This window comes from Triturus cristatus, chromosome 9 (genome assembly GCF_964204655.1).
Source record: "Triturus cristatus chromosome 9, aTriCri1.1, whole genome shotgun sequence".
Taxonomy (NCBI): domain Eukaryota; kingdom Metazoa; phylum Chordata; class Amphibia; order Caudata; family Salamandridae; genus Triturus; species Triturus cristatus.
The window spans coordinates 314277172-314565529 of NC_140592.1; the positions used below are offsets into that span (position 1 = coordinate 314277172).

The 288358-nt window shown below is 45.0% G+C and overlaps 2 protein-coding genes across 6 annotated transcripts; one reads left to right on the forward strand and one right to left on the reverse strand.

The window, feature by feature from the left end:
- The first annotated feature begins 10624 nt into the window (after nt 1-10624).
- Nucleotides 10625-200655, forward strand: LOC146797824 (galectin-4-like). Of its 4 annotated transcripts, none has more exons than XM_085625016.1 (14): nt 10625-10734; nt 48002-48090; nt 87069-87273; nt 94506-94661; nt 133504-133545; nt 139228-139269; nt 143517-143558; nt 154379-154420; nt 174183-174224; nt 177702-177743; nt 179578-179619; nt 181424-181512; nt 193475-193640; nt 198560-200655. In XM_085625016.1, the coding sequence occupies exons 2-14, from the start codon at nt 48047-48049 to the stop codon at nt 198704-198706; spliced, it is 1101 nt and encodes a 366-aa protein (XP_085481142.1). In that variant the 5' UTR covers nt 10625-10734; nt 48002-48046; the 3' UTR covers nt 198707-200655. The 4 variants fall into 4 exon arrangements, with proteins under 4 accessions (XP_085481142.1, XP_085481143.1, XP_085481141.1 ...); XM_085625014.1 differs by lacking the exon at nt 10625-10734 and adding an exon at nt 37175-37364; XM_085625017.1 differs by lacking the exon at nt 154379-154420 and having other exon boundaries at nt 10636-10734.
- A 341-nt stretch (nt 200656-200996) lies between these two features.
- On the reverse strand, nt 200997-238454 carry LOC146797825 (galectin-4-like). 2 transcript variants are annotated; one of them, XM_085625018.1, is made up of 5 exons: nt 238354-238454; nt 224411-224499; nt 222179-222383; nt 208005-208147; nt 200997-201365 (listed from the first exon to the last, which is right to left on the reverse strand). In XM_085625018.1, exons 1-5 carry the CDS (start codon nt 238396-238398, stop codon nt 201350-201352), a joined length of 498 nt encoding a protein of 165 aa, XP_085481144.1. In that variant the 5' UTR covers nt 238399-238454; the 3' UTR covers nt 200997-201349. The 2 variants fall into 2 exon arrangements, with proteins under 2 accessions (XP_085481144.1, XP_085481145.1); XM_085625019.1 differs by lacking the exon at nt 238354-238454 and adding an exon at nt 227179-229551 and having other exon boundaries at nt 224411-227055.
- Between the last annotated feature and the right edge of the window lie 49904 nt (nt 238455-288358).

Below are 288358 nucleotides of genomic sequence, written 5' to 3' on the forward strand. Positions count from 1 at the left end.
AGTTTTCTCACCCTTTCACTCTTTATAACATTTTTCTTCTGCGTTCTGCTTCGTTTCACCCCTTATTCCTTTCACCCTTTTACTCTTTATATCTTTCTCTTTTCTTTTTTCACCCTTTTACTCTTCACATTTTTCCTCTTCTTTTGCTTGCTTCCCCTGTTTTTCCCGCAGCTGCTGCCCCCGTGGCCTCCCCCAGTGTGACCAGCCCGAGCCAGTTCCCCTCCCCGCTCCCGCCTCCCAGCTGTCCAGCCCTCCTCGACCCTTACTAAATGGCGCCCGCTGTGCCGCCGCACTGCTGACGTGCGGAAGGCACACCAAAGGCAAGCCCATCTGCGCCTGCCCGTGACCCGACCAGCGCCAGGAACCCTGGACCTCCGCACCGCCAACGATATAACCCAGCGACACTCCACACACTCAACACAGGCCACAACAACAACTAGAGGCTAGCATCACCAGCTGACACCCACAGACTCATCAGCTGTCACCGCTGCCGGCACACCGGCAGCACCGCCAGGATCACGGACCCAGCACAAACGGCCTGCAAGAACACAACCGAACCGAAGACCCTGCAATGCATCCTCCTCAACGTCTGATCACTCCACAAACACGCCACTGAAATCTGGGACCTCCTCAACAGCACCACTCCGGACGTGGCATTCTTCACCAAAACCTGGACCACCACCACCTCGGGACCGGACATCGCCATCGCCATACCCCAAGGATACAAGATCTCCTGGAAGGACCGCCCCACCCGCCCGGGAGGAGGAATCACCATCATCCACAAATCCACCCTCTGGCTGAGCACACTCCCCGATGAGCCCACAGACCTGATGGAACACCTACACTTCAAGATACAGGCCAGCCATACCACCATCCTCCGAGGAACTCTTGTCTACCGACCCCCCCGGACCCCGAGGACCTTTCACCAACTCCATCACGGACATCATCTCCCCACAAGCCATCGCATCCACCAACTACACCCTGCTGGGAGACCTCAACTTCCGACAACCAACTAGACCCCAACACCACATCCCTCCTGGACAACTTCCACAACATTGGACTCACGCACTCAGCAGGACACACCCTTGACCCCCTCTTCACAACAGGAAACTCCATCACTTTCAGCCACACCACCAAACTCCCGTGAACAGACCATCGATGCATCCACTTCACCTTCAGAACACCCACCATGCCACAGACACCACCACCTGCTCCCACAAAGAAACTGGACCAAAATCACCGATGACCAGCTCACCTCCTCACTCCGCAACTCCACCCCAACCACCGCGGAAGACGACCCCAACACCCAGCCCGAAATCTGTACAGATGGATCTCCGACAGCCCAACACCATAGCCCCCTCAAGAAGAACAACACACATGCCAAGAAAGCCAGATGGTTTACCATCAAACTTCGAGAGTCCAGACGCACATGACGCCACCTCGAAAAGGCCTGGAGGAACTCCAAATCCACAGAAGCCCACAACAACTTCAGAGCCGTCACCAACGCCCACCACCAACTCATCAAAAATATGAGAAAAACAACGATCGAAGACAGAATCTCCACACACGCACACAACAGCAAAGAACTCTTCAGCATCATCAAGGAGTTCTCCCAACCCACCAGCGAGTCTACTCCTTCACAAGACCTCTGCAACAAACTCAGCACCTTCTTCCACCACAACATCAAGAACATTTACGACAACTTCGACGAAGACAACCAACACACTGAACCCTCACCAGCCACCCCTGACACCCTGAAGCCAACGATTGACAGTTGGACAGCCCTCACCACCGAAGACATACTGAAGATGATTAAGTCAATCCACTCCGGGGCCCCTACCACCTCTCCAAGAGAGCTGCTGACACCATCACACCCGTGCTTCACCACACCATCAACCGCTCCCTGGCAAACACCTCCTTCCCTGACGACTGGAAAAAAATCCCTCCTGTAGCAGCCCTCGGCCGACCCCACCAACCTCAAAAACTACAGACCCATCTCCCTGCTCCCGTTCCCAGCGAAAGTCATCGAGAAAGCCATCAACAGCCAACTGGCCACCTTCATCCAAGAGCACAACATCCTCGACTCCTCCCAATCCGACTTCAGAAAAAAACACAGCACAGAAACCGCCCTACTCGCAGCAACAGACAACATCCGCTCCCTCCTGGACAGAGGAGAAACAGTAGCCCTCATCCTCCTCGAGCTCTCAGCGGCCTTCAACAGAGTCTCCCACCGCACCCTAACACACAGACTCCATGACGCAGGGATCCAGGACAAGGTCCTCGACTGGATCCACTCTTTCCTCTTCGGCAGAACGCAGCGGGTCAGACTCCCTCCTTTCCTCTCGGACCCTACACCAACCACCTGCGAAGTCCCCCAAGGGTCCTCCCTCAGCCCCCCACTCTTCAACGTCTACATGGCTCCGCTCGCCCCCACAATTAGAACCCATGGACTCAACATTGTTTCATATGCAGACGAACACCCAACTCATCCTCTCCCTCTCCAACAAACCCAACACAGCTAAAACACAACTTTCAAGAAGGCATGGAAGCTGTCACCAAATGGATGAAAAGCAGCTGCCTACAACTCAAAAATGAAAAAACAGAAGTACTCATCATGGGCCCACACCCCGATGCCTGGAACGACACCTGGTGGCCCCCCGCCTTCGGAAGCCCACCCACCCCCACGGACCACACACGCACCCTTAGAATCATCCTGGACTCCGAGCTCAAGATGGAAAGCCAGATCAACCCCATTGCATCCTCCTGCTTCCACACCCTCCATCTCCTACGTAAGACCTTTAAATGGATCCCCCTCGAGCACAGAAAGACCGTCACTCACGCCCTCGTCACAAGCAGACTCGACTACGGCAACGCCCTCTACGCCGGACTAAACAAAAACCTCACCCGCAAGCTATAAAACATCCAGAACGCCGCCGTAAGACTGGTCCTCAACCTGCCAAAACACTGCCATATCTCCCAGCACCTGCACACACTCCCCATCACCTTCAATATTCTCATCCACGCATACAAAACCCTCCACAACACCGGGCCAGATTACCTGAACAACCAACTCAAATTCCACGCACCCCGAATGACCCAACGATCAGCCAAGCTCTCCTACGCCATGGTCCCCCAAGCCAGAAAGACCAGATCGGGAGGCCGTTCCTTCACCTTCCTCACGGCCCGAGCCTGGAACGCGTTACCGCTCCACCTCAGACAGACAACATCACTCCCCATCTTCGCGAGAAACCTCAAAACTTGGCTCTTCGACAGACCCTCTCCTTGATGGACTGGAACCTGCACCTTCCTTCCTCCTCAGCCCCTTGAGACCCTCACGGGTGAGTAGTTGCGCTTAACAAACACATGATTGATTGATTGATTGATTCGTCAAGCGGGGGCCGAGAAGAAAGGGGGGTCCCTAAACGTGTTTTCTCCATGTTAATTTCCATAGGAAATTTTGGAACAGGTTACAGCCCGAACTGCTGAACGGAATTACATCAATTTGGCAAAAAGGTAGCTCATTGTTCAGAAAGCGACCTTTTTTTTAAATGGTGTAAATCCGTTCAGTAGTTACAGAGAAATTCAAGAGACAAAAATATTGCTATCTGAGCGACTCCTCCCGAGCACGAGCTGACTTCTGATTGACTGTCAACACTCCAAACCAGGAAGTGTTGGCAGCCATCTTGTGACTCGGTAACCGAGTAACAAGAAAACAGAAAACAGAAAAAAAGATTAAAATCAAGAAAAGGGGGCAGGGTAGAAACACCCGGTTATATTTGCGCTGGGAGTGCAAGTCTGGCCCAGAAAACAAAAACAACAAAGTGCGGACTCCCACGCTTCGTTATTCTTAAGCCCCCAGTTGGGCCAGGTCCCGGGGGAAATGTTCAATTATATAGCAGGGGCCCGCATGGACCCCCGCAGCCCCGGGGACAGCTACCTCCTTATGCATAGTGTGCGGGGGACAGGCAGCCCCCCTGCAGCCCCGGGGACCACCACCTCCCCGGGGCTTTATTAGTTATGGGTGGGGGGGCCTCGTGGGCCCTCGCAAGCCCTAGGGACCGCCACCTACATGGGGCTTTATTACAATTGGGTGGGGGGGCCTCGCGGGCCCCCTCAAGCCCCGGGGAACGCCACCTCCCCGGGGCATTGATAAATAATTAGTGTGGGAGGACTCGAGCCCCCACATGCTGCCCTGGGGACCACCACCTCCCTGGGGCATTGACTATGCTAATATGGGGGTCTGTTACGGACCCCCGGTCCCAGGGACCAGCCCCTTCCCGGGGCTATGCAAATGGAGGGAGGAAGGCCCTCCTGGAGTCCTCGATGGCCCTTGGGACCGCCACCCCTCAGGGCCGGCTCCTGCAATGTCCCGGGGTGCCCACCCCTGGGACATAGCTGTTTGCTATGGCAGGGCGGGAGCCTGCTCTTGCTTCCAAAAAGCAAAGCAGATTGCATATCAGCAGCTCCCCAGCGGCTGGTGGGGGGATGAGGTCCTCTTGTTTCCTGAGGACCTCAGGACACAAGTGGACTTCATCCCCCGAGCAGCAGTGCGCCAAGAGCTGCGTTTGCAGAGTGGTGTAAAATGGGGGCATGGCCTCGGACCACTCTCAGCAACCCAGCTGTGTGGGGCCTACTGGAGGTACCTGGTGGTCTAGTTGGCCCCCAGGGATCCTCATGAGGAAAGGGGACTTCATACCCCAACCAAGAGCGCGCCCAGAGGGGCATTTTCAGAGTGGTGGAGAAAGGGAGCGTGGCCTGTGACCACCTCTCAGCAATCTCACTGTGTGGGGCTTACAGGAGGTAAGAGGTAGGCTAGTTGACCCCATAAGGACGCCCAGCAGCGAAGGGCACGTCAATCCCCATCAAAGAGAGCGCCAGGGAGCACGTTTACAGAGGGGTGGGCAAAGGGGGTGTGGCCTGTTATGAGAACTTAGCAATCCTGCTGTGTGGTACTTACTAGAGGTAATAGGAGGGGTAGTTGGCCCCCAAGGATGTCCTTGGGGGCCAAGTACCCCTCTTGTTACCTCCAGTAAGTCCCACACAGTAGGATTGCTAAGACATCTTCGAAGGCCAGGCCCCCTTTCTCCACCACTCTGAAAACGCACCTCCTGGCAGACTACGGGATGAGAGATGAAGTCCACTTTACTCCTGAGGGACTTTGGGAGTCAAGAAGCCCTCCTGGTACCTTCTGTAAGTCCTACGCAGCGGAATTCCTGAGCGCTGGTCGGAGGCCCAGCACCCTTTCTCTACCACTCTGAAAACGTGATTACTAGTTAAAGAAGCATGTTTCTGCACCTCTGACTTAGAGGTAGTTTTAATCCTCCTGCCCTATTATATACTAGGGCCTTACAGGGAAGGGCATGCTAATCACAGGGGTACCCCAACCCATAGTATACCCTAGTGTATCTAGTGTTTTCACTGTATTCTAAGTGTCTTTTAGCATAGCACTAGCTCTAGGCCTGGTTAGTCAGAGTCAGTTTACACCAGTACCCGTCAGCAAAAAGGTGGGGGGCACAGGATGACTTTGCAACAAGGCCTCTTTCTGCCCCTATGTTGGTTCTTTCTGCATATCTCTTGCTTCTTTGTGCACCTTTCTTGTCTTTCTGGACTTTTGTTGCCTCTTTCTGCATTTCTCTTGCTTCTTTCCGTGTCTTCTTCTTCTTTCTGCACATGTCCTACCTCTGTAGGCATAGTTAGAAATTAGCATTTAAAAAACCTTAGAAATTCACTGAAAAAAACAAAGGTTTCAGAGACGTTATAGTTAGAAGTTATCATTTAAAAAACCTTTGAAATTCACTGAAAAACCATAGGTTTCAGGGACGTTATAGTTAGAAATTAGCATTTAAAAAGCCTTAGAAATTTACTGAAAACAACACAGATTTCAGGGACGTTATAGTTAGAAATTAGCATTTAAAAAACCTTTGAAATTCACTGAAAACACCATAGGTTTCAGGGACATTATGGTTAGTTGGACATTTCACTCGTACAAAACCAGTGAAATTTGGCCGTTATAATTAGTTCAGCTAACTATAACTCACGCCCCCGCAATGCACTGCTGATGACATCACACATTACATCATTCATGACATGGTCAGTGACATCACTTACATCACTGATGACATCACTGATGACATCTCAAATAATATCATATAAAATATATATATATATACCCTCCCCGAACCGAGCGTGCACACTCCCGATCGCGCGCTGAATGCTAATTGGTTGTCGAGTGTCTGTCTACCAGGAACTGTTGGCGGCCATTTTCTTCCTCGGTAGAAGCGAGGCTGAAGAAGCAAGGGGAATAAGTGTGTAAAACATATAAAGGGGGCAGAGTGGAAATACTCTGACCCTCTAGAGGTGCTTAGGGGGTCCCAGAAGGACCCCGTGGGGCCCCCCCCCTTTTTTTTTTTTTTAAACGGCGAAATGCGCGCAGGGTGCACACATCCTATCGCGTTGGGTGCACGGATCCTCTCGCGTTGGGTGCGCGGATCCAAAAACATGGAAAAATATATATAAAATAAAGTTTTGAACATATAGTTAAAAAAATATTTAAAAATATGTTTGAAAAACCCATTAAATTCAAATAATATTTTTTAATTTTTAAAAGAATTAATTGAAAAAATATGGTGATAAAAAGTATTTTAAAAAAAACATAATTAATGAAATTGACACACTGAATTGGAAAAATATAGAAATCCAATCAAAGTCATTAAACATGATATCTTTAGAGATAAGTTATAGATAGGAATTAGCATTTAAAAAACCTTTGAAATTCACTGAAAAAACCATAGGTTTCATGCATGTTATAGTTAGGAATTGGCATTTAAAAAACCTTTGAAATTCCCTGAAAAAAACAAAGGTTTCAGGGGCGTTATAGTTAGGAATTGGCATTTAAAAAACCCTAGAAATTCACTGAAAAAACCATAAGTTTCAGGGGCGTTATAGTTAGCTGGACATTTCCCTCGTACAAAACCCTAGAAATTTCCCTGTTATAGTTAGTTCAGCTAACTATAACTCGCGCCCCCGCAATGCACTGCTGATGACGTCACATATTACATCACTCATGACATGGTCAGTGACATCACTGATGACATCACTGATGACATCTCAAATGACATCACTGATGACATCACTGATGACGTCATCCATGTGATAAATTAGTGCATCTTCTCACACCCTAATATAACCTTTGATACACCGAATCAAAATTTCAGATGGCCATTTTGAAAACCATAGATACACCAATAACTAGATACCCACTCATTAACTCTTAGGTCTACATACACCTCCACTCACTCACCTGTACAGTCACTCATACTTACAGTCACTCCGTACAAGACTATCATATGCATTTATACACCTATATAGACACTCACACACCGCCAATCATCCATTGAGGTACTGACACACCTAGTCAGTCGTACAAATAATTAAACACAGTCCAATGTACTCACCTATACAGTTAAACACACTCAAGTTCACTTACTCATAAAAATAGTACCACATTCTTACACTCTTATACAATCACTGATACAAGCACACACTCATCCATACAGCCACTCTCACAATCACACACTCTCACATATACCCATTTATATACTCTTACACACATACATACTGCCTTTCACATATGTAGTTAGTCACACATGTACCACTGAGATATACATTCAATCCCTAACACACCCATACATACACTCACCCAACCATACAGTCCATCACAGATGCACTCTTAAAACCATGCACCCATAGAATCACCCACTCACACATCTATGCATAGAGTCACACACACCCTACCCACACAAACACTCAGGCACCCATACAGATACTCAGACAACCAATCAATAACCCATATAGACACTCATATAGCTATTCACAAAACCATGCAGCCACTTATACACCAACACACAGACACATACAGACATTCACAGACTTTAGTCACTAGTCTGTAGTAAGATACATTTAATGACTCACTTATAGAGTCAGTTACACACCTAGAAAAACATCCATTCACACACTTGTACACCCACTCATTCTTCAACGGACCTTTCCCTATATATATTAAACACATTAAAACTGTACAGAAACACATACTCACTGGATGATGTCACCAGTGATGTCACTGACCATGTCATGAGTGATGTAATATTTGACGTCATCAGCAGTGTATTGCGGGGGCGCGAGTTATAGTTAGCTGAACTAACTATAACAGGGGAATTTCTAGGGTTTTGGACGAGGGAAATGTCCAGCTAACTATAACGCCCCTGAAACCTATGTTTTTTTCAGTGAATATATATATATATATATATATATATATATATATGTATGCACAGAACCTGGGTCACACGCTTCGGTGGTCGATCCTGGAGCATGGACACAGCGATTTGGGAATCAAGGGCAGGACAGCCCAACACAAAACAAGTGTTGTGCCACCAAAAGGCAGACTCTGTGGGGCTGCCCTGGTCCCAAGACCAAGCTCACTAGGGGCATAAACTCAATGGCTTGGAGCCAACAGGATGGCTCAGCAAGTTGAACACTCTCCTCTATAACATGACACAATCAGCAGCCAAGAATATGAATCCTGGCAAGGAGGACTCAGCTTTCCACCCTGAGAGGCATATACATTTGAGAAGGGGTGCGTTTTTGTGTAGTATTGTGATACGTATGCTCGTAACCCTGGGCGTAGTTTGCGTAGTGGTGCTACGTGTAGCTACGCGTAGTGCACTTCGCACTACGCACCCTACGCGTAGCTATGCGAACTGCGTAGTGCGGTAGGGAAATGCTGTTCGCACTGATTGCACAGTGCCGGATGCTTGTCCGCACTGTGCAATCATTGCAAACGGCATCTTGCACAGTGCAAGCGGTAGTTTTCTGCCCCTCGAGTAGATTTGTACTCGAGCGGCAGCTTTCTCAACGCAGACTGGTAGTTTCTCAACGCGACCACTCGCAATGAGAAACCTGACCTCCCACGTTGAGAATCTTGCCGGGAAGTTTATTTTCCACGCTTGCTATCGGCAACTTGATGTTGCTGATCGCGAACGAGGAAAAAGTTTCGCCGGGATGTTGATTTTGCTCGCTCGCGGTCGCCAACTTGACGTTGAGGACCGCGAACAAGCAAAAAATGCCCGCTACGCGTTTTTGCACTGTGCTTCATGTAATTCGCTTAGTGCGTAGTAGCGCAAGCTGCGCACGCTCCGCGAGCGTAGCGTAGTACTATGCCCAGGGTTAGTAATGGTACTATATACTGTTACTGCATATCTGCTTCCTCCAATCATCACTTATCTCTTAAGAGTCATTCTGCTATGGCATATGATTCATGGGGTTTCTCTACTGTTGTGGTATTGGGTACTTCCAGTTTTCTGCCTATTTATCCAATTGCAGGTACCACAATAAGCCCATATTCTATCATCGTGTCCTTTATGCCGATGGTTTGGGGCACTCACCCCAGTGCATCCAGCACCACTGTGGAGATCCCATAACAAGGTCCCCTGAAAGCACCTATTGTCACTGCAATATTTTTTAATCCCCAGTCTTGGGTTTCCTACTCCTTACCGCCCTTCGCTCCCCAGGGGAATGCCAGTGAGCTCTTGTTTGTCCAAGCCAGCTGTTTAGCCAAGTGCCAGGAATCTGTTAAATTTAAAAGCAAAGTACCCGTTTGTATTATCTGCACATTGAGAGATAATTTTGCTCAGGGCCAAACTCAACCCAAGTACATTTGCCAATAACATTTGTGGTGGTGGTGCTGACGATTTCATCGAAGTTAGGAAAGTCTTGTGGGAAGATCCTTGTCAAGGACCACCAAAGCTGCCGCCATTTGTGAAACACTGTGAAATCAGAAGAGTCAAAATCATTTACATTACAAAGAAATTAAATATATAGGTTTTTCTTAGTATGCATTTCTTTTTGTGGGCCTGTGTGTCAATAACATAAGAAATGTGTGTATGAATGGTGTAGTTGTTTTCCTTTAAAATACTCTGGAGAATACTCACATTCATTTACTCTCAACGTAACATACAATGAAATGTAAGTACATTTGTGGAACAACGTTTCCAGTTTTCTCCTCTCCTGAAAGTGCTTACTAAATTACACAAATTCCCAGGTACTGATAATCATAGGGTCACTACAGAGGAAGGCCATTTTTAGGTTGAGCCCTAAGACAGCACGCAAGCGCTATTCTGGGGTAGTTGAATGCGGGAGAGAAGCCATGCCCACGTCCCTGCCCATCCTTTTCATTGGCTTGTGTCTGTCGTTCCTAAATGCTGCCTTCCAATTGGTTTATAGGCTTGTTAGTCCCTCCTTATGACGGCCATGTCGTCATTTGTATCCTTCCAAGGCTACTGACCCCTTTACTTCGTTGTGTTGCACAGTAACTCTTTCCTTCCTGTGCCTTCTCCCCCACCCCCCTCCTGCAGTTTGTGTTCTCACCCCCCCCGCAATCTCGTTGTATGTGCCTTCTCGCTCCCTGCCCCTCCGCCTGCACTCCCGTTTTCAATGCAGTATGTCTTGCGCAAATGCGAGTCCTCTTGCACTGCAAATGCTTGTTTCTCCATTGGCCACTTCCTTATTCTGAGCCTCCATAGTCATCCATCAGCAGCCTACAACAACCTGAGACAAAGTGAAAGAACGCACAGACAAGTTCGAAGAAGCAGGAAGTGCACTGCCACATGACTCTTAACATGTCTGTGTGAGCAGGGAGCGTCGTCTGTGCCGGTCTATGCTTATTGAAAATGGTGGCAGGTATGTATTTACCTTTTACTATGAATGTGTGTGCATGTATGTGTTAGAGAGAGCGACGGGGCATGTGTGTGTGAATAGACTCTTCTGAATTAAACAGGAGGGGATTAAAATATTTGCTACGAGACTTTGTAAACTAATTTTGCCTGAATAAAAACAGCAAGTTTTGTGTGGGTGTCTCTCGCAAAATGGCATCTATTCACATTTGTGTTGAAATGGCACTGCGCGTGTTGTGTAACTTTGGCATATCATGTCAATCACAGTCGCACTGCGCAGAGCTGAACTGGCTCCCCGGCGACTAGTAACCCCCCCCAGATAGCACGGGTGGCATGGGGTATCTACCAGCTGCCCAGGATGCTCCTGAGACACCCTTTAGGGCACGGCACACACGTTTTCTGTAGGTAGATAGATGATTTGCTGTGCTGGAGCAACACCGCTTCTGGGACTCCTCTGCCAGGTTGTGATATATCGGGATGGTTCATTTGCTTCTCTGTACTCCCTATAATTTCACTGTAGAGGGTTAACCTTGTCCCTGTGTGGAATATATGGCTAGTATATCATTTTGTAGCGTTGCCTTTAGCATCACTGTCCAGCCCTTCGTGCAACAGTGATAGTCCATAAAGTACAAGCAGTTTGGCAAGTGTGTGCTGTGATATTTTTCTTTTCTAATGAGAAGCTTGCATGTAACATAAAAGCAAGGAAACAAAAGTGCGAAACAGGCACCTGCACCTTTTTAGACACTTTTGACGTATACATGGAAAATGCTTGTGCAGTCCCTTTTGTAAGGGCCCTTGCGCAGATGTACAGTTAGTGATCATGCGATACAGGGAAGTGTTCCTATGCAGGGCTTTAAGTGGGATGAAAATACTGGGGGTCTCCCAAAGGGGTGTGGCCAATGTAATTAAAGGCGTGACCTAAAAACACGTAAGCTAAAAATCTGTGGTTAGCATAATGTGCCGCCCGACTTGTATTTTGCGGTTTCTGTTATTGCATCCAGATACATGATACAAGCAACAGTATACCTACAGTTCAGGACTATTGGCTTTGTCAATGGTTGTTAATTGCAGAAGATAAATAAGCAGCAACTATAGGTTGTATATGATATTGAAAAAGCTTCCACTTAAAGCCCTGGTGACACCACGACAATGTTGCTGCTCCTGAGTTTCAAAAACAGAAGGGAAATCCAGGGTGAAAATGACTCTTTAAGGATCTCGCTTGTATTACAAAGCACACCTGGCATGATGTCATGCCATAACTTCTCCACTAGTAAGAAGTGAGCAGTGTGAGCACGCGCACATGATGTGCCTGCTGTCACTGCAGTCTGGAGAAAAACGGACCACCTGTGCCAGGGCACACAACAGAGCCCGATAGAGACCCGTTTCGAGGCCTCCTTTAAACAAGCATTGTAATGCAATAGGTCTCGCATTTACACGAGTTTAAGCTAGTGGCATTGTAAATGACAATGCGTTTTATTTATGTTTTAAAAACAAAAATAAAAGGCATTGTCATTTGCAATGTCTAACACAACAAGAACAGATGGTGCACCACTTTTTCGAACATAAGATTTAAAAGAGCAGTGTCCAAGATTGTTTCTTCAAATCATCCTTTATTCAATTAATTGTTTAGCACATCAAGTTGAGTCGAACAGCTAATGCGTTTCATCCAAAGAGATGGACTTCTTCAGGGCATGTACAGTATGCTCCTAATTTTACGTCAGGATATCTGCATTACATCAGTAGTTGTAGGGCAGAAAATCCATATCCACTACATTTAGTGTGGATGAAATAGCGAGAAACCACAACCGGAGCCCAAATAGGTCCAAGTAAAAGATATAGTCTGCCATGCGTATATGGAGCAGACCAGAACAGGAACGATCACAGGTTCTACACCAAAATAAGTGTAGAGAGCTGCAGCGTCATCTCGTCTCCTTCCGTGGGATCCTTGGTGCTACTTTCTTGTAGGGTTCCACTGTCAATGTGTTTGCTAATTTTATTGTCATTTGCTATGTCAATAGTTCAAACTCGCGTAAATACGAGAACTTTTGCATTGCAAATGCTTGTTTAGGTTTGGCTTTAAAAGCGCTTTGGTATAAAACCTGTTGAATCTATTGGCATGGAGGGAGGGGCGGGGGGAAGGGGGGAGACCAGGGATGGCCCTTTCTTTTAGTCGTCATTGGCCCTATGCCATTGGCTTCCTAGTGGTGGGATTTGACTTTGCACCTCGTATGCATCCACGTGACAGAAGCAGGCCATATCCACTATTTCTTCGTCCACGGGGTATTGACCTGCAGTGTTACGCCCCTTTCCGGTAGAGAGAGGCGGGCTTGTGACTGATCCTCACTCTGAAGCTAAAAACTCGTAATGGTGCCTAACGGTAGGGTAGTACCGCGCGAAGTAATTAGGACACTCTGGAGTCGGTAATTCCAGGTGCGTCATACCATCATTCTAACACAATTTTTATATACCGCTCCTAAAAGCGCTTCACAGCGAACACTTTTTTCCATTCACAAACTCTGGGTGCACCCCAAATACTCTCTTCCCAAGCCTTCGCGGGGGTTCCCTGCTCTGCTTCCTAGGGAGCAGTTTCCATGGCGACGGGCACCTTGGTCCCTCGGCACAAGAGCATCACGCGCGTCTTAAAACCACCATAAACAAATAACTAAATAAATGGATATTAATTAAAGTACTCCAAAAGGCGTGTCAGCGTCCTCGGAACCAGTGTGACTGGCTCTGTGAAATTATGCACGCTGCGCTGAAACTTGCCACAGCTGGAAAAAGGCTGATCATGGCCATAGATAGGGAGCGCCTAGAATCCTTCCTCGCTGTTCCTTTGGCTTGCTTCAGCACGCGCGCAGGCAAGCCCACGGCTCCATTCCAAAGGCAACAGAAGTGCTCTCTCTGGCTTTGCTTCTTGGCGCGAGAAACGGGGAGAGCCAGCGCGTTCTCGCCCCATTAGGATGGCCGGCACAAGCAAACCGTAAGGTTCAGCGTCAACAATGAAAAAAAAAGATTCGTTTCTTTTTATTTAAGATATTTTTATAGTGTGTGCCTGCTGCCAGAGCTTTAAGCGGACAGGTCCTGTCCAGTACTGAGTACCTACACTTCTCTAATATCAAAGTGAGTGCCTGCACTTCTCGGCACTGCTGCAATACATTTAATGGGAGGGTACCGGCACCTCTCAGTAGCAAACAAGTACCCTAAATAGTGAGTGCATGCACGTCGGTATTTATATTTTAAAGCACTGCCTATTGTCAATAAGAGTATCCAAGTTCTAGCGTTATATTACATGCGACAAACAAGACAGCAGGCATGGTTGCATAAGTTTTTTGGGTTAGTGTGCATACTAAGGGAGTTCAGTTGGTCATGACGAGATAAAGATGGGCTACTCTTGAGTGAACCCATGGACCCGTAACCAGGAACCAGGGAAAGGCCGGGAAGCCCCTAGGTGAACAGAACTATCTGTTCTGGAGTTGTGGAGCCTATATCTGTGGTTTGCTTTGTGTTACTTTCTTTGTGGTATTTTTAAATTGACAGTGCATCTAAGTGTTCCTTTGTGTGCTGCAGGCTTTGCTTAAAATTAGACTGTGGGCCTTATTTATGAGGCCTTGCGACAGTTTAGCGCTGCCGCTGCGTCACTTTTTGTGATGCATCAGTGGCGTAAAACATGCCCCCTGTTGCGCCCTTTTTACAAAGTGACGCATCTAAGCAGATGTGTCACTTTGTAATCCCTGCGCTACATTATACCTGCATCAGGTTTAATGTATGAAGGGGTGGGCGTTCCCACGCAAGTAATGCTTGTAGAAATGACGCAGTGAAATCTATGAGATTTCACTGCGCCACTTCTAGGACATAAATGCATCAAAACCTTATGCCTGTCTCATGGCAGGCGTACGGGTAACGCACTGCTATACCCATAGCCCTCCCCCGTGCATCGTTGGAGTTGCATCACGCTTCTGACACAACTCCAGCAATGCGTAATTTTTGCGCCGCCAGATACATCAGTAAAATTGACGTATCTGTCATTCCTTGCGATATGATGCGTCATGCAGTAAATATGAAGCAGCCATCATGTCGCAATGAGGGCACGATGAAAAGTGAAGCATCACTGTTTTTACGCAGCGATGCGTCACTTTTCATAAATGAGGCCCTGTCAGTTTTTCTACAAGTCCATCTGGTTTGTGTGTGATGGCTGCCTCATGGGTGATAAAGCCTTTGAGACTTCCATTCCGCCATCTGGTGAGGAGTGTCAATAATATATGGAATAAGAGGACAGTGCCACAAACGCTGAAGGTGAGGAGGTATGATTTGATGTGGCATACGACTGAGAGCAATAACTCCTGGTGGAATACCCCAAGCCGCGACTGTGAGACTCTGGGCCTGGAATGATCAGGCCTGAAAACTCCAATCATTCTGGGCCTGGAGACACCAGGCCTTCTTCTTTTGCAGCAGGGGCTGCGGGCAACACCATTGCCCAGTCCTCATATGCCCACTCCAGCAGTACAGGGGAAACAGGCAGCGCTCGCCCAGGACAGGCACAAGTGTGCTCTGCAACTCTCCACCCCTGCCTCATCACCCACCAGCACCCCTGCGGACATTTCACACGTGCTCAGAGCAGGCTAAAAATGCTAGCATTAAAAAAAAAAAATACAGGAAAACTGCCAATATAAGGAGTAGGTAACCCTGAGTCCAACAGTTATTTCATATTTCAGTGAAAAAAACTTGTAATAGATACAATTTGGTGCAGAGATGCCAGCAGGTAACTAATGTTCCAGACTCCAATAAATTGCACCAAATTCTGGCTACTTCATAATGAGGGCAAAAGAGGGACAGGCGGATGTGGGGCATCTGCCAAAAAGCAGCAGTCAGCCCATCTACCAATATTGCAGCTCCCCCTCCTCGTTTAGAAATGGGGCAATGACATGGTTTCCAAAGGTGGTGTCCAAGATGGCTCCAATCTGACTAGAATAGTTAGCCTTTCTATGAGTTTCAAATCTCTTCTGTAATTCACAGAAACGAGTTTCACTCTGGTAAAAATATCCATTCACATGGAAACTTCCACGTGAGTAACTCTGCTGAGGGTGGGGAGTGGTTGTTGCAGGACTTGGGGGTCTCCAACCTTTTCTGTACTGAGAGTTGTTTATGTGATATTAAGCGCATTGAGAGCTACTATTATTATGAGTGTTGTATAATTTCAATTTTTTTTATTTGTATAATAATTCAACCAAGCAAAACCTTTCTAAATTAATAAGCCGGGCTGCACACAGGTGAGCTACTCAGAGGTAGCTGGAGAGCTACAGTAGCTCACGAGCTACTGGTTGGAGACCCTGTGCCATGTTGGTGGTCAAACCTACACATTTTTATGTACTCAAAAAAAACTTTTAGACTCCTTCCCACCCCTGAAAAAGTTGAATATTTACTTCTGTTGAGGGCTGGAGTACATCCCCATCCCAGTGAGTGCAGGCAACACTTTCGCTCTCAGGGAAGCAGAGGGTTTCCTAGATGATGGGAAAGGCAAAGTTGTCATTCTAACTAAGGGGCATATTATCAAGGACGGCGTTAAAATTATCGCCGGTTTAGCGGCTGAAAACTGCTGCTAAAGCGGCGATAATGGGCTTGATAATATGCCCTGGAGAATTCCAATAGAAGCCCATGTTCACACCAGAACATGGACTTCTATTGGAATTCTCAAGGGCATATTATCAAGCTCATTATCGCCGCTTTAGCGGAAATTTATCTCCTGCTAAACCGGCGATAATTTTTAACACTGTCCTTGATAATATGCCCCTAAGTCCTGGAATGTTTTGGGGTATTTGAAGTTTTCCCCAGAAGAGTCCAGACGAGTTATTTACAATTCTAACTCAAGTTCTAGAATATTTTGGAGAAAGTTTAAAGTTTCCTGAATATGTTAACAAGCATTGGCATAGCCAATAGGTCTCGCCTTTGGGACCTTATACGTGTTTAGCCAGAGATATTGACTTTGCCTATGTCTTTAAGTTGTGCTGTACAGAAGTCTGCAGCATGCTGAAATGTTATAATAAAGAAGTGTCAGAAGCATCATTGTAACCTTATTTATGACCAAGAAAGCATTATGTACAACTGAACGACCATATTAAAAAAGTGTTAACAATAAATAATGTCGAGTTTTTTTTTGGTCCTTTCAATGCTGGCAACTTCTATCTGCCTGTCCCAACCTACTCTGACTCGTTTACAGGCCCTCTGTGGTCAGTGTAGAGTCCATGAGGCAATCCACATCTAAACATAACACAAAGTAAATGTAAGAACTATTATTTTTACTTCTGAATTTATAGCACCACAGATGCTCAACAATGTCTGACTCCGAGTCGGTCTTTCCACCTTGGATGCTGTTCAGGTGTTTGGTTTTGATTCACGGATCCAGAATGTACAACCAGGAGGAGGCTGTACTCAAAGCATCCCCTGAGGGGCGTTTGATTAGCTCATGCTGTGGTTCTGCTTAATGGAAAATACCATGAAAACAACAAAATAGCATAATTAATATAGTAAGCATTTGTACTAATATTGGCCGTAGAAGTAACATCGATAGTATTACTTTTTTCATTACTAGTATTGTTTGTATTCTAAGTATTGATATTTTTGCCTTATTGTGAACACCTGAGTGCCTTGTCTAGCGTGAACCTGCTCCAGCACAACGGCTCTCAAAATAAATAACAGAACAAGCGAGGTCCATGAGCTTCTCTTTAAATAAACTCTAAGAGTGGCAGAAGGCAGGGGTGTGCGCGTGGTCTCCACTTCGATGGCCAGGGGCATTCTGCCGATGTGCCACCTTGCTCTGTGTTGCCTCCTCCCATGGAGGGGCAGGGGCTGCTCTCGTGCCACCATGGCTCAAGGAGGGCGTGGCCTGCTGCCTCCTATCCTCACCAGGAGCGCACCTGCTGGGACGGCAGTGTCATTTAACAGAGGGCAGCTCGGCTGGCAGTGCCCCTCTGGCGCCACCCAGGGGCACACAAGAGGACCAGCAGCTTCCGTTTATTTACAACAAAGAGAACATTTACATCGCTTGCAGCTGGCTATGCTGCAACAGGGAGCGACTGCCCTGACCTGCAGACAGCAGTGCGCGGACCAAGCTTGACCCTAAAGGTGCCCTTCCAGATATATGGACACTGCAGAGCTCTGGTGAAACAAGCAGGGTCAGGGGTGCAGCTACGTGCGCGTAAATACACTTAGAAATGCGCGTCCACTCCGAAAATGGTGTAGTTCACCGTTTCACTGTCCAAGCGCGGGGAGGGATGCTTTCAGGAAGCATTGGCCCTTCACAGCCCACTTGTGCACACAGCAGCACAGGTCTCGCTGTGAAAGACACTGCACCCAATAACAAGGAATGTCAGGAATGCAGCTGGCATCCGGCCACGCTGCTGCTCGCTCCCCAGGTCCCTAGTACATAGGAGTTAACATTTAGATAGAAGGCGGGACATGTACCCGCCTTTGGCCAATTGAAGTCTTTCAATTTTTGAAAGCCACATGCAATGGCCAATCACGTCAGCTTTTCAGCAAACTCGTGCGTGTGGCTTTTTTTAACTGAAAAGCTGAAGTGATTCTAAGAGGTCATTTTCTAGGGCAGCGCATGTGTGCTGCGCTAGGCTCGACCTAAAAAGGATTGAATTGTTTTAATTTTGCTTTGCCTGGGAGTGATTCCCTGAGGGTGCTGTTGAGGGTCAAAAACTGGGAATACCGTAGAGCAAGGTATTTTTCTATGTGGAAGTTTTTTTCAGTGCTGAGGAAAAAAAAGAAAAAACGTAGTGTGTTTGTACTTGCTTTTTTTACATGTGAAAATACGACATGTATTTCGCATGCAGAAAAAGGAATTCATGCATTTTTTTCATGATTACAGTTGGAGAGCTGCGAGTGACGCTTTTTCCAAAGGGTAATCTGGAAAAGATTTGTGAATTTGAGACAGTTGGAAATCTGCACCCATTCAAGGATGGAATCCTGCCCGTTCAGAATCCCATCTTTTTTTAGGAACTGAGCCCTCTAAATGTTTTGGATTTCGTGTTGACATTGTCTTTGACAACGAGCTGCGGGTCATTTTAAAAGACAAGGTATTTGGCACTGTGAATGAGAGAGGAGGAAACCATCCATAACCATGACAGAGAGCCACCATCAGACCCGGGTACCAGAAGCATCGCCACTGACTAGCACAAACTCTGTCGCAGAGAAAATCAATTTTTGATTGAAGTCCAACATCCTATTTAAATGAGGGTCAGATAGGTTTTTAACCAAGTGGATGTCACTGGCTAACAAAATCAGGAGATAGAGTTGCATGTTATTATGGGAATTTTTATAGCTGCTGTAGGACAATGCATACTATAGGGAGTATTGTTTCTGGATTATGACTGAACTGCTGATTTACTCACTGTAAGCGATGTGAACTGCTTTAGGTCTCTGTGGTCAATGTCCATTTGTAATGTTATGGTAGTTAGGAGTGGCATGCGGCTGGTAGTACTGAATGCTGTGGAAAGGTTGAAGAGGATAACAAAGCGTGTGTCTCCTTTGTTAGTTAGTTGAAGTAAAACCTCACCCAGTTGGACTGTGGCTGTTTCTCTGCTGCACTGTATGTATGTACTCACGTTGGTACTCTGGGGGATCCACCCATGCGGAATGATTTTGTAATCATCTGCTGTGAACATGCTAAGGAAAGCACAAGGATTAAAGACCTTTTTCTGCCCACCCTGACAATGGCAGTAATAATAAGAGAGAATGGTGACCTAATTGCACATTTGACTTGTGGGGAAACATAATCTGCACTTGAGCTTTATTCTGCTTATACCAAAGCTTGCTGAGGGCCAATCCAAATAGGGTCATCCGGGCGGGGGATTGTACAAAGAAAAGGACAGGTGCAGTACCCACAAGGGAATCATGATCAGAGGTATAGCCTGGTATTCACAATTGAGTTGTGTAATATTAAGTACTGCTGTGTGATTAAAAGTACTTTTTCAAAAAGACAATGTTTGGGCAGGACATTAAAGAGAATGTGCCTGTTGGCTGATTATTCAGTTTGAGCTTATGGACTTCACACCACTTTCCTGAGAGGTCTGTAACTGCTTGTCCTTAATACCGTGACATACAAGTGTGAAAAGGGTATACTTGCCCCAGTTTGCAGAGCCATAGCAAGAAGGACGCCAGTCGTAAATGAGCCCAATCACTGCCATTGGTGCCAAGTAGCCCCTGTTTGTCCTGTGGTCCCCAAAATGAGCCTGACACCAGGAGTTCTAGTGACTCCTGTTTAATGGCTCCATACTTGTAGGTGGCGGAGGGAGGGAGAGGGCCCTGGTGATGAAAGCAACCAGACAGCAGACCTATGTAGAAAGCTGAGGCATGAACCTACAAGTACAAGGGCCCACATTAGGACATCTCAGGTCCTACTTCAGGTCTCTTAATCCACCTAGTACACAGGCCTACCTGTCAGTGCTTAATTTGAAAAGAAAAAAAAAATAACAGCGCTGTTATCAGGAGGTAACCCCAGCTTGCACCACACATTTTCCCTGTCATGAGCCAATGATAGTAAGAACACTCCTACTAACCATCACACTCCCACATGTATGACAGTTTGGAATATTCCAAGCCCCCAAAGCTATAAGAATGGCTTGGGCGGCAGGTAATAGTAATTTTTTATGTATATCGAATTAATAATTAATTGCTGTTGTGGTCATCTTTAAATTAGCCAGACAACGCCACCTTGTGGCAGACTGTCACAAGTACTGGTGTTGAGAATTAAGTGTCAGTGCCAAGCACCGGAAACCACTGGCTCTAATTAAGCTCTGTATCTGATGCATTTCCTGTATGCAAAAGGGCAAGAGCAAGGGTTCGAAAAAGAAACAAACTTGTGCAAGGAAGGAGTTTTTCACAAGCAGAGTCATTGTCCAGCTCATCTACACGTGCCCTTGATGATTCTTCAGTCAGCCCTCTTTTGGTCTATGGTGAAGTGATAATGAGAGTTTGTATGTGCTGTATCTTCATCTCTGTACTCCTTAGGTTGGCTATGGGCTACCACGCAGGCAAGATTATCAGCAGCTGTAGGACAGACCTGGAGACCTGCAGCAGCCTTTTCTTGATTGTTCCTGACCTCGACGAATACCCAGCACCTGCTCCATGTTCTTGAGGCACCACAGCAGGGTCCACGTAGGTCTATGTCTGTGTGTCAAAGTGCAGCTTATAGTTCATCAACATTGGATCTTTTATGTATTCACATGCTTGAATCGGTCCCCTTCGTCAGGCTGGGAATTCTCGGTACATTCAAATATCAGTATACAGTGTAAAATATTTAACAAACAGAGTATAATGTAAAATGTCCATAGGCCTGGAACGATATAGTATGCTTAGTAACACATCCACCTCATTTGAAAAAACACAAACTTCAGCAAATGAGGTTGAAAGCTTAAGCACTCCTAATCCCCCTAGAGGCCATCATGGCTCAGATTTCTACCGCACGTTGTGTGTGAGGGAGTCCCCTGCCATAGCTCTGCTCTATCCTTTTAGTGAACCTGAAATTGTGTCTTTTGGTATGCCCTGTGTTTGAACCAGCCCTATCTTCAGCCCTACTGTACTGTGAGTTGTTTTTAATGAAGATTGTTACAATTTATGGACCTGGGAGATCTTTTTGGTTTGACAAGCAGCTGTCACCAACTGTCACCACGGCTGACAAAGAGAAGGGATCTCTTTTTAGAACCTGTTTATTTTGTGGCAGCATGAAAATGTACATAAGCATAGTTCAGCAAGTTCTTTCTCCACTAGGACTCTTAAGAATAGAGTAAGGTGGTTCGCATTTTCTTAAGAATAAAAAGAATATTCCTCCTTCTAAAGAAGATGCCCCCTCTTCAGGGGAAAATTCCGTGAGCAGTGCCCCCAAAGCACTCCCATGAAGGTAGCGCACAAGAGGAGACTGTTATAGTTTCCTGAGCATGATCTATTTGTTACAGCACTTGCAGCCACCTTCTCTGCTGACAACCAGAGTCTAAGCGCTAGAGATACTCGCCTGTGACAAAAAAGAAGAAATCTTCAAAGGCAACCTTGTCGACGATGAGGACGTTGATGTCAAAGACCTTAACGCCTTCATCAATGATGAAGATATCTCCGATGATGATACCATCGTTGACGACGACACCGTCGACATTCAGCATACCGTCGATGGCGAGAAGACCGTCAATGACGACCACACAGTCGACCATACTATTGATGATGACCATACTGTCTACAACAATGACCATACTGTCTATGGCTTTACCCCTGGGAACCAGCAGTCAATAGATAATATGGGAGAGAATGTTTTTACACCTTTAAAGATGACGGATGTGCCTCCAAAAATTATTGCAGTCAGATCAAGAAGTAGAGGCTCGTAATTATGCCTCACTGACAACTTACAGTCCAAAGGAATTGGATGTGAGATATGTACCAGGTTTTGAAGAGGACCCAATGGACGACGAGAAGTCCTACAGTGAATATGTGTGTCAACAGAAGTACAAGTCTGTAAGTACTTGATGGATTTAAAGCAGAATCCACCTAGATATTAGAGAAAGCCAGATGTGGTCCAAGTACCAATTGGTTTATCAACGTTGCAAAAAATGAAGGATACTTTTACTAAATTGTTGACGCAACAACCATCTAATAATCCTAACATGGGGTTACCTGCTGCTCCCATCCTCCCGCTTCCTCAACCTGATCCTTTACCTGTTTTACCTCCTAGGCAACCATGTCCACTACCTCCTTCAACCCCAAGGGAATTGGTCCATGGAGAAGACATGGATGTTGTTTACTCTAATGATACTACCTATTATGATGTAGAAGGAGAGGACGGTGAGCTACCACCAGACAGTGATGGAAGGGATGATGATGGCTGAGATGTTATTGTCCCAAGTGGAATTGATGGGCCAATTTCAGCAGATGCTACAGATGATACCTCTACATTTAAGTTGTTGATTGAAAGAACTACCAAGAAATTCAACCCACCAATGACATCTGTAGATCAACCATGGTTTCTGTATGACTTTAAAGAGCAACCTTGGAAATATGTTAAATCATACCTATTCTTGATTATGTCTGGTCAGAAGGTCTGAAATTAATTAAGACAACTGCTACAGTTCCAGTTGTGTCTGAAAAAGAAACCCAGAGCCTCAGATTCAGCAGCAGCTTACCTCACTGGTCATACTAGACCAGATTCAGTAATTGCTTCAGTGACTCAGAGAAGGACCATGACCCCAATAACGCCATCATTGAGTCTACCAGACAAAGATAGGAAATGTATTGATAATCTGTTCAAGCGAATTTCCACTATGGCAGCAACCTCAATTAAGACAACCAATGCCCTGGTGGTTCCAGGTCGTTATAATCACCAGATGTGGCACGGCATAGCCCAATTACTGGATCTTATCCCTGAGGATAAGAGGGAAATGGTGAGAGCTATCCTAAAGGAAGGAGAAATAACCTCTTCTTTCATTATTGATGTGGCGATGGAGGCTTCAAATACAGGTTTTCACCAATTGGCAGGCGGGACTTTACAAAAGGAAGCAAGGCTGGTTGAAATCCACAGCCTTCCATACTGATGTCCAGCCTAGAATCTTGGACATGCCTTTTGATGGGCTAACTCTTTTTGGTAAACATGTTGATGAAGCTCTTCAAGGCCTTAAAACTGATGCTGATACAGCAAAGGCAATATAGAAAAGAACAATGGTTCTTGATGGCCTAAAAAGGTCCAGTGCAAAAAATACCCTAGAGCGGGCAATGAGTTTAATAGAGATATGAGAGCGTAAGTCTTAGAAGAGAGCAATAGTTAATATAGATGAGGGACATGAAAATCAGAGTATGAAAAATATTTATTATGCATAAATAGAATTCAAGTGCTCACATATTTAGTGACAATAAGCGTGACGTGCAAGGTGAGGGTGAACTTAAAAGAGACATTGCATTGACAACAATTGTTGAACCACTTTTTAAAAGTTTTTTAACATAATTTAAAGGGTTCATGTTGTAAGAGGTCGACGACGTTTCGAACTCAGTTATTCGAGTTCATCTTCAGGACAAAATGTGAGCAGCTAGAATCTAAAATAAAGGATTCAAAGGTAGATGTAAATAAACCATAGTCTAGTCCCTGAGTATAGCATCACAAACAATTTAAATGTATAGTTCATGGTGCTCTCTGTTAAGTGATGCAGCATATACAGTTAGAGCATACAGTACCTAATTTAAAAGGTGATAGATAAATGCAAGTAATGAGCATTCAAGTAAGGTTGTGAAGAGTTATACATATGAAACAATGTACATTCATAAAAACTAATTAAACAAAACTGGCGCCATTTCCTTATGGTAGCAAGGGTGCTTAACCGCAGATTAATCATAAGCCGTCTAGAGACACCCATACCATGTGATTCTAAGGGAGCGCCAGAGCAAGTTACGGCACTTACTGTAGGATGTGGAGACGGTGTAATTAATCCGTATCTGTGAGCGTAAAGGAATTTCAATCAAGACGCGGACGGGATGTGTTTAATTGCACATTACTGAGGCCCTGGGCGGAGGGGGAAGCCTAAGGAGAAAGGGGTGTAGGCGGTGTAAGAATTAAGCCAGGGATACGGATTTTAAGTCAGAAAATTATTATTTTCGGGGTCTAACACCAGCAGCGGACTTACTTGAAAAACGCGGTGAAAAATCACGGAGTCACTCAGCCGTGGGGCGGCAGCGTTCATGCGCCGGGAAATTAATCTGAAAAGGGAGGAGGTGTGATTAGGGTCAAGGGGGCTGCGGGAGCTGTGGTGGGGAGGGAAGCGGGGAGGTTTTCTTTACGCGTACTACTTACTATTTTATGCCGGTAGCAGTGCATTGAATGAAGGCCTCAGAGACGGGGTGGAGCGTATCCTACTCAGGTGCTGCTTCGCGCTGAGAATGAGGGCAGGGCTCGAGAAACCTAGCTAATTATACCTGTGAGTAGCTGGAGGTAATTACCTAAGCGCAGTGCTGATTGGGAACATCTGAAAGCGCGAGCATGCGCACTGAGCAGTAGAGATTAAGTGGCTCGAGGTGAGTCAGTGTGTAAGGCAGATGGTCTCTGTAGTCACAGCTGCTAACACTCATAGGCAAGGCTGTGCTCAATAATTAATTTTGTGGAAGGGATTTTCAGTGTTAACACCATAGTCACGACTACTTCCAATCAAGAGCCAGGTATCGTCCAATAATACAGAAGAAAATTTACAGTGTTAACCACAATTTAAGCTGTTGCATAGCAGTCACTATTCTCCTAGAGCAAAATAGGTACACTTATAATTACGAATGGCCAACAGTAACTGAAAAACATGATCTATGATGTAGAGGATCACGAGTGTGTACAGTATCTTTTATAGAATGGTATTAAATTCATCAAGAGTGTTCAGGCCATGCTCAGTCGTACGGCATTTCAAAATCCACTTACACTCGAGGCGGTTAAGTATTTGCTGTTGATTCCCACCTCTGTGACTAGGATGTAGACTTTCAATCACTTGCCATGTAAAGTCTGTTTCAGAATGTCCTTTTGCCATAAAGTGTTTCACTAATGGTGCCGTTTGTATTTTGCAGCGGATCCTGCTTCTGTGCTGCGAGATTCTTGCCTTGATTTTCTGCGTGGTTTGTCCGATATAGAGCAGTTTACAAGGACATTCAATACAGTAAATCACATTTTGCGAGTTGCAGTTTGAAAAGAACTGTAAGGTGTGTTTCGTGCCATCAAATTCAAACAACTTGGTATTCACAGTAGAATCACACGCCATGCAATTATTACACTTGTAGTGGCCTTGTAAAGGAGGAAGACCAAGATAAGAATGTAAGGTATTGTCCTTGTGTGTAGGTTTTTGGGCCCTGACTAGATGGTCCTTAATGTTGCGGACTCTTTTGAAAGCAAATAACGGGATTCCTGTTGTGAGCTCCAGTGGACCTAGTACTGACCAATGTTTTTTTATCATTTTGGTGAGTTTATTACTGACTGGGCAGAAAGTAGTCACACATGTGATCTTAGAGAGAGGTGCTCTTTCTTTGGGCTGTAGTAGAAATTCGCGGTGCGAGTACCAAGCTCGTTTCATTGAGCGTTTAACTAGTCGTTTAGGGTAGCCTCTGTCAGTAAGCTTTTTGCATAGGATTTTGGCCTCTAAGAAGAAATCCTCCTTAAATTTACAATTCCTTCGGATTCTGAGGAATTGTCCGTAAGGTAAACCGTCTCTCAGTGCCCTAGGGTGTGCGCTATTATACTGCAAGAGGGTGTTGCGCTCTGTTGGTTTCCTGAATAGGGTAGTGTAGAGTTCGCCATTGAAGCTCTTGATAGTGACATCTAGGTAATCAATTTTGGTGTAATCAAAATTATAAGTAAACTTAAGGTCAGTCTGGATGTTGTTGAGCCATGAGCAGAATGATTGGAGTTCAGTGTCGGTGCCAGACCAAATCATAAAGACGTCATCTATATACCTGCGCCAGACACGGATTTTCTGAAGGAATGGGTCAGCCCTGTTGAGAATGATATTAGTCTCGATATCGTCAACAAACAGGATGGCAAAATTGGGGGCAAAAACGGACCCCATAGATGTACCTTTGCATTGTCTGTAGTACTGATCTTGGAACATGAAATAATTTTTTGTTAGGGCTATGTCAAGTAGAGAAATTATAAACTCTGTGGGGACCTGATGTGGAGCTGGTCGTAGGTCAAGGTGTTTTTTGATAACCTCTATGCCTTTGTCTTGAGGGATATTGGTATATAGCGATTCAATGTCGAGAGTGACAAGGAGTTCTGTTTGGGGGTCGAATGGTTGAGATTCAATCAGATTAAATATTGTCACTAAATATGTGAGCACTTGAATTCTATTTATGTATAATAAATATTTTTCATACTCTGATTTTCATGTCCCTCCTCTATATTAACTATTGCTCTCTTCTAAGACTTACGCTCTCATATCTCTATTAAACTCATTGCCCTCTCTAGGGTATTTTTTGCACTGGACCTTTTTAGGCCATCAAGAACCATTGTTCTTTTCTATATTGTATTACCCCCGGTTCGCATATTGGGGTACCCTTGTTCCTACTAACAGATACAGCAAAGGCTGCTGTTGCAGTGTTGCAGATTTGGGGCATCTACTTTTCATGGCTCACAGAGATCACAACATTTCAGAAAGGATTCAATCAGTATGGAGGTCAAGGAGATCGTTAGTATCCTTAAAAACAGTCTGGATATAATTAAGGATACTTTTATAATCAAAACCAAAGGCAAACTTATGGGAGGTCTGCAAGGAGAACCAATCAGAAAAGAGCCTGACTCTCATCCCCCCTTTTCCGTCTGGTCCTCAGAAGTTGGGGGGGGAATATCCTTCTTTTGCTACCACATGCAAGACTATATCATCAGACAAATGGGTGTTATAAATTGTCCAGTCAGGCCATACATTGGAGTTCATCCAGAGACCCCCAGTTTGTCCACCAAAAAAGGAACATCATCTTCATTTGAAGGAGCTGTAGATGGAAATTTTCATGCTTCCTTCTCAGGGAGCCATAGACAGTGTCCTCAACTTGCAAAAATATCAAGGCTTTTAGTCTAGTTTTTTTCTCATAAAAAAGACGACAGGTCAATGGAGGCCAATTCGGGACCTCAGAGAGCTGAACATGTTTCTAAAGAAACATTCATTTGAGATGCTTCCTCTGCAAGACGTCTTCCTCATGATGCAGGAAGGGGATTTTTTTGACCTCCCTGGAATTTCGGGATGCTTACTTGCACATAGCTATTCACTGAAAACACAGTAAATCCCTTTGATTCTCAGTCTTGAGTCAGCACTACTAGATCAAGGCACTCCCTTTTGGGCACAAATCGGTTCCAAGAATATTCACCGAATCTCTTGCTCCAGTTACCGCTTTTCTCATGAGTGATGGTCACTTGGTGTTTCCATACCTGGACAACTGGTTAATCAAAGCGCCACTCATAGAAAAAGAAAAAGCTTTCACGAATGCTTGCATCAATCTCTTCCGGAGACTTGGCCTCAGTTTGAACAGGGAGAAATCTTCATTGGTGCCCCAAACAAAGATCCAATTCCTTGGAGCAATACGAGACACTTACTTGGGAAAAGCCTTGCCATCAGCAGAAAGAATAAGAACGTTATAGATAATGTCAGAGAAAGCAATCAATCAAAGAGAGGCAATACAAGTCCCTAATAGGTATGTTGGCATCATGCATAGGTCTTATTCAGTTTTGCAGGCTTAGTACGAGACCTGTTCAGCAAGAGCTGGATTCGCTATGGAAACAGGTGGAAGGTTCAAGGGAATATATAGTCTGCATCACAAGGCCCTTGAAACAGGCTCTGGTCTGGTGGGGAATTCCAGAAAACCTAACCGAAGGTTTCTCTTTCCTGCAAATAACAGAAAGGTTATTACCCACCATGGATACGCCCATGGACGGATGGGAAGCCCACCTGCAAGAGCTTTAAACAAGAAGCCTTTTGCCAGATGCAGAAAAGAGACTCCACATCAATGAGTTGGAACTCTGCACCATAAAACTGATTTTACAAGTGTTCCTTCCCAGATTGACAGGTCAGCCAGCCCTAGTCAGAACAGACAACACAATATCCATGTTCTACATAGCCAAGCAAGTAGGAACGCGGTCCAGGATCCCGTCAGAAGAAGCTCAGGTGCTGTGGAACTGGTCCATTTCTCACAGGATAGACAGTGCTGTGGAACATGTGCCAGGCTGCCAGAACGATCAGGCAGATGTGCTCAACCAGCAAAGGACAGAATGTCACAAGTGGGAACTAGAACAGAAACATGTGGATTACATTGCAATCACTGGAGTCACACCAGAATCGATCTGTTTGGCACTCTTAAACTCAGGAAATGCCTGTGCTTCGCAAATAGGTTCTGGCATCCAGGAACATTGGGCAATACTTTTTCGATCAGTTGGTTCAAGATATTTGCCTACGCCTTTCCTCCTTTTCCCCTTATCACCAGGGTGCTGAAGAAGTCGAAGGTAGAACATTGCTTCGGCATGGCCTCGCCAGTATGGTACAGTGAGCTGCTGCGGTTGACAGTATGTCCAGCCATTTCTTTGAAGGTGCATCACAGGATGCTGTCCAGACATCATGGAAATATTCTCCACCATGATCCCAAGTCGCTGAACTTTACAGCATGGTAACTGACCACCTAGAATTTGGCCATTTAGATCTATCGCAAAAGTGTAAACAGATTATAGTGCAGGCAAGTGCTCCAGCCACCAATAAAACTTACAACGCTAAATGGAAATGGTTTTGTGCCTGGTTCAGGAATAACGGTCATCATCAGCTTCAAATAAAGTCTTCACAGCTCCTGCCATATTTGTTAAGCTTGGCCAAAAGTGGTCTCAAATATTCTTCAGGCAGGGTCCATCTGGATCCAATATCGAGATTCAGAGGACTGGCAGGTCGATTTCTACTTTGTTTATTCAAAGGATAATTCAAAAGTTCATGAAAGTGCTTTTTTGAGCATTTACCCCTCTTCGACATCTTCGGTTTCATAGGAACTTAATACAGTCCACAGTCAACTGATGTTACCTCCTTTTGAGCCTATACATAGAGCTGATTTATCATTTGTTTTCATGGAGGACTGCACTACTCCTGGATCTGACAGCTGTTACCAGGCATTCATCTTCAGAAAACCTTTTCTACGGTTCACTAACGACAAAATGACACTCAGAACCAATCCTAAATTAATTCCTAATGTGCCTACTGATTTCAATTTGAATGAGCCTATTATTCTTGGATCCTTCTTTTCTAATCCAACTTCACCAGCTGAAATATCATTACTTTCTCTAGACTTGCGTAGATATCTCAAATTCTATATAGACAAAACGAAGGACAAGCGCACATCAGACCAGCTAACTGTATCATTTAAACCACAAATAGGCCAAGCCCTTTCCAAACAGGGGATAGCCTGTATTGCTTACAGTCATACCAAAGCCAATCATCTTCTCAAGGGGAGAGTGAGGGTGCATTCCTCCAGGAGTATGGCTTCAACTGCTGCACTCTATGCTGGGGTGCCTTTGAGAGACATCTGCTGTGCAGCCCCCTGGAGGAGCAGACATACATTCACAATGCATTACTGCCTAGACGTGCACACAGAAGCTGATGCAGCAGTGGGACAGGCTATCCCAAGAAACCTCTTTCACTAAAGGTGAGCCTGCTTCCTACTTTGTTGTATTTCATGTTTACTAATTGCTATTCTGCTTCAAGCAAGTGAGTATATAAAAGATCCAATGTTGGAGAAGAAATGAGTTACTTACCTGTAAATCCAGCTCTCCAAAATTGGTATGTTTTATATGTTCACATGTGACCCTCCCTCCTCCCCGGACAGAAGCTCATTGTATTTCATTCTCACACTTGTGCTTTGAAATCTGAGCTATGGTGGTCTTTAGGGGGAGTAGGAGTGCTTAAGCTTCCACCTCGTTGGCTAAAGTTTGGGTTCTTTCAAATGAGGTGGATGTGTTATTAAACATACTATGTTGTTTCAGGACTATGGACATTTTACATTGTACACTATTTGTTATATATTTTACATTGTATACTGCTATCTTGATGTATCAGGGATTCCTAGCCTGACGAGGGGGAATGATTCAATCCTGTGAATATATAAAAGATACTAACGTTGGAGAACTGGAGTTACAGGTAAGTAACTAATTTCTTCCAATCCCTGGCAGAAGCCCCCGGGCAATTTGAGTCAATGCTTCTAACATGTTTGGAAGCCCGAAAACTAGGTAAGAGCAGCGTTACGCTCTTCAGAAAGGTTACTGATTGAACTCCAAGAGTACTTTCTGGGGTGTGTTGCCTTTGTGTCAGCAGGCACTTGCTCTCATGTGAAACTTATATATTTCCTACTACGTTGGGCACAGAGGAAGTAGGAGAGTCAGAAATTGGGATGGGTTCCCTCCTTTGCCCTCCCAGAGTAGCTGTGTCCTCTATTGTTCACATACCATTCTTATGAATAAAACACTGTTTGTTGTGCCTGTTCTCTGTGTTTGTGACAGACACACAGAAGTTGATGGCAAACATTTCATCGTACGTACGTCTTCCAATAATTGTGATCTTTGTTATAATCCTTAACAATAAATGTACTAGCGGGCTAAGTCATAAGATTTTTCCTCAATAACTTCAATGTAAATTTTGGACACTGAATAAAGGTTAAGGTCACCTGGAACAAGTGTTTTCAGAGTCATCATCTTGCTGGAGTTGTGCAAAGGAAGGTGCTGACTTGGAACACATGCTCTTTACTGCAGTGATGTCCAATCTCTTCGGGATCAGAACAGGAAACCTATAGAGGATATATTTCAATTACAGATATCACTTAACCCTTGTACCATCATTCTAGGCCCAAGGCATGAGATCTTATCCCACTAGCTTACAGAATCAAAAAATTTTCTTAAAGACATAATACTAACAATTTGGTTAAAACAATGTTATGCGAGGGCGAAAAAAACGATAACCTCTCGTACCACGCTTAGTGGGGCTGCGTCTGCGGAGTGTAGATACTATCTCAAATAATAATACAAACCCAGAGATAGAGAAGCCCCTAAGAAATTAACTCGACCTCTACTTACAATTTAATTTAAGTCCCCATGACTGATCATTTCACCCCCCATTGCTTAATGTATGTCTGAGAATCCATCTTTGAGGAAATGTTCCTTGGTAAGTGCAAGTTACAATTGGCTATTTGACCATGATATGGTATTTTCAGGGCCCCGGAGCACGAGGGCCCAAGTCTGAGGAGGAATGTGCTTTATCTCATTTCTTTCAATACCCTACCATGACCAATGACTACAGACATGTTGCATGTATGTGCTCTAACATATCCTTATTTCCACTCTCCCTCTTTGTAGCTGTGCTACTGCAGCTATATTGGCATATTAATAATATGACTTTCCATTTATATGGACTATCTGTCCTTTTATTCACTACTAATTGTGTTGATAATAAAGGGACGCACCCCACAATGCCCTGGAATACAGGGGATTTCTTCACAGTGTATGCAGCCTAGCTTAGCTAGGTGATAATAGGCAATACAGGGCGTCAGCTTGCGATTTTAGTTGCTTTATGTCATGCTGGCAGACAGATATGGATAAGTAATCAACATGGAGAAACTTAGAAATAAAAGACATAAAACAACAAATTAGAAAGCTGCAACGTACCTGGCTCAAACCAAACGTCAAACTTCACCTACAAAAAATTAACAGATTATACAAGTCAGCTAACAAAAAAGCCAAGAAAAGGTACTATTCCGACAGAATTCAAAATGCTAAATGTGCAAATAAAGAATTCTATAAAATACTCAATGAATTTCTCAAACCAAATTGCCTAGAAGGAACTCATCCTGTCACTCAAGATTTCACTGACAAACTGGTAAATCATTACACAGACAAAGTAGGCACATTGGACTCATACTTAAAACAGAAACAAAGCACCAGCACTAACCCCTGTACAAAACAACAATCCAAGAATACTCTAACCCAGCCTCTCCGTTCCTTCTAATACATCTCACTGAGTGAATTTATGGACCTGGTCAAAGCAAGCAGGCCTGCCGGCAGCCCTTCTGACCCCTGTCCACCACAATCTTTCAAGACAAGTCTTTTAACAACCTCTGCTGCCACTCCAGTAAGAAGAATCATCAACGATTCCTTAACTAGCGGAATATTTCCAGAAGAACTCAAAAAATCACACGTACGCCCTTTACTGAAGAAAACAAACTTGGACCCGCTGAACCCTGACAACTACAGACCCATTACAAATGGACCTTTCCTGGGCAAACTGATAGAAAGAGCAACGTTTGCCCAGATGTCACAATTCATTGAAGAGAATGACATACTCTCAAACTTCCAAACAGGATTCCGTCTGGGAAGAGGCACTGAATCTGCCATACTTGCCATCTGGGATGACCTGAAGAATACAGTTGACCGCAGCGGGGTTGCTGCGCTACTCCTCTTGGACCTCTCGGCTGCCTTTGACACGGTTGACCATGACACTCTGAAACAAAGACTCTATGAAGCCGGCATAGAGGGAACTGCTCTAGACTGGATCGCGTCTTACCTTCGAAACATAACTAATGTCATCCATACCCCACCTTTCTCGTCCAAACCATACTACACAAAAGCAGGAGTCCCTTAAGGTTCTATCATCTCGCCCATGCTTTTCAACATCTACATGAAGTCATTACCGGTACTGATCAATCAATTTCACCTCACGTGCTATAACTATGCAGATGACACGCAAATACTCCTTCAACTGGAATGCCCCAAAGACATTGAAAAATGCCTAATTTTCAGTTGTCTCAGAGCCGTGGATCAGTCGATGACTTGGAGCCATCTCAAACTGAATGCTTCAAAAATTGAAATACTCACGTGTGGCGATTGGAAACATTACGACCCGCTTCCCGCCTGGCCTGATGAACTGGGATCACCACCTAAAATATCAAAGGAAGTAAGAAACCTCGGAATGACCATGGACTCCAATCTGTTGATGAATGCCCAAGTGGACAAACTAGCAAGTTCAAGCTTTGTCACTATAAAAACGCTGCGACTAATTTTCCCTCATTTGGGATTTCCACACAATGTCCAAGCTACCATCTTCCTTGTTCTGTCCAAACTCGATTACCCCAAAAGCCTCTACCACGGAGCACCTTTAACAACCATGAAAAGACTACAACGGATTCAGAACTCAGCTGCCGGACTACTCTTGCATATCAAACCGCGAAACCACATCTCACCTGCCTTGAAAGCCCTGCATTGGTTACCGGTTGCCAGAAGATCCACGTTCAGGCTACTTTGTATCACCCACAAAGCAATACATGGGATGGGACCGCTCTTCATCATGAATAAAATCACCAAACACATTCAACAAAGCAACCTACGCTCTAAAGGGGCAGCTCGCCTCAAAATCCCAAGATACAAGAAAAAAACCATGGGTGGCACATCCTTCTCTGTTCAAGCAGCCAAACTATGGAACTCTTTACCCCCCAACATAAGATCCACCGACAACCACCTTATCTTCAGAATACTACTCAAGAATTGGCTCTTCCCCACATAAGCACCATACGCAAACTAAATTTACAGCATATTCCTCTGTATATAAGCATTTATTTTCACTATAGATATGTACCTATCTTTGTGTATTGCTTTGTATAAACATGTAGAATAAATATGTTGTTGTAAATAAATAAATAAAAATCATCTTTGGTCTACATGTACATACTTCCATTGTGCATCTATGTACCTTCCATGTACTTGAATCTGTGTGTCTGTTACCTTTCTCCTGAAAAAGCATATCCAATGCACTACCCTATTTCTCATCCTGTACCTCTATCAATATCTTTAATCTATATATACTTACCTCCTTTATGCATCTACATACTTTCAATGTACTTATGGATCTACATATTTATCACTTTCTTCTAATTTAGCATTTCAAATGCACTACCCTATTTCTAAGCCTATACTTCTCTCAATATATCCTCTGGCCTAATCTTCTGACTCATCTCAAACTTCTTTCTACTACTCTTTCCAATGCACTACCCTATCTCTCACCCTATACATCTATCAATATATTCTCTACATCCACTCTCTCATTTATCCCAAACCCCACACCACTACTATGATCCAAAATAACCCTTTGTAGACTCTCTCCTACTCTACCCTCCTTGCATCATCTGACACCTCTTTTACTATACCGATCCTCCAAAACGAACCTTTATAAACTCTCCCCTCTGACTCTTCCCCTCAAAAAACCCTTTTTACTTATCTAAAAGCCTCCTCCTACTGCTATGACCTCATAAAAAAAATCTCACTCTTCTGTCCCTCCACGATCCTTTTCAATCAAAATAACAGACTAACACGTTCACTTCTCAATTTCCATATTCCACTACACTAATTTACCACTAATCCTTTATGGGTTTCAAAGTAGCGTGCTACTCGCCAATGAAGCGTTTCAACACCCCATCAGGGTTACCAGCGCTATATAAGCGCAAACCTTTTCCCCTTTTCTACCTCTCCCCAACCCTTCTCAATCCAAATAACTGACTAACATATCCACCACTCAATTTACTTTCTTGTTTCGCCATACTAATTCAACAGTAATCCTTATGGGTTCCAGAGTAGCGTGCTACTCGCCAATAAAGCGCTTCAAACCCCCATCAAGGGGTAACAAGCGCTATGTAAATACAAACCTCTTTCCCTCTTCTATTCTGCAACCTACCCTTCTCTATCCAAATAACTGAATAACATATCCACCACTCAAATTACTTCATACTTCACTATACTAATTTTCAACACTAATCCTTTATGGGTTTCGGAGTAGCGTCCTACTCGCCAGAAAAGCGTTTCAACACCCATCAGAGGTAACAGGTGCTACATGAATGCAAACCTTTCTTCCCTTTTATCCCTCCGCTACCCTTCTCACTCCAAATAACCCACCACTCAAATTACTTTCATATTCCACCATACTACTTCAGCACTAATCCTTTATGGATTTCCGGTGTAGCGTGCTTCAACACCCCATCAGGGGTAACAAGTGCTATATAAATACAAACCTTTTTTTTTCCATCTGCTATCCTTCCGAATCCAAATAACTGACTAACCTATCCACCACTTCAAATGTACTTTTGTTTCACTATACTAATTCAACACTAATCCTCTATGGGTCCCGGAGTAGCGTGCTACTCGCAGAAAAAGCGATTCGAAGCCTCATCAGGGGTAGTAAGCGCTGTATAAATGCAATTTCAATACAATACAATACAATGTGGAAGCATGTTTGGTGCAATTATGATACAATATGGGGTGATCACATAATGGGTAGTGTTCATTCTTTTTATTGGGTCTGAAATGTTTTGGTTACCTTATGTTATGGTGAAGCACATTTTAATTTAAATCAATTTCCTCAGGTATCATAAGGGGTTCACTCCTGCCCTATTTATCATTGGATGTTTCTGGCAGGTTTGGTTCAGGAACATATTGACTATTCAATTACAACTTTTGTTTGTTCTAACCAATGACTATGAAGACTACAGTTATTAATATTCATACCAGCAATCGACAGAACTATAAGATATTGGAGGTATGGTCACTCATATCTTCATATGGGGTCAAGCAAACACAATTTAGTATTTGTAAATTAATTATATGAAGATAGAAAGGTACAATGGATGACATATTGAAGATATTACAAATTATGGGAATATTGAGGGAGTAAATAAAATATGATGTGTTACTGTGATCACGGTTAATGTCAGCAAGGTACTGTACAATTTTAAATCTACCCTTTTTATAATTTCCTCTCTTTTGTGTTTATTAATTTGTAAAGAATATGGAATAGCAATTGAGCCGCTTCCCCTAATCTGTGGGGCTTCCTTGTACACTAGCACTCGCAATGATTTAGTCATTTTTATCTGTATTTTTTATTCGTTTTTTTACTATTGAGTTTGTGTATTGTGATTATTTCTCTGTTGTGTTGTTATTGTACATTTTTGTTTTTTTATTATGTGCTTTATTTGTTTTATATACACAAAGAAAAAAGTATAGCTTTGTCTCTCTGTGAATTTATGTTATTGCATGGCCTGTTATTTATGCTTGTTTGTATATTATTTACATCCCTGAGGAAGTTTGACTGTTTGAATGAAACTTGTTGGCTGGATGTTTATTCTATAGGAATTTTATACTTGCATGTCGAATAGAGGAAGAATATTTGCAAAAAACACAATTGAGTACTTGTGAAGTGTGATATTTCCAGGTGCACCATTCCACTTCTTTATATGACTGACAATAAAGCCAGCCAATGGTAAGCCCTTTTTAAGCCCACTATTAGTATTTTGTGATCAGATAGATGTGCTCTAGTAAGCTGGGCCTAGAAATGGTGGAATGCAATTTAGCAGTATCATTTGCACACTCTGACTAAGGAAAAATAACATCTGCGCACTTACAGGTAAAAATAATTCAACTGTTGGCATTGACTGGTCCATCAGTGCAAAAGGGATTTTCTGCACTAGTCGCTGGCTGCAAATGCAGTGTTTAGCAGTGTAACTGAGAGCACAAAATTGAACTACACTAGAATTACTTGCCGACCCTCTGTTTCTGCTACAACACCTGTGAGGGAGAATGTGACCTGGTGGATTCTACTCCATATTTAGAGTTTTCTTCCGAAATTGGAACATTTTCAGTTCCCTCCAAACTCTACATCATGCCTCTGTTTTCTGATGGAATATTCCAGACCTGGAAAAGCAGCGTCGCGTGACAGGTGGACTGGGACGGTACCACTGCACTCAGTTGGTCTGAGTCAGACTTTCTCTGGCGTCTTCAAATGTAACGTTTTGAAGCGACCACAGGCGAGTCCCGCCCGTTCTCGCCTGCTTGTGCCTGGGCGTCATTTGGCAGTTTGGAGAGACTACTGGTGAACTCCCATCATGATGGGACGAATTATAGTGTGTGAGCGGAGGAGCGTCGCGCGCCAGCTGGTACAGGTTTAGTCTGGACCAACCGGTGCACGCCCCTCTGAGGGGACACGCGCCGGCTGCCAGACAAACCTGCAATCCGCCAGTTCGCCATCACAGGAGCGGAGCCGCCGGGCCGAGATGGACGCCTTGACACTGGGAAGCCAGCCCATATACAACCCGGTGAGTAACGCTGCCCCGGCGCTATTCATTTCAAAGCAGATTTCATTTCCAGATGGTTTAAACATAAACGTTGCTGTGTTATTTTACTTTCTTTATTTGCAAGACTGTAAATAGGATTTTCCCCCTGAAAATAGATATTTTATGTGGAAAATGTGTGTGTATTTTTTGGAGGGGAAAAGTGTACGTGTCCCATACATTCTTCATAGTATTTAAAGGCCGCTTTTATGCTAGCTAAGCCGGTGCTTGTGTATTCATTTGTTTTGTGGAGACGTTGCTGTGTGTTATCATAACACCAAAAATAATTTGAGATGCACTAAGTTTTAAAAGTGCGATGGTGTAGACAAAGCGGCAGGAATCAAGAAGGAATCGTGCCTTTCACCTCACCAGGGGCGTAGCTTCCATTGGAGCAGCAGGTGCAGTTGCACCGGGGCCTCTGACACCCAGATTATTTCTGCATTTCATAATTTAAACAGCAGCCAGGCGGTCCATTTCCTTTCTTGCAGTAGGGCCCATGACACACTGGCTATGCTCCTGCACCTCACACTTCTTCTGATGGCTAGAAGGCTGTTCTATTGCCATGCTGGACATTTATCATGGTACAGAAACACCCTGGCTATCAACCTGGTCTGCATAGGGTGCTGGAAGTAGGTGCTGTAGCACCCCGAAAATAACCATGCTGGAGTTCAAATGATGAATGAGTAACAAAGAAGCCTGTATATTCTGTTTTTTTCTTGTCCCATTTCCTGTAATGTCAAAGGCAGAGGTCAAAAGTCAGGCAATGTCTTCTGACAAATTTATTCTTATTTTTTTAACGTGGTGATGGTTGTTTTTACTTTTTTTTCTCTGACTGCAAAGTGAGAATATTTTGTAAAGTATGCAGTGCCACAACCTTGCTGGGAGAACAGGGAAGGAGTATAGATAGATCAGTTTTTCTAACAAATGTGACTGACACCTGAACAGAAGAAGGACTGCACGTGCTTCTGGGAACCCTAAGGACTGGACCTGCCCTCACTTGTGATCAGTACCAAGAAGTGGAATCCAAACGTCATGTAAAACCTGTAATTGAACTATACAGATATTCCAAAATATATCAGCAGTTAGGAACGCACAAATGAAACACTTTTTTGTAATTCAGAGGTGAGATGGAAACAAAGATTTTAATAGGATCAAAACAAATTGAGGCACTTAGTGATGTGCAAATAATAAATATTCATTGAAACTTGATTTCGGCACATCATCCTTTGTGAGCTAGATAGATTTAATAAGTAAAACTATAGGTCTGTGCGAATTTCAATGAAAATTGTTTTGTCAGTGAATGACAGTTCACTACCACACCGTGCTTTAGTGACATATTTGCAACAATGTGCTCCCACATGCACCACCGGCTACAAGCCACATGCTTACCACACTCCTGCTGAACGGGTGTGGCTCATTTGCTACACTTGTGTGACTTCAGTGACTGAACGTTGATGCAAACACTCCCACTCTGAAAACTATTCCAGTGCCACTGTTGATGTCTGAATAGATACACCCTCCACCCCCATCAGCGAGATGAGACAAACACAACTCTATGCCCAACTTGTCTGCTTGTAAGAGGGACAAAAAACTGAAGCTGATAGGAAGAGCGAAGATGTACTTTTGGCCAACACTTTACAAATGTATTGATCAAAAGAGAGAGATGATCAAGGGCGAAGATGGGCTGCATCATGCAAGCTCTTTTGGAAATCACCCTGCCCACAGGAAGATCTGCATAGGGGGATTTGCAAACATACAAGTGTGCATGGGTAAATGCACTGATCACCATGGCATTTTTTTTTAGAGTTTTATATAACACAAACTAGACCCGAGACATCAGGTATCAGAGTGCTTTACATGAGCACCAGCTTTGTTACAGAAGGATACATTCATTTTTGGTAGGCACGGGGAGATTATGTGATTTGCCCAGAATCACAGGATGTTGAGCATCGTTGCCGAGACTCGAACCCTGTTCCCCAGCTTTGAGGTCGACCACTCAAGCTGAATGACTACATCCTCTCTTTTATGAGCTTAATTAAAAAAAGAAGACCCTTTCTCAAGATTCACAGAAGGTAAAGCAAGCGTTCTGACACATGCACGTGCCAGTGAAATGATACAGGCACAATTTGCTTTAGTGTTTGAAAACCTCTACGTTCCTAATCCTTGTCCGAGTCATTACATTTTGAGGGGGATTCACCTCCCAGACAGTTAAAAGAATGCAGGGGAATCCTAAAATGAAGCACCACCCACCCTCCTGAGTGCTATATATAAGTTAGGAGTCATAAAATCCTCCTGTTTTCTTTTTCCTGCCTCCTGATGGGATGATAACGCAGGACTTTGGTGACATAAATATACCTGTGTTGTTGTGGAAGGGTTATCCCTTGCCTGCTGATCTTTCAGGTGATTCCTCCTGTGTCATGGGACTCCTGACCTTCCCGCGCAGGTGGCAGTGAAAGTTCATTATGCCGGGATCTTTTCTTTCCGGCACAGATTTAGAAAATAAGCTCCATCATCTGTTTAAGGAGCGTAAGGATGCCTCTTCTTTTAGGAAGCATTCTTCTAAGGCCTCAGGCTCTTCTAGATGGAAATCTTTCAGGCAACCTTCGAGAACGCAGAAATATAATCATTTTACAGAAAATCAAGGCACCCGTCTTCTTCCTTTCAATCTTTTAGAAAGCAGAAGCAGGAATCAGGTGCTACGAATCCACAATCCTATCATATGTAGAGTTGGGTGGAATTGGCCAACAACCACGGGCCGGAAGTCAAATAATAACATTTTTCTGTGCATGGAGTCGGATCACAACAGACAGATGATTCTCAACATTGTGAAAAAAGTTATCATCGAGTTCCAATCTATACCTCAACCCTCAGGGACCATACTTACAATCATGCCCATTAATCCATTCAAAGAGAAGGTTCTTCTCAAAGGAATAGCATCTCTGGTCAAAATGGTGCTATCTGTCCACTACCTGGTCTAGAAAGGGGTCAGGGCATTTACTCAATCATCTTTCTGGTGATGAAAGCTTCAGGGGGTTCAGCCTTGTGATAGACTTAAATAAGTTGAACATCTATGTACAAGACATCACATTCAAAATGGAAAACTTACAAAGGATAAAGGATTCCAGACAATCATTTTATGATTATGCTGGATCTGATGGATGCCTACCTACATATCCCAATTGCCAAGAATGTTTGGAAACCTCTCAGATTTGCTCTAGGCAAGCAATGTTAGCAATTTATGTTACTTCCTTTCAGACTGAAGTCAGCTTCTCGAGTCTTCACAAAAATGATGTCGCCAGTTGTTGCTTTGGTGCACCTTCTGGGAAATCCAGTCTCCCCTCATCTGGACAACTGGCTACTAAATTCTCCCTCTTAAAAGATCATGTTTCAAATTCTAGAAAAAACAAAATTGGTAATCAGCAGTCAGGGTATCCTACTGAACATTCCAAGTGTCAACGTATCTGCTCACAAGATTCGATTTTCATTGGAGCAAGATTTCGCACCAATTTAGGGTAGATCTTAATTCCCGAAAACAATCTCTCACCTTCAGTACCTGTTCAGGTCATTATTCAACGAGAGGGAAATTACAGCAAGGCTTTGCATGGAAATACATTTGTCATATAGTAGCGTGTGTATTTATGGTTCAGTGGGAACATGAACACTTGCGTCCTCTCCTGTGGCATCTGCACAGATTTTAATCTTTGAAAACACATTTCTTTGACAGCAAGATTCCGCTTTCTCCAGATTTAAAGATGGAATTGGCTTGATGGATGGACATTCCAAATCTATCCAAAGGGGTGACGATGCATGCTCAGCAACCAGTGATCCAGACCATAATTGCCAGCCAAGTAAGGTGTGGTTCGACCATCAATCACAATCGGATCAGTTCAAATGGTCACTATCAGAGAGGAGGAAATTGTCTAATTGGAGAGAGCAGATGGCAATCCACAGAGCCCTGACCCAGTTCAGAGACTCAATTTAACAAAAGAATGTTCTTGTAAGGACAAAAATATAGTATCAGTGGATTATGTAAATCAGCATGGGAGCACTCACTGCGAGTCTTTAAACCAAGTGGCGAGTGCTATAAGTTCAGTATGCGTGTGCAGGTAATGCCCTGATTACTCTTTTCATTACTCAGAGTCCTACTCGTCTCAGTCACAGTCATTAAATCCCTTCCTCCCTCCTTGGCCTTTGTCACAAGCTTGGAAATACCAGGAGGATGCTAGCCTAAATGTAACACCCAGGAGGGTGGGTGTATCTTCATTTCAGAATTTTACAGCATTCTTTTTCCTGGCTGGTAGGTGGATTCCCCTCAAAATGTATGTACTGTGACAAGGACGAGTAGGACTAAGAATGATGAAGATTACTGGGTATTAAAAGATGATGTATACCTTTTGGATCTGTAAATAAAAAACATAAAGGCCTTTTTTGGCGAGAAAGTGCCAATTAAACAAACATAAGGGACCAGGGGCCATTGTGAGAAGCATTTTTTCAGTCGCAAACGGGCTGAATCACAGAATTGGCCCGTTTAAATACAGAAAAATGCTTTTTGAAATGTACAAAGCCCAAATTGTGATTCAGTCGCAAAACATTTGCACTTTAGCACCATCTCAAAGTTGGTGGCAGTGTATTCACAAATTGGAAGGGGTCCCCATGGTAACTCTTCTCCTTTGTGAATGTTGGGAAAACACCGCCTGCTCTTTGAAAATGAAAACTAAACTTTTCATTTTTTCTTGTTAAAACGCTTCCTGTTTTCCTTTTCGGAAAACGGGTTGCATTTCAACAAAAAAAGCCTTTATTAAAAAGCAATCACAGACATGGTGGTCTGCTGACCTGGCCACCATCCCTGTGATGACTGTGATTCCCAATGGATCACAAACTGCGACCCACTAGGAATCATAAGTATACAGTATACATACAGAACAGCGATTTCCAAATAGTGATTCTGATGAAATCGCTATTCATATTCTATGTACATATGGCCCTACATGTGTTGGGGTGAGGTAACTGAGGAGTGGGTGGGGGAGAGGAAGTGGGAGTGGAAAAGTAGCTATTCCATAGTAGCGGGAGAAACACGAGAAGGTGAGAACATCACAGAAGTACACAGGTAAGAGAGAGAAAAAGAGCAGAGGGTGTGGGGAGAGAAGCACACAGAGAGAGCAGCGAGGGGGAGACAGAAGTATATGCAAAGAGAGAGTGGCATGGAGCTGAAGTGAGGAGAGAAGCACATAAAGGAGTCACCTGGAAAACATGTGCACTTTTGGAATACTTAAGCAAAAAGAAAAAATCTGTTACCTAACGGTGAGCAGTGAAAGGACACAGGAAAAGAGGATATGCCCCAGTGGAGGGACAAACACAAAATGGAGGAGGCATACCAGCGAATAAGAAGCAAGCAAATAAGAGTGACAAGCAATCCAATCAATGGTAAACAAGTGGTAGGTTTTAAGCCCACTGTAAAATCTTAGTCATCTGACAATAGGTATTTTACAACCAGACAGCTCACGTTGTCTGGGGGTTAGACCTTAATGGGAATGTGAAATTGTCGAGATTTGCGGAAGCAGCAAGGAGTCAGTCTCAATTATTATGGTAAGATTGTTTACTACCTCATAGGGGACTGGGAAGGCCTCATCATGGAAGACCAGAGGGTGAGAGTTCCAACAGCACATAGAGGGTTTTAGTAAGTAGTATTTAAGATTTGGAGGGATCGTGTTTTAGACTATTATTACTTATCCATCTACACACTGGACTGCTATGCCACTAGTTACCACCTGTATAATACCAAGGGTGCTCTGACATACTGGGTCACAGTCCTCACATACTCAGGTACACACATCTCATGCCAAGTACAACTTCATATGGTCAGCCACAGAGTCAAAATCCCAAGCCAAGAAACTCTATGCCCAGGCATCATAATGACCAGTCACAACCATCATATGCACAAGCACACCCAAAAACACAGAGGCACAGCCTCCATTACCAGGCAAAAACCATCATCTTCACAGGCGCACCCATCATCTGTCCAGATGCAGTCTTCATGTGCCAAGCTGCAACCAGCATATGCCTCAGCACAACCAGCACATGTCCAGGCACAGCACCAAATATACAGGCATAGGATGCTGTCAATATGGCTCCATCAAAACCCCACACAAGGTTTCAAACGTCCAGGCATGCCTCAAATACGCTGGCACAACATGCTTGGTCACATCCTCAAATGCCCAGACGCAACCGTCAGCTGCCTGAACACAACCGTAACATGAATGCGTATAATCTTATCTGTCCAACGAGGCTTCACGAGGGAAGGTACAGCATCAGCTGCTCAGATCTCCCTTTTGTATGCTCACATTAAGGTCTCATTGTGTTCAGGCAAAGCTTTGAATGCCTGACGCAGACTCACAATGTGAAGGGGTAGCCTGAATATCAAGAGCAGTCATGCCATGCATAGGTGTGCCACCACATCTCTTGGTCCTCTAACCCTTTGGCTCTGCCCTAGAATGGCACAGCACTAGGAGGGTTGGGACAGGCGGAAGTAGTACTTTTGCCATTAATGAAGCACTCATGCTTCCTGCACCCCATGCAGTGGCGTGGAACATGCCTGCACTAAGGGTGGGTGACATTTTCATTATGCCTACCTAGTCTGGTGAATCCAGGGACTTTTGCTCTCAAATGAGTAGAAATCTTCCTGATTTTACCCACGACCATCGTAGTTTCCTTTCATCCATTCCCTCAGGCAGATGTCCTACCCACCATGGAGGGGACATCCACTGTGAGGATGTCTGAATGTCATCTTGATGAGAGCAGGGAAAACACAATGGTGGCCTCGTTTTCTTTCCTTGCTTATGGTATTCCAGCGCTGGGACTTCTAGCAGTCAGCAAAGGAGAAGAAGCATCATGCCACATACAAACAAGCATTGACAAAGCCATTAGGTTGTGTGTGTGCAGGATTTATTGGCTTTGCTAATGTTTTTTAGCTATGTTGCAAATGGCTGAAAGTAATGTAAAAAAGCTGTAGGACACTGCTAGCATGGGTCACATAATAGGGCTTTTCATTTTTATTTTCAATTATGCTGCACTGAAGCTAGAGCTACTGTATATGGCTAAAAAAACATTGACAAAGCCAATAGATCTAACATAGGTGAGACCTATTGGCCTTTGCAATGCTTGGTATGGAATGCCATATGGTAAGTTATAAGTATTTATATAGTGTTTACAATGACTGAAGTGCTAATGTTATAGAATGAAGAAGGCCCTTGCCAAGGTGTTAGTGTGTCCAGATTCAGATGCATTTTAGAACCATACAAACACTGTGAAAATGTGCCATATAAATACACTAAATGTAACATGAGTTGTAGGTGGACAGAAAAGTCCAATATGTTACAGTTTTTATTACAGTGATGCTTAGGCTATGTGTTACTGTGGGTGCAATAGTTACAAAATAACAAAACAAAAGCACTCCTGACTGCTTGTTTAGTAGTAACATATAGCGAAAATATGTGTTCAGTGGGATTCCTAGAGGTATTGGTCCCTGTGCCAGTGCACCTGCTGCACCATCCAAATCATGGCCTAAGTGCCTGCAAAGTAACTGCATTTGTGACTGCTTGCTTAGTAGTCATATATAGCAATAGTCAGTGTTCAGTGGGCTTCCTAGAGCTTTTGGCCCCTATGCCACTGCACCATCCAAATCATGACTATAGTGCCTGCAAGGTAACTGCACTTGTGACTGCTTGCCTAGTAGTAGTAATAAATAGCAATAATCGGTGTTCAGTGGGATTCCTAGAGCTTTTGGCCACTGTGCCACTGGCCCTGCTGCATCATTTAAATCAAGCCACTTTCAACTGCAAGGTAACTGCAATTGTGACTGCCTGCAGAGTAGTAAAATATGCCAATATTAGGTGTTTAGAGGAGTGGTGACAACTTTTGGGGCCGGTGCCACTGCACCTACTGCACCATTCAAATCATGACCCTGTTGTCTGCAAGGTAACTGCACTTGTGACTGCCTGTTTAGTAGTAAAATATGGTAATATAAGGTGTTTAGTGGGATGGCTAGAGCTTTTGGTCCTGGTGCTCCTGTACCTGCTTCACTATTGAAATCATGACCTTGTTGTTTGCAAGGTAACTGCACTTGTGACTGCCTGTTTAGTTTAAAATCTTTGCAACAATCGAGGATTAGTGAGGTTCCTAGAGCATTTGGCCCCGGTGCCACTACACCTGCTGCTCCATTCAAATGAAGTCCTTTTTAACTGTAAGGTAACTGCACTTGTGACTGCCTGTTTAGTTTAAAATTTTAGCAATAATTGGGGTACAGTTAGGTTCCTAGAGCTTTTGGCCCCGGTGCCACTACACCTGCTGCTCCATTCAAATGAAGTCCTTTTTAACTGTAAGGTAACTGCGATTGTGACTGCCTGTTTAGTAGTAAGATATAACAATATTATGTGTTTAGAGGAGTTGAGACAACTTTTGGGTCCGGTGCTACTGCATCTGCTGCACCAGTCAAATCATGACCCTGTTGTCTGCAAGGCAACTGCACTTATGGCTGCCTGTTTGGTAGCAAAATATAGCATAGCTCTTGTATATTAACTTAATTTTTCACGTGCAAAGTTTATTACAACATTTAGAATTTGATCAAAACGACCAAATAGATTACGTTGAAATAATCAATCCGATAATGCCTACAAGTGCAAAGAAAGGTACTGAGGCACAAATAGGAAATGCCACAAATGTTCTAAGGCTAAAGCATCTACTTTACACAACTAAGTAATAAAAAGCAAGCATTCCAGCATACTGTTAGAATCTGTCTGTCTTTTCTGGGGGAAGAGATCTTACTATGACAGTGAATAGTGCTTAAACAGTGTGAACAGCTTTAGTAGAAGTAATGTAAATGTGTGCAGCCAGGAGAAGTTAACAAAAAAAAAGAGTTCCATACAAAAGTGAATGAGCACAGTAATTAGTAATTCGTCATTGGAAACTGTTAAGAGACCCCTATTAAGATATATTAAATACAAAATATTTCACAAGCACAGTGTAAGTGCTCTGCAGGCAAAACCTAAAAAATGCACAAGCAGGTTCCGTGGAGAAAGTACCCTACATTCCTCTTTCCTAGAAATGGTCTCAGTTTGAAGTCAGTTGAAACCAAAATAACCAGGCTCCCAGGAAAACACTGCTTGACATTTGACCTCAGTCTTTGAATGCCCAGCAAATGTGACACGATAAGAACAAGATTTAAAGGCCTGTTGACAGAAAACAAGTTTGTGGAAGAATACAGTGAACACAGCTTTCTCATTGGGCGAGACAAACTGAACCTGGACAGCCTAAAACAATAAAGCCAGCAAATGGGAAGGAAGAAAACATGAGTTACAAACCACAAAGCGAATGGCAAGCGATGGGAAGAATGCATTCTCAAGTCAACTTTCTGAAACTCCCCCCTTTTACGTACCGCTGGATGGTAGGCTGCGACCTAAAAAGGTAAGCCGCTGCTGCTCCCAGGCCTATGTGGTAGTGGGGCATTTTTCATTGCAGCATGGGACCCTTGTTTAGCTCCACTTTAAAAAATCAGCTGTGGAAAGCTTGTACAGTCTAAAAAAATTGTCCAAAGTTGCAAGGTCACCGGCTCTGCAACTCTGGCCATCCCTAGCCTTGCCATAACTAGTACAATCACAAGTATTGCTCCTCCTTATGGAGTCACACTTGGGAAATGTGTGCCTTGTCCTGAGTAGGATTTTCCTCCCTATGATATGAAGAGGGAGGAAAAGTTAAGACCACCCATCCCTTTCTACAGTGGAAGAGCACCAATTAGTTGGCTTCTGACTGGCTACATGAGGAGCAAGGATTTGTTATTACAGAATGTAAACATGACTCTCAAACTTTGATTTCAGTTCGCTCTTGCAGTTGCCTTCATGACCTAAAGTCAGTGATAAAAGTTGCTAATCCTGTTAACTCCACAAACCACGTCCCTACTTTCTGGTTGGGGTAGAGTAGTATGTCTCTTTTAGATATTTACAATGGCCTCACACACTTCTATAGAACTTCTGTGTCTTATTGTGGTATCTCATAAAGAGAACTCTGGACACCAAGTACTCCAGTAATGCTTGGCTTTTTTTGTATATAAATTGCATAGTGGCACACGCCCATGGCTTGACTGTGTTCTTTTTATTCTATCTTTATACTAGAATCACTCAATCGTGTTTACTTTGGTTTAAGGATTGCAATGAGAAGCAAGCAATAGGTGGTAATGCAGTTTCCAAACATTTTAGGGAGGGCACGTTTGACTATCCCCTGGGTCAAACCAAGCATTAGACTGAGAATCCGACTGAGAATCATTGAAGTAATGACTCTCAGGAAGAAAAGTAGGAGTCAGTGCAATGAAAATTACAGGTAAGAAGTTGCAGGGTTAGGAAGCACTGGAACATTTAAAATATTGGTTGCATTGACTATTTGAAGCAAATGGCACATATTTTGGTGTCTTTACATCTAGTTTCAATCTTATGTATTCTCAATCTTTCCATCTTCCACCTGCCTTTCTGCCCAGCCAACACTTGCGGCTCTCTTACCTGTATTCTTCCGCGGATAGGCGGAGGCGGGGAGGCAGAGAGCTCCTATCAGTAACTCTTGTATCTGTTTCCTTACAGCCTATTCCTTTCTGCAGTAGGCTCAATGGCGGACTTCGTGTGGGGATGTGCGTGTATGTCCAAGGGAAGGTTCCTCATCATGCTGAGAGGTAAGTGCACTATGACAGCTCCTTTTGTCTGCACTGAATAACAGGAGGTGATCCAAACTGCATTGATTGAAAGCAATGCCATTCCAAGGAGCTATTGACTGGTCCCAACTGAATAGCAACAGAAGACATTTGCTATTTTAATGTACATACCTCTTGTAAAGTGCTCTGATACTCTCTGGTCTGATATGCATTAGGTACAACTGAATAAATGGGACGACACAAGAACTATTTGTACCTCATTGTGTTTCTGTAGAGAAATGGTAAGCTGAAATTTTCCCGAACACAAACTATGAGTAATGTTACAGATCAATGCAAATATTGTCTGCAAGACATGCTATGTTCCTCCACCTATTATTCTGCATGAAGAATCACCATGATCACTTTGCCAGGAGATAATCAGATGATAATGACAAACTGATAGGATTGTAGGTAGGTGCCCACCTGCCTCTTAGATCAGGGACCTAGAGATGAGAGGTTAAGGTACCAGAAGGTGGTCTAAAGTATTTTGCTGGACCCCAACAAGAAAAGGCTTTACCCCAATAAAATGTCGTGTGGATCAAGGGCAAAACCATAGAACATTTTGCGTGGATTTTAAAAGCGCTAATAAAACTGTAGAGATTCACATTATTTTACCACTTTATCTCGGTGTCTATTTGTTTTCTATGCCAAAGTTTTGCCTATGTGAGATCTATGAGCTTTATCAAAGTTTTTTAGACATCTTGAACAGCAGCGGGGGCTGCTGTGCAACATGGCTAAAGAAAAGAAAGTGCTATGACGTGGCCAGCGTTCATCGTGTCATAGAGCTATTTTTAATAAAATGTTTTACTTTCAGCCATGTTGCACAGGGTCCCGTATGCGAGAGCTGTTTGGCTTTGTTAATGTTTCTGTGGCAGGTGGGAGGGTTAAACATGGCAGGAGGAACAGGGGTGGACAGGACACCAGGAGGAGGGTGGGAGGAGACAAAAGACAATTGACAGCAGGGGTAAAGTGGGAAGGGCATCAGGACAGCGGGAGGAGAGAGGAACTGGTGAGCAACACAAGGGAGGGGCGAGGGTGGAGGTGGGTGCAAGACCAAAGACAGTGGGAGGAGGAAGAAAGCAAGCAACAGTGGGAGGAGGGTAGAAGGGAGCAAGCAAAACAACAGACAGCGAGGAAGGAGGTGGACTGCAAACCCATGTACTCTTAGAGTTCAACTGCAAAGTTAAAAAAAAAAGGGCCAGCAGAAGCACGCGACCAGTGGAAGGATACTGGCAGCAGACAGGACGCTGCAGTTGGCCCATGCTTCACAGCAGGGGCAAACACTTGAAGCCGAAGAGGAAGCAGGAGGTACTGGCCAATGAGAAGCAAGGCAATTAGAGGGACATCAAAGTTAACCAATGTTAAGTAATGGGCTGGTTATAAGCTCCTTTGAAGCATTTTGTTTACAAGAGCTTCTGCATGTGACAGCGCATGTGCTGTCTCAGGCACAACCTAAAACCTGTACCACCATCTCAGCCAACTGGGGTGCTGTTATGAGTAATGACATTATAGGGTGGTTTGTTCACTGGCTTCAATTCATATGACAGAAATAACAGTGCAAGATAAAGTGGTCCAGTGCTGGCAACTTTGAAGAATCAAACCTTTATGTAAATCTAAAGGAATGTCATTAATTGCTTTTTGGAAAATAGATTTCATTATCTTTAAGGAAGGAAAAACAAAATTTCTCGTTAAAATTTCCATGACAATGACAATGGGTAATGTCAGTGCCCACAGAAGATTGTCCTTACTTTCAACCCCAAGCCAATGTGATCACTTTCCTGTTGGAAATATAGTAAAATTGGATTGTTTCAATGCTAATTCCTCGCGGGCCTGACAGTCTGTTTACTCTGTCACCCAGTCTGTTGATTGGTAATTCTGAAGTACTAGCACAGTACACAAAAGGAATTGTCCTCTAAAAATCACATTTATAATAACTGTGTTGTGCTCCTTAGGATAGTAAAACTTGATATCGCTATTTGCCAATCGTAACCTACAGAAACATACCACCCTGCTCTTGCGTACCATGATAAACATAAGTCTTTATCAGTTCCTCCTAAAAACATAACTACCGTGCCACTCAAATAATTTATTGATCTTGTCCTCGCAAATTTTAAACAAGGCTGTAACTTTCTTCTCTGAAGGTAGTCTATTCCAGATCCTTTTGGCATACCCACAGATTTTAAATTAATAAATCCTCAATTTTTGCATGTTCACTATCCCCATTTTTACATGTGCATCTTGGGAGGCTACTGAAAGCCTGAGTCAAAGAAAAGGACACTCTTCTGAACACATCAGCATGTTATGACACATTGGGGCATATTCTCAAGGATTTATCGCCGAGTTATTGACACTTTATCGCAGCCAAAGTGGCAATAAATGTATCGCCCTATTCACAAGCTGGTGCTAACAGTCGATATCACAATTTTTCCTGTGATAGCAGCCGCAAACAACATTGCCACAGATGACACCGGCAACTAACGCTAATGAGATGCAGAGTAGGCGTTCCCGTGCAAAAAGCTGCGACAACACCACTTCGCAACATTCTCAACGACCAGCCAGATCGGCGATAAGATCACAAACATGTGATAAGGTGCGTTAGCAGCAGGGATTTAACACCTGCTCCTACTTGGTGTTAAGTTGGACGACAACCTGCACCATAAAAGGGAGCCCAGCCCAGAGCCACACCTGAAGAACAACAGATGCCATGGAGCTACTCATCATGCAGCTTAGAGCCCCAAGAAGGCCACAACACCCACCGCCACCACACCCAGGCCCCACCCCCCACCCCCGGACTACCACAGAGGCAGCGCAGACAAAGACAGTGGACTGTCGGAAAACTCACCAGCCTCACAGACCTAACATCAGAGGATGTCATTGCCCACTACAGACTCAAAAGGATAACCATCCTCCACATCTTGACCATCTTTGCCCACAGGCTGACGGTACCAACACAGCGGACAGCCAACATCCCTCCACAGACAAAGCTGCTGGCTGTGCTGCATCTGTTGGCCTCTGGTACCTTTCAACCAACAACCGCCAGAGTCGGAGGAGTCTCACAGCCAGCCCTATCAAAGTTCATCACAACTGTCTTGGATGCCATCATCAGCTTGGTACCCCAACACCTTCACTTCCCCCACACTGCGCAGGAACAGCTGGAGACCAAGCAAGACTTCTATGCCATAGCTGGCTTCCTGCACATGGTGGGGGCAATTGACTGCACAGATGTCCTACTTGTGCCCCCTGCCAACACTGTACACAATTACCGCAACAGAAAGCACACGCATTCCATCAATGTGCAGGCAATAGTGGACCACCGGGGACTCTTCACCAACGTCGTCGCCAACTACCCAGGCAGTGTGCATGATTCCTACATCTTCCGACAGTCCATCACCAACCAGCACTTCCAGGATGGCACCTACGGAAATGCACTGCTCGTTGGTAAGTACCAAATGAACACACCACACACCTCAACTCCACAATCATGCAACTCACAAACCTGGGAATGCACACGTTATAAACTCACATACAACATGCCAAACAACATGCCCACCTACCAGATACAACAGCACAACTTACTGTGGTAACCTGGGCTAGCCATGTACACAAACCATCAATGGCATGGCACCTCAGCCACACAATAGCAGAATGTGGGGAGAGGTGGGAACCAGGCATGTGCAAAGGAGGCAATTGACCCATGAATGAGAATGAACACAATGCCATGGGTGGCGTGGATGTGCTAGCCAGACTGCAGTATGCGGCCCACAGACATATCCATGTCGACATACTCTGCTGGTGTTTGGAGTGTAGTGGACAGTGGACGCAACCATGTCACCTCAGCCAGTGGGGAAGATGGCGGAAATGTAGCTTGTTACGTCCCCCCTGTAAGCGTGAGCGGAGTGGGCTGGCCTGGCATACGCTAGGCTAGCGTAGGGGTGCGAATAAAAAGCACGTAGCTCTCTGTGTGGTTCTCTTCGGAATGGCCAACGTGTCTGCCAGGGCGGCGCCTCTCACCCCACCACGAGGCAGACGCCGTGAGCGGTGTTGCTTGCGATCCTGTGCGCCTGCTGCACCCCGGGCCACTGGTCCCCAGATCCTTCTTGGCAGCCCAGTGTGCACCCAGGCCTCACTGCTCACCTGCCGACATCGACGTGTGTCAAAGAGGGCCCACCATGTGCCAGTGCAAGCTCCAAGCCCGAGGCCCGCGACCTTGGCAGCCTCCTCAGACCATCGCTGGCCGCCGCGCCACAAGTCCCCAGCACTCCTTATTCATTGACGTACACCACCGCTGCTTCAGGCCTACACTGCGGTCTAGGAGGTCACACATTTGGAACTGAGTCTTGATATCATGATGGCCGAGTTCATATGTTAATGGCAGAATTTATATCACTATACTCCCTTCGATGTGGTGCCACCAACTCTGTGCATAGCATTCCAACGGCACTTGTCTGTGGTCCCTTGCTGACTACTGCCTTCGGGCCTACACTGCGGTCAAGTAGGTCACACATTTTGAACTGAGTCTTGATTTATTTATGCCAGAGTTTATTTCATTGTACAGGCCTCATCGCAGACTGTATCCCCTTTCAGCTCTGGTGCCACTAACTCTGTGTCCAGAAATTCATGGACACTCACTGATTGAACTCTGGTGGCGTCTGAGTCTATGGCCTGGGGGTTGTCTTCATCATCATGTAGCTGATACTGACTTGGTGTTAAGAATGAGTCTGTAGCATTCATCTCCTTCATATTGCCTGTGTCTGCTTGGTTCTGTCATCTGCATCTTGCCCTGGAAGAACACCTTCCACTGTCCCCTGAAACACTCCGCGACATTCACCTTGGACTTCGACGAGGACCCGCCCAGCTCTCGTGGCCCTACCTCAGTGCACCGCAAGTCACCATCCTGTGGCGGTGGGCCTGCGCCGGCCGCAGTGCATCTGGGGACACTAACTCTGTGCAGCTCAAGTCATGGACCCTTGCTGTTTGAACTTTGAACTTCTGAATGTCTGATCACTGTTGTAGCTGTTGCCTGCACCAACCACTCCCTGAGGGCTGGCTTACACTCACCCCACACCCATCCAGCACAGGCGTCACTGGACATGTAACCCTGACAATAGAAGGGGTTGGGCGCACGTGCCCGTAGCTAGATCCACAAACTATCTAAGTGTGTCCGTGTGGTCATTATGTATGCATTTGGGCCCTGGACCCTACCACATTACATTGTGCTGTGTACAGCGGACGCAACCATGTCACCTCAGGCAGTGGGGAAGCCCTGGGACATGTAGCTGTGTCGTACCCCCTGTAAGCGTAAGTGGAGTGGACTGGCGTACGCAGTCCAGCATAGGAATGTGGTTAACCAACCCGGGGCCCTGGGCGTGGTTAAGTTTTGGCCTTGCCAAGGAAGTAACTAATGTGTGTGTCTCTGTTGGAGTGTAGGCGCCACCAGTCCCGCAATGGCCAATGTGGCAATGTAGCATGCCCCCGGAGTGCGGGCTCGGCCGAAGGGGTAGATGAAGGAGCGCAAGCCCGCTCGGGGTCCGGGATCATGCATGCCAACTGTTGTGTGTGTCGCTATTACCGCGGCATAAGCCAAAGGCCTACCCTCAACCGTATCGCGAGTTCAGCCAGCCATGATCTCTACATCTGTGTCCGCCCTATCCTTACTATAGGCCTATACACACGTGGCCGCCCACCTTCAACGCACAACATCACAGTGTCTTTGTCAGGCTTGTGGACATGCGCAGACAGGCATGACATGGTGTGCCGTAGGAGCGCAAGTGATGCAACCGCGCTGTGCACACTGGTAAATAGGCTCGGGGGGAGGGAGGAGCAGCAGTGAGGCTACGTAATACACATTGATGCGGCTCATTTGCTACAACCAGTACATGTCAAACAGGAATCACTAACTCACACATTCCACATGCCAATGAACCAGTGAGCCTGCCAACACATCATGCAGAACCAATTATTGACTCATGTCTCTCTGCACTGTCACAGGTGATCAAGAATATGCACTCTGCCCTTGGATGATGACACCCCTCCGAGCCCCGAACACACAGGCCCAGAGGCAGTACAATGCGGCCCACAAATGCACCAGGGGCATTGTGGAACGCACATTTGGCGTGTTGAAGTCACGTTTCAGGTGCCTGGACATCACGGTGGAAGGCTCCTGTAGAGCCCAGACATTGTGTGCAAGATGATTGTTGCATGTTGTGTGTTGCACAACATATGTGTACGCATCAAAGCTCCACGGATACACGTGTCAGATGCACCTGATGATGATGAGGAAGATGAGGCAGGTGGACCACACCCCACTGCAGCTGCAGCAGGAATAGCCTGTAGGAACACCATCATTGACAATTTATTCACATGTGCAGGTCACATTGTCACAGTCCTTAGCAAACATGGGACATTACAAGATGACCACAGGCACAGCATGTGCAAATAAATGCATTACAACACACATTCCCTGAGTGCATGTCACTCCTCTGGACAAGCAGAATACTCTGACAAGTGTAATTGCAACATGTAGTGCTGACAATCTCATACTTTGAAAATAGATGGTGGGTGTGTCACCTCTGTACAGAGTGGCTGTTTAGGGTGTCACGTATTCGAAATGCCATTTCTGTTTGTCAAAGTTAGTACGGAATCCCACTCATCAGCGTTTCACATGTGTTCCAAATCATTACATATAGGCTGCCATTTGTGAAATACAATTAACAACAGGAGTTCTTTTGGGGTCAAATATGTACCACCATGATGCAGGGATGCACCCTGTGGCTCAAGTCGCACAACATGAGCAACATGGACGTAAGGGGGAATCACTGCCCCTACATTCGTCCATGCTTTCATACTTGATTTATCATAGACATGACACATCTGTGTGTATTATTAAGTATTATTCACGTTCAGTGTAGTGTTGAATCTGTCTTAGTACTGGACCATGCAGACAACACTTTACAGTGTTGCCCCGTGGAGGGCCAGCCAGTGTCCTTTAGGGACTGGCAAGTTACTCAGAAGGGGAAGAGTCCAGTCCGCAGGCTGATTGCTGTGTCATTGTTAAGCAAACAAAATATGGTAGTCCATGTCGAGGTGCAGGGTTAGTGTCGCAGAGTGCATCGGGGGACGATGGAAGGTGTTATTCTAGGGCATGATGCAGAGGGCAGAACCAAGCAGAAACAAGCCATATGGCGGAGATGAGTGCTACTGCTCCCTTCTTACCACTGAGGCAGATTCATCCTCATCGTCGTTGTCTGACGTTTCATGTGCTTCACATGTGGGTGGTGGTGTTTGGTCTGCAGCACTGTGTGACACTGACACATCTGGGGTGGGAGATGTGGATGTTGAAGTAGCAGAAGCATTCATCTGCGCAATGTCTATTGGCATCACTCCCATAATGAAGATCTGCAGGGCATGGAAGATCCCATCAACAGATTTCTCGTGTACAGCCGTGGTAGCCATTTTTTGTGCCTGCATCCGCTCCATGTTCTCCATGACCCTCCTTATGTTTCCCAAGTCACGGATGACATCACTGTAGCCACTCTGACTAGACAGTTGTTGTCTCCGAGTCATGACTCCAGCAACGCCAGCCATGGATTGTTGGACGGCATGGTGCGGACTGTGGGTGTCCGTTAGGGAGTGTAAGTGGTCCATGATAGGACTTGGAACACCCACGTATGGCATCTAGTTTGGCTGCCATGAGGTCGAACCCCACCAGCACCTGTTCAGCCAGCTCCTTGTGGCGGTCCAACACACGGCGTTGGAACGTCAGGTGTTCGTCGGTGAGGTGCTGGGACCCAGACGTGGTTGTAGGTGCTTCCTGCTGTGTGGTCTGTGCAGGGGGTGGGCTCAGCTCGATGGTGCTGGGCTGCCCTGCTACTGGAGGTGGGGTGCAGCGGTTGTCCATGAACCGTTGGAGTTTGTTGTAGTCGTTGTCCTGTGGGTCATCGCCATCATTTCTGACGTGATGTAGGGTCTTCTCTGCAGGAGGTGTTGATTGTCCCTCTGCAATGTAGAGGGGAGATGCAGTTTCACAGTGTGTTCCATGTATGTTTATGCATTGGCGAGGTTTACGTACAGACTGCATGGCAATGTACATTGTGACCGTTTGTGAGGAGATGCCTATTTGATGCGGGACAGTGGACATTTGTACTACATCACGGATGTGAGGTTGTACTTGAACATTGTCCTCTCACAATTTTTTTAATCTGCTTTTCTGGTGCATTTTCCCGCATGACGCGTGGGAATTGCAGGCCCATCGCTGGTTATCGCTGATTTTTCTATCGTGGTTTGGGACATCGCCGCTTTTTTTGCGTTCGTGTTTCGCATTTTTTAGGCATCGTGTTAATCCTAATGCGGTCATTTGACTCGTTATCGTGAGACTATAGCACGGTACCGCCGTGTTGAGAATACAACGTTGACACAGCGTTATTTTCCCGCGATAGACTGCGATGTGAAAGGTTGCATTAAGCTAATTTTGCGATAATTACCACACGTTCTTGTGAATATCCCCCATTGAATTATAGACAAACATAAGAAACCTACATAAGATTTTTATAAATGCTGCAAAATGCGTTTGGTTGTTATTATACCACACTAGTGTTGAAAGTACCCGGAGCAGTGACGTTCAGCTCCTCGTTTTCTCATTCTGACTCACCTGGCAAAGTTAACACACAAAATGAGTCCTCTAACGCGCGCTGTTCATGATTATATCTGTTTGTCACCAAGAGAAGTGCTAGACTCTGCTGGGTTATAGGAAGACACTGAAGGTGGCACTCCTTTCAAATGGGGCACTATGTCACGAGGCAATGACAACTGTGGCTACAGGCCTTTACGTTTACCTGCATCCCAGCAGGCAGACTTCTATATCGGCTCTCCCTTTGTAAATCCTTATAGTGTGGCATGATATGGCCTCTGATCCACCCTTGTTACATGTGATGTGTATGAGTAGAGTTCGGATACATGCAAGGGCCCTGACATTGTAGGGTGCTCCTTAGGCTTTCGTAGTAGTCAGAGCTGCTGTCTTTCCCTTCCTTGCATATCCTCCTGCAGAGTTCTTCTTCCTTCTCCCATTATTAAAGGAGAATCCACTGTAAAGACAAGTAGATGTGTCTGGAAGGAAATCACCTCTACTCGAAAGGAGCATGAAAATTCTTCTATGGTCACTTCCCCTGGTCCAAGAAAGTTTTTGGTGGGCAGCAGGTGGCCTCATAAAAATAATACCTGAACAAAGACTGCAGCCAATGCATGGCCAAAGCCACTCAGCTTGTCCACAGAGAGTGGTAGCTTTCTACAGCGCCATTTCCTGCTCCAGAAGCCCAGAGCAGCAGCGACGGCTCTGCTGCTAAGGCGGAGGAGCGTCATCCCACTGCTTCAATTGCAAGCTCAATGCAAAAAATTAAATGATAATAACGTTCCAGAACGTTATTAACAATTAATTTTTGTTTTAAGCTTGCAGTTGAAGACAGTTTAGATTAGGGCGGGGCCAGGCTCCCGTGAGGACGAGGGAGGCATAGTGGTGGCTGCACCTTAAGTGCACATGACGGTTTGACCGGCCATCTCGGGCCGGCCAAACCGACTTGCACACTTTGCATGTGCTCCACAGTCTGTATTGTATAGCCTGGGTGGAGAACATGCACAGCCTCCTAGTCCCTCTCTGAGCACTGAACTATGGCGCTCAGACCAATCAGCTGTAAGGCAGCATCAAGATTAACTAGGGGATTCTGGTAGGCTGTGTGTTTCCTGCTGCGCAGAAGAGGACGGAGGAGAAGCCACGGCCGGCGGTATTCAGGTAAGCGCTTTTTTTTTTATATTCCTCACACCACTCCTGCCCCCGCACCTCACCAATCCTGTTCAGTAGCAGCCCCTACTGCAAAGCAGGGACATCCTAGTACTCAAAACAGTAATGAGAGACAAAACATGTGCAGTTAGGAAAATTTGGAAAAACTCCAGCTACTTCCAGTGTTTAACAACTTCACACTTGTAACAATATCTTATACGCCTTACTCTTAATATCTCATAAGTCTTACTCTTAACATGGGATATTGTACCTTCAACTGAGACATAAGTGTTCAGTTGATATGTGTGACCTGCACACAGGCTTTACTGCATACGGCAGGGATCCCTATGATTTTGATCCTAGTGAGATAGATAAAGTGAAAGCCATTTAAAAAGATATTAGTAAAATCTGTTATTTATGGCAACCTGAAACAAAAGGAATATCACAAATGTCACAGAAATTACAAATTAGTATTATTACTGTGCACCAAATAAATAAAAAAGCATCATTGGTTTTCAAAGGCGGTTATTGTTTTACAGGTTTCATGTGATAAAGGGCCATAACGACCGGGTCATGTGCAGCTGTGCTTAATTTGTAAAAGAATGGGTACTGGTGCCCAAAGCTCTGCTCAGAAGTCCTGGGTCTGTGAAATAAAATGTCTGTGCAATCAATATCAAGGCTGTGTAGTCTGTTATGCACCTCGGGCCCTGTTAATCCGCTGCCAGACACTCCCTGGTCCTATATCTCACTCATGCAGGTCCCTGCTTTCTTTCTGTATGAGGAGTTTTTTCTGTCTTTCTCTTTCTCTGTCTTTCCACTTTGTTTGTTTTTCCCTCTCTGGCTCGTGGTAAATCCCTAATGTAGAAAAAGAAGTGCTGGTCTCTGAAAACAATTGCCAGGGGCAACCACCAGCTCAAAGTGAGCACTGGGGTAAAGGGCTGGTGACCCAACTGTGGAGCTTATTGCGTCACTTTTGCGCCGCCGATGCGTCACTTTTTGGGACGCACCAGCAAGGTAAAAAATGCGCCATGGTGCGTCATATTTACAAATTGACGCATCTAGGTAGATGCGTCATTTTGTAAACCACTGTGTGACATTATACCTGCGCCAGGTAAAATGTGTGCAGGGTGGGCATTCTGACGCAAGTAAGCCTCGTAGAAGTAACGCAGTGAAATCTATGAGATTTCACTGCATCACTTCTAGGACACAAATGCGTCAATATCTTATGCCTGCCTCACAGCAGGTGTAAGACTGACGTAGGCACATTTGAAATGAGACTTGCCCATGTGAAATGACCCATTGATAGAGTTGTGTCACTTACGTGACACACTCCAGCAGTGCGTAATTTTTGCGCCCGACAGATACGTCAGAAATACTGACGTATCTATAACTCCATGCAACATGATGCGTCATACCTTAAATATGATGCATCCAGCATGCCGCAAGGAGGGAGCAATGAAAATTGACGAATCGCTGTTTTCACGCAGCGATGCGTCACTTTTCATAAATGAGACCCTCTATTTTTTTCCTTTTAGTCTTGTTGGTGGATTTGCTTTCACGTCGCCCGCATCTCCCCCTATGTTGAGAGGTACAAGCTGACATTTGGCGGTTACTCATCGCCTCACTGCTTTCCAGAACGACTTTGCAAGCACATTCCACCACTCAGCTATCATCAGACCAATCCGGGAATGCGGCCACAGCTGCCATCTTAGAAATTGGCTGGTTGACGCTTCATTCATCCTGCCTTGAGCATCACCACGGAGGCTTCATTCCTCCTTTGCTGACCCCGGAGATTGCTGCAATTACAGGAATTGGTTTCTCCCCATTTCCCAGACGCCTCACTCAGATTTGCTCAGCCCTCCGGCACTGACTGATTTCCGACCCACGTCCATACCTGACCATGCCACAGAATTTGCTTCAATAGGCTCCTTCTGACTGCCATAACACTGCACTTCGTAGCAGGCTTCCATCACGCTGTGGAATTAATTGACTTGGTTTCCATGTGGCTACTGGACGCCCTACTCACCTGTCCTAATCCCCGACTACATTGATCCGGACATTAGACTCAGCCTTGTCCTGTTCAGCACTACCTCCTACCAAATGACCATTGTCCTGATGATGACCTGAAATTAATCAGGTCGAAACGCCGTCGACTACAGAGCATAGAACTTTGGCGCTATTGTGGTCAATTTAATTAATCTGACTTCCTAAACATAAAACTTTGTATATACGTTATTGTAAATTTTGACCACTTTCTGTCTCATTTTTTATCGCCTTTCACGTTGCTCTCATTACCCTTGTGTCACTGCGCCGCTCACTCTCACCAAACACGTCCAGTGTTCACTTTGTGTGTTTTTGGTCATTGCATATTTAACTGTACTGTAGTGCTGCTATAACTGCTTGCAATATAATACTTTCTTTTTTCACTCCAGTGGCATTATTGTGATCTCCCTTTTGTTTCCTCTCCCTGTTGTGTGATTTATTTCACTGATTTTATTGTTCCCCCTTTTTTCAGTGTTTTCCAGTTGAGACATTGTTGTATGTTACAAACTTTACCCGGTCTCACCTGGGTTAACGGGCCCTACTCCTGTTTTTGGTTCTTTCTTTATCTTAGAGATTTCAGCTGTGCCGACTAAGGCCGGGCTGGGAACCCAGAGCAGCCCTGGAAATTTTGTCAGAAGGGGGCTGGGGGTGCAAGTGTGAAGCTCTGCTGCTTTTGTTACTGAGGACCGAAATTGCAGCACCGCTGCAAAACTGGCCCCCAGTAACAAAACCGTCCCCCACCTCTGCAAAACCAGTCCCCACCCTGCCAGCCTCCCAGGGAAATGCCAGATGCCTGCTACGGCCAGTCCGGCACTGGTGCCGACTCTTCTTTTTTCCATTTGTTTATTCACCATTTTTTAGCGTTTTCTCTTCAAACAATGAACTTGACCTGCACAATCATCGAGAGTCTCTTCTATTCTTATATGAACAAATAATTCCACTTTGAAACTAGCATTTTTTGGTCTGAATTTTGACAGCGCAGTTGTCATATTGCTTATAATATACATAGAGTAGGCTCTAGGTCCGGCCATTCCAACCATTGACTTTTTTTAACAAGCCTTTTTGCAGCCAATGGCTCAAGATTTTGTCAGTCACACACAGACTGGCTCTTCCCATTTGCTGTAAATGACAAGCACTTGGGGGACACTATATATATATTTATTTTAAGATAACGTAACGGTGACCACTGCTGCCTGAGGCACATGAATATCAGAGCTCTGCAATTTTTAACTGTGCCATTCATCCTTTTAAAGTGGATTCCCTGTTATGTAATCTGCGCGGAAGAGTTAGGACACCAAAATGGGAAAATAAAAAGAAATGGAAGGTGCACCTGAAGCAGTAGCTGCTCGCTTTCTTACCAAGTGGTGAGACGGGGAAGGTGTGGGGTTAGGGAGAATATAATAAATATATTGAAAAAACACTTACCTGCTGCTGCACTGCCAGCCGCCGTCTCGAGATTCTTCTCCTCGGGGTCCCTCACACTGCACAGGTTCCTAGACACCAATCAAGATGCTGCTCTCATGAGAGCAGCGCTGTGATTGGCCTGAGCGGGCTTGTTTAGTGGTCGCTCAAGGCCTAGGAGCCTCTGCTCCACCCAGCTGTGTAACACAGCTCGGGTGGAGAGAGATCAAAGTGCGCATGATGGGTTGGTCAGCATTAAACAGCCGGACAAACCCTCATGCGCACTTTACAGTGTGCACCACTCCCCCTGAACTCCTCATGGCTTGGCCCGCCCCGCCCAGACTTCGCTGCTCACAACAGAAAGAAAAATAAAACGATAATAAAATGGTTTTAATATTTTATTTTTCCAGTTTCTGTCTGCTGCCTGACACTCAAGCAGGGGGCGGCAAAGAGCCGCCGCTGAGAAGGAAGGGCTTTATATGTTTTGAAAAGTGAAAGGAGGCAGTGTCAAGTTGCATAGCTATAACATTTGAACAGTCCACAAAACATATTGCTTTTTAGACAATGTGTGTGGGAAATAGTGAGGCAAAAATAATGCACCTATTGGCACATTATTTTCTACAATTTATCAAGTAGAGAGTCATTTAGCACACCACTAGGTGGCAGTGTCCTTCTATATAGAGCTGCTTTAAAATATTGGGTTTTAAGCTGAGTTCTTTTGAAAATCAGACTTTAGATACATCTTTAACAAGCACTGGCAACGCCAGTAGGTCTTGCCTTTGGAACCTATTGGCTTTGCCAGTGGATTTTAATGCCATCCATGCTGCACAGCATGATTGATGCTAAGCAGCATGGCTAAAGAATAAAAAAGAAGAAACGTTTTGACAAAGGCAGGCGCGTTATTTTACCGGTGCATGCACAACGAATGTGTGTGTATGCAAAATGATGCTAGCACTTTTTTTTGAATGGTAAGAAAAAAGGAAAAAAAAAACGAAGCTGAGGAGGGGCTCGAAAGCAAAACGGAGGACACAGGCAGTTGGGGATGCAAAAAAGGGGAACACAGGTGGGGGAAGCAATACAGGGGTTGGAAACAGCACGTCGGGCCAGAGAAGCACATTGGGAAATAAAAGCAATACTGGGGAGCACAGAAGCACGGCGAGACAGAGCAATACAGAGATGGGGGGCGGGCGGAAACAGCAGGTGCAGAGTCTACGGATCGGCTGAGCTGCATGGCCACTCAGCAAATGAGAAACAGCGAGAGGGACCGTGGGGACATTCTGATAAGCTATGCACCCACTGCAGCTGCCCCATCTTTGTCCAGGCCTTTCCTCCTGTCCCTTGCCGCAACCACCTTCAATATCTCAATGCTCATGAGTGCTTTGTGGCACCAAACCGATGCCTGGCCTCAGATGAAGAAATGTTGCAAGCAGCCACTCTCTCTTCTTCTAATCCCAAGACACAGGGGCATAAGTGCATCTTCAGCTCTGTTAAGTGCCATGCAACAGGGGTTAGGGAAATGCATTTTAAGGCTGATGCCCGCAACACAGCATTAAAATGCATTGGTCACGCATATTATAGCTCCCTGACACGCTTTGGGGTACTCCAAAAACAGCCTTGTGTGCAACATGTAAGCTTTGCACTGCAGCTCTGCCCACTAAGAATCTTACGTTAAAGCAAAGGGTAAACCCACAAATCACTGGGACCTGGGTAATAGAGCAGTATAAGGGAGAGGGTCCCAGGATATACAAACTTTTTTTTAAAAAACAAACACAAGCTCAATCACAGAAAAATGCAAAAAGAATGCAAAGAAAACTTACCAAAGTGTTATTTAATCACACTTTGGGAAGGTACACATTTACTAATAAATACAGTAGACTTTGATCAAATAGTGCGGGGTGCCAAGGAAGGGAAAGAGGTGGATGGTGATTTGAGTGAGGTATGGGGGGTAAGTGACATATAAATTATAAACACGTCACAATTTAATTGCAAGGCAGAACAATTTCAAGCCAAAACATCCAGATCAAATTCATTGGAATGAATAACAAAATTATTTACAACAACCATGTACAAGCAAAAGCACAGTGTGCATTACACTGTTGGCAGTACTGGCAATGAAGTATTGTCGACGTTTCGACCCCTGGACATAGGTAGGTAAGTCAGCTCCTTACTAACGGGGTCTTCTTCAGGACAAAGACAATGTGACAAGGGGAGTGGCACCTAAAAAAATATATATATATTATTAAGAAAATTAATTCGAAATCCCAAATGGATTGAATCAAGGGGACTCAAAATGGGGCAAGTAACCATATTTACCCAAGACAAGGGTGAGCAAGTAATCGGTAACTTCTTGGCGTCAGAAGGCGCAGGGGCTGGAAAGCTCCAGAAGGGGGTAGAGTGAGTGACACCTAAAAGGAAATTATAAGGTGTCTGAGTAGAGATCCAAAAAGCACATATAGGATTCAAAAATTAATTCAGTGAAGAGAAACTTACTTAATTGCCAGTCTCGAAAAAATCGGGGAATATGATATCTCCCGAATCAGACGCCATGGCGCATTCTCAAAGGCGACAGTGGAATTAATCACAGGAGAATCCAGTCTCTAAAGGTAAAAATAGAGGAGTAAAAAAACTAAAGTCTTAAAAAACCCCAGCCTAAAGGAAGTACAGCTAAAAGAGCAAAGAAGCCACGCCATGTCACCAAACGACATTGCTTTACAAAGTGTGCTAATAATCGGCCCCTAACAAAAGGGTATCAGCAGAGATGATAAAAGTTTATATAAGGTATTTGGCCGGCAAGTTACATGAGTAAAGTCAGGTAGGCTAAATCCACTGTTAGATGCTAAGCAGGTCAGCGGAGGCCGGAAGAGGTTAACTCAATAAACCGCGTAAAACGGGAATTAAATTGATTTAAAATAGCCCGTACGAGCAGGCAGCCGGACAAATGAAAAGTATCTCGGCAACTCGGCATACAGTAGCAGGGGAGGGGTATGACCCTTACCGTAGGACGCGGCAACACCGACTCGCCTCGTAATTCTTCGGAGGTCACAGAGAATGCACCGTTTGTGCATGGAAATAGGCAGACGCTCCGCGTGACGCTAGACGCGGCGCAGATGCTAGATGCCTGCGGTCTACAATGTATTAGAAGAAAGACAACGGGAGTTGCTTTCTCAGGACGATTTCAGCTAAAGTCAATATTACGGTGAACCAGGGGGGAAGGACACATTATTGATGATTTGATGTTCATGTACTCATCAATATTTATATTGTACACAATTAACACCTGAAATGAACAGTGTCAAACGAATCATTGGGACATATACATGACTAACCAAGATGGGTCTGATTAAAGAAACATCGTGCCAAAACATGCATTGGTAAACTTGAATTCACAATCAATTGTCATGTCAGTGAATAAACAGCAGTAATTGAACCTTGCCGGAAAGGGTACAAGGGTAAACATGAAATCGAAAACAGTTAACATAGTCAGCAATGTAAACACCGTTAGACTGAGTATATATAGAGACACATATTTGTATTTATGGCCTTCGAACAATGCCAGAGATAGTAAAAGGAGGAAACCATGGTTAACCACAATAGACATTTGTAGGTAATTGAATTAGTTGTTGAAAACCAAAATATATACACGAATCGATCATAGGTGAAATACACAGGGTTGTACAATGAGCGAGTACACAGACCTAAAGGGAAACCTTTAAGAGGTCTAACTCAGCATCAGGCTAATTTGCAGAAACCAAAGAGGCCCAGGAACCCAAGGTACCTAAGTGTTTAAAATAGCTAGCTGAGCATTGCTAAGGTCCTGCTCATTCAGACCCGAGTTAATTGTATCAAAACGAATCATCCATTTGCATTCCCTGACCGTAAGTATAGAGGATATATCTCCTCCCCTTGGCCCCAGTCTTGTTTTTTCTAATACAGTCCACTGCATTTGGTCTGGGCGGTGTCCCACCTGTTTGTAATGTTCGACTAGAGGTGCCCCAATGACCTGGCATCTTATTCTGCTTTGGTGCTGTAATATTCTCACTTTTATCTTCTGTTGTGTCTGGCCAATATACAGTTGGCCACACGGACAGAGGATCCCATAAATAACGTCAGTAGAGTTACAGTTAGTGTGGGAATCAAGTGTGACAACATGATGTTTGTATGCAAAAGTTTTAGCTTGAATCGTTGTTGGACAGGCCTTGCAAGATCCACATTTGAAATGGCCTATAATAGGTGGCAGGTTCCACAGTGACTGTATCGTTGGTTCCACTGGGTCTTCAAGAAATGAATGGACAACATGATCTTTAATACTCATTCCTTTTTTGAAAGAATGCATAGGTAACGATGGTTGATCAATTTCAGTGGACACAAGGCTCCAGTGTTTGTTTATTATCCTCTTCACTGCGTTGCTTCTAGTTGAGAAAGTTGTAACGCAAATCATTTTTTGATGGGCTGAGGCGGCAGGTTCTTTCGCCGTTAGTAAGGTTTCCCGTGGATTGAACCACGCCCTCTTCTGGGCCTTTTTCACCAGGCGCTTTGGGTATCCCCTTGAGATAAGTCTGATGCTAAGATCTTCAGATTCCATTAAGTAATCAGACCTCTTGGTGCAATTTCTACGGATCCGTAGGAATTGACCCACCGGCAAGTTGTCTCTTAAACCTCGGGGGTGGTGACTACTGTATCTTAGAAGTGAATTCCGTTCAGTGGGTTTTCGGTACAGGGTCGTACAGAGCTTGTCATCTTCACTGAAAATTTTTAGATCCAAGAATGGTATCACCAGGGGGTCCGACTGAATAGTAAACTGAATGTCCCGATCACGCTGGTTAAGCCATTCATGGAATGCATTAAGTTGAGTTATATCGCCATTCCAGATTAGTAATATATCGTCGATATATCTCTTCCATAGATCTATTTTTCGAGAGAAGGGGTTGTTGTTGTTAAAGATATGACGCTGTTCAAAATTGTCCATATACAATATCGCCAGATCTGGGGCAAATGCAGCTCCCATCGCTACTCCTTTCTTTTGGATGTAGTAGTTTCCCTGGAAGTAGAAGAAATTCTTTTTCATTGCAATAGCAAGAAGTGCAATGATGAAATCCGTGGGTACCCTCATTGGTGCTGGTCTGGAATTCAAAACTTCTCTCATCACATTCAAAGCTGGTTCCTGAGGGATGCTGGTATAAAGTGATACGATGTCACAGGTGACAAGTAATTGTTCCAAGGGGTTGAAAGATTTTTGGTCAATGATGGTAATTACTTGCATGGTATCACGTAGGTAAGTCGTTGTTTGTTCAGCCAGTGGTTTTAGAAAGAAATCAATATATTTACAGAGAGGTTCTAGTAGTGAACCACAGCCGGACACAATGGGACGGCCGGGTGGATGAAGAAGGTCCTTATGTATCTTAGGAAGGGTGTATATAGTGGGTAGGCGTGGGTTCCTCTGATTGAGATAGTCAAATTCCAATTTGCTTAGAAAACCAGAGTCTAATGCCTCACGAGTGATGCGGTGAATTTCCTCCGCCAAATCCTTTGTGGGATTAGACTTAAGTAAAGAATAGCTAACACCATCGTGAAGTTGTCTCATGATTTCAGACTTGTATGTCATAGTGTCCTGAACAACTATCGCCCCACCCTTGTCGGCAGACTTGATGACAATGTCCTTGTTGTTCTTGAGACTCAGAAGGGCCGCTTTCTCAACTTTGCTCGTATTGGGTATCGTATGCTTGTAGGTTGACAGTAAGTTGTTAACATCACTTAGAACCATGCTCTCATAAGCCAGAATTCTGTTACTCATTGTATGAGTGGGCGGTACGAACTTAGATGGAGAACGTAGTCCAGTGATAGATTTAGAGGGAGTGTCATCGGAGTTCTTAAAGAAATATCTCAGACGGATCTTTCGAAAGAAACCATGGAGTTCGGTTTTGAGGTTGAAAGCATTGGGGTGGGCTGTAGGAACAAATGACAACCCTTTGGAAAGAACGGATTGCTCCTCTCGGTGGTCCTCTTGGCCAATTGCCTCGGCCCCGTGGTGGTCTCCATTGGCCTTCCCCTAAAAAAGGAAAATAACCTTGAGGGGGATACCAGTCGTAGCCTTGGCCCGAAGCTTCCTGTTCGCTATCCGAGCTCACCGATGAGTTAGAGAAAGTGGTGTAGTTCCTTCTTCCCCTGAAGGGGAAGAAGGAACTACACCACTTTCTCTAACTCATCGGTGAGCTCGGATAGCGAACAGGAAGCTTCGGGCCAAGGCTACGACTATACCTACAAGGATAACTGGTATCCCCCTCAAGGTTATTTTCCTTTTTTAGGGGAAGGCCAATGGAGACCACCACGGGGCCGAGGCAATTGGCCAAGAGGACCACCGAGAGGCCAACAGAATCCAGGGAGCACGAACTGGGACAGAGGCAGGGGGGCGATCCCCAAACAGGTCCGGTTCCAACCAGAGAACCACGGGGAGATCTCCACGAGACGCAAAGTGTATCGGTGGTGAATTCCAATATCAATCCAGTAGTCAACATTTCCACATACTCTTTGAATACAGAGGAGCAATCCGTTCTTTCCAAAGGGTTGTCATTTGTTCCTACAGCCCACCCCAATGCTTTCAACCTCAAAACCGAACTCCATGGTTTCTTTCGAAAGATCCGTCTGAGATATTTCTTTAAGAACTCCGATGACACTCCCTCTAAATCTATCACTGGACTACGTTCTCCATCTAAGTTCGTACCGCCCACTCATACAATGAGTAACAGAATTCTGGCTTATGAGAGCATGGTTCTAAGTGATGTTAACAACTTACTGTCAACCTACAAGCATACGATACCCAATACGAGCAAAGTTGAGAAAGCGGCCCTTCTGAGTCTCAAGAACAACAAGGACATTGTCATCAAGTCTGCCGACAAGGGTGGGGCGATAGTTGTTCAGGACACTATGACATACAAGTCTGAAATCATGAGACAACTTCACGATGGTGTTAGCTATTCTTTACTTAAGTCAAATCCCACCAAGGATTTGGCGGAGGAAATTCACCGCATCACTCGTGAGGCATTAGACTCTGGTTTTCTAAGCAAATTGGAATTTGACTATCTCAATCAGAGGAACCCACGCCTACCCACTATATACACCCTTCCTAAGATACATAAGGACCTTCTTCATCCACCCGGCCGTCCCATTGTGTCCGGCTGTGGTTCACTACTAGAACCTCTCTGTAAATATATTGATTTCTTTCTAAAACCACTGGCTGAACAAACAACGACTTACCTACGTGATACCATGCAAGTAATTACCATCATTGACCAAAAATCTTTCAACCCCTTGGAACAATTACTTGTCACCTGTGACATCGTATCACTTTATACCAGCATCCCTCAGGAACCAGCTTTGAATGTGATGAGAGAAGTTTTGAATTCCAGACCAGCACCAATGAGGGTACCCACGGATTTCATCATTGCACTTCTTGCTATTGCAATGAAAAAGAATTTCTTCTACTTCCAGGGAAACTACTACATCCAAAAGAAAGGAGTAGCGATGGGAGCTGCATTTGCCCCAGATCTGGCGATATTGTATATGGACAATTTTGAACAGCGTCATATCTTTAACAACAACAACCCCTTCTCTCGAAAAATAGATCTATGGAAGAGATATATCGACGATATATTACTAATCTGGAATGGCGATATAACTCAACTTAATGCATTCCATGAATGGCTTAACCAGCGTGATCGGGACATTCAGTTTACTATTCAGTCGGACCCCCTGGTGATACCATTCTTGGATCTAAAAATTTTCAGTGAAGATGACAAGCTCTGTACGACCCTGTACCGAAAACCCACTGAACGGAATTCACTTCTAAGATACAGTAGTCACCACCCCCGAGGTTTAAGAGACAACTTGCCGGTGGGTCAATTCCTACGGATCCGTAGAAATTGCACCAAGAGGTCTGATTACATAATGGAATCTGAAGATCTTAGCATCAGACTTATCTCAAGGGGATACCCAAAGCGCCTGGTGAAAAAGGCCCAGAAGAGGGCGTGGTTCAATCCATGGGAAACCTTACTAACGGCGAAAGAACCTGCCGCCTCAGCCCATCAAAAAATGATTTGCGTTACAACTTTCTCAACTAGAAGCAACGCAGTGAAGAGGATAATAAACAAACACTGGAGCCTTGTGTCCACTGAAATTGATCAACCATCGTTACCTATGCATTCTTTCAAAAAAGGAATGAGTATTAAAGATCATGTTGTCCATTCATTTCTTGAAGACCCAGTGGAACCAACGATACAGTCACTGTGGAACCTGCCACCTATTATAGGCCATTTCAAATGTGGATCTTGCAAGGCCTGTCCAACAACGATTCAAGCTAAAACTTTTGCATACAAACATCATGTTGTCACACTTGATTCCCACACTAACTGTAACTCTACTGACGTTATTTATGGGATCCTCTGTCCGTGTGGCCAACTGTATATTGGCCAGACACAACAGAAGATAAAAGTGAGAATATTACAGCACCAAAGCAGAATAAGATGCCAGGTCATTGGGGCACCTCTAGTCGAACATTACAAACAGGTGGGACACCGCCCAGACCAAATGCAGTGGACTGTATTAGAAAAAACAAGACTGGGGCCAAGGGGAGGAGATATATCCTCTATACTTACGGTCAGGGAATGCAAATGGATGATTCGTTTTGATACAATTAACTCGGGTCTGAATGAGCAGGACCTTAGCAATGCTCAGCTAGCTATTTTAAACACTTAGGTACCTTGGGTTCCTGGGCCTCTTTGGTTTCTGCAAATTAGCCTGATGCTGAGTTAGACCTCTTAAAGGTTTCCCTTTAGGTCTGTGTACTCGCTCATTGTACAACCCTGTGTATTTCACCTATGATCGATTCGTGTATATATTTTGGTTTTCAACAACTAATTCAATTACCTACAAATGTCTATTGTGGTTAACCATGGTTTCCTCCTTTTACTATCTCTGGCATTGTTCGAAGGCCATAAATACAAATATGTGTCTCTATATATACTCAGTCTAACGGTGTTTACATTGCTGACTATGTTAACTGTTTTCGATTTCATGTTTACCCTTGTACCCTTTCCGGCAAGGTTCAATTACTGCTGTTTATTCACTGACATGACAATTGATTGTGAATTCAAGTTTACCAATGCATGTTTTGGCACGATGTTTCTTTAATCAGACCCATCTTGGTTAGTCATGTATATGTCCCAATGATTCGTTTGACACTGTTCATTTCAGGTGTTAATTGTGTACAATATAAATATTGATGAGTACATGAACATCAAATCATCAATAATGTGTCCTTCCCCCCTGGTTCACCGTAATATTGACTTTAGCTGAAATCGTCCTGAGAAAGCAACTCCCGTTGTCTTTCTTCTAATACATTGTAGACCGCAGGCATCTAGCGTCTGCGCCGCGTCTAGCGTCACGCGGAGCGTCTGCCTATTTCCATGCACAAACGGTGCATTCTCTGTGACCTCCGAAGAATTACGAGGCGAGTCGGTGTTGCCGCGTCCTACGGTAAGGGTCATACCCCTCCCCTGCTACTGTATGCCGAGTTGCCGAGATACTTTTCATTTGTCCGGCTGCCTGCTCGTACGGGCTATTTTAAATCAATTTAATTCCCGTTTTACGCGGTTTATTGAGTTAACCTCTTCCGGCCTCCGCTGACCTGCTTAGCATCTAACAGTGGATTTAGCCTACCTGACTTTACTCATGTAACTTGCCGGCCAAATACCTTATATAAACTTTTATCATCTCTGCTGATACCCTTTTGTTAGGGGCCGATTATTAGCACACTTTGTAAAGCAATGTCGTTTGGTGACATGGCGTGGCTTCTTTGCTCTTTTAGCTGTACTTCCTTTAGGCTGGGGTTTTTTAAGACTTTAGTTTTTTTACTCCTCTATTTTTACCTTTAGAGACTGGATTCTCCTGTGATTAATTCCACTGTCGCCTTTGAGAATGCGCCATGGCGTCTGATTCGGGAGATATCATATTCCCCGATTTTTTCGAGACTGGCAATTAAGTAAGTTTCTCTTCACTGAATTAATTTTTGAATCCTATATGTGCTTTTTGGATCTCTACTCAGACACCTTATAATTTCCTTTTAGGTGTCACTCACTCTACCCCCTTCTGGAGCTTTCCAGCCCCTGCGCCTTCTGACGCCAAGAAGTTACCGATTACTTGCTCACCCTTGTCTTGGGTAAATATGGTTACTTGCCCCATTTTGAGTCCCCTTGATTCAATCCATTTGGGATTTCGAATTAATTTTCTTAATAATATATATATATTTTTTTAGGTGCCACTCCCCTTGTCACATTGTCTTTGTCCTGAAGAAGACCCCGTTAGTAAGGAGCTGACTTACCTACCTATGTCCAGGGGTCGAAACGTCGACAATACTTCATTGCCAGTACTGCCAACAGTGTAATGCACACTGTGCTTTTGCTTGTACATGGTTGTTGTAAATAATTTTGTTATTCATTCCAATGAATTTGATCTGGATGTTTTGGCTTGAAATTGTTCTGCCTTGCAATTAAATTGTGACGTGTTTATAATTTATATGTCACTTACCCCCCATACCTCACTCAAATCACCATCCACCTCTTTCCCTTCCTTGGCACCCCGCACTATTTGATCAAAGTCTACTGTATTTATTAGTAAATGTGTACCTTCCCAAAGTGTGATTAAATAACACTTTGGTAAGTTTTCTTTGCATTCTTTTTGCATTTTTCTGTGATTGAGCTTGTGTTTGTTTTTTAAAAAAAAGTTTGTATATCCTGGGACCCACTAAGAATCTTAGCCTGCTGGTGGGCCTGGAGCACTTCTTGTTACGGTGACAAGGAACACAAAGTACATTGTATCTTTCCTGTGCTCAAAGACAGGTAGTACTCGCTCTGTCAGCCCTGCTGGCCTCTCTGAGACGGGAAACATCCATTACAACGCAGTCATTACAATGACCTACCTTTACAACGCAGCTGCCTTTAGATCGCATGCCATTACAATGCATGCCATTACAACGCATGTCCCTACAACGCATGCCATTACAACGCATACCATTACAACGCATGCCATTACAACGCATTATAAGGTAAGTAATGGAGATTATTTTAGTAATAGGGTGGGTATGGGTTTTGGGGTACATGGGAATAGTATTTTTTACCCCTTCACTATCCAACACTTTCACTACTGTTGCATTCACTGGAGTGGGAATAGTAATTTTTACCCCTACACTATCCAACACTTACCCTACTGTTGCACTCACTGGAGTGGGAATAGTCATTTTTACCCCTACACTATCCAACACTTACACTACTGTTGCCCTAAAAGTATTATGTGTTGTATTGGAATTCGTTGTAATGGTAGTTTTAAAAAATGCGTTGTAATGGCATGCGTTGTAAAATCCTGCAATATAATGGTAGTTGCGATGTTAAGACTGCGTTGTAATATCATGCGTTGTAATTTCATGCGTTGTAACGTCATATATTCTTCTGAGACACAGGTGTAGCTGCTGGGTCTTCCAGCACAAGCGGGGCTACTAATTGTGCATTTGGCTATGTTTCCTATATTCTCTGGTGCATATCACCTCGTAGAACTTTGGAATAGATAAGGATCAGAGGTAAAGTGGCGCTTTCAAGCACCAAAGAGGTAATCTAATGGCATATTGGTATGAATGAAACAATAAACATGGTTAAATGGGAAGAGGTGCAGCAATCTGTTGTTGCCAGATGAAAGAAAAAGGGAACACGATTTCTGTTGGTAATATAGTATAAAGTTTATATAAGGCACACAGATGGTAAATCAGCTCTGTGGAACTGGAATCTGAGCTTCAACTTACAATGTGTAGGCCAGTTTCTTTTATACATTTGTGACTACAAATATGTCATACATTTGCATATCTAATCAAACATTTGCTTAAGCCGAACATTAGATCAAAAAGTGATACTTTCTGCAAAAACAGCTAATCACACGTTTATGGAATGTGACTCGTGTGCTTGTGTTATTCGTTATGCTTCCAAACTGCTGCTTGTACTACCGGTTGTCCTTGGCTTGTCTCTTTGAAGCCTAGCAATGCTCCACTCCCTACATGTCTACTGCTCTACAAGGCCTCATCTCCCACCTGTCCTCTCCCTCTGTACTTCTTTATCTACATATTTTCCCAGAGATATGTTCTCATAATGCGCGCCTGTAACTTTCCATTACTGCTGTGTCTAATTATATTTCTCTATTCTACTGAAGCTCATGTCTACTGTCCTACCCCCTGGAACTGACTCTGTTTTCATTTTCTATTCTACTAGCTTAGGCCTGTAGTTCTCCTTTAATACGTCCATCTGTACGTGACTTTCTGCTGATGCTTACATTGGCATGAGTGGGCCTTCTTCATTTTCTACATTTACTATAATACTGCGATGCATTTTGTCCAACCTCGCTAACCTAAAGTGTCTGAGAAAATACTGGTCAGTTTCAAGACAGGCTCAGAAATCTAAAAATAACCCTTTTGTGACAAAGTCACAACAAAGCCTGCCGGTACGTCAAGACTAACTAGAGAAAACTGTCAAAAGCAAAAAACATAAAAGCAAAACAGCTTTTCTTAAAGGTTAAAAAACAGAATCCTGTCCCACCATGTATTTTCCTTGCTATTTTTTCCAGCTTCAGATTTCTAAAGGGAGTGCTAATATAATGTGAGAAAGTAGTAGCCAGAAGCTTTCTTTAGGCCCCTCAAAGACTGTCTGGCCACGAATGTGCTCTCACTGCCCTGACAGCACACCCCGACTTACATCACATGTGGTTATCTAGAGGGAAGGTATTTTTTGACAAATTTTTCCAGGTACAAAATTTTTAAGAATATGAGCAGTTTTAAACTCTTTATGTTTGAGTGACCTTATTAATATTAAGTTATGTGATCAGCATTTGAATAGCATTTTGAATGGTGTCATAGTCTTCCAAAATCGGAACCCTGCTTTCCAGAGGTTTCTTGTTTCTCATTACAGACTCGTGGTGGTCTGTTGTCACCGTGTTAGGTCGTGGAATACCGCCCCGTATTGTTTAGTAATGGTCCTTAAAAGTAATGCGATGTGTGTTATTCACACAAAGGGGCAGATTAACAAGCCTCTTGCGCCACTTCTGCGTCACTTTTCCCATGTTAAAAATGACGCAAAAGTGGCGCAAGGGCCTTGTAAATCTGCCCCAAAGTATTTAACTATTTAGCGCCACTGCCGTCTGCTAGCCAAAGTAAGACACCCTGGAGCGAGCAGAGGATTGCGGACTGTGACTGTCCGTCTGCCGGGACAGAGCTATAATTGCTGCCTGCTGCTGCACCCGCTGCACCCGCTGCCCCCTCCTCCCCTCCTACCCAGCCGCGTCGAAGAACTTTAGGCTCAAGAGAACGGGAGCCGTGAAGTGTGCCAAGCATAAAGATGAGGCAGTATCACCCATGAGTCCCTTCTTGGTGAGTCTAAGTGAAGTAGTAAAACAAACTTCACCGAAGCATGACAATGCATTTGATGTGTGTCGGCCCGAATGTTTTTTTTCAAAAAGTTAAATAAAGTAAACTGAGAAGCATGCATATTTCACATTAATGTTTCTGACTGAGGGGAAAGTCATGCAGAATCGTTATTTTTAATACAGTGTGTGTTCTGTTCAGCTGCCTAGCTTTATAGGCAATGGCAATTTGATTCATGGGACCTGTAATCACACTTTTCCCTGGTGAATTGGCTGTAAACCATGTCAGACCAATGCTAGTTTCGACGGCTGTATTATATGCCTCAGATCCAATATTATATTGTGACGTATATTAGCACCATGTTAATGTGATCACAATCCTTATTATCAGAGATTAATGTGTTTCTAAAGCAGCGTTATGTCTTCCAGGATGCAACTGCTAGCTCCCAAGTAAACAAATGCCAACTATCCATTTATACACACCTTATTTTTGGTGTGTGTGTGCACAAACACACCAATCCCAAAGCCCAATGGCTCAAGGCATAACTGCTTGTTGCTACTCGCTACAGCGTCATTCAAAGGCAAAGAAAAGTCACACATGAGCACAGTGAAGAAACAGTAATGACACACGCAAGCAATCTGAAACCTTGGCGGCTATGCATCTTGTGGTCGACTGGGCATTTCCCAATCAGAGTGATTCACATGACGCATATCAGCTACGCAGCGTGTGCCTTACAGGCAAGTAAGCACATGACTTGCATCAGTCAGCCAGAATGTTTTTTTTCTAAACGTAAACAATAGTTTTCAGCTTCGTTTTTTTACTAGTTAGTGATCTTGCTTTAACCAGATTACTATCACTTTGCAAATTGGGGTCTACATAGGCAGAGCTGTTGTGTTTTCCAGTTGTGTGTGTGAGTAGCTCATCCATACCAGGTTTCTCTTTGCATTGTAGGACTTCTAGTTCATTTTTTTCCATTTCAAAATTAAGACTACCTATCCTAGAACGAAATTGATGATCTACTCGCACATAAACCTGGCAAACATTGCCATTATTGCGGTGCCGGGGCACTAATTATCAGGGCGTGCTTTCGGTAAGGGTGAGGTGGCCTCAGGTCCAGGATGCCATTGTTCAGAGGCACGCACGGAGCGTGCCGCATTAAGGTGATACAAACAGCAGTGTCCCGTTCACTTGGGTTCCGTAATTAAGTTCAAAATGTTTTTAAACATTTTGAACATGCCACAGGGTCTATTTTACCACTCTATCAGCTCCCTTACTGGCCCTACATTCTCTTTCTGGACTCCTGCCACTAGACACTAATAACCAGCGGCGGCCGGCACAGATCGGAGGTAGGGTGGTGGCGCCGGGCAGGGGGGAAGGGGGTGGAGGGCAAGGAAGGGGGAGGGTATGGGAAAGCAGTTATGAAAAAATTAAATAAAAATGTAGCTTCTCACCGCTTCCTCGCCGTGTCTCTCCTCCATAGTCCTCCCTCGGGGCTTCAACAGGAAGCACACCCAGGCTCCCAGTCAGCCAATCACAAAGCTGCCTTAGCAGCACTGTGATTGGTCTGTTTTAAGTAGAGGTACATGCAGGATTTAAATTGAAGAAGGTTTATTACGTACAGGAGAACAACCCCTGAAGATGAGTCTACAGTCAATGCATCCACAGACACTTTCCTCAACTTCCTTGTCCATACCAGGCCACCAAAAGGTCATTCTGGCCCTTCTTTTCATTGCTGACATTCCATTATGCCCTTCAACAATCTGGTTTGTAACTCCTTGGGTACCTAGAAGCGATCACCTCTCCGTAACACCCCATCGTATGCTGAAAGCTCAGACCAAACCCTACAAAATTCGCCAAATTTCCCCTTTAACATGGCATTAGACAATGATGGGGACGATAGTTCACTCAAAACCGCCATAAGAAACTTGTCCTCGACCACAGCAGATTCCCACTCTTCAGCAGATATGGCACCACTGCACGCTATAGAAATATCTGCAACTACAAATTTGTCGTACACTTCATCCTCATCATCCATACACTGTAAAGGTAAACTAGATAGACAATCTGCATTGATATTGCGAATGCTAGGAACATAATTTTGTATAAAATCATAACCTTGAAGTCTGAACAACGACTTCGCAATTCTAGGGGTAGCTTTGCCTGCACCCTTGGTGGTGAATAGATCTATTAAGAGTCTGTGGTCTGACCTGACTTCAAAATGCGTGCCCCGTACATATGTTTTGAAATGGTCAACTCCCCACCAGCAGGCTAAAGCCTACTTCTCTATTACAGAATACGTAGGTTCAGCCCCCTTCAAAGTACGTGAGGAAAAAGCAACGACGCGTTCATGCCCTAAATGCTTCTGCATAAGAACAGCGCCTAGGCCATAGGCACTGGCATCAACTGTTATTATGGTTTGATCACTTGGATTAAATGGTTTGAGGGCAACAGCCTTTGCAATCTGTTTCTTAATGTCATCAAATGCATTTTGACATTCTCCACACCACACAAACGTATTGCCTTTCTTCATTAATACCCTTAAGCAATGCACTTTATCCGCAAAATGTTGAACGAATTTGGAATAAAATTCTGCTAATCCCAGGAAAGACCGTAGTTGCTCTTTTACTGTGGGAACAGGTGCATCAGAAATGGCATTCAACAATTTTTTTGGGGTTTAACACCCTCTTTAGATAAATTGTGCCCTAGATAATCTATTTGTTCCACGCCAAACTTGCATTTGTGCACACCTACCGTCAGACCAGCTTGTTCCAACTTGCTCAAAGGAACATCTAATGAGGAAGGATGTCAACTAATTTGATGGTAAGCACTGGATAAATCAATTAAGGAGAAAAATGTAGCATCAATCACTGAGGAAACCATTTCATTGATATGCGGAAGTGGAAAACGGTCAACTAAAATGTTTGGGTTAAAGTCTCTCAAGTCTATGCACATGCGCAAATTCCCGTACGATTTGCGCGCCAAAACAATGGGACTTAGCCATTCTGAAGATTCGATTGGTTCAATTACCTGTGCTTCACAACGTCTTTGCAGCCCTTTTTTTGATTGTTCCTTAAGAGCAAAAGGTACGTTTCTAGCTTTATGTACATACGGTACATAATTGTTCTTTAATAAGATACGATGTTCAAATGTATTCAAACAACCAAGCTCTTGTCTGAAAAGTTGTTGAGGTGGTTAGGGTCTATACTATTCCCAACATTTTCTGCTCACACCAGCTAAGTAATGATCTGCCCTTTTCTACTACATAGAACTTGCATGTGACTTCTTTGGTCTTATGTGACAATTTACACAATAACCTAACAGTGGTAACTTAACGCCACAATAACCTACAGGATGTACATCAGGGGTACTCAATTCAAATTTTCCAATCTTTTCCCAGATATCCTTGATGATTATAGTATAGGGGGAGCACGAATCAGACCAAACAGCAACCTTAGCACCAAGTAATCCTAATGTACATTTAAGAGGATTATAACCTACCTGAATCTCATTGATAGAGTCAACACCTATCACTAGAATTTCTACTTCATCAGATAAGCTGTCATCATAGTGTTCAGTTACAGCATGAACAGATGATTTCCAACTGTTGGAAGTACTGGCTTTACACATGCTTGCATAATGACCTATTCTTTTGCATTTGTGACATTTTTCCTTAAGCGCGAAACATTTGTCATAATCAGCAGAATGTCTGGTACTGCCACATCTGAAACGCAACTATGTTTGGAATATTTTTTCACACATTTATCACTTTTTTATCACTTTTTTTATCACTACTTTTCTCTACAGAACAAACCTTGGTAGAATCATCTTTACTACTCTTATCTGAATTCTGGTCTGATTTGTACTCTTTGACGTACCTAGATGTGTTTTCTATGCGTCTGGCAATTTCTATCGATCTGCGTAAGGAAGGGTCCTTTAATTCTAATAATCTTTCTTGAATTTTAATATTATTAGTTCTGTTGATCAACTGATCTCTAATTATTTCTTCGTGTAAATCCTTAAACCTACAAGTAGATGCAAGGGTCCTAAGTACAGAAATATATTGCTCAACAGATTCACTTGGTTGATGAGCTCTGGGAAAAAAAAAATGGTGTCTTTCGAAAACTATGCTGACTTTTTTTTCCAAAGTTTTCTTCTAACGCTTTAATAATTACTAAGTATTCATCTACATTACCTACACGAGTGTCATCAACAGCATCCCCTACTTCACTCTCAGTGTTGGTGGAAATGGTAGACGGTATAGGTAAGGTTTTAAGTACTTTCCTACATTCAGTCCCTAAATTATACTTCAATAAAGCGACCTTGCTAGAAGCTACAAAATCTTCCCCACCTATTGCCGCAAGGTAAGTTTCAAAGGACTCCAGCCAATCTTCCCAAGGTAATGTAGATTCCCCAGGATGTTGCAAGAACTTAGGTTGAGCTAAGAGGGTTGACATATCCATGTTATTGTATGACTGGAGATATACCAAGACCATTTAACCCTTACAGAATAGAAATGCAATAAATAATACGGAACAGATCACACAACCGTAGGTAAAAATAGATGAAGTACACTAAAATAAAATAAATGAAGTAGTCAAATGAAGTTGGCACTTGAGGATAAAGGTGATACCCCATTGCGGTAGTAAGTCCTGTTACTGCTTGTGGCATGAACAGCTGTAGCAAGTTCTGTTATTGCTTGTGATACCCACTTTACATCAGTGCTTGTGGAATTAAACTCAACCGCCTCCTTCAATTTCTGTCCTTGTCTAAATAATAAAAGGAACGATGCGATGCACGCATGAATAACTTTGGCTCTCGATCCCTCCGGAACTTTTCAACGTTGCAGATCAATGTTGCTCTATGCCGTTGCCCTTCACTACTGAGCACATTAATTCAAACACTGCCAAGTACATCCACTTTAATTCAAAGGCTGCTGGGTACATCCACGCCAGTGCCATTAACTGCTGAGCACTTAATTCAAATGCTGCCCAACGCAGCTGAGAGCAACAATTCAAACACAACACGGCCCCAACCTGCTGCTTACCTCTCCTGGGCACTAAACGGTGTTTAACGCAGGGCACTTCAATAAGTCAGAATGCTAGCCAAAACAATCAATGCGCATCCAATCAAACCAATTTGTGGCATCAAGTCGCAATACACAGTACCTTAATGTTTCTTTGTCACAGAAACAGCCAGGCCAACAGGTACAGCAAGTAAACAGGCAGCACTGCAAGGTAGACCAGTCCAACGCAGGCGATTTGAGCCCAAGGGTTGACTTAGAGTAGGGGAAAAAAAACGGTTCCAGTAGATTTCCTCTTCCCAGGATTCTTCTTTACTCCTCTCCTTCTTCACAAGGCTTCTCATCCCATCCTCGTCACCATTTTTAAGTAGAGGTACACGCAGGATTTAAATTGAAGAAGGTTTATTAAGTACAGGAGAACAACCCCTGAAGACTCCTCTTCAGGCAACAGCAGTTCCAGTTCTGCTTACTTTCCAATAGCATTGGAAAGTTCAGCATCACTAGGATACAATGCACATGTTGCAAGGATACAACAGTCTGAGCGCCGTGTTTCAGTGCTGAGACGCTGATTGAGGGCCTGGACATATTTTCCACGTAGGCTGTAATGCAGCCAGCATGGTGAACATGCGAAGTACACAAGACTGTTTTTGGTGGCCCGAGAGGGCCTGCCAAGCAGTCACCGCGCATTTCAGGAGGGTGCTACAACTCCTCCCCTGCCCCCGCCCCCTCACACAAAGCTGTGGGCAGAATTAGGAGAAAGTAAAATGATAAGTTATTATCATTTTATTTTCCCTGTGTTTCACTGCAAAAAAACAGTGGGTCGACGCTTCTCCGCCTTAGCGGATGAGCCGCCAATGCTAATAACGACTGCACCGTCCAACCAAACAACTTGGCGCGCTGCGTAAAGGAGCCAAACTGTGGCGCATTTAGGTGAGTTTGGGTGGGAGCTGAGATGTTTGTGTTCAGCAGCCAATCACTGCTCATAGTTGAATTTGCAGAAGAGTGGAGATGTTTGTGTCTAGAGGCAAGTCCCTACTCACATGTAATCAGTCAGGGACTGACCTGCGAACAGAAAAAGAGCCCTCTGCATAGATACAAAGCCTCCCAGATCCATGCACGATATGCTGCTACAGTCCAGGTTTTCTCCTTTGAATTCTAGAATCCGGATTTATAATGGAACAAACTAGACTACAAGTTCCACAATTCAAAGAAAAACCTGGACTGGAACTGCACATCACACATGGACCTGGGAAACTTGGCAAGGCTGCCTCTGCTGTCTCAATTTAATTCTGTAGCCAAGGAGCCTAATTCTTTTTTTCGCTCAAGGCTCTATCCAAGCAAAGGCGGGTTGCCCATCATTCACGGGGACCTGCTCAGCCTAGTGCCATTGTAATTATGCAGAATACTGACACTTTCGAGCCCACTACATGATTTTGCAAAAAGGGGCAGCCTTATTACACTCTCTGTAAGCCCTGACGTCTGCTTTTGTACCAGATGTATACCCTGTTACCATAGCAGCACTGACCGCAGAACTTCATGACTCATGCCCTACAACACTTCCGGATTCCGGTTAATCTCTAACCATGACCGTCACTCGGTGTATGTTTCAAAATGTAAGCACTTCACATGAATGATAAGGTTATGCTAACAGGCTGTTACCACAGCAAATGTTTCATATTACTTTTCTTGTGTTTTGAAACTTTCTTTAGGATTAAATGGTATGACTGTAAAAAAAAACTTAATTGTAGGTTACAGTTCGTTTATTTAATCAAAAGCTTTTTTTCTTTTTCATCTGTTTGTGAAAAGCTGTTTATAACAGGTTTGTTTCTATAGCGTATCAGGTCGAAATATGGCTAATGATGGTCTTTGTGCAAAATATATCCCTTTTTTTTGCAGATTTATATAGCGCGAACTCGACACGAAGGTATTGGAGCGCTTCATCTAAGGGCATGTACGTTTAAATTCTCAAGTGCCTTTTAGCCCTAGATTTGAGTAGAAATCCCAATGTTTACCACATAAACGGATGCAGTCTCCCATTAACCCTATATAAGATGCAGGTTTCTGAGCAGACGACAACACAGTACAAAGTTCTTTCTAGGACTAAAGAGTGTAGCACCCCCACCCAGGATATTTGAACAGAAGGGTGTACCTTTTCCGGGCCGGCTTTAGGGCGGTGCGACCGGTGCCACCGCACCGGGTGCTGGCTTCCTGGGGGCGCCGTGTTTGAAAGTTTATTATGCTTTTGAAGCACCTGCTGCAGCGTTTCTTTCCCCCGGCAATTACCAGGCCTCACATAAACGTCAAGATAACTCCTGTGAATAATTATCTTCCTGGAGAGAGATGAGCATGTTGTATAGTTGAGGTTTTGACTTCGGTAAAGTTAGTGCAGAGGGTTAATATGCCTGCTGCAAAGAACGTGTACCAAGTAGATTACAGAGTGCGTATGATGTAAACAGATCAGCAGGTTACTGCTTTCAAAAGAGGCATTCTTTTGTTACTTGCAATTTATAACTTAAAGTCCTAATATAGAATAGTGAGCTATTAACTGTCATCCTAGAACTGCATACACACTGCAAAGTATACATTTTTAGAACACTGATTAATGTTGCAAAAAGGGTTAATTTGGCTAGAAATCGATTCTTATTATTAAAGAAAACTACCAACTATGGGGCATATTATCAAGGACCGGCGTTAAAATTATCGCCGATTTAGCGGCAGAAAACTGCCGCTAAAGCGGCGATAATGGGCTTGATAATATGCCGCAGAGAATTCCCATAGAAGCCCATGTTCATACCAGAACATGGGCTTCTATTGGAATTCTCAAGGGCATATTATCAAGCCCATTATCGCTGCTTTAGCGGCAGTTTACTGCCGCTAAACCGTCGATAATTTTAACTCTGTCCTTGATAATATGCCCCGAGTCATATGGTTAAAGGGTGCTAGTGAGAGAATCCATGGTGGAGGTGGTCATTGGGGGGGCGCCGACAAACATTGTCTCACAGGGCGCCACCAGTACTAAAGCCGGCCCTGCTTTTCCCAGACAGATCCTAAAGGGGCATCTAAGAACATTTGAAGCAACACTCAGAAGGAACAGTTTTTCATCTACATCATGACATGTTGGAGAGGGCGTGGCCTAACGGCTAGAACGGTTGACCTCTTAGTTGGGGAAGCGGGTTCGAGTCTCACAGGAGCGCCCAATATCTTATGATTCTGGGCAAATCACTTAATGCCCCTGTCCCTAGCAAAATGAATGTGGCCGTCTGTAACGCAACTGGTGCTCATGTAAAGCTCGTTGATTCCTCCGGGTCGAGTTCGCGCTATATAGAACTTCCCCCCCCAAAAAATTAACGGATGGAAATATATTATAAGAACCTAATATCTGTACCACGACTTCTGTAGCTGAAACTGAAAACCATGGGCCCTAACAATGAAATAACACCTAAATAAAGGGAACAGCACGTTAAAGTAGAAACAAAACGTTTCTTACAGTTAATGGATCAAAATGGTTCAATTTAAAGTCCGTTTCAAATGAGGGTATACATATATGTGATGGATATTAATTAACATCTACCAAAAGCTAAAGTACAGACAGAACATTTTGCATAACTAGTGCTTAGGTTTGAGGAATACAGTCAAAAGAACAGTGAAGCAGCTACAAATTACTCTGATTTACCCTGGAAGCAGTTTCTGGACCTTGACATGTCCACTCTGATCCAGGCACCGCCCTTTAACATTCATTTGATCCATTATCACATCTACTAACTTGAATTATAGAAGTCTCTAATGCAGCAGAAGTAAGTACATTTACAGCTCACTGTTTGGTCAATAGTTACTTCATTGGTTTGTACTTTTGGGCTTTTGGATTGATAATATAAAGACTTCTCGGGCAATTCAATATATTGAATCCTCTTTCTAGTAACCTTTTCCCAATTGTTTTCAGGGTATTAGATTTGTAAGTATAAAGAGAAGAGGATTTCACCCCCCATCATATCATCGCAGCCAACCTGTAGGAGCGCATTAAGGATTCCTTTCTTCCTTGCTCGCTTGTAAATGTAGAAACGTGGCTTGGTTTCAACACATCAGTCAAGGAGTGTTCCAGAACTTGCCCAACCTGTTCAGCATGATGAGTAATCATTCGTCTGCAGTAAAAGCAACATCCCAATACGCCCCAATATATGTACTTACAATGGGCCGGCAAACAAATGGCTGCCATGTTGCAAGGGTGCCTGCGTTGCGGAGATGATTGTTTTTGTGCAGGAAGGAAGACCTTCCTGCACAAAAACAATCATTGATGGCATTTTCCTCTTTCTCTGCAGCACGCATAGAAAGAGGAAAAAACGAGGAGAAATAAAGGCATTTCTCCTCGTTACACCACTCCTTCGCCTCCCCGGGGAGACAAAGGTTTCTGATTCATTCCCAGCTTAACAAAACGTTCGCAAATCTGAGAATGAGTCAGGATCCAATGATGTTACGTGGCAACACCCACAGCAGCACCCATGGATCGCCCCTTTCGCGCAGTGGAATGCATGAAATGGGCTCATATTTGCAAGGCCATGAAAAGTCATGCAGGGTGACTGTAGGTGGCCTTGTAAACATGGGTAGTGCTTCAAAAAAAGTGATGCACTGGCGACGCAATGGCCTTGTAAATGAGGCCCTAGGGGGCTTATTTCCAAGTTCCTTGCGCCGCAAGGGCACTACTTTTAATATGTGAAAAAGTGGCTTCCTGGCAGCGTAACAGGCTTGTAAATAAGCCCCTAGATATTTAACTAAGTTACAGACCTATTTATTCATAGGTTCTTATTTACAAGGAATTAACGCAGCGCGGTGCAGCAAGCCATTTGGCTGCGCCGCAGCTGAGTTTATTCCGAAGCAAAGGGATGCACCGTATATACAACAATATGACGGATCCCTGTGCTGCCTCCTACGCTGGCACACAATTAGCTGCCTTGCACCTGCGCAGGCACCCTTGCACCATGGTGCAAGAGTGCCTGCGTCAAGGGGATGATTGTTTTTGTGCAGGAAGGAACACCTTCCTGCACAAAAAAATTCACAAGAGGGGATTTCCTCTTCCTTTGTTTGCTGCAGAAAACAGCACGCATAGAAAGAGGAAAACAACTTAGAGAAATGAAAACATTTTTCCTCGTTGCGCCTCCTTACAACTCTTCTGGGGAGGTGTAGCATTCTGACACAGTTCCAGGTTATGATGTCTCATAAATCTGGAAATGAGGCAGGATTCATGGGTGTTGCGTGTGAACACGCACAGGAACACCCATGGCACACCCCTTTCATGCAAAGTCTTGCGTGTAATGGGGCCATATTTACAAGGGCACAAATAGCCACACAGGGTGATTTTACAAGTTATTGTAAATATGGGGCAGCAGATTGCTCCGCCGGTGCGTCACAAAAAGTGTAAATAAGCCCCTAAGATTCTCAAAAGAGACATTTGCTTGAGTCTTAATGAGGATATATGCTGCACGCTTTGTTTGGTGCTTTTATCTGTGTAGAAATAATCTGCATGCATGATGTAGAGTACATGGAAAATGTATTTCTATGAAGAATGTGCATCAACATAGTCTGTAAAGTGTAGTCAGCAGAGGTGTCTTCTGTATAGGAGCACTCAGCAAGTTTAATATGTATGTGATTGTTGCCTTATGGAGCAACATAATGTGTAGGTAAAATCTACCCCTGAAAACTGCATGGGTGATGTCTGTAGGCTTGTGTTATGTATGAGTGTGCTCAGTAAGGATGTTGAGTGTTTAGGTGCACACTGCTAGCGGGAGTCCGCATATATTTAGAATCTGTTGCCACTGCCTATCCCTTGAAGTCAGATTTGTGCAGTATGCATAGTTGCAGCCTGTGGGAGAGTGAAGAATATCAGTATATTGCTTACCAGTGTGATGTCAATTGGTATAGAATGTACAGGGTTGTTAGTCTGTGTGTATTCTGAGTGTAGTCCGCCTATGTGCAACCTGAATAGGTTCAGCCTGTAACAGCATTGTCTGCATGCATGTAGTTTCTGTAGGGGTAGCATTCATGGATGGCTTAAATTTATTTGAGAGAAGTCAGTAAGGATGTGGTACTGATGGCTGTACATTGCATAATGTATTGTGTGGACACTGTCTACGAGTATAGGTTGTGCTGGTGTTGTCAGAATGGTTATAGTTTGCATGATTGTGTTATATATGGGCTTGGTCCATTTGCATTTAGTATGTATGGGTGCAAATTGTTTGAAATATCTGCATGTAGTATGAATTGGAGTGGCATCTGATTTTGTAATATGCATGTAGTCTCTGTGAGTACAATTTATGCATGTGTAGTTTGTATGTGTGTAACCTGCAGGTGTATGTTTTGGATGCATGTAAGCCTGTATTATTATTATAGCAGTTATGCATGTTGGCAGTAACGGGTATCCTGTCTGGGAACAAGTTAATAAGTAGTTGTTGTAGGTTGGGTGTAATCTGCATGGGCGTACTCTGAATAGCCCCAACATCTGAATAGGTTTGGTATGTGTGTGTGGAAACTAACTTAGTGTGTTCTGCGTTAGTGTAGTCCATATAGGTGCAAACTGTAAGGGTATAGGCTTTATGAATGGGCGTTTGATTTTAGCACACTGCTGCTCAGAATTGCAGCACGGTCTGACTTGATAACCAGTAGTTGAGGAGAAGATTGCGGCAATTGCACACTTCCATCCACTTCCCACCGGGTATCCTTTTAGAAGGTGAGAACCCAAACCTAATGCTAAATTCTTTCACATCCAAGATGGCCATTGTCTGCAACTACAACTGTAAATAAGATACTTCTCTCCCTGCACACACCTATGTGCCAATCTGATATGCAGCTGGTTTAAAAAAGCAAGATTCAATCATGAGACACTAAGGCACATGTTCATGAAATGAGAGATCCAGCTGTGTTAAGAGAAACAATGATGGTAAAGGGTTGTCTGTTAAAACAGTAACTACCTATCCTACCCAGCAGACAGTTGCAGTAGATTTCTGCAGTTCCTACTCGTATGAGATCGGTTCTTTGTGAATAGTATCAGCGCTCGCTCCATTCTGGTAGACGTGCTACAATGATTATAGGAATGTTATGTTATGTTATTTGGATTTTTAACGTGCACGGCTATCAAAGGTGAAATCAGAATGCTTCACTGGATTCCCATGATACAAATTTGTGAAATAATAAGTTTAATGAAATATATTTTTATGCAAATTGTATATACTTACCTAAATGAGTAATGTTGAATATGAACCCTGGTTGATCTGCCTTCCTGATTCTTGCAGGTTTCACATAAATTTAAGGTGTGGACAGTCTGATGATTCAGACATTGCTCTGCACTTCAACCCTCGCTTTGGCTGGTTTGATAAAGTGATCTTCAACAGCTTTGAGGGAGGATCATGGTGCAGCGAAGAGAAGAAGCATGAGATGCCATTCCAAAAGGGGGAGCACTTTGAGGTGGTCTTCATCGCCAAGCAGGATTCCTACCAGGTAGAGGACACATTCCAAGTGTTAACCTTCCTATGTAAACGTTCTTTTTCTTCCAAAAACAAACTCTCAAAACAGGAGTTTGTTTTATGAGAAGCAAAACTAATGGCCCCAACATCACAGGAGTTTTCTACCATGGTGTGGAGGTAATTATTTTTTTTTACTGTCTTTTTCTGCCTGAATATTCCTGGTGGTGAAGGGCAGTTAGGAAAAAAACATCTGCCCACCCATTTTAAAAAGAGCGGGCGGTCAGATGGCTTACTTCCAACGGCCCATACCACCTCGGGTGCCAGAGAAAGGTTTGTGCTGATAGAGTAAATTTTACACCATTGGCATAAACCTGGCGGTTCACCTGACTCAACATTAGGCAAGTGGACCATGAGTTCAGTGGATAGGATACTCTATTCCCAGTTGCAATCCTAAAGAAGCAAAGCCATTGGAGGTCACAAAAGACATTAATAACAATATGTGGTCATTTCTGCTCCAGAGTAAAGCATATTGTACAAGCCATTAGGTCTTGCCTAGGCAGCTCATGCACTGTCTTGAAGAGATATAGGGGATTATTTACAAGCCCCTTGTGCCGCCGGTGCATCAATTTTTGTGACGCACCGGCGGTGCATTTTCCTGCACCATATTTACAAGGACACGAAAAGCTACCCTGCGTGGCTTATCCTGTCCTTGTAAATACGGCCCTTTTCCACGCAGCAACTTGTGTGAAAGGGGTGTTCCATGGGTGTTGCTGTGGGAGTTCCCACGCAACACCATGGAACCTGACACATTTCCAGATTTACGAGAAATCATAAACCTGGAAATGCGTCTGAGTACCTTGCCTCCCCAGGGGAGGCATAGGGAGGCGCAATCAGGAGAACTGTATTCATTTCTCCTTCTTTTTTTCCTCTTTCGAAGCGTGCTCCATTCTGCATCACACATAGAACGAGGAACTCACCTCTTGTGATTGTTAATGTGCAGGAAGGTGTCCCTTCCTGCACAATAAACAATTATTAAAAAAATTACATTTTGTAACCTCTATGTGTGCTAATGCAGCACACATAAAAACTGACTAACTCCAATTCAGATTGTTAATGTTCAGGAAGGGACACCTTCCTGCACATAAACAATCATCCCTGTGACGCAGGCATTCTTGCACCATGGTTCAAGGGTGCCTGTGTCGGTGCATGGCAGCCAATTTTGCACCAGCACGGGGGGAGGGTACAGGGATCCATCATATCGTTGCAGATATGACGCATCCCTGTGCTTTGAAAGTGACTCAGAGCGGCGCAGCAAAATGGCTAGCGGCACCACGCTGAGTCACTTTTGGTAAATAAGGCCCGTAGTATCCAGGATATGGTCTTAAAAAACACCCACTTTTCTTTCATTGGTTCCTCTTACTGTCCTTTAGAAATGCTGGTTTATCATTGGTGAATACACTTAGTAGTCCCTCCTTTTGTTCAGCCCTGGACACTGCCCCTGCTTCATGAATCCTTTCAATATGGGCCATATGTTTTCCTTCAGTGCGCTTCTTTGTCTTTCGCTCTATACTCGTTGCTGCTCCCAGTTCACTTAATCACCCTGCTGTTCCCAGAACAACATGTTTATATTCTAAACTGCTGCTCTTTGCTCCCTCTCATGAGCTACATCTGCCTCCTCCTCCCTACTCCTTCCCCCTTAACTACTTGACAGGGTTGCTGAAAATTGGTTTCAATCAAATACTGGATTATTTGTACTGTGTGTCTTTCGGTGACATTTATAGATTCGCTTTGCTTACTGGTGAGTATCCTTCTAGGGGCACAGTTTTTGTTTTCCCAGATGGACTTTGTGTAGCTCTTCGCCCCACAACGACATAACTGGCATTGCTGCTTTAATGGGTTCCTCAAAACCACCCTTGTTCTTTCTCTGTTCTTGCTCCTTTTCCGGTCGTGATTCTCAGCCGCTTTAAGGGAGCGAGCCTTGTCAGCTTCAATCTCCTTCCCTTCAATGGGCATCAGAGATTTCTGCCAGGAAACGCCGGCCATACGTTATGCCATTTGTGTCAATGTGCCTGCACTTAGGTAAAAGACATTCTATTTTTTTCTGTATGTGTGTGTTTTTTTAAAATATAGAGGGATAGCTTATTCATATCGGGAATAATAGTTGTTTGAGTAGGACACAGCAAAGGTCTAATAGCAAGAGCAGCACACGTCATTAAGCAATTTCAGAGTGCTGTACAAAGGATCTGCAAATCTGAGCATGAGAAGCAGTGAGTGGAACAATTTTAGAGTGCTGTGAACGAGCTTTTGATATAGCATGAGTACACTAAATATAACAGTGGGGCATTATCTTGAAGTGTAGAGTGCAGAGATATAATAGTTTGTGCACCACAGACATGGATCAAGCCACAATTGTCATGTAAGAAACACTCATGTGCAACATTGTTTGTCACACCCCCTTTAATGCTCTTGCGCTGCTGGTAACCTCATCTGGCAGCGCAGGTGGTTGCCGTAAAGTAAGCCTTACTTAGCAAAGTTATCATTGAATTGATGATTCTCACTGCTATTAAGCTCTTAATGCACCTTGAAGGATGATTATTTTAAAACTGCCTATATATCCTCTTTCTCTTCCTATTCTCATCATAGTCCCATTCCACCTTTCAATTACCCAAATAATTCACTTACTAATCATTAGAACTGGGAGTAGTAGGTGAGCATCATCTAACAAAATTCCCCTTAGATATACACACATTACTGCTATACAATTACTGTCCATTGCTAGTTTAGTAATTTAAAACTGTTGTTATTCTCCACCACTCCCTTCTCCTAGTAAAGTCCTATTACTCAATTATATAACCCAATTTGTACACCCTCATTCACTTACTTCTCACTAGCACTGGTTTGAACTTTGTAATAGTTTATCGTTTGGGCAATCAGCATGGTAAAAATCGAAAGTGGATTGAATGCAGATCAATTGAATGGTTCCTGGTTTAAAAAAAGAAACTCTGTGTTTAGGTCTCGCCTAGCGATGCAGTGCAAAGCGCTGCTCGCTTTCGGCGAGCTCTATTGTTGCCGACTTGGCTTGGAAGTGGGACAGGACCTGTGCACGCGTACGGCAAGGCCTGTACTGGAGATGTGCACGCGTATGGTGCTAGCAGGAGTTGTAATAACGCCTCAAGCCGTACGCGTGCACATCAACTGTCTGTGCCGAAGCTTTAACAGACAGGAGAAGTGCACGCGTACGGGTCGCGGCGTTCTCACAACTCCTGCTCGCACAATACGTGTGCACATCTCCCACGTACAGCCTGCCTCACCCCACTTACTGGCTCTTGTGGGGACTCTGCGCTGCTCCTCGGCTGGTCTCGCGTCTTCAGCCGGTCACTGCAGCAACACGCGGGGCTCCGTCTTGCTCACAGGAGGCCCGCCTGAAATCTTGCTTTGGCCGCACCATGCGGCATTCATGAAGGTGGGGTGGGCGTTTTGGCGGCCCCCTCCCTGGGCTGCACGAGCCGCATAGCGCTCATTTAAGTACGGCGGCTTTCCAACTCCGTACGCGCCGCCATTAGGCACGAGCCGCATGCCACACGCCACCAGGCTGACTCAAGTTAGAATGCGGGCGAAATGTTCCAGGTACCGCGCTTGCGCGGGCAGCCCTCGCCCTTCCAGGTCTCCTCCCCGGCCCGGATGTGGAGCTGCTTTTAAAAGAGGTGCAGGGCGCGTGGGGCTCCGGCAGTGCTCGTCACCTCACAGCTCTCTCTGACAGCCCCACCGAGCCGCAGCCATGTCGGACCAGGCCCCCTTCGAAACCGACGTCATGACCCTGACCCGCTTCGTGATGCAGGAGGGCAGCAAGGCCAAGGAGACGGGAGAGATGACCCAGCTGCTCAACTCCCTCTGCACGCCTGTCAAAGCCATCTCCTCAGCCGCCAGGAAAGCGGGGCCCGCTCACCTGTAAGTGTACTCCTCGGCGCGAGCCTCTGGCCCGTGCAGGGCACGCACTCTGCGCAACCTCACACAAAGCATGCACGTTCACTCAGGGTGCACATCCGCACACAGGCTGTCTCTCTTTGTACCACATACTTCCAAGCATTTCTCATTCATACATGCATGTTCACACTCAGTCTCACGCCCAGATCTCACGCAGAAACCGTACTCTCTTTGACACACACACCCACAAATAGACAGTGACAGATACAAATGATAAGTGCACCTACACACCGTCACCAAAGACTTGGAAACTGCCTTTCCCTCCCTCTCCACCACACGCATTCATACATGGACACAGACAGTCGCAGAGGGACGCAATAACATTTAATCACACTCAAAAAGACGCACACACTCCGTGCACATACAGCTCACACAGCTAAAACACATACACACACACATATTATACAAAAACATTTAGACAGGAATGCTCACTATATCTCATGCTCTCTCTTTCTCTCTCACGCACACACACTTTGCACAGGGTTTTAAGCAGGGCGGGTTGCAATAGGTCTGGCATTACTAAATGTTTGAGCTGTTGGTGTTACATTATTATTAGCAATGCCAATAGCTCAAACTTTTATAATACGAGACCTATTACATTGCAAATGCTTGTTTTCTTTCTTTCTCATTTGGTGTGGATTGTAGTTCTCTAAGCAATGGGGCTAAGTGAATGAAATGTAGGTATTAGCTAAGCCAGCAGCGGTGAGCCATTTGCTACAGCTTAGAAGGCTTCAGAATTAGGCAGAACGTTTTCTGAGTAAAATGAAGTGTCACTGTTAATTAAAGGACCGTGGCATATCAAACATCTGATACTAAATAATGGAGTCTGCCACAAAACCTGCTGGATTAATTTTTATTGGCCTATCCACAATAGTATAGCATGTGTGGAACAGTACTCATCATTTTTCTCTCAAAAATGACTCTATAGTTATGTGTTCTTTCTGGCTTCTGCCTTGGAGATGTCCCATTCACACCCTGTGCTGGATATGTTTCCTCCTAGGCTACATCCTATATGCATCCTATCTAGGAGATATCCCAATCAAATAATTCCTTTCTGGCATATATACCATCTGAAGCCTGTCGGCCTGTCTGAGGGTTATTGCTGTCTGCCTGTATAGGTGACATTCTACTATCTTCCTGTTTTATACTCCATGCTTTCCTTATAGGAGGCAATCCCCTTTGCTTCCTGTTCTTGACTATTTTAGGCAGGTTCACTGGAATTATGAGAGTTTTGCAGCTGCATCATTTTGCGCATGTTTATGAATTTGCCACACGACTCCATCATATGCTTCATAATCTGTACATTTTTACAAAAAATGTTTTTACCTCAAACAGATCAAAAGTTACTGAAAACTCAGCGACGCATGTTGCAGCACAGTGAAAGGCCTTGTGCAAAGGATGACTGGTCACCTTTCTCTTGCTTATTGCTGTATTTGTGTCCTTAGCTGGTACTGATGAGATCAAACCTTTGCTCGGACAGTGTTAATATGTGTAACAAGCATTTGTTATGCTATAGGTCTTGCATTACTGAAAGTTTGAGCTATTGGCTTTGCAAATGATAATGGTTGTTATTTTTTATTATTGATAAAAAATATCCCAGCAGTAGCGTTAGTAAGGAAATAAAATCCAAAAAGCAAGAAAAGGGTGCAGTAACACAGGCTGTTACTAGGTGTCCCTGTGGATTTGTAAAGGGACGTCTATTAGCCACATAAGGTACTTCACTCTTATTGATGCTACTGCTGGGATATTTTTTAACGAAAACATCCAACAAACATTATTATTTGCAAAGCCAATAGCTCAAACTCTCAGTAATGTGAGACCTATTGCATTGCAAATACTTGTTTTATTTATGCTGAACATTAAGTCCTTCCCTCCAATGACTTTCACCACCTCCATCACCAAGAACCTCTTTATAGGACTAGACCCTACTGTCCAGCTGTGTGAGCAGCTGTAAAGAGATACCGCCCTTTCTCGACTTACATTATGATTACACATAGAGAATAATATTCACGAACATGATGCGTGGTCTGTTCTACTAGCTCACCCTAAATCTGAAGCTATAGAGGAATGCTTTCAGCCCCTTAAATAAATCACTCATTTGCTCACTACATACTAACTTTCTTTCTGTGAATTCATGTACTGGTGCCTGTATCCCTAAGATGGCATTGCTCTGTCAAACCAGTAGCAAGTCAGAAACTATAGTCTTCTGCCTTCCTCTAATTGGGTCTAACTGTTCACACCAGCAGTGATGACTTCAGCGTCCTCTGCTGGCCCAGTCCTCCCTTCCCCCAGCAACCTTAATTTATCTAGCACACAAATTTTCAGGCAGTAACCCCATGCACGCAGTCCTCTCGGAAAATCAACCCATGCAACTATAAGATATTCCTAGAGATGCAGTGGAGGCTCCAGAGTGCCAATAAAAGCATCCAGTATGGATCCATTGTGAGAAGCAGGGACTACAATCCGTAACTTGGCCTAGGACACCATGGGCCTCATTTATGAGGCCAGCCGGCACTATTGCACCGCTGTAATGTCACTGCGTGAAAGGGGCATTCCATGGGTGTTGCTGGGGGCGTTCCTAGCAACATCCATGGCTTTTTGACTCTGCCCCAGATTTACGAGAAAATGTAGGTCTGAGGCAGTACCAAAAAAGTATAGAAAGAAGAAAAAGCCTCTTGTGATTGCTTTTGTGCAGGAAGGTTTTCCCTCCTGCACAAAAATAATGATCCCCGCAACGCAGGCACCCTAACACCACGGTGCAAAGGTACCTGCGTTGGCTCATGGCAGCCCATTGTGTGCCGGTGCAAAGGAAAAGGACAGGAATGTGCCGTATCTAATAGATACAGCGCATTCCTGCCCTTTTCTTTTGCCGCATGGCAGCACAGTGGCAAGGCCTGCAGCGCTGCCCTACTGCAAAAAAAACCCATAAATGAGGCCCCATAAGTGTTGGCATCAGTCTTAATTATGCTCCTCCAGAGTATGCAGATGTTTTAATGAGTGTTAATGGATGCATGCGGCAATCGTCTACTTCTGAACTAATGAAGGAACAGCATCATCGGCCTTTTATTTCTGGTGTAGTTTCAAACAAATGAAATATATCTCCCAAAATGGGAATGTCCATCGTTCAACACTCTTAAATCACAGTCAGGGAATGGTGTGTCCTGTGTAAGACCTTGCCTAGGAAAACAGCCTATTCCATATAAAAATTGTATAGAAATTCTGCAACATTTTGAACCTCGATCACTAATGTCAACTAAAGGTGTGCCGTCTGTCTTCTGATAGGTGAATGTGAACGGTGGGTCATTCTATGAATTTAAGCACAGGATTCCGCTCGAGCGTGTGGAGTTCCTTCAAGTGGCTGGAGATGTCACCATTGAGTCCATCAAATTTGGTGCAGAAGCTGGAGGATTTGGAAGCAACATGGTCATAACGAGTGGGGTGAGTAACATGAAAAGGAAAGTGAGGATCAAACAAGGCTGGAAGGTGGGGGTCATTTGAGGGAGCTGTGAAACGTGGTTGTTATTTAGGGGTTTGTGTTGTTTAAGTGTGAAGTGGTATTAAAAAGATTCAGGGCTTGGTGAGTCGTGGGTAAAGTTGTCAAGAAAGTCAGCGATTAAGCCGGGTCTGGTGGTGAAGTAGACTATAGAGGCCTGGTTTGACCTCCTGGTCGGTGGTTCAAATCCCATTGAGTCGACATAGCCTTGCATCTTTCTGAGGACGATAAAGTGAATATCATTGAGTTGGGTAACAATAAACATCTGTTATTCAGTGCAAGATGTCTAGGGGTGAATGTGCGCTTTACAAATACACGTGTTATGTTATGTAATTAATGACAAGAAGTTGTGTGCAAAAAAAAGGATAACAGTAGAGGAGGCAGAAGACAAGGTCTTGGTGAATTAAGTGGCAAGCTGTTCCAGTAGAATGAGTAATAGGGATATAAAGGAGCATGCAGCCAGAGAGTAATGGATTTTGTAATAGACAATGATTGGGAAGGTGAGTAATGGGTTCTTAGTGGATGGCCTGGAACAGCTGTGTATGAAGGAAGTGACTGGAAATTCCTGAGTAGGATAGAGAATAGAGAGTGATGGGAGGTCATTTATCAATGATGTTATGGTAAACTTGCCAGTCCTTTCATACCATACAGTATGCCATTTGAAAGGCCTTTTGGTGCTGTTGGCTGCCTTGATTTGGCAGAGTGCTTGTTGTATGTTTCCCTAAGTGGAGAGCTGTAAAGGGTTTTTTGCCTTATGATTACCATTTACATTTTTCTAAGTACATTTAGCGTGATGTATTCCCCAACATCACGGGTTTCCATGAGGTGGAACTAGTGTTTGTGTCTATGTATTTTTTACCAGTGACTGTCCCCAAGAGCAGAGCTGTCACAAACCCCACTTCTCATGGGAGGCAGACCCAGCTAGATCTCCTAAGCCCCAGATGAAACAACATTCACTCTTCGGAGAAAAGTAGAATGCAGTGGTGTCTCACACCTCACCACTGAGTTATGGCCAATCAAATAAGGAGTTTTAGGAGTTGGGCACCCTATCAGATTAACTCAACTCCAGGGAAAGTATTGAATATAAATACTGATCTCCACCCTGGCCGCTAGAAACAGTAGATACACACACTTGTTGATATTTTACAATAAACGTTTATTTATTATGCACTATTCATACAGAAATATTATGTAGCAGAATAATGGTATTTAGGCAGGTAATCTCTGCAATCAAGGTTTATTTTAGAAATACCGCAAACATTTTACACCACTCATTCCTACCCTCTTCTTTAGATTAGTTTAGTTCCCACCTAATATCTACATCAGGGTTACTGGATTGGCTGAATGACTATTAGAATTCCTTCTCAAATTATATCTTGAGCCAAGAAGGTGTCCCTGCATACCTCAGAAAATCCAACAGGTCTGCAGTCAGAATGTGGTACTTTGCTGTGTCCCTCCAACAATCATCCTTCTTTTCTGCTCCACCCAAATCCTCAGCACTCTTTATACCTTCTTCTCCAATAATTTTCTATGGAGTGGAGGGGGACTACTGCTCAGCTTCTTGTGTCATCACTGCAGAAGACTAGCAATGATGCACACGGAAGGCAGGCAAATGCTGCCATTGTATTTCCCGCCAAGCCCGATTTGTGCGATGAAGGATGGCCTTGCAGCTCTCATCATTGCACATAGTCTACTCCTTTTGAGATCTGAAAATAAATTTCAGTTCTCTTTTTGTTAGTGCGACTAATAATATACAACTCAAAAATGAATGCCCGAAGTTATATGGTGATCTTGCATACCCTGTTAAGATTACCATTAAAAATAGTGGTTTCATAAGTCCTAAGCAGCTGGAACAAGGTCACCGAAGACCAGCTTATCACCACCCTCGCCCGAGACCCACCAACAGACACCACCAACACCGACACAGCCACCCGCAACCTCAGGCAATGGATCGATGACTGCGCCAACACCCTCGCCCCGATCAAAAAGCTCTCAAACAGACGTACCGACAGAAAGGACCGCTGGTTCACCACTGACCTCCAGGAATCCAAGCCGACCTGCCGAAGACTCGAGAAGTAGCACCACGAACGGACCCCGGACAACCACGCTGCCCTAAAGAACGCCAACCGCAAGCACCACCAACTCATTCGAGCCACCAAAAGGACCTCCTTCAAGGAACGCATCGACAACAATGCACACAACAGCAAAGACCTCTTCAACATTGTGAAGGAACTCGCCAACCCTAGCTCCAGCTCCAACGACATCCCGCCATCGCAAGACCTATGCGACTCCTTAGCCACCTTCTTTCACCGCAAGATTGCTGACATCCATGACAGCTTCAATGCCCAGACCCTCCCCACAGCCGCCGACACTGCAGACTCACCACTCCCCAGCCTCACCAACCACTTGCTTTCCTGGACCCACATCAACGACGATGATACCATCAAGACCATGAACACCATCCACTCTGGCTCACCATCCGACCCCTGCCCTCACCACATCTTCAACAAAGCAAACCGCATCATCGCACCCCAACTCTGGAAGGTCATCAACAGCTCCTTTGAGACCGCCACCTTCCCGGAAATCTGGAAACACGCTGAGATCAATGCCCTACTAAAAAAAAACACAGCGGACCCAGAGGACCTCAAGAATTTCCGGCCCATCTCCCTGCTTCCGTTCCCGGTGAAAGTAATCGAAAAGATCGTCAACAAGCAATTGATTCACTTCCTCGAGGAGAACAACATCCTGGACCCGTCCCAGTCTGGATTCTGCAGCAATCACAGCACCGAAACCGGCCTCATCGCTGCCACAGACGACAACAGGACCCTACTGGACAACGGCAAAACCGCGGCCCTCATCCTGCTGGACCTCTCGTTCGCCTTCGACACCGTCTGCCACCACACCCTACGCACACGCCTACATGATGCGGGAATAAGCGACAAAACTCTGGACTGGACCACCTCCTTCCTCACCGACAGAACCCAGAGGGTTCGCCTCCCCCCATTCCGCTCTGAAGTCACCAAGATAATCTGCAGCGTACCCCAAGGATCATCCCTCAGCCCGACCCTTTTCAACGTCTACATGGCACCACTCGCCAACATCGTCCGCTTGCACAACCTCAACATCGTCTCCTATGCCGAAGACATTCAGCTGATCCTCTCTCTCACCAAGAACCCCGCCACCACCAAAACCAACCTCCACGAAGGAATGAAGGCCGTCGCCCACTGGATGCAGAGCAGCCGCCTGAAACTTAACTCAGACAAGACAGAGGTCCTCGTCCTGGGCTCCACCCCCTCCACCTGGGACGACTCCTGGTGGCCAGCCGCCCCGGGAGCCGCACCCTCACCCACCAACCACGCACGCAACCTGGGGTTCATCGTCGACTCATCGCTCTCAATGTCCCAGCAAGTCAACGCTGTCTCCTCCTTCTGCTTCAACACCCTCCGCATGCTCCGCAAGATCTACAGGTGGATCCCCGCCGGAACCAGAAGGACGGTCAGCCAGGCCAGACTGGACAACGGCAATGCCCTCTATGCAGGAACCACAGCCAAACTCCAGAAAAGACTCCGGCGTATACAGAACGCCTCCGCACGCCTCATCCTCGACATCCCCCGCCACACCCACATCACCGCCCACCTGAAAGACCTGCACTGGCTCCCAGTCAACAAAAGGATCAACTTCATGCTCCTCACCCATGCTCTCAAAGCCCTCCGCAACGCCGGACCAGCATACCTCAACAAACGTCTCACCTTCTACACCCCAAACCGCCAGCTTCGTTCTGACGACCTCGCCCTCGCCGCCATCCCACGCATCGCAGGACCTCCACTGGCGGCAGATCCTTCTCCTACCTCGCCGCCAAGACATGGAACACCCTACCTACACAGCTGCGTCAGATCCAGGACCTGCTGACATTCAGGAGACCCTCAAAACCTGGCTGTTGAAGCAGTAGCTGCCCCCCCCCTACCCCCAGTGCCTTGAGACCCTCACGGGTGATTAGTGCGCTTTACAAATGATTGATTGATTAAGCCTGACACACAATCGCTAAAGAGTTAGTGCTGTCATGCTGGCACACGGTGTGTCTATGTGCAGAATATCTAAAGTGCCGCTGTGACCCAAAAAGAGCATTCTGGACTAGGGATCAAACAAAAGGTGAAACAGGCTACTGGAGGGGTTATAATAGCCAAGTTATAAAATGTTTCCTGAATAAAACTGGCTCAATAAGGTCCAGATGTTGGTAGCCAAAATATTCCAGTGTTTACAGGCACAAAGCAAGAAGGAGGGACTGAAAGATGACTGTGTTTGATCTTTGCAATGGAGAGCAGAGTTTGTCTAGTGGACTGAGAAGTCATTGAGGGATGTAAATACCCGAGTTGGATTACAAATGAAGGGGTCCTCCTTTTTGGATAGCATTGTGGACTAAGCACAAGGACTTAGAAATGATCCTCTTTTTGATGGGTTACCGATGGAGATCTTTTAGCTTACTGGTGACAAGGGCAACAGGAGGAAGGGTTAGTAGGAGTCTCGCAGCAGACGTTTACACTACTTGAAGTCAGCAGATCAGTTACAAGGGGGTGCCCAAATATAGAGAATTACCATACTCCAGCTTTGAGGTGACAAGCACATGGATGACTATATTTCTAGTAGATTTTGGCAAAAAGGTAGGAATTTTTCTCAACATTTTGTGCGTGACAAAACAAGTAGCAGTGAACTGGCCAATTTTAGTGGTTAAACGGAGCTGGAGATCTACCACAAAGCTGAGATTCTTAGCTGATTCAACAGTGGTGGGGACTGGTTCTTGAAACCGCCAACAAAGGGACGACCAAAGAAAGGTATCTCCCCATTTCTGTCCCCATTTAGCTTGAAGCAATTCATAGCCATCCCAGCCAGCAACTGTCTGCATGGACTGGGAAAAGTTAGAGGCAGTATCTGTTGGATCTTCGGAGAGGATATATTTGGGGAGGAAAGTCTGGAGCACTGCTCTTATGATGGGGGATAGAATTAGAATGGTCTGTGGGTATTAGATGATTTTTGGCAATAGAAGAGAGTGCTCAAGAACAATTGGAGGACATATTGAGTTTCTGCATTAGGTAGTTCATTTTAGCGGTGCAAATAAGCCATTGGTATTTTTTTATAGCTGTTTTGTAAGTTAGTTTTGCAGGTTCTTCATAAGCTAATCTCCAAGGGCTGTATTATACATATGGCACATTTATCTTGGGTATGCAATCAGGAAAATGCACCGTATTGGGATGAATTTGCTGCTCCCAGGGCAGCTTCAAACCCGTGCTGGCCTCGGGGCAGCGCATTCATGTGAAAAATGAAGCGGCTGCCTTGAAGCAGTTCAATGTGTCACAGTGCAGGCAGGATTAGAGATCCCCTTGCAGGCGGGTGCAGTAAGTTACGGCATTCACCTGCAAGGGGATGTCTGGGGGGTCCATAGGATCCTTATTCCCCGACAGAGGGCTGCTATTAGGTGGCGCGATGTTAGTGCACCTCCTGACAGCTTCTTTGCCTCTGCGCCTGCGCCTGGTATATGGCGCAGGCGCAGAGGGCTCTTGTGGGTCAGGAACAAAGCCTGCTTGGGGTGGAGGTGCTCCTCACCTACCCCCAAGCAGGAACAGCTTTCAGGGCGGTGTGCCTCATAGGTTTCCTGCCCTATTGTTATGCTGACCAGAGCCTCTCCAGCTAGTGGAGATGCCCGCCCCTTGACCAAGGCCCATTTTTGGGGGCAAGGACAGGGGAAAATGTGTAGTCAGGAGAGGTGTGTCCCCTCTCAGCCAGAACCACCCCAAATGTGTCCCGAGCTAAAGTGACCCCTCCTTAGAAAATCCTACATGTTGGATGGAAAGATTTTAGCCAATATGATTAGGGAACGCACACTCCACAAAGGAAGAGGACATACCAAGGGTGTAGTCACCCTAAAGGTAAGTAGCCCCCTGGCTACTACCTGGCAGTGCCTGTACCACCCCTAAATTCAGTATTTTGGGGCACTCCTGAACTTTGATCCTCAGATTCCTACAACCTAAAAAGAAGGATGGAGAAGGCGCTATGCAGCAAAGCTTGAAGATGACGACTGACTTGGCCCCAGCCCTTCGGCCTGTCTCCAGCTTGAAGAGCCTGCGAAGAAGACTACGTCTGTCCTGTGGCCAGCCACTTCAAAGCACCCCAGGAAGACTGCCACTCTTCAACAAAGACCAGCACTCCAGAGGACTGTGGCCCTGTCCATAAAACTCCAAGTCTAAGGACTCCGGATCCAGGAAGATCTGCGACCTCTGCCGGTTCAGCACCCAACGCCCACAGACCTTTTTCTGAGAGGCTTACTTGTCCAGTGACATCTCCCCAGCGATCCAGACCTCGACTCTATCATTGGCTGACCTTTCCTGGACCCTATAAAGTTGCCAGCAGCCTCAACACGAAGGGTCCACCCGACCGCGACCCGCTCACGTAAATAAAATCGGACGCCAAAAGGCACCCCTGCATCCTCAGCCACCTGACCTTGGGGAGCCCAGCCTACGGTGTCCAGACCTTCACCAACATTCCAACTTACCTGTCCAGCCAGTGGACACCTTCATCCATCCTCCAAGCCCGAGCCTGCAGCCTCTTTGTGCAATCAAGATCCCCCATTATCTTGCATTGGGTGCCGACGCTGATTTGCACCCTGCATCTGGCCACCCCTGTGCCTCTGGTGGTGTAGCTTTGGTGCTGCCTTATGCTCCCCCATGTGTTTGCTTTAACCCCCGGGGCCTGTGCCCTGAAACTGCGAGTAACTGCCTGCAATCTGCACCTTATTCGTGCCCCTAGTATCCATTTACTAACATTGGGCTCAGTGACCTCTGCACACCGCCGCCCCAGTGCCGCTGGTGGTGCAGTACCTACCTCAATGTGACCCTTGCCCAGTGTCAGTTTAAAACCCCAAATACTGAAAGAGTAAGTTGTGTGCTTACCTGTTAATGCATATAACTGTTTCCCCCCCTTAGGATTGCATTGCATTTCTCCAACTGCATTCAAATGTCTATTTGCTACAATGGCTACGTTCTACAATTGCTGATGACAACACAAAAGCATTTCGAGTACTAAAAGGCATTTTTACTGCTTTGCTACGGAGGAGATTCAGAAGGAGGTGGACGGGGTAGGGAGGGCTGTGTTGACCTCTCTGCCGCGTTTGATTCGGTGAACCATTCAGTGCTTATCAACCGGGTAGAAAGGGTCGGGTTAGGGGCGCAGCCCTCGCCATCCTCAGCTCCTTTGTTTCAAATGTGCAACAGACTGTTATATTTAGGAATTTCACATCTGACCCGCTTTCTCTTCCCTGCAGGGTGCCCAGGGTTAATCTTGATCTCCCAAGCTTTTCAACATTTATGTCCCTCCCCCCCCGCGAAGCTAATCCGCTCACACGTTTTTCAGCAGTCTCATACGCCAATAACACGTAAATTGTCGTGCCATTTCCATCTGACGTAGATATTGTTGCCAACAATTTCAAGAACTATCTGGTACACATTGTAACATGGATGCAGGGAGATTGCCTCAAACTAAACTCTGAGAAAACAAAGGTGATTCTCTTCGGAAACAACACCTCCTTCTGGAATACCTCATGGTGGCCATCTAATATAGACCCTCTACCATCCTAAGCTCGGAAATTGACAAATCTGGGGGTCACATCTGATGTACACCTTGGGTTTTCCAATCAGATAATTCAGATCACCTCGTCATGGTTTCATCTCCATAGGATATTAAAAAAGGGCTTTCCATTAATTCCTCAAGATATGCTAAAAATTATCATGGTGGCTCTGGGTCTTAGTAAGATTGATTACTGCAATGCATTATATTTTGGCATTCAGAAATACAGCTTCAATCACTTCAAAATGCGGCAGCTCGCATGCTCTAAAAGTCCCAAAGTTCTGTCCCATCTCAAAAAGCATTTGTAGTCTTCATTGGCTACCTCTCTGTGAGAGGATCAAATTTAAAGCCCTGTGCATGGTCTATAGGGCTCTGCACAAAACCGACCTTCTCTACTTCCAGACAATTTTCTCAAGATATGCCCCCACTCTAAATCTGAGATCAGGTGGGACTAAACTAGTGATCATCCCAAAAATAAACAGAATAAAGTGGGGAGACAAAAGTTTCCCATTTTCAGCAGCTAAGCTTTGTAATATCATGCCATTATCTTTGAGAGCTCAACCAACTCAGGCTGTTTTCAGGAAATCATTACAAACCTGGCTTTTCATTTCAGGCACTGCCTAGATCATATTTCTTGCTCTGCTATAGAACATCAGCGCCAAGACGACCCGGCATTCCCGTGCTCTAGAAAACTTTTACTTACTTACTTACTACAAAGGATATAGGATAAGATGAGGCGTAACAACCAGAGCTGCCGACTTTGGACCTGGGGAACCAGGTTGAAGTCTTGGCGTCAGCTAAACACCCTGTGGTTCTGGCCAAATCACTTAATTTCCCCATGCCTGCTGAATATAAATGTGCTGTTGTGTAATAAAACTGGTTCTCATTTAAAATGCTCCAGTACCTTTGGGTCGGATTCACCCTATTAAAAAAACGATATAAAAAGGCAAAAACTCCTGGACGGGCTGGGGTAGGGTTGCTTGCAGGGATGAATGGGGTTAGGGAATCTCAGCAGACTTAGGCGTGCGAGCAGCCCTCAGGGTGTATCAGATAATTTTCTTATAGGCACTAGGGTGACCAACTGACATGGGTGCAAATTAAGGACGGTGAGGAGGTCGCACAATAGAATATCATTAAGCCCATCCACATCCGAACATATTTAATTATTTGCAAACCTATCCATCATGTATCCTTCTATCCATCATTTCACTCATCCATCCCTCCATCCACCCTTTCACTCATCCGTCCATCCTTTCACCCATCCATCCATCCTTTCACCCTATCCATCAGTACACTCATCCATCCACTCTTCCACCCATCCATTCACTCATCCATCCAGCCTTTTATCCTTTCACCCATCCAGCCATTCTTTCACTCACTCATCCATCCACCCAGTCACTCATCCTTCCACCCATTCACCCTTTCAGTCATCAATCCATCCTCCCTTTCTCTCTCCATCGACCCTTTCACTTAGCCATCCTTCCATCCATCCATCTACTCATCCACTCATGAATCCATCCATTGAACTTATCAGTCTTCCATCCACCCTTTCACTCCTTCACTCATCTATCCATCCATTTGTCCATCTACCCTCCCTTTCACTCCCTCATCCATCCTTACATCCACCCGCTCACTCATCTGTCCAGCCATTCATCCTTTTATTTATCAATTTATCAATCCATCCATCATTTCACTCATCCATCCACCCATTAACTCACCCATCACCCACCTGTTCACTCATCCATCCATCCTTTCACTCTTCCATCCACCCTTTTACCCATCGATGTACCCTTCCATCCATACATACATCTTTTTCCCGTTTCTCTCATCCATCCTTCCACTCACTCATCCATACATCCTTTCTCTCATTATCCATCCATTCACCCTTTCATTCATCCATTCACCCTTTCACTAATCTATCCAGCCATCCACCCATTCCTTCATTTACTCACTCGCCCACCTTTTCATATTAATTATGAGCTGAGCCTTTGTCTGCAGAATTGCAGACAGAAGAGGCCCAACAAGAATTTCACCCTTGCTGTAGTTCCTAAGGCAATGGGTGGGGGTAGGGTTCCCTATGCCCCTGCACATAGGAAATCTGAAAACATGAAATTCATGGGTCATGCATGATGCACAGTGCCAGGCCCTGAGGTGACTGTGACATGGTGTTGTTTCCAGGGCTTTAAGTGGGATGAAAATACCGGGGGGTCTCTCTAAAGGGAGTGTTTGATGTAATTAAGGGCGTGGGTTAAAACACGTAAGCTAAAAATCTGTGCTTAGTATAGTGTTCTGCCTGACAGGTATTTTGCCTCTTCTGTCATTGTATTTAGATATACAACAACAAGTAATGTTACACCTGCAACAAGCCAGAACTATTGGGTTTGTCAATGGTTGTTAGTTGCATAAAATAAAAAAGTAACAATCATGGCTTTCTTGAATATAATATTGAAAATGCATCATTTCTAAAATGAGAGACTGTGAAAGAACTCTAGCCCCTTCTTTTTAACTTCTTTCACCAGCTCCTTTTGTTGAGCTGGATTCTCATGTAGCAACATTGGCGTTTTTGCACATTTCTAGAATGCCCTGCCCTAGACAGAGCCTGGGGGAGGCCCACCACATGCTTTACCAGCCTAGACTGGACCATTGTCATTCTGTATGTGGCAATCAGCCAGCATACAGCATGACAATGGGCAGGTGCAGGGCCGGACTGGGAACCACAACCGGCCCTGGCAAAGTGCTCGGCCGGCCCCCTCCCAGGGGAGGTGGGAGGGGGGGGGGTGCCGCCAGCTCTTTGCCAAGGCCGGTTTTCTGCCGATTTTGTTACAGGGCCCTGTAGCAAAAACGGCCCCCAGAGGCCCAAAACCGGCCCCCACCCGTGCGGCGCACCGAGGGATTGCCCGGTGCCCGCTACGGCCAGTCCGGCCCTGGGCAGGTGGGACTGCTCTTGTGCTCTGAGGAGGAGTGCAAGGCAGCTCCATCAGGGAGTTGAGGCTTCATGCAGGGAACAGTGCTGTTTCCTGCAATGCCCACAATTATGTACAAAAGGCGTCCGTAAAAGGGATCCTCATGGACAACGGACATGAGGTCCAAACAACGGACGGAGCGTGAAATTTATGGATGGTTAGTCACCCTACATCATACATAATCACATAAAGATGCACCCTCACATACACACACATGCCACATCATATACACAGAGTAGGAACTCACATATATCCAATGACATCACATGTTGCTAAAATAACACAAACATGCATACCTCTCACCGTCGCAAACCATAAATTAAAACATTTGAAAATGGGCAAATGTTTGGAAAACCTTTGTTATTGACTCCTATATTGCTGAGTCAGCATTTTACAGTGGCAGAAGAGCAGGCATCCCACCTAGTCAAAAAAAAAAATAAGACACCTTCCCTGCTCTGGGTGTGGTGTACACTTCGGCAAAAGTCCCTAATAAAATGAAGGCAGAAGACTTTGGAAAATGGAGCACTTTTGCGGCATCGGGAAAGGACTATGGCGAATAATGAAAAACTGACCCCAGATTCTAAGTTTCTTAAATTTACTTGAGAACACTCACCCACAGGCTCAATTGCCTCAGTGGTATTAGACCAGAGCCAGTTCTATCAAAGCTGTGTTTTGAGTAAATCTATTGCAGGCTGCGCAACTTGTTATGAACGGAGAGGAATCCTGTCCCTTGTGCGAGAGATGAGACACCAGCATCATGTAGACGCTCAGGAACACTTAACTCAGTTTGGGTGAACTGACCCTGGCATATGCATTTGTTGAATTTGCCCCACTGTTCACAAATATAACGTATGTTATACCGATTTGGATTTTTTTTCATTTGCATATTTCTGGACCATTCCAGGTTTTTTCAGTGTACCTACTGGTGTGACATAGTACAAGTATCTTCTGATAAGTATCAGACGCTTTACATTAATACCTTTGGACGCCTTCATTTATCACTAGTTTCTGAACAGAAGCAGAATGTCATCAGCACCTATTACATTACACAAGGTCACATTAGTTTGTAGGCACCGGAGATTAAGGGATTTGCCAGAATAATACGATGTTTAAACCTGAATTTATTTTTTATTTCATTGTGTGTGGGTTACTTTTTTGCCTTCGTAACTGCATATGAAATAACAAAGTCCTTACAGAATAGTTTGTTCTTCTCAGCCACCTCTTTGACCCTGCCACCAGTCTCAATGACCCCAGCCCCCATAGCAGGATTTGTATATTTTGCACTTCAAGTCTGTAAATGAAAACCGCCAGGAATTGCACCAATAATTGCCCCGGGAATGCAGTCACAGACCCCAGGGGGGCGCGCCCCACTGTGTGAAGACCTCCGTGTTTGATAATCAGAATGATAATGGCCGATAGCAATCCGTGCCGCCAGGGGCTGCTGCAGGCCTTTCAGTTCACAGCAGTGCAACCTGGCCCCCTGCAGTGAGAGTTAGAGAACTCCCAGGCTGCTTGCAGGGGGGACAGCTTGCACCAAGGCCCAGAATTACGGACAAAGGGCGCCCGTGAAAGATTTCCTGACGGACAACGGACAAGAGGCCCAAATAACGGGCAGTCCGTGAAATTTAGGGACGATTGGTCACCCTAATAGACACACAGATGCGGAAGAGACTAAGCTGTATGTTGAAGTTTTGAAGTATTTTATGAGGTTCCACTCCGAACTGCTTTTAAAACACATAGGTTTCCGAATTATATATTTGGAAAATGTAATCAGTTGGCTTCAGTTTAAAAAAAGATTTTATTAAGGGAGAGAAGGAGCCTCTTAAAAAACTCCTAAAAAGGCCAGACTTTCTCCCTATGTTCGCTCGTTGCAATACGCGGCTGGTATTGATATTACCAGGGTCTCGTTTCGACTCCCTGTCAAGCCCTGTCATTGAGGGGTTTTTTCTCCATAAGAAACCGCCAAAACAGAAAGTGATAACTAGGACAGCTTAGAGCAGCAGGGTTAACAGTTCAATGGGAGTGTCCCACGAATCAACCACACCCATAACCAGCCTCTAGCACAGCAGACAAGAAGATGCCACTCTGCGACAGAGATTCTTAAGCTTTTGACTTATGCGGACTCCTACTTAATCATCCGCCCCCCCTCCCCCCCACACCGAGTCATTACTGGAAACCAGCGAGTCCCATAAATCAATTTGAGTATACCAACTGAATTTTTAGCCTCCAATTTGAAAATTCTTCACATTTACAGAATGATTTCAAGTTTTACATTTTGCTTCTGTATTTACATACACTTTATTATTCTGATAATGTTTATTATTTTTTGATGCAGTCATGCACCACATAGGTAGGTTTCACGTACCATCCATGGTCACCCAACCACAGGTTAAGAACCGCTGTTCTATGAGACAGGTACAAATGCTACAGTCTTCCAGATGGAGCACCCAGCCTGCAGACTTGACTCATGTTGGCATGGACTTACCTCAGGGGGTCAGAAACTTGCTGTGGCTGAGGGTGGCAGGCTGGTGGAGACCAGTCAGCTGTACACCATAGAGGTTGTTTTTCAGGGGCATCTCTAAGATACCCTCTGAGTGCATTTTGCAATAAATCAAACACTGTGGGTTTATTATGCTGAGATGTTTGGTACCAAACTTCTTAACTTTCAGTAAAGCCATCAAGGATCTGCGGAGTTCATAATGACAAACTCCGAGCCCTTGTACTGAGTATGGCTTCACTGCACGTACAATGACTGAGAATGGACTTAGACACTATAGGGGCATATTGCTCATGCAGTTATGCCCTCGCCTGTGGTATAGTGCACCCAGCCTAGGGCTGCCAGGCCTGCTGGAGGGGTGAATTACATATGCCACAAGCAGTGTTTGTGGGCATGGCACAGAGGGATGTGTGCCATGTAGACTTTTACATTGTGTCTGCACCCAAACACTCAATCTGCAATGGCAGGGTGTATGTGTTAGATGACAGGTCTCTCTGGGTGGCACAATTTATGCTGCAGCCCTTAGAGACCCTCTCTGGTCACAAGGCCCTTGGTACCAGTGGTACCTTTTACAGGGGACTAACATGTGGGCCAGAGGTGTGCCAATAGTAGATGCAAAGGTAGAGTTTTGGGGAAAGAACACATGCGCTGGGAACCTGATTGGCTGGGACCCAGGGAACATTCAATCAAAGCGTATCAGAAATTTGGCAACAAAAACCCATTTTCCCACAATCAGCTCTTTCTTTATCGTCTTCTCAGCAACGGCAAGCGAGAAATTGGTCTATAGTTTTTGGAGTCAGCTTCATCATGGGAAGATTTTTTTAAGATAGCACATATCAACTCCTTTTTCCAGGCTTTTGGAAATTGACCTGCAGACATAGCATTACTGAGAAATTTTGAAAGATGTTCAGAAATCGTGCTAGAGACCATCTGTAGCATGAGTCGTGGGCAGGGGTCCAGTGGGGATCCTGACTTAGTAGTCTCCAAAAGATTCTTGACTTTGTGCTCAATTTTGGGCATGAAATTGTCAAGTTTACGTAGGACACCTGGTTTATTATCATGCACCCGAGAGATGACATCGGGTGACCAAGAGGAAGGACAGGGCAATTGTTATTTTGACTTAATTAGAATTCCTCTTAGACACCATTTACCTTCACTTGAAAAAAATGAGACAACTTATTACAGAAGGCTTGATCAGGAGTGAAGGGTTTACTGTTCTCAAAGTTTGAGAAAGTAGCAACAGTTTTGAACAGTTCTCTCGTTGAGTCTTTGGCAGTATTTATCTTTTTTATAAAATATTTTTTTTTCCCCTGAAATAATTAGATATTTGTATTCGCCTTAGTCTAGTTTATATTTGTTCATATTTTGTGTGCTCAGGGTAGCCCTTGGGCTCCGACACAGAACCTTTCCCAATATCTGTGCAAGTGTTATCACTGTCTAACTCTCATATGTTATGGGGTTCCCTGTAGTAGAGCCCTGTAGTACTCTTGTTTCCTTCAACCATCCCCAACACCCATGTGAATGTCGAATGCTCAGTCTGTTGTCAATATACCTGTAACACACAGGATTGGTGGGTCTTGCAAGCTTCACCAAACTCTGTGTATGTGTTGACAGATTGTTAGATTTTGTAGTTATTGTAACTTTGTGAAAATGAATACATTACATAACAGTTACCCCTAAGACAAAGTGCAGTTGCCGTTTGCCTCTTGGATACCGGACAGGTAATCTACACGTTAGAGAGTGTATTTACTTTGGACTAGGATAAGCCTGCTGATAAAACTGTAAGATAACAGGAATGGCGTCCAAGGTACACACGAGAAACAATCTTCATCTACCTCTAGCAAAAAGGCAACAATAAAATCTGCTCGTGCAAGACGATAGCTCACGTGGTCCCCTGCCAGCTCTTGAATGCACAACTGAACACAATAAAGCAAATTACATATTCCCACAGTAGAAAGTCAACCAAGTGGATTTTGAATTTGTATAAAGGCGGGTTTGCTCGGAGTCCGAGAATCCCAACACATGAGGACAAAAAAGGACTGCTAAGATCTAACTTAAAATTAATGTTATGACCCGCCTCCCAACAACTGCCAATTTGTTTATCTTCTTACTCCAAAGACTTACAATTAGAGTAGAGTAACATTGGGTGGCCATGCAAAGATGTTCTCAAACATTGGGTGGCCCTGCAAATGATGATCTCAAATATTTGGTGTATTGACAGTGTTCATTAAATGTGTGGGGACCGACTGATTTGGGTAGGAAAGGCATATTATGGGTGGCACTGGGCTGCATGATAGCCAAACGTAATATTGCCAGATTGTGGGGATCGAGAGAGACCCCTAGCCTGAAACCTTGGAATCAGGACATGGACTGGTGCATGTTCAGAGAGAAAGCAGTGTATGTTTCCAGAGGGTGTCCCCAAAATGGACTCATGTATGGTCAAGTTGGAACAAATATCATGATCATATTTGCGTCCCCCCCTCCACCCGCTCCTCTCCCGAACTTGACCTGGACGACCCCATGCCACTGAAATAAGGCAAAATGTTTCCATAGTTATGAACAGCACCTGAGTCACCTGAACAGACTCAAATGTTTATGCTTAATGATGATGTCAGCAATGTTTGAAAATGTGATTGTATTTACTGTGATATCTTTAAAAAAAAAGATTTATAAAAAGAAAAAAATGTGTATATATATATATATATATATATATATATATATATATATATATATATATATATATATATATATATTACCTACTGGCGGTCGCCAGTAGGTAGTTATAGTTAGGACCCCTTTTCCATAGGAAATCCGCAACATTCTATTTTGAATAACTTTGGCGCCGGTCGACGAATCCTCGCGAATTTCTCAAAATAGGTGGGGCGCTACGCTCCGCTCCTACCCTGAAAGTCTCGGGGGGATCCGTCAAGCGGGGGCTGAGATAAAAGGGGGGTCCCAAAACGCGTTTTTCCCATGCATTTTTCCATAGGACCTTTAGAACGAGCTACAGCCCGAACGGCTGAACAGAATTACTCGAAATTTGGCAGAGAGGTAGTCCCTAGGTCAAGGAAGTGCCTTTTGTAGGTTTGGTGTAAATCTGTTCAGTAGATTCTGAGAAAATAGCCTTTAAATCAATATATATATCTGAGCCCGCTTACGGTACGCTTACCGTACGCTTACCGTAAGCGTACGGTGGCGTGCGCGAGCGCGATTCTGATTGGCTCTTAGATCTTAGTAAACATTCGAATCGGCCGAAACCAGGAAGCGGCGGCCGCCATTTTGTGTATTTCACTCTGAAAAAAAAGAGTGAAAACAAGAAAAGGGGGCAATGAGGAGAGTTACAGACCCCCTAACATTTGTAAGGGGGTCAAAGAAGGACAGAAAAGTACAAAAAAAACATTTATTGATTTTTAAAAAAATCACGGGGTACGCGTACGGTAAGCTTACGGTAAGCGTACGCTAAAAAAAATAAAAAAAAATAAATGAAAAGCAGATTTAAGAGTTTAGATATTAGGGAGCTCTAAAAAGAGCTGTTGTGTTTATGAAGTCATTTTTTTAGTGGTACCTACAAGTAAGTACCGATGCAGAGTCTAAGGTTCAAAAGGAAGACTCTGTTCCCTTCATCATTGAAGTGCACACCATCTCCTCTATAAATGTCTTGCATGTCATAACGCAAGTTGTTGTGGTAAATGGCACCCATAACTTCTGCACATTTTAAATTTTGGAATGTTATTGGACTGCCATTGGAAATTTTTTCAAAAATGATTTAAAAAATTACTATTTGGCCATGCGGAAAAGTAACCAATTCTATTGTGGACTTAATAAATTATTCAAAAAAATTTCGTGAACCAAAATGTTACAGAGAATCGGTGAGATCTGGACAAATTAAACTTTAGAATTTTATTGGATTACCATTGGAAATTTATACCAAAAAAAAATTTAAAATTACTATTTGGTCTAAAGGAAATGAAATCAGATGTATTTTGGAGTTATTTGAGATATAATATTGTGATTATACTTCTGAAACAAACATATCAGACGGTATTTTAAAGAAATAAGTATTGGTATTAGATGATATTTTTTTAGAATATTATGCATTTCTATAATGTTAAGTTTAAGTAAAAAAAGAATCAGGGCTTTTTTAATACAATCTTTGTGATTGTTATTTTTTTTTGCCCGCTGTAAAATGATGAATGCAATTGCTTTCACAATTTATAGTGAAATGCAATATATTCTGAAAACAGCAAAAATAAGGCAAAAATATTTTTTGGAAAAAAATGTAAATATGTGTACTGTATTATAAAATGTTTTAAAAATATTAATACTTTTTTCTTTTTTTCCAGATAGATATAGAAAAATTTCGAAAACTAGAACCATTTTTAAAACTATTTTTTTTTAAAACAAATGAATAAATATTTTTTTGAGTGAGTATGGTAAGTCAATAATAATAATTGTAGTCTCTCAAGGACCTTGTAATGTGATAATTGATTTTTAGTGTTTTTAAAAAAAAAAAAAAAAAAAGTACGCGCACCGTACGCGTACGGTAAAAAAAAAAAAAAAAAAGTTTTTAAAAACATATGTAAAAAAAAGATGAAAGATAAGGTTGGCTCTTAAAAGAACCGTTGTGTTCATGCAGGGACAGAGGAAAGGAAGCATGGGAAAATTATTCAAAGCGACAAATGTGCTGATCTATTTTGTTGTTCACTAGGGAAACACTGGTCTCCCTATAGCAAATTAGATCTTGACAAAATGTGCATCGAATATCAACCTTCCGAAATCGAGGGTTGATTTCCAGAGGGCCAGCAAAAGGAGATTCCCCCCCCACAGATGAAGGGCTCACCTGACCTGCAGAAGAAGGAGTCAGCCCTGCAGATGATGGTCCAGGCTGAGCTGCTGTGGATGTACTGGCTTGTCTTTCTGAAGAGTTACCTCCAAAAAGATGACCATGTGTCCTTCTGTGTACATCCTGGAGGTGTCTCTTCATGGTGTGATTCCCAAAGGAATACTTCCTGTTAGGATTACCTCTAGAAAGTACACGCTTACACAGCTTACAAGTCACTAAGGGTGCATTTACCTTTTGCTGGCCTTCAGGAAAAGTAAAATAATCCCATACATAAGAGGGCTTTTGTTTCCTCGATCTCTGCCTCAAGACAGTGCTGCTAGTGCTAGCCTCACTCTCAGAAGAGCTCTGCTGTTCTGCCATCGTATCCCAAAGACAAACCAGCTCCTTCTCCCAAGGGATCACAAGCAGAAATGAGGGGAATGGGTGTGGTGTAGGAGAGTTCTAGAACTTAAAGTAGTTTCAACCAATCAAAAGTTGTGTTTCATGATCACATGACCTACCGTACGCTTACGGTACGCTTACGGTACGCTTACGGCAAAAGTGCGCATGCGCGTAAAAAAGACACGCGCTTGCGCGCATGCGCATAACAGTCACTACCCGACACTTCCGCGTAACGTGCGCGTGTAGCGTACACGCGTACGCGTCCCACGCGGAGGACGCGCGGCTACGCAAATTGCGTAACTATACGCAAACAGCGTAGATAAATTACGAACGTTGCGTAAACCGTACGCTTACCGTAAGCTTACGGTACGCGTACTAAAAAAAAATTAAAAAAAAAGGAAAAAATGTATTGCTAATAAATTTTACATGTTTATTTTATAAAATATATTTAAAAAAACATATTATAGAATTTTAAAAATGTAACCATAGTCTTTAAAAAAGGATAGAAAATTAAAATAAAAATATGTTTAAAAAAATAGAAGAAAAAAAAAAAAATTAGCATTTAAAAAACCTTGCAAATTCACTGAAAAAACCATGGGTTTCACACACGTTATAGTTAGGACTTAGCATTTAAAAAACCTTGCAAATTCACTGAAAAAACCATGGGTTTCACACACGTTATAGTTAGGAATTAGCATTTAAAAAACCTTAGAAATTCAGTGAAAAAACCATAGGTTTCACACACGTTATAGTTAGGAATTAGCATTTAAAAAACCTTAGAAATTCAGTGAAAAAACCATAGGTTTCACACATGTTATAGTTAGCTGGACATTTTACTCGTAAAAAACCAATGAAATTCCCCCGTTATAGTTAGTTCAGCTAACTATAACTCGCGCGCCCGCAATGCACTGCTGATGACGTCACATATTACATCACTCATGACATGGTCAGTGACATCACTCATGACATCACTGATGACATCTCAAATGACATCACTGATGACCTCACTGATGACATCATCCTTGTGATAGAGTGGCAGACCTCCTCTTCCCCTAATAAAACCTTTGATACACACATTCAAAAATAGAGACTAAAATTTACAAAAGAATGGACATACCAATAACAGTTACAACAACCTCTTCAGTAATTCTAAGATCCACATACACATCCACTCATTCACCAACAGTCCAATACAGTCACTCATACATGTACTCACTTATCATATGTACTCATACACCTATACATCCTGTTACACAATGCCACTCATCCATAGAGCTACTCACACACATAGTCACTCATGCTAATAAAGAATCAAACATACATTTACTTGCATATACAGTTATACACACACCACCACACTTTCTTCTACGGAAACTTACACATACTTAGTCTTTTAAACAATCACTTATAGAAATACATACTTATTCATACAGGAACTCTTTCAATCTCTCACTCTCACATATACTCACATATATAAACCAATAGTCACATATACTAGTTTTAAACATATGTAGTTACTCATAAAGACACTATTGAGACAGTCATTCACTCACTAACACACCCATACACACACACATCCACCCATGCAGTCCTGCACACATGCTCTGTTCAACACATACAAACAGTGAGTCACTCATGCACTACGTAATACCCCCCACCAAACCATGCAGACACTCATACTGATACTCAAAAAACCAACTAATAACCTATATAGACACCCATGTAGCTACTCACCAACCCATGCAGCCACTTATACACAAAGTGAAAAAATGATACAGATATTTATATATTTAAACATTACTCACTAAGCCATGTATTCACTATGATACACTTAATCAGTCAGTTACACAATCAATTTTTCAAAAAGAAATCATCCATTTAGACAGTAATATACCCATTTATTCTTCCATCGACCTTGAGATATACATATATAAAACATATTTAATTTTCAGAAAAACACACATTCACTGGATGATGTCATCAGTGATGTCATTTGAGATGTCATCAGTGATGTCATGAGTGATGTCACTGACCATGTCATGAGTGATGTAATATGTGACGTCATCAGAAGTGCATTGCGGGCGCGCGAGTTATAGTTAGCTGAACTAACTATAACGGGGGAATTTCATTGGTTTTTTACGAGTAAAATGTCCAGCTAACTATAACATGTGTGAAACCTATGGTTTTTTCACTGAATATATATATATATATATATTTGGTGTATTTCTGTTTTTATTTAGCTTTATAGCTATTGCTGCCACACAATCCCTATGGGTATCAAAGCGCTAGACCGGGAGAGGGTGTGACTTTAAGGTTCGAGCTGCCGACTTTGGAAACGGGGACCTAGGTTCGGGGCCCGGCATCAGCTCAACATCCTCTTATTCAAGACACACTTCTTTGACCTCCACCTGCCTAAAAATAAATACTGCTGACCCTGTGTAGTGTAACTGGTGCCCAAAAGTAGAGCACTCCAATGCCAAAAAACCTGCAAACAAAATAAGGGAACCGTAAATATTCAATTAACTTCAAATAACTTTATTCGGGCAACATTTCGCCCATAAAAGTGATATAAAAACATTGATAAAAACATTGCCTAAACAGTGAAAACGTTCATACAAAACTAGCAGCATAAGTTAAAACACCATAGTGCCTCGTGCCTCTCAGAAAAGAACCTACATGTAAACTAACTTCATCGTCATTCCATTGCAGAATGAATGTAAAAGCAGTTCTAGACTGCCTGATATTATTGCACTTCTTTTTAAATAATGGGATTAAAAACAACCAAGTATACATTTGATAACATTTACAAAAAAACATATAGTGCATCATCGTTTCACCTGTACTTCCATCGCATGGATATAGAATAGCACCCAGGTTTGACTGATAATTGAGAGGAAAGAACAGCAAATATTTATTTAGCAGTATCAGTTCCAAGACGAAATAATAAAGAGCGTTCCCAATGCCCCCGTGGTTGCCAGAGGTAAGCTGGAGGGCCATTAGGAGCTCTCATAGATGGATAAAACATCACCTAAGCTTCCCTTCCATTCCGTATAAGCGACGTTCTCTTTCAGAGTCATAGAAAGCGGATGTTAAGTCTTTCTTTTTGAGGCTAAGGCGTGTGTCTGGTTCAGCAAAGGCTTTGTGCATGCCAATATTGTTCAATTCTTTTTTAACATATGCCAGCCACAGCATTTGAAGGCCATTATCGCAAGAAAGGCAGTCATGTATAATATCTCTAGCTAGAGCCGCCTTTTCGTTCCTTCAGATCGACAACCAAAATATTAGTGGTCTAGCTCTAATACATCAATTATGTAGTGCAATTCAAGTTCACTATGGCAAATAAAATGAGAGGCAGAGACTGGGACTGCTAGGAGCCATCTACATAACCTAAGGGCATGTGTACAATGTAGTGGTGGAGAGAGGCGTAAGCCATCCTGGCTTAGCGCCCCTCTCCTCCACTTCGGAAACGCAAGACTGCACCCTATTTACAAGAATGTGGTGCAGCCTTGCGTTTCCCCCTTCTATGGCGCTAAGCAACTAGGCGCCAACGCAGGCATCCTTGCACCATAGTGCAAGGGTGTCTGTGTGCAGGGGAGGACCCAGAGGTGTCCCTTCCTGCACATAAACAATCCTAAAATGCCATTCTGTCACTTTCATGAGTGCTGCTTCATGAAAGTGACAAAATGGCGACAAAATGACAAAATGGCGTTTTTGTAAGGTTTGTTTGTGTACAGGAAGGAACACCTTCCTGTACATGAACAAACCATGGCATTTTGCTTTTTCCATGTGTGCTGCACAAGGCAGCACACATGGAAAAAGCATAAACGAGGAGAAATAATGCATTTCTCCTTGTTTCGCCACCTTAAGACCAGGTTCCCGTGGTCTTAATTTTGGCGCAGCTTCCTATGTACACCACCAGCGTCAAAACCCACTGCCCACCCCTTTCAAATTAACCATAGCGTGAAAGGGGGCCTTATGTACAAGACAGCGTTAAGCCACTTTAAGTGGCTTAACACTGCCTTGTACATAAGGTGCAGCCCATCACCACCACAACGTCGGTGAAAGTGACGTTGTGGTGGTGATAGGGGCTTGTACATACGCCCCTTAGTTTCTTCATATTGTAGGGCCTCACAGTTTGCAATTGCCCATAGTTCGGCTCCGTAAGTTGCAATGGGAACACATTGGGATTTATATATCTGTAGCAAAGGAATCAGTTGAGACCCAAAGTTGGGGAAAGCTAAAAAGGGAAGCAATTGCCTTAGACAATTTCCTTAGTCGCTTTGCAATTCCAGGAGACCATGCACCAAAAGCAGCAAAAAGTCTGAAACAGTAGCCAAAAATGCCTACTATCTTTCAGGAGCGCAGCCTGCGCTAATGAATACCATTGCTCCGACATTACATCCTGCCATCACTTGGAGGTAACCACCTTATATTGTTTCCTCAGGGTGGCAATTAATACACAATCTCTGGGCTCCTTCCCAAGAGCTATTCTCAAATCCTGATGAGCCCAGGTGCAATCATGATTAAACCATCAATGTAGTTTATTGTGGGACCATGCAGGTTTGAGAAGTGCTCTATTGATGCTTAAACATTCTGTTGAGCATTTTCCTGCAATTGTCTCTTCTGTGTGTTGATGCTCCTTAAATGTACAAGCCAAGTTAACCCCTTGGCTGCGGCAGGAATTCTGCCGCAGCGCTGGGGGGGGTTTGGGGGCAGAGCGGTGGCGCCGTGCTCATGACGGAACCACTCCGTCATGAGTCACGGTTGAGCTGTGCTCATGACGGAGTGGTTCCGTCATGACTCCGCCCACGGCGCTAATCGCCCGCACAGGCGGGAAATTAGCGCCACGTGGGCAGAGCGGCCGCCAACGGCCGCAGCATGACGGAACCACTTCGTCATGAGCACACGGCACCCGTGGCTCATGACGGAGTGGTTCCGTCATGAGCGGGGAACAGGTTAACTCATCTAAATGGCGCCGAACACAAATTTTTATTCACGTCAATAGTGTTTTTTAAGAATTAAAAACCTCTAATGCATTTATTAGGACTACCTTACCAATTCTGAGACCGTGGAAGGAACTAGTGTAAGTAATGTGTCAGGGCCGGAGGGTAATTCTGTTACACGTAGCAGAGCAAGAGTGGTGAAGTTACAACATGGTGTAAGAAAGGCGACCATGACCAGGGCAACAGGAATTAGGTTAAAGAAAATATAGGCATATTTTTCTCTAAAGAATATATGGTACGTTTATGTGATAGCAATACACTGACCTTTTTTTCAGAAGTTATATTTAATCCGTTGTCAGCCATTAATGTTCATAATTTCAAAATTTGAACATTATCTGTGAATAAGGCCATTGTTAATTTGTTTTTATTCATAATAAACAAGCAGTTAACATTAAAAGTATTTGGTTGTGCTTCCTGCGTACGTGCTCTCTCCTCATGCAAACCTACAATGTCTTGTCCTGATAGGTAATGATAGGAAGGGAGACCCTCATCTTCATCAGGATCATCTTCCATTTGTTTTTTGGCAAGCCGCTGGGCATGGCGGTGTTATGTAGTAAAGGACAATCTGCAATCATTTTATAACGTGACTCTGGGTTGTATTCCAGGGCACCTCCACTAATATGTAAACTATGGAATTTATACTTTAAGAAGTAGAGTCTTTCAATGACTCTTGTCTTCTTATGCGCGGCGTTGTAACAACACTCCCCCTTTGTTCTTGGATGTAGGTATGGTATGAGGAGTCATGGTTGAGTGACATACACACTGTCACCTGTAACATACACATTTGGGTATAAATGATATGTATGAAGTTGGAGGATAAATGGCACCGGCACCATGGAATGTGAAACTCCTCTAGGAAACATAAATCTACTGTATCTCCCCTTGCAAGATGACTGTAAGGAGCTCATGGGGAAAAATGAATGTGAGACATGTACTCCCAGGGTAATGGGCAACAGTGCCTACATTGCACGGTATCTGGATGCTCACTTGTTGTCGTATTCCTACATGGACACTCTGTAGCAGAGACGTGGCAAGTACTTATGTGTGTGCCATCTACTTACCTTATGATGCACAAATGATGGACAGAATGCAGAACAAATCAAACATTCACCCCCAGTCAAGAGATCTGAGTTAAATCCAGCGTTCTTTTGCTCACTACGCCACTCCAGTTTGGACCCAGCCAAATGCAAATCAGTCTTGACCCTGCTCCTCTTAGGAACAGTTCAGCCCGAACTGCCAAGTCCGGTCCTCCCTGGACCAGAAACAGGCCTCCTGGGACCGGTTTCAGGGTATCACCCTTAATCAGCCAGGCTAGCTTGATGGATGGAATGCAGAACAAATCAAACATTCTTCCCCAGTCAAGAGATATGGGTTAAATCCATTGTTCTTTTGCTTACCATATGACATTAGGAAAACGTGTTGTTTGGTAAAAATTCACTTTTGCCTGCAAAGCACCTGGGCTACTTGGAAAAATTAGATGTATATAGATCCTGGTCAGTTGTACACTCAGTAAATTTCCAAAAATCCTTTAACGAGAATTCTGTTATCCATCTCCTGCTGCTGTAATAGTGATTTGATAAGTCCCTGAGGCTCAAAGATGTAGAGAGTACAAAACCTGGACATGTAGAGGGGTAGCATGGCTGCGCTCAGTCTCCCTCACTAGCATAATTAACTAATAATTATCTCAACTCAGTAATTCAACCAACAATGACTGCCTTGCTTAGCAGTATCTGGAATGAACTTCCTCCTCTGTCTGATCAAATAGTCTCTCTCTGTCTGAAAATCCACTCCTGACCTTGCCTTCTCCACTGTAGATCTCCTAGGGCGTGCCTCCTCACCACCATTGCATAGAGTACAGTAATTCTGGAAGTTTGTGCTGGATTTTAGGTGTGGATTTATATCTTCAACCTAGTTATCACCTGCTTTCACGTGATAGTACTTTGCATAGGCAATTTTGCTATTTTGTGACTATTTGCACTTGGCAATTCTTTTGCACATTGAAATTGTGAATCACTGTTACAGATTCACATTTTTAAGAATTCATACAAGATTCACATTTTTGCAATACCTTAATATTTTCTTACCTGTGCATTTTTACAGAATTACAATTTTCAGCCCCATATAGGGGCGTAACACAGGCCCCCACAGCCCCCAAACTGCAGGGGGGCCCCCACAGCACAATCCTCTGGCCCAAGAGCTCGGATTAGATCCGGAGTGGGGGCCCCTCCGTGTACGTGGCAGGGGGGCCCCCTCAACTTATGTTACGCCACAGGCCCCATAGTACATCACAAGGTCTTTTTCGTAGCATTCGCAAATGGGTCTGTGACTGGTTTGCGAATCTCTTTTTGTTCATTAGGTCTTATGTCCTTTGGGTACAGATGAGTTGAGTGTAAGACAAGGCTTAGTCTGCCACATAAATACATTTCGTGCATTATATATCAACAGTTAGAGAAAATGTTTAGAGGTAGTCTGTTTCCATCTTTATCCAATCAGGAGCTTGTCATTATGAAGTGGCAACCAGCCGATAAGGTATTTTCTCACATTTTTTTTTTTCCGTCCTCATCGCACCTTAGACCAAGGCAGATTTTACAGGCCACATATATTGGAACTGGGCGCCCTTCGGCTCACTGCTTAGATCTATGCTCCTCGTGGGCTTCCTTACGTGATTGAGGTCAGGTGTAAACATTGGACCGGGATTTGACCACCATAGTTCTTAACACTTTATCAGATATAACCGGCCTCCCCACTCTAGGAGGGGAGACCAAATGTTTCCATATACTTCTGTCCTGTCTCCCTGGTCCAGACATGCCATATTTAGCGCAGCTTTTATCCCATTTTCTTTATTGGGGGGAATCGGATCTTTCCACCTTAAACAGACCTCCCTTCTGGCTAAAATGATGAGATATAATAATAATCCCAAATCTGATTGTGAGAACTCCTCCCCTGTAAAATCGTTTGAGCCAAAAATCACAAAATTGGCATCTATCCCCAAATCAATGCCAAAAATAGATGTCAGAGTGTCCCCCACATTCTTCCAAAATAAACGTAATTCTATGCATTCGAAGAACATGTGGATATCATCGGCTTTATCGATTTTACATCTAGGACATTGTGGAGTCGGAGCAGGGGCAAACGTAGCAATTCTAGCCGGAGTATAATAAAGCCTGTTTAGGACGAAAAAGTGATTCGTGTTTAGCCGAGCAGGCTTTATAAATCTATAAAGAAGTTTTATGAAGGATTCAAATCGAGCTTCTGTGGGGTGGGCATGTGGATAGAGATTCCACACTGCTGATTGGGACAGGATCTCGCTATCTTCTGCATCCAGTAATCTTGCATACCAAAGAGATATTTCTTTTTTCCTTGGTTGCGGGTCTTGTAATAGCTGCTCAAGGTCCCAGTTCCCCTTAATTTCACCCCCTTCCGCCTCATACCATGATCGTAACTGGAGGTACTTAAATCTTGAGAGGGTAGTGCCGATCTTGACCTCTAACAGTTCCCATGGAAGTACCCCATCTGAGTCAACCAAGTCCGACCATTTCCACAAGTTAGCCTCCCTTATGGGGGTCGCTAGACAGTCATTCAGGCATTCTAGGGTCCCTGGTGAATCCCATATCGGGGCAACATCGAAGAAATAACCTATACCTCAAGTTCGCCTCATCTTATACCAGTTTGATAAGACAGTTTTTAGAACCTTGAGGCGCACCCGTTTGAAAAATCTGAAACCCCCAAATTTATACAGAAACCCACCTTGCCCATTGTCCCCCTCTGCCATTACCATTTCTCCCAGGAGCCTACCCCACTTAGCCTCCACCGGGATTGTTAACAACATCCTAATGGCCTTAAATTGAAATGCCATTAGGTACCAACTAATATCTGGTAGAGCCAGGCCACCCTTTAGGAGCTTTCTTCTAAGTTTCTTCCATGATAATCTTGCACTTTTCTGCTCCCATATAAAACTTCCAATTTTACCCTGGATTTTACTGATGGTTTTCTGTGGAAATGTAAGGGGGATTGTGTTGAAAAGATAAGTCAACTTAGGGAGTACCAACATCTTTACTAGGTTTACCCTTCCATAGATCGTCATGGGGAGATTTTTCCACCTAGCAAAGAGATAGTCTATATCCTTTTCGATTTTAACCAGATTTAAGAGGGGAATTTTCTTCAGATCCTTCACTATTTTTATCCCAAGATATCTAAACTCCCCACTTTCTAAGCCTCGCCTATATGTTGTATTCCAACACATAATCTTAGTTTTAGCCGAGTTTGCTAGATATCCTGATACTAAGCCAAACTCCTGTAACAATATCTCAATCCGGGAAATGGCTATGTTGGGATCGCTGGTATAAATAATGTCAGCATTGAGTGCAATTTTACAGTAATAATTTTGTGATTGAAATGGTCTAATGTCATTATCCAACCTGATCATCTGTGCCATAGGTTCAATATATATATTGAATAGAAGCGGGGACAGGGGGCAACCCTGCCTTGTTCCTCTCTGTATTTCGAAACTAGGGATCAGGGAACCATTTAGCAAGATTTTCGCAGATGCCCCAGCGTGGCAGTTTTTTAGGGTCTGCACAAATATTGGGCCTATACCTGCAGTCTCTAATGCCCCCATAAGTATTTCCAACATACTCGATCAAACGCCTTAGCGGCGTCTAAGGCCACTACTGCTTAGGGATCACCCCTGATCTCGGCCAGGTCAATATTCCCAATCAAGATTTGGGTTTGCTCCTGAATAGATCTCCCGAGGATAAAACCTTTCTGATCTATATTTATTAGACTTGGTGCCAATTTTGCCAACCTCCCTGCTAAAATGCTCATAAAGATCTTATAATCGGCATTCAGCAGGGAGATTGGTCGATAGGAATCTGCCATCAGGGGATCCTTCCCTGGTTTCAGTATTAATACTATTATGGCCTCTTTCCAAGATCTAGGAACTACCCCAGAAGTGCTATAAACTGAATAAAAAAGTGTGTGGAGAGTGGGGAGAAGCTCATCTGCTAATATTTTATCAATTTCATTAGGGAGGGAGTCCAGGCCGGCCGCTTTTTTGATTTTAGCCCTCTTAATTTGCATCTCTATTTCCTCAATAGAGATAGGTGCTTCTAACATATCTCTAGCATCTTTGGTTAACGCAGGAAGCGCCTTATCCCTTAGCCATAAACTAATCGCTTCTGGAGAAGGAGTTATATCCTCTCTGTACAGTTCCTTTTCTAGTTCGTCCAAATCCCTAATATTTTCTTGATTAATGGAATTCCTTTCTTTTTCAAGGGTCGATATTCTTAACTCTAGGGACTGTAGCTCAATGGTCTTTTTTTATTTTTTATTCTTATTTGACTCCCAAGTACTCCTTTCAAATTGGCTTTATAAGCCTCCCACACCTGATCTATTGAGGCGGAGCCTATGTTGAAAGCTAAAAATTCAATGGTGGCCTCTTTAGTTGCCTGTATAATACCTGAGTCAGACAAAAATGCTCTATTCAAGGTCCACCTTAATTGTGGGTGTGGATTGCTCAAGGAGTATAATAAGAATAAAGGAGCGTGGTCCGAAAGATGACTTGGTGCTATTGAGATATTGAGGATCTTATCTAGGGCCTCTTTATTTATCAGGACATAATCTATCCTGGCAAAGTGATGATACTTTTTACTATGAAATGTAAAACCCTCTGCATTACCCATCTTAGCTCTCCATACGTCCACCAAGTTAATATTTAATAAAAGGTTCTACAGGACCCTACGGGATCTTGAAGAACCAATAGCATGACTCTGATTGAACCTGTCCTTGATCGGGTCAAGGCGGATATTGAAGTCTCCTCCCACAATTAGGGGGGGAACGCTGAGATAAGATTGTCCTGTAGCTTAACCAGGAAGGAGGGATCGTCCAGGTGGGGACCAAAGAAGGAGGAACAGGTCAACTTTCCCCCCTCAATATCCAGCTGGGCGATAATCCATCTCCCTGATTGATCTGTTGAAACCGATTTTATTTCACAGGAAAATCCTCTCTTAACCAAAATTGCCACTCCACGACAGCTTATTGATTGTTGCGAGTGGCAGAAAGATTGTATCCACGGGAGTTTAGAAAAAATACTCTTAAACTCTATTTGGTTTAAGTGAGATTCCTGCAATAAACAGATCTGAACTGGTAGCATCTCTAGATATTTAAAAATCAATCTTTGTCTTCAAGGACATCTTAAGCCATTTATATTCTATGAAATAAATTGAATCTTACGGCCCCCCCTCCCTTCTATCTTTCCGGGATGCATTTCCTGCTTGTCGGATAACAATTTGGCTTAGATAAACGGTGAGATGGGAAAAAATGTTCTACCACCCTGTGCTCCCCCACTCCCCTCCCCTCCCCCCTTCCCTTCCTAACCCTTTGTGACCCCCTAACCCTCTTACCCCCTGAGGAACCCTACCTTCCAAAAGGCAATGCCTATTCGGGCTCTTCCCCTCTCCGGGCAAATTTAATCATAAATCATAGCTAGCGGCTTGATTCACCCCGAGGTGTCCTATTAGTCTACTATCTTCCCCCTCACAGGCCTCCCTACTTATCCTGCTGAATCTTTGCAATTAAGGTGTCAGCTTCTTGCGGCGATCGAATCATATGCATGTGATTGTTCCACATAACCCGCAGTGTGGCCGGAAACCTTAATTGGGCCTTCACCCCCAGCCCATTCAATTCTGATAGTGCCTCTCACTGCCGCAGGACCTGCCTGGACGCTCTGCTGTTTGAAGGGGGAAGGCTGCTCCACTACTCTGCTGCGGGACTGCGAGGACCACGGTGCTCAGCGCTCAGCTGATTAGACTCACCTGGTTCCTCTTCCCGCTCCTGCCTCCACCATCCACGCCACGCCTCGCGGCCCCCGCTTCGCGGGAGCCGCTCGTTGGGTCTGATTGCTTAAAAACTTGGTTGGTGCTCAATCCCATTGTGCCTCTCACTGCCGCAGGACCTGCCTGGACGCTCTGCTGTTTGAAGGGGGAAGGCTGCTCCACTACTCTGCTGCGGGACTGCGAGGACCACCACGGTGCTCAGCGCTCAGCTGATTAGACTCACCTGGTTCCACTTTCCGCTCCTGCCTTCACCATCCACGCCACGCCTCGCGGCCCCCCGCTTCGCGGGAGCCGCTCGTTGGGTCTGATTGCTTAAAAACTTGGTTGGTGCTCAATCCCATTGTGCCTCTCACTGCCTCAGGACCTGCCTGGACGCTCTGCTGTTTGAAGGGGGAAGGCTGCTCCACTACTCTGCTGCGGGACTGCGAGGACCACGGTGCTCAGCGCTCAGCTGATTAGACTCACCTGGTTCCTCTTCCCGACCCTGCCCCCTCTTGCCTGCCTGTTCTTCTGTTCGACCCCGCCTGAACGCGCTAGCGGAACGCGCGCGGGACGTAGCTCGGGGCGAAGACCGGGCAAAGAGCGGGCTATTTGAGGCCGTTCGAGAACGGACGAGAGCGGACCTGGGCCACTCTATATCTACTCCCTTTACTAGATTTTTTTTTAGCTGCTAATTACAGCACTCGAAATATGACCTCTAGGGAGACTAGAAGTAAGACTATGTTGGCTTCCGGGAAGCCCCAAAGCACCCTGGACAGCTACTTTGCCAAAGCAGGAACATTACTTATCGAGGATATTACAACGCTCGAACGACGCATCTCCCAAGAAATTGAGTGGGTAAGGAGATCGTCTCTGGGTCCCCTAGCTTCTGTAACCACCCCTGTGCCAAGACCTGAAAGTAACTTACTAGTAGCCGGGGACAGGGGTCTTGATGACATGGTTGATATACCCGGCACATGCAGTGCCATTGCTTCTGACACAGCCTGTAATACTTTGTCTTCGGCTGACCTCAGTATAATGTCATTACCCTTACCAAAGCCGACGCATCCTACAACTGCTTCTGACATCACGTCATATGCCGGGGAGGGAAATTTCACTGAGGCCCAAAGGAATACACCGGTTAAGTTGGGGGAGAGAGAAGGAGCTGTCCCCAAAAATAAGAATGCCCAGAGCTTACGTGGGAAAAACCCGAAATTGATGAATAACTCCAACGTAACAGAGGGGGGAAGAAATGTACAAAATATAAAAGGAAAACTACACCTAAAAATAAAGGTCATATTCCATCTAATGCCCTAATTGAGAAATCCCCTGATTCCTGTCCAGCCCCTGGTGAGGAGGACATTACCCTCTCTGATATACGTAACTTGATGAGGTTAATGCTCAAACCTCTGGAATTACGGCTAGGAAAGATCGAAACTGTACTCCAGACCATTGAAAAGAAACTGTGTCATTCTCCAGTTACTCGAATAGACCACTGGTTACAGGGAGGTGCCATGAGGGAAATAAAACACACCCCGCAACCAAAGATTTATCCCTTCCTACCAACACCTTAAAGCCCCCACTCATTCCCACACAACCCGACCTACAGGCTGTTGGCCGGATACCAAACAGTAGTGTGAGATAGAAGCTCACCACACCTCCAATAAAGAGTCATAGCAAAGAAAACGACCCCAACCGGGGGTCAATTAACTTACCACCAGAAGCCAGTCCTTACATAATTATATTAGCAGGCACACCCGAGCTTAAACACTCTACACAAGAACCGGTGGAAGCCCTTAAAAACAAAGTGATTAACTGGCTGTCCACTAATAGACCACTCCCTTTAGGTGCAAAGAGTGAGATCCTGATGGTTAGAAGAGCTTTGTGGCTGGGAGGTACAAGGAAATCTATTGATGGAGATTGTATCTTGGTTAATTTTAGAGACCCCAGGACAGTCACCCACATACTTAACTGGCCACACCGTGACAGAGGAACTTCTATTCAAGTTCTACCACTATCTTTCTTCTATCCACCACCACTACAAGATCGGGTAATGGGAGGTTGGGAACCAGTATTGAGAAGAGGCTGTAGGTGGGGTCATAGGGAATCTACGCCTCCATACCCGATTGGGACACCCCTTCTTGACTTTTTCCCGACCGAGAATAGATACACTAACTTAGATTTGGTAGATTGACAGTGCAGGAATGGTAGGCAAATGGATGTGTACAGCCACTCTCCAACTGAGGAAGTTAATTTCTTGAAGGCTGTAACAACATCGGATGAACCCACCTGCCCAGTTCCTGATATTTCTCCCTATGGGAGGCCGGTGATTTCCCAAGCCCCTAATTTACACGCCAGCCCACTCCAGCAGAACTCCCCTAACAGAACTCAACCCCTAATTGGATATAATGATAGTACCATATCCCCTCCATTACAACTACTATCATGGAATGTGGCGGGCATAATTAATAAGCTGGACTGGCCAGATTGGAACGCATATGTCAAAAGCAAAGACATATGTATGTTCCAAGAAACCTGGGCACGCGATGAATTAACTTATACAGGTTATGCCACATTTTCCACTAGGGCAAAATGGGGTGGCATGGGACGTCCTTCCGGTGGCCTCGCAACTTGGGTGGCTTTAGACTTAGGGTGTAGTGCAATTATGGACCCACTCACCAAGGAGGACATCCTTGTTGTGTTATTGGAATGGTCTAACCTAAATAAACCCCTTTTGATAAATGTTTATTCCCGCCCAGTAAATAACGGACATGAATCCCGCACTATAGAGGAACTCACGGATGTCTTGAGAGAAATCCCGGATGGCATCCCTTTTTTGATTGGTGGTGACTTAAATTGCCACTTTGAGCCACTCTACGGTCCAACCGATGCCCTGACTGACGAAGAGGATGTTTTGTGGTCTATACCTCCCCTTGAGGCACCTGGCCCTCGAGCCTGGACACCATTGGCTGTCCAAATTACAACATTTACACTAAAGTTCGGAGTTCGGGCCTGCAATGGTCGGATAAAATCTGATATTCCTCCGAAACACACATATAACAGAGCTGGCAGGGAATCAAGAGTGGATTATATTCTTGTTCCCCTAACAACGTGGCCACTCATTGAGGACTTCCGGGTATCCGCAAGGATGGAGAGTGACCACAATGCTTTGGAGCTCGAATATAACCTCCCCGCCCACGTGATCAGGAGGGAACAGAGGCCAACCTTTCAAAAAGAGCTAGCCCTGGCAAATAACAGACGTAGAGTAAAATGGGATAGATTAGCCTCCTCCCCAGAGAAACTATCTAGGCTCTATGCCCGGGTTGCTCCTATATTTGAAAAAGCCTCCATAAGTATGGAGCATGACACTATCCCCGAAAATCGGATAGAGTGGGGCACGCTTCATAACGAACTAATATCCGCAGTGTCTGACATCCTCTTTTCACTCCAACATGGGAATACTGGACGCCTCCCTCGTCCTACTTGGTACAATTCCACATGCCGGAAGGCTAAAACCGCCCTTCTGAATGCATTAAAGGAGAGGAAGGGTATCGAGGACATCAGGGCAAAACGCTCTGCCTATAAACTTTTGATTCACCATGCCAAAAAGGAATGGGAATATGACGAATGGGAGAAACTCAAAATTACTTTGGCACGAGGAGACTCCCGCCTATTCTGGCGGCTTGTGAACACAGGTTCAGAACTGCTGGTCAGTGCAACTGAGCCGAACATTTCCGCCGCCGCATGGGAAAACCATTTTAAAGCTTTATATAGTGCACTTGATGATCCCCGACCTAACCCCATTACCCTCGACACAAATAAACCGAGCAGTCTATCATTTACATTAACAGAGGTACAAGATGTGATAGGAAGGCTACCCTCAGGAAAGGCCCCAGGCCTAGACGGCCTTCCTGGAGATTTATTTAAACATGAACCCGCTGTATGGGCCCCTTACTTACTAATTCTTTTTAATTCTATTTTAGATGGAATGGAGATTCCAAACACATGGCTGGGTGCTGAGATAGTACCAATACATAAAAAGGGCTCCCCCCTCCTCCCCTCCAATTACAGACCTATCAGTCTGATTGACGTTCCCCAAAAACTGTTCAGCAGACTGCTATTAAATCGCCTACAGGTCTGGATGGACGAACAGGAGATACTGAGCCCGTATCAAGCTGGGTTCAGAGAGGGGGTCTCCACCACCGACCAGATCTTCCGTTTTAACCTGTTATACTGGAAGACTGTATTAATTGAGGGCGGTACTCTGTATAGCGTCTTTGTTGACTTAAGAGCGGCGTTTGACTTGGTACCTAGAGACAAGTTATGGTTAGTTTTAAAAGATCTAGATGTTCCGGCCGATATCACAACTATGCTAATGAGATTGCACCAGGGCAACTTCGCTAGGGTAAGGTGTGGTAGAGGGGGAGCCCTTTCCGATAGCTTCCCCGTAGACACGGGGGTCAGACAGGGTTGTGTCCTTGCATCAACCCTGTTCTGCCTCTTCGTCGATGGGGTCATAGATTTTCTGCGAGGGTTAAGAGACATTGATGCACCCAGGTTGAATGGCAGCAGGGTGCCCGCCATTATGTTCGCGGATGACACCCTGCTGCTTTCTAAATCCCCCATGGGCCTCCAGAGGGTGTTGGACGGTTTCATAAATTTTTGTGAGGGTCGCGGATTGGAAATTAATGCGACTAAAACCAAGTTCATGATTTTCAACCCGCTACCCTCATCACGTCCAAGCCCCTTGATAGGGTCCGTTAGATTGGAACGGGTCTCATCCTTTGAATACCTGGGGGTAACCCTTACTCAATCTATGTCCTGGGACTCTCATATAAACAAGGCGAACCTGAAACTTGTGCAACGCACGGGTGGCATATGCAGGATGTTGTCTGGGTCAACATACAAACCCCTCGGCCCTCCCCTTCACATCTATAAAACTCAGGCTAGAGGGGCAGTAACTTATGGGGGTGAGATATGGGGACACATACCCTGCAAGAAATTACAGATTACCGAAAATAACTTTATTAGACAACTGGTTGCACTCCCGACTAGCACCCCACTTCTACTATGGAGCTCACCTGATCTGGCCAGCTATAGAGCCGAACTGGCAGAAATTCTGCGCCTCCCCAAACTGTTACAAATACCCTGGTTTAAATATATCAAGCATAGTTTTGATATGCTGGGGAGGCCGGATCTGTGGTCAAACCCGGAGAATGCTTGTTGCAGGATATCCCGTAGTACCCTATCAAAGATGTATTATGAATACAAGCTACAGGTTGCAACTGAGTCCCTGCGCCAGGAATCCCTTTCTAATCAGTTTCTTACCATCAAAGATCATTACCATCTGGAAATAGTCCTTGACGATATAGCTCCCCAACTTACAAGGAAGCTCTTTATGCAGTGGTGCTATGGTACACTTCCCCTGAGGGCACATGTTGCACATTGGTCTGAAACACACTCTACAGTGAATTGCCCAAACTGTCCATCTAGGCGAGAAGATGATATACATGTTATTTTTTTCTGCCCTGCATACAATACACCTCGAAAATACTGGCTTACCCCACTTCTTAGAAATTTGGGTTTTAGGGAACATTACCCTGCTTACAGAGTCCTAAAGTCAGACATATCCGCACCAACTGTATTTGCCGTTGCCAAATTTTTAACGACCATGTGGTTCATCCGAAATCGATTAATGAAAGCCACTAGTACCAATTGTTAAGTAATTTATGTTGTTTAAAAAAAAAATTCTGGATTAATGTGTTGATTTTCATCTAATCTTACTCTTTTATTGTAAATATGGTGAAATGTTATTGCTTTTATGGTCCACAGTGACCGAAATAAAGATTATGATGATGATGATGATGATAGTCTTTTCCCCAGCTCCCACTGTTTTTCCGCTGGTATATGGCAGATATCTGATCTTATAAAAAAAGAGAAAGGGCCCTGCTCTAAAAAAGGGGAGGAGATGGCACCTTCCTTTAGGGCAGCAGATAAAATCTGTTCTTTCACTGAATAGGATAAGAAGTTCACCAGAATTTTCCGGGGTTTTAATTGACCAGGTTTTCTTTTAAAGGGGTCTCTATGGACTCTCTGGATTTCGTGGGTTAGGTCTATGGCAGCATGATCTTTCAGAACAGTGCGCTTCAGTAATGAAATCAGGAAACCCTTGATATCCTCTCCCTCCATTGCCTCGGGAATATTTAACATTTTCAGATTATTTCTCCTTGAGTGATTCTCCAACCTCTCAAGGTCTTCTTTAAGGTCTTTATTTTGGGTAGATAGTTTTTCCAATTGCATTGCGGTGGCCTCCATCTCGGTCTTGATCTTAGGGATTTCCTCTTCAATTGCAACTGTCCTAGCGGTAACTAGTTCCAATTTCTAAGCCAGCAACTCACAGGAAGATCGAATGGCAGCCTGGTTTGCCTCAGAGACCAAGAACCTATTTGCTAAATCGGCTTGGTTTGCCTCAGAAACTGTGAATCTGTTTGCCATTTCATCTCTCAATGCCATAAGGATATCGGCCAACGAGTGGGAGGTTGGAATTGAAGTGGCCTTGATTTCCGGGGAAGGAGGGTTGGGCCTTTAGTGAACTGGCTGATAGAAATACTCAGATCTTCTAATTGTCCTTTTATCTTTCCTTTATTCTGCTCTCCTGTTAATAGCTCTAATGACTTTGGCTTATCCAATCTAAGCCCTGCCTCAAAGAGTTCAGCTTGTTGCATTCCCTGTGGCTGGTCAAATCCCTTTATCGTCCCGATTTAGTTGGTCCAAAATAGAATATCTATTGACGAGGGTAATAGCCGGGTGCACTCCTACGTCCGGAATAGGTTTTGTAGTACATTCCGCCGAATTGACTGCACCTTTTAACTCTAAGGGGGAGCTTTCCCTCTGCACGTTATTACGCTTGCTGTCAATAACCTCCAATATTGACCCTTTCTTCCCTTTAAAAGGTGAAGGAGGAGGGGGGTGGAGCACAAACAGGCGAGAGGGGCAAAGTGGACTCTGCTTTTAGTGAGGATGTTTTGGAGCTTACAGGGACTTGCGGTTGAGATTGAGAATTCAGTTTGGTGGAGGAGAGAGACATAACTTGATAGTATGATTTCAACGAAGGAGTAATCCTTACTTTAGCCCCCACCAATTTATTTTCCCTTAATTTCGTCTTACCCCTTTGTGATTTTAACAGAAAAACTGATGTCTCTGGGGCTGCTAAACTCCCCTCCTGCTTAATCTGTTTTCCTTTCTCGGTCAAAATATTAATTTCAGCCACTGGAGGGGGGACTCGCTGCGGGATAATAGACTGTGAGTAATCAATTTATTTGAGACTAAATGTGCTGCCCTAGCCCTTAATGAGTATCTAGAGAGTTTAGGGGGAGAAGCACCCTTTTGCGAAGAGATCCTACTCTCCATACATTCAGGGGGGATTTCACCAAGAATGAGCCCCACTTCTATTTTACTATTACTGGGGGGGGATAAAGATGTTTTTTTCTCTACCGAGTCCAGGATAGTCACCTCTACCCTCGTGGACACTGCTCCCACCGACAAATAATGCGGCCAAAAGACTTCCAGCAGGCACACTGCGCCCCCCCCCCAACCTGGGAGTTTTGCCAGCCCCTCCTGCGCCCTATCTTATCCCCCTCTACCTGCTCCAAGAGTAGACTGGGAAGATCCAGGGAAAGAACGCCGTCAAAACTGCTGCGCACCAACGCAGGGAGCCGGCGATTCAATCTTCACACCTCCGCCGCGTCTCCCCACCTCCAGCTCGGCGTATGCTCACCAACTGCGAGTTCGCTCCTCCCCACCAGCGCTTCGGGTGCAGGGCAGTCCCTCGGTCGCCCAACTCCCACACCTACACCTCTGCTGAATCCGGAGGGTCGGGGCCAAACCATCCGCGTCAGCTCCGTCAGCTCCGTCGCCGCTACCACGCCCCCAGGCACCGGTACGCAGTAACAGTTTCCGGGGGACCAAACCATATTTTTTTGGGGAAGACTAGTGTGGGGGGGTTCCGTTACGATTTTTCACCTCAGTATCATGCCACCGTCAAGGGCCGTTGAAAGCCCCGAACGTAAAGCCCGGAGAGGAGCTCCCGCGGCCGTTCAATCGGCGGCCGCCATGTTCCTCCCTCCTGCCAATCGGGCTGCCTTCTCACAAGATTCTTAACAGAGAAACTGCACCTTGATGAATTCCCATCAAGTTGTGTACCTTTGAGGCTTCTTGCTTTTCATCCACAGTAATATGCAGAGATTCAGAAGGACCTCAAACAGAAGACACATAGCCTAGGCTTTTGAACTATGTCTAATGGTACACAACCCAAAACCAGCTACATATTCTTGTAGTCCTCTCAGCCACATTTGGCTTGAATATAGTCTGTGGTGATGGCAGTAAAAATCATAAAAAGAGACAAATATTATTGCCTTTTGCTAGGAGGGTACAACCAGGTGAAATAATGAATTACCTCAAAATTATCCATCATTTGTCTCCCAAATCACATGCAAGGAATATGATTTTGCTATAGGCGAGTAGGGTAGATGGGGAGGCAAGGAGCGGAGGGAGGTTGAGAAGGAAGGGAGTGCAGGTCACAAAATGGAGGAAGTATTTGCAAGGGTAGCAGTTGAAGATCATAATTATGTGGACTGATGATGATTTGTTTAATTGTGTTTTTGCTTTTTTTCAGGAAACGATGCCAGATCCTTCGTATAATCCAGGAGTCATGCCCGTACGTACTAGCAAAAACTTTTAAGGATGGGGGAGGCAGTCAAGCAATCACTAGCATTCAGGTAGCAACAGCAGACAACAAACGCAAGAGAGTTACAGCAAAAAACCAAGCAGCCACATGCCTCTCTTATAACCATCCAATGCCCCCCACACCCCCTGCCTGTCCATGCCTCTTGAGGATGTCTGTGATTCTCTGCTTTCCCTGCGGACAGATCTAGAAATGCACCTAAACGTTCAGTATTCTGACCCCAGTCATCAGTTATCTGGGGAAAGCATTTGTTTCTGAGCCTTGTCATACTTATAGCAAACAGTTAGAGTAAAAGCACCAGCATGTGAGTGCACTTGTTAAATGGTTTGATATGTGCGCAAGGGACTCTGGAGCATCAACAAATGGGGAGCGTGAACATGTGGAACACTGGTATTGACAGATTCTCTCAATGAATGCTAGAACAAAATTCTATGCAGCTAACAGCAGGCACAACAAACATAGACAAAGACAATGGGTCTCACCTGGTTGATATATTGGCTTTGCCAATGCTTTTTGTCAATTTGCTGATGCTGTGCAGCATGAGGAAAAAGCAAAATGCTTTTAACTATGCTGTGCAGCACTGTGAAAAAATAAACAAACCATATAAATAAAAAAGCTATAATGACGCGTCCCCAGGCATGACGCTGGAATGCACATGCATGATAACGTATTCTTACCTATGTCATCATGTGCGCACACACATGCACACATGTGTGCACACCTGTGATGTGGGAGCCATTTTCTGTGATGGCACATGAATCAGTGAAGAGATTTTTTTTTCTTTTGTGCAAAAGCACTTAATGCACTGTGGAGCAGCCTGGCAGCAAATAACAGCTGCCATGTCCTCAAAAAATTATAAGAAAAGGTAATAGGTCCGTGAGGTGTTTGGGGCAACATGGAGCAGTGGGTGAGGGAAGCAACAGGTAGTGGGAACTAGGTAATATATATACTAAAGATGGATGGGAAGAGAGGTTAAAAGGAGAACACAAGTACGGAAGCTACATGGAGGGTAGGAGTTGAAGAAATTGAGAGAAGCGAAGCACTGGGGTATGGAGAGAAGCATATGGGGCTAGGGAGTAGCCAGAACATTGAAAGAACCCCTACTTTAAGCCATACCTCCAGTCAAACCGAGTACAGAACTCCAGTTAATGCAACAGTCCTTAGAAGAGTTTCATTCACACTCTCTTCCCCCTTCCAACCTTATATTCATCCATGTTCCCATCTTTCCATCCATCCATCTGTTCTTCCGTTCACCTTTCCATCCACAGCTGGGAAGGCGGAGCATTTTGACGCATTCCCAGCTTAACTAGTGTTAGTAAATCTGGCAATGTGCCAAAAAAACATGGGTGGATTTGTGAAAACACCCAAGCTCCACACATGTAAATTTTTCCCAGCAGAGAGTAAAGCAAGTCAGCGACTTACGCTGCCTTGCTTTACCCCAGATGTATTAGGCCACGTGAGGTGGATCTGCACAGCATAGAAAATCCGACTTAAGGACTTGTGCCGCCTTGTGTGACTCAATGACAACGCAAGCCTTTAGTAAATCTAGGCCTTAATGTCTGAGATAGTGTTTTAAGTGTAGGAAACCATTTTGATTTCTGATCAGGGCCGGACTGGCCGCAGCAGGCACCTGGCATTTCCCCGGTGGGCCGGGAGGGTGGGGGCCGGTTTTCGGCCCCTCGGGCGCTGTTTTTATTACCGGGGGTCAGCAATATTGGCTGGAGGGCCTGTTTCAGTTCCCAGTCCGGCCCTGTTCTGATACAAAAAAACAAGGGGGGCTGTTAGAGGTGTGATTCAGAAAAAACAACAGTAGTACATTTCTTTTAAGATAGTCGGTTTCACATATCTAATGTTAGAAAGCCCGTTATTGCTTTCTTGGGTACGACAACACAACACAGACTGCGGGCAGAAGCACACGAGAGATAGTTCTGGAAAGCACATGCACTCTCCTGGAGAGTTTAAGCAGAAAGAAAAAAGTAGTTTTCTAAAAGTGAGTAGTGGAAGGACAGATGCCAACCAACTAGAGAAGTGGGAAGGAAGATATGCCCCTGGGAAGGAAAAAGCACAAGGTGAACAACCTGGGAAAAGGAAGGCCATTGAATAAGGAGCAAGCAAATGAGAGTGACAAAGACAATCAGTGGTAAGCAATGGGTGGGCTACAAGCCCCTGTAAGTTCTTGATAGACCTGCAAAATGCCTTTTGCCACAAGGGAGCTGGACGTTATGGTAGGCTTAATCTTAATATAAATAGAGTCAGGTTGGAACATAAAAGAGGCAAGGACAAAGCAGCCATTGGTAGCTAACAACAGTAAGCCACACAGTTACAATAGACCTGGCACCAACAATTCAAAGTGGCCCACATTCATAAATGGAAAATTGTGACTTTTTACAGTGACTGTTTGGGTAGTACTTGAAGGGGGGGCTGTTGTATACTGTTGTTCAAATGTCTGGCAAATGGTGCTTTTTTAAGTGCATTGACAACAATGACATTGATCAAAACTGGGAATATTTTAAAAGGCTAGTTTATATGAGATCATGCCGGTGTCCCAGGAAATACTATGATTTTTCTATTTTTATAAATAATGCTTTTTAAGGTATAGAAGGTAAGTAATGTTAGTTAAAAGTGGGTAGCATTGAAAGGAAATTAAAATCCGAGGGTAAGGTGCTAGTGAAAAAGTTAACACACTCCCAAAAGTAATTATGGGAACTTCTGTGTCCAGTTGGCCATTTTAAAGTGCACTGTGGATATAACAATGATCGAAGTGGCGAATGTTCTCAAATGTGGAAAACGCTAGTCCATTTAGAACGGAAATAAAGTCTATAATTAGGACAGAAAATCAATGCCTAGAGTTTTTATTCAGTGGTTACACATAACCCGCTCTGTACATAAAAAAAACAAAAATGTCAGACGGATCCACGTCCCTGCCAAAGATGCAAGTGAATGGAGAAAGACAACAGTGACATGCTGTGTAGACACATAAAAACTCTAAAGGTGCTAGACGATACGGATCTCTTTGTGTGAATGCATTTGTTGCCCCATAATATATTTAGAAGTATCACCTGGTGAATTCCAAAGGAACCATTCTTGTGACGCAATATTCTGCATTTGAGGCCAGTCCATATAGTCCTATCCAGTAGACTTTTCCAGCAATAACTGACAGAATAGTCAGTGATTGAATAACTAAAAACAGTCCACGTGGCGCTCTCTAGCAGTCACCGCATTGTCACATATAAACAGAGTCAAAAAGTAGGTATACCGAGGCAGAAAGACCCAACTAGAGGCCAGGCACCTGAATACAGGCAGATGCCAGGCAATAGCACAAAGGCAGCAACAGAGCAGTTGAACTAAGGTGCTAGCGGAGACATCTGAGTTACATGAAGGCAATGTAGAAAAAGCCATATATTAGCACAAAATTACCTACACATAAACAGTGACAGTATCTACTGTAGCGGGGGGCTTGAACACCAAGGCAGCACCAGGGCTAATCCAACCCGAACCCTTTTCTGGCCTACTGGAAAAGTATCCTGGCCCAAGGGTCACCTTTTTTAATCCTGGTTTTACCAGGCCTCCAGAGCCTACTGGGTCAACCAGTTGCCAACTTGCATTGAAACAAGGTCCGCCGTCCTATTCTTTTTCTTTATGAAACAGTCATTATTGATAGTAATCTCTTAAAGTCTTTGATTCCCATCTGGTCCCTCCTCGACTGAGAGCTTTACAGCTCTTTGACGACCCCCTTCCAACCTATTCCAGAGGTGGACGGTTGGCTTCTCATTCTCCATTGGACAGGTAAGGGGGTGTCCTTCTCCCCCCCCCCCAAGGGGGCTCTACCATTCTCCCTAACGACAGCCTGAGCACATCCCCCCCTTCCTGTCCCCACCCCCATCTGTTTTTTTTTCACCCCCTCCCTGTTTGTCGGTTGAATTATGCCGCCACTATTCCCAAAATCTCCGTACAGCAAAGCACAGTGGTGAATACACAAACAAAACACAACATAGACAAGCATGAACCTCACCTTCCTCGTCCCTACCTTCAGGTTGGGCTCATAAGACCCCCACAAAATGGTGCTTTATTGATTGAAGACTCTCCTTTTACAACCAATGCTTATGCTTATTTGCAGCTCAAGCTAAGGAAAGAGCACACTGTTCCCTTCCCTTTATCTCACAGCTCTGATACTCTGCCTTGGTTTAACGTTTAATATCTGTCTCCTGCATTGCTATATTTGTGTATTATGTTAACTGGGATGTACGTTGCCCTATATTTTCTTTTGTTTTTTCCTGTTCACATTATAATTAATAAATAGATTTGAAATAAAAAGTCTTGGATGGTCTGGCCCATCACACCAGTGTCAAAAATACTAAACCACCAGAATGCCCAATTTCCCTTTGATCAGTAGTACCTCTCAAAGGAACATTCAGTAAATCTTTCTTGAAAAAACACTTTACCTAGCGCAAATCCTACCATATGGATTCTGAATGTCGGCGACACGTTCACTCATAGATATAATGGCCCCAAACTGAGTGGCCCTTTCCCCCAAAAACCTTACACAAGATTGAACCCACCACCAGACAGTTCAGTGCAGCAGAATCTCCATCCAGGGCAGACTTGGTAACTTTGTCCAAATTCCCCATCTTCCGCCCACAAGTATCCAAATAGGTGGAGTGATGGAGCAGCTGCAAACATGCACAAAAAGAGAAATTGTCAGATACTTTGGCAGTGAAGGTGCACAAAGGCAGTAGAAGATCAAACACATGCAGGCAGCAACAGAGGAGAAGCAAACAGGAAGAGAGATTCCAAAAGAGACAAAGATAAGGTCACACATAGCCACTTACTGGGTAGCCTCCGAAAGAAACGACAATGCAGATTGTACTTGTATTGTAATTGCATTTATATATCGTTTACTACCCCAGACAAGGTGTCAAAGCACTTTTTCGGCAAGTAGCACGCTACTCCGGAACCCAAAAGGATTAGCGGTGAATTAGTATAGTGAAATATGAAATTTATTTGAACGGTGGATATGTTAGTCTGTTATTCGGATTGAGAAGGATAGTGGAGGGGTAGAATAGGGATGGTTTGCATTTATATTGCACTTGCTACCCCTGATGAGATGTTACTGTGCTTTTTGACAGGTAGCACGCTACTCCGGAACCAAACAGGATGAGTAGTGAAGTAGTGTAGGGAAATATGAAATTAATTTGAGCAGTGGATATGTTAGTCTGGTATTTGGATCGAAAGGATAGTGGAGGGATGGAAGAGGGAAGGGTTTGGATTTATATAGCGCTTGCTACCCCTGATAAGGTGTTGAAGCCCTTTTCGGCTAGATGCACACTACTCAGGAACTCAAACAGGATTTGTATAGGGAAATATGAAATTAATTTGAGAGGTGGACATGTTCACAAAGGCAGTTACAGACTATATGCATAGAGACAGAGACCCAACAACTGCAAGCAGGAAACCACACATGGAGATTAACAGAGGAATTGCAACATGCAGTCTTTACTTAGCATGTATGTTCTTCTCTGGTAAATACATTGTTGAAAGTTTCTAGGTTATGAGGTGCATCTCATTGTGCAGCTGAAAGAACAGGTTGGTGTTATACACATGGACTTAAAGTACCTCTTGGCTTTTTTTTCACAATGGTATTCTATTCTTTTCCAGGGTGGAATGGGCATGCCCGGATATCAGCCTGGAAATATGCCTGTAAGTAGTCTATTGCCTGTAAACATTAAGACCTCGATTTACTAAGCATTTGTGTCTTAGTTGCATCACGCATGGTGACACAGGGCAATGCAAAGGCTGATTTGGAATTCAAAAAGCCACGCAAGGTATGATTTGCGTGGCTTTTTAAAAAAATGTACCGCAAAGTAGTTGCTTGTGCTGTGTTACATTACCTTTCAACTTGGGGGGCATTCCATGGGTGGAGCATGGGCATTCCCATGCATGCCCCCATGGATTTTTGCACATTCCCAGTTTTACTAAAAGTAGTGAACCTGGGAATGCATCAAAATGATACACCTCCCCAGTGAAGCATAAGGAGAAGAAATAGCTTTATTTCTTCTTTCCATACAAGCTTTATTCTGAGTGACAGGAAACGGCTGGCGTAAAGGACCTGCTGCTTCTAGATGGACATTACTGGCCTCCCACTCCTCCCACATACTCCTTGGAGACAGGGGAAGAAAGTGGCTAGTGAGAGACAAGTTGCAAACTTCTTTGCTAGAACATGTTTGATTCTTAGTGCTTAACCAATGTCGGTGGCTGCTGGTGGTGGCCTCCAGCACTCAATAACCCAGGTATAATGTCTGCACTGACATCTGGTGTGTGCAACTCCAGATGACCAGTCTGGATTGTATTTGCTCTGTTCTCTGCCAGAAATGCAACAGCAATAGTCAATCTTCCACAAATTTTAGACTCTGTGTTTGCTCAATCTTTCAATTGGTCATAGTTCTTTTAATAGCTAGCTGTTGAAACTCCATGAAATGAAAGCAAAAACGTACCATTGTCTACAATAAAAGATTTTAGAGATTCTAACCTACATTTCGAATATTGTCCTAAATCGGGCATGTCAGCCAATCCTAACGTCTAGACATTACAGTGCTGTTCTCAAAGGGGCAAATATTTACTTAGTATTCCTAAGACAATCAGTAATACAAAAGTGGTAACTATTTACTTAGCAACTAAGGGTCTCATTTATGAAAAGTGTTGCAACCCTGCATGAAAACAGCGATGCAACACTTTTCAGTGCACCTTCCTTGTGACACTATGGATGCGCCGTATTTACTGTACAGCGCTCCATGTCGCAAGGATTTACAGACACGTCAGTATTCCTGACATATATGTAGGCTGAAAAGTGGAGCATTGCTGGGGCGTGTCTGAAAACAGATGCAACTCTAGCAATGTGTCCTTTCACATGGCACAAGCCCCATGTGAAAGTGCCTACGTCAGTCTTATGCCTGCTGTGAGGCTGTCGTACGATTTTGACACATTGGCATCTTAAAAGTGTTGCAGTGAAATCTCATAGATTTCTCTGCAACACTTCTAAAAGCCTTTTCTGCAGGGGAACTCCTACCCTGAATACATTATACCTCACAAAGGTATAATGTAGCGCAGGGCTTTACAAAGTGACACATCTGCTTAGATGGGTCACTTTGTAAATATGGTGCAACATGGCGCATGTTTTATGCCGCCACAGCGTCACAAAAGTGACTTACTGGCAGTGCAAAGGGCTCATAAATAAGCCCCAAAGCTCCATTCTGTACCTTTAGTAAACTTGTGACATGCCGCTTCTTCTAGAGCTTTCATAGTAAGGTGGGTTTCTCGTGAGATGCCAGCGGGTGGATTACAACTGTTAGCTCCATAGGATCTTAAAAGCAGTAGCAGTATCTGCTGATGGAGACAATACCTAAATGTGCCCTGTCCTCTAATTAGAGGTATTGGTGGTCAACAGATTTTCAGATTTCACTTGAAGGATATCAGGTGATGTGTTAGGTCAGGCCTCAGTGATTTCCGCAGGGGTGTGCCTAGAGTTCTGATTGTACGTCCTCCATGACATTTTTGTGTGCAGCTATAGTGAACAATCAATTTTACATTGCCTGACCTAAGGGTCTGACTGTGAATAATGTAAAGTAGGATATTATAGATATTTCAGGCATGATCCCTCCAGAGATCTGAAGGTGTTCAAAGGAGCAGCACCTATCCCAAACCTGGCCAGATATGCCTCTCAGAGCGAATGAATGTAGCTTGTCATTTCTTTCTCTCCCCGCTTTCCCCCAGCCCCAAACATTCTGCATGTAGATTAGCTTATTTTTAACAGTGGTTACTACCATTGCTTATTCTAACTGGCCTGGCTCTATGAACAATGGATGTGATTGTTCCAGTTTTCCACCCGGAGGCAGTGGAGTTCTATAGCCTGTTGTCACCTTGTGCAGGTTAGCAGTTCACCCCTATCCATTCCACCAGACAGCTAAGTGTGAGAAAATACCTGTAGAGCAAGCACTATTCTTATTCCTCTAGACAACAGGGTACAATGTCCTTTTGATAAAAGTATATACATGTGTGGGGTGTAACGCAGAGGTCAGGCCTTATACATGGTCGGTCACATTTCTGCATTAAACGTCCCCACCTAAAAATGTTTAGATCTAGTAATTTCTCTCAGCTTGTCATGACATAGAAGGAACCAGCACATGCAACATCATATAATGTCTTACAAGATAAGTTGCAACCAGATGACACCTCATTAAGGACCTAAGGTACTAAGGTCTGATCGATAAGCGCTCCACTGCCTACCAACCTGGCTTGAGTTTTTGACTGCAACTGATCTACCAAGTAGTTGCAGCTCAAAAACAACGATTGCGGGATGTTGCAATAACTCCTACCTCTTTCAGTATGTATAAGGCAAGGTTTGTTTTGTGACTCTCTGTGAATGGCTGTAAATGCAGGGATTGAAGCCTGCGAGGGACAACAGTCTTCCATCTTGCATTCATTGAATGCTGAAATTTTGGTTTGAAAGCAGCTCCTGTGTCCTGAAGGCAAGGGAGCTGCTTTAAAAAAAAAGCAAAAGAAATTGCCATTCAAAAGACACCAGAGGGAGCAGATGGAGCATGCAGTTTTCCCCTTGCTCACTGTCTCTACCTCCGGTGCCGCTAGCTGACATTTCTAAACCGGTAGAGACACATCTTGAATAGCTTTGACTTTTAAGTGGCTACCGCCTGCTTTGACATATTGTTATTCCATTAATGACTTTCTGCCGCAATTGAGGTGGCAAAGCATTGATAGATTTCATCGTAACTCATAAGGAGGAGGGATACGGTCCTTTCATGACACTTCTTATTCCGAATTTTAGTCAGTCGCATAAGACATTAGGCAAATCACACCCTCTTCAGCTGCAAAAAGACTTAGGGCATGATTACGACTTTGGTGGTGGCGAGCGGGCCGTCGCACCACGCCACCTCCTTCTCCCACACCGCCAAAGCCGCCTGCGGTCCTACAACGGTCCCTATAAGAAAGCACCACAATGGGAATGTCAAAGGCCGTTTCTGCATGGCATGGACTGTGCAGTCCATGCCGTGCAGGAAAGGGGATGCATGCACACAGGAGGCACAACATGTGCCCCCTGCATGCATCCCTATGCCCAGGAGCAATAGGGGGCCCTGTAGGGCCCTCCTTGTTCCCCACTGCCAGCATTTTCATGGCAGGCTCACTGCCATGAAAACCTGGCAGTGGGGAAACTCCTAATATGGTTGGCGGTGCTGCACCAGCAAGCATATTGCTTCCCTAGACCGCTGCACCACACCAGGGATCGTGGAACTCTGGCGGTTGCGGCCGTTTTCTGGAGGTCCGACCGCATTGCTCGTAATACAGCGGTTGGACCACTGGTGCGGCGGTCCCTGACTGCCACCGCACCTCCACCGCAAGTTTGGCGGTCACAGGGACCGCTGAGGTAGCAATCAGCCCATTAGTAAATGAGGCGTTTCTTAAAAGCTTCTTCCTTTTCAACACAATAACTCACAGACATGAGAGGACACCAAATACAAGAGTATACCACAGCAGAAAACAGATATCCCAATCTTTTTGTCTGATCCTATCTAATTGTCCTCATTCTCCTTTTTGATAACCAGAACCTGCTTCTAGGATACTGCCACATACTGTTGCTGTCCATTAATGCACAGTTAATTAGAGCAGTGTCTGTAGATATGGTAAAAATAGCCGTCCATGAATAAAGTAAATCTAGAAAAATAAAACAAAAAGCAAACAATAACATTATTTGCATCACAAAAGATACAATTTTGAAAGACAATGGGATATTCAGAGGGAATCCTAAAGGTTGAGAAAATGGGAGAGAGGGGGTGGCATAAGTGGGAGAAGAACTGATGGGGAATGGCAGTGGATATACCTAAAAAAGCAATATCACCTAAAAATGGTTTGTATCTCACACTGCGTTTTTTTTTCAGGGAATGATGCAAGACAATCAATACAATCCAGGAGATATGTCCGTAAGTAATGAGCAAAAATCTAAAAGGAATACAGATGCACATGGACTTGCATATGCTGGCATGCTCCTTCATGCGCACAAACACAGACACAGACACACAAATACTGAGATACAGGCAGGTATGAGAAAGCAGCAGCAGTCAGTGACAGAATGGGTGCACAAAGGCTTTGACAGAGCTACCTCAGGAAAGAAAACGTGACATCAACACAGGCTGAACTGACATAAGGTATGGCAGCGCAACTGCATATGGGCAGTAACCATCAACCACAAACATCTACTACCACACACTACTACAAAGACTCCACAATCTTGAAATCCGTGAAAATACGCAAAAATGGGTTACTTTCTATCTCACAGACACACAAAGCGTAGTCTACCTACACTTTTCACATCACCTCCTCACAAAACACTGTGGCATTGCTCAGGGGTCCATCATATCCTCTCTATTATTCAACATCTATCTAATCTGCTTACCAAATCCGATTAAATCATACAACTTCACCTGTTACAGCTATGCTGATGACACCCAAAGCATTTTAAAGACAGATAGCCCTGAAGACCTGTACAATTCACAACTTGATGACTGCCTTCGTGCCATAAACACACAGATGGTGAATAACAATCTAAAGCTCATTGCCACAAAGACCGAGATTATGACCTGCAGACAATGGCAAAATTACCAGCCTACTGGCATATGGCCTAAAGAACTTGAAGCCCCTTCCACAACATCAAGAGTAGTTAGAAACCTATGAGTAACCATTGGTTCAGACCTATTCTTGATACCATATGTTAACAACGTCACAAACAGTGCCTTCTACACAATGAACACACTACGTCATTGTGAGAAATTGGGTTTTTGGTTGACTGGGATATGAGGCCTGGTCAAGCAGTAGCCACAATCCTTTTGCAGGGTAAACCATAAAAAAGTCACTAAAGTTACCTATGCTTAACCCTGAGTAGCCTGGCACAAAACACAGTCAGGCTTAACTTAGAGGCAATGTGTAAAGTATTTATGCTGCACACAAACAGTAATATAGTCAAAACACAGCACAAGAAAAATCCCAAACCAATTTAGAAAAATAGAGTACATTTTTATAAATTATTCGACACCAAATTGACAAAATACAATCAGTAGAAACAGAGTTATGAATTTGTAAAGATTTTAGTAAGAACTAGAGCACGGACATTTGGTCGCACAAGACTGGGTCAAAGTCGAAAGTTAAGGCTGACCACGATGAAGCACATTTTGGATACAAAAAGTCAATTGGGCCTAGTCAGTGCTTACCTTCGAACTTGTCTGAAAAGGTAAAGTTTAATGGAGAAAGCTTACAGAAGGTGTTCGTGGAGGGAGCATCATCGTTGGATGGCCTTGGGTCGAAGCAGTGATGAATATTTCAACGTTCGTTCTTAGTCGTCAAATCTCCAATGTGATGAAGTAGAGGGCTGTAGCTGAAGACAAATCAACAAGGTTGGATACCCCTTTGGCGAAGGACCACTGAAACGGATTTGCTTCTGCAGAGAAGAACATAGCGGGAGAAGCCATGAAGTCAATCCGACCAGTGGTGCACCTCGCGCGTATAGGCGAGCAGGTTGGTTCTGGTTTTCTCCAGGTTCTCAGAGCACTTTTTGGCAACATTTTGTCTAAGTCCTCAGTTTTGGATATTGGTCATCTGGGCATATTTAGCACTGCAACCAAGTGTCCAGGATTGGTGGGACACCTCTTGGGGGTTCAGTACTCACCCAGACGACAGGGTCTAGGTGTGGGTACAAGTTGATGGGAGTCTTTATGTCCCTGTGGCTTTGAACAGGAGGCCAGCAAACTAGCCCTTGGAGTTACTTCTGGCAATCCTGGGTGCAGGTGAAGATGCAGGGCTCAACAAAAGGTCTGGCCTCTGAGGGTTCAAGACGGGCTCCAAGCAGCAAAGAAGTCCTGCCAGGTACATCAGCAGTCTGGCAGAGTGTACAGCAGGTCACAGCAGAAGACAGTCCTCTGGGAGTCCTTCAGCAGGACCAGTAGAGTGGCTATGAAGGTCCTGTTTTTATAAGTGGTTTCCTTCTGGAAGGTGGGGGAAGCTTCTGTTAGGCTTCTTTAAAGTGCATGGAATTTCCTGACTCCCCTGCCCTGGCTACAAGCTGGCTGCAGTAACAATACAGGGTTGTTAGGCTCTTTGTGTGAAGGTAGAGCACATGCTATTCAGGTGTAAGTGGGGCTGTGCTCATCTCGGCCCCCACATCCTGCCAGCAGATGGCCCATTGAGGCACACCTAATCCCTCTATTGTTTGACTGCCTGGGAGGAATTCACAAAGTCTAACTGTCAGCTACACCCAGTCATGTGACCCAAGATAGGCTGCACGCACAAAGGGTTGAGGGCAGGAAAATCGCAACTTTCCAAAAGAGGCAGTTTAAAAAATCCAACATTTACCATTAAAGAGGGCTTAGAATTACAATGTCATAGGTAACACACATGATATATCTTCCTGCTCCTAATTAGGGGTTGCAACTTATCAAATGTAATAAGGAATCCCCAATGTTATCCCATGGGGGGGAGGGCCTTACAGTAGTGAAATTAAGTTGGGAATGTTTCACTACCAGGACATTTAAAAATATAAAAGTACATCTCCAACCTTCTAATTCTCCTGCTCTATAGACTACCTAGGGTCTTCCTTAGGGGTGACTTCAATGTATTAAAAGAGAAGTTAAAGGCTTGACATGGGGTTTAAAATGTCAAATCAACATGGCAGTGCAACACTGCATGAAACACACAAAAGGTGATGGGAGGAATGCTTGCAATTTGTCTAACCACTGGCAATTGCGGTTCCTTTGCTCACCATTCCACCTCAGTTTGCATCCAGCCATATGCAAATCAGACTTGACCCTGCTCCTCATGGGAACATTCCTGCCCAAACTGCCAGGCCAGGTCCTGCCTTAACCGGAACACAAGCAACCCAGAGCCGGTTTCGCCCTGGTTATGGGCACAGCAGCCGGGCACAGCTTGGTTCCAGTGACACAGTGAGCATGGGACCCATTTCTGAGCATACCCATGCCACTTAGGGCAGTACATGTCCCACAACAATACCACAATTCACATTAGTCAACAGCAAATTCTAACTTATACCTCTTACATTTCTGCTACGAGGATTGTCCATCACCAGCAAGGTGCAGACAAAAATACAGAAATCACCAAATGCCCAGGCATGGAATTACTTAAGAAATTTTTATTTACTTAGAAGGTTTTTCTGTAGTGTGAACATGACCCTAGAGTATCAGAGTGCTGTACAGAAATATAAACCTACACAGGTTTATAATCAGATAGCTAGTAACATCAGGTAGTAGGTGAGAAGGTCTGTTGCCAGTCAGCTCAGGATAGAGTGGCAGTTGGCCAGTGTTTGTGTCGTTTAACATAAATGATCAGGACATGACATTGTGTTTGTGCCTTGTCCAGTCATTTAGGTGAGGAATCTGTTCATTAAGGTCACGGTGACTTATTTCTTGAAGGATAAAGAAGAAGGGTTAGCCAGCATCTCAGATGGGAGAGGTTTCCTGATTATTGGTGCCGCCTCTGAGAATGTGCGCTCATAAGCATTTTTTTCTGAACTTCCAGGGTTTTAGCAGCTTAGAGACCACACTCCGTAGAGTACAGGTGCCTTCAGAGATCGAGGGCTTCTGAGCTAGGTATAAGGGAATGTTGTGGTTGTAAGGCTTTGTGTGTTATACAAGCTATCTTCAGTTGAAACTTGACCTCAAAAGGAAGCCTGTGTAGTGATTTGAGCACAGGAATGTTGTCGTAGCGTCTTGATTCTGTAATCAGCCTAGCCACAGCGTTAAGCGAAGTCTTGTGATGAGCAGTCCTTGCTTTGGGCAGTTCTGGCAATGTTGCACACCTGTATTGCAGTCTGGAGATGACTGGGTATTGCACTGCTGATTTGAAGTCTGGGGGTGATAAGAAAGGTTTTATCTTCTTGAGGAGATTCATTTGGAAAACGGAAACTCTTGCGGCTGCACTGATGTGTGCTTGCATATTAAGGTTTCGGTCTAGCGTTATTGCAAGTGATTTAGTTGACTCTCTGATGACCGGTTTGCAGTTGAGTGCAGTTAAGTTGCTGATCCATTCTTCGACTAGTAGAGAGCTGTGTGGTGGGGATAGTAGTAAGAATTCTGGTTTTAGTACAATTTGGGGTCATTTTGTGCCCACCAGTGTTGTGTTTCCATGCATATGTGTTGAGTTTAATATCTTCCAGAGATGTTATTTTTAGGTACAGCAGTGTGTCATCTGCGTACATGTGGTAAGAAATGTTTGCTTCTTTTTGGATTTCTGTCAGTGGTTCTATGTATAGGCTGAACAGAGTGGGGGTAAGGTGGATCCTTGTGAAACCCCATTTAAGTTCAGGGAGGGATTAAATAGTGTGTAATTCAGCTTGATTCTCTGTGATAAGTTCCAGAGAAAGGAGGAGAACGATTTCAGCACATTTCCTGCCACCCTCATTCTGTTTTGTAGAAGTTAGCCGGATCTGGTGGCTCAGTGGACTAATGTGTCCATGGCAGGGGCCTGTGTTTGAGCTCATGATCACAGGTTCGAAAATTCCGGTAGGTTCATTCAGCATTTCATCCATATGAGGTCGATAAAATGAGTACCATTGAGTTGGGTAATAATAAACATCTGCTATTCAGTGCCATGATACCCTTGGATGAACGTGTGCTTTACAAATACACATGTAATGTTATGTAAACTCAAATAGCATTACACAGCCAAAGGATTCGAGGCCACACTGCCTTATCAGTCACACAATTGTAAAATTGAATAACTAAGAGTAATGTTGCCCACCTCAATGGCCTGCTGCTCATAGACCATAAAATATAACAAACAATTCATAAACAGAGACAACAATAGTAACAAAATAATGAGAGAAAACTATTTCTTGAGCCTTCAGTGTTGAAGCTGTATTTTTCTTCAATATGTGGATTCAAAACATGCACAGCCAACGCGTTTCACCCTCAACAGGGCTTCCTCAGGGCCATGTTTATCCTACTTAGTTCACCTTAGGGTTTGGTATAAAGTCTTACGAAAACACGAATAACAAATTGATAACCACTCTTTTTAAATAATATACGGTAGCCGAAGGCCCGACCGGCATTCCGGATCTGTTAGAGATGCAATAATGCTCGTTGGCCATACACGGCCCTTGTAACAAGTTATATTCCCCCTGATTTGAGGGATAACAGGACGGCCGGGTATGAGAATCGATTGTTGAAACTAAAACTTATGACCACGCACAGCTTAATTCACGTCTGGACGGACTGTAGATGGGATCTTTTGAATTAAACGGAGTGGTTATCAATTTGTCATTCGTGTTTTCGGAAGCCGTTGTGCCAAACCCAGACATGCTGCTAGTAGGATTAACATGGCCCTGATGAAGCCCTGTTGAGGGTGAAACACGTTAGCTGCGTATGTTTTGAATCCACATATTAAAGAAGAATATAGCTTCAACACTGAAGGCTCAAGAAATTCATTTCTCTCATTGTCTTGTTGCTATTGTTGCCTCTCTGTTTATGAATTGTATGATATGTTATGTTCTAGGAGCTTGTTGTGTCTGACCGTGTCGAATGCTGAGGACAGGTCCATCCTGCATGAGTCGTTTTGTTCGAGTATTTTCAGAGCATCCATAATATGTACAATAACTGTTTCGGTGTTGTGCCCTGGTCTGAAGCCTGATTGGCACCTGTCTGATAGACTAAACTGTCCACTGTGTTGGCATAGTTGGTCATGCACACATTTTTCCAGCAGTTTCACAAGGAACTGTATGATGGATATCAGACAGATATTATTTGGGTCTTATGGATCCGTGTTAGATCTGGCATCCTTGGGGTGGTTTTCCCCTATCTTTTTGCCTCTGCCTCCCGTATTTTTGCTGTGTGCTGAATTTCGTTTTTGCTGGTCTAGATGCTTTGAACACTTTGCCACTGCTGATAAGTGCTAGAGTGCAAGTGTACCCTCTATAAATTGTGAATATGAATTGATGTTTCCATGATTGGCTTGTTTGACTTAATACTAAGTCCCTAGTACAGTGCACTGTGTGTGCCCAGGGCCGTAAGTCAAATGATGCTAGTGGGCCTGTAGCACTGATTGTGCCATCCACACAAGCAGCCTTTCAAAGGGGTCTCAGACCTGCGACTGCAGCATCTGCGCCCAGTCTCTACTGCCATGTCAACCTGGCAAGTTCACCCACTTGCCAGGCCCAAACCTTCCCTTTTATTACATGTAAGTCACCCCTAAGGTAGGCCCAAGTTACCCCTGTAGGCAGGGTGCAGTGTATGTGATGGGTAGGACATGTACAGATGTGTGTGACATGTCCTGATAGTGAAATACAGTGTATTTCATTTGTCACTATTGAAAGGCCATCTGTCCCATAGGATAGAATGGGAGTTTGCTTATAACATATTATAAGTATTATTTCCCATTGGGACAAAATAGAAAGTTGGAGTTTAGTATGCCTGAACTCAGGATATAAAAATGCATCTTTTAGTAAAGAGGATTTTTATATTGTGTGTTTGAAAATGCCATTTTTAGAAATTGGATATTATCTTGCTTAGCCATCCTTTGTGCTGGTTTGTGGATTGACTGCCTGGCTTCGGAGTGACAGGGGCTAGGGATGTGCATTCACTCTAGATGGACACTAGGGGTGTGAGGTGTATCCTGCCTTTCCTGGATAAGTCAGGGCTGGGTTGATTAAACCTGGGCTGCATTTAGAGTAGTGGAAGGAGATTTCCTTGCACCTGAATAGGCCTGGTCTGCCTTACACAATGCTATCTACACCTTATGCCAGGAAGTTGGACCAGGGAGGACAGAACCCCTACTTTAAGCCATACCTCTAGTCAAACTGAGTACATAAATCCAGTTAATGCAACAGTCCTTAGAAGAGTTTCATTCACACTCTCGTCCCCCTTCCAACCTTCTATTCATCCATGTTCTCATCTTTCCATCCATCCATCTGTTCTTCCTTTCACCTTTCCATCCATAGCTGGGAAGGCGGAGCATTTTGTTACATTCCCAGGTTTACTAGTGTTAGTAAATCTGGGAATGTTCCAAAAAACAAGGGTGGATTTTTGGAAACACTCAAGCTCCACCCATGTAAATATTTCCCAGCAGAGAGTGACGCAAATCAGCAACTTGCGCTGCCTTGCTTTGCTCCGGATGTATTAGGCCACGTGAGGTGGCTCTGCATAGCATAGAATATCCGACTTAAGGACTTGTGTCGCCTTGTATGACTCAATGACAATGCAAGCCTTTAGTAAATCTAGGCCTTAATGTCTGAGATAGGGTTTTTAATTGTAGGAAACTGTTTTGATTTCTGATACAAAAAAACAAGGTGGGCTGTTAGAGGTGTGTAGAAACAACAGTAGTACATTTCTTTTAAGATAGTCTGTTTCCCATATCTAATGTTAGAATGCCCGTTATTGCTTTCTTGGGTAGTTGTTGAAACACGAGAACACAACACAGACAGCAGGGAGAAGCACACGAGAGATACTCCTGGAAAGCACATGCACTGTCCTGGAGAGTATAAGCAGAAAGAAAAAAGTAGTTTTCTAAAAGTGAGTAGTGGAAGGACAGATGCCAACCAACTAGAGGGGTGGGAAGGAAGATATACCCCAGGGAAGGAAAAAGCACAAGATGAATAACCTGGAAAAAGGAAGGCCATTGAATAAGGAGCAAGCAAATGAGAGTGACAACGACAATCAGTGGTAAGCAATGGGTGGGCTACAAGCCCCTGTAAGTTCTTGATGGACCAGCAATAGGCCTTTTTCCACAAGGGAGCTCCACGTTCTGGTAGGCTTGATCTAAAACTAAATACAGTCAGAGTGGAACATAAAAGAGGCAAGGACAAAGCAGCCATTGGTAGCTAACAACAGTAAGCCACACAGTTACAATAGACCTGGCACCAACAATTCAAAGTGGCCCACATTCATAAATTGAAAATTGTGACTTTTTACAGTGACTGTTTGGGTAGTACTGGGGGGGGGGGTTGGGGGGGTTGTACTGTTGTTCAAATGTCTGGCAAATGGTTCTTTTTTAAGTGCATTGGCAACAATTACATTGATCAAAACTGGGAATATTTTAAAAGGCTAGTTTATATGGAATCATGCCCGTTTCCTCTATGCAGTGACGTTGAGGCGAACATTAATGCTACGTCATACTTTCTAATGTGCAAGAACGAATGATGGAACTCATAATTTGAAGGTACTTAAAGTGGAATTCGGGGTTCTTCCCCTGAGGAAACTCCATCACTGTAAACAACGCTGGCATGAACATTTTGATTAAAAGAGAAATAAAATTAACAGCAACTTGATGGGGGCGAGTGCTTTCGTCCCAGGAAATGAAATGATTTTTTAATTTTGATAAATAATGCATTTTAAGCTATAGAAGGCAAGTAATGTTAGTTAAAAGTGGATAGCATTTAAAGGCAATTAAAAAGCCAGGGTAAGTTGTTAGTGAAAAAGTTAACACAATCCCAAAAGTAATTATGGGAACTTCTGTGTCAAATTGGCCATTTTAAAGTGCACTGCGGAAATAACAATGATCGAAGTGGCGAATCTTTTCAAATGTGGAAAACACTAGTTCATTTAGAATGGAAATAAATTCTATAATTGGGACAGAAAATCAATGCCTAGAGATTTTATTCAGTGGTTACACAAAATCCGCTCTGTATATAAAAAAGACGAAAATGTCAGACGGACGCAGAACGGAACCGTCCCTGCCAAAGATGGAGGTGAACGGAGAAAGACAACAGTGACATGCTATGTACACACTAAAAAACTCTCAAGCTGCTAGACACTGATCTCTTTGTGGGAATGCATTTATTGCCCATTATATGTTCAAAAGTATTGCCTGGTGAATTCCAAAGGAACCATTCTTGTTACGCAACATTCTGCATTTGAGGCAAGTCCATATAGTCCTATCCAGTAGACTTTTTCAGTAATAACTGACAGTACAGTCAGTGACTGAATAGCTAAAAACAGTCCTTGTGGCGCTCTATAGCAGTCACCGCATAGTCAAATATACACAGAGTCAGAAAGTATGTATACCGAGGCAGAAAGACCCAAATAGAGGCCAGGCACCTGAATGCAGGCAGATGCCAAACAATAGCACAAAGACAGCAACAGAGCAGTTGAACTAAGGCGCTAGCGGAGACATCTGAGTTACATGAAGGCAATGTAGAAAAAGCCATATATTAGCACAAAGTTACCTATACATAAACAGTGACAGTATCTACTGACAGGGCAGTAGCGGGGGGCTTGAACACCCAGGCAGCACCAGGGCTACTGGAAAAGTATCCTGGCCCAAGGGTCACCTTTTTTAATCCTGGTTTTACCAGACCTCCAAAGCCTACTGGGTCAACCAGTAGCCTACTTGCATTGAAACAAGGTCCGCCGTCCTATTCTTTTTCTATATGAAACAGTCATTATTGACATTAATCTCTTAAAAAGTCTTGGATGGTCTGGCCCATCACACCAGTGTCAAAAATACTAAAAAACCAGAATGCCCAATTTCCCTTTGATCAATAGTAACGCTCAAAGGAACATTCAGTAAATCTTTCTTGAAGAAACACTTTACCTAGTGCAAATCATACCATATGGATTCTGAATGTCGGCGACACGTTCTCTCATAGATATAATAGGTGGCCCCAGACTGAGTGGCCCTTTCCCCCAAAAGCCTTACACAAGATTGAACCCACCACCAGACAGTTCAGTGCAGCAGAATCTCCATCCAGGGCAGGCTTGGTAACTTTGCCCAAATTCCCCATCTTCCGCCGACAAGTATCCACATACGTGGGGTAATGGAGCAGCTGCAAGCATGCACCAAAAGAGAAATTGCACAGATACTTTGGCAGTGAAGCTGCACAAAGGCAGTAGAAGATCAAATGCATGCAGGCAGCAACAGAGGAGAAGCAAACAGGCAGAGAGATGCCAAAAGAGACAGATAAGGTCGCACATAGACACCTACTGGGTAGCCTCCAATCAAAACGACAAAGCAGATTGTAATTGTACTGTAATTGCATTTATATAGCACTTACTACCCCAGACAAGGCGTCAAAGCACTTTTTCGGCAAGTAGCAAGCTACTCCGGAACCCAAAAGGATTAGCAGTGAATCAGTATAGTGAAATATGAAATTAATTTGAGCCGTGGATATGATGGTCTGTTATTCGGATTGAGAAGGATATTGGTGGGGTAGAAGAAGGAAGGTTTGCATTTATATAGCGCTTGCTACCCCTGATGAGGTGTTGAAGTGCTTTTTGGCGGGTAGCACACTACTCCGGAACCAAACAGGATTAGTAGTGAGGTAGTCTAGGGAAATATGAAATTAATTTGAGCAGTGGATATGTTAGTCTGGTAGTTGGATTGAAAGGATAGTGGGTGGATGGAAGCGGGAAGGGTTTAGATTTATATAGCTCTTGCTACCCCTGATGAGGTGTTGAAGCACTTTTCGGTGAGTCGCACACTACTCGGGAGCCCAAACAAAATTTGTATAGGGAAATATGAAATTAATTTGCGCTGTGGACATGTTTACAAAGGCAGTGACAGGCTAGATGCCTAGAGACAGAGACCAAACTGCAAGCAGGAAACCACACATGGAGATTGACAGAGGAATTGCAACATGCAGTCTTTACTTAGCATGTATGTTCTTCTCTGGTAAATAAATTGTTGAAAAGTTCTAGGTTATGAGGTGCATCTCATTGTGCAGCTTAAAGAACAGGTTGGTGTTATACACATGGACTTAAAGTACCTCTTGGCTTTTTTTTCACAAAGGTGTTCTCTTCTTTTTCAGGGTGGAATGGGCACGCCCGGATATCAGCCTAGAAATATGCCTGTAAGTAGTCTATTGCCTGTAAACATTCAGACTTCGATTGTGTCTTAGTTGCATCACGCATGGTGACACAGGGCAATGCAAAGGCTGATTTAGAATTCAAAAAGCCACGCAAGGTCTAATTTGCGTGGCTTTTTAAAAACATGCATCGCAAAGTAGTTGCTTGTGCTGTGTTACATTACCTTTCAACTTGGGAGGCGTTCAATGGGTGGAGCATGAGCGTTCCCATGCATCCACTCATGGATTTTGGCACAGTCACAGTTTTACTAAAAGTAGTGAACCTGGGAATGCATCAAAATGATACACCTCCCCAGTGAAGTGTACACATGAAAAATAGCTTTATTTCTCCTCAATATTTCCTCTTTCCATACGAGTTTCATTCTGAGTGACAGGACAAGGCTGGCGTAAATGACCTGCTGCTTCTGGATGGACATTACTGGCTTCCCACTCCTCCCACCTACTCCTTGGAGACAGGGGAAGAAAGTGGCTAGTGAGAGACATGTTGCAACCTCCTTTGCTAGAACATGTTTGCTTTTTCAGTGCTTAACCAGTGCCGGTGGCTGCTGATGGTGGCCACCAGCACTCAATAACCCAGGTCTAATGTCTGCACTGACTTCTGGTGTGTGCAACTCCAGATGACCAGTCTTGATTGTATTCGCTCTGTTCTCTGTAGAAATGCAACAGCAATAGTCAATCTTCCAAACATTTTAGACTCTGTGTTTGCTCAACCTTTCAACTTTGTCATTGTTCTTTTAATAGCTAGCTGTTGAAACTCCATGAAATTAAAGCAAAAACGTGCCATTGTCTACAATAAGAGATTTAAGAGATTCTAACCAATATTTCAAATATTGTCCTAAATCGGACATTTCAGCCAATCCTAACGTCTAGACATTACAGTGCTATTCTCAAAGGGGCAACTATTTACTTAGCAACTAAGGGCCTCATTTATGAAAAGTGTTGCATCGATGCATGAAAACAGCGATGTGCATCCTCCTTGCGACACCATGGATGCGCCGTATTTACTGTACGGCGCTCCATGTCACAAGGATTTACAGATCCTTCAGTATTCCTGACGCATCTGTAGGCTGAAAAGTGGAGCATTGCTGGGGTGTGTATGAAAACAGATGCAACTCCAGCAATGTGTCCTTTCACATGGCGCAAGCCCCATGTAAAAGGGCCTGCATCAGTCTTACGCCTGCTGTGAGGCAGTCGTAAGATCTTGACAAAGTGGCGTCCTAGAAGTGTTGCAGTGAAATCTCATAGATTTCACTGCAACACTTCTAAATGCCTTTTCTGCAGGGGAACGCCCACCCTGAATACATTATACCTGATGCAGGTATAATGTAGCGCAGGGCTTTACAAAGTGACACATCTGCTTAGATGCGTCACTTTCTAAATATGGCACGACGTGGCACATTTTTTATGCCGCCACAGCATAACAAAAGTGACTTACTGGCAGTGCAAAGGGCTCATAATTAAGCCCCAAAGCTCCATTCTGTACCTTTAGTAAACTTGTGACATGCCGAATTCTTCTAGAGCTTTCATAGTAAGGTGGGTTTCTCGTGAGATGCCAGCGGGTGGATTACAACTGTTATCTCCATAGGATCTTAAAAGCGGTAGCAGTATCTGCTGATGGAGACAATACCTAAATGTGCCCTGTCCTCTAATTAGAGGTAGGGATGGTACACAAACAACTACCATGAGGGGTAGGCCTCTTTGAAAAGACAGTTTTTCAGATTTCACTTGAAGGAAATCAGGTGATGTGTTAGGTCTGGACTCAGTAATTTCCGTAGGGGTGTGACTAGAGTTCTGATTGTACGTTCTCCATGACATTTTTGTGTGCAGCTGTATTAAACAATCAATTTTACATTGCCTGACCCGAGGGCCTGACTGTGTTTAGTGTAAAGTAGGATATTATAGATATTTCAGGCATGATCCCTCCAGAGATCTGAAGGTGTTCAAAGGAGCAGCACCTGTCCAAAACCTGGCCAGATATGCCTCGCAGAGCGAATGAATGTAGCTTGTCATTTCTTTCTCTCCCCGCTTTCCCCCAGCCCGAAAGATTCTGCATGTAGATTAGCTTATTTTTAACAGTGGTTACTTCCATTGCTTATTCTAACTGGACTGGCTCTATGAACAATGCATGGGATATTTCAGGTTTTCCACCAGGGGGCAGTGGTGTTCTATAACCTGTTGTCACCTTGTGCAGGTTAGCAGTTCACCCCTATCCATTCCACCCGACAAATGAGTGTGAGAAAATACCTGTAGAGCAAGCACTAATCCTTATTCCTTTAGACAAGAGGGTACTGTGTCCTTTTGATACAAGGATATACATGTGTGGGGTGTGGCACAAAGGTCAGGTCTTATACATGGTCACATTTCTGCATTAAACGTCCCCACCTAAAAATGTTTTGATCTGGTATGTTCTCTGCAGCAAGTCATGACATAGAAGGAACCAGCTCATGCAACATCATATACTGTCTTACAAGAGAAGTCGCTACCAGATGACACCTCATTAAGGACCTAAGGTACTAAGGTCTGGTCGATAAGCGCTCCACTGCCTACCAACCTGGCTTGAGTTTTTGACTGCAACTGATCTACCAAGTAGTTGCAGCTCAAAAACAACAATTGCGGGAAGCTGCAATAACGCCTGCCTCTTGCAGTATGTTTAAGGCAAGATTTGTTTTGTGACTCGCTGTGAATGGCTGTAAATGCAGGGATTGAAGCCTGCGAGGGCAGCAGTCTTCCATCTTGCATTCATTGAATGCTGATATTTTGGTTTGAAAGCAGCTCCTCCTGTGTCCTAAAGGCAAGGGAGCTGCTTTAAAAACAAAATGGCATTCAAAAGACACCAGAGGGAGCATGCAGTCTCTTCCACCGACGCCACCAACTGGCATTTCTAAACCATTAGAGGCCCATCTTGAATAGCTTTAACTTTTAAGTGCCTACCACCTGCTTTGGCATATTGGTATTCCATTAATGACTTTCTGCCGCAATTTAGGTTGCAAAGCATTGATAGATTTAGTAGTAACTCAGAAGGAGGAGGGATACGGTCCTTTCATGACACTTCATATTTCGAATTTTAGTCAGTTGCAAAAGACATTAAGCAAATCACAACCTTTGCAACTGCAAAAAGACTTAGGGCATGATTAAGACTTTGGTCATGTGCGAGCGGGTCGCCGCACCACGCCATCACCCCCTCCCACACCGCCAAAGCCGCCTGCGGTCCCACAGCGGTGCCTATAAGAAAGGCACCACAAAGGGAGTGTCAAAGGCCGTTTCTGCACGGCATGGACTGTGCAGTCCATGCCGTGCAGGAAAGGGGATGGATGCACACGGGGGCACAACATGTGCCCCCCTGCATGCATCCCCATGCACAGGGGCAATAGGGGGGCCCTGTAGGGCCCCCTTGTTTCCCCACTGCCAGCATTTTCATGGCAACCTCACTGCCATGAAAAATATGGCAGTGGGGAAATTCCTAATATGCCGCACCAGCAAGCATATTGCTTTCCTAGACCGCGGTGCCACACCAGGGATCGTGGATACCCTGCGATTGCGGCGGGTCTGTGGAGGTCCGACCGCATTGCTTGTAATACGGCGGTCAGACCGCTGGTGTGGCGGTCCCTAACTGCCACCGCACCTCCACCACGAGTTTGGCGGTGACAGGGACAGCTGAAGTCGTATTCAGCCGATTAGTAAATGAGGCGTTTCTTAAAAGCTTCTTTCATTTCAACGCAATAACTGACAGAGATGAGAGGAGACAAAATGCAAGAGTATACCACAGCAGAAAACAGATACCCTAATCTTTTTGTCTGATCCTATCTAATTGTCCTAATTCTCCCTTTTGATAACCAGAACCTGCTTCTAGGATACTGCCACATACTGTTGCTGTACATTAATGCACAGTTAATTAGAGCAGTGTCTGTAGGTATGGTAACAATAGCCTTCCACGAATAAAGTAAAACTAGAACAATAAAACAAAAAACAACCAATAACATTATTTGCATCACAAAAGATACAATTTTGAAAGACAATGGGATATTCAGAGGGAATCCTAAAGGCTGAGAAAATGGGAGAGTGAGCGGCATAAGTGGGAGAAAAACTGATGGGGAATGGCAGTGGATATACCTAAAAAAGCAATATCACCTAAAAATGGTTTGTATCTCACACTGCGGTTTTTTTCAGGGAATGATGCAAGACAATCAATACAATCCAGCAGACATGTCCATAAGTAATGAGCAAACATCTACAAGGAATACACACACACATGGACTTGCACATGCTGGCATACTCCTGCTTGTGCACAAACACAGACACACAAATATGGAGATACAGGCAGATATGAGAAAGCAGCAGCAGTCAGTGACAGAATGGGTGCACAAAGGCATTGACAGAGCTACCTCAGTAAAGACATCAAAACAGACTGAACTGACATAAGCTGTGGCAGCGCAACTGCATATGGGCAGTAACCATCAACCACAAACATCTAATACCACACACTACTATAAAGACTCCACAATCTCAAAATACGTGAAAATGGGCTAAAAGGGGTTACTTCCTATCTCACAGACACACAAAGTGTAGTCTACATACCACCTTTCACATCACCTCCTCAAACAACACTGTGGCATTGCTCAGGGGTCCATCATATCCTCTCTATTTTTCAACATCTATCTAATCTGCTTACCAAATCCGATTAAATCATACAACCTCACCTGTTACAACTATGCTGATGACACCAAAGCATTTTAAAAACAGATAGCCCTGAAGACCTCTACAATTCACAACTTGATGACTGCCTTCATGCCATAAACACACAGATGGTGAATAACCATCTAATGCTCATGGCCGCAAAGACAGAGATTATGACCTGCAGACAGTAGCAAAATTACCAGCCTACTGACATATGATCTAAGGAACTTGAAGCCCCTTCCACAACATCAAGAGTAGTTAGAAACCTATGAGTAACCATTGATTCAGACCTATTCTTGCTACCATATGTTAATAACGTCACAAACAGTGCCTTCTCCACAATGAAAACACTAGGTCACTGTGAGAAATTGGGTTTTTGGTTGACTGGTGTATGAGCCCTGGTCAAGCAACAGCCACAATCACCTTGCAGGGTAAACCATAAAAAGTCACTAAACTCACCTGTGCTTAACCCTGAGTAGCATGGCACAAAAAACTGTCAGGCTTAGCTTAGAGGCAATGTGTAAAGTATTTATGCAGCACACAAACAGTAATAAAGTCAAAACACAGCACAAGAAAAATCCCAAACCAATTTAGAAAAATAGAGTACATCTTAATAAATTGTTTGACACCAAAATGACAAAATCTAATCAGTAGAAACAGAGTTAGGAATTTTAAAAGTTTTTAGTAAAAACTAGAGCCTAAAAGATCAAAGTGGCAACCACTGGTCAAAGTCGAAAGTTAAGGCCGATCACGATGAAGCACAGTTTGGATACAAAAAGTCAATTGGGCCTGGTCAGCGCTTACCTTCGGACTTGTCTGAGAAGGGAAAGTTCAATGGAGCAAGCCTGCAGGAGGTGTCCGAGGAGGAAGCATCATCGTCGGACGGGCTTGGGTCGAAGCAGTGGTGAAGATTTCTACGTTCGGACTTAGTCGCCCAAATGGAAGTTGAAAATCTCCAACAGGACGAAGTAGAGGGCTGTAGGTGAAGACAATTCCACAAGGTTGGATACCCCTTTGCCGAAGGACCATTGAAACAGATTTCCTGCTGTGGAGAAGAACATAGCGGTAGAAGCCATGAAGTCAATCTGACCAGTGGTGCACCTCGGACGGATAGGCAAGCAGGTTTGTCCTGGTCTCCTCCAATGTTTCGCCAAATTTTGTCTAAGTCCTCAGTTTTGGACATTGGCCATCTTCGCACATTTAGCACCACAACCAAGTGTCCAGGATTGGTGGGACACCTCTTGGGGGTTCAGTACTCACTCAGACGACTGGGTCCAGGTGTGGGTTCAAGTTGGTGGGAGCCTTTATGTTCCTGTGGCTTTGAACAGGAGGCCAGCAAACTAGCTCTTGGAGTCACTTCTGGCAATCTTGGGTGCAGGTGAAGATGCAGGGATCAACAAAAGTCCTGGCCTCTGAGGGTTCAAGACTGGCTCCAAGCAGCAAAGAAGTCCTGCCAGGTACATCAGCAGTCTGGCAGAGTGTACAGCAGGTCACAGCAACAGACAGTCCTCTGAGAGTCCTTCAGCAGGTCCAGTAGTGAACTGAAGAGTGGCAATGAAGGTCCTATTTTTATATGCTGGTGTCCTTCTGGAAGGTGGGTGAAGCTTCTGGAAGGGTTCTTTGAAGTGCATGGAATTTCCCAACTCTCCTGCCCTGGCTACAAGCTGGTTGCAGTAACAATACAGAGTGGCTGGGCCCTTTGTGTGAAGGTAGAGCAAAGGCTTTTCAGGTGTAGGTGGGGCTGTGCTGAGCTCGGCCCCCACATCCTGCCAGCAGATGGCCCATTGAGGCACACCTAATCCTTCTATTGTTTGACTGCCTGGGAGGAATTCACAAAGTCTAACTGTCATGTGACCCAAGATAGGCTGCACGCACAAAGGGTTGAGGGCAGGAAAATAGCAACTTTCTAAAAGAGGCAGTTTAAAAAATCCAACTTTACCATTAAAGAGGGTTTAGAATTACAATTTCATAGGTACCAAACATGACAAATCTACCTGCTCCTAATTAGGAATTGCAGCCTATTAAATGTAATAAGGAATCCCCAGTGTTATCCTATGGGAGTGATAGGCCTTACAGTAGTGAAAAACGAATTTAGGAATTTTTCACTACCAGGATATGTAAAATTTAAAAGTACATGTCCAACCTTCTAATTATCCTACCCTATAGACCACCTAGGGCCTTCCTTAGGGATGACTTATATGTATTAAAAGGAGAGTAAAGGCTTGGCAAGGCGGTTTAAAATGTCAAGTCAACATGGCAGTGTAACACTGAATGAAACACACAAAAGATGATGGGAGGGATGCTTGCAATTTGTCTAACCACTGGCAAATGCTGTTCCTGTGCTTACCATTCCACCTCAGTTTGCATCCAGCCATATGCAAATCAGTCTTGACCCTGTTCCTCATGGGAACAGTCCAGCCCAAACTGCCAGGCCAGGTCCTGCACTAACCAGAACACGAGCAACCCAGAGCCGGTTTCGCCCTAGTGATGGGCTCATCAGCCGGGTACTGCTTAGTTCTAGTGACACAGTGAGCATGGGACCCATGTCTGGACATACCCATGCCACTTAGGGCAATACATGGTGGCATGCTTGCAATTTTTCTAACCACTGGCAATCATTAATTTGTTCACCATGCTACCTCAGTTTGGACCCAGCCATATTCAAATTAGTCTTGACCCTGCTCCTCATGGGAACAGTCCAGCCCAAACTGCCGGGCCAGGTCTTTCGTGGAACACAAGCAACCCAAGAACAGTTTCACTCTAGTTATGGGCTCATAAACCAAGTACAACTTGCTTCCAGTGACACAGTGAGCATTGGACCCACGTATGGGCATACCCATACCACTTAGGGCAGTACATGAAACACACAAAAGGTGATGGAAGGAATGCTTGCAATTTGTCTAACCAATGGCCATAGCTCGGAGTAACATCCCAACCCATTGTTCCTTTGCTCACCATGTCACCTCAGTTTGGACCCAGCCATATGCAAATCAATCTTTAGTGTAACACTGCATTGAGGTTAAAATGACAGGCCTAGGACATGTTTTAGAGAGCTACTTAATTGGGTAGCACAATGAGTGCTGCAGGCCCACTGGTAACATTTAATTCACAGGCCTTGGATATATGGTATACCATTCTACAAGGGACATACAAGTAAATTAAATATGCTACTTAGGTATATCCCAATAAAACCATGTTTAGGAGAGTGAGCAAAAGCACTTTAGCACTGGTTAGCAGCGGTAGGGTGCTCAGAATCCTAAGGCCAACAAAAACAAATTAAGCAAAAAAGTGGAAGGTAAAGGCAAAAGGTTTGGGGGCGACCCTGCAGCGAGGGACCCGGCCCAACAGTCACATATTCCCATACCTTGCATTCCAACATAAACTGCAAGCCATCTTCACACTGTTAATCTCGAAGCTCGACTATGCAAACTGCCTATACCTTGGCACATCTGCATTCGTCATTCGCAAAATGCAACTCATCCAGAATGCTGCTGCAAAGCTTCTTCTCCATCTGCACCCTAGAGGACCCTTGACTCCAGTCCTACAATCACTCCACTAGCTACCTATAGCTAGAAGGGTAATGTTCAAGGCACTCTGCATTGTCCACAGAGCCTCCCAAGGAAAACGACAGCTATAGCTACAAGCAGGGTCGGCTCCTTCGTTTCAGCAGAGGAGCGTCACCCCACAAAGAAAAGCCCCAGGCCAGAGCTGAAAAATAAAATGGTAAGAAAGTGTATTTATTACCATTTTATTTTTCAGCTACTGACCCATCCCAAACTGAGTGACAGGGCAGGGAGCTGGGTGCTTTAAAATTTGCTAGGCTCTTTGGCTGGCTGTCTTGCAACGGCCAGCCAGTCATAAGCATTTTAAACTTCTCTAACCCAGCTGTCTTACACAGCTGGGTTGAGAGCAAGTCCAGGCCTCCAGTGCTCTTGAGAGCGCTGCTCTCCTGCTGGTGAGAGTAGCACCAGGATTGGATATAGGAGTTGGCTGGGAAGGTAAGTGTATTTTCATTTTATCATCTTAATTTTGTGTCCCACCGCATTACTACCCTTGGTACATGCCAGCTGCCACTGCCCACAAGTTAAGCTAAAGCAATCCCACCACCAAGCAGAACGATGCACTCCAAGCTTATACCACTTATCATCATACCACCTTACCATAAGAAATCAATAGGAGTAACTGCTTACTCAGTACAAGTTGCCTAGCTCTGGGACACACTCCCAGCTAACACTAGAAGCACCCAAGAGCATATACACTTCTGAAGATAGTTGAAAACATGGCTATTTCCTATGGAACTGCACCACTTGCCTCCTGACAACAGAGACCAGAAAACAGTTGCACTCTCAAGTGCATTCCTGAGCTTACAACCCATGAATTGGAAACAAATCAGCCAGCAAACTGCTTTGAGTATGCAGGTAAGCTAGGAAGGACTGACCTATGATTCGCCATGGCATTATATAGTTATGTACTTGCGTATATAACAGTTGTGTCCCACAACAATACTAATACCATAATGCGCAGTGGTCAACAGCAAATTCTAACTTATACCTCCTACATTCACATAAGACATATTTGCTATGAGGATTGTCCATCACCAGCAAGGTGCAGACAAAATAACTGACCACCAAATGAACAGGCATGGAATTACTTACGAGATTTTTATTTACTTTAAAGGTTTTTATGTGGTGTGAACATGACCCTAGAGTATCAGAGTGCTGTACTTAAATATACAACTACACAGGTTTATAATCAGATAGCTAGTAAAATTAGGTAGGAACTGAGAAGGTTTGTTGCCGGTGACGCAGTTTGTCAGCTCAGGGTAGCGTGGCAGTTGGGCAGTGTTTGTGTCTTTTAACATAAATAATCAGATCATGACATTGTGTTTGTTCCTTGTCCAGTCATTTAGGTGAGGAATCTGTTCATTAAGGTCATCTTGACTTATTTCTTGAAGGATAAGGAAGAAGGATTAGCCTGCACCTCAGATGAGAGAGGTTTCCTGATTATTGGTGCTGACCCCGAGAATGTGCGCTCATAAGCATCTTTTTTCTAAACTTCCAGGGTTTTAGCAGCTTAGAGCCCACGCTCCTTAGAGTACTGGGTGCCTCCAGAGATAGAGGGCTTCTGAGCCAGGTATAAGGGAGTGTTGTGGTTGTAAGGCTTTGTGTGTAATCAAAGCTATCTTCAGTTAAATCTTTGCCTCGAAAGGGAGCCTGTGTAGTGAGTTCAGCACAGGAGTGTTGTTGTCATAGCGTCTTGATTCTGTAATCAGTCTAGCCACAGCGTTAAGCGAAGTCTTGAGTGGAGCAGTCCTTGCTTTGGGCAGTTCTGTTAAAGTTGCACACCTGTATTGCAGTCTGGAGATGACTAGGTATTGCACTTCTCTTTTGAAGTCTGGTGGTGTTAAGAAATGTTTTATCTTCTTGAGAAGATTAATTTGGAAAACGGCAACTCTTGGGGTTGCACTGACGTGTGCTTGCATAATAAGGTTTTGGTCTAGCATTATTCCAAGTGATTTCGTTGACTCTCTGATGACTGGTTTGCAGTTGAGTGCAGATAAGTTACTGATCCATTCTTTGACTAGTGGAGAGCTGTGTGGTGGGGCTAGAAGTAAGAATTCAGGTTTTAGTACATTGAATTTTGGGTCTTTTTGTGCCAGCCCTGTTGTGTTTCCATGAGTGTGTGTTGAGTTCTAATATCTTTCAGAGTTGTTATCTTTAGGTACAGCAGTGTGTCATCTGCGTACATGTGATAAGATATGTTTGCTTCTTTGTGGATTTCTGTCAGTGGTTCTTTGTATAGGTTGAACATAGTTGGGGGTAAGGTGGATCCTTGTGAAACCCCATTTGAGACTGGAAGGGATTTAATACTGTGTTATTCAGCTTGATTCTCTGTGATCAGTTCCAGAGAAAGGAGGAAAATGATGTCAGCACATTTCCTGCCAGCCCCATTCTGTTTTGTAGACGTTAGCCGTGTCTGGTGGCTCAGTGGACTAATGTGTCCATGGTAGAGGCCTGTGTTCGACCTCATGATCACAGGTTCAAAAATCCTGGTAGGTCCACTTAGCATTTCATCCTTCTGAGGTCGATAAAATGAGTAACATTGAGTTGGGTAATAATAAACATCTGCTATTCAGCGCCAAGATACCCTAGGAAGAACGTGCGCTTTACAAATACACGTGTTATGTTATGTAAACTCAAATTGCATCAAGCAGCCAAGGGATACGAGGCCACACTGCCTAATCGCTCACACTATTGTAAAATTGAATAACTAACAGTAATGTTGCCCACCTCAATGGTCCACTGCTCATAGACCATACAATATAACAAACAATTCATGAACAGAGAGGCAACAATAGAAACAAGTCAATGAGAGAAAACTATTTCTTGAGCCTTCAGTGTTGAAGCTGTATCCCCCTTTAATATGTGGATTCAAAACATGCACAGCCAACGCGTTTCACCCTCAACAGGGCTTCATCAGGGGCATGTTAAACCTACTTTGTTCACCTTAGGGTTTGGCACCACGTCTTCCGAAAACACTAATAACTATTTGAATTCTTTTCTCTCATTGTCTTGTTGCTATTGTTGCCTCTCTGTTCATGAATTGTATGTTATGTTATTTGCTAGGAGCTTGTTGTGTCGGAATTGTCGAATGCTGAGGACATGTCCAGGATGCATGAGTCGTTTTGGTTGTGTAGTTTCAGAGCATCATCCATAATATATACACTGACTGTTTCCGTGTTGTGCCCTGGTCGGAAGCCTGATTGGCACCTGTCTAATAGACTAAACTGTCCACTGTGTTGGCATAGTTGGTCGTGTACACATTATTCCAGCAGTTTCACAAGGAACCGTATGATGGAAATCAGACAGATATTATTTGGGTCTTATGGATCCGTGTTAGACCTGGCATCCTTGTCATGGCTTTCCTCTATCTTTTTGCCTCTGCCTCCTGTATTTTTGCTGTGTGCTGAGTTTTGTTTTTGCTGGTCTAGATGCTTTGGGCACTTTGCCACTGCTGATCAGTGCCAAAGTGCAAGTGCTTCCTCTATGAATTGTTAATATGAATTGATGTTTCTATGATTGGCTTGTTTGACTTAATACTAGGTCCCTAGTACAGTGCGTGTGAATCAAATGCTGCTAGTGGGCCTGCAGCACTGATTGTGCCACCCACACAAACACCCTTTCAAAGGGGTCTCAGACCTGAGACTGCAGTGTCTGCGCGCAGTCTCTACTGCCATATCAACCTGGCAAGTACACCCACTTGCCAGGCCCTAACCTTCCCTTTTATTACATGTGAGTCACCCCTAAGGTAGGGCCAAGGTACCCCTGTAGGCAGGGTGCAGTGTATGTGAAAGGTAGGACATGTACTGATGTGTGTGACATGTCCTAATAGTGAACTACAGTGTATTTCGTTATTCAGTATTGAAAGGCTATCTGTCCACTAGGATAGAATGGGAGTTTACTTATAACATCTTATATGTATAACTTCCCATTGGGGCAAGATAGAAAGATGGAGTTTAGTATGCCTGAACTCAGAATATAAAAATGCATCTTTTAGTAAAGAGGATTTTTATATTGTGTGTTTGAAAATACCACTTTTAGAAAGTAGGTGTCTACTTGCTTAGCCATCCTTTGTGCCTCTGCTGGTTTGTGGATTGACTACCTGGCTTCGGAGTGACAGGGGCTGGGGATGTGCATTCACTCTAGACAGACACTGGGGGGGTTGAGGTATGTCCTGCCATTCCTGGATGAGTCACGGATGGGCTTAATAGACATGGGCTGCAATTAGAGTAGGGGGAATAGATTTTCCTGGAACCTGAATGGGCCTGGTCTGCCTTACACAATTCTGTCTCCACCTCATGCCAGGAAGTTGGAACAAAGAGGAGAACAGAACTGGTTTTGACTGATCACAGAGCCTCTCTACCACAAGAGAACAAAGAGAAATGCTGAATAAATATTGGGGCCCAGACCCCAGAACTTTAGAAAACCTCTGGACTCAAGAGGAACCTCTGCCAAGGAGAAGAGCTGGGAAAACAGAAGGAGAAGTACTGCCCCTTTGCTGTGTGCTGTCTGGGGTTGGCATTCAGTGGCGCTTTCTACCAAGCAGAGGACATGGACTTTGCTGTGTGCTGTGTATCTTGCTTGAAGAAGATCTCCAAGGGCTTGAAGTAGAGCTTGCCTCCTGTTCTGGTGTCTCAGGGTCGCAAAGAATTCATCCCCTCTGTCTTCCTGCATCTCAAACTGCTGTTTCAGCTGCCACAGAGGGAAATTGCAACACCGACGCCGGTGAGCGACACCGCAACCTGCAATGAAGCCGTGGGCACCGCTCGTGAAGAGCACGATGCACTGCCCCGACTTACACCGCAGCCCCGACACAGTGCCATATCGACTCCGAAGCCATCACCAAGACCGCTACCTGCACCAGAACCAAGGGCACCACTCATGATGCCCACGATGCACCACCCCAAGTTGCACCGCAGCCCCAACTTCACCGATGCTGGTGCTTCATCATCGTGGAGCCAATACCTGATGTGGGTGAGCTCCTGAACCCATCGACACCACACCGCAATAAGGAACCATCGCCTCGCCGCCACTGCGACATCACCTCCCCGGCAATAGTAAGGAACCTACGCCTCACCTCCCAAACACCAGTAAGCAACCGACGCCACACCTTCTCTGCATCGCAGTAAGGAACTGACGCCTCACCTCCCCTAGGGTCATAAGGAAGCGAAGCATCACCTCCCCTGTGGTCGTAAGGAACGGAGACAGCCCAACATCAATGAAGCATCACCACCCTGATGCCGTGCACCATCTTTGATTTCATCGTTTGCCACGGTACTGTTCTTTGGGGTTCTGTGTGACGCTCGCACGGCGCCGCGCACCTCGCGGTCGGCGCCGTACTTTGGATTTTCATCTCTCATGTCGTCATGATAGCTCCAGGTGGAGTTATTTGTTGCTACATGTTTTATTTGTGTGAATAACCTATTTTTGAGGATATCTTGGTATATGTATTGTGGATTGTTGTCATTTTGGTCTTGTTTTGTTTAGATAAAGATTAGATATTTTTCTAAACTGGCATGGTGTCCATTTGTAGTGTTTTCACTGTATTACTGTATGCACAAATGCTTTACACACTACCTCTGAGACACGCCTGCCTGCTCGTGCCAAGCTACCAAGGGAGCAGGGGTGGTCTAAGGGCTTAACTCCCTTACCCTGACTAGACGCAAGGGTCCCTACTTGGACAAAGGTGCAAAGCATTGCCAACTAGAGACCCCCATTTCTAACAATCAGAATCCGGTTTTTTCAGGAGTGGCGTCACTTCACCAGTCTTAAGACATTATGAGATTGATCCTTGTGTTAAGGAGGAGTTGAGAATCTTAGTCTAGAGTGGAGAGAGAGATATGACTTATGTCTTTAATAATTTTAGATGGTATTGGGTCATTGAAATGTGTTGTTGGCTTCATTGATGTTTTTTGGATTTCACTTTCACTGAGGGTCTTGAATTTGCTCAAGGTGACTTTATTGTTTGCCTTTATGGAGGGGGAGAGTACTGACGACCTTTTGCACTCTGTCTACTTGGAGATGATTAAGTACAGAGCTGCTCCTTTGTTGTGTGTTGATCCCATGCATGATTGTACCAGATTGTGGTCTTTGATGAAAGCTTTTAGTGTGTTCACATGTGGTTCCTTGATTTCATTTTAATGTAGGTTGAAGTCACCTAGAAGATTGCGTTCAGGTGTCACAAGGTGTAGGAAGCTGGCTTTATATGTGATATATCAATAAGTTGATATACGGTGTAAAGAGTCCAGGGGTGTCCTTATGAGTGGACAGGGCTTCCCTTATGGATACTCAAACGAGGTGCAGTGTAAAGAGGTCACAATAAGCAACCATTGTCTTATCATACAGAAATGATATTAAGTTCACCTTGCTTTATCTCAAAAAAGAAACCGGCACCAATTAACATGTTTGATGTAACCAATTGACCCCTGATGTTATATGTATACTCTATTAACAGTGAGATTGAAACAAGTTTAACTTTTTTTTCTGACTGCAAAAAATTGCAAATAAAGATATTTTTAAAAAAATAATGAGTGGACATGCCGTGCTATGCAATCCCGAATTGCTCTGTTAGGCGGTAGTGTGGTCAAACAGCCTTTAGCTCAACACAGAGGAGTGCAAGACATTTTCAAATACACACAATGATCAATAAATGACTTAATGACTCAAGAAGGAGATCCGCACCAATTAATAAAAATAGCAAGTATCTTTATATATGTTTAGACATCAGAGAAAAATTGTTCAGGTAAGTACGTTTTCGAAGATAAATTCTTTTTACTTTAAAAAGGTGGACACAGTGCAATTTTCAAGTTCTGCAATATAATCCTATGGAAGGAAGAACAAGTTTTGCAAACAGGTACAGTACATCGGCTTACTGGACCAATCTACCGGAGTTGAGGTGAGTGGTGGGCAAGGTCCAAGGCAGCACCAGTGAGTACACCACCAGTGACACAAGGGCAGCCGGTGCAGGGTGCAAATCAGCATAGGGAGCCTAGTAGGTTTCAAAGGGGATCGGTCTCTGTAAAAAGAGGCTGCAGGTTCTAGCATTCGGGTTGAACCAATAGGAGGGTTTGAGGCTTGTGATGTTCAGGGATGTTGGGACACCTGGGGTCCTCCTCTCCATGGCCCAGGGGCAACGAATGCAGAGGTGTCTTTAGGCATTGGGTATCTCTTACCGAGAGCAGTCGCGGTTGAGGGGCTTGTGTGCAGAGGCTTCAGGCGACGTCTGGAGTTCACGAGGGGTGAGACCATGATGGACTAAGCTCTGGAGGGCTGGAGAACCTTGTTGGCACTGGTGGCCCACTTCAGCTCGGGCCAGAGGTGGCGGGTGCAGTGGTGGTTTCGGGTGTCTGGTTTTGGAGGTTCCGGAGGCCTCAGAGGCTAATCCTGTGGGGTTCTTTAGAACAGGTCTGCTGTTCACGAGAGGTCTTGGTCTTTCTTGAAGGCAGGCAATTCTCCCAGGTTTAGGAGGCACTCAGCTGCAGGATGAGTCATCTTAGGCACAGGTCTGACGGAGAATGACAGACAGGCCAGCAGGTCTAGGGTCAAGTCAGGTGCTCTCTTCAGTTTTCTGCTTTTGTGGCTCTTCTTGTCCTTTTTTGTAGGTCATCAGGATCTGCTTCCCTGGCGACAGGGACTCCCCTAAATACTGAATTTAGAGGCGTTAGGGGAGTGTAGGGTAGTAGCCAATGGGCTACTGACCCTTGGGGTCACTACACCTCCATCACAAAGATGGCTACTTCTGAAAAAACGTGTCCATCTCATTGTAGCCCACAATAGGGGTGGTACTAGCCTGGAGGTGGCATGCCTACCTGTCTTGCTGATTTTCCCATCCGTCCAGGTTCCAAGGGGGTTCTGGACATGGGCGGCGACTTCCTCTCCTTTGAGAGGAGCCGGATTTGCTTTCCAAAGGTGGCAGCTTCTTTGAAGGTTGCCGGTCCAAGGAGGCCAATCAGCAGATCATCCTGTGGGAGAGGCTGTTACACCCTCTTCCCTGACAGGCTTTTGCTCTGGGTCTCCTGAGAGCAAAGCTGTCACCCTAGGAGGTCAGAACAGCGTCTCGGGTGGCAGGCTGGCAGAAATCAGTCTGCAAGGCAGAGGCTGGTGGGTTTTCAGGGGGCACCTCTAAGGTGCCCTCTGAGTGCATGTATTGGTACATCTGACACTGGCATCAGTGTGGGTTTACCAATATGAGATGTTTGATACCAAACATCCCTATTTTCAGGAAAACCATCATGTAGCTGGAGAACTCGTTTTCACCTGAGTCCAGCATATGTTTTAAAATGACTGCCCTGGTCATTTGTACTGGTAGTAATGGAACTGACCAGCACCGGGGCATATCTGGTCAAGCAGTTATGCCCTCACGTGTAGTACTAGGCACCCTGCCTTAGGGCTGTCAGGCCTGCTGTAGGGGTGACTTACAAGTATCACGTGCAGTGGTAGGAGACGTGATAACAAACAACGTCTCAGCATGTAATATTTGAAGGACAATTAAGAAAATGTAAAGAGACAAAAAAGGGAGAGACAGCAAGATTGAATACCACAATCTGTATTCGATGTTGTAGTGGAAAGGTGTTTTCAGAAAGCACTACTCTTTGTTTGATATGGGTGTAATCACAAAGGTGGACATATAGTGCCCATGAAAGGGTGAAACCGCACAAGTGAGGCATGTGAGATGGTGACAGAGTCAAAGGCATGATTACAAATGGTACAGAACATGAGCAGTGACGCAAATATTAATTTGAAACATGGTATGAGCCATAGAAGCCATAGGAATGCTGTACTGTATCGACTGCGTTTCGACCTGGGCTATTTCAGGTCATCATCAGGACAAGATTACACAAGTTTATATTGAGACTGCTGGCATGGTAGCAAGTCCGGATCGGGTCATCCGGATAGGTAAATGCGAGTAGGTGGGTCATGAGTCCAAGCGAGGTGAATGCCGAGGTCCCAGGCAGAACCCAATGGGGTGGGAGGGGGAAGAGGATTGAATCAAATCTAGGCACCCGTAGAAGACCAAGAGGTATCAATCCAAGGCAGATGAACATCGGGGGTCAATCAGCCCGATTCCTTATGTATCCTTTACAAGGAGATGATTAGAAGGGGAAGCCTCTCATGGAAAAACTGTTGCTTCCTGGCAAGTAGGAGACATGGCACACAGGGCTGTGTGCTGTGTTGTGTTTTCACTTTTGTCTGCACCAAGACACGTAGCCTGCACTGACAGTTTTGCATGTGTTTGGTGAGGGGTCCCTTAGGGTGGCACAATTTGTGCTGCAGCCCTTAGGGGCCCTCTTTATTACCTCAAGCCCTAGGTACCAGGACTTACAGAGGGTGCTAAAGGTTTTACAGGTTGGGGGACCAATTGTACAGTTTTGGGAAAGATCTCTGGTACCTCTGGCCTGTTTAGCAGGAACCCAGTGCACTTTCAGTCAAAGGCACATCATTTACCAGGCAAAAAGTGGGGGCGGCCATGTCTAAAAAGGGGAACTTTGATTCTTTCCATTAGTTGCACAGTGAGCATCTGGTTGGCTACAGGAGGGTTGAAGATAATGTGTAGCTTGGTCAGAAATCTGCCCCTTATGAAGGCTTCAACTCCGATTTATATTCATAGGAGGGTAACTTCTCAGTTTGGAAAGGTTTGATTTGTGAGTTTGATTGGCGAATGCATGCAATCCCACCCACCTTTTCTTAATGTGCATTCTAATCTTATGATGTTGTAGTTTGATGGAGCTAAGATATCTAATAGTTGTGTATAAGAGTCATTTAGCAGTCATTTAGTAGTCTCTGTTAGGACTACTATGTCTAAATCATCTGACAAAATATGGTCAGCCATATCAGTGGCATGTTTAGCTGCCGATCTGCATTTATGCAGCAAGCATTTCAGTGCTCTATTAGACTCGCTCTTCCTGTCTTGATTGCCTGGGATTAGAGTAATCTATCTTAGGTCTGAGTTTATAGTGGAAGCTATGGTTCGTTGCTCCTGACTAGTGTGTATGGCTATAGTCTGTCACTCACTGTGGGCCAATGCAGAGGACTTTAACACATCTCTATGCAATCTGACCACTTCTTTACATCTCACAAAGACACTCAGATATGGGATGATAACAAAAATGCCCATTCCAACAGATCTCTCCACTTCTTACTCCCTCCAACCATGCCAATTCAAAATCACAAGTATACACAAAATATCAGATTGGAAAGCCCGGTGCAGTAACCAGCTAAGCTGATTATATCATATTAAAATCATAAAGGGAACTTCAAAGCTGTTCAAACCTACCAGAATACTGAAAATCATACAACTGCTTGTCTGTCTCTCACACTTCATCATACATAACACTGCTAAGCCCCTCATCCCATAACACAATAACCTCACCTCTGTGGCCATCACTCACAACATGGAAACACTTCCCACATAGGATCAAAACAAAGACAACATCCTTCCAACCACAGACACCCTACACAGTGTAGTGTGCTAACCATGTAGGCAAGCGCTTCAGTGACCCACATAGAGGTAGTAAGTGCTATATAAATGCTACAATATAATGCAATACATGTATAGACCGTTGAAAGGGACACAGAGCAAGTGCATAACCCCTCTTGCTGACCTCCTGGTAAATCATCTGGACCTATTTATATGCTAAAGCCGACCATCTGAACCGGCTGGCATGTCAACACTGAAAAAAGTCCTACCTTTCTTTTTTTTCTGAAACAAACACTAAAAATCAAGAAAACATCCACTGCCTGTCTACCTGGAAGACCTGTCACATAAAAAAGATAATAGTTCATTAAATCGAATCTTGTGTAATTTGCCCTGTAACGCAAAGGAACTTCTAATACATGTCCTAAAAAAAAATTAACCCATACAGGTTGAATCATAGTACATAGGGTGGGAGGTTGGACAAGATATAGGTGGAAAAGTGAGTCGCAAACTGACAGCGTCCACTCCGTTCAACCTGCCACGTCTCCTCCCACCCTCAAAGCGGCCAATAGGGCCTAAGCTCCTCCCCATAGAACACACCTCTTGGGTCAAATACCTAAATGGGGCAACCAGCTACCTCTCCATCCAGGCCACCTATAGCAGAGAAGCAACGCATGCAGTGACAATGCATTTGCACACACGTGGCAGCAAAGAAACTGCATACAGGCATATCAAAAAAGGAGTCAAACACAAGCAGTGACATGAGCTGCACACAATAAGCGTCACCGTAGAAGTGACAAAGCATGTGAGGAGTTGCAATGACCTGAAAGATTCACAAGGTCAGCTAAAAAATAGCAGCATATAGGCAGCGACAAGGCAGAATGAAATGGGCAGTGACCGAGTGGTCAAACCAGCCATAGATGGTCACATAGGCAGTTACTGAACTGCTCCACACCTGCAGTGTTCCAAAATGAGTTTCCTATATTGTTCTAAGGTTATGAAGCCTTTCATGAGCATGTTCTAGGTTAAGTTGTGTTACTGATTTAGGACAAAAATGTGTGTGTGTAATATGTTACCAATGCATTCCTGTCATTTCCAGGGCGGAATGAACATGCCTGGGTATCAGCCTGGAGATTTTCCTGTAAGTATCCATTGCCTGTAAACATTCAGGCCTAGTTATGAGTTCCTTGGCACTAGGGCAGTGTTTATCTGAGCAGAAGCAATTACCCCAATGACTACTGATCATTTCTGCATGATGGTTTGTCAGTGCGGGGCATCTTGAGGCATTGCTGATGTTGGGTTCTAGATTGGGTTAGACGTGTGCTCAGCTATGCTGGTGTTGTTAATGTGAGACTCTGTGGTTGTGTTTGAATGAGTTCTGAACTATCTGCTTCACACCTTGTGTCCCTCAAAGCTCTTTGTGCAGGGTTACTATAAGCCTCTCACCCACAGGTAGCTCAGTTCTTCCTATACCCTGTACTGAAGGTTGAGTACATTAGTGAGTAAGTGGCTGGGTGAGGTGAGTCAGTCAGTCAATGAAGAGTTAAGGTGCACCGTAATTAATTGCTTTGATTCAATAACAATTAGGAGTACGGCCAAGAATGCTAGTATGCCATGATAACCAGAAAATGTCTTCCACTGGAGGGGGTATGGTCTGCATGCTAGAGTCTTAGGGCCTTATTGGGAGTCTGGCAGTCCACGGACTGCCATTCTTGCGGGGGCGCAGCAGTGGTGGTCTTTTGACTGCCATATTACGACCAGGGCGGCCGGACCACCGTAGGTCCACTGAAACTGCCAGGGATAAAAGCTCCCTGGATTTGGCATGGAGGTCTTGAGGCCACAATATACTTGGCAGGGCAAAGCACATTACGAGTTTCCTCACGGCCACACTTTTCATAGCAGTACGACTGCCATGAAAAGTGTGGCGGTGAGAAAACAAAGGGGGCCCTACAGGGCCCCCTTGTGCCTCTGCACCATGGGGTGCATGCAGGGGGCACATGTTGTGCCCCCCTGTGTGCATGCACCCCACAGTACCTGCACGGCATGGACTGCAGCAGTGCAGGTACTGGTTTTGATGCTCCCATTGCTACGCCTATTGCATATGCACTGCCTGGGGAACACCAAAAAACCGCCCGCCAGACAGGAGAAAACTCCTAATATGGCAAGAGGTTCTAACATGTGTTTGGTGGTGCGGGTGGTCCCGCTCCTGCACTGCCAAACTCGTAATACGGCCCTTCGTGAGGATGCAATCAGTGTGGGATGGACTGATCGAAGAGGCGCGCCAATGGTTCTCTGGTATCATCTATGTATACCAACTTGTCAGGAAACAATATCCATATACTAATTAATGCAGATAATCATATGAATGTGCAGCTTCAACCACCGTGTTCAGGGTTTTAAATAACAACGAGCCTATAGATGTAAACCCCTAATAAAACGTTGTGTGCTCAAAGTGATCACAGAGTGACAAGGATGTAGTTTCAAAAACGTGTTTTTAATTACCATCAGAAGGCAATATAAGACACAAAGGGGCAAAACAATGACTGGCGGGGCTCATTCAAGGTCCTTCCTTCTGTCTTGTCTGGACTTACGGTTCCTACCGTTAATGTCATGTTGATCAACAATGTTTCGACCCACCAGCTATTCATGGCTCATCATTAAAACAGACTTAAGTTAGGATTTTGTCTTAAGTTTGTCTTAAGTCTGTCTTAATTCTGTCTTAAGTTTGTCTTAAGTTTGTCTTAAGTCTGTCTTAAGTCTGTCTTAAGTCTCTCTTAAGTCTGTCTTAAGTTTGTCTTAAAACAAACTTAAGACAAAATCCTAACTTCTGTGAATACCAAAAGTAGTAAGTTTAGGATTTTGTCTTATGTTAGTTCTGTGAATCGGCCCCTAAGAAACAGTTAAAAGCTGAGAACCTGAAGGACTGTAGACTAAAGTCCTTCAGTACGATTGGGTCTGTGGCATTGCAGAAAGACTGAAAGGGTCCTATAAGAAAAGGAGAATAGGAAGGAATCTTACAAGTTGCTGATTGTAAAGAATACAAGAATTAGAGGCAAAACAGTACAGCAGTAAGTCCATGTCAGTACAAAGTAGTATCACGTAGAAAGACGTGTGAGGCTGCATGCAAGCAATCCTTTGTTTGGAATGACTGCAGGTCCACTGGCGCTGAGAAGAGGCATGTTTCCCTCCAGGCAGAAGTGAACTAATCCAGAGGAGTGGCATTGCCACTATCACTGTCTGCACTTGGGCAGCATTAAAATGTTATACATTATGCTAGTGTCATTCGAAGAGCACACAATCTGCCATTAGTCTGGCCTCGTAGTTCTGTCATTCACCTGTTTGCAATCAACCGGTTTATGAGGTTTCTATCGCAAATCAAAGTGCAATTCATCAGGGGATGCTTTTTGGGCTAAGTATTCTGGCTGATCACGAGGTTGGGTGGCAGTGTTTCATTCAGTCCCTGTGGGTGTATGATTTTGTTGTCCGGCAGGTTTGGGTGCTGGGCAAAATGTGCTCTAAGCAGATCTTGGTCAGTATTGTGCCCTCGGTGGTGGGCACAGCACTTATTTTAGGGATCCTTGGCTTCTTTTTCATCAGTAGACTCTGGCCAAGAGCTGGAGAGAGAAATACGGAAATGCAGGAAAGAAGGAGTAAGTGAACGATTAGAAAACAGTGACAGAGGGAGAAGGCAGGGGTGAAAAAGAAGCTGTAAGAGGCAGATAAAGGCACAGGAGCGGTGGACGGCAGAGGCATGAGACTAGACAGCCTTAGACTTCGAGGACCCCGGTCTTCTGCATCACTGGATCTAAAGAAAACTTTGGCCCTCTGTGCTTATGTTTTTTTGACAACTGAAACACTTGCTATGTTCTGTCTAATGTGTTCTGTTTGATGTTTGTGTAGTGTATCTTGGTGGCTAGTGTTACCCATCCAGGTGAATGGCATAGCTGAGCTGTGCTGGGTGTATGAGATGTGTTCTGGAGTGCTCTGTCGGGTGTTTGTGTTTGGTGGATTTTGGTGGTCTGTGCGGCGTGGAGCACCGGAATAGATTACAGTATTGTATATATGAGCTGTGCTTAATGTATGTGATATGTTCATTCTATTGTTTTGGATGTTTGTGTGTGGTATGTTGTGGTGGCAAGTGGTTGTGGGAGCACCCTAGTGACCCACAGTGTGGCACACCAGAGCAGGGCTGTATGCGGCATGTTCTGGGAGGGCCTTTCATGACTACTATAGAAGTGGCGTAACGCAAAGTGATGGGACCCCCCTTCAGAATGTGATACGGGCCCCCGAGTCTCCCATATCTCACAGATATTCATTGACCTTGGGCTGAAGGGGCCCATGTTGAAAGGTTGGGGGGGTCCTTGGAGGGTGGGGGCCCCATACACCGCAGGTGCCTGCATTACACTCCTGCTCTATAGCCCTCTACAGTGGGCCATAATAAGAACCTTTCATGAGAGTAAACAATACAGGAACAATGAAAATTTCTGAGAAGATGTGTGGGGTTAGAAATAAAGGAGGGATCAAAGGGAACTAGTGGCTTTCCTGCAAGGCTAAAGCAGAAGGAAGAAGCTGGTAAATGCCAACTAAGAACTGTCTCTTTCTTTTTGTATTTGAACAGGGAACAATGCCAAATCCTTCATACAATCCAGCAGAGATGTCCGTACGTAAGATCACGATTCTTTGGGGCACGTTAAGGTCCTGAAAAGAGTAGAACAAGTGTCCTAACAAAGGACCCACCAGGTCTTCCACAGAGAGCAGTCTGTTCAATGCATCACATCCACCTGTGCAGCATCTGTAGTATTCTTAAAATGGCTGACAGACATTATCTCCTTGAAAAGCTACCAGAGTTCCTCCTTCCACTGCCAGTTCCCATGTGTAGAATCATCAGAAACACATTTTCTGTTCTGCCCTTTGTTTTGCACTCAAATATGTAAAAAGCATAAGTCTGGGGTTTGCACTTAGCACCTCAACTAGCTTTCTATGAAATTGATGCAATTTAACCTTCCAAAAAATTGGAATGACTTCAAAACTTTTAGACTTTGACTTTCATGCTTACTCCCCCCAGAAGTTAATCTAAGTGTTGCACAAGTGATGAGAAAAATGTGTGTTAGTGGCAGCAACGGGATATAAATGAGACAGAAAGCAGCCACATGCTATTCCTGATGGGGTTGATGAAGGGAGTTGCCTGCCCGACTGGGTTTATAAGATCCACAGGTACACAGCGCTACAGAGTTTTTCACCTGGGCCTGCGAAACACTGGCTGAGCATGGAGGAAAATATGTGGCAAGAAACAGAGCTTGCTCATACTATTCCCCAAAATCTTGAAATCCACAATAATTACCCCCATCCTGGAATTTCCAAAGAACGCAAAAATATCACATCCATTATATAGACTACCACTATGTCATGAAGGTAAGCAGATGTAGAGTTAGGGATAGTAAATCTAGACTTAATTTACAGACCTCTATCATATAGTGGTAGGAGTTACTCTGGAGTCCATACTGTTGTCGGTTGATATTTTGACCATGATATATTGAAATACAACGTCCTTCCCTTGAACTCCAGGCCTGAATTGGTGCGTTTGCCGCATGGGGTTCAAAGAGCCATGTGAACCATGTTACCTTACAAGTCAACAGCATCCTAGTCCCACTGAGCCACCAAGATCCAGTCAAGAGAAGGCCTAGTAGGGTGAATATTAATTTGGATAAACCATAGAAGCTTTCCTGTTGAAACAGCCAGCACGGGAAGCAAACGTCAGAAGCACACTACCCCTCACAGAGCAGCTACAACAACCAGAAACAGAGAAGTGGCAGAGCATGCCAGCACAATCATATAGATGTATGTATGCCAGGTGTAAATTTGATGTAAACAGCCAACAACAGGGCCACCATAAACAGACAGTCACAGTGCAACTTTGTGCACACCTATGAAGCAGTTGTACACAGGCATAAATAGAACATATGCAGACAAAAAGTTGACCAAACGGCCACACACATAAAAATTAGTTGCACACAGAGAGGGTGTAGCAGCTGCATACAGGCAATGTGGGAGTAGTTATTCCCAGGTAGTGAAATTCAGCCATACACAGAGAGGAGTAGAGTATCTATGCAATCCATGCACAAGTGTGTGATTAGGAAGCGAATATTGACAGTGGTGTAAAGTGATGGTCCCCTACAAAATATGTTGCAGGGCCAAGAGATACCTTTTTTTTCCAAAGCATGGCTCCTTGACAATAAGTGTGTCAACTTTAAAAAGTCTATTTTTAATGACAGTGGAATTCTAACCTGCTGCCAGGGTCCTGGGGAGGCTCTGCCAAGTGTGCCACCCAGCCCTTTATGGCATGAGTGTCCATCCTGTTCCCCACATGGAGGGTTTGTCCCCTGATTGAAGAGTCCTGTGCTTGCTGCAGGACTCCTCTCTGTTAGGGTGGTGTCAATGGGGTGGGATTGCTTTGTCTGCAGCATGTTAACGTTGTGCCTCTTCTGCTTTCCCAGGGTGGAATGGTCACGCCTGGCTATCAGTCTGGAAACGTCATTGTAAGTATATTTTCAGCTCTGGGCAAAGACTCAGTAAGGGCTGCGAGGGGCTGGGGGCAATTTTACTGTGCGCCGCAAGCCTTCTATAAGGGTATGTAAATGAATGCAATGCTTGGGGTCACAATTTGCCACCACGTGTGCGCCGGTCAAACGCTTAGTAACTTCACTGTAAAAATAGGTCCATGATTGACTAAGAAGTGGCAGCACCTTTCCGGCTCTGAGAGGGCACGAACGAACGGTCACCATCTGACCCTCATATAACCACTACCAGACCTCACATGGTGCAGCTGATCTGCACGTGCCTTTAAGATACAATCATGCAGCACTAAAAGATCCTCAAGCCATACAGCCACTAAATGTCCATCCTATAGCCCTCAGGAGAGCCTCATTCACCATCAACAGAACCTCAAAGAGACCTCACAATCAGCCATGCCCCTTCTAGAATCCATAACAGCTCCACAGACCATCACACAGACCGCAATAGGCTCTGTCTCAGACACCTTTTAGTCACCCAAACTGCTTTCCGTCGGCGTGTGCGTACGTATGTATGCAGGTTTGTGGGTTTATCAAGAGGAAGGTTCTGTGATCCATTTCTTCTGTAAATGCCTCCGTGTGAGTGTGTCTGCATCCTTCCACCACATCCACCAATGGAACCTCAAACAGCCCAACAGGACAGGTCATCACACAGACCCAAAGAGTCTGTTTCCCAGGGACACGTTTAATTCCCCATAGAGGCCACAATTCACCAGTGCTTGGGTGTTTGTGAGTAGCCCTATGTGCAGCTTCTGCAGATGGATATCAGGGAGTCAGTCTGCATATTTATTTATTTTAAAGGTTTTATAAAGCGCAAACATGACCTTACGGGTATCAGAGCGTTGTACAAAGTGGCATAAAAAAGAACATATGAAGTAACTTAACAACCGCAAGGTCCAAGGGAGGCACATACAAGGTAAAAGGGGGGGCACGGGGAGTCAGCCACTCTAGTGGGATCTGTAAATTTAACGGTATATAAGAGTATTCGAACAGGAGACAGAAGTAGATTAAGATGGTATCAGGGCTAATGCTGTAGATGGTCTTTCAGGAGTAGTCATTTGACATGTTTTTTGAAAGAGGCAGTAGATGGGTTCAGTGCTTAATTTGTCAAATATGAAGGGCCAGGGCTCTGACCAGGAGGCCACTGCAGCTTGCACCACCCACCGCCCTTGTCATCGCTGCCAAAACAACTACTAACCATCTCTCTCGCAAGTAAATGCGACAGTTCAAATTAAGCACTGGGGTTGAATCTGATCTCATGAGGAAGAACATTACATATTCTTGGAGCAAGACCAGAAAAAGCACGTGCAAGCTATCTTGACCCATTTCCTTGCTTCAATGGCCAGCCAGTTTAGTTGAATAAGGCATACTACCATCACGCCTCCCTACGGCAACTCGAACAGCCCAACATGCCACCACACAACCCTTCACAGTTTTCTTCTCAGAGAGACATTTAATCACCCACAAGGCTCACAATTCTCCAGTACGAAGGTGTGTGTGTGCATGCGCATGTGATTGTGAGAGGCTGTGTGCAACTTCAGGAGTTGGATGTCTGTGTGTCTGTCTGCTTCCTCCCTTCACCTCAGCTACTCTCTTCAGCGTTGGCTGTGGCATGCTGAAGGCAGCCCTTCCTGTGCCACCTCCCCGCTGCATTCCCCATGAGTTCACCAACCTAAGCCTGGAGTGAGTCCTGTATCCCCGCCCGCATTCCTGCATGGACTGCAAGCCCAGGCCTGATTGTGCAATTCTTGCTTTTTTGTGTTTTTTGCAGCCCATCCCATACTGTGCCAACATTTTCGGAGGGCTGTCACCCGAGCAGACAATTGTAATTCGTGGGTTCATTCCCAATGGTGCCACCAGGTAAAGAAAATACGAAAAGTACTTGTGTTGCAAATTAAGCATTTCTATAGACGCCTGAATGTGAAAATAGAATTGTATATCTTGATAAGCCAAATGTTCCACGGGCGCAGACATCCTGTGTAGTTTGAGTTGCCACGAAAAGTATGAAAGGATTTTGCAGCATATTTAAGATTAGGATTTTAGAAAAAGGCTTCAAGGGTCAAACCCTGCAAAACAGAACATTTTGAAGGCAAAATGGTACAAGACAGAGTATCACAAGACACGACATTATGATTTTTTTTGTTTAGAGAAACATAATACATCATATTAAATTGTAATGAGGCCTTTCAATAAATGTGTCTGGGCTATGGTAATACGTTAACACAGTGATGAACGCCATTGTCCTGTAGTGTCCATCTCGGATGACAACATTACGCACTGGCACTTGCCAGCTGTCTGCCAAGCCACTTCCATTACAATCGCGCCAGCTCCTGTTTTAAGACTTCTCAGTTCCCAACCCCCACTAACATAGTGAGGGACCAAGGACATTCCCTCCTCCCCCTTACAAGAGTGGTCCGCCTTTTTCCTCCACGTAGTTAATGTTACCAGATCCCTCCATGTCACCAGGGATATCGTATCTGGGTTCTGAGCCTTCGTGTAACAAAGCAAAGCATTCTGGGAGTTGCTGTCTTCGGTTAAACTAATGATCTACATTTCAGTGATGTGTTGAAGAAGAAAAAGGACTGGAAAACGGATGCCCCTGTGAAGTGGAATGATCTAGTAATTTTCCCGTAATCTGTTAATTTACAGTTTGCTCATCGGCGTTCAGACATATCGTTTCTTCTAATAGTCCACCCTGTCATGCCGCCTGCTTGTTTCTGATACTCACCCATCCTGTCATCCCTCCTGTTCCCACTTGTGTCTTCCACTCACCCATCCTGTCATCCCTGGTGTTCCTTCTCACCCATCCTATCACATCTCCTGTCCCTGCATGTCTTCTAATCATCCAGCCTGTCCCCTGTCATCTCTCCTGTTCCTACTCGTGTCGTCCGCCCCCTGTCATCTCTCCTGTTCCTACTTGTGTCTTCCACCCCCTCCCTGTCATCTCTCCTCTTCCTACATGTGTCTTCCACTCACCCAACTTGTCATATATATTGCTCCTACTTGTGTCTTTCACCCCCTTCCCTGTAATCTCTCCTGTTCCTACTTGTGTCTTCCACCCTTTTCCCTGTCATCTCTTCTGTTCCTACTTGTGTCTTCCATTCACCGAGCTTGTCATATATACTGTTTCTACTTGTGTCTTCCACCCACTCCTTGTTATTTCTCCTGTTCCTACTTGTGTCTTCCACTCACCCAATTTGTCATATACTTTTCCTACATGTGTCTTCCTCCCGCTCCCTGTCATCTCTCCTGTTCCTACATGTGTCTTCCACTCACCCAACTTGTCATATGTCCTGTTCTGAGTTTGGGAAGCACGATCTGAAAGGTTTAAATTTATCTAAAGGGTCAGGAGTCGAACCAACAAACACTCCTAACCCTGCTCCTCCATTGACATCTGTTGCTTTGGAACCTGAATTGCCCTCCGTAACATCAGGCTTCACCCCTGTCGCCCCTTTGTCATCTCCTTCCCCTGCGGTTGTTTGCCAGGATGCCCTGGGCCAGGTGATTAAGTCCCTTATCTCACCACTAATTGAAGGCTTATTAAGAGTGGAGAAAAAACTCGCGGACCTGGAAGCCATTATAAGTAAGAAAACCAATCTAATAACAGGGCAGGGGAAGGCTGGTGTTGGTAGTGGTACCGAAGTTACAGCGGTGGTACCTATTTGCCACCCTCACCTCTCCACTCTTCCTCAGGATACGGGAGAGCCGTCTAACTTGTTGGCGGTGTCTCAGTGTGTGCCTGTGACGTCGTCAAGTGGGGGTTCTCAGAGTGTGTACATACGAGACGACAAAGAGGGTGGGGGGATTAACCTTGTCCCAACTACTTTGCGGGAAAATAGGGAAATCCCTAGTAATGGTCTGCTTGCATCTAAGTACGTGCCACAAGTTGATCTGCCCCCCGAGGCTGTACCCTTGGTGGTTGTTTTGACGGGGGTTCCGCCTTTACCAGTTGACAAAAGAGAAGGGTTTAGCGAGTTAAAAAACAAAACCATGTTCTGGCTCAATAGTTATAGACCTATCGAGGAGAAATGTAATGGTGAGATTTTACATGTGAGACGTCTCCCTTGGATGGGTGGTACGACGAAAAACATTGCGGGAGACATCGTGGTAGTAAATTTTAGAGACCCACGTGTAGTTAAGTACATTTTGGAGTGGCCTCCCGAAATAGGTAGTAATGGCATTGTTCCCCGTGCGCTAACCTATTTTTACCCTAGATCATCGGTGTTTCCACTTTCTGATCTATCTAAGCAAGCCTCCCTATTGCCTACTCCATCAGGCACATATAGGCCGAATTACTTTTCGGGCCCCACACACACCCGACAAGTTATTGACCCTTTAAGGTGGCATTATATCCCTCCCAGTTTTAATAGGATTTTTAATAGAGGAGGTGTCAATGTGAAGCCTTCTAATCCTTTAGTGTTAACGAACAGGTTTGAAGCCCTTTCTAGCCTGGCTGATTGTGATTGAAGGTTAAAGTCCCATCGGGGCTGTGGGGGGCCAACAGGTTTATTTAGTCCCAAGAACACCGGTTGTGAGAGGAGTATGGAAGCACACGGAGCTGCTCCGGCTATCACAGGACTACCAACTATAAGTGGATTTGCTAGTGGCGGGAATGTATCCACCCCTCTTCCTACCCCCTCGGATAATAGTGTTGTAATCCCCTGGACGATAGACCACCAAGTCCAACCTGAACCTATAGGTATTCAAACCATGTTGGACTTGGACAGGCCTGCAGTTACCCCCTCAGATTTGCATTTGAGAGATAATGAAGCCTTACATCTAGTTTCTTGGAATGTGGCGGGTCTGCAAAGAAAGTTGGTCTTGCCTGAATGGAACGTCTTCATCGATCAATTCGATGTATGTTTATTTCAGGAAACATGGAGTGTTTCTCCATTATATAAATCGGGATACACCACTTTTTTCATACCAGCCCTGAGTAAGGGCAGGGGTAGACCAGCTGGGGGTCTGCATGTATGGATCAAGATCGCCCTGAACCTTAAAGTAATTACTCACGACTCCGGATGTTGTGACATCCAACACATCTCTTTTGAGGGGGGAATTAGTAGGATTGACCTATTTAATGTCTATGCAAGAGGTACCACAGGGGACTTAAATTCAAGTACCATATCTATTTTAGACCAGGTATTGGCTACTTGCCCCCCCTCCTCTAAAATTATAGTGGGAGGGGATTTTAATTGTACCTTTGAACCACTAGAAGGTGACGATCCTTTGGGTATAGAGGAAGTGGACTCTAGATGGGGTATCCCGACCCTGTCTTTGCCCACAATCAAGGAATGGTCTCTTAGGGTTATACAGATCAACTCCCTTACCGTAGAACATAACCTCAGGGCTCTCAATGGTAGGACTCCTTCTGACCTTGATGGGGCTATGACCTTTAATAGGTTAAGCAGCCCGTCAAGAATTGATTACATCTTATTAGACGCGAAACTATGGTGCGATTTAATAGATATGGTGGTGACTCCTTCACAGGACAGTGACCACAATCCCTTAGGCATGTCGATAAGATGGGGAAGGCGGAACACCTCTGAGAGGAGATCGCACCCGAGATCTACTAAGGAGGTGATACCTTTTCAGGGAAATCGAAGACTGAAATGGGAGAAGGTCCAGTCGCAGGCCCACAATTTGATAAAAATCAGGGCGTATGTTGAAGACCTGAGTACAGAAATGGGGGTGTTTGATCCGGACCTAGCGCCTCTACAGGGCACGCTTTTTGTCCAGGCGTACAATAGTTTAACAGAGAAAGTTGGGGAATTTTTCCTCTTAAAAGGTAATAATAAGGTCAAGAGTGGTGGCAGGGTTAACAACAAAGCTATATCGAACAGTCCCTGGTACACGGCGCATTGTAAAGCTACAAGAAATGAGATTAGAATTGCCTTGCGTCAAAAGAACCAACTCCGGGTTAGTGTAGCCAGGAAAGAATACGCTAGGGCCTTGGAGCAAGCAAAACGTGTATGGGAAGAACAACGCTGGCAAGATCTCAAGACAGCTTCCAAAGGAAAGAATTCTTCGCTGTTCTGGGATCTGATCAACAAAGCCAGGTTGAATAGCTCTCGCCCTTTAGATAGCCACATAACAGGTCAGCAATGGCATTCCCATTTTTCATCAATTTATGGTGGGTCAGAAACTCCCCTTGCCCCTTCTGTTTATGCCTCCAGTGCCCACCCCACGCTCCCGGTCAGTGAACCCTTTTTGCCATCTGAGGTGCTGCTAGCTATTAGTCATCTTACTCCTAAGAAAGCAGCAGGCCCAGATGGGATACCTGGAGATCTCCTTATGGAGGCCCCAGAGTTATGGGCCAAACTCATTGCAAAAATAATGAATCTCATCTCCCATGGTTACCCTGTCCCAGTTTCGTGGAAGGGAGCGGAGGTAATCACTGTCTTTAAGAAGGGTGCCAGAGACGACCCTGCCAACTATAGACCAATCAGTTTGATTGATGTGTTACAGAAGGTGGTTGGCAGGGTAATCATATCTAGGGTCGGCACCTGGATGGAAGAAATGCATGTGTTGTCTCATCTTCAAGCTGGGTTCCGACAAAAGGTGGGCACGATGGACCAGGTCTTTCGCTTTTCCGCGATCTATTGGAAGTCGGTTACTATCAACAAAGGTAGCTTATACTTGGCTTTCATAGATCTTAGGATGGCTTTTGACCTGGTACCACGTGAGAGACTGTGGGAGGTTTTGGAGAATATGGGGTTTCCTGGTCCCCTCTTGAGTTTAATCGTGCACCTCCATGAGGGGAATTATGCCAGGATCAGGTGGGGCACCCAAGGGGAACTAACTGAAAAGATCCCCGTGAAGAGGGGTGTACGCCAGGGATGTGTCATGGCTCCTACGCTGTTCTCTCTTTTTGTGAATGGAGTGGTGGATTACTTAAGAGAAGAATCAGCTGATGCTCCATCCCTGGCAGGTGTTAAAATCCCTACACTCCTCTTCGCCGACGACACTATTTTAATTTCGAAGTCGCCGTCTGGCTTACAAAAGCTTTTGAACCGATTTAGTGCATTTTGCTCTGATAGAGGTCTCACTATCAACACTCTAAAAACTAAGCTCATGGTTCTAGCACCTTCACCCAGATTTAGAAATAATCTTTTACTTAATGGAGAGCCCTTGGAGCTGGTAGACTCTTATGACTATTTGGGCATTAGGGTCAATAGTCGCATGAGCTGGAAGGATCACTTGGCTAAAATGATGTTAAATTATAAAAGAACTTCTGGGGCGGTTATGAGTGAATATCGTAAATCTAAAAGCAAACCCCTTTCACCGCTCCTAACTATTTACGAAGGCCAAGTTCTCCCGTCCGCTCTATATGGCTCAGAATTATGGGGGTTTGAAAATACTGCAGAGCTGGACAGAGCCGAAAACAAGTTTTTGAGAGATGCAGTAGCCCTCCCAGTCTCCACTCCCCTATTCCCCTTAAGGGCTGATATGGGCAGGCGCCCCCTTAAGGATTTAGTGCGCTTACGCCCGTTACTCTTCTGGGTTCGTCTGCGCAGGACAAGGGAGCTCCAGGATTACGCTGCTGCCCTAGATGAATTAATCCAGCTAAATACCAATAATAGGATTAAGTGGCTGAGCAACTTGAAGCGGTTGGTGGTGCTCTTGGGTTTGAGCGACTCATGGGCAAACCAATCACCTCCGCCCAAGATGGTGATTAAAAAGCTCTACTGGAACCTAGTACAGCAGGAGACTCTTTCTAGTAGTTCTGTGGGCTCACTTACTGAGCGCTTCTTGTCCTTTAAGTGGTCAAGGAGCTTTGAACCTTTTTTGGATTACATTGAGCAGCCTTTAGATAGATCTCTTTACTTGAAGGTTAGGCTTGGGATCCTCCCAGTAAACGATTATACCTCGGGGTGGAAAAAGAATGTCGGCAAAATGAGATCATGTCCAGGCTGTGCAGCCCCTACAGAGTCAGTGGCACACTTCTTTTTTGCTTGCCCAGCTTACAGGGTTGCTAGGAGGATCTGGTTAAAGCCGTTATGTAAGAATTTGGGCGTTAGATGCCACGTATCGGCCTTGCGGATACTTAGCACGGATACCTCTTCGATTGCCATGGTCTGTGGAGTCGCAAAATTTTTGGGCAATGCTTGGCGATCCCGCATGAGGTGCTGTAAAACCCATTCTGACCCACTTATTAGTCAAGAGTAGTTGGCTAGGATTTTCATCATGTTGATATGTGACTGTGCTTACCCTTAAGTGGTCTAGTGCTTAATTGTGTTTTATTAATCGTCTGTTTGGAAATTTTACATTGTATTGTGTTGTTAATTGCTCTTTTATGATGAATTTTCATCGAATAAAGAATATTTGATATATACTGTTTCTACTTGTGTCTTCCACCCACTCCTTGTTATTTCTCCTGTTCCTACTTGTGTCTTCCACTCACCCAATTTGTCATATACTTTTCCTACATGTGTCTTCCTCCCGCTCCCTGTCATCTCTCCTGTTCCTACATGTGTCTTCCACTCACCCAACTTGTCATATGTCCTGTTCCTACTTGTGTCTTCCACCCCTTCCCTGTCATCTCTCCTGTTCCTACATGTGTCTTACAGTCACCCAGCTTGTCATATATATTGCTCCTACTTGTGTCTTTCACCCCCTTCCCTGTAATCTCTCCTGTTCCTACTTGTGTCTTCCACCCTTTTCCCTGTCATCTCTCCTGTTCCTACTTGTGTCTTCCATTCACCGAGCTTGTCATATATACTGTTTCTACTTGTGTCTTCTACCCACTCCTTGTTATTTCTCCTGTTCCTACTTGTGTCTTCCACTCACCCAATTTGTCATATATACTTTTCCTACATGTGTCTTCCTCCCGCTCCCTGTCATCTCTCCTGTTCCTACTTGTGTCTTCCACTCCTCCTGTCGTTTCTCCTGTTCCTACTTGTGTCTTACATCCCCTTCACTGTCATCTCTCCTGTTCCTACATGTGTATTCCACCCCCATTATCTCTCCTGTTCCTAGTTGTGTTTTCCACTCACTCAGCATGTCATATATTCTGTTTCTACTTGTTTCTTCCACCCCCTCCCTGTCATGTCTCCTGTCTTTTACTCACTCAGCTTGTCATATGTACTGGCGCACATTTACAAGCCCCATGCGCAGGCCAGTGACTCACTTTTTTTGACGCACCGGCAGCACAGTGTGGTGCTCCCTATTTGCAAGGCCACGTAAAGCCACCAAGCGTAGCTTTTCGTGGCCTTGTAAATACGGCCCCTTTTTACGCAGCACTTTGCATGAAAGGGGCGTGCTATGGGTGTTGCTGTGGGTGTTCCCACGCAACACCCATGGATTCTGCGACATTTACAGATTTACAACATTTTGTAAACCTGGGAATGCGTCAGAATCCTACGCCTCCCCAGTGGAGGTGTAAGGAGGTGCAATGAGGAGAAATACTTTTCTTTCTCCTGCATTCTTCAGCACACATAGAAAGAGGAAAACTCCTCACATGATTGATTTTGCTCAGGAAGGTGTCCCATCCTGCACAAAAACAATCTCCCCTAAAACGCAGACACCCTTGCACCATGGCGCAAGGCTACCTGCGTTGGGTCTTGGCACCAAATTGTGCGCCAGTGCAGGGGAAAGCGCAGGGATGCGACCTATTGTTGTAAATATGACACATCCCTCTGCTTTGAAAGTGACACAGCGCAGCCAAATGGCTTGCTGTGCTGTGCAGCGTCACTCTCTTGTAAACAAGGCCCACTGTTCCTCTCTGTTTCTTCCACCCCTCCTGTCGTTTCTCCTGTTCCTACTTGGGTCTTCCACTCACCCAGCGTGTCATCTCTCCTTTTCCTATTTTGGTCTTCCACTCACCCAGCTCCTACTGAGCGATTGTGCCAGTCTGCTTCATGGGGCAGACAGTGGTGGGCCTCCACCTCCGCCCGTCATCCCTCCACTAGTAGAATCAGCAAGGGTTCTATGGGCCCTAAGGCAGGGTTGGATTGGGAAGGCGGGTAGTCGGGCAGTGGCCGATGGGACGGTGCCTAAGTGTAAGCTGTGGGCCGGTATTTTTTAAGCCCTCTTTCACTCGGCCTACAGAGCCTTGCTATCTTCACCTGCCCCCCAGCCAGACCTCTGTATTGTAAGGCAGGCTGACTGTCAGGGCAGGGACTTGAGTCACTAGTATAGCTGTCGCAGACTTCAGCTTAGCCCCTGTGGGGCTGCACAGACACCCAAAAGCAGTGTTCCTTCTCCCCTGCCGGGCTGTCAAACAGAGACAGGACGGGAACAGTAAAGCAGCCTCACTGGGGGGTTCAGTGTCGGGTGATATGGCTGTTGAGTCATCTTCTCCTCAGCCCCCACAGCCCCCACCTCTTACGCCGGCCCTGAAGCTTTGTTCTTTGCTTCCTTCCGCCTCTGCCTGCGGATATAGTGGGCTGGGGAGAGGGTGAGTGGGAAGCGGCCTCCCGGGTGGCCAATTATTGATGTGGCGTCATTCTCACTTCACCCCTCTTGAGTTCGACCCAGCACAAAAACACTGGGCCATCACATCACATTCAGGCCTCGGTGGACGGTAAGGGAGACAGCATGCAGGGGCCTTGTTCAGCCCCCAGCCCCAGTGTCTTTCAGCGCTGAGTGAAAGGTGGGGAAGGGGAAGCAGGTGTATTTGCATTCGCCTCGCTTTGAGTCTACCTTGACCAGATCTGCCAACTTTGGAACTCGGGAACTATGTTGGAGTCCAGGCGTTCGCTCAACATCCTGGGATTCTGGACAAATAACTTAATCCCCAAGGCTGAAAAATAAAAACGAATTTTTATGTCCTCTAACTCAACAGCTGCTCATGTAAATCGATCCGATGCTCTTGGACCAGTTCACACTATATTAAAGAAACCACAAAAAACATTTTTTTTTAAAACGGCCATTGTTCATGTTTTAAATTTTTGCAAACGCCAGGGCGTGATCATTAAAGATGAATCTTTATATATAATAAAAACCTTATTCCTTTTTAACATGGCTTTTCTGCCTTTGTAAATTTGACGATCAGTCATGAATCATTAAGGCAGCTTTAGCAATCAATATATAGTTCATTTGCCTTACTTTTACTGTTTAAGATACATACTGATTAGGGGGAAAAAATACCGGATTCTGGTGACTTTTGTCATTTTCGTATAGGTCAGGATATTAAAATGCCCATCAGATCAGGTGTTGTTGCTCTTGGACTATTATATTTCAGCTTGCCAGCCTGGCCAAAACTCAGTGCTTCTAGTTTTTACCCACGTTACTGCCTCTATAAGCTATAAAATGTTAAAATTACCAAATATTTCTATAAGCATATGGACAATGAGACTAATCAATGAGTGTTTCTTGAAAGGGCACGATGTGGGAATGTGGGGCACTTTTTTTTTAGGACTGCCCGGGCCTAATTGGGTTATGTGATGTTACAACGCATGCCATTACCCCGCATGATGGTGCAACGCCAAACTTTACCTTGACTTACCATTGGGGGAGCGCTGGAAGTTGGAATAGATTAATTTTCTATTCCATCTCCAGCGTGTGCAACTTCTACCCACTGCTACACACCTTTTTCGTTGCAACAGCATGTGGGTTAAATGCATGCGTTGTAACGGTTGCGGTGTAAAGGCTGTTTCCCGCCTAATTGTGATCCCAATCCGACCCTGCCCTAATACAAGCTAGGAGCCTTGAACTCTGGTTGGCTAGTAATAGTCAGACATAATTATTTAGCAAACAAGAGTATCAGTCCTTATCAACACTGTCTGTAATTAACCAATAGGTCATAGGGGAGAGAAGGGAGAAAGACTGGTGGTTATTGTGAGAAGTGGGTTGACAAGGATGGGATAAACACGTTACCAGAGACGAGAGAGTAGGCTGTCAGTCTATGACAAGGCACCAGGACACAGGCTTGTGGTATCTACCTCTCTGAAGGGTGAGTGTGCGAAAGAAACGCCTGTCACCTGGCAAGCACACAAAGTCTTTGAAGTCATTTTACAACACTGCTAATCCAGAATTAAGAGACAGTCAGCTGATTAACAACTCTCTTGTGTTAGCACAAAGAGCCATAAAACCAACGTCCTGGTTGAGTCCTTAATGTCAGGAATCAGTGAGTTTGAGTGTCCTTTGTTGACATGTAAATCAATCCAGTGTGTTTTGTGAAGAAACAATGGCCCACTCAGTGGCACTTTCAAGGTGGCCCCTTTTGCCAGTTCCAGTCTGCCCAAAAGGACAGCCCAGCACTGTGTGGTGCTTAGTTAGTTAAATGGAATCACAACAAGGCTTGAGCAGCCAGGATTCACTATATGCTACCACACAAAGGTCCAGCACTCAAAAGAGTCTCCGTAGTGACCCTTGGGGAGGAAGTCACCCTACCAAACACAGATTGCGTGGACGAATAGTAGTTATTAATGTTTTACGAATGGCAATTGAGAATGACTTCTAACGGGCTTGCTGTGCAGTGCCCTGGCGTTCCTTCAACGCTCACACAGAAAGTGACAAATGTCTGCTCTCGTGCGTCAGAGACTAGCAAGATTGACGAGGATACATAATAACAAGGGGCATATTTACAAGTCCTCAGCACCAGCAGGGCATCACTTTTTATGATGCTCCGGTGGCGCAGCGCCATTTTCCATATTTACAAAGTGGTGCTAACCCACTTTCCATGGCTTAACGCTACCTTGTAAATATGCCCCTTTCCACCTCAGTCCTCGGCAGCAAAGGGGTGTGCAATGGGTGGTGCTGTGGACATCAATTGCTTTTTGACGCTGCGCCAGATTTACAAGGCAGAGGCAGCGCCAAAAATTAACGCCATGGAATACCAGGCGTTAGAATGGTGCAACGAAGAGCAATTATTAATTTCTCCTCGTTTTTTGCGCTTTCAATGTGTGCTGCATTCTGCAGCACACATAGATGGTGCAAATCACCATTATTGATTGTTTATGTGCAGTAAGGTGCCCCTTCCTGCACATGAACAATCACCCCTGCAGCGCCAGCACTAGGGGAAACAGAGGTGTGCCGCATTCTTGTAAATATGGCGCCTCCCTGCGTGTTAAAAATGTTGCAGCAGGGCGCTTCCCAATTTGGTGCAGCTCTGTGCGCCGACATTTTCTTGTAACTATGCCCCATAGTTTAAAGAGGTTTAAAGAGGCAGACTTGCTTAGTAGGCTCTAATTTATAAACATATACACTCCAACAATCTTGAAATGCCAGCTTTAGCCAAGTAAGGGTGTAGCAGTGCCATAGCAAGGGTGCCATGCGCCCCAATGCAAGTAATGAAAATGACCCTCTAACTGTGGGATAGGTAGCAAAATACAACATTAATAAAATACAGCATCTGGGCACAGGTGTCACTCTAGCTGCTGCACCACTGGTAGCTACGCCCCAACACCGCCCTGGCTACCAAGAGTCACATGTGATTTGTGCATCCAACTCAATTAGTCTGTTTTTTTAGCCAATCAGATTTTGCACCCTGGCTCTATTCTTTAAGCAGCATTAAAAGTATGGCCTTTGGAATCCCAGCATGGAAAGTGCTGTTGGCTAAAAAGCAAGTGCTGACTGAAGACGTCACCTATGACACGGGGCCTCTTGGTAGTTTTGAAAACAGGCCCCAAACAATGGAGACTGCGGAGAGAAAAAACACGGGGAGGCGAGAGCTGATGAAAGGAATTCAAACAAGCCTTTGGGTGCGGTTTGAGAACAGTCATAGCTGTTGCTCAACAATAAAGAGGGGACGTCAGCTTTCGACAAGAGTCATTTTTCAGGATAAACAGAGTATCTAAACCATACGGCTTGATTTGTGGGAGGGCTCTTTCCACACTCTACCCTGCCACTTTCCTTACACAATTTTCTCTTTTTGCAGGTTCAGCATTGATTTCTTAGTGGGGTTCTCCAGAGAAATCGCCCTGCACATGAGCCTGCGGATGGCTGAGAGACGTGTGGTGAGGAACGCTTTCATGAACGGAAGTTGGGGAGTAGAGGAGGTCGAGGTATCCTACAACCCCTTTGCACACGGAGAGCACTTTGATGTGAGTAGCAGCGTCATCGCTGGGGCTAAGCAATGAGATCACAGCAGTAGGTTTAGCTCGAGTTAAGGTGTGCAGGCTGCAGAGATGGGAGGAACAATCCGTACAGCTAGGGTTAACCCTTTTGTGGCAGATTTACAAGAAACTGACACATCTGTACAGATACGTAAGTTTCCCTGCACCTCCGTGCGAAACAGTTGCACCACCATGAATGTGCCGCATTTAGAATATGGCGCACCATGGTGCAAGGATTGACAGATGCGTTAGAAATTCTGACACATCTGTTGGCGCAAAAGTTACGCATTACTGGAGTTGTGTCGCAAGCACGAAGCAACTCCAGCAATGCACGGGGAGGCCTATTCCCAATACACTGCGTCACGCCTCACACCTGCTCCAAGTAGGTGTAGGGTTTTGACACAGTGGCGTCCTAGAAGTGGCACAGTGAAATCTTGTAGATTTCACTGCATCACTTCTACAAGGCCTTCCTGCATGGGAACGCCCACCCTGCATACATTATACCGGACACAGGTATAATGTGGTGCAGGGCTTTACAAGGTGACGCATCTCCCTAGATGCGTCACGTTGTAAATGGGCCATAGGGCGGTGCGTTGTTTACGCCACCGCTGCATCACAAAAAGTGATGCAACGGCGGCGCAAAAGTGTTGTAAGGGGCTTGTAAATCTACCCCTTTGTATAAAACAAAAATCAGGCTTTATGCTGCTCCTTTGTGAATAAGTGTCAAGCAGCTCCCTTGCGGCGTGTTGTGGCACGCAATACATTTCATAAGTAGTTGAACATATTTAAACACACACACACATCTATAACTGTTAAGCACTGAATGTTACCTCAGTTTCTCAGATGAAAGACACTGAAAAATAGGTTTTAATATTACGCCACTCACCGGTGTTTTTTTATCGACCTTAGAAGAATGAATGGTTTAGATAACTTCATCACCTTTTATACATTCGCCCTTCAGATTGGGATAGTAAGCACATCAACCAACTGAGATATCTCATCTGCTATCTCTGTCATCCCAGGGCATCTGCTCTTAACATAGTTAAAGGGTTAGGGTTATTCATGATGGGGGTGATGGTAAGAAAGCTGGGGTGAATAACGCACTGCTTGTGGAGATCTGCGCAGTTTGCTTTTTCCAGGTTAGAAACGATGTTATGACTATGAGACAACTCAGAGGGCTAATGTGACTACTGTAAGCCATAGCACGCAATGTGCAGGTCACAGGTTCAAATCCTAGGAACATATTTAAGCTGGTTTCCACAAATGAATGTCGCAGACAGAGAGAGGGTGTGGCCTAATGGCCAGAGCTGCTGACTTTGGAGCTGGGGAACCACGTTTGAGTCTCGGCGTCAGCTCAACATCCTGTGATTCTGGGCAAATCACTTAAGCTCCTGGTGCCTACCAAAAATGAATGTGTCCTTCTCTAACGTAACTGGTGCTCATGTAAAGCACTCCAATACCATGGGGTCAGGTTAGCGCTATATAAAACCACAAAATAAAAGTGGTAAAATAGTTTAGGCGGTCAATTTCTCACTGCAAAGATGTGCAAGTAAGATGCACGTTTGCATCCCTGCAGTGCTAACCACATCTATAAACTGAGCAAGGATGAATTGAGTGCTACACAGCATCTAATAATAGCTGTTAACATGCAGTTCATGTTATGTTGTGTACATGTTCCACTGGAATACAATGCACCTCATAAGGAGAACCCTCTTTCCAGTATATGTGTAAAGCTTGCCACCCTGCCTTTAGTGTTTATTTACAGGTCTTTTTCTGTGCCATTTGGAGAGTAATTTAATGATCTTCTGTGTGTAAAGTTGATTAATTTCCCAACAAAGAGGATATATCCCTCCCTCCTGTGTGTATGTGGGAAGTCATGACTAGTGGCATGTGTGTGGCAACCGGGTGTTCATGTGTGATATGACTAGACCCACATGTGCTTGCAACGGCGCCCTCCCTCCACCGGATATCATGCCAAATGCAGCACAAGTTGGATGTTCCCTTCCCTGCCAACCTTGTGGATGTAACATTTGTCAGGTTGACCCCTGCCCCCTTACAGAGCCCTGTTGCATGCTTGGAATGGTTGGGGAATCAACATTGATTGATATGTTTGGGAAGTCTGGTTTATCATTCCCAGTGCACATCACTGTGTTCATCTGTTTACTCCCTATTTTTTACTCTGCATGGATCTGTCTGAAAATAGTAGACCCCACTTGGGAAGTCTGACTGGTTTCTGTTGTGATAGATACTCCTATGACCACTTGTCTACCACACGCCCAGTGGAATGGCAGGGGAGATGTGGCCACTGTAATAAATGACAAAGAAACTAAAATATGCTCGAACTGACCTCAGCCACTGATGATCACCCAGGTGGCATTCCAGTCCATCATGTTTAGTTCACTGGGCCACTCTAAACAGAGACCAGCCATGTGCAAATCCCTCCTGGTCCTGCTGCAACAGTAACTGTCCAGCCTAGACTGCCATGCTAGGTCGACTCTCGACAGGTACTCGAGCAATGCCAGACCAGTCCGTGCTCATCTCCGTGCCCTGCACTGGCTGCCCATGGCTGAAAGGGTTAAGTTTAAAGCATTGGTCATTGCCCACAAAGCCCTCCACAACTTGGGTCCCATCTATCTACAGAGGCGGTTTGCCTTTTATGTCCCGACCAGAGCTCTCCGCTCTTCAGCCCTTCTGCTGGCCAAGGTTCCACGTTTCTCCCGGTCCAGGATCGGGAGCAGCTCGCTCGCGGTCAAAGCTGCCGCGGCCTGGAATGCTCTCCCTTTTTTCTTGCGCAACACTAAGGACCCACTTTGTTTTAAACGTCTCCTTAAAACCCATCTGTTTCCATAGCCTCTCACTTTAGTTCTCCTCATTTGGCTTCGCGCTGGGACACTCCTAGGAGTAACTATCGCGCGTTATAAATCTATCTAACATAACATAACATAACTCTTCTTAGGCCTCATCAGAGTGGCATAACTTGAGTAATGTGGCACAGTGAACATAGAAACATCGTCTGGGAATACCCATGGCACTTAGGGTGTGTATCTCAGCAAACAACAAAGTGATGAAAGGAATGCTTGAACAAAACTTTAGTGACTGGTAATCACTCATGGCTGAATTCCAGTCCATCATTTTTACCTCACTGTGCCAGTCTGGACAGAGACCAGCCATATACAAATATGCCTTGTACGTTCTCAAATAGTAACGGGTCAGGCATCCTCCAGATGGAAAATATGCAACCCCAGACCAGTTTCACCCTTTATACACCTTGTTAGTGAGGTATAATTTGAGTCTTGTAGGACAGTGAGCACGGGACCCATATTTGGGCATAGCAGTCACACTGAAGGTGTCTGTTGCAACAAACAACAGTGTGATTGAAGGAATGCTTGAAGGCGTGCCTTCCTGCACATAAACAAATGCCCCTGCAGCACAGGCACCCTTGCAACATGGTGCAAGAGTGCCTGCTCTGACGCTAGGCAGCTTTATTAGTGCCAGCGCTAGGAGAAACGCAGGGGTGCGCCGCATTTTTGTTAAATACGGCACATCCCTGCATTGGAAAAAATGTCAGATCGCAGCGTTACCTATTTTGACGTAACGCGGTCTGACATTTTGTTGTAAATATTCCCCTTTCTGTCCATAATCGGGCACTAAAACCAGTTCTGGAGGCAACATTTAAAATTTACACATTCCTAACTTCAAGAAGTTTGATGAAATTAGCATTTTGTTTTTTTATAAAACAGCTTGTGAGGGGCAAAACATTTGCAAAATTGATTTTTTTTGGGACAAAAACTGCACAAATTGCCTTTACCGACTTGATTTATCAACAAGATAAGTGAATCATCTTTGGGGATTTCTTTCCACTTGTTTTTGTAAAAATACCACAACATGGCTTTTCATGGAAACATTTTGCTGGGGGCTTAATTGGAGGAAAATAATTATTTACTGTTGCAATTTGATGAAGCTCTGTATTTTATCTGGTTCCAACGGTGGAATTAAAAATGTGCACACTCCTAGAATTAGGCTTTTACGTGAAACTGAATGAATACGTTGGTTATAGTACAAATGCAACCAAGGAAAGTGTGATATACCTGCTTCTGTCACTGATAGCGTTGTTGAAAGTGGGACAGATGTGATGAGAAGTGTATTTTCACACTGCCCCCTCCTGCTCCCTTGAGAAAGAGGAAAATGGTGGTAACATACCACTCCATAGCTGCTTCGTAGCACTCTTAGACATTGTAAGCATGCAGTAATGTCAGCACATGTTGGTCTGGAGTTAGTACTGTACATTAAAGGCATTGCAGACAGGGGCAGCTCCTCTTCTATGGCAAATGCAGCAGTCAGAAGAAAAATAAATTGACAATGAACCTTATTTTATTGTCATTTTATCTTTACTCCCAGTCTGCCGAGTCGAGGGGGGGAGGGCAGCGCCAGGCCGCAGCATCACACACCAAGGGGAGGAGGAGTGGTAGGCACAAAAAGTGCACATGCCGATTTGGCCGGCCGTCCACGTCCGGCCATTCTGACATGTGCAATTGGATATCTCCAGGCTGTTCCTTGGAGTTTACTAGTGCACAGGGGTACAGGCTCCCAGTCCCTGCTGGAGCGCAAAGCCGGCCTGCTCCGCCCAATCCCATCGCTTCTCTCATGCTGTAAGAAACAATGGGATTGAGTGGGGTCTGGGAGCTTGTGCCCATGGGAATTGTAGTGACGGGATAGCACGGGAGCAGAGGAGCAGCACGGCATGAGAGCAGAAGATCGTGGCGACCGGCAGAAAAGGTAAGTGGTGAATTTGTAGTTCTGTAGTGAAATAGGGACACATGGCTTCAAGAAAAGGGGGGATCAGCATAAAAAAGTGGTCTCAGAATCTGATGATTCCCAAAATCTCAGTGTCTTGCTTCTCTCTCCAGATGTCTGTACGTTGTGGTAACTCCTGCTTCCAGGTCTATGTGAATGGACAGCACCTCTTCAACTTTGACCATCGCTTCGGGGACTTCCAGAAGATCGACGCAATAGAGATCAATGGAGATGTGGTCCTCTCCTCTGTCCAGCTCTGAGCTTGAATCTCCTAATAGAGAACCTTTTACAAGCCTACTGCACTTTTACATGTTTAGTGTTTGGTGGTAATTGATAATCTTATGATTTCTGGAAGATGTGCTGAATCTAGAATAAAATCATTATTGCAAAATTTCCTATTTCGGAATTCCTATTTCTCCTTCACGAGACAAAAAAAGAGAGGCACAATTCTTAGAGTTTCAGGCCCAAAACTTTAGAATTATTGGAACCAGACCGTAATGGAAGAATCTAACTATCTTGGTTTCAGTAACCACCCCCTACAAATGGAGCTACTCAGAACAGCCTCGTCTAAACCACAGAATTGATATTAGTGAGTGAGGAATATCTGGTAAGGGTCATGCCTGTTGATGATTTAACTACTGCTACTCACAATTCTGGATCTTAAATACAGGTTGTGCAGTGCTTTGAAGTATCCTTGAGGCAAGGTACAGCACTAAAAAACTTCCAAATAAACAGTGATGGTCGGTAATTTGAGCAGGCGAGGGTGGGCCACACAGGAAGGTTCCTGTAGGGGTGGGGCGGCCGCCTCCTCTCATTGGGTGACCTTAGGTCCCGTACTCATCACAGAGTGGCATGGGGTCAGTGGGAGTTACTGACCCCACCCCAGTTTGTGACGAGGTGTCAGTGATAAACACTCAGCTCTGGGCAGTTCAGGGCTTAAAACTGAAGTGTCCATGTCTGAGGCTAGCAGTTATGAGGGGGAGGACCCCAAAACCCTGTGTGGGCTGAGGAGGTCAAGCCCACAGGGCTGTGACATCGTCCCCCAGCAAAGTTCAGCCAAGTCAGGCAGCAGGGGCGTAACACAGGCCCCCGCAGCCCCCGCGGTGCGAGGGGGCCCGAGCTGCAGGGGGCCCCCTCAGCACAGTACTGAGGCCTGAGAGCTCTGGATTAAATCCGGAGCGGGGGGGGGCCCTGTGTACCTCTCAGGGGGGCCCCTTTAACTTTTGTTACGCCACTGTCAGGCATGCACCTGCGCATTTAGCGCATGTATAGCGCCTGCCTGCCTGCCTGATCTGAACTTAAAGAGTGTCTGTCAGGCTGACTTTTGCCCAGCCTGACAAACACTCTTTATGTCTGCAAAAAGGGCAGGGGGGCCGCCGCCCTTTAGAACAGGCTGCTGCTGCAAATAAATACATCACATAAATACACTACATACTGTTGCTATGGGTGAGGCAATTTCATATGTAGATTTGCCTCCACACGGACAACTTCAAGTAATCTCTATCCACTCTAAACCAGGCTCATGCTAAAATACTTGCAAACGTCCAGGTCAGGAGACACAGATAAATGGGAGCTCTTGAGTAAGCTGCCTTTAGGAACAACAGCTATCTGTCTTTTAAGAACACAGCACATGCTCCACTTCCATACCCCTAGGTTTGTTGCCCAGAAACTAGAACTCTCCAGTGGCTCCAGATCATCCAGAACCTCTAAATCCTTACTTCTGAAACCACAGAGAAAACCTACAACCGTTCTTTTTCTGGGATTGCCCCCTGAAATCAGATCGAATCCCTCAACGGTATCCTTCAAGAAAGAAGCCAAAGTACTCCTTCTGAACAAATTTCTTCTTTCAGCCTATGATACCCATCCCGACTCCTCTATTTTACGCATGACTACTGCATACCATCGAACTGGGTGTTTTCTTTTTTTGACTTCTCATTTCTGACACTACCCCCACTTTTCTCGATACAACATGATCCTGCAGTTTTCTTGACTATGTTAAATCTGCTCATATTGGTTCATCTCCTCTGCTCTCTGAACAATGTAAGCTTACCCTTCCTCTCTGATAACTACTTAATCCTGTATTTCCCCCGAATATGAGGTTATTGTTGTTATTGCTCCGCTATCTGTATACCTGTTAAGCGCTCTGATACCCGCAAGGGTCATGTTTGCACTATATAAAACTATCAAAATAAATAAATGGTCTAAACAAGCATGCCAGTGGTTATTTAAAGATGAAGTGAAGCGTACAAGTTTGGAGCTAGTTATTAAGTCTTTGCGTCACCTCTACACACCCATTCCGTGTATTTCTTTCTTCTCCCCTTTTACTTCCATTTTTGTTAGTGCATATTTACTCTTCCTCCACCTGTCCCTCTAACCTAACGCAGAGTTGAGACCCTGATGTATACATCAATCTGGACTACACCATAAACCAGATTGTCCACGTAATGCTGTTGAAGATCCGAGTAACGACACTGAATGCGGCCAGAAAACGTGACACGATGAATGAACAAAGAACAAAAGTAACGCCTGTTTTAAATAAAAGACCACAACTTGTTTTGCTTTATATTGTATTTGTTTGTATAAAAAAAAGGTAATACTATTATATTGGCTGTAATAAAGAGCCTGCCTAGGGAGTTCATACCGTGTGCCGCTCTAGCCAATTGTTCCCTTCCTTCCCCCAGTCTCCAATAATCCAGCCTTCCCTCCTGCCTACCCTACAATTGCCCTATATTCTTTGCATGTCTTGTTCCCCAAGTGAGCTCGGACACCAGGCAGTCAGAGTAAAGCGTGGGTGTTCTATAGACAAGTTCTCTTCCTCTTCTTTCGTTGGGTTTTGGAAACGGAAAATGTATCCAACGATGACCAATCAGCAGCAAGTCACCGACATGATCTGCACAAGACGTTTAGTAACCGTATGGTCTAGAGGAGAAAAATATGAAAAGAAGTACAGTGAAAAGATGATCAAACAAAAAAGAAGAAACAACACTGCAACAGCCTTTGAAAAGAGAGTTGTGCCCACCACCCTGCTCTGGGGGCCAAGTGACCAGCGGACATCAGAGACTTATATTTTATACTGTGTAATAACAACAGGTTAAAGTTCTGTTAGCAGAAGTTCAGACCACTGGTGTGGTGGAGATATGTCCTCCAGGAAATTTGTTTCACTTTCAGACTTCTATGAGGAAGAGGTGTGGTGCAGCGGCCAGGGCAACTGACGCCAGAACCCGGGGCTCGCGGTTCGATCCCCGGTGCCGGCGGTAGATCAGCCCAGCACCATGTGACTCTGGGCAATAGCTCGCTTAATCTTCCCGAGGGCCCCCAGCGCCTTAACACCTTCAGGTAATTGTTCGCGCTTTACAAATACTGGACATTTACATGCCATCATGGAGGAGACATTTCCACCAAAAAAGCTGTTTCCACGGTGCAAGATTACATTTTGGTGGGAGGAGGGACCGTTTGTGGAAAGACTTCCAGTGCCTGTTTTACATGATGTAACGAAATGGAGATGTGCCTCCAAAGTGGTGTTACGCTGTCATTACCCTAATCTCCCCAACATGCAGCAGGGCATGGGTGTGGTGTCTGCCATCATGTTAGGGTCCCTTACGTACTGTGGCATTCTTTCACCAAGATACAGTTGCCAGTCATGGTGGTACTCCATCTTAGATTGGGCTGCTGCTCTGCCAACATTATTGGTGCAGTAGCCGCGGCAGTGGACCAAGAAGTGGAGACAGAGGTTTCTCCAAGGGCAGGACATCCAGTGTAGAGGAAACTTGTATTGCTGTAGTAATCCATTTTTGGTAGATTCCCTATTTCCTGCTTCATTCAGATCAGGCTTAAAACAAAATCGCTGAGTACACAGTGGTGACAGGTAAAAAAAGACACAAAGCTTAAGTTGCATAGATTGTATGGATGATTTTTTTGTAGCATTTCTGGGCCATGCCCTGAGGGACAGTGTTGTCTGAAATACAGTCAAGCATCAGTACCACCCATTCAGCGCAGCAGATCACAAGTAATTTAAAGTGGTGAAACGGCCTCTTCTGCATTGTGTGTATGTTGCTTCTGGGTAAAATGTGCTTTTAAATGTAAGTCTGCAATGCTCACAACATATGTTCCAAAGGAGATTTAGGGGCCGATTACGATGCCTGCTACGGCTCCCACCTTCAGGCAGAGCCTTTGGGGCTGCATCGTAATCGGCCCCGCTGGTTATTATCCGACCACCTAATTATGATCTAGGGGGTCGTAAAGTAACCCCGCCGGTCATTCTGGCTGGCTTCCGATGGGCTATAGGAGCCCGTCGGCCAGTCGGAAGCCTGCTAGTAATCGCAAGGGCGGGTCTTTCTGCCCTTGAGATTACAATGCATGGTCCGACATGGAAACCATGTCAGAAAGCGTGCTAAGGGGCCCCCAGCAGGGCCCCCTTGTGCTTGCGGCCAACAGTTGGGGGCCGAGGGAACACCTATGGTGCCCCTCTGTTGATCCCTGCAACCTGTGACAGGCACGTGGCGGTGCCTGCCATAGGCTGCAGGGATGAACTTCACCTCCCTTTTCTTCATGGGAGCTTGTGTTATAGCCGTACCACGAGCTCCCATTGAGAAAAGGGAGCATGCAACCGAACAGTGTTTGGTCGCATTGTAATGACCTGGCTGGGCCCACCGACCAGAGGTCGGTCGGTCCCTGTATCCGCCCAACATCATAATCGGGCCCTTAGCTTTGAACATACAACCCTTGCATTGCGCAGACCATCATGCACCCCAAAACACACTATCATACTAGTTCCCAAGAGGCCCTCCCATATACTAAACCTACGGTCATGTGTGCGTCAAGCATTCGTCACATATGCCTAATGGACCCTCAAGCACACTAAACATTTACAGGTACATTTACTATTATTTCATGCAATGTGGCGCAGCGAGGGAAATTGCTGGGCAATGTTGCATGAAAGTGAGAGAGCAGAAATGCTCCATATTTACAAAGATATGGAGCATTTCTGCTCTCTCCTTGCGCTGACGCACTGTGTGCTGCCTAGTGCCAATGCTAGGACCCTTGCACCTGAGTGCAAGTGTACCTGTGTTACGGAAAGGTTTGTTTTTGTGCAAGAAGGAACACCTTTCTGTACAAAAACAATCCTCAGAGGCATATACCTCTTTCTGTACAAAAACAATCCTCAGAGGCATATACCTCTTTCTATATGTGTTGTAGAATCCAGCAACATGGAAAGAGAATGCAACGAGGCAAAGCAAAGATAGTTTTCCTTGTTACGCCTCTTTAGGCAGGCACACCACTTTAGCACAAACCCAGGTTTACAAATTTTGGTACATCTGGTCTAGTGTCTAAATATATGGTTGGATGTTTGGGACATCACTCATGTAATGCCAGCCCATGATGTTTAAAGCAAGGAACCACTTCGGGCTGCCTTGTGTTACTTTGCATTTTACCATACCACGCAAAGCTACTTTGTGTGGCTTTGCATGGCCTTGTAAATGGCAAAAAATATTTTGTGTTGGAGCTGTGCCACAAAGTGATGCAACCCAGATGCAAACTCTCAGTAAATCTGGGCCCAAACATCTGATGGGCACTCATCTCTCTAGTGGTGCCACCAGTCTGGATCGCCATTCCAGCTGTCCGCTCTGTGCCTTCAAAGTACCAACATCCTGTCTCTCTCTCTATTGGTCTCTCTGTGGGTGAGTGAGGCTGTTCCAATCTCTCTAGGTGCCCATAGAGCAAGACAAACATCATTGGAATGCCACTCCAGGAGAAGCTGTCCTCATACCCGATGGATGGCCTCTGGTCCCCAAGATTGCTGCAGGTCTGCTGATGTGACCTATTACTAAGCTGCCCAGTCATTTGTTCACGTTGGGGGGCAGCTGCTCAAGGCTTCCAGCCCATAACTCAGGTCACATCATGCATGACTCTAAAACCTCTAGGTTCAGTGCAAATACCCATGGGTTTTGTCACAAAGCACAATCTGCTAAGATAGACAGGGCTGGTCATCAAAAACTAACACCTACAGAAAACAGGCAAAACTATGGGGAAATGTGTTAATTAAAAAAAACACATTGCATGTGTGCTGCAGTGCACATCACACTTCGGTGCATGAAATCCTGGTGCGCTTCCCTCCACATAGGAATTTTTACTGGAAGAGTGTGCTTCTAGCACAGATCCTATGCTAGGCAGAGCTCACTCACCTCTGCACCGTGGTGTGAGGCTGTGCAAGGCCGCCTCGTTTGAATGCCAGCACAAGGGATGACACCAGCCGCAGGCTAATCTCAGTAGATATGGCTCTGTGATTCTTCACACCTTGCACAACACATAACAGCAAATTTGAATCTTGCAATGTGTGAGGAGCCTGTAACTCTTGGCCACAGTGCAAGTTATCGGATAGCTTCTAGTAATCACGGATGCCATGTTCCAGACAGGTGCTTTTTTCCATGTCATTGTTCTCAGGTGTGTTTGTCAAATTGGTTAGTTGACAAGAACTATGACTATAACTTACAGAGTAAAACGGAGTGTTAAAGCAGAGCTCAGATGTGGGAAATTGTGCCTCTGATGAAGTGAAGTCATCTGGTATCCATACAAAAAGTGTCATTGACATAGAGAAGAGAAACACATGGTATGGGAGGTTGGTTCATAAGTCTGGGAGCAGAGTATGTGGGGAAATTAAGTGAGCACGAGCTAGGATTACCCGGTTTCAGCCGCCGTATTTGCAAGCAGTCCCTTTTTAAAAGAAACCTGCATTCACAATGGCCATTTCTCAATTTTTCACATAATTTCTCCTCAAAAAAACTTCTCACTTTTTTAACACCCTCCCTAGATAGCCTTTCCATCCCGATCCGTGCCAAGAAAGAGAATTCCATTTGCAGTTTGCTCACTCTTAATAAGTCAATCAGTATAATATTAATGTCCTATCAGCTTAGGTCTAGTGTCTCAGAACAAACTTCATCCATTTCCTTGCTGTGCTGATATTTTCTTCTTTAAATAGCTTGCATGTAGCATGTATATGGTGTTTCTGTTTGCATGATCCTAGCCAAAAGGCAGTGGAGTGCAGTACATGATCAAAGACAAGCATGAAGTCAACGGGTGATAAGAGGGGTATCTGGTTTGTGGACAATAATTGCATTATGATGTAGCGTTCTTTTGCTAGTTGGTAGTGGTTTAGCTTAGGTTATGCATTGGTTCATAGCAGCTTGATATGACTGTCGGCACGATGATAATTGATGACGGTAATTGTAACTGTGTAAAGCAATAAAAATTATTTTTGCAAAAAAAAAGAAAAATAATGTAGCGTTCTTTAAAGAGATGCAGCTTCAACTTTTTTCTAAATTGGAGCCGCGTTGCAGCAGTCCTGATGCATACAAGGATGATGTTCCAGATCCTGGGTGCATAAATTGAAAAGGGCTGCTGCCTTGTATTTTTTATGTTTACTGTTGTTAGTCTGCTGTCTGATGGACTGTCCTGGCTGCGGTTTGCTGAGAACCACCAGAGAGGGTGAGCTTGTCTTCAAGATAAGTGCGGTTGTTGGTTCTAATGGCTTTGTAAATGATGCAACGAGTTTGGAGAATGGTGCAGGCCACCGAAGGGGAACCGATGGAGTCCCATCAGGAAGGGGGGTGGATGGGTAATGCAGCAAGGCATTAACACCGTTGCATAAGATAATGACCTGTGTGTTGCAGCATGCAACAACATGATTATTTATTAGGGAAAACATTTTTGGTTTGCCAACCATCTATATTGAAGGAATTTAGCATGTTTGTGACAATTAATTTGAAAATTTCACAAACCGATCTCCTTAAATCCAGGAAATGTTAATGCTTAAAATCATCTTCAAAATTTAAAATGTAACCATATATGGTAGTCTGATTGACGTGCTCAGTTTTGGTCACAAGGGAGGAATGTCAGAACACAGCACTGTGTTTTTATGCGGTGTATACTTTTTTACAGAGCAAATATGCTGTTGTGAGATTGTCACTTTGGCTGTTCTGCTAGGTTCCTTTCTATGTGGTTAGAAATAAAAAAGGAAAAATGTGTTCCTGGAGGAGAAAGAGGCACAGAGTGGCTAGGAACGCGCAGTGCTGGACCTTTTCCAGTGCTCAAGAAAAAGGCTTACCAAGAGAAGAGATAGGAGACGATGGAGGAGACTGAGAAAGTGAAAGATTAAAGGGGAAGTTCTGCTGGACACGGGTATGCATGCATTGAACCACAGTGCATCCAACATCCCTCAATCACACAGTCATTTAAATTTTTCAAACGTAACGCCTGCCACCCAACTTTTTTTTCCAACTGAACAGCTGAAAGTTAACTCTTGGCAGCCACCATCTTTCTTTCTCCTTGCTGCTCTCTGGCAAATTTTAAGTGGAAGAGTCACATGTGCTACTGTGTTACATTATGTGGATGTACTGGTGAAAGTACTCCACATTAAGTAATAAAATATTGTACATTTTTTTGAAGGTCACTGATTTTCACTCTACTGCTCTGTGAATCTGTAGTGTGTGCCCAGACCTTTTTCAGTGAGAGTGTCTCATGCTTACCATACTAAGGGGATGATGTACAACGTGATCTGCATGCGCAAACGGGTTCGCAAAATCACTGTTGGCCATGTACAATTCCTAAATAGCGAGTCACAATTTATTTCTGACTCGCTATTTAGGAATTGCGAGTCACAATTAGGAAGGGGCATGCCCTTCCTAATTGTGTCCGCAATGCTATGTGTGAATGTTTTGTGACCGCAATTGCGGTCGCAAAACACTCGCAAATTACTACCCTCTTCAAAAGGGTGGCAATGCAGTCGCAATTCGCAATTTGGAAGGGGTCCCCAGGGGTCCCCTTCCACTTTGTGACTGTCTCTGAAAATATTTATATATATATCAGGCAATGGTTCCGTTAAGGAAAACGGGCTGCATTTAAATATAAAAAAAGCTGCTTTATTAAAAAGCAGTCCCAGACATGGTGGTCTGCTGAGCCCAGCAGGCCACCATCCCTGGAAGGGCTGGCATTCCTAATGGGCTCGCAAATTGCGAGAGGCTCATTATTATTATTGAGCCTCGCAATTCATGACCCCATTGGGAATTGCAAAACAGTGTAATAACACTGTTGTATATTTCATTTAGTGCATCGCAATTTGCGACTCGCAATCAGTCACAAATTGCAAGGCGCTAAATGAAAGGGTCGTGCATCTGGCCCTAAAATCACTACCCTTCCTAGGGCATTGCAGCCCACCTTGAGTCCAGAACTTCTACCACTTTTCAAACTTCTCTTAAATTCTTCCATTCTACCCAAAACCTCTTCCATTCTTCTGTTGACAATAACGCCACTCACATCCAAATCTGCCCCTACTCACCTCCAAAACTGGCTTTACTTCTTCATCGCCAAAACTATATCATCCCTTAAGCTTCCTCTGAAATTACTGTCTTGCAGCCCAAAAACTGTTCAAGCATGCAATGGCATAGTGCTCATTAAATCCTCAAAAAGGTAATTATGCCCCCAAATCTGTCATTCATTTATTCTCAGTTCCTAGGTCATGACTGTAGGTTACAATGCCACCCTATTAGTTCTGTGGTAACTCACCCCTGTTTGGGACCTCCGGCTGCAGTTCCGCCAGTGACAGTAATGGACCGCACACTGACATCTCCCCGTAACTGAAGCCACTGGACACGATCGAGATCAATCTGATGTTTGTAATCTAAGCAGAATTTATCGTCCACCGCCACCTGCAAGAGACAAAATAGGAGTTATCCTTAGGAAAGGGCAAGTAAGCCTTAGAGGCACAGAAACCGAGACCTGTGCCTGGAAGTCGTGCAAGGGATTCATTGTGTGCAGTAAATGAGTCCCTCCTGACATGACATGAGAAGGGGCACTGCTGAGAGAATCATGAGAGATGCTAATATCTGCAAGTATCAGTGCAAGAAATTGGTGGGTGTCAGCTATATAGAAATTGTAACACAGCACGACAACTGGCTTTGGGGTGAAAGGAGAAACCTGAGAAGGAGCAGAATGATCTAAGAGACATGAGCAGAGACCATTTTGGGGAGGGATGAGGTGTGGCAGAATACATTGGTTGTGAAAAAGGAGTCACATGGGGTGGGGGGCTATAGGAGTCCATTTGAAATAAGCATTGCAAGAAGAGAAGAGGTAACCGAGTAGTGGAAGGAAAGACATTAAGATGGCTCTGTTAAAAGAAGTGGCAAATTAGAAGATGGGCTTGTAACGTGACAAGTAAGGAGATGAGATTGTGATGATATGGAAAATAAGGTATAACACCGGAAAAGAAAAGGGAGCATTGCAGTGGAAGACAGGCAACAGGAGAGAGCTCTATTTTAAAAGACGAGACGAGAGGAGGTGAAATACTTAAAAGCAATAAGATATGAGAACAAGACAGCATCAATTGCTGAACTCAAAAACCATAAAGTGATCCAGCCTACTCCAAACATAGAACCTAAGAAAGCATTCAGGGATAACTTGAGCTCTACTCATCATACAGGAATTCTATAAACAGCCAAACTAACCAGACAGCGAATGGTACCCGACACAAAAGCCTTCTTGACCCACAGATATGTGATATATATTTAACTCCATGGGGGCATATTATCAAGACGGGCGATAAAATTAGAAAACTGCCGCTAAAGTGGCGATAATGGGCTTGATAATATGCTCTATGGAATTCCAATTGAAGCCCATGTTAGATGTGAAGGACGTCTAACATGGGCTTCAACTGGAATTCCATAGAGCATATTATCAAGCCCATTATCGCCGCTTTAGCGGCAGTTTTCTGCCGCTAAAGCGGCGATAATTTTATCGCCTGTCTTGTTAATATACCCCCATGTTCTTTATTTCCTTTTTCTTATTGTTTCTTTTTCTTTTGCTATTCCTTCACCTTTGAGTTGAGTCTGTAGACCACTCGCCTTACATAGCATATTTTTATTGCATGGACGCCATGATTTCTGAAAATGCTTAAATACAATCAAGATACTATGGAGAGGCAACTGATGGACATTCTGAATGTTAGTGACAGGCGAGAAATGAGAAAGGCACTGTAATGAGAGAAGACAAATTATGAATGCATTGTAATGAGAAACATTACTTAAAAAGGCTGCATTCAAATAGGATGAGGCAAGAGGGTGTTACAAAATACAAGACATATGTAATGGCATTGCAGTGACAGGATTGTTGGGATTACTGCTGTAGCGAGACATGAAATGGGAAATATATTGAAGGGAGACATGCAAAGAGAGCATTGTAACAACTTAGCACCTAAGAAGAGGGCATTAGATCAAATGACGAGACAAGAAAACACGAAATTGTAGTGACATTAGACTAGATAGTAGTGCATATCGATATAGGACATGAAAAGAGGCCATTATAGTGAGAAGGGGCATGAAAATATGGAATTATATAATGCGTAAAAAAATCATGAGAAAAGTGTATTTTGTTGAGATGGAACATGAAATATGGCACTGTAACAAGAAATGTGGAAATATGGATTTTTCTGATCAGTTATGTCCCCTATCTTGGACCCCAACGGTTTCATGTATGAATCACAAGTACATGTATGTTTCCTCCAGTTCCAGTTATGAAGACGCAAACACATGTGCGTCCACCGTCAACATGTCCTCTGTCAGATCCGCCATAAATAGGCCGGATATTCCATTCCTAAGTACGAAAGGCCACTGGCTTTATATGGCTCACTTATGCCATTTTTACAGTCCAGGCAAGTAGGCCCTGATTCTGTCATCAAACTCTTCTTGCTTTCTGCCTCTGAAAACTCCAGTCCGAGCCTGCATCTGTGACCATGAACTTTGTCTCATTTTCTGCGCGGCTCACGAAGCCTGACATCAGCCTATTTTCCTGCCAAGAACTGTATTTCACCTTCGAGTTATCTGCTTCGTTCCTCAGCCGATGCATTCCTGTCTAGTAGTTTAAGTAAACATTCTTCCAGCTACCGAGCAGAGGCTCGGCTTCTCTGTCTTTATGCAAGTAATTCATAGCCCTGTTACCATGGAAGGTTTCTGCCCCTTGCATCTCATATAGACACTTAGACGCTTGTACACGCACGCACAGGCAGTATAGAATAGATTCTGTCCGAGAGTCCTTCTTTTGCGGATAACATAGTTCTTTAAACATAGGATGTTAGATATGATTTGGGATTAGGTTGACTTGACCCCCCAGACTTTTGTCTCCACATGTAGAGCTAAATGTCAAGTCCCCTTCACCCCCTAGTTGCACGTCAATCACACGTCATGCTGCTGCGCGCGCATCTATGCCAAGTATTATCTTATAGATCCACCTATATATGACATCATAACCAATTATGTTCCTTTTACTCCTTATTACACCCATTTTCGGTTACGCATGTGAATCGTCATTTCCCTTATCAATTGTTACGCCTACTGCATTCGCTTCATTGAAATGTATGTTCTATAAAAGTCATTTCTTGTCAATAAAGTATGTACTTCACTTCCTGAACCCCCGTGGTGATGGAACTTGGAGCAACCGATTATAATCGATCATTGGAATAAAGCCCATTCCGAACCTCTAATACCACGGATTCTGCCTCTTATTTACTGAGCTATTTTATTATGTTTCTGTATCAAATTAAGTCCCGGTAATATTTTATTTACCACATGAATGGCGCCCGAACAGGGACACTTTCTCATCTCACGCGCCGGCGGTGAGTTGCAGGCCCGGTCTCCTGCCACAGCTGGACGGACAATAACGCGTACCAGCAGGATTTCCTGTATCTCCCTCCGGTCAAGCGGGGGCGACTGAGGCTGCGATCAACACCCAGACGAGGCGGTGAGAAGTGCGAAGTATCCCGACCAGAGCCTAGCTGAGAGAGCAAGATCCGAGGTATACAGAGGCCCACCAGTTCCCGAAGTTCAAAGTCGAGTCCAGTTTCCGACGAGTCGAGTCGAGTCCAGTCCGGTTCAAGTTCAGTTCAGTCTCCGAGGCCTTCCGTTTCCGAAGCTACCCGGTGAGTACCATTACTGGGGAGGCATTTCTGACGTGCACATAGTTTGTGCCGGTCTAGACGGGTTTGGGTACACAAATCCGGTCTGCACTGTTTCAGCAGTGTATCTGTACTGTGTAGCAGTATATCTAGTATATCAAGTATATAAGTCAGTTAAAGTCGAGTATTATGTTCTTGTGTTTAAAGTTTTCCTTAGACCGTCATCATTATTGATTGCTCAGGTAAATGTTAAATGTTAAATGTTTTAAGTACGTTCCGCATATTGTGGTGTGAATGACTGTTCATTATCGTGTTTACTGTATTAAGTTTGTTCAAAATCAAGTATCAGATCAGTTCTCAGTATGCCGCTCTTTTCGAAACTAAGACAGATCACTACAAGAAAAGGGGTACTCGAAGAAGCCGTTCCTATTCCTCCTAGGGACACTCCAGGGTACTTCATGTATCATAAACATGGCTTAGACGCTATATTATTTCTTGATTTATGGGTAGACTACACCAAGGAATTACCAGAAAGTCAGAGGTGGCCCGCAGCGGGGACCTGGGATGCAGAGTGCATCATGAAAGTCGAGGAAGAGTTATGGAAAAGGAAAGTCAGACAGTCACAGAAAGACGCCGTTGAGTTATGGCGTAAAGAATCTCATAGACGCACAGAAAAAGCACTCCGACAGGAAGAAAGGAATAAAGAGAGTTCAAATAAAGTTCGAGAAAATCTATTAATTGAGGAAGGTATCCGAGTGAAATCAGAACAAGTAGACAGACAAAGAAATGCCCTTATGAATGGTATGTATCCCCTTCTGGCCGAAGGATTGCCTAAGGCTACTCCGGAAATACCGAAAGACTTGCCACCCCCGTTATTCCCAATAAAGGTACATCCTAAGGGGCATCCTAGAACCGCAGAAGATGTTTTTCTTTCCTCATATTTAGATGACGCAGCTCCCGCATATGCTAATTCCGCCCCACATAGACCGCATACCAGGGAAGTTCAACGCCAAGATCCAGTACCAGTATCCCTACAGCAACAGATCGTGTCACAAGCTCCGGCAAGCACATCTGTTTCTGCATCTGTTCCTACGGCTACTTCTATAGCTGTGTCCACACCTATAGTTGCTGTATCACGTTCAACGAACCCTTTCACACCCGATACCCCAGACGGGGCTACCGGAGGTGCTACCAGCATTTTTTCTACGCCACCTAGAATAAATAAACTTACTTTTCAAGAGTCAGCACATTTACGTACACCCAAACTCATAAATGCCCGTACGCTTAAGGAACTTCTTGTAGATTGTAGATATGACCCTGTGCCCGGCAAAGAGGACGAAATGACCCTGGCATCATTGCGTATCAGACGAGCCGCAGTGTATTTAGGGAAGTTACCAGGAATGACTGCACATCTAGATAAAATATATCATTTTGTCCAAACAGGGCGAGATTCAGAATGTATTAACAGAGCTATGGAATACCAGAAAGTGGAGATACAGGGGGAACTGTTACGTTTCCTCATAAATTGTGTGATCAGAAATCAAGACCGACCGGGGGTAGACCCGGAAGCAATGCAAATTCTTACCAGATGGAGCCAGAATATATCAGAAGGTAGACATGATAAGCAAAATTGTATAATAGCCATGTGCCGAAAGATCCGTAAAGAAATAGAACGCCTACACGAAGAAAGATTAGCGGTAGATCAGTTCGAACAAAGCGAGGACGAAGGGTCAGGACTGCCCGCAGGACCATCAGACACCATAGCCTATGTAGGTAGAGGAAGATCCTGTAATAGTAATAGATGTCTTATTGACCCGATACGTCCGATATGTCCAGATAATAACAGGAATTTCCAAATACCTATAATTAATATAAGGTCTAACGAGCATTCGTTTCAAGCCGCCGACAAACTACTCCGAGAACGAAGGGGTTATCATTTTCTCGATTCTATGGATGAACAAGATTTAGCTAGGGCAGCTGTCCATTGGGTGGACAGTCCCGGAAAATATAGTGATGATACAGTAGCACGCACATTTTTGAATCTCACCCCAGATGAACAGCGGTTAGCTGGGATTTATATGATTCAACAACTCATTATACTATATCAGAGTCAGCATTCGGACCCTGGTCCCTTGCCTGATATATTGACTGAATTACTCATGAATAGATGGAGAGGTTCAGGTACTAAATTAATTAAAGAAATTCTAGAATCAAGAAAGCAGTATATTCTTTTTGTATGTTCAGAACGTGTCTCATTACCCATCAAGGAAAGAACAACGTATTACATGGATAGACAGAATCCCTTACGAGAAGTGCACCCAATAAAAGGCGAGGACAATGAGTTCAAACGCGTATTTGTATATACGCCCATATCAAAAATAGAATTGTTAGAAATGAAGAAAGTGGTACCCAGTCATGACAAAGATCCAGCGGGTTTTCACCGAGAAATTAAAGACATGTTACTCATGGGGGAGTATACCTATCCCGACATTATGACAATATTAAAGGTATTGATGCCTGCTGGCATTTATGAGAAACTCAGGGAAAAAGAGTGGGAGGTAGGAGACCAAAAGATAGAATGGTCAGTATTAGAAGCGGAAGAAAAGGCCCGAACTGCAGGAGCAGGACTTGGGGATAAAACTAAAGCACTACCAGGTTTATTAGTACAGGTACTGCCACGTTTATTAACTACGAAAAAGGAAGATTGGGGTACAATTTCAGCCTGTAAGCAGAAGCAAGATGAAGACACTAGTGATTACTATGCCCGATTTGAAAAATGTTTTGGTATAAATAGTGGCATAAAAGCAAGTAGCGAATCATACCCGCATCTGTTTGTAACAAAATTAGTGGAAAATGCCCTGCCCCAAGTAAAGAATAGAGTATTAAAATTCGAGAGTACCTGGCAAGGTAACACCCCATCACAAATGTTACAAATGTTACAGTACCATCACAATAGAATTAGAGAGGAACAAGAACAGGAACACAGACGCATGAAAGACACGAAAATGAAAATGCTAGTTTCCCAGACAGTTCCAGCTGAAGGACATAAAAAGGGTACGACACATTCTAGTGATTCAACAGGACCTGTAAAAGGGACATGCAACTATTGTAAAAAGCCAGGTCATTATGTACACGATTGTCCAGTTTTGAAACATAATATCGCCATAGGTAAAACACAAGAAAGACCACGGCCACCTAGACAGGATCAGAATGAACAAGGAGCCCCGCAGCATGCACAGTCCATGCCAGCTCCACCACAGTCTATACAGTTTGTGCCAGCTGCACCAGCGCTGCCCGTTGCTGCCACACAAACCACGACACGACAACTGTACCAGACCGCTCAGTACGACTATCCTGATTACCAACGATACGCATGAACCAGCCTAGAGAGGGAAGTTGACTTACCCCTTATCGAGATCCCTGTAGATCAAGAAGGACCTTATGTCCATAGTGAATTATTAGGCCAAGACAGAAAATTTTTACTCGATACAGGGGCAAGTCGAACAACCATAAAACGTAGTGAAGTTCCAGGGGCACCCCTTTCAGGCTCACAGAATATTTCCCTTGGTTTTTCGGGAAAACCTATTGTTAATGAAGTGTCACAGCCTCTTCCACTTACGATAGGACCTTTGACCCGAACTACAGATTTATTGCTTACTAAATCATGTCCAGAAAACTTGTTAGGAATAAAAACACTGAAAGCTCTAGGGGCTATAATATGTTGTTCTCCGGAAGGAGTAAGATTGTTTTTACGTGATTTTAAAGGTCACTATGTGTCTAGAGACATGGATCCCCGACTACAGACTTTACCTACACATCTATGGGCACAAGGCCCTACTGATGTTGGTTGCATGAATATTACACCATATCGAGTCACACTAAAGGCAGGAGTGGTACTACCACGAATGCGACAATACAAGTTACCACCAGATGCTGTAGTGGCTTTACTACAAATCATTGACGAGCTCATTGCCCAAGGAGTAGTTGTGGAAACAGACTCCAATGTATGTAATTCACCGATAATTCCGATTCTTAAACGAACAGATCCAAAGGCCCCGCCAGTATATCGATTGGTTATTGATCTGCGCGAATTAAACAAATGCATTGTGCCGCAATTTCCTGTGGTCCCAGATATCTCGTCATTACTGACAGCTATTGATTCCGAAGCAACATTCTTTACTGTAATTGATCTCAAGAACGCCTTTTTCAGCGTCCCAATAGATCCGGAAAGCCAATATTTGTTCGGATTTAGTTTAAATGGGCGTAGCTTTAAATTCTCACGCGCACCTCAAGGATTTACAGAAAGCCCCAGCATCTATAGCCAAGCACTGAAACGAGAACTCGACAGTATCCACATGCCAGTTAACACTGCTCTGCTTCAATATGTCGATGATCTGCTGATCACCGCGAGAAGCGAACCCGAATGTGAGAAAGCATCACTGACAGTTTTACAATTTCTAGCCGAAAAGGGGCACAAGGTGTCCCCTTCTAAGCTGCAATTCTGTGTCCAGCGAGTTGTTTATCTTGGACACTCGCTGTCCAAGGAGGGAAGGCAGCTTACACCCGACCGCATTCAGTTAATAGCTAATATGCCAATACCCAAGACACAAAAGGAGGTACGGGCTTTCATAGGCCTCACTTCATATTGTAGGCAGTGGATCCCTCAGTATGCATTTTTAGCAAAACCACTCATTCAGTTGACAACACAGGAGGCAGCCACATCGACTGTTCTCCCTTGGACTCAGGAACATACACAAGCTTTTGAAAGCCTAAAGAAAGCTTTATGTCAAGCACCTGTTTTAGCAACGCCATGTTACAGAAAACAGTTTACACTCTTTGTTACAGAACGCGAAGGTACTGCCTTGTCAGTACTCACACAGGAACAAGCAGGAGCACACAAACCATGTGCTTATTTTTCTAGTACATTAGATCCCGTAGCTCAGGCTTTGCCTGCATGCCTAAAATCAGTAGCAGCGACAGCTTTAGCAATAAGACAGAGCGACGCCATAGTGTTAGGACATCCATTGACAGTTCAAGTACCACATGCAGTAGAGGTTCTTGTAAATAGAACGCAAACACAACACTTGACTATAGCGCGACTTACTGGGTACGAACTAACATTGTTTCAGCCACATATAGAAATCAGACGTTGTAACACACTGAATCCTGCCACACTTTTACCTGTAATCGGAACAGACCCACTAGCCCATGACTGTATTGAAGTTATTACTATAACGACGAAACCCAGACAAGACTTAACCGATGTTCCATTATCAGACCCAGACCTGACATTGTATGTAGATGGTTCATGTATGAGAACAAATACAGGAGAGTTAGTGGCTGCTTACGCAGTCACAACAGACACTGAAATAATTGAAACTGATCGCATAAATACCTTGTCAGCTCAAGCCGCAGAGCTTATCGCTCTGACACAAGCCTGTATTCAAGCCACAAATAAAAAAGTTAACATATACACTGATTCACGTTATGCATTCGGAGTTGTACATGACTTCGGCGTGCTGTGGCGAGAGAGAGGTTATTTAACTTCCCACGGTGCCCACATTCAGCACGGACCCCTCATTCATGCCTTATTAGATGCAATACATCTACCCACTGCAATATCAATTATGAAATGTAAGGCTCATACGAAGGTTACTGATATCATTTCTCAAGGCAATGATCTAGCCGACAGAACAGCTAAACAGACTGCTCAAACTCAAACCTCCGACATAACAAAGACAATAGTCCCGATGCCGACACATTGTATGACAGTTAAAGATCCTACTCTTGACGTAATTGATATACAGACACATGCTACACCAGACGAAATAAAGAGATGGACTGAATTAGGAGGGATCCAAACGGACCAAGGATGGATGATGAAGGAAAAATCTGTGTGGTTCCTTCCTGATTCGATGGTCCAAGTTATAATTAACACTATACATAGTCCAGCACATCTAGGAGAAAAAGCTATGCTAGACAGCATTCAACACATTTGGTTCAATAAACATTTGCGAGCAGCAGCCAAACAAAAAGTTCGTACCTGTATGATCTGTTGCCAGTTCAACCCAGGAAAAAGCGTTCCCGTAGAACAAGGTGGATTTCATCCTCCTAATCACCCTTTTGAAGTACTCCAGATGGATTACATCCAGATGGAACGATGCCGAGGATTCAAATATGTTCTCGTAGTTGTCTGCGCTCTGTCCCGTTGGACAGAGGCATACCCGGTTTCAGATTACACTGCCCCGACTACTGCCAAACAGTTGGTTCGAGAATTCTTCCCACGATACGGTTTACCACGTGTTGTTCACTCAGATAACGGCCAGCCGTTCTCATCTGAATTAATGAAACATGTTTCACTTCTGTTAGGATATCAGTGGAAATTCCACTGTGTCCGACACCCCGAGGCAGCAGGTCTCGTAGAAAGACATAATCAGATACTGAAAATCAGATTGTCCAAAATATGCAGAGAGAAAGGTGTCGACTGGGTAGTAGCATTACCAGTTGCACTCTTTTACATGAGAATGGTAGCACACTCTCGAACAGGGCTATCCCCGTATGAAGTGATCTTCGGCAGACCACCAAATATGTGGGGGACGCCTATACCACGCAAAATAACTGATATTGACTGTAATATGCTGACAGATTACTTGGCTTCCTTGATGTCTGCACTACAATCTTGTCGTTCACAGGTAGCTGCAGCCTTTCCCGACAACACTGAGGTGAAACCCCTTGACGTAGTTCCGGGGAACCTCGTTCTTGTGAGGAATTTCGACCGAAAGACTCAGCTGGAGCCCAGGTGGAAGTCACCCAAGTTGGTCCTGCTGACCACAAGAACAGCCGTGAAGATTGAAGGCAGAAAAGGATGGATTCATTCAAGTCATATCAAGAAATTTCATGGACTTCCTTCAGATGTAAATAGCCCACCTCGTGTGTCTTCACCCATTGACTCAAAACTACTTTTGGCTGAGGCCAACAGCCAGGAACTCTATAAACTAAAACTCAGGCCTAGACCGTCGGACGATTCGATTGTTTAAGTCCTCTCCAAGGTGAAGCGGTTGAATCTGTCTCCGACATGTATCCCTTAGACCTGAATCATGGAGAATCGCGAAAAATGTTGAAACGACAGGCGTATTGTAAATCACTGCGTAGTCATTGCATAGTGACATTATCAATCTTGTTTTTTTAAGTCTTTTAATAATTACTGCAAGTATATTGTTGCACATATATTACCCTATTGCTAGAAATGTTTACAATGTTACTGCTGAACATTCTTTTAGTGACCTACCCCCACATGAATTGTCCTATAGACTTGCGCTGCGCAATAACACTTTCATTAGTATGTTACATCATTCCCATCAGACTAGTAATTGTTGGGTGTGTGGCCGGCTCCCTCCCTATCAGAATTATGAAGGAGTCCTGCCTTTCTTCCCACATCCGTTTACACATAATGGCTCCTGTGGAGCATGGTTTAGTTTAATCAATTCCATAGACTCAGACACAGCCGTTTACCAAGACCATTGGGTATGGGGAAATCTGAACCTCGTTTTATTTAAGGTTTGTTACCCTGACAAGGAGGGTCGCCCCAAAGGAACAGGAACTGATCTAGAAAATGAAGTATATGGATTAGGTAATTTTACACCTAATCTCATAATTCTAAATGTCGAATCCGAAGTTGAACTAGTCTTACCCACTATGTCAGTATTCCCAGCGAAGGGTGAATTGTGTGTAAGAAAAGTTGGTACCATACATATGGGCCATAGTAAATGCTCTACTATAGTAGAATTCAGTGATCAAGGCAAATCTTCATTTAGAGCTTATCGCCACTCCTACTTTATATGTGGTCAGACTGCATATATGCGTCTACCTCTAGATTGGGATGGTACCTGCTACATTGCATTTCTTTTGCCACCTGTTTTCCTAGCTCCTCCTGATTATTATAGAAATATTCATTTAGTACACAACAGAAAGCGGAGAGATCTCCCAATTGTCGATTATACTGAGACGGCATGGGACAAGTATGTAGATTTTAATAAAGGCATCTTTCCCTATATAGGTACTGTTACTAATAGTAAGCTGATACGTAGATTAACTAGAACCCTTGAAGCAGTAGTGAATGAAACTATTTCCGCTCTAGGCAATTTAACAGAAGAGCAGTCTGCTATGCGGATTGTTGTGCTTCAAAATCGTCTTGTCCTTGACGTCATCCTGGCTGATAGGGGCGGAGCTTGTAGGGTCATCGGATCAAGCTGCTGCGTATTCATACCAGAAAATTCGCCATCTGTATATAAAGCTATAACTCGCCTTCATAAGATTGTAAGCCAGATACACCAGAACCCAGGCACTTGGACTTGGTCCAGTTGGTTTTGGAGTGTGATATCAGCCTGGGGATGGAGAGTTCTATCCTTCCTAGGTATTGGCCTTCTCATATTATTCAGTTGCTGTCTATGTCTACAATGTGGACCAGCGATCTGTGGTCTGTGTGCCACATCGTGTATTCCACCACCAAGATTTCATTCGTCACGGAAGAAGAAAGAAGAACAAATGATGTTATATGAACAGATCAATGGATTGATGAAGATGGATATCTCTTAACGGGCAAGTAGGGGACAAGGAGGGAATGTGGAAATATGGATTTTTCTGATCAGTTATGTCCCCTATCTTGGACCCCAACGGTTTCATGTATGAATCACAAGTACATGTATGTTTCCTCCAGTTCCAGTTATGAAGACGCAAACACATGTGCGTCCACCGTCAACATGTCCTCTGTCAGATCCGCCATAAATAGGCCGGATATTCCATTCCTAAGTACGAAAGGCCACTGGCTTTATATGGCTCACTTATGCCATTTTTACAGTCCAGGCAAGTAGGCCCTGATTCTGTCATCAAACTCTTCTTGCTTTCTGCCTCTGAAAACTCCAGTCCGAGCCTGCATCTGTGACCATGAACTTTGTCTCATTTTCTGCGCGGCTCACGAAGCCTGACATCAGCCTATTTTCCTGCCAAGAACTGTACTTCACCTTCGAGTTATCTGCTTCGTTCCTCAGCCGATGCATTCCTGTCTAGTAGTTTAAGTAAACATTCTTCCAGCTACCGAGCAGAGGCTCGGCTTCTCTGTCTTTATGCAAGTAATTCATAGCCCTGTTACCATGGAAGGTTTCTGCCCCTTGCATCTCATATAGACACTTAGACGCTTGTACACGCACGCACAGGCAGTATAGAATAGATTCTGTCCGAGAGTCCTTCTTTTGCGGATAACATAGTTCTTTAAACATAGGATGTTAGATATGATTTGGGATTAGGTTGACTTGACCCCCCAGACTTTTGTCTCCACATGTAGAGCTAAATGTCAAGTCCCCTTCACCCCCTAGTTGCACGTCAATCACACGTCATGCTGCTGCGCGCGCATCTATGCCAAGTATTATCTTATAGATCCACCTATATATGACATCATAACCAATTATGTTCCTTTTACTCCTTATTACACCCATTTTCGGTTACGCATGTGAATCGTCATTTCCCTTATCAATTGTTACGCCTACTGCATTCGCTTCATTGAAATGTATGTTCTATAAAAGTCATTTCTTGTCAATAAAGTATGTACTTCACTTCCTGAACCCCCGTGGTGATGGAACTTGGAGCAACCGATTATAATCGATCATTGGAATAAAGCCCATTCCGAACCTCTAATACCACGGATTCTGCCTCTTATTTACTGAGCTATTTTATTATGTTTCTGTATCAAATTAAGTCCCGGTAATATTTTATTTACCACAGTAACAAGAAATGTGAGAAGAAGGCAGTCGAGGGAGATGGGACACGAGAAGAAGACACTGAAATGCGAGAAGATATGGGAAAAGGACACAGTGTGAAAATAGGGTCTTTTAATGAGACTAGAAAAGAGGACATTTCTGTGGGAGTTAACACATGAGACACAAACTCCATAGTTACACACAACATCTGAGAAGGGGGTATGCAAATTATGGACACTATCTCCAGGCAAGGCAAGAAAAGGAGGCACTGTAAAAAGAAGAGACGTGTTATGGAGGCATTGCAGTGAGAAAAATTGAATGAGATGGTGAAATAATGAGACATGAAAAGGTGGCATTATATTGAGGAAGGACCCTGTAATAGGGCAGTGTAATTAAAAACAAATGTAGATAAGTGGGCATTGTAATAAGATGGGGAAGTAAAAGATTGCCTTATAATGAGACAAGAGAAGATTCCGCTGTATTGAGATATGAGAGGTGGGCATTGTGCTGAGTGACAAGAAATATGAAGGCTTTTGAATGAGACATACTACATGGGGCAATGACACTAGCATTACAAGACCCAAGGGGAGGGGGCACTGTTCTAAGATGATAGATGAGAATGGAGATACGTAAGGGTGTATTTTTGGTTAGCACAATCGAATGTTGTATTGCATGGGAAAAGACATGACACAGGAATCATAGTTCAAGATGGCACATGGCAGGAGGGTGTTCTGGTGAAGACAGGGTATAGTTAGGGACTGCATAGTTTAAAGTTATTGTGCATATATGCTCTGGTAGTATAGGACAAGAATAAAAATGCTACACTAGATAACAGATCACAACATTAACGTTAGGGCCAGTCAACTTTAACTTTTGGCAACATGACCCATTTTGATCAAGGGACTGATTTAAAGTTTTGGAGACCAGTTCTCCATCATAAAAATGTCAGATACCCCATCTACCTTATTACTAGTGCATGATATACTCTGGCAAGTCACGTTTGTGATGGAGTACCTCTCTAAATAAGATCCTAAGTAACTCACCTGAAAGGTAAATTTGGTGACCTCAAAAGAAAGTTTGAAATCCTTCCCCTTCTTGAAGGGCATCTCATATTTCCTCTCCTCTTTTCCCCAAGCCCCGCTCTTGAAAGTGTTGCAGACGATTTTGTCACGCCCATCGAAGCGAGGATTAAAGTGAAAAGCCACGTCGCAGCCTTCACACTGTCCTGTGGCGAAATTCACGACAAACCTAGGTAAACACAGACGAGAAAAAAAAGAGTGTGAGAAGTCATGGTTAGGGCATTCTTCTTTCCACAACTTACTTCCTCACTTTTATTAATTTATTTAGTAGTAAGATGTTGGCCGGATAATTTCACATAGCTCTTCGATGGTAGACATAGGTAAGGGTAGTTTAATTAAACATATTATCATATATATACGTTGTTGTATGCATTAGTGGAGCCAGTTGTAAGATTGAGATTGGTAAACAACACATACATAACTCAGGTTGTGACATCAATCCAAACTAAGGGAAACTGCAAGTATGTAATGTACATGCTTAAGCTAAAGAAGGGGGTAGTGTCTTTAAAGTTACAATATGAATCCTTTTGGTGCTTTTTAAAATCTTTTAGAGCACCGGAAGTGCAGATGTCTGAGGAGTGCCAGACCAGAGGAATGCATGACATTACAACGCATACATTCACAACGCGGTATTTTACATCGCGTTCATTATAACGCAAGTCGTTACAATGACTTGCGCTGAAGGGCAATGGACTTAGGAATACTATGATTTACTATTCCAACTCCAGCCTACGTTAAGGGTAGGGAAGGTGTTGGAATAGTAAATCATACTATTACTTAGCTTAGAGCGCCATCCAATGCAAGTCGTTGTAACGACTTGCATTGTAATGTCCGCGATGTGAACATACCGCAGTGTAACGACCGCGTTGTGAAGGTCGTTCTCCGAATATAGGGCCTGAAAGCTAGGAAGAGCAAAACTTGAAGGCAGCATAATGGGGTGTGGGTGTGACCAGAAGTTTAAGGTTTATGGGTTATACATTTTGAGTAGGTTTTTATTGGGACAGAATATGAAAGAGCCAGATCAATCACTCCTATGAAAACCAGCGGCAGTAGTTTTTATAAAGCCCGGATTCTGGCAGTGAGCCCGCTGACATGGGGTAGGCTTGGGTAAATTGTAGTAAATTGGGGCAGCAAAGTTCGTGACCATGTCTGGTGCTGCAAAAGAGAGCGAGGCCAACTGGAATCTACTGGAAACAAATGGGTGATCATTTCTTTTGTATATTTTGCAAGTGAAACTGTGCAGTGGTAGCTGGGCTTGTGCTGATAAAATCTTCAGCTTTCACAAATGTGCTAAAAAGGACTCTAGGATTTCGCACTGCAGGAACGTATTTCAGAGAGTTGGGGGAGGTGGATAAAGTCAGTAAGAGTCATGGGTACTGTTGATGAAGGCAGGTATAGTACCTCGAATTTAGAGGACTTCAGCATGATGGACCATAAGACCATCCACTGTCAGGAAGCAGTGAGACATGGTACGACGCCACGTGATTGGAGATGATGAAAGTAGGAAAGGAAAAAAAGGTTTGGATGTCGTTGGGATAAAAATAGTAAGAGAACCCAAAATAATGTATTGATGTCACTGAGGAAGTGTAGTGGGACAAAAGAAGAGGGTTTAGGACAGAGCCTTCTGGAAGTCCCTGGGGGTGGGGTTCTTACAGATGTCTTTGGGTTCCAGGCCACCAAAAAAGATCAGTCGCGGTGTTTTGAGGTGAGCCAAGTGCATGCCAGCTGTGATGCACAGTGAGTCTAGAGGGGAAAATAGGTTAGGGCGTTCAACGATGCCGACGGCTGCAAAAGTATGTGCATAGGAAAGAAAATGTGTGATTGGCAATGAAGGTAGAGGTGGACATGTGTGAAAGTGCTGTTTCTGTGAAGTGGAGGGAATAGAAATACATTAGCTTGGTTAAGAAGATTGAGGGGAGGAAGAATATGAGGGAATTAAAGACCAATCTATCCAATATGTCTCGCCAGAAATAGACAAGAAGAGAGGAATCCCAATGCAGCATCGGTGCCTGCTATTTTGATCCCTACTGATTTGTTGCTGGTTTCCTGTGCTGCTCCACACTCTTAACTCCTCGACACGACAAAGCTGGCATTAGTCCAGAACCAGGTTGACTCAGTGGGATTGATGTCAAGACTGGTATCGCTGCAAAGACCTATATCACAGAGCAAAAACAACCAAGCTGTGGGTGCACTTACCTCTCCATCTTGGGTGGAGCGGTGCCTTGGATGGTGAAGATCATTCCTGGGTGACATCCTCCTTGGATCTCAGCAGAGTAAGGAATAGCCTGGAAGAAAGCCAGATTGGGAGAGATATGATAACCACCTGCTATTGGTCAAAATATCCTTCCACGGCCTATGCTGCACCAGTCATGCATCACCTCACCATTTTTTGACACTCATTTGTATTGAGTGTGTTGGTATTAACAAGCATTTCAAAGGATCTGCATCTGATACATAATATAAGTAGAAATTAACATAAAGAATATTTGAAATGGTCCTTGAAATGCAACATGCAAGCAATTATAATCCCAGGCATGGGAATTGATGGGCTCGAAGAAGTTGAGGCTAGTGGCAGGATGTGACTTGCTGAACAACCAGCTCGTCTAGTGGGCGTCACTTCACCTTTTACATCCACATACCTTCATTTGTAGAATTTCCCTCCTGCCTTCTTTTACCCTCAACTTATAGTTGGATAATGAAACTTGGGCGAGTGGAATGAAAAAAGCCTTCCAATCACTGGCCATTCAAATGTAGGTGCAAAACAGAAAATGCATGCCTAGATCTCCCGGCTTTAGAATCCTCATCAATAAAAAATGTCACTACGCCTTAAAAGAGTTCAGAAGACTCATCAAGTTACTAAATGTAGATGTCCCCTAGCTTATTTCCTATTCTCAAAGAGCGGGGACAAGTCAAAGTTGGGAAGGTGTTCACCAGAACTAAGTGAGGTGCTGCTTCTGAGCTCCATAAGGAATTCCTCCACCCTGGAAATGCTTTTCCACTAACAGAGGCCTTATTCATATGTCAATTATTTATATAGCGATATATGACAAACATGGAGATTCACAATAGTTTCATTACCACCCAGCTCTGTGGTCTACAATGAACTGATATTGGAAGGATATCAAGTTGGTCTGCCGGGTATCAGTTTAGAGGTCGCTTGTTTACCCCTTAGATTATTGCATCAAGCGTTCAACCCCCTGAGCTAGCCTGTTCTACTTAAGTAGGTGGGCCGTAACTGGATGAGATAGGTAGACAAAGAGCGCGTCCAGGGAGTTAAGTCAACTGATGAAATGAACAGGTTAAATGTGATTAGAGTCAGGACAGTGCGGGATTAAGCCCTGTGGAGGCCCCTAGGCAGTCGAAATTTCAGGGGCCCCCACGCAAATTATCTCCTAATATGTTTTTAATTTTACCAACCAACAATTTTAAGAAACCAATTTTATTACACAAATCTAAACATTACATGAATACACTATGTTCTCTATAGAGTCTTTAATGTACAGTTTTTGTTTCTTTGAGTTGATAAAAAAAAATTCTATCTTTTGGAAACAATTCAAGAAAGCTTGATTGTAATTTTCTTTCAAGATCAAACCAATATTATTTTGATCCATTGTCGTGGGGCCCCTGAAAGGAGTGGGGCCCATAGGCCGGTGCCTACTTTGCCTATTTGGTAATCCGAAGTGCGTCCGGAGTGTTTGTGAAGGCTTGCTAAAGCCGTTGCTGTCTGCACTGGGAAACACTGCTATTGAAGGGAATGCCGCGTTGAATTACGTATTCAGAAACTCGTGTTGCCTTCAATGCTGTGGAAAAATCTAGACACGCCTCTTCCCAAGCAAACAATGTTAATTTACCACATTGCTGAAATAAATTAGAGGAGGGGTGGGGTGGATCGTGTAGCCGGATTAACTCTGCCCCTAGCCCCTGCAGCTATAAATATATAGGTTTTCTTTTTCTCTCGCTTTCTCTTGCATTGGACTAGCTCAAAATGGGCTCCCTTAAGCTCGCCAAACTTCCTATAATGGCGGAACCTGACTGAATCGGACCTTATTATACACAGACGCGCAGGCTTCAAAAGCACACAAAGAAAGCTGTCAACTTTTCCTGGTGGAATATAGTGCCACTCCCAAAACTGTGTGGTTAACCACTGACTCCATGGAATCTCCTGAACAGAGGAAACAGTCATCCCACAGCACAATAATAACAGATATCTTTACTTACATGCTACTCCATTTTGTATTCAACCAGGAGAATGCAATATTGCTTAAAGAGTTGTACTGGGGCAAGACAATCCTGGCCGAGGGGTGGGCAACTCCTTAATACATACTGAACCAATTATGCATTTAACTCCGAGGTGCAGGTTTCCAGCCAGTATAAGCAGCACTGAGTGGAGGAACAAGTTCCATTTCAATGTCTATAGCATATGAAATGCATCTTTGGCTATTAACTTTGCAGATCGCCTTCAACAGTGGTGGCTCCTCCGCTAAAGCGGTGGAGCGTAGCCCCACTGAGCAGGCTAACAAGGATAACATAAAATGATAATAACTCATTGTTATCATTTTTTTCCGTCCTTGCTCAGCTGGGTTGGGGTGGGGCAGGGCTGCTCTGCTTACAGAGCATGGCAGGAGTGGTTTGCCCAATCGAAGTGTGCAAGACGCTTTGGCTGGCGCGCCCTTTGCATGTTCTGCATCAGGCTGCATTACAACTTGGGTGCAGAACATGCCCAGCCTCCCATTCCCTGGCTGAGCATCGAACCACGGCGCTCAGACCAATAACTACGCTGCATTGCAGCGCTGTGATTGGCTACGAGGAGCCTAGAAGCTGGGTGCTTCCTGTTTCCTGCCCTGGAAGCGGGCAAAGAGAAACGAGAGGTGGCAGCAACAGGTAAGTGTTTTGATTTGATTTTTTCATTTCTTCACTCCTTCCCCACGGGACCCGACCCCCCAACGCCGTTAAATACCAGTCACCACTGGTTTTCAATCACAATCACATTCCTGCCCAGACCTGGCCATTACAGTCTTTCTGCCCATCTCTCTGCTTGTTTTATTAGAAATGTAGGCCCAGTAGAGAACTATGTGATGACAGAGCGCAAAAGAGCTACCCTGATTCCTCTCTCTGCCCCATCCCTGCCTGACAGCTGCATGCCCAACAGGGAGAGATCTTAGGCCCTTGCCCAAGGTGGGAGGGATCAGGTTCACCCTTTGCTTGGACGAGAGAAAGTTGCAAACTGTCATGATTACAAACAGAGGCAGTCTACACAAGAACGACCCATAAGGTCCTGCCTGATGCAAATGAATGAGGGAGTCCCTCCTCCTTGCTGGAAGGACCGGTGTAGCATATTAGCAGAGTTACCTTTGCATGAGACCTAAACGGAGGAGCTATCTATGTGGTCAAGCAGCATGAATTGACTGAGGAAACATATCTAGTAATGCCAATTACCCAAGTTACCTACCCAAAACAAGAGCAACTAACACCAAGTTTTTTTTACAGAGTTTAAAGGAGGCTTCTTGTAAGGCTTTGGAGGGTGACATCTGAAGTGCAACCAGTGCCATGTGTAGATTTTAGGGTCGGAGCCTCTTACGAACCATTGGTCTCCAAAAGACCCACAGAGGAACCCCCTGGGTAACATGGCGCAAAGAGCTGCGCTGACTACAGAACCCGCTCAATGCCCAGCCTCCATAAATACTAGTATAGATGCCCACTTAACTACAAGTGTAGATAAAGCGAAGCCTAACTTCAACTTCTACTGCAAGAAAAGAAGGACAGCAAAGAAGGGACAGATATCACCAGACTGCAAGACATCTCAAGGTACCAAGGGAAGATGAAACATCATTCTACAACACTTAACAAAAGGCAGTGGTGGGACAGAGAAAGAGCTTTTACACGTAGTAGTCACATTTTGAATGTTCAACGATTTAAAAGCATGTCTGAAATACCAGGCAAAATGGACGCCTACCGCAAAAGGTCAGAGTTACTACGAGAAAAGATCAACCTTATAAAAAAACATTCCGAAGGAAGGTTTTGCCAGAAACTGTTGGCATAGTTAATAAGATTAGCTTGTGAGATTTTCTACAAAATACACATCTAAATACAAGGCCAAACAGCTTTAGATTGCACTTATGTAGCTCGAGTAACTCGTGGAAAATGCATGTGGCAATCTATAGGCGATCCTGCCTGGTTTCAAACATATGTACTTCCTACATCAATGATCAAATGTGTAAGAAGAGTTTGTGCCTCCTGTATCATGTACACAAAATCTCCTTACACAACATATACTGAAACTGTGAACACCAGTAACAAAAGTTTGGATGGCAGAGAGAACCAGGTGTACTACAGAGACCGGGACAATGTGAAATCAGACATGACATTGATATGTTGACATGTTGACACTAACAGATAGACCAGGAGTGCTCTAAAAGCCTCAGCCCTAGCAAGCAGGCCAGGATTGAGAGAAATGGTAACAACACAGCCATACAGGAGACTTCCTGCATGGCAGGGTCTTTAAAACCATGGAGTGAGCACAACAAATCAACGGGAAAAGTATCAAATAAATACTCTACGGTGGTCGGCCAGTCTACTCCGATTTGTAGCATTAAGGCCCATGTCCACTGACGCAACCCACCTCGATCTCGAAATGACCTGATGATGGCAGGCTGCTCCACTCTCCCACAAACCTTAAATTGTCTACACCGCCTGTCAGTGATATGACCAACAAAACAGGATGATGGTTGCAAGGCTCAGGTTCCCCTCTGGAGACATCTGCTTTGAAAACCCACAGACTGCCAAACAGGCACTGGACAGTGGTCCCCATTGACAGGAATGTATCACGGCCATGAGAAACCAGGAACTCAGCAATGACCTTGGAACGTTTCCTAATATGGATGGCAAGTATACACAAACATTGGTTTGGTGGAAGTTTTTGATGATCCAGACCCCTTACTGGTATGATTTGTCTCCAAAAATCCATGATGTTCTTTCCAAACTTTTGCAGATTGCAAAGCTTTAGTTGTGGAAAAATCCTGCTCGGGCAGACAAAATCCCAGCTAAAAACTGCATTTTTGGGCAACTAGTCTGAATGCAAGGGAATTGAGGAGGAAAATTCTTCAAAGCTGCTTTTGCAAGACTTTTCACTTACAGGAGAAGTTTTTTGAGGAGGTTAAACAATGCAGGCTTTGCAACGTTTCCAATCTTGCCAATTTGGCAGAATTGTGCAGCCAAAACTTAAATTTGCTCGTATTGGTGCACCATGCCCTTGGATAAACCAGCAAGACTGAAGCAGCACGAAGAACACAACACTTGTAAATGGCATATAGCGTGCTATGCAAAAACTGTACAGCAATGCAGTGAATTAATGTAATGTATTTATGAAATAAGAGGTTCTCCCAGAAAAAAGCTGGTTGTAATACCAAGATTAAATCGGTGGCAGCAACAATTATTAAATATATCACTGGTGAAGACAATAGGTGGTGACATGGGCGACATAATGACACAACATTGGATACAATTTGTATTTGAAGTTTTTTATGTAGAAAATAATATATCATTGACTGAGGCCCAAGGACAAAAGTCTGGGTAGAGGGTGTCGAAATGCCATGCACACCCTTGAGGCAGTAAAGCTGTGCCTTAAAGAGGGACATGACCGCTGAAAGGAGGGACCAGTCCAAAGTTCGCTCAATAAGCACATTTAGGGGGATTCTAATCCAAAGGATCTTAAATTACATGTGGCTATGGGTGGTTAGGAACTGGAAGTGGGTTGAGGTCTGAAGAGTTAGGTGGTCATGTTAGTACATAACCTAAGAGGTATCAGAAACTGCCTTGAATTCATGGAGGAGTAGTTTAAAGAATGGCGCGTGCTCAGTCAGTGCCCTGCCAACTTGGTGGCAGTAGGGAGAGAGGTGTCTAGGAGAGGTAGTGTTGATCAGTGTACAGCTAGCAACATTGAGGATTTTGGCCGAGATGAAATACTGAAGGAGACTGACTGGGAGGATGTTTTGGTGGTTAAGCTTACTTGTAACCTCGGCGACCACTCATGTTTGCAAGTGTAAAACAGTAGGCGGGGTAAACCTTACAAATGTTCAATGGATTGGAACTTGGTTGCAGCCACATCGCATGTGATAAAGCAAGCTAGACTCATGGTGAGGCAAATTAAATGTAATGCTCACATTTTTGGCAGATGGAGAGGATGTGAGTGTGTAAGGGAGGAGGGAAGAAGATCCAGGAGGAAAAAAGTGGGGGCAGGGGCTACTAGCAAGTAGAATTATTTACTCCTTGGAGGAGTTATGCATGGTAGATTCAAGTGTCAAATAGCTGTAAGAAAGATTCCAGAATGAAGGCGAGAGGTAATGGATGGTAAGAAGGTTGTGTTTCACCCATAAAGAGAACATGGGGGAAGGAGTGGTTAGTGTAATTAGTGGAAAATGAGTGCACTCAAACCTCAACCCTTGAAGCATGCGAATGGCAGTAAAGAGCAAAGAAACACAAAGATGAAGCTATGTCAGCAACAACTACTACAAGTAAAGAAGGATGCAGGAAATAGGTTCACTAAAAAACATAAAAGTGGTACAAGAAAAATTCCCCATCTACATATGCACTTTAGTATGGTCTATATGAATACCCCTATTAAATGTAAAGGTATTTATATAGACCACTACGGGTATCTCAGCGCTGTACTCATACCGCTGAAGGAACCCTTCCTGGCTTTCCATGTGAGGTGTCCACTCCTGGGCACACCCATGGTGAGGCCAGGCATCCCAGCGCTGTTGGGGCTGTTGTGGAGATTAAGCAAGCTATTGCCCAGAGTTGCAGCATGGGACCCATGATTAGAATAGGCACTGAGGCGAGAATATCCGGTCCACGAAATTTATAGCCCAAGACCCTGCCGCGGCGGGAATCGAACCCTGGTGCCAGACCAGTGCTCTGCATCGAGGTCTGCCGCTCTAACCATTGAGCCACACTTCTCCACTTACTATTCTTAAATGAATAGTATACGAAGTAAATAGTGAATATATGTATACCGTGTTTTCTATTGACACAGTATATTTTTGCCCACTGATATATACACAACTTGGTTCCAAGTGAAAGAAAGGAACATCAAATGTGACAGACCCATGGCCAATCCTGGGCTACTGATTTGAGGTACCAGATGTCTCACACACACATGTGCATGAAGGGCAACATTGAAGTTCCAACTATTGTTCCAGCGGTGACTGTGTTTCTTTGGTGCCAGAGCATTGCTCATTTATGAAAACATACAAAGTCTTGATTACACATTGTCAATGACGTCCTTTTGTGCTCGGCATTTCACAACAATGATAGAATTCTGGTGTAATGTGGCTTCTCTACTCTCTGCTACTTTGGAGGGTTTTGGTTGGGAAAACGGAAGAAATTAGTGTTGTGGTGATCGAATCAGGTTTGAAGATCTCAACTGGAAGTGGCCCAGTGGGTGGCATTTAGGGAGCAATGCCTCTTATTATAACCATATCTCTTATAACCCGCTGGACGGGGGGAACATCAAACACCTTAATTTGTCGAGGGGTGAAGCTTTTAATTCTGATCGTCTCACTTTTAAGAAAAGCGGACATTGAACCTACAAATAAAGTTACAAATGAGTTGGAAAACTCTGCATAAACCCAGATACAATGATGCATGGTTTGTGAAATTGTTTTAACTTGTGTTTTAATAATTTTTAATATCATGCTTTACGGTTGTAAAAAACCAAATAAAGAATTTTCACTGCCATATCTCTTAATGGACTGACAGAAAATAAAATGCACGTATGGCACAATGCATGCTCTTTTAGAACCACACATATTCCTTCATAGGATGACAACGGTGACCCATTTAGAATGATTCTTTAGAATTTAGAATCTTATTTACACGTGAAAAGTATATCTTTGCACATTGGTTTGACCCACCAAAAGCAGATCTGAAAAGCTGACCTATGAATGGTTTGGCCTTGGCGTGACATTCTTATTTCACTGTGTACACTAATTTTAGGGTTTTTTCCTTAAAGAGTGGGCCTCTGCTGAATATTTAACACAATCATGAGTGGGGCAGGCCTACAACGGGTGAGCTCTAGAAGTAGAGAAATAGGCTGTGTTTCTCTGGGTACAAGCACAATGGGGCATGTCAACAAGGCAGCACTATAAAATTATCGCTACTTTTGCGGACGTTTTCGGACGAAAAGTGGCGATAATTTTGTTGCTTTATCAGCAAGGTCACGCTATCGCGTGAATCCTTGCCTTAGCGCCCTTTCCCTTAACGCCCAGCTTTGCATCTCTAATGAGATGCAAAGTGGGCCTTCCTTCCCAAAATAACTGGACAAATGTCGCTAGCCGACTTTTCTCCAACTATCAATGGGCGTGCTAACAAGCATAGCGATAAGAAAATTAGCGCTAACCGTGGTTATCACTACTTTCCTTACGCCTGCTTTCAGGTTGACTTAGCCAGTATATCCAATAAAAGGTGGATATAATGGCTAAGTCCACCCTGCCCTATCAACAAGCTATCGCCAAATGTTGTGCGATTATCGCTGGATTTCCAGCGATAATCGCACATTTGGCAACTTGCGCCTGGAATTTTATCGCTGTTGAGATAAGCGTTGCTGATAGCATGCTATCTCAGCGATAAAATTCGGCGTTAGCCGGCGATAATTATCCTAGCGCTACGTGCGTTTAGCGTGAATTATCGCCGGTTGTTGATGATAGGCCCCAATATGCCTCAATTTCTAACACACCACCAGGGCATGGGATTTCGATAGGAGGGGCACTATGAATTATATTTTGCCACCTATATACTTGCTGCTTCGAAAACAATATTGGTGGCAATATCACATTCCCATAATACCAGCCCTGCTCACCCATGTTTGCGGGCACTCAGTGTGCTGTACCTCTTCCTAAAGATACACCACAAATATGTCCGTTAAATTGCATCTCATACAGTCCAGTTCCATTACAGAGTTGACCCTCAAAATTCCCCTCTGCCACATCAAAGGTGGCAACAATACTTTTGAACAGTGACACCTCCATTACTACCCGCAGTTCAGCGAACTCCATACAAACCAATAGCCCAGTTCGAGTGCACTGAACTCCAAAAGGAAAAAAACTAGCAGCCTTGTGAAGGGCTTGTGTTACCAGTGCTCTCAGTCTGGCTATTCATTCCCTTCCACACCAAATGTACACCTACATTCTCCAAAGCTCCCTTGGGCAATCTGTTTTTCAGAGTTCCCTGTTGTTAATGCCCTCTAACCTGACAACGCCATTTTTTATGTTTCATGGACCAATATAGTGCCCTTTTTCGGACACGCCCCGGGGAGCGGCCTAGTAGTGCTTTGATACAGCACCTGTCCTGCAGAGCATGCAGGATGAACATGTGCTGATCCCTCAGTTGAGATGCCTCGTTCCTCCGGGAGTTCCTACATCATCATAGCCCGCCTGGGCCCAGCGTATACAGTAACTTTGTCAGAACACTACTGTAACTCCCTTTTCCAAGTTGGCTGTGTTCAGTTTGCTGCCGCCTTCAGGCAAAAAAATGCAACTACAAAACAGGAAGGAAGGGGAAAAGAGAAGAGTTTTGTACAAGAATCCCAGAGAAGCGCTGCACAGAGATTGGCCCAGCTAATGAGTCAGGATAATGAGACCACTGGCGGAGCACTGCAACTTTCAGGCGGCCATGATGGGTGCTGGGAACTTCAGGCAGAGCCCATCCTCATTTGAGGGAGTCCGTAGTACTGCCAGGTTAAGGTGCCCATGAGGCATGGATGCTGATGGGAATGTGTGGCAGAGCTGATGACTCCACTAAGCTGCCCTGGGAGGGGTCAAACAGGGATGTGTCTGCTACTCTGTCATGGTTTGAGGACTGAGTTACTGGTGTAGGTATTTCACTTGCCTCTACTGTACCGAATCAAGGGGCTGATTACGATGCCGTCATCGTATCAGGGAGTGGGACCGCCTGCCTACAAGGCGGCGGTCACACAAGGGTAATTACAATGCGACTGCCACCACGGCGGTCGCAATGCTTATATTTTACATTGTGGCGGGTGTTGCTGGCCGCAGCACCCGCTGCATTGTAAAAACAGGACATGTTACATATCCCTGCACTACCTGGCAGGCACCATGCGGGATATGTGCCCATTTCTGGGGTGCAGGGGGGCCTCTACAGGCCCCCAAAGTCCCTTTCAGCCTGCCTTTTCATGGCAGGCTACCCACCATGAAAAAGGCAGGCAGAAAGGGAAATCATACTCCCAAGGGCACCGCCGCTGTTGTAGGGATATGATTCCCCTCGGACGGTCTGGGGGGTCCTGGAGCCCGTCGGAACCGTGGCGATCGGTCTTCCCGACCGCCAAAGACACACCCGCCAGCGCCAGGGCGTAAAACCTGCTCACGATGGTTGTGAAACACCGACAGGCTGACGATGGCAGTTTCACCACCTTCGGAATCAGGCCCATAGGTCAAAGGTTTCACCACTCGCTCCTTCCCAGAGTCCCAAAATGCTTCTTTGTGACCCACATGAGTGTCTTCCAGACGCATGCACAGACTGTGAGCGGCTTTAACTGATATTAAAGTTTTGACCTTTTTAGCAATGGTGTAGCAAGGTTTACACTGCTCCCCAATGCCAACAAGTTAAAGTGGCACTGCCCCTGTTAGGTAGCGGAAGACAGTCACTGACAAGGCTGAGCCCATGCGCAAAACTTTAGTAAATAATTCCCTTTCACTGTATATGTTTACGTAATTAGCAATTTGTTCCCCAATCTATTTCACGTGGGGTCGGGATCTGCACTGTGCGCATTACCCAGAGGCCTAGCTATCAGCAGTGAAGCAGGTGCAGTGGCACCGGGGCTCAGCGATATAAAGAGCCCTTTGCTCCCTACTTATTGCTGAGTTTTATTGCCAAACCAGGACATGGATGGGGTGCATTGCATGGGAGCCCCTGGCACTCTGGTTATACCCAGGGCACAAGTCCTGAAAAAAGAAGTGGGGGGACGCTGATGTCACGACATGAAGTGACGTCACAAAAGGTGGCTTGCACCATCAAACTCATTGCCTCCCCTCGCTCACCCCTTAGATGCGATTGCATCAGAGAAGCCAGCGCGTTAGCGGTTCTGAATGAGCTCCGATCTCGCCCCAGAGAGGCCAAAGAGTGAATGTGTGGCTCCATTTGCTCCAGTTATCGAGCTCCCGGTAAAATAAGTGGGAGGACGCCGTCCACCCGCGTGATACCCCGACTCCAGCCCTGGTTATACCTCAGCTGGTACCACAAAACAGGGCACATTTCCACGAACGAAAGAAATCTGTGCGATATTGTGGAAAAGTATACAGGCTATTTTTACATATATGTGACGTGTAAAGGCCGGATGTGTGAATACCGAGTTATTCTTTATCCAGGGATGCAGAATTGGGAAAAAAAATGTAATGTAAAAAAAGTGAGTTCGGGCGCGCACGTCCTTCACAAGTCAGGTCTTGACTGTTTGCATATCGCCCGCCCCGCTGTATAAACTTGATTTGAAGCGCGAGGCCGGACTGTGTACTCTTAACTGGAGCTCTCTGAAGGGGGTGGAGGTAAGAATGGGCCTGTACCATGTGGCAGACCAGGCCCGTGATTGGGTGTGGCCTGTCACGGTTCCAGCCCGGCCTGCCGACATATATACCGCGAGCTCGGTGGAGTGCAGCCAGTCTGATTGTGTCGGAAGATGAATCACGTTTTGTATCTCCTGCACCACTGCCCGCCTCGCCTTCTTTATTATTAACTGTTTGGTACCACAGCCTCTCCATCTTGTAACTTCCACAACCACCGTGACGCAGTTTGCTGGGACATGCACGTCAAGAGACCATATACCTTGGCACGCGCGTCCTAGCCCGCCCCTGTCTTCCACACCCGTGAGTAGCTGTACTTTCCGACATCTGTCCCTCAACCTCAAACTTTTTGCACTGTCTCTCTATCACTCCACCTCGGACCTCTCTCCCCTCCCCCCCTCCAATCTCTCCAAGTGTTCCTCAAACTTTCTCTCCCTCCAGCCTGTTCCTCGCTCGCGCACATCTCCCACTTCTCTACCCTCTCCCGCCCCCGTAAATGTCGGTACCTCCTTCTCTTGTCCCGCCCTCTTTCCATCTCTTGTCGCTCCCCTGCCCCTCCCGGATTCTCGCTCTCTGTAAACCCTAGGATGACTCACGCCTGTGGATGGGAAACTTTCCCGGGGCAGCGGGCGTGTACGCGGCAACAAGTACAGACGCCATCTTCACAGGCCCGTCCCAGTCACAGCCCTGTCTGAGAGGCAGGGAGGGGCCGTGGGGAGGAGGGGGTGCTGTGACACCTGAGAGTTGAAATCCAGAAAGAGGTGTGTGGTGGGTGAGTCCCGGGAGCACCTGAAAGACAAAGGTACCCGAGTGGGCACGCCCGGGCTGAATGTGGCGTGGTGCCAGGGGGCAGGACCCAGCAGGGAGAACCGATCTGCTGAGCCAGTCAACATACTGGGACAATACCTGTCCGGGGCGAGAGGGAACAAAGTGAATAAGGGACAGGAGTGTGAGATGGGAACGGAGGGTGGGGGGCGAGAGAAAACAAAGTGAACAAGGGACAGGAGTGTGAGATGGGAACGGAGGGTGGGGGCGAGAGAAAACAAAGTGAACAAGGGACAGGAGTGAGATGGTGAGGGGGGCGGTGCGAGAGAAAACAAAAGGAACTAGGGAGGGGGAGAGGTGAGGAAAGGAGGGTGGGGGGCGAGAGAAGGAAACAATAGATGGGCAGGTGTGAGACGGAACTCGGACAGTAGGTGAAGAAAACGCAATAGTGGAACGGGACGGGAGTAAGACAATAGTGAGGTGGATGTGTGATATGGTAGAAAAATGGTGAAGGGGTGAGGAATGGTAACAGAGTGGGGGGTGAGGTGGGAACAGGATGGAGTAGTGAGAAGAGGCTGGAGGGACTGAGAGATGGGAAGAGAGTGGAAAGATAAGAGGAAGACACAAGTAAGGTGGATGTGAGACACAGGAGCGGGGTGCTGGGGATGGGGAACAGGGTGGAGAGGTAAGAAAGTAACAACAATGAGATGTAGGGAGACGGAAAGGAACCGGACGGATGAGTGTGAGATGGGAACTGTCTGGAGAAGGGAGAGAAAGAAAGAGCAGTGGGCGAGGAGTGCATCTTTGGACAGTCAGTGTGGAGGTAGAGGTGGGTGGGAAAGAAACAAGAGCGGGTGGAGAAGAGATGGTTGGAATAGTAATAGACACCGTAAGGGTGGATAGGTGAGGGATCAGTGCCAGGAGAGGCGAGGGACTGACGGATAGACGAGAGTCCTGCTCGGCGTGATTGACGAGTGGAATGGAGGGAGAAGGGGCGAGCGGGATTGGGAGAAGCAGAAAAGAGGAGTGAGAGAGGCGGGAGCGATAGGTGGATGGGGGACCGGGGAGGAAGCGGAGGACAGGCGGGTGAGTACATGAGTTGAGGGATGAAAAGCGGAGGAGTGACTACTTGGGGAGGAATGAGCGGTTGGAAAGTGTTACGGGGTGGGGGCAGGAGTGGAAAATCCAATGGTAGAAGGATGTGTGGGTGAGTAGACGGTGCCAGGGTGAAGCGGTAGAGCGTGGCTGACAGTGGTAAAGGGGAAGAAGCGAAGATTGTTGTGAAGGGGGCAGAGTAAAAGGGCGAGCGGCTGGGGCAGGACGAAGAGCTGACGTGTGCGGGAAAGGGATTAAGAGAACAGAGAGGGGTGAGGCGAGAGGGCGCTTGGAATGTTGATAAAAAAACTAAGTAAAAGTTATCTGTGCAGGAGCAAACTAGGCGTCCGAGTAGAAAGGTGTCTTCCTGGGAGCGATGTGTTTCAGGAAGGGGGACTGCCACCGTGAGGTGTCTCCCAGTGAGTGATACCCCTCTGGGAGGGAGTGGTGCTGCCAAGGCGTGGTGCCCCTGTGGCAGATGCGCTGCTACCGTGATGCGCTCCTGGGCAGAGGGGTCACCCCGGAATGTCAGGTCATAGTGGTGCCTCCTTGGTGAGGTGAACCTTCTGGAAGAGGAGGTGTTGGCACTGAGAGGTGCCCCTCGGGGTAGAGTGCCCTCCGGGAGGTACCATCCTGCTCCCAGGGACAGTTACAGGGAGCGGTAGGTGCGGCTCTAGCGCCCCCGGCCGCCCAGCAGGGAGTGGTACATACCGGGTTGTAGACAGGCTGCGCGCCCAGGACCTGGTAGGTAGCCATGACTGCTCTGCGCTCTCTCGTTGATCTGCACCCGGGGAAGACGTGGTCTGCACAGCGCTGCTCCGGAGCGGGGCTGGGCTCTTATACCCTCCCAGGGGCGGGGCGCCTCCCACTGTCTGGCCATCACCCACAGAGCAAGAAATTCATCATTACAGTCGAGGCCTCTATTCACCTGGTTTGCTGAAAGTGCTTTAGCTTCTCATAGGCGTGGACGCACGCACTTACTATCAGGTTCTTAACTTTTGAGAACTCTTCTCTGCCAACGTGTCGCCTCAAACAACCAAGAACTACTTCAACAGGGGGGCACTGCAACACGATGACATCATTACAAAATTAGGGGGTATACCTTAACAAAGAATCTATTCATGACGGGTGTCAGTAGTGTAATGAGTAAAACCCCCCACCAAGGGGTACCGTTATGAAGTCCCAGTTTACATACTGCTGAGATGTGCAGGTACTCAGTGCCGGACAGCACCTGCCCATTAAGAGCTTTGGCAGAAGTCTATTCTTTTCAGCTGGGTTGTGCCACATTACAGATATGGACCAACAACGTACAACAGCACGCGCAAAGTCAAAAGGTCTGGCTTATAAATGGTAATGAACAGCAACATACAATTTTTAGGTCCCATCTGCGACAGCGCATGCGCTGCCCACGTCTCGCTTGCCAGATATATTGTATACAACAAGAGGCTGGAGCCGGCCCATTGCATACCATTTGTTGGCTTCGTTGTCACTCTCAGTTTCTGCCTCCCAATTGGGCAGCCTCCAGAAGCATAGCAAGGATACCAGGGGCCATGGTGCTAGCAAAGAAAATGGCCCATTGGGCTGCTGTTGATGAAGTAAAATACAGCTACGTCAAGGTTTAATGCCTCACCTGCTACACCCCTCGCAGAGTCTGCTGGCTTCACTTCCTTTTCTTTTCTCTGGGAGATTGTCCCAGGAGGAGAGGGTAGAACATGCCCTACTGTCCCTTAGTTGGTTGGTGGACCCAGAAGGTAAACTGGTGATTCCTTTTTTTTAAGTTTTAAAAGATAATTTATTGAATATCACAATGCACATATTAGCAAAATATTACAATCTCTAAATATAACACAGTGCAAAAATATCTTAAACAGGGGAAAGAAACAAAAAATGAAGACGAAGGGGGTGGAACAGGGGAAGGGAAGAATGCATCAAAAGGTACAACAAAACTATGCATTTAAAATGTAACAATTGGTATAAATAGAAACCCTCTAATAAAAACTTATACAGTTACCAAGAGATAGAATACAGTAGAAAATAAACAATTATTATTTACTTCAAGGAGGTTTGGGAACTTCTTCAGTGCAAGGGGTATGTAAGGGTACAGACTGAGCAGATACGGTCAAGAAATTGGTAATGGGTAACCATAATAAATCTCGTTTAATAGCAAGCGTAATGGGATAAACGTAAGCCCTGTCTAGTCTGTGATTATAACAAACACCGTACCACCAAGCTTGAAAGGAGACGTTCGAGGTATCCTTCCAAGACTTAGTAATTTGTTGGAACGCTACAGCTATAAGTAAATCAACAATGGATGTGTTAATATCGGAGGAGGACCATATGTCTGAAAGACTGCCTAGAAAAATATGTGAAAAAGTGAAGGGGAACTGTGTAGATTTTTTTTTATTAATTTGTTGCCACACTGTGATCCCAAAAATATGAATCCTTGGGCAAGTAAATAGCATATGTTTAAGATCTGCTACCTCTGCCAAACAGGACCAGCAGGTAGGGGGAGTAGAGGAATCAATTATATGTAATTTGGCAGGAGTAATCAAAAGCCTATTATATATAAAAAATAATGTTTGAGTTGTGTTTGCTGCTCTAGAGGATTTCCTTATTTTAGACCAAATTTTATGCCAGGTAAAAATAGAAAACGATTCCTCTAAGTCCAATTCCCAATCTCTTTCTACTTTAGATTTATCCCGGGTATTAGAGGTATCTCACAATTTTTTATAAATTTGGGATGCGGAGGCTGAAGAGAGTAAAAAGGGGAGAGTAAGGGGAGAAGAATTGACATGCGAAATGGAAAGCGTGCGGGCGTCATAGCTGTTTTGAGCAGCTGTACTCAATAACCTATACTTGGGGTAGAAGGATATAGGCAGAGAAAAGCGGGCTTGAAGTTCAGAGAAGGGGAGACAAGTATCTACATGAAAAAGCTGAGAAGTCCAATTAAGGCAGAGATCTTTCCACTTTTTCCAAAAAAGGGTCTTATTCCTGATTTTAATAAGCGGATTATACCAAATAGGGGAGTGTAAGAATCGTGAGCGATCATCTAGACCAGCTAGGAAAAGAGGAAGAAATGTTTTGCGGGAATTTTTAAGAATGGGGAGAGAATTTTTGTGTGGAATATGGGATAAAGTCACAATTCTTCAAAAGTGAAAGGATGGAAAAAGGAGGATTCAACTTCTACCCATAATGGCAGAGAGGAGGGATCTGAACTTCGTTCAGATAACAAAGAAACAGAATGTGTAAGAAAAAATGAGGTGTGATATGAGGAGAAATCTGGAAAATTGACTCCTCCCAGATGCTTAGGACATTTAAGTTTAGAGAAGGACATCCTAGCATTTTTGTTTTGCCGTAAAAATTTTGATAGAATAGAGTAGATATTTTTATAACAGGATTTAGGAATATTAACTGGGAGATTGGAGAGGAAAAATAGAATTATTGGGACTAACATCATTTTAATAGAATCCAATCTTCCCCACCAGGATAAGAACAAGGGATGCCAATGAGTTGTAGAGTTAATCAAAGTTGTTTGTAGATTTTCAGATTCAGTTTTACAGTGTCTTTAATCGAGGGGGTGAACCATAATCCTAAGTATTTGATCTTAGTCGGGCTCCAATGAAAAGAAGAAGCCAAGAAGTCAGCATGAAAACAAAACTCATTTAAAGGAAGAAATTCACATTTATCAACATTAAGTTTATAACCTGATACCAATGCAAAATCTGAAACTTCTGATAGAAAGGTTGGAATAGAAGTTTGAGGGTTAGAAATGAATACAAGAATATCATCTGCATAAGCAGAGAGTTTCAGATGCTTATCTCAATAAGGAAAACCAGTAATATCTTTATTCATTCGAACTTTTGTAAGGAAATGTTCTAATGCTAAAATAAAGAGAAGAGAAGAGAGAGGACAACCTTATCGGACACCTCTGAAAAGAGGGAATGAGGAAGAGACAAGGCCATTGGCTAAGATAAATGATCTAGAAAAGGAGTACAATAATGAGATATAAGAAAGAAATATCAGACCAAAACCAAACCATATAAGAGTTGAGAATATAAATTGCCAGTTAACCCTGTCAAATGCTTTTTCCGCATCTAATGCAACCGCAGCTAATGAATGTTTATAAGAGTGGAACTTACTGAGAACATTAAAGAAGAGACGGGTATTATCAGAAAGGTGACGGCCTTTGATAAAACCGCTTTGTTCTTTACCAATCAGTTTTGGTAAAATTTTGTCCAAACTTAACGCAAGAATTTGCGCCAATATTTTATAATCCAGGTTGATTAAAGAAATAGGTCTATAATTTTTACATAAAGTGTGATCTTTGTTTTCTTTGGGAAGAAGACAAATCAAAGCTATCTGAAAGGAGCCTTCAGATATCTTAGATGCAATAAAAAATGAAAATAATTGATGGAGTTTGGGAACGAGTAATTTGGAAAAATGTAAATAAAATTCTATTGTGAAGCCATCCGGCCCGGGAGCTTTCCCTTTTTTAAGTACTTGAATGGATTCCAGAATATCATGAGGGTAGATGTCAGCCTCTAAGGGGAGAAATTTACCTCTGGTAAAGAAAGTGAGAGAATGGATGACAGATAATGATTGATGTCAGTTAATAGAGGAGGGGATTCTGGCGTATAAAGCTTTTGATAAAAGTCAGTGAATTCAGTGAGAATATCCTCGTCCTTATGGATCGTAGTGTTAGATGAAGTTACAATAGATTCAATTTTAGTGCGTTCATTTTTGACTTTAAGATAATTAGCAAGAAGATTGCCAACTTTGTTTTGCGCACTATAATATTTAGCACTAGATTTAAGGAGATATAAATTTGCTGATTCTGTGGAAAGTTTGTTGAAAGAAAATTTGGCCTTAAGAAGTCTATCTAAGTCAAATTGAGACTTAGTTAAATAATAAGAATGTTCCAATTGCTTAATTTGCTTATTAAGTAATTGTATGGATTGAGAGGATGCACATCTCTTTTGGGCAACAAATGAAATAATGAAATCTCTAGAAGCAGCTTTAAAGGTGTCCCATAACAGTTGAGGGGAAATCTGAGGAGATTCATTCTCTACAAAAAATAAGGATGCAAAATCAAGGAAGGCTGATGTGAAATTAGAATCTAATAAAAGAGAATTGTTAAATCTCCACCTCCTAGCACCCTTTACAGGGGGGAGTAAGTCTAAACTTAAGGAAACCGGTGCATGGTCAGAGATTAAAATAGAGCCAATGTCTGAGTGGGTAATGTGTTGAGTCAAGGCTTTGGATATGAAGAGATAGTCTATCCGGGATTGGGATGAGTGAGCAGGTGAGTAGTATGTGTTTTTTCGTAGTGTAGGGTGGCAAAGTCTTCAGGAGTCAACAAGAGATCTTTGAGATGTAGTGGAGGTGAATTGAGTGTGTATGGGAGAGGGTGAGAAACGAGAATTGGACCTTCTATCTAAAATAGGATCCATAATCATGTTACAGTCACCACCTAAAAGAAGGTAATCATCAGTACATTGCATCAGTGAAGAGAGAATCTGGGGCCCTAACAATTTGTCTTGTGTAGTGGGAGCATACAAATTAAAAATAGTGAAAGGGATTTTATTAATCAACAGAGACACTGCAACCCATCTGCCATCAGAATCATTATCTTGGTGTATAAGTTGGATATTTACCTGCTTATGGCAGAGAATAGCAACACCGTAACGCTTCCCTGAGCCAGGAGATGCAAAAACATGGCCTACCCAGTTACGACGTAGCTTAGTAATTTCAGCGGCTTTTATATGAATTTCTTGCAATAAAACAATATCACCCTTTAAATTTGCTAGATGGGACAGGACACGTCGTTTAATGGGAGAACCCAAACCTTTAACATTCCAAGTTAATATATTTAATGACATCTAAAGGCATAATTTATATCGAAAATTTTTGAAAACAGTAATTATATACATAAGTAAAGAATAAGATATCATATGGTAACTTAGGGGAATAAAGTAAAAATAGAGGAGTATTGTCAGAATGACGCAAATAATTATGAAATAGTAAAAAACAGTGAGATAGAGAGGGAGAGATATAGGGCAAGAAGAATATAGAAAATAGAAAAATGTACCAAAAAATAGAGTGAAAAGAAAGATTATAGGAAAAGAGAGAGACGATAAGAACATAACACAAAAGAATAAAAGGAGGGAAATATTTGAAGAAAAAATACTGTAACAAAAAACAAAAACATACCACAGATAGACGATAAAAACGGGGATGGTGGAGCAACATAAGGGAGATGGAACGCTGAACGGAAAACTCCAGGACGAGACGGCAAGGAGGGGAACAACTTCCAGGAAGATTGCAGAGAGCAAAAAACGACGAGGGACCACAAAAAACGTTACCTAATAAAAAGATATTAGAAAGAATATATTAAAGAACTAACCAATACAACACAATATTACATACTACAGAAGGAGGGAGATGGATCATCCATAGGAACAAAACAAATAACAAACAGAAACAAGGTTGGATACATGAAACTTCATGACCAAAGCACTTCCATGGATTCCACTCTACAACTGTTCAAAAATTGTTGGAGGAGCGCAGAATCTTCATAGTTAGTTGTCTTGTTATTATAAGTCACTTTGAAGAGGCAAGGGTGGAACAAGCCATATCTCGCATTGAGGTTACGCAGCGCGGGTCTCATTTCCAAGAATTTTCTCCAGCGTTCAGCAGTTGTTTTGGCATAGTCTTGGGCAAAAAAGAGGTTAGAACCACTCCAAGAACATTTTCCACTTTGTTTGGCAGCCTGAAGGACTTTGAGCAGGTCAGTGTACTCTAGAAAATACAAACTCCTCTAGGTTTCGTAGAGGGTGATGGAGAACGAGAGACGTGACCTAAACGACGTGCACGCTGGATATTCAAGGGTGGATTATCCGGAAGGCCCAGAAGAGGTGGCAAAAAAGATTGAAAAAAGGAGATTGGATTAGAACCTTCAAGGCCTTCGGCCAGGCCATAAATGCGTATATTATTGCGTCTGTTGCGATTTTCCAAATTTTCAATTTGCTGCTTAAGTTGCTCTATCTCTTTGGATATATGAGGAACTTGGTTTGTTTGTACAGAATCAACGCGTTTTTCTAGGTCACCAACTCTTTGTTCAGTAAGCAACCAATTAGCTTCCAGATTCTGCAGTCGGGTATTGGTTTCCTCCATATGTGGTTTAAGAGCACGAATTTCATCAAGGATGAGCTCCATGGATATTAAAGATGACGAGTTAGTAGGGGAAGGTGAATTCACTTTCGCCCGTTTGCCTGTTGTTGACGACGCAGAGGGTATTTTGGAACTTTGTTTTGCGCCTAGGCGAGAATTAGATGAAGCAGAACCCTTGGAACCAACAGAGTTATTGAGATTTTCATCCACGGGGTCTTGTAGGACATTAAATGGATTGAAATCCTCTAAAACTGCCTCATTGGAAAGAGTAGTTCCACTACTGTTAGAGCGAGGCATTGCTATGAGGAGGTGAAGGTGAAGCACCTTATGTAATATGGGGAAATAATGAACCACTGGAGTCGAATTGGAAAATAGATAACAAAGAAAATAGCTAAATTTAGTCCAGGACTAAGCAACAGCAACAGCAACAATAAAGAGTTAATATAAACATTAAATGAGGGAGATGGTGGTCAAAAACAGAGGAAAAATGAAGCCATAACAAAAAGAGCACAATTTCTGTGAGGGAAGAACATCTCACCGGTTCAGGTGGGAAATTGCGAAATCGCAGAGAAAACAAAATGGCGGGCGCGACGATGTGTTAAGTCGCGGCCGGTAAATTAAATAAAATGCAAGCGCTGAGCTCACCCTGCGCTTCCCCAGCGGTCACATTTAGAGCAGCACAGGTTCCGACCCCTAAGACGCCTGGTTTCTGGGTCCAAGGAGAGGAATAAAAGCCTGGAGCCGTCCCGCTGTCTCACGTCCCGACGGAGTTCTCGGGAACAGCGGCCATTTCCTGAGGCTCTGAAGCCACGCCCCAAAAACTGGTGATTCCTGGGGGTTGGAGTCATCACTTTCACAATATCACAATGAATGGGGTCCCTGTCACAGCTTTGAGGAATACCTGTGCCAACCAGACCGTGGTGGGGGAAAGCTTGTTTCCCTAGAGCAGTAAACAGAAGGAGATGATGGATGGAGCGCTGAAACTTTTCAGACACTCACTCCCAGTCACAGATCTGGGTTGAATCCATCATCATTCTTTAGCTCACTTCACCACCTCAGTTCAGACCCAGCCATATGCAAATCAGTCTTGACCCTGTGCCTCATGGGAACAGTCCAGCCCGAAATGTCAAGCCAGGTCTTCCCTGAACCGGAAACAAGCATCCTGGGACCAGTTTCTGGGTAACACCCTTCATCAACCGGGCTAGCTTGAATCTAGTGGCAAAGCGAAGCATCCTGGGACCGGTTTTTGGGTAACACACTTCATCAGCCAGGCTAGCTTCAATCCAGTGGCAAAGCGAGCAAGGGACCCAGGTCTGGGCATACCCTGCCAACTTAGGGCAAACAAAGCAAACACAAGGAGATGAAGGACGGAGCGCTGAACATTTTCAGACACTCACCCCCAGTCACAAATCTGGGTTGAATCCGTCAACATTCTTTAGCTCACTTCGCCACCTCAGTTCAGACCCAGTCATATGCAAATCAGTCTTGACCCTGTGCCTCATGGGAACAGCCGAGCCTGAACTGCCAAGCCAGGTCTTCCCTGACCCGGAGACAAGCATCCTGGGACCGTTTTCTGGGTAACACCCTTCATCAGCCATGCTAGCTTGAATCCAGTGACAAAGCGAGCAAGGGACCCATGTCTGGGCATACCCTGCTAACTTAGGGCAAACAAAGCACACACATGCAGATGATGGATGTAGCGCTGACATTTTTCAGACACTCACCCCCAGTCACAGATCTGGGTTGAATCCATCAACATTCTTTAGCTCAATTCGCAATCTCAGTTCAGACCCAGCCATATGCAAATCAGTCTTGACCCTGTGCCTCATGGGAACAGTCCAGCCCAAACTGCCAAGCCAGGTTTTCCCTGAACCGGAAACAAGCATCCCGGGACCGGTTTCTGGGTAACACCCTTCATCAGCCAGGCTAGCCTGAATCCAGTGGCAAAGCGAGCAAAGTACCCACATCTGGGCATACCCTGCCAACTTAGGGCAAACAAAGCAAACACAAGGAGATGATGGATGGAGCGCTGCCACTAGATTCAAGCTAGCCTGGCTGATGAGGACTGTTAGCCCCAAACCGGTCCCAGGATGCTTGTTTCTGGTCCAGGGAAGACATGGCTTGGCAGTTCAGGCTGGAGTGTTCCCATGAGGCACAGGGTCAAGACTGATTTGCAGATAGCTATGTCTGAACTGGGTTGGCAAAGTGAGCTCAAGAATGTTGATGGATTCAACCCAGTTCTGTGACTGGGGCGAGTGTCTGCAAAGTTTCAACACTCCGTCCATCACTGGATTCAAGCTAGCCTGGCTGATGAGGCCTGTTAGCCCGAAACCAGTCCCAGGATGCTTGTTTCCGGTCCAGGGAAGCGCTCTCTTGGCATCTCAGGCTGGACTGTTCCCATGAGGCACAGGTTCAAGACTGATTTGCATATAGCTATGTCTGAACTGGGGTGGCAAAGTGAGCTAAAGAATGTTGATGTATTCAACCCAGATCTGTGACTGGGGGCGAGTGTCTGCAAAGTTTCAGAACTCCTCCATCAACTCCTTGTGTTTGCTTTGTTTGCCCTAAGTTGGCAGGGTATGCCCAGACGTGGGACCCTTGCTCACTTTGCCACTGGATTCAAACTAGCCTGGCTGATGAGGGCTGTTAGCCCGAAACGGGTCCCAGTATGCTTGTTTCCGGTCCAGGGAAGACATGGCTTGGCAGTTCAGGCTGGACTGTTCCCATGAGGCACAGGATCAAGACTGATTTGCATATACCTATGTCTGGACTGGGGTGGCAAAGTGAGCTAAAGAATGTTGATGGATTCAACCCAGATCTGTGACTGGGGCCGAGTATCTGCAAAGTTTCAGCACTCCATCCATCAGCTCCTTGTGTTTGCTTTGTTCGCCCTAAGTTGGCAGGGTATGTCCAGACGTGGGTCCCTTGCTCATTTTGCCACTCGATTCAAGCTAGCCTGGCTGATGAGGGCTGTTAACCGGGAACCGGTCCCAGGATGCTTGCTTCCGGTCCAGGGAAGACATGGCTTGGCAGTTCAGGCTGGACTGTTCCCATGAGGCACAGGATCAAGACTGATTTGCATATAGCTATGTCTGAGCTAGGGTGGCAAAGTGAGCTAAAGAATGTTGATGGATTTAACCCAGATCTGTGACTAGGGGCGAGTGTCTGCAAAGTTTCAGCACTCCGTCCATCAACTTCTTGTGTTTGCTTTGTTTGCCCTAAGTTGGCAGGGTATGCCCAGACGTGGGTCCCTTGCTCACTTTGCCACTGGATTCAAACTAACCTGGCTGATGAGGGCTGTTAGCCCGAAACCGGTCCAAGGATGCTTGTTTCCGGTCCAGAGAAGACATGGCTTGGCAGTTCAGGCTGGACTGTTCCCATGAGGCACAGGGTCAAGACTGATTTGCATATGGCTATGTCTGAACTCGGGTGGCAAAGTGAGCTAAAGAATATTGATGGATTCAACCCAGATCTGTGACTGGGGGAGAGTGTCTGAAAAGTTTCAGCACTCCATCCACCAACTCCGTGTGTTTGCTTTGTTTGTCCTAAGTTGGCAGGGTATGCCCAGACGTGGGTCCCTTGCTCACTTTGCCACTGGATTCAAGCTAGCCTGGATGATGAGGGCTGTTAACCCGAAACCAGTCCCAGGATGCTTGTTTCCGGTCCAGGGAAGACATGGCTTGGCAGTTCAGGCTGGACTGTTCCCATGAGGCACAGGATCAAGACTGATTTGCATATAGCTATGTCTGAACTGGGGTGGTAAAGTGAGCTAAAGAATGTTGATGGATTTAACCCAGATCTGTCACCGGGGGCGAGAGTCTGCAAAGTTTCAGCACTCTGTCCACCAACTCCTTGTGTTTGCTTTGTTTGCCCTAAGTTGGCAGGGTATGCCCAGGCATGGGTCCCTTGCTCACTTTGCCACTGGATTCAAGCTAGCCTGGATGATGAGGGCTGTTAGCCCAAAACCGGACCCAGGATGCTTGTTTCCGGTCCAGGGAAGACATGGCTTGCCAGTTCAGGCCGGACTGTTCCCATGAGGGACAGGGTCAAGACTGATTTGCATATAGCTATGTCTGAACTGGAGTGGCAAAGTGAGCTGAAGAATGTTGATGGATTCAACCCAGATCTGTCACTGGGGGCCAGTGTCTGCAAAGTTTCAGCACTCCGTCCATCAACTCCTTGTGTTTGCTTTATTTTCCCTAGAGCATTATCTGCCCACGTTCAGGACTTTTTCCACCCCATGGCCATGGTCTTCCTGGAATGGAAGGGATGGAGGAGGGTGGCCTGGCCTCGGAGGGGGTCATTGCCAGGCCCAAGATGCTCATTGACTGCATTTACATTACTCCCTTACGATGGGAACTATATATTAATACAGTGAGGGTGATAAAAATATAACAGATAAAAGCAACACAAATCCAAGAGGAACCCAAAACTGATCTAAAAGGCAAGCAGATATTCAAGAGAGAAACCACTGTGCAATCACTGACAAGAGCATATTTCTGTATTCATACAGGGGGAACAGGCGTCTCATTAGGATACAAAATCAAAAGAAGGGGGAGAAGTAGAGGGCTAAGCTAGGTCCACCCTCCTATTCAAGTTATAAACATACAAAAAATCAGAAATCTCGGATTGAGGACCTAGTAGTAGGGGTAGATTTTCGCTCAGTTAGAGCTAGAAAATCAGGTACGAAAGGAAAGCTGTCCTTTCTTGAGTCCCCTCACTCACCGGGGTTTCCCCACAGTGACATGCTTCATCATTGGGGCCATCTCAACCCGCTGCGGGTTGAGGCGTGCTACGAATTGCGTGTTACGTAGGAGCACTTTAGTGAGGAACTATGTGTGGTGCAGTGGAGTATGTGGAGTGGAGTGACTTTAAAAATATCTAACTAGTGGGCGAATTAACTTTATTCTTCCTCCTAGTTGATATGTTAAAACCGGGGTTGGTCTCTAGGGTACCTGGTTTCAATGAGTCAGGGGTCCCTAGTAGAGGTCAACATGTTTCGAGCTACCCCAATGCTCTTCTTCATGACGACACAGGGTCCAGCCCTGCGTGTACCACTCCAAGGTGCAGTGAAAAAGTGCCTGAAGATGCTAACTAATAAGCAAAAGGTAAACAATACATACAACACTTAATAGGTCATGTAGTCTGACACTTAATAGGTCATGTAGTTTTTATTAAAAGGCAGAGCTTTGCCTCATGGTCAATGGAGGGGGCGTGAGAGGGTTCCAACTGGAATTAGTAGTTTCTTCTCTCCGTCTGTGCACCTGAATGGTTCCCTCGAGACCGTATGCGAGGATCGGTGTGGTGAAGGGTGGGTGTAGGTGAATTTGAAACAGATGCATGGTGGCGGGGCAACAAACCGAGACTTCTGTCTGCCACCGACGCTCTGTTCTCATGCACCAAGAATTAAAGTCAAAGCAACGCACATGCATGTTAATCAAATACACTTTTTTGAAGTTTTCAGAGAGTTTATCATGTTTTTACATGCTCAGTGCAAGATGTATTTAAAACTAAAGGTGTCTCTAAAGATAAGCTGTCCAGGACACCTTCTTTTCTGTTACTTCAGTTAACGTGTAAATAAAGGAAACCCATTTCTTTCAAAGTTTTCAGAATGTTTGTGCTCTGTCATGTGAACTGCAGTCCAGTGCTGCTGTTCACCAGGGGGCATGCAATTAAAGGTCGGTAGGGCCGCATGCCACCCCCGGGCTTTACTTTGAGTATCCCTGATCTATAGAATGATAAATGCTCAGTCCTAAATAAGAAGGAGTCTTGGATGCCCATCACATATTGCCCCTTTGATGCACACAGTGGCAACGTTCATGGTTCGGACAATTCACCCTCAGTTCAGATATCTTCTGGAACATATCTAATGTATTAATAATGGAAGGTAAATCAGCAGTTACATCCTAGATGTAGATCATTATATTATTTGCCTATAGCAAGACCTCATGTATTGTGCCATTTAGCTGGACCCCAAGCTCTTCCCCCCACCATTCGCAACCAGACAGCCTGATGTTCGATTGCTAATGCAAAGAGTAAATGTATCAAGGTCCACATGCGTCCCTACCAGCACTTACTTAGGGTGATGTATTCATCTTGTTTTATTCTGGCAGTCAGTTTGGAGAAAAGTACATTAACCCAATGTTTTGTATAGCTGCCAATACCGAACATATTCAATACTGTCGTCATGTGATCCGAATTTAGAGTCACTTGCTTTCTCTAGGTCTAATGCTATGCAAACCATTTGCCAATGGTGGTGTGGGTCTTGTTCTGAAAACATTAATAGCCTCTTGAAGTTCATTGAGGTATTTCATCAAGGAATTAACCTGTGCTGATCAGTAAGCACTAGGGTTGGCAGCTCAGGGAGCAGCTTATAAGCCAGCAACTTTCTGAGGTATGTAGAATCTGAATTTATTGTGGACAGGCTTATAGGCATGTGTCTCTTTTGGGTCTCATCCTGGATTAGGAATGGACATAAAGAAGCCTTCCTGTAGATGGGTGCGAGGCTTGGCCGAGGACAATGGCGGACGTGTGAGCTGAGAGCTCTGCAACAGCCTGCCTTTGATCCTCGGGGATTGTGAAGCCGGGGCTGAGGCACAAGATTTTGGTGGTCCCTGGGGGTCCCGAGTGCTGTGGGACGCCCTGTGAGGAAGTTTGGGGTTTGACAGTGTGGGCAATAAGCACAGCAGCTCGCCAGCCACGAAAGTGTGTAGACACGGCCGGTGTCATGACGGCCATGTGAGTCCCTGCAGGCCCGGACCCATCGCTACCTGGGTCGAGCAGGCACTTGAGCCCCCGTGACCTGTCTCGGAAGGATTGCGGCATGGAGGAGGGTTCTCTACGACCGAGGTGGGAGCTGTGCCGGAGGAGGTTGTGGCCCGCTTGAGGGGAAGCAGAGTAGCTGCATTGCCATTGGAGGAGATCGGGAAAAAGGCAGCACAAATGGGTTGCAAAGTACAGCGGTGAGACTGGGCCATTGCCCATGTTGAGAGCTCCCTGGCTGGCCCTGAGGTGAGCGAGCTTATGCCCCTGGGCGACGGCATCCGCTGCTTCGCGTAAAGTGCATCAGCGGGCCTAATGGGACACGCATTGGTGAAGCGGCCTATGCTGGTGGTGCATCCACATTCCCTGAGGTGCGTGGGGTGATCCTGTGGTCTGCTGGTCGGCGCTGGAGCGGGCCTGCACTGTGGGAGCCGCGGCTTCCTCCTGCTGGCTTTCGGCTGGAACAGCACCATCTGACGTAGTGGACGGCTCCGGGGATCCTGCGTGGGACTGTTTTGAGGCTCCACAGAGGTTTTTGGGCACAATACTGGCCTAGCGGGGGGTGATCCCCGGCCTCGGGCCTGAAATCAGAAGCTGCTTACCCGCCGGCGAGGCCTGGAGCGCTAGACCCCCGTGGCGTGTGGGCCGTGGAGAGCCCTTCGTGTGCTTGTATTGGATCCTGGCGACAGGAGCAACGCAGAATGGCACAACTGGTGGGTCCCCAGGCGAGGGTGTAGCGGTGACCCCTCCCGTGCGGGGCAAATAGCTATACCCCCTGTTCTTCTGAGGTTTTGCCCCCTGCTGGAGCACTGTGTGCAGGGTTGGTCTGCCTAGCGGGGCACTGCATTGCCACTGTAGGCTGGACTGGGAGTAATTTGGAGGAGTACCTGAATGGTCGGTGGGGCGCTATCGGGCGACCCCTGAGGTTTTTGGCACTTAGGACTGGCGCACCTGTCCACATACCAGCTCGTGCAAGGGAAACCCTCTCAGTGGTGGGCCAGTCACACTGGTAGGGCTCCCCTGGATTGTGGGATTGTGGGGTTGGACAACCTGGACTCTGCCGGGCCTAGGTCACCTGAGCGGCCAATTCATGGATCTATGAACCTGGTGGGTGGGTGACGGACTGGGCCCGAGACATGTGGCACGAACCTTAGATAGATTGGAGGTTTGGGGACTTTATACATGTGAAACGAGGCCCCACTAGTGGCTCCTGTGAGCGGGGGGAGCAGAGTGAGCAAGTTCTCTGGACTGAGGCGCAAGATCCATTGCGGAGGGCAGCCCTTGCTATCCCGGATCTCCACAACCGTTGACAGTAGGGGTCCGTGATCCTGCCTAGTGATTTATTGCCATAATGGGCAAGCCTAGAGGTCACCAGACTGGTGCCCCCCGGAGCCGGAAGACAGTGCTCAGGAGCAGTCACAATCTGGCCCAGACGACCCAGTCGAGCAGCAACTTAATAAAATCTTGGAGGCCATAGTGGATATGAAAGCGACTCTCCATCAGGATATCAGCACTGTTGCAGTGGGACTTGGCCTGCTGCGGGAAGAACATAAAAAGTTATCGGAGAGGGTCAAAGAGACTGAGTCTAATGTAGCAGAGCTGGCACCGTCTCAAACTGCGTAGGAGCAGCAGATGTGGGTTCTCACGGACAGAGTGAGCCAGTTGGAGAGCAGAGCAGAGGATGCCGAAGGACGCAACAGGAGGAACAACATCCATATCCTGGGCCTTCCGGAAGGGACAGAGGGTAGCGTCATGGTGTCCTTCCTGGAGAACTGGCTTAGGACTGTAGTAGCGCCAGAGGGCCTCTCCTCCTTCTACACGCTAGAAAGAGCCCATAGAGTGCTGGCCAGGCCTTTGGCCCCTGGGAGACCCCCACGTCCAGTGGTGGCCCGTCTGCTCCACTTCCGTGACAGATATCTTCTTTTGCAAAAGGTGCGAGCGGATGGCCCCTTCGCTGTGGATAATAGTAAGGTCTCTCTCTTTCCCGACTACACAATGGAGGTACAGAGGAAACGGGCATCCTATTTGGAGGTCAAGAGGGCTTTGAGAGATGATGGTCTCCAATACTCTCAGATGTTCCCGGCCCGGCTCCGTATCCTGCTGGAGGGGACAACTCATTATTTTGATTGCCCTAGAGACGCATGGGATTGGTTGGAGACCTACAAAGGCGAGACTCCTGGGGCCGGTGGCTCTGGAGGCCCCGGGTGAAGGCCTGTTAGATCTGGGGGTCTCTAGTTGGCAGAGATAAGCACCTTAGACCAAATAGGGACCCTTGCGTCTAGTCAGGGTACAGGGACACACACGGTAGATAACCCCTGCTCACCCTCTAGGTAGCATGGCTCGAGCAGACAGGCTTATCCCCAAGGCAATGTGTAAGGTATTCGCACTTAACAACTACAATGACCCCCCTAGTACACCACAAACGTAGACCACACAGGTAAGTATATCAAAAATATAGCTTTATCTAGTTTCAGCAGTAAAGATCTATTATCATAGCATTGCACATTAATCTTCAGTTTCTCTTTTAGCTTTCTTGGATCGCTAGGTACGCAAAATAAGTAGTCTCTAGTCCCTTGTGGGCGTTAGGTGTCGAAAAGAATATGGCTTTAGACTCTCAGGACGGAAACCACCGTTTTAGCTATGCCCCTGCGCTTATAATTGAAGCGCTCCTCTCCGGTTGCTCCTCCAGGCAAATGCACCCCGGGCGTTGGTCTCCGGGCCCCACAAGCTATGCGGGACGTTCGGGGGTTAAGCGTGCTGTCACACCAGTTACTGATGCTCTCTCTTCTGTGGTAAATATTTAAATTACCTGTACTATTTTTATGCGGTAAAGTCTAGTAAGAATAACTCAGTCAAAATGAGAGGCAGAATCCGTGGTATTAGAGGTTCTGAAAAGGACTTTATTCCTTACAAAGGAATTATGGTTCGAACCAGGCAATCATATTCCATCACCACGAAGGTTCAGGAAGGGATAGGCAAAACATTATTGACAAGTAACGATATATATATGAAAAGCATTACATTAAGACAGATGCAGGAGGCGTAACAGCTGATAATACAGATAAGAATACACATACGTAATGAAAATAGGCGTAATAATAGGCGTATACTAGAAACGTCATTTAAAATGATGTCACAAGTGGGTGGATCCATAAGAGAATCCTGCAGTGTCAGCAGAAATATTTGGCAGAGATGCGCGCGCAGCCGCATTACGTGTGATTGACGTGCAACTAGAGGGTGAAGGGGAATTGACATTTAGCTCTACATGTGGAGACAGAAGTCTGGGGGGTCAGGTCAACCTAATCCCAAATCGTATCTAATATCTTTGTTTAAGGAACTGTTTTATCCAAAGGGAAAGGTCTCTCGGACGGAATCTATTCTATACTGACTGTTAGTGCATGTACAAGCGTCTATGTGTCTACATGAGATGCGAGGGGGCAGGAATCTTCCATGGTAACAGGGGCTATGAATTACTTGCATAAAGACAGCGAGGCCGGGCCCTTTGCTCGGTAGCTGGAAGGATGTTTACCTAAACTACTAGACAGGAATGCATTGGATGAGGAGCGGAGCAGATAACTTGAAGGCTGAATACAGTTTTTTGGCAGGCAACAGGCTGCGTCAGGCACCGTTAGCCGCGCAGGGAGTAGGACAAAGTTCATGGATACGGATGCAGGTCCAGGCTGGAGCATTTCAGAGACAGAAGCAGGAAAAGGCTTGATGGCAGAATTCAGGGCCTACTCGCCTGAACTGTAAAACATGAAAGGTGAACCATATAAAGTCGGTGGCCAATCATACTTAGGAATGGAATATTCGACCCATTCATGGCGGATCTGAAAGAGGACATGTTGACGTTGGACGCACATGTATTTGCGTCTTCATAGCTGGAACTGGAGGGAACATACATGTACTTGTAGCATGTACATGGAGCCGTTGGGGTCTAAGATAGGGGACATAACTGATCATAAAATTCATATTTCCTCATTCCCTCCTTGTCCCCTACGGACCCTTCATGAAATATCCATCTTCATCAATCCATCAATCTGTTCATATAGCATCATTTGTTCTTCTTTCTTCTTCCGGGATCTTGAATGAAAATTTGAAGGCGGGATACACGATGTGGCACACAGACCACAAATCGCTGGCCCACATTGTAGACACAAGCAGCAACTGAATAGAATGAGAAAGCCAATACCTAGGAAGGATAGGATCCTCCATCCCCAGGCTGACAACACGCTCCAGAACCAATCGGACCAAGTCCAGGTGCCTGGATTCTGGTGTATCTGGCTTACGATCTTATGAAGTCGAGTTATGGCTTTATATACTGACGGCGCGTTTTCTGGTATGAAAACACAGCAACTTGATCCGATGACCCTACAAGCTCCGCCCCTATCGGCCAGAATGATGTCAAGGACAAGACGATTTTGAAGAACAACAATCCGCATCGCAGACTGCTCCTCTGTTAAGTTGCCTAAGGCGGAAGTAGTTTCATTCACTACTGCTTCAAGGGTTCTAGTTAATCTACGTATCAGCTTACTATTAGTGACTGTACCTATGTAGGGAAAGAAACCTTTATTGAAATCTGTATATTGCTCCCATGCTGTTTCAGTGTAGTCGACAATCGGGAGATCTCTCTGCTGTCTATTGTGTACTAAATGGGTATTCCTATGGTAATCAGGCGGGGCTAGGAAAACAGGTGGCAGAAGGAATGCAATGTAACAGGTACCATCCCAATCTAGGGGTAGGCGTATGTATGCGGTGTGACCACAGATGAAGTAGGAGTGACGAGAAGCTCTAAATGTAGACTTGCCTTTATCACTGAATTCTATTACAGTGGTACATTTACTATGGCCCATGTGTATTGAACCATTCTTTCTTACACATAATTCGCCTCTAACTGGAAATACTGACATAGCGGGCAAGATTGGTGTAGCTTCGGATTCAACATTCAGGATCATGAGATTAAGTGTAAAGTTACCTAATCCATATACTTCATTTTCTAGATCAGTTCCTGTTCTTTTGGGAAGTCCCTCCTTGTTAGGGTAGCAGACTTTAAGTAAAACTAGGTTCAAGTTTCCCCAAACCCAGTTGTCTTGATAAACTACTGAATTTGAATCTAGGGAATTAATCAAACTAAACCATGCTCCACAGGAGCCATTGTGTGTGAATGGATACGGAAAGAGGGGCAGAACTCCCCTGTATTTCTGATAGGGAGGGAGTCGGCCACATATCCAACAATTTGTAGCATTGCTGGTCTGATGAGAATGATGTAACATACTAATGAATGTATTGTTGCGCAGCGCAAATCTATAGGACAACTCATGCGGGGGTAATTCGCTAAAAGAATGTTCGGCAGTAGCATTGAAAGCACGCTTAGAAATAGGGTAATACATGTGTAATAATATACTGGCAATAATAATCAGAAGACTTAGAGAAAACATAATTAATAATGTCACTATGCAGTGACTACGAAGTGATTTACAGTACGCATGTTTCTTGAGCTGTTTCTGTCTATTTCTCTCTCTATTTCGGTCTAGAGGATACATGTCAGAGACAAATTCAACCGATTCACCTTGGAGAGGACTTAAACAATCAAATTGTCTGACTTGCTAGACCTTAGTTTCAGTTTATAATTCTCCTTTTCTGGCTTATCAACCAGGGGGAGTTTTGAGTCAGTCTGTGAGGAAATGCAGGGCTGAAAGTTCAAGTCGGATGGTAGTCCATGAAATTTTTTGATATGGCTCGAGTGCAACCACCCTTTGCGTCCCTCAATCTTCACAGCTGTCCTTGTGGTCAATAAGACGAGCTTGGGCGACTGCCAGCGAGGCTCCAGCGGGTTCCTTCTGTCGAAGTTCCTTACAAGCACAAGGTCCCCCGGAACCACGTCATGGGGCTTCACCTCAGTGTTATCGGGAAAAGCTGCAGCTACCTGTGAACGACAAGATTGTAGTGCAGACATCAAGGAAGCCAGGTAATCTGTCAGCATATTACAATCAACATCAGTGATTTTACGAGGTACAGGCGTCCCCCACATATTTGGTGGTCTACCGAAGATCACCTCATACGGGGATAGCCCTGTTCGAGAGTGTGCTACCATTCTCATGTAAAAGAGCGCAACTGGCAAAGCTACTATCCAGTCGACACCTTTTTCTCTACATACTTTGGACAGTCTAATTTTCAGAGTTTGATTATGTCGCTCCACGAGACCTGCTGCCTCGGGATGTCGGACGCAGTGGAATTTCCATTGATAGCCTAACAGAAGTGAAACATGTTTCATTAGCTCGGATGAGAATGGCTGGCCATTATCTGAGTACACGACACGGGGCAAACCATACCGTGGGAAGAATTCTCGAACTAACTGTTTGGCAGTAGTCGGGGCAGTGTAATCTGAGACGGGATATGCCTCTGTCCACCGGGAAAGAGCGCATACAACTACGAGGACATATTTGAATCCTCGACATCGTTCCATCTGGATATAATCCATCTGGAGGACTTCAAAAGGGTGATCGGGGGGTTGAAATCCACCCTGTTCTACAGGTACGCCTTTTCCTGGATTGAACTGACAACAAATCATGCAGGTACGTACTTTCTGTTTAGCTGCTACTCGCAAGTGTTTATTGAACCAAATGTGTTGAATACTGTCTAGCATAGCTTTCTCTCCTAGGTGCGCTGGACTATGTATTGTGTTAATGATGACTTGAACCATGGAGTCAGGAAGAAACCATATAGATTTTCCCTTCGTCATCCATCCTTGATCCGTTTGGATCCCTCCTAATTCAGTCCATCTCTTTATTTCTTCTGGTGTAGCATGTGTCTGTATGTCAATTACATCAAGGGCGGGATCCTTAACTGTCATGCAGTGTGTTGGTGTCGGAACTATTGCCTTTGTCATGTCAGTTGTATGAGTCTGATTCTGAGCAGTCTGTTTAGCTGTTCTGTCAGCCAGGTCGTTACCCTGAGAAATAATGTCAGTCACTTTCGTATGGGCTTTGCACTTCATAATCGATATTGCAGTAGGCAGATGTATTGCATCTAACAGAGCTTGAATAAGGGGACCGTGCTGGATGTGGGCACCGTGAGAAGTTAAATAACCTCTCTCTCGCCAAAGCACGCCGAAGTCATGGACGACTCCGAATGCATAACGTGAATCTGTGTATATGTTGACTTTCTTATTTTTGGCTTGAATACAGGCTTGTGTCAGAGCGATGAGCTCTGCTGCTTGAGCTGACAAGGTATCGATACAATTTGTTTCAATAACTTCAGTGTCTGTTGTGACTGCATAAGCGGCCACTAACTCTCCTGTATTTGTTCTCATGCATGAACCATCTACATACAATGTCAGGTCTGGATCTGATAATGGAATATCTGTCAAGTCTTGTCTGGGTTTCGTCGTAATAGTAATAACTTCAATACAATCATGTGCCAATGGGTCTGTTCCACTTAATGGCAAAAGTGTGGCAGGATTTAATGTACTACAACGTCTGATTTCTATGTGTGGCTGGAACAATGTCAATTCATAACCCGTCAGTCTTGCTATAGTCAAGTGTTGTGTTTGGGTCCGGTTCAAGAGAACCTCTACTGCGTGTGGTACTTGTACTGTCAATTGATGTCCTAACACTATGGCATCGCTTTGTCTGATTGCTAAAGCTGTTGCTGCGACTGATTGCAGGCACGCAGGAAGAGCCTGAGCTACGGGATCTAATGTACTAGAAAAATAAGCACATGGCTTGTGTGATCCCGCTTGTTCCTGCGTGAGTACTGACAAAGCAGTACCTTCACGTTCTGTAACAAAAAGTGTAAAACGTTTGCTGTAACATGGTGTTGCTAAAACAGGCGCTTGACATAAAGCTTTCTTTAAGCTTTCAAAAGCTTGTGTATGTTCCTGAGTCCAAGGGAGGACAGTCGATGTCGCTGCCTCCTGTGTTGTCAACTGAATGAGTGGTTTTGCTAGAAATGCATATTGAGGGATCCACTGCCTACAGTACGAAGTGAGGCCTATGAATGCCCGTACCTCCTTTTGTGTCTTGGGTGGCGGCATGTTAACAATTAACTGGATACGGTCGGGTGTAAGCTGTCTTCCCCCCTTGGACAGCAAGTGCCCAAGGTACACAACTTGCTGGACACAGAATTGAAGCTTTGAAGGGGACACTTTGTGCCCCTTGTCGGCTAAGAAATGTAAAACCGTCAGTGATGCTTTTTCACATTCAGGTTCGCTTCGGGCGGTGATCAGCAGATCATCGACATATTGAAGCAGGGCAGTGTTAGCTGGCATGTGGATACTGTCAAGTTCTCTTTTCAGTGCTTGGCTATAGATGCTGGGGCTTTCTGTGAATCCTTGAGGTGCGCGTGCGAATTTAAAACTTCGTCCATTTAAACTGGATCCGAACAAATATTGGCTTTCCGGATGTATTGGGACGCTAAAGAAAGCGTTCTTGAGGTCAATTACAGTAAAGAACGTTGCTTCTGAATCTATGGCTGTTAGTAATGAAGAGATATCTGGGACCACGGGGTATTGTGGTACAATGCATTTATTTAATTCTCGCAGATCAATAACTAATCGATATACTGGTGGTGCTTTTGGATCAGTTCGTTTAAGAATCGGAATTATCGGGGAATTACATACATTGGAGTCCGTTTCTACAATCACTCCTTGTGCAATGAGCTCGTCAATGATTTGCAGTAAAGCCACTACAGCATCTGGCGGTAATTTGTATTGTCGCATTCGTGGTAGTACTACTCCTGTTTTGAGTGTGACTCGATATGGTGTAATGTGCATACAACCTACATCAGTGGGGCCTTGCGCCCATAAATGTGCAGGTAGATTCTGTAACCGGTGATCCATGTCTCTAGACACGTAGTGACCTTTAAAGTCACGCAAAAATAATCGTACTCCTTCCGGAGAACAACATATTATAGCTCCTAGAGCTTTCAATGTTTTTATACCTAACAAGTTTTCTGGGCATGATTTAGTAAGCAATAGATCTGTAGTCCGTGTTAATGGACCGACTGTGAATGCAAGCGGTTGTGATACTTCGTTAATAGTGGGCTTTCCTGAAAAACCAAGGGAAATATTTTGTGAGCCTGAGAGGGGTGCCCCTGGGACTTCGCTGTGACTGATAGTTGTTCTGCTTGCCCCTGTGTCGAGTAGGAACTTTCTGTCTTTCCCTAATACTTGACTCTGTACGTAAGGACCCTCTTGATCTACGGGAACCTCAATAAGGGGTAAGCCAACTTCCCTCTCTAGGCTATTTCATGTGTAACGCTGATACTCTGGATAGTCATTTTGTGCATACTGGTACATCTGTTGTGTCGTGTTTTGTGTTGCAGCAATAGGCTGTGGCTGTTGTTGTGGTTGTTGTTGTGGTTGTGGTGCGGTCTGTTGTACAGCAGGCATAGGCTGTATATTCTGAGGTACTTGTTGTTGGATCTGATCCTGTCTAGGCGGACGTGGTCTCTCCTTCGTTATACCCGTAGAGATATTATGTTTCAGAACTGCGCAATCGTGTATATAATGACCTGGCTGTTTCCAATAGTTGCATGTCCCTCTAACAGGACCTACTGAATCATTGGACTGTGTCGTACCCTTTTTATGACCTTCAGCTGGAACTGACTGAGCAACAAGCATTTTCATTTTCGTGTCTTTCATACGTCTTTGTTCATGTTCTTGTTCTTCTCTAATTCTATTGTGATGATATTGTAACATTTGTAACATCTGTGACGGTGTGTTACCTTGCCAAGTACTCTCGAATTTCAGTACTCTATTCTTAACTTGGGGCAGGGAATTTTCAACTAATTTTGTCACAAACAGATGTGGATACGACTCACTACTTGCTTTTATGCCACTATTAATACCAAAACATTTTTCAAATCGGGAATAGAAATCACTAGTGTCTTCATCTTGTTTTTGTTTACAGGCTGAAATTGCACCCCAGTCTTCCTTTTTCGTAGTCAATAAACGTGGTAGTACCTGCACTAATAATCCTGGTAATGCTGTAGTCTTTTCCCCAAGCCCTGAACCTGCAGCTCGGGCCTTTTCTTCGTTTTCTAATGCTGTCCAATCTATCTTTTGGTCTCCCACCTCCCATTCTTTTTCTTTGAGTTTCTCGTAAATACCGGCAGGTAATAAGACTTTTAATATTTTCATAATGTCAGGATAAGTATACTCTCCCATGAGTAACATGTCTTTTATCTCACGGTGGAAACCTGCTGGGTCTTTGTCATGGCTAGGTACTACTTTCTTCATTTCTAATAATTCAATTTTAGTTATGGGCGTGTACACAAACACGCGTTTAAAAATATTGTCATCACCTCTGATTGGGTGCACTTCGCGTAAGGGATTCTGTCTGTCTATGTGATACGTTTTTCTTTCCTTGGGGGGAACTGAAACATGTTCTGGGCATACGAAGACAATGTACTGGTGCCGATATTCTAGAATTTCTTTAATTAAATCAGTACCTGAACCTCTCCATTTGTTCGTGAGTAATTCTATCAGTATATCAGGTAGGGGACCAGGATCGGAGTGTTGGCTTCTATATAATATAAGGAGGTGTTGTATCATGTATATACCAGCTAAACGCTGTTCATCTGGGGTAAGATTCAAAAACGTGTGTGCTAGCGCATCATCACTGTATTTTTCAGAACTGTCAGCCCATTGTACTGCTGACCTGGCTAATTCTTGTTCATCCATAGAATCGAGCATGTGATACCCCCTTCGGTCTCGGAGTAATTTATCAGCAGCCTGGAATAGGTGTTCAGGGGACCTTGCATTTAACATAGGGGCTTGAAAAAGTCTGTTGCATTCTGGACGTATCGGACGTATCGGATCATTAAAGTATCTGGTATTGTTACAAGGTCTTCCCCTACCCACATAAGCTATCGTTTCTAATTGTCCTGTGGGCATTTCTGATTCTTCCTCCTCCTCTCCCTCTGATTCAGTTTTGTCTGCCTCCAATCTGGCTTTATGTATTCGTTCTACTTCTTTGCGGATCTTTCGGCACATAGCTACTATACACGTCTGTTTATCATGTTTTCCCTCTGATATATTCTGACCCCATCTGGTAAGTACTTGCATTTCATCCTGATCTACCTCGGACCTATCTCTGTCTCTGATCAAGCAGTTTATGAAGAAGCGTAACAGTAGTCTCTGTATATCCACTTTCTGGTATTCCATGGCTTCGTCGATACTTTCAGGGCCTTGCCCTGTTTGGACAAAGCGATATATATTGTCTAGATGATTAACCATTCCTGGTAGTGTCGTTAAATATAGTGAAGCTCGTCGTATACGTAGTGATGATAGCAGCATTCTGTCATTTTTACCGGGCACTGGATCATATCTACAATCCACAAGATGTTCCTTAAACATGTCGGACGTTGCTATTTGGGGTGTACGTTGGTTTGCTAAATCTCTAAGAGACGCTTTACTTCGTGACGGTGGCGTGGCAAAGATTGCTGTCGCACCTCTTGTCGCACCTTCTGAGGTGCTAGGCACGAAAGGATTTGTGGGATGTAAGGTAGAAACTGTGGATGCAGGAAAAGCGGTGGAAACGGATGGACCCATTGGAATGTGCGGAGGAGTTTGTTGTTGCGGAGTTGAGGGCGGATGATCTCGGGGTTGAGCACCATCGACAGGTGGCGTGTGTGGTGGAACATTAACATATTCGGGAGCTACATCGTCTAAATAGGAGGAAAGGAAAATATCTTTTGCGGTCTTGGGATGTACTTTAATCGGGAGTAATGGGGGTGGCAAATCTTTCGGTATTTCCGGGGTGGCCTTAGGTAAACCTTCGGCCAAAAGAGGATACATACCATTCATAAGAGTGTTTCGTTGTCTGTCTACTTGTTCTGTTTTTACTCGGATACCTTCCTCAACTAATACGTTTTCTCGGGCTTTATTTGAGTTCTCCCTACTTTTCTCTTCCTGTCTGAGCGCTTTCTCTGTGCGCCTATGCGATTCTTTACGCCATAACTCAATGGCATCTTTCTGTGACTGTCTGGCTTTCTTTTTCCATAATTCTTCTTCTACTCTCATGATGCAATCTGCATCCCATGTCCCAGCTGCGGGCCACCTCTGACTTTCTGCTAGATCCTTGGTGTAGTCCACCCATAAGTCAAGATATAATACGGCATCTAGGCCATGTTTATGATACATAAAGTACCCTGGAGTGTCCCTAGGTGGAATGGGAACAGCTTCTTCGAGTACTCCTTTTCTAGTTTTGATCTGTCTTAATTTTGAAAAGAACGGCATCTTTAAACCTTGCTACTTGATTCTTACTTGAACTGGACTTGAACACAATTAATACAATAAACACAATAATGAACACTCATTCATACCACAATTTTTGAACACAGTAAAACATTTAACATTTAACATTTAACATTTAACGAACAATGAAAATTAGAAGAAAACTAGTCACTGACATAATACTAATACTAGATAATACTGAATTATATACAAAACATACTAGATATACTGCTAAACAGTACAGATACACTGCTAAAACAGTGCAGACCGGATCTGTGTACCCAAACCCGTCATGACCGGCACAAATTAATGTGCACGTCTAAATGCCTCCCCAGCAACGGTACTCACCGGGTAGCACGGAACGGAAGGCCTCGGAACTGAACTGAACTGGACCGGACTGGACTCGACTCGACTCGGAACTTCGGAACCTGGTGGGCCTCTGTATACCTCGGATCTTGCTCTCTCAGCTAGGCTCTGGTCGGGATACTTCGCACTTCTCACCGCCTCGTCTGGGTGTTGATCGCAGCCTCAGTCACCCCCGCTTGGCCGGAGGGAGATACAGGAAATCCTGCGGGTACGCGTTTTGTCCGTCCAGCTGTGGCAGGGGACCGGGCCTGCAACGCACCTCCGGCGCGTGAGATGAGAAAGTGTCCCTGTTCGGGCGCCAATTTATGTGGTAAATATTTAAATTACCTGTACTATTTTTATGCGGTAAAGTCTAGTAAGAATAACTCAGTCAAAATGAGAGGCAGAATCCGTGGTATTAGAGGTTCTGAAAAGGACTTTATTCCTTACAAAGGAATTATGGTTCGAACCAGGCAATCATATTCCATCACCACGAAGGTTCAGGAAGGGATAGGCAAAACATTATTGACAAGTAACGATATATATATGAAAAGCATTACATTAAGACAGATGCAGGAGGCGTAACAGCTGATAATACAGATAAGAATACACATACGTAATGAAAATAGGCGTAATAATAGGCGTATACTAGAAACGTCATTTAAAATGATGTCACAAGTGGGTGGATCCATAAGAGAATCCTGCAGTGTCAGCAGAAATATTTGGCAGAGATGCGCGCGCAGCCGCATGACGTGTGATTGACGTGCAACTAGAGGGTGAAGGGGAATTGACATTTAGCTCTACATGTGGAGACAGAAGTCTGGGGGGTCAGGTCAACCTAATCCCAAATCGTATCTAATATCTTTGTTTAAGGAACTGTTTTATCCAAAGGGAAAGGTCTCTCGGACGGAATCTATTCTATACTGACTGTTAGTGCATGTACAAGCGTCTATGTGTCTACATGAGATGCGAGGGGGCAGGAATCTTCCATTGTAACAGGGGCTATGAATTACTTGCATAAAGACAGCGAGGCCGGGCCCTTTGCTCGGTAGCTGGAAGGATGTTTACCTAAACTACTAGACAGGAATGCATTGGATGAGGAGCGGAGCAGATAACTTGAAGGCTGAATACAGTTTTTTGGCAGGCAACAGGCCGCGTCAGGCACCGTTAGCCGCGCAGGGAGTAGGACAAAGTTCATGGATACGGATGCAGGTCCAGGCTGGAGCATTTCAGAGACAGAAGCAGGAAAAGGCTTGATGGCAGAATTCAGGGCCTACTCGCCTGAACTGTAAAACATGAAAGGTGAACCATATAAAGTCGGTGGCCAATCATACTTAGGAATGGAATATTCGACCCATTCATGGCGGATCTGAAAGAGGACATGTTGACGTTGGACGCACATGTATTTGCGTCTTCATAGCTGGAACTGGAGGGAACATACATGTACTTGTAGCATGTACATGGAGCCGTTGGGGTCTAAGATAGGGGACATAACTGATCATAAAATTCATATTTTCTCACTCCCTGCACGGACTCACCAGGCTGCGGGTCGGGGCGCAAGAACTCAGCGCGTCGGAGCCCTTCCTCGGGACAGAGTTCCCGTAGCTCACGGACGGCGGCCAATCAGGTCGCGGCTCCCTCAACGAGCCCCCAGGGACGACGTCAGACGTCACCAGGCCTCCGCCAATCGTAGCGCAGTTCCTCCGGCCAGGCCTCCGCCGTCAACCAATCAGGTCGCGACCTCCTCGCTTTGTTCTTCGTAGTCTGGGGAACGGAGAGGCACAGCTCCTGGACGATCTCGGGCCCCCGGGCCGTGGCGGTGAATTACGGGCAGGATATTTCAAAGCGCCGTAGTACAGGTGCCGATAAGCACGTCGATCTTCTCAGCGCAGCAGCCGGTTTCAGGCACTAAACAGCGCCGCTCTCTCAAGCAAAGCAGAGAGCAGACAGCGCACTTCACGGGACACAGCAGAGTCTTGAAGTCTCGGCAACCTTTATATCCCTGGGTTGCCAAACAGGAGGCCAGCTCTTCTCAGGCCCTTGGAGATTCAGAGTTGAAGACACAGCACACAGCAAAGTCTTGTCAGGTCAAGCAGGCAGGGTCACAGCACACAGCAAGGGCCCTTCTCCTCCTCAGCTTCAGTTGCACAGCAGAACAGGTCAGCCCTTAAAGCACACAGCAAGGCAATCTTCCTTTAGTCCTTCAGCAGTCCGTCTTTCAGCAGAGGTTCCTCTTGATTGTAGAATCTAAAAATCTGTTGTCAGGGGTCTTGTACTTATACCCCTAAAAGTCTTTGAAGTCTTTGTGCAAGTGGGTCCTGAGCCCGGTCTGATCCAGTTCTGGGTGTTACTGGAGCACTTTGTTTTCCTGGCTTCTGCTTTCTTTTCAGAGTGAGGGGCAGAGTCGTCAGCCGCCCAGCAGGAGGTGGAGCCAGCAGTGTGGCAGGCAGGCACAGCCCTATTCACTCCCAGGTGCTATCTCCTCCCTCCACTCTACTTGCAAATGTCGCCATTCAGCAGAGGGCTGACTCAGCCAACCTCCTGGGGGATCCCCAGCCCCTGTCACTCTCAAGCCAGACAGTCAATCCACAAGCATGCCCAGGCACACAGAAGGGTCAGACAAGAGAACAGCTACTCTCTAAAAAGTACTATTCTCCAGCTCAGGATTTAAAAACAACCTCTCCTAAAAGATGTGTTATTAAATGCTGAGCTCAGGGATATCAAACACTCATGTCTTATCTTGTTCCTATGAGAAGATAGGCGGATAGCCATTGGCACCAGCCTCCCCCATGTTAGCCTATGGAGCAAGATAACCTTGCAGCAGTGAACACACAAAATGGCCGTTGTTCACTACCAGAACATGTTACCTGCACTAGTACATGCTCTACCTTTTACATACACTGCACCCTGCCCAGGGGGGTACCTTGGGCCTTCCATAGGGATGACTGACGTGTATAAAAAGGGAAGGGTTAGGCCCGGTCAGTGTGGACACTGGCCAGGAGGACATGGCAGTCCGGGGACTGCAGGCAGGCCTGCGGTGGCAGGCCTGAGACACCATTTTAGGGCTACACAGGTGGGTGGCGGAATCAGCGCTGCAGACCCACTAGTAGCATCTGTCATCACCAGCCCTGGCACACACAGTGCACTTTACTAGGGACTTCAGGGTGATACAGATATGCCAATCAGGTATATCCAATCAATATGATATTTTACACAGGGAGCACTTACACTCTGGCACTGGTTAGCAGTGGCAGAGTGTCCAAAGCATCTAAACCAGCAAAAACGAAATCCATCACAGCATCAAAAATCCAGGTAGCAGAGGCAAAAGATAGGGGAAAAACCCACGCCAAGGATGTCAGGTCTAACAAGGCCCATGGAACCTGGAAAGCGCCTGAGACGGTGCCCTCGTAGAGGGTCCTCCAAGAAACCGTCCCAATCACAGACCGAAATGGAGAGGGCCGAGGCGCTGCAGGCAGTGGCGGAACTAATGCGGAGTCAGAATTTGGCTCCGGAGGTAGTGGCCAGTTCTACCAGGGAGACAGATGACAACGAAACAGATACCTCCCACAGTGATAGCCTGAAGTTGCCTGTGGTGACGCCTAACACTGCTGATGATATCATTTGATGCGACTGGTAAGCTAGGGCGGCAATGCCACTTAGAGGGCCACTGTCTGAATGTTGCCCTTTTTTGACCCCGAGCTGCCTCTTTCTATGTGGGTCTGGTGCGCTCTCCTTGGTAAGAGCGTTCCCCTTCTTTTTCTTTTGCTTTTCCTTGCCTAGCCAACCCTCGTTGAGTGCCGAACTGGGTTAAGGCCCCACTTAACATGCACTGTTTCACAGTTTAGATAACATCCAGGGCACGGGAGACGCAGCTCGCTTGGCGTTACAGGAAGCGCAAGCAAAGTATAATGAGGCCCTTGGGCGTTTGCGTTATTATAACTACAACAAGTATCTCGATAGGGTGCAGAAAGAGGAAGGGAAGGCGGGCCGTCTTTTAGCTAGGATAATTAAGCCTGAACTGGGTGGCTCCCCCATCACACAACTTGGAATGGATTCTGGTGTGGTATTGTATAGCCCTGAGGCGATTAACAACTCCTTTTTAACATTTTACGAACGCCTCTATGCGGCCCGACTGTAGCCCCTTGTTCAGTGGTGAGGGAGTTTTTGGAACCATTGCCACTTCGGGTGTTGGAGGACGAAGATTGGTAGGGTTTTGGGGACCCTATCACTCTGCAGGAAATTAAGGCCGGCATCCATGCGTTGACGCCTGGTAAGACGCCGGGACCAGACGGCCTCCCGGCTGAATTTTACCAGCGTTTCTCTGACCTACTTGTGCCACATCTGGTCCGGTTGTACGCGGACGCCTATGAGGCTGGGGAATTGCCTGGCACCACTTGGAGCACTGTGGTACTCCCCCTCCCGAAAATCAAGTCGCTAAGGGCGGGGGTTAAGGATTATAGGCCCCTCTCCATGCTTAATTTGGATTTTAAGATCCTGAGCAAGGTGCTGGCCGGTAGGTTGGTCCCGCCAATGAAGGCATTAATACACCCAGATCAGAATGGGTTTATCCCTGCCCATAACACCTCATACAATCTTCGAAGGCTCTACTCCATTCTTAATCATGCCGAGACCCTGCTTCATCTCCAGGCCGCGGTGCTTTCCGTTGACCTGGAAAAGGCTTCTGATACCGTGGGGTGGAGATACTTGGTTGAGGTGATGAGGCGTATGGGGTTGGGAGATGAATGGGTGCCTTGGGTGTCCCTTTTATAAGCGGCACCCACTGCCAGGGTCCGAACGGGTAGAATAATATCCAGGGGTGTTTTGGGGGACTCAGTAGGGGTGCCCTCTTTCTCCCCTCCTCTTCACCCTGGTGAATGAGCCCCTTGCTGAGAGATACAGCGGACACATCATGTTTCCCTCTATGTGGATGACCTTTTGTTTCACCTGTCGGACACCGTAGTGGGCACCTGGACGGCCTTGCAAATACTGGACGGCTTTGCGGGCTTATCGGGTCTGCGGGTTAACAGAGCAAAGATGTATCTCTTTCCGGTGGTGGGTCCTCTCCCTAGACCAGACGCTCTGTTGGATAACATCGTATGGGCCCAGTATACGTTCAAGTACCTGGGTATACATATTTTCTATTCGCTTGATGATTTGAAAGATGGTAACCTTGGAAGAGTGGTGTGCTCGTTACGTGCGTGTGTTAATTTTTGGCGTTGTTCGAAATGGGATTTCTGGTTGGTTACGGTTTGCACCCAAGCCAGGCAGAAACCACCTCTCTAGTCAGGACAAGGGAGTTACACTCCTAAAATAACCCCTGCTCACCCCCTTGGTAGCTTGGCCCGAGCAGTCAGGCTTATCTTAGAGGCAGTGTGTAAAGCATTTGCACAAAACCAACAGTAATACAATGTAAGTACTACAAACGGACACCACACCAGTTTTAGAAAAATATCCAATATTTTTATATAAACAAGACCAAATACGATAAATATCCACAATACAGTACTTCGGAAATAGTTCTCAAAATGTCTTTAAGTTGCAAAATACGTTGAAAAACACAGTTTGTACGAGTCGGTAGCTCGGTCCGAGCCTACTGCGATGGTGAAAACAACACAGTCTCGCAGTTCCCACTGACCGCATCGGTATGGGCCAGCAACAATGGGACAGATTCGTTCACAGTACCTTTCTTAGTGTGACCCGCACGGTGGTGCGAGTCGGTCTTGGCATCCGTCACGGTTGCGATGCAAAGTGGAAGCGGTGCACGGTGCGGTGCCTCTCGATGCGGTACGAGCAGCGACTCGGTGACAATCGTCCAGACGGCGTTGGTGAGACCAAGGCGGGCGGTGCAGGGTGAGGCGGTGCTCGATGCGGTGCTGGCAAGTTGCGATGCGAGTCGGACAGCTGTGCGTGACGAGTCGGTCACGGGTGTCGAGCCAGCAGCAATCGTGTCGGTGAGCCCAGGCCAGTGAAGTGAAGCAAGGCAATGCAGGTTGCGGTGTTTCTCGATGCGGTGCAGGCAGCGGCTCGGTGACGGAGTCGGTGAGACCAAGGCTTACGGTGCAGGGCGAGTCGGTGCGGCTTGTGGTACCTTCAGGACACAAGGCCAGCGACGGAGTCGGGTGACAGAGTCAGTCGTAGTTCCCTCTTCTCTGTGGCAACTGAAACAGCGGTTCCAGGAGTGGTACCCAGAGGTTGGTGAAGTCTTTACAGTCCCTGAGACTTCTTAACAGGAGGCCAGCTCGGTTCAGGCCCTTGGAGATACTCAGCACAAGTAGAGAAGGTTCAGTCCAGTCCTTTCACTGCCCAAGGCAGAAGCAGCAGCTGCAGGCCAACCCAACAAAGCAACAACACAGAAAAGGGGCAGTACTCACTCCTCCTGACAGCTCTTCCAGCTCTTCGTCTTGGCAGGTTCCTTGATTCCAGCAAGATCTGTGAAGTCTTTTCTATCCCTGAGACTTCCAACAGGAGGCACGCTCTACTTCAAGCCCTTGGAGAAAACTCTAACAGCAGAATGATGAAAGCACAGTCCAGTCCTTTCCCTATCCAAGGCAGAAGCAACCACTGCAGGCCAACCCCTCAACACGCAGAATAGGGGCAGTACTCCTCCAGCTTTCCCGGTTCTTCTTCCTGGCAGGTTTCCTTAGTTCAGAAGTAATCTAAAGTTCTGGGGTCTGGGCCCCAATATTTAAACCACCAAATCCTTTGTCCTCTGAGGGCAGAGGGGCCTTTGCCTAGTCCAAACCAGTTCTGGTCAGTCCTGGAGCACTTTGTGTACATGTCTCCTTCTTTCCTTTCAGAGTGCAGGGCAGAGACATCAGACGCCCCACAGGAGGTGGAGTTATCATTGTGGAGGAAAGGCACAGCCCTGAGCACTCTGTTGACATGATTCCTTCTCTCCTTTCACAGTGCAGGACAGAGACATCAGACGCACCGCAGGGGGTGGAGCCAGCACTGTGGGGGGCAGGCACAGTCCTATTCAGGTCCCAGGTGCAACTCCTCCCTCCCATCTAGATGCAGACCTCTCTATTCACCACTGGGCGGACTCACTCTGTCTCCTGGAATTCCCCAGCCCTGTCACTCAAACTCCAGACAGGGAATACACAACCTAGCAGAGGCAGGTTTGGATGGTTAGGCAAGAAAATACCTACTTTCTAAAAGTGGTATTTTCAAACTCAGAATGTCAAAACCAACTTCACTAAAAGGTGTACTAAACTCGAATTTCTACCATGTTCCCTGGGTCAGTTAGGATTATAGGATGTAATAATCCAACTTCCCATTCTGACCCATGGAGAACAGGTAGCCTTGCAATAGTGAAAAACGAAGTAGGCTGTAATTCACTATCAGGACATGCCACATACACCAGGGCATGTCCTACCTTTCACATACAATGCACCCTGCCCACAGGGGTACCTTGGGCCTACCTTAGGGGTGACTAACATGTAGAAAAGGGAAGGTTTAGGGACTTGCAAGTGTGTGCACTTGCCAAGTCGACATGGCAGTCCCAGGCTGCACACAGGCTCTGCAATGGCAGGCCTTAGACACACTTTACAGGCTGTTTGCATGGGTGGCACAATCCTATGCTGCAGCCAACCAACAGCATTTGATTTATTTATAGGCCCTGGCACTCGCAGTGCACTTTACTAGGGACTGATACATAAATCAAATAGCAATCATGGAAACACCAATCAAAACACAGTTTACACAGAAAGCAAATGCACTTTAGCACTGATCAGCAGTGGTGAAGTGCACAGAGTCCTAAAACCAGCACACACAGGTCAGGAAAAAATAGGAGGAAAAAGCAAAAAGTTTAGGGATAACCCTGCAGAAAGGGTCATTTCCAACACAACCCCCTTCCAGCCTAAAGCCAGGGTAGACCAATCCATACCTCGATGGACTTCCCGGCTTGGGGCGATAGAACATGGAACCTGGCCCGCCACAGCAGGGTTTCATTCCCGTTCTATGCCTTCCTGAACCTAGTTGGATCCCTCCATCCATACTCTCAGGGCCCACTAAGCTGACCCATGGGGAATCCTTCTCCTCACCTGTGAACACCATCTGTGCAGTGCCTAAACTTACTTTGCTCACAGATGTGTCCCAACAGGCCGACAGTGCCCACATGGCCAACACAGTGGTGTGGCCCAGTCCACCCCCAGGGTGGGACTCCTGTCCCCCTCCCAGGGGCAACCCTGTCCACCTGGACAGCAAGCCACAGTGGCTAGCGACAGTTGTCAGTGGGGAGACCCAGGCCTCAAGCCTCTCAGGGCTCTCCAACCTCTGTGGCATCAGAGAGTGGGGGCGGTAGCCCCAGGTGCCTGGCACACTTTGTCCACTCTCCCTCTTGTCAGGTCAGGGATGACATCCTGACACTGACCCCCCAGCCCAGGGTCTGCACCCTGCGGCTGGACAGGAGACTGAACATAATAATAGCTCTTTATTGTTTGATTTTAAAAACCATTTACAACTGAACATGCTAATTGAATAATCTGGTTTAACTATAATAAAAATTTAAAAACAATTAATCAATAAAATAAAGTTCAGTGATCGTGAATATCTGGTAATATTCTAATGCAATACGTCAACCTAGATTTCATGTAGTTTTAGATAAAACATCTTTTAGTTCAGAGTCTCAACTCTAACTGAAATGGAAGTTTTGGCTTCAAGAAGTCTTGACGCTTTATGAACAAATTTCGCAAGCCCAATATTTAGCTTGGTGTTAACAGGGTTAAGGGCAGCCAATATTGCTTGACGGCAGGAACGTACACCCAATTTAATACATTGGCCTTTCAATAACTGCCATCTGGCTTGAAGTATACTGGGCATGCACAAACAATATGTTCCATTGATTCAGTATGATAACCGCACAACCTGCATGCAATGCTACAGCCCGACCGGCGCCATTCCGGGAGATTCTTCAAAAAGGGCCATTCTCCCATCCTCAAGGCTAAAAACTTGCGTTTCCAATAAAGTGCATATGTGCTGGACAGATAGGGCAACTGGGCACCCACTTCGTAGTTGGCAATTACCGCCCAGGCATGTCCCCTCTTCGATAGTGTTGCCCTGTCTGAATGGAAGGACCACAACCTAACAGATTTCTTTATGACAGATTTTAACACTGATGGGGAGAGATTTGAGTCCCATAGGTCTTTTATGCCTAACAGCTGTAAGCTGTGATCCAAGTATTGTCGGTGCTTTTGACTGGTAGGCTTTTTCTGTATTTCCTGCCAGAGTCGGGCCTCCAAAGAACCCTCCCGGGCCTGACGCAGTCTATGGCACAGTTTAACAAAGGCACCTGCCTCCACACCGAGGTGATCTTGGAGTCCCAGTTCTAGTCTCACCTGGGCTGGCGATGCAGATTTTGGCAGCCGGAATGCTCGTTTGAAGATTTTTGTAATTAATTTGTTTATTAATTAACTGGTTGAGCCCTTGGTGATCTCATGACCATATGTCAGTGAGTTGATTACTTTGGCTTTCATTACTTTCAGCATAGGTGTAAGACTGGGACCTAGTAGCTGGTTTGACAGTTTTGCAGCGGCCACCTCTAATGAGAGTGCTTTTATTTGTAATGCTTCCTTGTGCTTGCCAAAGGAGCCACTTGCCTCCAGGAAGATGCCCAAATATTTATAACTGGGAGTTGAGTCCAGCTTTGTTTTATTGAAGTACCACCTATCTATTGTCCTTTTTTGTTTCCCAAAGGAGATAGTTTTGGTTTTTGACAGGTTAAGTTCTAGATGATTTTTTGTCGAGTATGATAACAATTCGTCCAATAACCTCTGTAGACCCACTTTTGTGTGGCTTAATAGCACCAGGTCATCGGCATAAAGTAAATTGGTAATGCGGGTCCCATCAAGTTTAGGGGGATGACAATTTACTCTGTCAAGTGCTGGGGAAAGGTCCGATATGAATAGGTTAAACAGGAGTGGAGCCAACACACAGCCCTGTTTGACGCCAGTTGCTGTTTGGATCTTCCTGGAAACATGGCGGCCTTCGCCCAGCTTGATTTTAATCCATGTTTCAGTATGAAGCTGAATTATTGCCTGTAGAAGAGACTGTGGTAATCCCCATGATTTTAATTTCTGCCATAACAGGCTTCTGGGTACGCGGTCAAAATCTGCTTTGAAGTCTACAAAGCAGCAATGTAGCTGTGTGTGTTGGCATGCTGCTTTATCCATCAAAACTGTTAGTGTTAGCAGATTGGTTATTGTCCCGGTTTTGGCTATGAAGCCTGTCTGATTAAAGGGGAGACGCGTGGTTGTTTCAGCCCAGGCCTGCAGCTCCTCTAGTAAGATGTTTGCAAAATACTTGGACTCCACGTCAAGAAGTGCAATCATTCGATAATTTTTTGGCTCGTTTCTCTTTCCACCTTTATAGATCGGGTGAATGACTGCTCCTTGCCAGGATTCTGGGATCGTGTTGTTTAATCTGCAATAATGGAACAGCGGGGTCAAGTAATCTGACCATAAATTAATGTCGGATTTAAACATTGCTTGGGGGAGGCCGTTCGGACCAGGGGCTCCATCCGCTCCTGCTTTTCTTATGTGGTTTGAGATCTTATTTTTTAGTACTGCTGGCAACACCGTAGGCTCTGGTTGAATGTCATTCCATTCCATAAGGTCCTTTTTTGCCGAGTCTTCTGAAGGGGTGTTTTCGGGCCAAGCTCTCCCCTGGCTCTCTGGACTCAAGAAGGGGGACTTAAAGCTTGCTGGGCTGGCAGAATCAAGGCCAACTTTATTGTTGTGTGCGTCTCCAAAATGGAGAGATAGAAACTTGCTCCAGTCTGCTTCACTGATGTTTGCGCTGCCATGTCCAGTTACACTTTGATTGCTCCTGTTCACTAAGGACCAGAATTGCTTCGGATTGGGATTTTTACTTTCGTGGATGAGCTTCAGCCAGAATCGGTCCAAGGCCTTTAGTTTTTCCTTTTGAATGGTTGTTCTGAATAAGGCTTGCGCTTGCTTGTAATTATTAAAGTAGATTTTGTTACTGGGGAACTTTCTTGAAAGACGGAGTGCTCGATTCCTCTCGGTTCTTAATTTCCTTGTGGCTTTTGAGATGAAAAATTGAGAGGTTTGGTTTCTCGGGCCCCTCCTTAGGGGAAATTCATTGAGAAGAAGATTTATGAGAGAGGCCCAACCACTGACCACATGGATATTTGAGTCTCGAGATTGATGTAACAAAACTCTACTTTTTTCCATCAGAGATGGAGCCATAGAATCTGACCACTTTAACCGCTTAAGGTCCGCTGAATGGCTACCTAAGTGAGTGTGAGCCAATTCCTGATGATATGAGTCGCCAGTAGATAGTGTTATTATTTGGGCCCGATGGTCACTGTCTCCCTGTTGGGCAATTTGATAGCTCTTGATCCTAGGCAGTATTTCTCTGCTCCCTAAGGTAAAATCCAAAAAGGAGTGGGAACTGCCATTTGACCAAGTCCAAGCGGGCGGAGTATCGAAAGAAAATCGCCTATTCAATAAAGTAAATCCCAAGTTGTTAAACTGTGATCCCACATATTCCCCCAGTTTTGATGATTTGTTCCCAACGGGGATTACCTGAGGTAGAAAATGTGGAGGGGTTCTTGGAGGATCCAGGCATGTATCGTCTACATGGTTGCAAAATAGATTAGTGTTGAAATCACCCGAGATGATACTTGGTGTGCTTCCATACTTGCTGGTGAGATCGCAGATGGAATTGATCAAACTGTCCATTTTAGATTTTTTCTTAGTAGTGCCGGGGGGATATAGACATTAAGAATTAACAACTGAGGGTCGATAGTTGAACTTCCCAGGGTTATTCCAGAGAGCCATTCCTCCGCAAAATCGATCTGTTTGACACTTGTTGATATTTTTGTTGATACGTAGATCGAAAGACCACCCTTAAGACGGCCAAACTTGGACTGCCTGGAGGCAGGTGTCCTAAACTCCAAGAAACCCACTATTGGGATACTTTCTCCTGCCCAAGTTTCCTGTAAAAGGATAACGTCGTATTCTTTTAGAAAGTCCATTGTAGCTGGTGATTGTTTTTCCGAGCCGAATCCATTAATATTCCAAGAACATATTGTCAGGTTGTGATTAACAATGAGTCAGTCGGTCTGATTTCGGGATAGAGCCCCCGGCAACCATGACCAGTCTGCAATGCCACTGTTTCGCTGGTTATTTGCCGGCTCAGGATTGCCTGTGGGCGAGCTGCCTCTGGCGGACCTCAGTACTGAATAAGGGGCTAAGATGGAACTTACAGTGCATGCCTGATTCGTTTCAAATATTGAGGGATAACGAGGGACACTCGGGGTTGTTGTTATAATACCCCATGTTTTGAGCTGGTCGATTTTGGTCAACACTAGACCCCGAATTGCGGACGTTAAGAACGTTATTTGGGTGGCTTCGCCCGTATTGGATCCGGTGCTTGGAATAAATTCTATCGCAATTATATCCCCCGATTGAAGATGATTTAGATCTGGTAATGATTTGAAAAGTTTTAATATATTTCCTCGGTTAAGAATGTCATGCGGGCTCCTTGAGGTATATTCTGGGGTAAACAGCAATTTGGTGTTTTGAGTGCTGTTTTGGGGCTCACAGGGCTTGTTGGCCGTTGCTGGCTGTCTTTGCTTGGAGTTTGCTTTGGAGAGCTTTCTTGGCAATACGGATATGGTGGGTGAAAAATAGAACTTTTCCATGTGATTTATATTTAAAGAATGTGGGGGATGACTTTTGTTTATAAGCTCTAAACTGCGGTGGTTTGCTAAATTTAAGTCTCTTTTACAACCAGAATCTATAGCTATACTTTGTGTACATAGTTTATTTTTGTTGGCACCAGTGAGGGGTTGAAGTGAACTGAATTCTTGAGCAGTAATTTGAGATGATGCAAGGCTCTGTTGAACAGCTCCCGAAGCTAGGTGCTTAAGTGATGGTTGTGTGGAGCCAGATTTTGCTTGAATTGGTGAATGAAAAGAAAATTCCAAAGCTTGAGATGTCGCTGATTGCCTATTAATCCGAGTTAAGAGAGCTGTCTGTGTTAGCGACTGATTTAACGGGGGTTGAGGGCTTGTCCATTCTCCTTTCGAAGAAGGTATTGGTGTTATTGATGGTGCATTACCTAAGGGGGCTGCCTCGTCCCTGAGGGGGTTACTCGTGTTAGAAGATGTTAGGCCGATTGTTAGTTTGTTATGGCTTTTTCGTTGTCTTTTCTTTTCCCTTTTCGACAGACGGTGTGATTTTTTGGATGTTTTAATGGAAGATGGTTCAGCAGCTACTGTGACGAGGAGAATCCTGTGGCTGACTTAGGGCCTGATTGGAAGGATCTTGCGACTTAGACACCAGGGGTTTCTTTATTTCCGTTAAAACGGCTGAAAGAAATTGAGGTAGAGATGAAAGAGAATCTATGATGGGCGAACAGCAGCACACTGATTGCACCAGCTGTGTTTGGGCTTGAGCTTTTTTAATAAGGGCATTGAGCGCCTCCAGTTTTTGATTGATCCCGGCGGTGTACACTGCAAGCGTGTTTAGCAAGTGTACCTGCATGTCCATCTTGTCTGAGTGGTATGTTAAAGCAGCTGACATTGTTTGAAAGGTTTGTAATAGTTGGGACCATAAGTTGTTGAAATTGGCCGGGGGGGGGGGGGGGGGGTGTTTTTTGCCTATCCGGCTCTTTATGCACAGTATTGAAAAAGAATAGGTCCAAAGAGGTGTTTATGATATTAATATTTGGGTCTTCAGGTATAGGGTCTTGCTCAGATGCTGCCCCTTGATTCATTCTATTCAGACAGGGGTCTAATTTGGATTGAACTATGTTGTTAAGGGCCGCTTGTGAAAGGGCCCTTGCCTGTAATGGAGCGGCTATTGGACTCTTTTGTGATTTGTCCTGGTTGAGATTAACTGAAGAATAAAATACGGACGGAGAGAGCAAGCTTGAGTTTAAAATTGGTTGGGTGATTGAAGGGTCAGCATTACTGTGAGTTGCCTTTAATGAAACTTGATCTGAATAGATTGATTGTTGAACTGAAAGTTGAGGATGACCCTGTTGTGATTGGATAAAGTCCTGGGCTTCGGGGGCATCCTTACGAGGAGATTCTGTTATTGAAAAGGCACTCTGTTGACTTAAATCCAGTGGTCCTCCATCGACCCTATGGATCAGTGGGAGAACCGTTATTTGGTGTAACTGTGGCTCGGGGGCTACTTGAGCAGGTACCTGCCGAGAAGGGGATACCTGTTGATTATTCTGAGTACCTGTGGCACTCTTCCGGGCTGTGGCTGGAGCTATGGACCTGAAATAGTCCCTTAAAGAGACTTTATTTTTTGCTGGTTTTGGTTGTTTTTTAGAACCAGGTGTTTGTTCCTCATTCGTTGGATGGGCGTGTGCTAGCCCTGGATCTGGGGTTGTCCTTGTGGTTGCTAATGTATGGGGTGGTGTTGACATCTTTGGAGAGGATGCCGATAGCTCACAGAGGTCCATGTTGTTTGCTCCTTTTTTTGGCGGTTTTACCAGAGCTTTCCTTACTCGTCCTGACCTCATTCCAAGCGCCCTTCCTTTTCCCCTTTTTTTTAATTTTTTTTTTGTAATTTGTGTTTTGAATGACTGAAAAGCTTCCTAGTGGTCCAAAAAAGTTGCGATTGAATGGCTTGGTAGTGGACCAGATCAATAGAAACATGGTAATCAGACTTAATTAAGGGGGGACATTGGATTCGCCTTTAATTTAAATTAGTAGTGAAATGATTGCTGAGTTATTAAATTGTTAGGTAGATTTTGGTGAAGTTGTTGGGTTAATAGATGAGTGGCGTCTGCTCTGGCAGTTCACTAGTTTCAAGGGGTTTCAAAAAAAGGTTTAGATTCTGACCTCAGAAGTCTCAGAAGTCTCGGGGACCGGGGTTAAGATCAACACGAATTCGAGCTTGAGTTCTGGCTCGAAGCCCCGGGTCGTAGTCGTGGTCCGTGGTCCGAGGCCGTGGACAAGTTCGTGGCCGTGATGGGCAGCCGTCGATAACTACCACCACGGCTTTGATTTTTAACGGAATTGTGGGGAGTGCAGGGGGGGGTTTGCAGGGTCCCAATAGCCACCAACCTGAAGCTGACCCTAGGCAGACCTGCCGCGGAACCGCCTCATTGCTCCTCACTCCACGCTCAGCTCGGCTCCAAGCTCGAGGCTCCGGGATCCACGCGGCTCCGCACAGCTCCTCCTCCGTTCTGCCCTCAGCTGCACGCGGCTAATGACAACTCTCACCTCGGACTGAACACGCCAGCCTCCCCTGGGCTGACGGCCGGTGTTTCGATAGTCCGGCAATCCGGGCAATCCGGTTGTGATGGAGAGGGGGGTAGGCAGAAACCGCGTCTGGGTGCTCCTGCGGCCTGCACGGATGTTCCGCTACTGCTGCTGCTGCTTCGCTGCTTCGCTACCGCTACCGCTCTCTGCTGCCCTCTGATGTCCATAACCATGTCCGTGCTCTTATGGTAATACTTCTTTAGCGTTCCGAAAGCAGCGTGGCCCAGTCGAGTCCGAGATAACAGACCCGGAACCCACAATCCAACAGGGCAGAAATGATATCCACCCGCGGTCCAAGCCACCATTCAAATCACCGGGGCCAGCGAAAACCAAACAGGAGTGGAAGCAGGAGCAACAACGAAATTGCTGACTCCACCGGAACCACCGAGGAACATGAGACTTCAGTTCGCCTCTTCAGTTTAAACGAATCTCCGGCTGCACGGTAAAACGGCGAAAACAAGAAATCAAGAACAAGAAAGGAGCTGCCTGCTACGCCGGACCTCGGACAGGAGACTGGTGTGGGCTCTCCCACACCCTGTCCTCCTCCACGGGGCTCTGTACCCTCCCACCTGGAGCGGTACCCCCTTCCAGAATTGTCAGGGCACCTGTGGCAGGTGTCCTGCACAATTCGCCCACCTGTTCAGGGGTGCTATCCTGCAACTGGTACACCAGCCCAGGGTCTGTACCCTGAGGCTGAACAAGGGACTGGGGTGGGCTCTCCCACACCCAGCCCTCCTCCTGGGGGCTCTGTACCCTCCCACCTGGAGCGGCACCCCCAGAAGACCACCTGGCCCTCCAACCCTGGGTTTGTACCTTTAGGCTGGACCTGTGCCTGGCAACCCAGGACTTCCGGGGGAGTACACCAACCCCCCCCCCCCCCCCCAAGGGAAGCACACTCCTCATGAGTTGTGCGGGAGTCTGCCTGGCGCAGGTCTCCAGCCTCCTGTCCACCTGAAGTGGCCTCATCAGGGTAAGTCCCAGGGTGCTCTGACCTCAGAGCTGGCAACCCCTGACCCACTGGTCCTTCCAAAATTGTCAGGGCACCTGTGACAGGTGTCCTGCCCAACTTGCCTACCAGTGCAGGACCTCTCTCCAACAACTGGTCTATCTACCTAGGGTCTAACCCCTCAGGTTGAACCGGGGTCAGAGGCGAGGACTCCCTCCCTCTGCACCCCCTTCCAGAGTTCTGCACCTTCCCAACTGGAGTGGTACCCCTACAAGACAACCCGGTCAGGACACTGCTTACAGTCATCCTTCCCTCCAGGTCAGGCAGGAACTGAACCTGGCTTTCCAACCCAGGGACTAAACCCTGCAGCTGAGCACCTGCCCGGCGCACCAGGACTTCCTTGGGAGCACGCATGCACCCCCTGAGGGAAACACATGACTCATGTGTTGTGTGATAGTCTGCCTGGCGCAGATCTCCTGACCTCTGTCCACCTGACAGTGCACGAAGATCCCCCAGGACAAAAGTGGTGTTACCATGGTCACTGCTAGGAGGCTTATCCCTTCTGGCTAGCCCCTGACCCACTGGTTCTCCCACTGGGGAACACATCCCCCTCTCAGCCCTCCATCTGGACTTCTGCACCCTCCCAACTGGAGCGGTGTTGCCAGACACCAGAACCGGTGGGATGCTCGTTACAGCAGTCCCCTCCAGTTACCCAGACACCATCAATGGGTGGCCTTCCAGTACAGCCTAGGCTCCCCACCTGGTGTTCCCTCATGGAACCACCCAGGCTCTGAGACCGGGTGTTGGGTACCTTGGGCCGCAGCCCATTCCCACTCCTCCGCGGAGACAGGACGTGAGTCCCTACATCCTTCCCACAACACCGGGACCTATCTGGGCTACCACGAACCTTTCCCACAACCCACGGTTGGGAAATACCTAAGCCACTTCCTTCCGGGTCACCCCCAGATGCTTCTCCAGGCCCTCTGGAATCCACCAAAAGGTCTGCCTCCAGTGCAAGCTCCCTGGGGCCAGAGAATTCACACTCCACCAGGTGTTGGCATAGCTCTGGAAAACAGGGACTTAAAATATGCTCTCCAACAATTGAATCACACAGCCCCACACAGGTGTTAATCAAACTACCCTTCACCCAACCATGCAGTGCCTCAGAAAAATGTACCCAACATCATTCTCACAAGACTGGTGAGACAGTGTCTGACCGTTGCTGTCTCTCAACCCATGCTCTTCTGGCTGGTCTCCATACTCACTTGCCAGTGTTTCTATCATGGGGGATCCCCTCTCCCTGCACCTCTCATCTAGAGTCAGTAGAGTGTTCCTTCCATTACCAGGAATATGACCCCCTGTGCCAGTTCCCCAATCCACCTCCGGGACACTGCATACCACTTGAGTAACCTTACAATCCTGAACCCCCTGGTGTATGGCAACCTCCTCCTTGAAGCAGGGTCCCAGATCTGTGTGTGCATGTACCTCACCCATAGTACTGGACCTAACACTATTGCTGCCTCCATCCGGCTGGACAAAGCCATACCAGCTTACCAATCCAGCTCCAGCTCTCTCATTTTAAGCTCATGATCCAAGATCATCTTCCTTTCCTCCATGGCCATTCATTTGTCTTCTATTTCCCTCTCCATCCGAAGCATTTCCAACTCAAACTTCCTTGCTTCCCGCCTGTCCTCCAGCTCCTCTGGGGACAAGCTACTGCTGCCTTGCCTGGAGGGTTCCCCCCCTCCCAAAAGCACACCCACCCTAGAAATAGGCTCCTCCGCCTCTCCACTGAGATCACCAGAATGCCCACTGGTATGTCTGGCTGCTACCCAGGTCCTCAGCGCCTTCTGTAGCTCCTCCTTCCTAGTGAGGCCTCTGATTTGGATTCTTAGGTTTTTGCAAATCGCTCTCAATTCCTTAACATTGTAGGATTCCAACCTATCCTCCTCAAAGGCAATTTCCAAGGATGCAACAGATGATGCAATTGATTCAGGCATGTTGAAGTAGCAAGTTTGAACTGGCAAGATAAATATTAGGCCAAAAGAAAAAGAACCTGTATGTGGTATGTAATGGTCTGCGATATGGTAGTAGTGGGGACGTGCCAAATTCAATCCTGATTTCACCTACGCCGTGTGGGGAACGGCTGGAGGGCTTTTAACTTCTTAAACCTCCCAACAGTGTTGCTGACTGTTCTCCTGATCTCGCCGTGAGGGAAACGGCCTCTGCTTTGCCTACATCACCCAGGGGGCTGTACGAACTGACGCCGAGCGTCACTAGAGGGCGCAGAGGACGATAAATACCGGGAGCGCCTCCCGCAGCGCAGGACGCGCGCGGGCTCGCCCAGGCGAAGCCCGGGCCAAGGGCGGGCCTGTCCTTGCCCGTCAGTGGCAGGAAGAGACTGGGCTGGGCCAGCTGTCTAAGCTGATGGTTTCGGCCTAGGATTGACATTCGTGACAAGTCTCGGGTACAGTGGCATATGTACCCTTGTTGGGCCCATTTAATCGTTGTTTTTTAGAGATCGTTCTGGGATTTGTTCTATCTACCGTCTTTCTGTTCTCCGTCTGTAGGTTGTTAAGTTAGTATCTAAGGAAAGTGGGTTGTTCTTGTTTATGGTGGGTCTTGGTACTCATCTCAACATGACCAAGAGGAAGGTTGGTGACAGGGTGGGGGGGACTTTAGATGATTATTTAATCAGGGCAGAGTCGGCACTGAATCAAGAGATCCAAGCTGTTGAACGTAGACTCTCTTTAGAACCTGCTTTCTCATTGCCCTGTGCCCAGCCCACGGTAGCTCCACCTACCACCAGCAATCCCTGTATTGACGACAGCACCCCCCCTCTTCCCCTGCTTATCTTACCTACAACGGGGTCTCTTGATATGTCCCAAAGTAGTGTTAGTACACCGAGTTCACCTAGGGTTACTACGAGAGGGGGGATGGCTCTTAAAGGGAAAACGAAAGAACCGCCTAGTAAAAAAAGAAAAGGGCAAGGTGCTAGCAAGCAAACTGTTTTGTTGGCCCAACCAGAGCTTAGAGGGTCTCTAGTAAAGGGGAAGGGTTTAGATTCTAAGGCTAGACCACTGACGCAGGCTATGATTCAGCCTCTCTTGGATTCCCTAAGTGCTAGCTTTAAGGATCAGCTAGTTGCCCTTATTGAACCCGTTTTACATAGATTGGATCTAGTGGTAGAGAGGTTAGACCTGATTGAAGCTAAATTTAATAGTAGTAAGACTTCTGATGTAGGGCTACCATCACAGTCGAATGGGGAAATAACCTATGGCGTTACCATAGAGGACAGTAATGTTAGACCCATTATGACAACTAGGGCCCCGGTAGCTAATTTTCCCAGACGGGAAGTGAAGGATCAAATCTTAGCTACGGAAGTGGTCTCTAACAGGGGTACCAATCTCCATGTTGAGCATAGTCGGCCTCTATTAATTAATAGGGTAAGAAATGAGGAGGAGGGAGCTGGGGTTTTTAACACTCTTCCCAATTTGCTCCTCCCCCCTGAAGCCACCCCTTACACAATAATTTTAGCAAATGTTCCTCCCCTCACTGATGGGACCTATGAACAGTGGTCTAACCTTAAGAATAAATCCTTGTACTATCTTGGGAATAGATTAGGGAATTGTAAGGCCTTGTTTGATGAATTTAAAATGGTGAGGCGTATCAATTGGATTGGCCAGTCTCATAAGTCCCTACCAGGTGATTGTGTGGTGCTGAGTCTCAGGTCTCCAACACTGGTTGAATATATATTAGATGTTGCCTCTCAACAGCCAACTGTGCCCAATGTGATCAAAATTCTCCCACTGTTTTTTTTTTATAAGCCAGGAAGTACCCAGTTCAAGAGGGATTGCCGGGTTTTGCCGGGTTTCCCCACAAGGCCTAACCAGCCCATTCCGACATTTAATCGCTTTGATATCTTATCCACTTTGGAGGATAACGATTGACGCAGGGTTAGTTTCGATCATTCCCTGCCGAAAGCACCTGGGGTTTCGGCTCCCTTACGTCAAGTGGGTTCGGATAGTGCCATGTTATCGCCCCCTAGAGAAATTCATTGTCTGCCTAACTCCCCCATTACTTTACAGCCTCCTAGGGTCTGTTTAGCTTACCCCTTGAAAGAGCCTTGTCAGGTGGTGGTAACTGGTCCTGTTAGCTCGTTCTTGAAAATCGGTTCATGGAATATTGCAGGCTTGGTATCTAGGTTAGACATTCCAGATTGGGCAAGTTTTATTGACGACATAGATATTTGGTAGTTTCAAGAGACTTGGGCAACGGTCCCCCTATTCCGTACAGGTTTTTTGAATTTTTTTAAACCAGCAGTTAAGGGTCTTAGGGGTAGACCGATGGGTGGTTTAACCACGTGGGTTCACCAATTTGAGGGTGTTTCAGTGGTAGAGGTCCCGATTGATAGCCAAGACATATTGGTAGTTAGGGTTCAATCAACAAAAGGCCTTAATCTCCTCATTATTAACATCTATGTGAGGGGTCTCCCGGGTGGGAGATGTTCTCCAACTTGTTTACTTCTGGCGAGCCTCCTGGGGTCAGAATTGAAGTCCTTCAATAAGTTAGTGGCTGGAGACTTTAACACTTGTTTTGAGCCTCTGGGTGTGGACAGTGGGGATTTAACTGAGGTTGAAGACTCTCTTTGGGGTATCCCCCAGTTGAAGTTGACTCCCATAAGGAAATGGACACAAGCTGCCCTGTATATGAAGGGTTTGTGTTTAAACTTGGGCTTGAGGGCTGTTAATGGGAGAACTAAATCAGACAGGTTAGGGAGGATGACTTTTGATAATGGCAGAACTGGGAGTCGTATTGACTATATTTTAGTTAACCTGGAGATGTGGCCCGTTATTGTTGATATGGTGGTAACAAGTAGAGTAGAGAGTGACCATAATCCCCTCGTCGTATTCATTAATGATAACAGCTTCACTAGCTCCCTCATGATCGATGATGCTTTTGCATCTGTAGATGTATTTCTTACTAATGATCAAAGAAGGGTGCGATGGTCTAAGATCGCCACAAGTGAGGATACTCGGGTTTTAATTAGGAAACTGGTTAGTAACACCATGGTGACACTCAACTGCATGAAGTTCAAGGATATGATTAAGGGTAAAATTCGGGACATCCATAGTGCACTATTTACTGAACTCAAATCTTTTTTTGTTAGAGCTTTACCGCTTACTAGCAAAGGCAAAGAGTTGAGATCTTGTACCTGGTTCGACAAAGATTGTAGGAAGGCCCAAAGTGCTTTGATTCAGGCCATTAAATCCAGGTTACCTGTAACCATCCAAAAATGCAGGGCTGATTATAAACTCGCCCAACTAAAGGCAAAGCAAAATTGGGATGAGGACCGTTGGAGGGATTTAAACCAGGCTTGCGACGGTCATAATATGGTTCAATTTTGGCACCTTCTTAAATGGGGCAATCGCCCCCTTGATATTCGGCCTACTACTCATGTCGAGCCCCAGCAGTGGGTTGCGTATTTTGAGGAGCAGTTTAAGGTCAGCGATAAGCCCGTTTTTAACACATTTTCCCCTGTATTTGAAACCCCCTTGGAATTTACCCCTTGCGAGGGGAAGTCCGTATTAAAAAGTATACGGAGTGGCAAAGCCCCGGGACCCGATTGTATCCCCGCCGATTTATTCATCCAAGAGCAAGATGTATGGGTCCCGTACTTGACGATGCTAGCTAATGGCCTTGCGGGTGGAGCTTCGGTCCCTGTCTCGTGGCTTGGGGCAGAGATATTGCCAGTCTACAAGAAAGGCGATCGCTCTGCCCCGGCCAACTATCGGCCGATTAGCCTCATAGACGCAGTAGAAAAAATCATAGCTCGCCTAGTATTGGGTCGCATACAGAACTGGATGATTGAAACTAATGTGTTGACCCCCCTTCAGGCGGGGTTTCGACCCCATATAGGGACACTGGATCAAGCATTTAGGGTTGTCCTTTTATACTGGAAGGAGGTTTTTCTGGGGGGTGGCAAGCTCTTTGCGGCCTTTGTGGACCTACGGTCCGCGTTTGACCTTGTGCCAAGGCCTAAGTTAAGGGAAGTTCTTTTGGAGATGGGTATGCCTAAAGAGTTGGTGTCGTTTTTGGTAAACATTCACGACAATACGTATGCCCGTGTCCGATGGGGTAAACCAGGGGAGGTGACAGAAAGATTTAAGGAAAGGAGTTTGTCAAGGGTGTGTGCTTGCCCCCACCCTGTTTTCATTATTTATTAACAGGGTTATAAGTTATTTTTCCAATCATCTGACTGATGCCCCCACTCTGGCTGGTATGAAGATCCCCCTCCTCATGTTCGCCGATGATACTCTCTTGATTTCCAAGACAAGACAGGGCTTGCAGTTAGCCCTGTCTCGTTTTGAGTTATTTTGCCGTGAACATGAGTTGTAAATAAATGTAGGCAAGACTAAGTTTATGGTTTTCCGTGGCCCTAGGCGTGTTAGTGCGCAGGTTCGTATGGGAGGTGTTACTTTGGAACAAACGGTTGTGTTTACCTACTTGGGGGTTACCTTCAGCGAAAATTGTAGTTGGACGCATCAGTTGGATCTCCTTGTTTTCAAACATGCCCAACTAGGTGGAGCCTTGTTGAAAGAGCATAGCCATTCTTTAACCAAACCTATTGCTCCCCTGATGAAGATTTATGGCTCCAAGATTCTCCCTGCCATTATATATGGTGCTGAATTGTGGGGTTTTAGCAATTTGTCTAAATTAATGACTGCACAGAATAAATTTCTTAGGTCCGCAATTGGGCTTCCCCAATCAACACCTTGTCTCCCATTACTATATGATTTAGGCTTCCAGACCCTTGAGGATATGGTAAGGTACAGACCCCTCGCGTTTTGGCGTCGTCTGTGGACCACACCGGAACTGTCTATTTATGCCAAAGCTCTACTGGAAGTTAAAGGGCTTGAGGGTTCACATAGGATTACCTGGTTGACCGGAATTAAAACTTTGTTAACTGATTTAGGGATGGGAAATCTTTGGGCCAATCCAGACACAGCTGTTTTCCCTTCGAAAATTGTTCTTAGGGATGCCTACTGGTGTAGGATTAAGGCCAGGAGATTTGCTTCCCTTACGGGTAGCTCTATGACAGTTACGTTTCTTGCTCTTAAGGACGAGTCCGCTTATGAAGGATATTGGGACACTATTACGAAGCATTTTGATCGTAAACTGTAGCACCAGTTTAGAGTGGGCTCCCTACCACTGCGAGGGCTAACAAAAAGCTGGAGCCCTCTTGGTAGTGATAAGTGCCCCTTTTGTGTGGACCAGATAGAAACCATGGATCATTTTCTCTTTTGTTGTCCGGCATATCTTTTTCCACGGCGGGTGTGGGTCCGTCCTGTATGCCGATTAATGAGAACTCGTTCTGCATAGGTTGCCAGTAGAATCTTGAAATCTGACACTTCTAAACCTGTGGTTATAGGTGTTGCTAAATTCGTCAGCTGGGCTTGGATTCTTAGGACTCGGAAGGTTAAATCCTAATTTGTGTTATATATGTCACTTCGTTGATTTTAACTATTGTTATTTTTATGGCCACAGGGTTAGGTATCATGTGTCTACCATATCTACCTACTATGTATAGTCATCGTGTTTTAATAATATGCATATCTATTAATTTTTATTGGTCTTATATTCTATACATGTATTGTTATGTTGACAAATATTTTATATGAATTTTGTATTATGTATAGTATGTCTTTTATGATGGAAATCGAATAAAGACTTTTTTGACTGACTGGTAGTAGTGCACACCAATCACTGTAAGTCAAGTGCAAACACAAGTCCTATCCTCACCGCTGACAACCAATGTTAGAAATGGGATTTCTGGTTGGCTAAGGTTTTCACCCAAGCCAGGCAGAAACCACCTCTCTAGTCAGGACTAGGGAGTTACACTCCTAAAATAACCCCTGCTCACCCCCTTGGTAGCTTGGCACGAGCAGTCAGGCTTATCTTAGAGGCAGTGTGTAAAGCATTTGCACAAAACCAACAGTAATACAGT

Coding starts and splice junctions, on each gene's coding strand:
- LOC146797824 (XM_085625014.1), top strand. CDS start 37,323: ATGGACGCCTTGACACTGGGAAGCCAGCCCATATACAACCCG. Junction 87,274..94,505: donor CCAAGCAGGATTCCTACCAG/GTAGAGGACACA, acceptor GTCTTCTGATAG/GTGAATGTGAACGGTGGGTC. Junction 94,662..133,503: donor ACATGGTCATAACGAGTGGG/GTGAGTAACATG, acceptor GCTTTTTTTCAG/GAAACGATGCCAGATCCTTC.
- LOC146797825 (XM_085625018.1), bottom strand. CDS start 238,398: ATGGCTACCTACCAGGTCCTGGGCGCGCAGCCTGTCTACAACCCG. Junction 222,384..224,410: donor GCTCCACCCAAGATGGAGAG/GTAAGTGCACCC, acceptor GTGTTTACCTAG/GTTTGTCGTGAATTTCGCCA. Junction 208,148..222,178: donor TCACCAAATTTACCTTTCAG/GTGAGTTACTTA, acceptor TGTCTCTTGCAG/GTGGCGGTGGACGATAAATT.